This window comes from Amblyraja radiata, chromosome 23 (assembly GCF_010909765.2).
Source record: "Amblyraja radiata isolate CabotCenter1 chromosome 23, sAmbRad1.1.pri, whole genome shotgun sequence".
In the NCBI taxonomy this organism is placed as follows: Eukaryota; Metazoa; Chordata; class Chondrichthyes; order Rajiformes; family Rajidae; genus Amblyraja; species Amblyraja radiata.
The window spans coordinates 20536139-20824496 of NC_045978.1; the positions used below are offsets into that span (position 1 = coordinate 20536139).

At 43.4% G+C, this 288358-nt stretch overlaps 7 protein-coding genes and 1 long non-coding RNA gene across 22 annotated transcripts; 2 read left to right on the forward strand and 6 right to left on the reverse strand.

Annotated features, from left to right (window-relative positions):
• Positions 1-4141: 4141 nt before the first annotated feature.
• tcfl5 (transcription factor like 5) lies at positions 4142-22838 on the reverse strand. Its single transcript, XM_033041693.1, has 6 exons — positions 21485-22838; positions 20202-20382; positions 17701-17869; positions 9679-9925; positions 7216-7357; positions 4142-5791 (listed from the first exon to the last, which is right to left on the reverse strand). Exons 1-6 carry the CDS (start codon positions 22228-22230, stop codon positions 5669-5671), a joined length of 1608 nt encoding a protein of 535 aa, XP_032897584.1. The 5' UTR covers positions 22231-22838; the 3' UTR covers positions 4142-5668.
• A 262-nt stretch (positions 22839-23100) lies between these two features.
• dido1 (death inducer-obliterator 1) lies at positions 23101-135278 on the forward strand. 8 transcript variants are annotated; one of them, XM_033041695.1, is made up of 20 exons: positions 23101-23222; positions 25435-25576; positions 28057-28177; positions 59657-59903; positions 63941-64087; positions 65344-66121; positions 69623-69941; positions 72828-73040; positions 77125-77347; positions 94616-95075; positions 96124-96283; positions 96423-96539; positions 100001-100102; positions 111763-111892; positions 113182-113692; positions 117510-117663; positions 118816-118905; positions 120858-121053; positions 131476-133190; positions 133383-135278. In XM_033041695.1, the coding sequence occupies exons 3-20, from the start codon at positions 28163-28165 to the stop codon at positions 133938-133940; spliced, it is 6135 nt and encodes a 2044-aa protein (XP_032897586.1). In that variant the 5' UTR covers positions 23101-23222; positions 25435-25576; positions 28057-28162; the 3' UTR covers positions 133941-135278. The 8 variants fall into 8 exon arrangements, with proteins under 8 accessions (XP_032897586.1, XP_032897587.1, XP_032897593.1 ...); XM_033041698.1 differs by having other exon boundaries at positions 23124-23243; positions 65347-66121; XM_033041694.1 differs by having other exon boundaries at positions 23125-23243.
• Positions 135279-150496: 15218 nt separating this feature from the next.
• On the reverse strand, positions 150497-169187 carry poglut1 (protein O-glucosyltransferase 1). 2 transcript variants are annotated; one of them, XM_033041703.1, is made up of 11 exons: positions 169074-169187; positions 165596-165680; positions 163853-163996; positions 162651-162786; positions 160685-160806; positions 159898-159957; positions 158351-158450; positions 157618-157676; positions 154726-154893; positions 154189-154245; positions 150497-151731 (listed from the first exon to the last, which is right to left on the reverse strand). In XM_033041703.1, the coding sequence occupies exons 1-11, from the start codon at positions 169150-169152 to the stop codon at positions 151575-151577; spliced, it is 1167 nt and encodes a 388-aa protein (XP_032897594.1). In that variant the 5' UTR covers positions 169153-169187; the 3' UTR covers positions 150497-151574. The 2 variants fall into 2 exon arrangements, with proteins under 2 accessions (XP_032897594.1, XP_032897595.1); XM_033041704.1 differs by lacking the exon at positions 154189-154245 and having other exon boundaries at positions 169074-169175.
• LOC116986305 lies at positions 157672-166396 on the forward strand. Its single transcript, XR_004415451.1, has 3 exons — positions 157672-158140; positions 161273-161274; positions 166385-166396. It is a non-coding gene; the product is annotated as an uncharacterized LOC116986305 (long non-coding RNA).
• A 444-nt stretch (positions 169188-169631) lies between the features above and the next one.
• timmdc1 (translocase of inner mitochondrial membrane domain containing 1) lies at positions 169632-182385 on the reverse strand. Of its 5 annotated transcripts, none has more exons than XM_033041709.1 (8): positions 182306-182366; positions 181242-181503; positions 179881-180046; positions 178331-178419; positions 176255-176322; positions 175428-175506; positions 174598-174708; positions 169632-171820 (listed from the first exon to the last, which is right to left on the reverse strand). In XM_033041709.1, the coding sequence occupies exons 2-8, from the start codon at positions 181370-181372 to the stop codon at positions 171682-171684; spliced, it is 783 nt and encodes a 260-aa protein (XP_032897600.1). In that variant the 5' UTR covers positions 181373-181503; positions 182306-182366; the 3' UTR covers positions 169632-171681. The 5 variants fall into 5 exon arrangements, with proteins under 5 accessions (XP_032897600.1, XP_032897596.1, XP_032897598.1 ...); XM_033041705.1 differs by having other exon boundaries at positions 171293-171820; positions 181242-181484; positions 182281-182385; XM_033041707.1 differs by having other exon boundaries at positions 171293-171820; positions 181242-181484; positions 182306-182374.
• Positions 182386-190605: 8220 nt separating this feature from the next.
• On the reverse strand, positions 190606-192025 carry abra (actin binding Rho activating protein). Its single transcript, XM_033041711.1, has one exon. It carries the CDS (start codon positions 191935-191937, stop codon positions 190861-190863), a length of 1077 nt encoding a protein of 358 aa, XP_032897602.1. The 5' UTR covers positions 191938-192025; the 3' UTR covers positions 190606-190860.
• A 14148-nt stretch (positions 192026-206173) lies between these two features.
• Positions 206174-240057, reverse strand: LOC116986307 (angiopoietin-1-like). Of its 3 annotated transcripts, none has more exons than XM_033041713.1 (9): positions 239770-240057; positions 228779-228934; positions 226148-226269; positions 219348-219580; positions 216528-216643; positions 216323-216424; positions 212023-212189; positions 208161-208291; positions 206174-207329 (listed from the first exon to the last, which is right to left on the reverse strand). In XM_033041713.1, the coding sequence occupies exons 1-9, from the start codon at positions 240040-240042 to the stop codon at positions 207169-207171; spliced, it is 1461 nt and encodes a 486-aa protein (XP_032897604.1). In that variant the 5' UTR covers positions 240043-240057; the 3' UTR covers positions 206174-207168. The 3 variants fall into 3 exon arrangements, with proteins under 3 accessions (XP_032897604.1, XP_032897603.1, XP_032897605.1); XM_033041712.1 differs by having other exon boundaries at positions 216528-216646; XM_033041714.1 differs by lacking the exon at positions 212023-212189 and having other exon boundaries at positions 216528-216646.
• A 7123-nt stretch (positions 240058-247180) lies between these two features.
• LOC116986308 (R-spondin-2-like) lies at positions 247181-268642 on the reverse strand. The gene is made up of 5 exons (XM_033041715.1): positions 268398-268642; positions 252602-252781; positions 251121-251264; positions 249405-249593; positions 247181-247279 (listed from the first exon to the last, which is right to left on the reverse strand). The coding sequence occupies exons 1-5, from the start codon at positions 268468-268470 to the stop codon at positions 247188-247190; spliced, it is 678 nt and encodes a 225-aa protein (XP_032897606.1). The 5' UTR covers positions 268471-268642; the 3' UTR covers positions 247181-247187.
• Between the last annotated feature and the right edge of the window lie 19716 nt (positions 268643-288358).

Sequence of the window (288358 nt, forward strand, 5' to 3'; positions counted from 1 at the left end):
CGATGGAGGAGGTAAAGCGACATGTGTTGAATCTTCTGCAGTTGCAGGGGAAGGTACCTGGGGAGGGGGTGGTTTGGGTGGGAAGGGATGAATTAACCAGAGAGTTGTGGACGGAATGGTCTCTGTGTAAGACGGAAAGGGGTGGAGATGGAAAAATGTGACTAGTGGTGGGATCCCGTTGGAGGTGGTGGAAATTTCGGAGGATTATGTGTTGTATGCGATGGCTGATGGGGTGGAAGGTAAGGACTAGGGGGGGGGACTCTGTCTCTGTTGCGACTAGGGGGAGGGGGAGCAAGGGCAGAGCTGCGGGGTACTGAGGAGACACGAGTGGGGGCCTTATCTATGATGAGAGAGGGTAACCCCCGTTCCCTAAAGAATGAGGACATCTCGGATGTTATAGTATACAACACCTCATCTTGGGCGCAGATGCAGCGTTGACGGAGGAATTGGGAGTAGAGGATAGTCTTTGCAGGAAGCAGGGTGGGATGAAGTGCAGTCGAGATAGTTGTGGTAGCCAGTGGGTTTGTAATAGACATCAGTCAATAGTCAATTTCTTGTGATGGAGACTGTGAGGTCAAGAAAGGGGTGGTAGGTTTCTGAGATGGTCCAAGTAAATTGGTGGTGAAGTGGATGAAGTCCATGAGTTCTGCATGGGTGCAGGAGGTAGCATCAATGTAGTCATCAATGTAACGGAGATAGAGTTTGGGGATAGGGCCAGTGTGCGCCTGGAACAGGGATTGTTCATCGTACCCTACAAAGAGGCAGGCATAGCTGGGGCCCATGCAGGTGCACATAGCTACACCTTGGATTTGGAGGAAGTGGGATGAGTCAAAGGAGATGTTGTTGAGGGTGAAGACCAGCTCCGCTAGGCGGAGTAGAGTGTTAATCAAGGGAAATGGGATGGTTCTGCGGTCGAGGAAGAAACGGAGGGCTTTAAGGCCTTCCTGGGGAGGGTTGGAGGTGTCGTGTATGACGTCCATAATAAAGATGAAGGAGTGGGGGCTTGGAAAGCGGAAGTCATTTGAGACGAAGGGCATGTGAGGCATCTTGGACATAGGTCGGGAGAGATTGGACCGGGGGGGGGGGATAGGATAGGGGTGGAAGATTGCAACCTTCATGTGGTCCGCCCTGTTTCGACGAATGCAATCAACCTGGCGTGCGCAATCAAATAGAACAAGTTGCCCTACAACTTTAGGCTGTGCACGCCATACGCAAGAAGAAGGGGGATAGGATGGAGTCGAGGTATGTGTAAATCATTTCTGTGGGACAGGAGCAGGTCTGCCAAGGCTGTTGCGTTTGTGGATTTTGGAGAGAAGGTAAACGTAAAAGCTGGGCTGGGAAACAAAAAGGTTGGAGGCTGTGGGAGGCAGACAGCCAGAAGTGATGAAATCAGTAATGGTGTTTGAGATTAAGGCTTGGTGCTCATCTGTGGGATCATGGTCCAAGGATAAGTAGGAGGTGTCTGAGAGTTGTAGCCTGGTAAAGGTCAACGCGCCAGACTACCACACACCTCCCTTGCCGGTGGGTTTGATTATAATGTCAGGGTTGCTGCAGAGTGGAGGGCTGTACGTTCAAAGAGGGCGAGGTTGTAGTAGGTAAGGAGAGTGGAAAAGTTGGAACGGTTGATGTCACGGCGGCAGTTAGAAATAAAGAGATCTAGAGAGGGTAGAAGGCCGTTCTGGGGAGTCCAAGAGGAGGGGGACCGGGGGAGAACGGGTCATCACCCATGAGGTGTTCTATACTAGAACATCCGAGATGTCCTCATTCTTTAGGGAACGGGGGTTCCCCTCTCCCATCATAGATGAGGCCCTCACTCGTGTCGCCTCGGTATCCCGTAGCTCTGCCCTTGCTCCCCCTCCCCCTAGTCGCAACAGAGACAGAGTCCCCCTAGTCCTTATCTTCCACCCCATCAACCGTCGCATACAACACATAATCTTCCAACATTTCCACCACCTCCAACGGGATCCCACCACTAGCCACATTTTCCCATCTCCACCCCTTTCCGCCTTCCGCAGAGACCGTCCCCTCCGCAACTCCCTGGTTAACTCATCCCTTCCCACCCAAACCACCCCCTCCCCAGGTACCTTCCCCTGCAATCGCAGAAGACGCAACACCTGTCGCTATACCTCCTCCCTCGATTTTGTCCAGGGACCCCGACAGAGGTTCACTTGCACCACCTCCAACCTCACCTACTGTATCCGTTGTTCAAGATGTGGACTCTTATGCATCGGCGAGATCAAACGCAGACTGGGCGATCGTTTCGAGGAACACCTTAGCTCAGTCCACGCGAACCAACCCGATCTCCCGGTTGCTGGACACTTTAATTCTCCTTCCCATTCCTACAGACAATTCTGTCCTCGATCTCCTCCATTTTCAGAGTGAGGCTAAACGCAAATTGGAGGAGCAGCATCTCATATTTCGCCTGGGCAGCTTTAAGCCCAAGGTATGAATATTGATTTCTCTCACTTCAGGTAGCCCCAGCATTCCCTCCTTCGCTATCCCTCCCCCACCTAAGTCACACTAGCTTCTCATTTTCACCCTACAGAGCTTACAATGGCCCATATATCATCGTTACTTTTTTGCATATCTTTCATTCATTGTTCTCTATATCTCCACATCACCATCTATATATCTCGTTTCCCTTATACCTAACCAGTCTGAAGAAGGGTCACGACCCGAAACGTCACCCATTCCTCTCCAGAGATGCTACTTGTCCCGCTCAGTTACTCCAGCTTTTTGTGTCTATCTTTGGATTAAACCAGCAACTGCAGTTCCTTCTTACACACTAGTTTCTCTAATGTTGCTTTTACTCCAGTACCAGAATAGCTCAAGGCAATGAGCAGCATCCTTTAATACCTTTAATAACAGTCAATCTGCTGGGGAAACTCAGTGGGTTGAGCAGCATTTGTGGGGGGAGATGGACACGCAACACATCCTGTTGGGACACTTCCTCTGGACTGAGAGTAGAATAGAGATCGCCAGTATAAAAGGATGAGGGGGCAGGAGTGGGGTAAGAGCAGGCAGGCAGTCCCCCAATCCCTCTCTTTACATTGACTATCTCTCCTCTACTCTTTCAATCCAGATGGAGGGTCCCCGCCCAAAATCTCAACTGTCCATTTCCCTCCAAATATATTGCTTGATCCACTGAGTTCCATGGATTGTTTGACCCATAGATTGTGTGTTACTCCAGATTACAGCAATTTCAGTCTCTTGTGTCTCCAATTTAGCAACTGTGACTTTATTACATTATCCTTTCTTGACATCTCTGTAACCACTGGGACAATCCACCAATCACATCACATCTTTGAACTTACACCTTTATGTTCTTGTTCAGTAGAACAAACCCATTTCCTTTCCATGCATATCTATTTCGATTTTGTCCAAAAACCTCTAGAAATGGTTTCTCTTCCAATATCTGCAGTATTACCACCAGAGATCTCTCGCTAATCCATTCCGTGCCCAATTTTCTCACCTAATATTATCTCTGATAACATGCTGTTTGGAAATAGTAACTCATTTAATAATGAACTGCTGGCAAACCTTCCAGTATTTCAGAAATGTTCTTTCTCAGAAGATTCAAGAGGGTAATTTTGTTATATTTAAAGGCGGTAAAATCTGGTAATTATAGTGTGCTGTAATTGGACTCCATTTATTCATAGTAAAACCAGTCTAGCAGATTTACCTAACTGCTGGATATTTTTCATTGTTTTTTCTAGTTATAATATAAAATAATAATCTATCCGGTGTACCTACTAAGTTTAAAGAGAATGCTTTATGAGGTCTGATACATAAATGGGTGTACAAGAACCAGGTTCTGTGTTGGGACTGGGCATGTGTGAAATGGAGCATGGGAACCGAGTGGACAGCATGTGAATCTGAATGAGTGGACTGGGTACAGGTGTGTAAAAGGCAGTGCAGGAACAAGGGCACGAGTGATTGAAAGCATGGGTATCAGCACCCAGTATGTGAAAGAGAACAATGATATCAACACTCAGTAAGCCAGATGCCAAATCATCGGGGTTTTCAATTGTCGAACAGAAGAAGATTATCAAAGTTTTACTGTATTACAATAATTGGTATAAATCTTTTGACACAGATTTTTTTTACATTTTACAATCTAAAGAAATTCAACAAATACAAATTGGATGAATACCTTTATTAGCTCAAAGATAAATACAAATTTGTTTTTAAATTTAATGATAGTGATAGATCTTTTTTTAAATCAGAAATCTTTAATATACTGTGAAACATCTTTCATTAATATACTTGCTTTGTTATTTACACACTGCTAAGTTGACAGAAAACCCTTCAAGGATTACTGTTTATATTTATTTTGAACATATTAACTAAAAACTATCCAGTTTAACTAATATATGAAATATACTTAAATCATATAGTTAAATGTAAGGTTTATTAATTTATGCAACAAATTTATTTTAAAGTATTTGGTCATCCTTTATTTTAAATATTAATAGCACTATCAACAATTAACAGGTCATTGAAATAAAACCAAACAGATCCATTTAATGAATAAAACCTCTTTATAGAGTAAGAAATCATTTTGTATTGCTAAAGATTATAAATATCTTGTACCTTAAATATATTGCAAAATGTTAAAGCTTATATAGTAGTTAACTATCAGTTTCCAGTAAAGGGACAGCATCCTCTTTTTGCCACACACTGGATGGCATATAAAACATAACAACCCTATTAGCATGCTTTATTAAAGTGCTTCAGTCTTGTGAAAATAAGTTTTTCTTTTCCTAAACTGTTCATACTGTGATAAAAACACTTCAGTATGATAAAACATACACATTTATGCACTCTTACTCTGAGCTTTCACCAAGTACCTTTGTAGTTGTGGATGTTTCATCATTTATAATTAAATGGATACTGTCTCTTTAACTGCATTTTCATTTTATTAGCAGCATTTGGGTGTAGAGTTGTTCAGTGTGTTAATGTTGCTGTTGTCAACATTTTCCAGCTAACAAAAATTAATTTATACAATGTTCAGGCATCATACCAATGCTGTGATTGGTCAACACCACTGCTCCAACTGCATTCAATTTAAATATCAAAGACAGGTAGGGAAAATATGAATCAACCGTGATTTTTAAATATGTGTATTAAAACATTTATATAATTTATAGCGCATATTAAAATATTTTGAAAGGTTTACATGGGTGGCCTGATAGCCATGATAATATTCTTGAGCTTTAACTCAGCCAAATGTAAACATCATTGATGACTGATTATTCATCATATATCTGGACATAAAGATCAAAGAACAGCATTCGTCTATATGCCTGTTCATATTTTGAAATGTTCCCTCAGGAAAAATAATGAGAAATAAAAGTACAAATAAAAATGATGGACAGCTAAGTAAAATACCTGGACCTCTAGGGATTACGGAAATAGAGTTATATGGCACAAATCATGGTGGACTCAAATTTTCTGCCACCATCTTTGATTTCACAGTGCAAGTTTAGAGTTCTGAACATTGCCAGTGATAATACCACCTAACCACTATGCTGGAATGACAAGTAGTTTATTGCTCTGTTTCGCTACCCTTTTCCATTTCCTGATTCTGACTTTCGATATAGTCAATCAGGGAGATACATTTAACTTTGTACCTCTCTTGGAACTGTAACTTCACTCATTCTGGAGTTCATTTACTTTCCATCACACCATGATTGTGTACACTCGTAGTTACAGTGTGATCTACTGGTGCTTCTATTCTTGGTTGTTTCAATCTTCTGCCAGTTTTCCCACAGAAAACACTCTCAAATTCCTTGAAGATAAAGAATATTTACCACTTACTCCAGAAATAACTATTATGCATATGTTAAATTGCAAAAAATAATAACTGTTAATCTTTAATATACGTTGCATTTAGTCAACATTTAGTCTGAGATTGTACCAATTTTGTCATTTTGCACCAATTCTGCCTCAGCTTGAACATGGAAGAGTACCACACAGGAAGAAATCCTTCAGCCCACAACATCTGTGCTGACCATAATGTTGATTTAAACTGCACATCTGCCTGCACGTGGCCTACATCCCTCAATTCCCTGCCTGTTCATATGTCTGTCTAAATGCCTCTTAAATATTGCCATTACATCTGCTTTATCACCTGCTTTGGCAGCACTTTCCAACCCTATCACTCTGCGAAAAATGTACTTGCCTCGTTAACTTTGCTCCTCTCACCTTAATGCTGTGCTTTCAAGTATTTGACGTTCGCCCTGGGGAAAAGACTCCAACACTCCGGAAAAAAATAATCCAAGTTGTCCAACCTCTTCTTATAGCTAATACACCCCAATCTGGCTCGAAGGACGGAATTGGCCTACTCCTGCACCTATTGTTTATTGTTTAATCCAGGCCACCTTCCGATAAACAACTTCTGCACCCACTGCACAGCCTCACTGACCTTCCCGTAATGGGACGGCCAGAACTGCACACAATACTCCAAATGTGCCCTAACCAAATGTTTATAAAACTGCAACATAGCTTCTCTTATACTCAATTCCCGCTTCTGATTAAGGCAAGCGTGGCATATGCACACTTTACCACATTATCTGCGTGTGTTACCACTTTCAGGGAACTATGGACTTGCACCCAAAAATCCCCAAGGAGAGAATGCAAGGGGAAAATTACTGAAAAATAAAACTAAAGTTATGACCACATGGCTGCTTCATTGTGGAATCATTGATGATCTGTTTCAATAAACACATATCATTCAGTTGCTTAGCTGAGTAAAGAAAATGTCATTTTCATTCCTTATATTTAATGCTACTGACTAGTTTTGATTATACAAATTGATTGGAATATTTGAATAGTAAAAACATTAATTACAATCATGTAATTAATTTGTTCATGACGCACTAGGAAAAAGGTTTAAGAAGCATCTCAATGAACAACAATGCATGTGGTTTAATAAGGAATCTATTACTAATATTATGTTATAGCCATCTTTTTCTTATTAATAAAACATAACCAGGTTAATATCCTTGGTGGTCCTGTAGATAAAGTTACCCAGTGATGAGCCAAATCAGATTTCTTCAATGGCCTCAGTGCTTATGCTTATCGCTAAGGCTCAAGTATGATTAAGGATACTATGGTGTAGTAGTTTTGCAGTGCCCATGTAATTATATTCTACTGCCAATCAGACTTCAAGAAACCAATAAAGGATATTTAGGGGAAAAAGGCAGACCCTACCTTTTTTAGTGTATCACCATGTTTTTCCTGAATATACTTGAGAAAAGCAGTAGTCCATTGTAACGTTGTAGCCTTATCAGTCTCAGAATTGCAGAATGGAACAAGATAATTCAACTCGTCACAACATATACGGATCCTGCGCCTGCAAATAAATGCAAGTTTCAGTGAATCCCAACCATACATTTTTTTTTAAATGCCTATTCATCAGAACTTATTTGATGCACTTTAAGAGAATACTTCATCCCTCCTTTACTTACATTTAGATATAGTGGTTCAGACTGCAATTATTGAATGTGATAATCATACAACAGCCAATTTAAAAAAATAGGCAATTCCAATCAACAATCATTTATTTAGGAATGCAATTATAATGCATTCAACCTGTTCTCTTCATCAACAGAATCAATTATTTTCATTGTAATTCATTGCAGTTGCTAGTAAATTAAATAGCTCATCTTCTTCCGTTACGGCCTGTGAATAGAGGGCTTGTTGCCTGGAATAAGTTCAGTGTGACTAAGTTATATTTATCCAATTAAAATTATTTTGGCTTTTATTTTCTCAAACCTTTGATTAAAATAAATATGAGAGTAATATGGAGAAGAAATAGCTGAAGGGTTGAAAGAGTTAAATGGATTGGGCAATTGAGGTAACAAATTGCAAATTAATTTAAATACTGAGAAGTGCAAAGTACGACTAAAAAATGAAAGAAACTAAATTAGAACTAAAAAAAATTAAGAGCCAGTAATAGCAGACATGATTTTCAAATACAAAAACAGTGCTGCAGGCACATTGGGCACTCAAGATGTGTTCCTGTGTATGTCTACTAATTGAATCATCTCTAAAAGTGTTCATTATATGTATGGAGATGTCTTACTGATAATGCTACTTTTCTCAAGAGCAATAAATGAAGGCTTCACCGAGGATAAATATAACATTTATTTATTTACATACATACAATGAGACATAATACAATGACAAAAATGACCTCACAGACATATTAGAATCACAGAATGGAAAAAGTGGAAGAGGGTACCACTGGGCAGGTGGTGGGGATGAGATCTGCTGGGAGGAATGATCAGATTGTGACTCTCTTAGAGATCCAGCATTCACTGTTTTGTTTGCCCTTCTTAAAGTATTTCCTCTGTAGTAGGATATGCTTTCAACACATAATTTTCAATACAGAGGGGTTGTGCTCTTGGTCTGGCTCATTCTTAGAACTAATTGCTGATTAGAAATAGGAAAAGGTGGCAACTGTTATTCAAGCTCTCGTTTGCTTCCAGATTACAGGGAGATGCATTTCACAAAACCTCTTCAGTATTTTTAGATATTCTGTGTGGTCGGTATGGGGTTTCAGCACAAGATCTTCCCAAGCATTGCACCCTGCAGGGGTGTCTGATATTTTTGGTATTGGCATATTATATGCCGATAATGAAAACCTTTATTTTCCATGTTATCCAGGCAAATCATGCCACATGAGTACATCACGTAGAGTAAAGGTAAAATAAATAGTGTGTGGAATTATAGTGCTACAGCTACAGAGAAAGTACAGAAAACTGCATGGTAACGAGGTAGATTGGAACATTGGGAAATTCATTCCAAGCATATGAGGTCAGTTCAAGAGTGGATGCCAAGAAATAATTCCTCCCGATAAAATGCTTTCTGGAGTGCTTCTGTTGAAATTCGCTAGTTATGGGAAACATGTCAAATTTCCTTAGTCTTCTGAGGAAGCGGAGGTGTTGGTGTGCTTTCTCGGCCATAGCGTCAACGTAGTTTGACCAAAACAAACTCTTAATAATACTAGAAACTTTACACTCCTGATCATCTCAAGTTCAGCACCACTGATGATGACAGGGGCATGAGCTCCACCCCATTTCCTGAAGTCGGCGCCCAAGATCAAGATGGCTGCGCTCATTAAAATGGCTGAATCCACTTGGCCAACTAGTAAACATTTCATCTGATGAAGTGTAACATTTTCTTTGGGTATATTTGCTTTGCTTTTCCAGTAGTTTTCCCCTTAGCCAAGAGTGTTATATCAAATCAACAATGCTATGTGGGTGGAATTAAGTGAGGTTCTGGTTGAGAAACAAAATCTCCAGTTTCTGTATGAGATAATCCTTTCTTTAGATAAAGGTATATGTCTTCCTATGGTAGACACAAAATGCTGGATTAACTCAGTTGGACAGGCAGGATCTTTGGAGAGAAGGAATGGGTGATGTTTCGGGTCGAGACACTTCTTCACTGATCAACATATTTCTTCCTATGTTGTGAAGTAAAACATGTGTGCTAGTGACAACATACTTGTATCCCTTTATATTTTTTCCAAAGATTGGAGACTAAATATGAACCAAAGACCAAATAGATATTATTTAGGAAGACAAAATATGTAATGTCAAATACTTTATTCCCTGAATTAAAAAACACATTTACAAAACAGCTATCTGCCCTACCCCATTGAGGTTTCACCTGCGATCTCTCTCCATTCGGTTGTGTCTCTCTCTACGCTGGCAATTCAGTTCTTGTTGGTTCCCATGCGTGGGGCCAGGGGTGGTGGGATGTGTCGTTTGCCACTGCCCACCTTGGGCAATATTTGCATTTTGATTCTCTGTCATGTTAGTAAGGTCACTAAGAACTTTGTGTTCTGTTTCTACATTGGCTTGCCGTGTGCGACTACGACATCGTTTGTTCACTACTTGTTTACGTAGAGTTTCATCTGTGCAGAGAAACAATTATGAAACATTCTGTATCTTTCATTTATACGGTTTCTGCATACTACTCAGCAGTAAATTGCTAATGGTTTTAATCATAATTGAAAATACACGTTTGGATACTCAAATCTTTTCAATTGAAATAAAATTGCCCTGTTCCAATATTTTAAAAAATGTTACCAAATACTGGTGAAATTATACAACTTAGAACAGTACAGCACAGGATCAGGATCTCCGTCCACAACAACCATGATGCCAATCGAACTAATTTCACCTGCCTGCTCATGGTCGGTATTCCTCTATTCATTGCCTATTCAAGTATCTGTATAAATGGCTCTTAAATGTTACTACCATATCTGCTCTCACCACCTCCTATGCAATGCATTCCAACTCCGGTGTAATCTAAAGTCTTTGCATGTAAACTTTGAATTTTTCCCCTCTCACTGTAAACCTTTGCACTCTAGTATTTAACATTTCCACTCTGGAGAAAAGAGTGACCCTGTGTCCTATCTATGCCACTCAAGTTACCCATCAGCCTTTGATGCTTCAGAGAAATGTTTAGTTTACAGATATAGCATTAAAACAGCCGCTTCGCCCCACCAAGTTTATGCCATTTGCTGTATACTTTGCTTTTGCATTTGACTTCCCCAAATGCATTGCTACACATGTTTAGATTGAACTCATACTGCCATTTCTTCCCCCAACTTTCCATCTGATCTTAGTTTAGTTTAGAGATACAGCATGGGAAGAACGTACAAACTCTGTACACCCAGCGCCCGTAGTCGTGATCAAACTCAGGTCTCAGGTAGACAAGGTCTCCGGCCTGTAAGGCAGCAACTCTACCGCTGCGCCACCGTGCTGCCCACAAAACTATATCCTCTTGTATCCGTTAACAACCTTCCTCACAACCCCATTAATTTTTGTGTTGCCTGCAAACTTATAATTATGTTTATATATATTACAGTCCTAGCACTGACCGTTGCAGAACACCACCAGTCACGTATCTCTAACCTGAATAACAATCCTACTTGTCTAGGTCATTGCTTTTTTAGCCCTCCTTGTTTAAATTATTTCCTAATCTCTTTATATTCCCCAAGGCTCATGTCTGATTTAAGCTTTCCAAACCTTATATGTGCTTCCTTTTCCTTTTGATTAAATTTACAATATCTTCATCTTTCATCTTCAAAGAAACATGCTAGTCCTGAACTTTAACCAGCTTTAATACTCCCACATGTTAGATGGGCAATTACCCCGAACAACCACTCCCAATCTACTTTCACCAGTTCCTATCTAATATTGTTGCTATTAGTCCTGCCAATTTCGCACTTTCACCACAAGTCTTATTCTTTTGGTAACTAGCTTAAAAGTTATATAATTATGATTACAATTCCCAAAATTCTTCCCCACTGAAACACCGATCATCAATCCAGTCTCATTCAAGGTCCTTCTCTGGTTAGACTATCCACATATTGTTTCAGGAAAACAAGATTCAGATTTCCCCATTTTACCAAGTTTACAGAATAACTGAAATTAAAGGTTAAGTCTGACTGTATGATTGCCACTTGTTCATTTTAACGATGAAAAAACATTTATAAATTATTCTTAGGATTGCCAGATTTGTGAGTATAGATCCATTGTAAAAGTGGACGAATTTCTAAGTTTCCTGCACAACACGAGTGTAAAGTATTTTTGAGGTATTAACTATTTCTGCTGCAGTTGCAATATTAGAAGAAATAACCAGTTTCACACGAACAGTCAAATGTTATCAATTAAAGCCCACATGCTAGGATATAAGCTGAGCACCACATTAAAATAATTTCAGATCACTGCAAAACCTCCAAACTTAGCAGTTTGCTTTCCCGATAAAATTGCAAAATACAGATTGTGGAAACGTAAAGTCGAAAGCTACACATTTCTTTCCTATGAAGTGAAAAGCAAGATATCACTATTTAAAATATCATAAAAATTACAATACAGAAATTGCTCACTAAGCATGATCAGTTTCTATCGCTATATTAGCACTCATGGGAGCACTTAATTAGGCCAATCATTGATATTTAACCGTAGAATTAATGCCAAAACTATAATCCCATCTCCATAATGTTTACGAATTATTTCTTGAAGATTATAATTCCCCACCAGTGCACACAATCCCCCAGATTGACCCACACGTATCCATCTTCTTGTATGATACCAGAGAATGACAGTCATCATTTAATTTTGGATTCAATCAAAGCCATGACATTTCAAAAATAAATAAAAACAGAACTTGCTCAAAATACTCAGCAGCTCAGACAAAAACAGAACTTGCTCAAAATACTCAGCAGCTCAGACAGAATCTGCGAAAAGAGAAGCAGAATTGTAATGTATTCGTACATATTCATGTATATGTTAATGACTTGGTGCTCAACATAAGCAGGGAATGTTGGGTAATAAATCGCTCTCTCTCACGTGATCCAGACAACCGGCGTGTAAGTTCTTATTCATTCTGCCGTCCAGAATATAACAAAATTGGCCACGAGGATGGGATAGTTTGTAAACTCATCCTTTAAATACATGCAGTATTGTTTAACATTTGAAACAGTAAATACGGAGTTGTGTCGCAGTTGTTTGCGAGCTGGACACGATAGGCCGCAGATCCTTCTATGCAGGGGACTGTAGTTTAAAACAGCAGCTGTACAAATCGGCAAGAGTTTGTCAGGCTATCTCTATGTTGTGTCTACGTGGCAAGATGTCGTCCTTGGGATTGTATAACATTTTAGACCGCGTTTTTTTTGTCAAGTTCCTTAAGCTGAATAGCCTTTGTACAGCCAAGTTTTAGGTGAATTGTTACACCAGAACAGGCAGGAATTCGGGGTTTGTGAACAGACTTAAAAAAAAGAGAGAACGACACGATGGCAGCTTCCCTGGCTACATCGGAAACCTTGGCACTTTGGACAAGAGTAGAGAGCCGTTCAGCTCCTATATGGAGCGAGCAAATATGTTTTTCACGGCAAACAACATAGTGGAGATTAGTCGTGAAGGAGAGATAGTGACTGAAACAAATAAGGCCGTTTGCGAACGCATGAACGCGATTCTGCTCACAGAGATCGGTCCTGATGTGTACGGCACACTCGTGAACCTCCTTGCGCCCACAAAGGCAAAAGAAGTGCCATTCAATTACATTATGAAGAAGCTGGAGGAGCACTTCAACCCAAAGCCTCTGGAAATTGCAGATAGCTATAAATTCGGCACTGGAAACCAGAAGCAGAATAAGACAATCAATGAGTACATTGTTACCGTGAAAAAATTAACTTTGCACTGTAACTTTGGAACCTTTCTCGGACGTGGACAACATGACAGATTTGTTTGTGGTCTAGTGGATGAACGAATTTGGTCCAAACACATGAACACTCCAGATCTTACATTCGAGAAAGCATGCAAGATTGCTACCACAATGGAGATGGCATCAAAGAATGCTCGCGAGTTTCGTCCACCACAGACTGCAGTGGCCGTTTAGTCACAAGACAGTGCCTATGGCCAAACCAAGAGGCGCTAAACCAAAACCAAAGTGTGGTGGGGGGCCGAGTTCAGCCAGTTGTTATCGTTGCAACGGTAATCACTCATCCCAATTGTGTGAGTTAAAAATGGCCAAGTGCTATAACTGCCAGAGGAAAGGCCATATTGCCTCAGCATGTCGGGCCAAGCTTAAAACAGGAAACCAATAATCCGCGGGAATCAAGCGACAACACCAGAGAGGAGTTCACAACTTGGATGTTGGGTTGTACACCATTTATGCAACCAACACCGATAAATCTACAACCAACTAAGGCAAGGACTTTCGAACTAAACTATTGATAAATGAACAGTTAATCGATATGACCAGCTACAGAAGTAAACCAACCCTCCTTGGAAAGGATTGGCTGAGTAGAATAGAGTTGGACTGGAAGAACATTTTCAGCGTCAATTTGTCCAAATCACGTCTTGAAAACGTTATAAGCAAACATGCAACCATTTTTGCTGACAGTTACACGGGAATAACAGGGTACTCTGCACACATTCGACTTAAGCAAGATTTGAAACCTGTGTATTGTCGACCAAGACCTGTACCATATGCACTAAAGCAACAAGTGGGAGAAGAACTAGACTAGTTAGAGCGGTATGGAGTACTCGTAAAGACAGACCAGAGTAACTGGGCAACGCCAATTGGGGCTGTACCCAAGGCTGACAAAACTGTTCAACTATGTGATGACTACAAAGTCACAATCAACCAAGCCGTTGATGACTAACAATATCTGTTACCAACCTCGCAAGATCTGTACCCAGAACTTAGCAGAGCAAGAGTCTTCACTAAACTGGATTTTCTCACGCTTACGTCCAACTCAATGTCGACAAGGAAAGTCAGCAGTACTTGACTATCAACAAATAAAAGGGCTTGTATTCATATACAAAGCTGCCCTATGGTGTGAAATCCTCCACAAAAATTTTCCAGTCTGTCATGGACAAAATGTTACAAGGCATTCCGCACTGTGTGCAACCAGGATGACCTACTGATATTCACAGAGGGCATGGTAGAACATCTGGAAATCCTTGAGCAAGTTCTCACACGACTGAACTGCCACAATGTCAAGCTGCGATAAAGTAAATGTGCATTTGCGCAGTCAGAGGTGGTCTCCTTTGGACTCAAAGTAGATGCCAACGGACTTCACCATGTGAAGGCGAAAGTGGAAGCAATAGTGAATGCTCCAAAACCCAACAATGTGTCAGAGGTACGATCATTCGACTTAAGCAAGATGTGAAACCTGTGTATTGTCGACCAAGACCTGCAGGGCCGGCCTTAAGCCGATTGGACCGATTGCTTCCAATTGTGCCCCGCGCCTAAGGGGGCCCCACGCTAATTTTTCGTATTTCGTACAGAATTTGTGTTATTAAATACAGATTTTTTTTTTTTTAAACATTCGTCTTGTTATTTAAAACGAACATGGATAAAAACCACTGCACCGGCCATCAGACAAAAACGATTTGTTAACTACTACTGTTAGCACTTGTTAACAGCCAGTAGTTAACAAATAGTAATACAATGTGTCATCAATGCATCGATCCACATTCCTCAGTAAATGTAATTTGACATAACTGGCATAAAATATTAAGATGGGCGACTAAAAGCTGAGTCAAAGAGGTTTCAATGAGTTCTAAAGGAAGGGAGAGAGAATGGGTTCAGAAAGAATTCAAGATGTTTTGGCAATGAATTCACAGCCTCCAACAGTGGAGTATGAACATCAAGCATGTGCAAGATACCAGATTTGGAAGTGTACAGAGAATACACAGCATTGAGAAAGTTATAGACAGCTTGGTCTCTTGTTAACCCTGCATTACTATAGCTTAGACATTGAGTAAAATAGCTGATGAACCTTGCATGCCTGACAAGCCAGTCAAAGCGAAGGATTTACTACGGTGGTCGGTATAATGGCACCAACTATTGAAGCACCAGAGACTTGCTGCACAGAGCAACAGTCCACACTCACAACCATGACCTTTGGTAGCTTTGATTAGTGATCATTGTCTGTGTAAAAGCAGATGGCAGAGAGCATATTGTGCTAACATAGAGGGATGTTAAAGAGGAACAAGTCACAGTTGGGAAAAGGAAAAATAATTTGGAAAATGACTGTATTACACAAGTCAATGGAATTTATGGTACGTGTTATATTCCGGACGGCTGAATGAATAACAACTTACACGCAGGTTGCCTGGATCACAAGAGAGAGATTTATTACCCAACATTCCCTGCTTATATACAACACCAATGCATTAACATATACATGAATATGCATGAATATATTATACTGCTCTCCTTTTTTAAAGTATTAAATCTAAGTACTCAGTTACAATTTTGTTGTTGTGATACTTGATTTAAACCAGTATTTATGAAATTCTAAATGATAACATAATATATTTATTTTACATATTTACACATTTTCATTTTACTTATACAATGAGTTACTTAACTTACAAATCTAATCTGACTACTGGTTTATGGATCCTGCCTGATCGTCTAACAGTAACAGGTTTAGGTGTTGACTCAACTGTAGGCTTGTTTGGCTCTGTTTTAGTACCCTGACTGACCAGAGAAATCTGTTTTTTTGTCTCTACTAACTGAACTGTGTTTCAATCACAGAGGTCTCTTCCAACTCACTTTCAGATACAAACTCATAGATTAGGACTTCATGCTCAGTTTTTAGTTCATCTTTGGCTGGAATCATTTGATCAACATGCACACCTTTGATCCTATCTCCAACTTCCTGGCATAGTAAGCATGGTCAATTGCCAGAAGTTTTGTGTACTGGCCTGGTATTGCCAGTGACATTGAGTCACTGGTGAGCAAATGTAGCGTCAGCCAAAATTGCAGGAGTAAACCACCAAAAACACCACTGCAACCCTGGTCATGTCCAAGTAGACCTTTTCAGAGAGTTCATGTAGATTTTTGTGAAAAGGGTAATGATTACTTTCTGGTACTAGTAGATAGTCATTCCAAATGGATTGAGGTTAAGCCTATCGGGTCAAGTACTATGGTACGCTCAGTAGTAGATGAGTTGAGATTCATTTTTGCATGCCATGGTTTACCGGAAGAACTTGTTTCTGATAACGGGCCTCACTTTCGTTCAGAACAGTTCAAAGAGTTTATGCAGCGGAAAATAGTGGAAGCGTGTGGAACAAGAAGATACTTCGTAGAAGTTGGAGATAGGATCAAAAATGTTCATGTTGATCAAATGATTCCAGCCAAAGATGAGCCAAAAACTGAGCATGAAGTCCTAATCCCCGAGTTCATCTGAAAGTGAGTTGGAAGCGACCACTGTGATTGAAACACAAAGTTCAGTTAGTACAGACAAAGAAACTGATTCCTCTGGTCAAAGTCAGTGTACTAAAGCAGAGCCAAATAGCCTACAGTTGAGTCAACACCTAAACCTGTTACACCTGTTACTGTTAGACGATCAGGCAGGGTCCGTAAACCAGTAGTTAGATTAGGTTTGTAAGTTAAGTAACTCACTGTATAAGTAAAACAAAAATATGTAGATGTAAAATAATATATTATGTTTATCATTTAAGATTGCATAAATACTGGTTTAAATCAAGTATCACAACAACAAAATTGTAACTGAGTACTTAGATGTAATACTTTAAAAAAGGAGAGCAGTGTAATGTATTCATACATATTCATGTATATGTTAATGAGTTGGTGCTCAATATAAGCAGGGAATGTTGGGTAATAAATTGCTCTCTCTCGTGATCCAGGCAACCTGAGTGTAAGTTGTTATTCATTCTGCCGTCCGGAATATAACAAGAATGTATATCTCGTTGAAGACAATTCAGAAGTCATTTTCCATTTCTGATGAAGTCAGAAGATCTTTTCCATTTCTCTCCACAAATGTTGCATTTCTCCAGCATTTCTGTTTTCATTTCAGATTTCCAGCTTCCAGTTTTTTTATTTTCACATGTCAACAAGAATTGGTTCTTAATTGTTATTGCTCTGGAACCAAAGTGGTGTTTCCCCATCAAACATTGTATGACTTTGGCAATGTGTTTGGCAATCCATGTGTTTGACCTTCATAACTCCTGCATTTATCAGCAGAGCATTTTACAGAAAACTTCTGTTTTTGTGTTATATATTTACCATCAGTGCAATAAAAACATTGATAGACAAATCATATTCCCTTTCTTATCCTTGCCTTTTGGCTGAAGATTAGCATGGTTAGCTCTATTTAGTATACAATTACCTTCTTAAATTACTAAATTATATTCTTACCTTCTACCTTAATCCAGACTTGCTCAGGTAAAGATTTGTTTCTGTTGCAGTTACTCAATGCCTGCCTTGCTGATTGGAGTTCCTGCTGGAAACATAAAGAGAATGCTCTGGGCAGGGTAAGCTCCTGTGCGCTGGCAGATTCTAGCACATTTGCTTGGCTTCCTGTGCCCTATTAAACCAATTAAAGCGACCAGGTAAGTAACTCCAGGTTTAACCAAAACTCAGAAACGTATCACAACTAGATCTTATTCTGATCATAATACATGGGAGAAAAATTTCCCAAAATTTTAACACATTAATGGATTCCAAATGCATTAGACACGTGATTTACAAAGGGTGAATTCTTCAAGTGAGAATTTGGCAACACACAATACATTTAGAAAGGAATGTGGAGGAGAAAAATAGCAGAGAGAATCTGAAGACAGAATGGCAGTTAATTTAAAAGGGACTCAAAAATTACATTTGAAGAGGTTGGGAAGTTGGTTAACAGAAGGCAACGATGAAACTAAGAATGAGCAGTTTCAGCAATAGATATGCCAAGATAGAGGTAGAAGTTCGTAATACTATAGAAATAGGAGGCAATCTTTGTGACAGGAATGATAGGCCACACTACAGCCACAATCGTTCCGATATCATTATAGGAACTCCATGGGTCTGTATGTATTATTATAGTTCTGAATCTTCTCTATTTCTTACTTGGTTTAATGTTACTGTTTCTTTCTACCTCTACTTTTCTAATTTTTATACTTTATCTCCTTTTTCATTCTCAATCACCCTCTTCCTTTCAGTAGTAAATGTTGTGGATGTTAAGGAAGCAATTGCCAAAGATTGCAACAATATGTGTCTGGCAGTTCCCATCTTTTCACTTGTGGTGTCCCATCCTAAATGCATATTTTACCCATCCCTCAATCTGCCTCACATCTGAAGAGATCACATTTGAAATATTGTGTATAGTCTGGTCTACCGAAGGAAGAATATACTTGTGAAAGATGGAATGCATTAACAATTGATTGCTGTATCAGAATGTTTCTTACATGAGAAAAAATTTAGAAGACAGGTCCTAACTTTCCAGTTTTGAAGAATGAGATAATATCATTCAAGAGCACAATTTTTTTACTCGGCTTGGCAGGGTAGGAGCTGAGTTGATATTTCCTCGGCTGGGATGTCTAGAACTAGAGATCACAGTCTTAAAATAAAAGATTGGGTATTCAGGGCCAAATATTTGCAATTCTCCACCCAATAGAGGTTCTGACATGGAGTATATGCAAGACAAAGGCTGAAATAATTATATTGAGGAATTAAGAGATACATTGGTTATTGAAGGAAAGTAGCACTGAGGAAACACAAAAGTCAAGGATTTAGAGAGGGTTTAGAGCAGGAATAAAGGCATAATGGCCTCGCCTTTTTTGATTTCTTATGTACGTTGTGGCAGTGATTCCTATTTACTTTGCTTGTAATCACTTACCTGCTCGTTGGGGAAAAAAATATATTGTTCCTTACCTCCTCAGTTTACTTTTAGCTTTCAATTTGTTCGGAATCTAAAGAATTCTTAGGATGAGGCTTTTACCTTGCCAAATAGGTACAATTTTTGATATTTTAGCACGTCAAATAATTACAAACCTTCAATTTTCATTGAGATTCTAAATATGTATTAAATCAAAATGGATAAAGCATTGCTTTTAGTTCCTCAATCTCAAACTGCTCTCCGGTTTACAGAACATAGTTTGAAAGCTATAATAATTATATGAATAGCCTATCAATTATCATTCTTGCACATTGGATCCTCCTCTTTCTCTCTCCTATATTAAAAATTAACCAAATAGATCCCAAATATGCACATTTATTTCTCCAATTAATTGAGAAAATAGGAGCTCCAAGAAGCTTCATAAAAATGTTTCAGCAGTTTAACATTAAAAGGTACTGACACATCTTGGGAAACTGTGAGCGGGAGAACTGTGTGCACTCAGCCAGTAGAATCGCAGTTCAGGCAACATGTTAACAAGATATTTGGGGGGAAAAACTGAAGTGTTCAGGCAAAAACTTTAATAATGCACAACATAATAGATGAAAGTAATTGTGAAATATCAAATCTTATTTTATTTCCTCCTTTATTTTATGCATTGGAAATTAATTACCAATAAAATTGTTACCAATAAAAGATATTGATGATATTTATAAAAATGATACAATAAAACACCTTATGGTGGTGCGCCTGGCAAACAATATTTAGAGTAGGCAAATTAGTTGAATATTTGACATTTGCGCCACAGCTAAGAGATTAGAGCCCATTCTGGCTCAACTTAATTTGTTCATAACAAACATTATTATAAATAAGCAGGAAATTCTAGTGTTTAAAGCAGATTCCATTAAAATAATTATTGTTTTACATAGCTCCAAAATCCAGCATAGCAATGCACAATTTTAAATCTAATAAATTGTTAAATTGAGCCTACCTCTAATGAGAATTTTATCTCACCAATATAATTCAGCAATTTTTTTACCTGAGTTTGACCAGAGGTAGTACTGCCAGTTGGTGTACAAGTGTTTGGTGTGTATAAAGGGTAAGCAAATTGCAGAGCAGAAGTCCCAGTCTTGCTTTTGACTAAAGTAGTACATTTGTTTTGCTGTGGATGGAGAGGTATCCCCATCAACTCTGAAGGATGCCGGATCAAAGCAACCAAACTAGAGAAAATGAAGCGAAAATAGATAAATATATATATATATAAAGTACTGGGCTGCTTTACATTTTCCAAAATTCCGATCTCTAACTTCTTAACACGTCTCAAACCATTTTTTTTTTCCAGAACAATCCAAAAATGTGCTAATGTGAATATGAAGGTTATACAATGTATACAATATATTCGTGGAATATATTTTGTGACATTCAGCATTTGGTCAACAATTAAAACTGTGGATTAAATGTAAATATTTGCAGATTTTCAGGTACATAGATATTATGAAATTTCAAAGTATATATTCTTCTTCTGAGATAATTTATATTAGAACACATGGAGATAGAAACATTTTGTCCATGCCAACCAACAAGTATGCATGCTAATCTTATATTCTGGCTCCCTGTAGCATTTTATGCTACTGCATTTCAAGTATTATCTAAATAAATTTTGCAAGAATAGAGCAACCACCATCTTCTCCGGGAATGCATTCCAGATTTCAAAAATGGTCAGCTAAAAAAATTCATATCTTGTACATAGCATAAACCTATGCCATCCGGCTATAGATTCCTCTGCCAAGGAGAAAGATTTTCACCATCTATCAAAGTTGTGCAGCCCCTATGTTTGTATACTTATATCACATCACCTTTTAGTTTTCTCTACTCCAATAAAAAGATCCATTCTTGCTTCATAGTCTATCAAGTCCACAAATTGTACAAATACATTACATTCTGATAAGTGCATGCCTTAGCCAATAAAATGCTGCAAAGACTAAACATTAGTCGTGAGGACATGTTTTAAAATGTGAAAATTTATTATGGTTTCTCAAATGGAAGAAAATTATTAACGAAATTATTTATATGATTTATTGGTACAGAATGGCTTAATTTACCATGGTCCTACTTGCCAGTATTAGTACTAGGCCAATCAGGTGGTGTTGAAATTAATCTAATTTATGGTGGTTACTTGTCTGGAGTAAATGTTAAAATTAAATGCTACCCAATCAGATATGCATCCCAGTAAGAGAGTATTTGTTGTGGGTGTGTTTCATTGTATAATTCTTTACAGTTCTCTATTCAGTACATTGTATGTTGACGTTAAAAAAAACACACTTGTTAAAAGTAACTCCTGAATCCTGCAACTCCTGTCGTTCCTGGTTTTCATTTTGGACTGCATTAAATCTGTCTTCAAGACGTACTCTGGGTCCAGTTTTACATCTTGATTCTTGTCCCGCCATTGAGCTGTCCCCTGAAATCTTCTCCTTATCGGAAGTACCCACTGTCTCTCTATTTTTCAGCGTTAGTCCATTAGGTCGGGTGGTTTCTGCAGAAGAATTTTGGGAGAATTTCTCCAAATTTTGCAAATTATTAGTGCTGTTAATAGGTAGTGGAGGGTCATTCAAAAGCATCATTTTTAACTCTTGGAAATCAATGTGCCCTAAACACTGGTTGTTACCCACATAGTGAGATTCTGAAGTGGGGTTCGTAGTACTGGTAACAGGGTACAGATTCTGATTGGCAGAGTTGGCTGTTGAGTAGGGAACCTGGTTAGATGAGTTGGCTGTTGAAAATGCAGCCTGGTTGGTAGGATTGGCAGACTGGTACAATGTAGAATTCAGACGAGTCTCCAATTCACCTTCCCCCGACTGGGACTCCATATGCGAATATAGAATGTGCTGCAGCTGGGTGTATTCAACCTCGCTCATGTCCACGAGGCCAAGATCGGAGTTGGTGAAGTTCAATCCCGGCTCTGTGAAGGGGCACTCGGAGGTACAAGTGGTTGGGGTTGGCTCCGAGGACCTGGATTCATGAGATGGGGAACGGAGCGACTCTGGTGTGGCCTCAGAAGAAAGCATCATCCAGAAGAAGTAAATATAAAAGAACACCTTCCTCGCTTCTCCGACTTAAGATGGCAAAAAACGAGAGGCAGGGTGCAATTGGACAGCACCACCTTCACCCATCGATGCCCTCAAAAACTAACCAGACGCAGTGGAACAAAAACGCCTCAAAACTCACGTTATCCACTTCCCTTGTCTTTTAAACTTATGTAGAGAAACTAAATCTTTGCTATAATTAAAAAAGGATAGGTTTCCCTCTCCAAAAGCTCTGGTGAAGTCTCACACACAATCGCCGTGCAGCACGACCTGCAATTCACTGCACCCTTTGCTCAACCTTTTCAGGCACTTGGGATTCGTTTTTTAAAATTAATAAAACAAAATAAAACCGAATTCTTCAGAGAGTGGAGGGGGAGAGAGTGGTGAACACACGGAACAAAGACGGCGGGCGGGTAAACCCTCCCCTCCTGCCCAGGCCACAAGTTTTACGCCCAGAGCACCGCGAGCTGCCACAAACCCATGTACAGGCGCCCACCCTCTGGTCGCCACAACCGCGGGGATAGGGCGTGGAGAGGAAAATGCCTCCTTTTTATTGCCCCACCCACGCGCTACACACGGCCGCCGCCGCTCGGCCCGTCCGTCCGCCCGCCCGCTTGCTAGCTTGCCCACCCGCCCACAAGCCCCCAAGTCGCGAGCTGCCGATCAGCAGCGGCGCCGCCCTCCCAGCGCGTGCTCCGCCCCCTCCCCCTCCTTTCCTCCTCAGGCCGTTTGAAAAGGCGCCCAAGCAACCGTCAGCTGGCCCGCCTCACGCGCCGATCGGGCGTCACCGCCCATCCAATCAAACCCCGCCGATCACTGCGCACGCCCCCGGCCGTGGACGCGTCACGTGGTTCTGCCGTGCCCCCTCTTCACTCCTGTGCGCAAGCGCCTGTCGGGGCTGTTGTCCGCCTGAGGCGGTTTGTTCCGCTCAGCTGTCGTTTAAATGGGTTTCGTGTTAATACGCACTTATTTTTGAGGTAAACATAATCGTATATCGGGTGAGCAGTTAGAAAATTTGTGTTCGGTTTATTAATGTGCCAAGATGAACAAGGTTGCGATTGTACGCGGCGTCGCGCCCGATTTGCCTGGAATTTTTCGCGGCCCCCTTTAAAATCTGTGCCTATAGCCTCAAGTCGGTTTATTTGCGGCTGTGGCACAAGCTGTGAACTCAATGTGGCTTAAACAAGCAGGTTCTGAAGAAGGGTCTCGACCCGAAACGTCACCCATTCCTTCTCGCCAGAGATGCCGCCCGTCCCGCTGTTACTCCAGCATTTTGTGTCTAAGTAGGTTTTCTTGTCTTATTAGCGACAGCTTGCCTGTGACAATGAGGCGCTGACAGCGCCCCTTGACAACCCGCCTGTTATTGACAACAATTAGTCTGAGGAAGAATCCCGGCCCGAAACAACGTCTATCCATGTTCTTGTCGCTGAGTTACTCGAGCACTGTGTGTGTGTATGTGTGTTCCATGCCTCCCCATTATTGACAACCTGTTACCCTCAACCTCCTACGTTCCAGAGAAAACAATCGACATTTGACTATCTCCTTATAGCTAATGACCACTAATTCCAGACAGCACTCTGGTAAGTCTTTTCTGCACCCTCTCCGAAGCCCCCACATCCTTCTTATAATAATAATAAATTTTATTTGTGGGCGCCTTTCAAAAGTCTCAAGGACACCTTACAGAAATTAACAAGAGTAATAAAACATATAATCAGAATAAAATAAATAATAAAGACATCACCAATACACAAATTAAAGACAGAATTCGATCCAAAGACAAAAAATCAAAAACACAACGTGAAGAGAGAGCAGCGGCAGCTAAACCGCGCCAGCGTACACTCTCCCTTCCGACAGCCATCTTGGACACAAACTAAAATATTCACTCACACACAAAAATCATCCCCCCACAATGGTTACCACTGTGGGGGAAGGCGCAATGTCCAGTCCCCATCCCCAGTTCTCCCAAAGTCAGGCCTATTGAGGCCTCCGCTATTGCCTCTACGGAGGCCCGATGTTCCTGGCCGTTCTGGCCGGGTGCTATTGCCACGGCATCGGGAGAGTCCTCACCAGCGGCTGGGCCACCTGGAACAAAGCAACCAGAACTGCACACAAAACTCCAAATGCAGCCTAACTAAAGGTTTATAAAGTTGCAACGTGATTTCCTGACTCTTGTACTCAATGCCCTGACTAATGGAACTCACTGCCTGGAGACACAATGAACTCCAGATGCAGTTTAACTAAAAAAAAACACAAAATGCTGAAGTAATTCAAAAGGTCAGGTCATAGTATCCCTGGAGGACATGGATAGGTGATGTTTCGGGTTGAGAACCTTAGAGTCTGAAGGAGGATCTGAGTTATTTCGAAGCTTTTCATTTTTTTCACTGCCTGGAATCAACTCCACACCATCTTTTCAATGCATCTCTTGTGATGGGTGGTAACTGTGATCCCTAATCAGGCATTAGGGAAATTAGTTTGGAAAAGTAGCACAGCAGTAAAACATCAGTTAAGATCATACTGAATGGTACAGCAGGCATGAGATACCAAATGGTCTACTTTTGCTTTAGTTTTTTCATGTTTTACCAGTTATGTTGTTACAGGCAAGATGTCGTTGCAGACAGTTAACCTGCTTTCCTGCAAATATTTTCCATTGACCATGTATCCAATTCCCTTCTGAAAGCTTCAATTGATTTTGTTTCTACTGCATTTAGAGAATGTGACTTCAAGATCACTGTTTGTTTTGAGAATAAACCTTTGAGAATAACCACAAATAACTACATCTTTCCCAGATTATGACAGGATTCTGTTCATGAGAACTGTTGTAACCCAAACTATTTTGAAGTTGGAAATGCGGCTGCCCAGCAATATATTTAAATAAAAACATAGGCTAACCAAGGGAGATATGTAGTTAATGCAGGGCAACTTACTCAACCAAAGATATATAAAAAATGCTGACCAAAGATAGACAAAGAAAGTACCCCAGTGAGTCAGGCAACATCTCTGGAGAAAATGGATAGGTGGCATTTCATATTGGGACCCTTCTTCAGACTGAAGGCTCCTGACCTAAAATGTCACCTATCCATTTTAATTGTGCTACAATTACTCCAGCATTTGTGTCTATCTTTGATATAAACTTGCATTTGCAGTTCCTTTTTATTACAATTTACTAAACCATTCATATTTCCCTGCAAGGTTTAATATAAATGCTGCAAACTGAATTCAGACAAAGCCAAAGATGCCCGTGCCCTCACAGCAGTAGGCTAATCCAACCCCACTGGTATCCCAAGTTCTCATTCATATATAAAGGCTATCCACGTCAACCATTCGTAACTTGGTAAGCATCTCCATTTGTCAATCCAATTCAAGGGCAAGCTAAATAAGGCACTTCAATATGATAAATGATTACAGAAAATCCTGCAAGAATTTATCATTAATGCGACATTAAACAAATGGCACACCTACTCTCAGTTGAATGTAAAGCATGAAATATCTCCATAGCATTTTAAAGGGGGGGGGAAAAGTGCCAGAGAGGATTATATCTGTAGGTTAAGATGCCATTTATAACATGATGGTTTCTTTCCTCCATAAGTTATTAATGATCGTCATATTCTCTTACAACATAAAAGTAGACCATTCAGTCTATCTCTATTCACTAATTTTGTTGGAACATGGACTCTCATGTGTGTGTCAAATTCCTCCTGACTCTCCTACCACTCGGAGACCATTTCAGCTCTATGGCAGGAAGGCACAAACCACAGAAGCACTCAGGTCATTAAAGTTTGCAATTCATCATTACCTCATTGGGAAATGTGAGCAAACTGGAGCACCCATGAGGTCAGAGAAAAATTGCAAACTTCACATGTGTGGTGCTGGAGGTCACAACCAGAGTCACTGGAGGTGTGAATTAGTGGCACACCCTATTGCGCCACAATGATTTTAGGTCTGTTTTATTTACATATTTTCACCATTCCACCGAAACGAATCTCAATCATGTTACCATCTACAGTGCATTCAGAAAGTATTCAGACCCCTTCACTTTTTCCACATTTTGTTACGTTACAGCCTTATTCTAAAATGGATTATTTTTTCTTATCATCAATCTACACACAATACCCCATAATAAAAAATGCCAAAACAGGTGTTTAGAAATTTTTGCAAAGTAATTAAAAAGAAATAACTGATATATCACATTTACATAAGTATTCAGACCCTTTACTCAGTACTGTGTTGAGGCACCTTTGACAGCGATTACAGCCTCAAGTCTTCTTGGGTATGATACTACAAGCTTGGCACACCTGTATTTGGGTAATTTCTCCCATTCTTCTCTGCAGATCCTCTCAAGCTCTGCCAGGTTGGATGGGGAGTGTTGATGCACAGCTATTTTCAGGTCCCTCCAGAGATGTTCGATCGGGTTCAAGTCTGGGCACTGGCTGGGCCACTCAAGGACATTCACAGACTTGTCACGAAGCCACTCCTGCGTTGTCTTGGCTGTGTGCTTAGGGTCGTTGTCCTGTTGGAAGATGAAACTCCACCCCAGTCTGAGGTCCAGAACGCTCTGGAGCAAGTTTTCATAAAGGAACTCTGCACTTTGCTCCATTCATCTTAGGTATGGTATTGGCCAGGTGATGAGCGCTCCCTGGTTTCCTCCAGACGTTCAGGCCAAAGATTTCAATTTTAGTTTCATCAGAATCTTGTTTCTCATGCCTTTTGGCAAACTCCAAGCGGGCTGTCATGTGCCTTTTACTGAGGAGTGGCTTCCGTCTGGCCACTGTACCATAAAGGCCTGATTGGTGGAGTGCTGCAGATATAGTTGTCCTTCTGGAAGGTTCTCCCATCTCCACAGAGGAACTCTGGAGCTCTGACAGAGTGACCATCGGGTTCTTGGTCACCTCCCTGACCAAGGCCCTTCTCCCCCGATTGCTCAGTTTGGCCGAGCGGCCAGCTCTATGAAGAGTCCTGGTGGTTCCAAAGTTCTTCCATTTAAGAATGACAGAGGCCACTGTGCTCTTCGGGACCTGCAATGCTGCAGAAATTGTTTTATACCCTTCCCAGATATGTGTCTCGACACAGTCCTGTCTCGGAGATCTACTGACAATTCCTTTGTCTTCATGGATTGGTTTTTGCTCAGACATGCACTGTCAACTGTGGGACCGTATATAGACAGGTGTGTGCCTTTCCAAATCATGTACAATCAATTAAATTTACCATTGGTGGACTCCAATCAAGTTGTAGAAACATCTCAAGGAAAATCAATGGAAACTGGTTTTTGCTCAGACATGCACTGTCAACTGTGGGACCGTATATAGACAGGTGTGTGCCTTTCCAAATCATGTACAATCAATTAAATTTACCATTGGTGGACACCAATCAAGTTGTAGAAACATCTCAAGGAAAATCAATGGAAACAGGATGAACCCAAGCTCAATTTAAAGTGTCATAGCAAAGGGTTTGAATACTTATGTAAATGTGATATTACAGTTATTTCTTTTTAATTACTTTGCAAAAATTTCTAAACACCTGTTTTCACTTCTTCATTCTGGGGTATTGTGTGTAGATTAATGATATAAAAAAAAAAGAATTTAATCCATTTTAAAATAAGGCTGTAACGTAACAAAATGTGGAAAAAGTGAAGAGGTCTGAATACTGTAAATTAGAATCAAATTGTAAGCCTATCTCATTAACCCGTCTTTCTTTTTTCTATAGATGTGGGTTGATCTGGTGTGTATTTCCAACACTTTCTTATTGTATCAGATTTGTAATTTTATTTTGTTTTTTATTTCCATATGTGTTAAATGGATCTTTCACTTTTCTTAGAAAAAGTTTCAGATGTTTTCCAACCAGGAGCTAAAAGAAGTTCAACAAGCTGTAAGATTGGGAAGTGACTAGAAGCAAAAGCAAAGTCCTTCAATTCTTGCTGCAGATGATTTTTAAAGAGGTAAATGTTCAGATGTGAAAGGCATTCAAGAATGCAATAAATTCCTAAGTACAAAATTTTAAAAAACAAAATCATAACACATATCAGAAAAATTGAATTTGTAGCATTAATATGACTGTGAACCCATTCTGCAAATATCACTATCGCATGAACTCATCTCTTTTAGTAAGTACTAGACTAAATGGATTCTAGGGCTGGCGGCTCAGTCACTCAAGCCTGTTGTGCTGGCAGCTCACTCACTCACGGCTGGTGGGCTGGCAGTTGACTCACGGCTATTCCTTGAAATTCCATTTCAAGCAGGGTGCAAGGCCACCAAATTCAAGTGCAGTTTCTTACCACTTCAAGCAGGGTGCAAGGCCACCAAATTCAAGTGCAGTTTCATACCATTTCAAGCAGGGTGCAAGGCCACTAAAGACAGCGAGTCATGACTCCTCGGCATCTGATGAGCGAAGGGGGACTCTGAGTTAGATGGCCAAAAATCACAGCCGTATGTGGTAGCGTTTTTTTCTAAAATCAATATAAAGTGCAAACAGGAAGTGGTCAAGATTAGACTTTTAATTAGATAGAAGGCAAGACAAAATTAATTGGCAAGGCAACTTTAATTAGGCAACACAGCTTTAGCATTTCCAAACCAAAGGCAACACAGCTTTAGCATTTCCAAACCAAAGGCAACACAGCTTTAGCATTTCCAAACCAAAGGCACACAGCTTTAGCATTTCCAATCCAAAGGCAACACATCTTTAGCATTTCCAAACTATATTTTCAAACCGCATTAAGGGCACTGACAGGTCAGTAAAACCACTCACAGTTTAGTAGACACGTGTTCAGTGTTATTCACAGCTCAGACCGCGAGACATGACCCTATCGCTCACCCATCTTGCAGAGACTGACTGAGGCACTCAACACTTCCGGGTTTTATAGTCCCTCCGGAAGGGGCGTGGCCTTCAGGAGAGAGAATCTCAACATTTTTAAAACACTAATAAATCTTTTATTTTTCATCGATGCGAAAAATCCTCTTGTCCTGCACAGCGGAGGGGGACTGTGTGAGTAAGATGGCCAAAAATCACAGCCGTAAGTGGCAGCGTTTATTCTAAAATCAATATACAGAACAACAGGAAGTGGTCAAGATCAGACTTTTATATATATAATATATATATATAGATTGTCTGAAAATTTTGTTCTGGGAGAAATTCAGTAACATCAATAAAGTAAAATTACTTTATTGATTTTTCTGAATTTCTCCTACAACATTGAATCTGCTGTGCTGTTGCTCATACAAAACTGGTCGGTATTTTGTCGTGCAGCAAAGGTATACCAGACTGTGATTATTGGTGATGGGGTCAATTAACTTACTTTATTGTATTACGTTCTGAGATTTTTTCTATTATTTTGGGATTTAAATTTCATTTCTTTCCTGTGAAAAAAAAATACAATAGTGGCTTTAATTTTTATATATTCTTGTTCATGTGTGCATAAATTTTACCTGTCATTTTTGTCGTGTCACCGATTTAATAGATTCTTTAGTTTTACTATTGAATTTCTAGCTAGTTGAAAAATTCAAGCTGGTAACAACAACACAAAAGAAAATTAGAAGCAAATAGGGTTGATTGGTTGTATTTTCTTTAATTTGATAGTGTTTCCTCACTTTTTGTTGGTAAGACTGATTCATCGTGGCTAAAAGGACACTGATAGCTCATGTAGCCAATAAGGCTGGTTACATTTCTGTTAATTTATTTGTAAATTTCCTTCTTTGACCTTTTAGTTTTGAATGCGGAATTAACCTAATCACAAGAATGAATTTGACTTCACAGAATAACACCTGTCTTGGCTGACAGCAAGTTCCTACATTTATATTATGTAACTGTATACGGCCTTGTCCTTGATATTTTGCAATGATTTGAAGGAGATTAGAGTATGGGATAATGAAAGCCCCTTTAATCATGTTGACTAATTTACAATGTTTAAATAAGATCTTTCTCTTTTTACCGTAGCAGTGTAATGTTAAAATTTTCTTAAAAATATATGAAGTGTCTCAGATGTCCCAAAAGTTATCAACTAATGAGGCATCACCCAATGGTGTCATTAAATTGTTGTTTCCGGGTTGTATTTTTTTTAAGGCAAATGTTGATTTGATCCAAGTTTTGAAAACTTACAACTTTCCACATTTACAGAACAAATATTCTGTAGGCAACTTCATCCATCATTGAAAGGCAAGTTCGTCCAGTCATCAACACTTTCTAATTTTCAGTGAGCTATTGAAAATGCATTATAGAGCATCAGTAATAATAACATCTGGGATTCAATTTCTGGGATAAGTTAAAACTAGAATGCTTTCTGTCTTTTGCTCCGTTGACTGCATGAATTTTATATCTAAAGTAAAGCCTTTTAAGATTTATTAAATGCCAGGTGTACAAAGTAAAATGCCCTTAGTATTTCTTGAACTTTCCTGCCATACTTTTGATTTTTTTATTTCAATTTTGCTTGTAACCCTCCAAAGATAGTTTTTGTTGGATAACTGACTTATTGCTGTCATAAACAAGTTTATCTTGTCGGATTAATTTGGGTTGCCAAATACTTTTGCTAGCCTGTGCTGCTTTTTAAACTTTACAAAGTGTTATGTGCCATCATTATAAAGATATCTGACAAATTATCTTAGAGTCTTAGTAAAATCAGTATCATTTGTTGTTCAAAGTGAAAATCTTCCAGTGATTAGTCACATGTGAAAAAGCCATACTTGGCATTGCCTCTTAATAGGACATTAAGGCATGCGTATAAAAGTAGGTATAATTAAAGAGGAAAGGTAGCAATGCCTATAGTTTTAGGGACATGTAATTAAAGGAAGTAAATAAAAACGTTAATTGAAAGGTTCAGCAGGTTAGGTAGAAACTGTGGAGAGAGAAGCAGCATTAATGTTTCATAATGTAATGAAGAAGACCCTGCATAGAAAAGTAACAATATTGAAGTACAGCGTTTGTACCTTTGAGGTTCACATCTGAAATGTGATGCAGCATTCCTCTATAATGTGGATTGATGTACACAAGAATATCAACACTCGAGGCCAATGATTAATTGATTTGATTGAACATTGATACTCTGAACATTGATTTGAAATATTCGCTTTGTTTCTTGCTCCACAAATTCTGCCTGAGTATTTGAAGCATTTTTTGGTTTTAATTTAACTTTGGAGGAATGTAGAGATTTAGAAGGATTGAAAGGCAGGAAGGGTGTTACTGAGCCATAGATAAATGTTGGAATTATTAGGTTGTGGTGTAACATTATTAAATGAATACTAATGAAAATGTTCTGACTAGTTTCCCTCATGCCAAATGATGTTTCTAGACTGACATAAAGAATACAAATCAGTTGATTTATCAGTGAACTGTCCTTTATATGTAACATTGGTTGTTTCCAGACTATTCCACAGTGCTTAGCCTGTTCTTCTGATATTGAAGAAGTCCCCACATTGAATGGGAGCATATTGAATGAAGTTCATCTGGATCTTCGGCATGCAGACACAAAGTTCGTCAAAACCGCGATGGAGTATTCCTCCATGATCAGGATGGATATATATGCAAAAACATAAGAACCTGAACATACACTGGGAGTAACTCATCAATTTGATTGATCATTGCTATTGCTCCGGTGACTTAGTAATCATCATTTTTGCCTCTGGGTGCTATGTCCATATATGTAGCCTGCTCATTTAGGTTACACATCTATCTTGTTCCACGAAGGACTAACAACATTGTAGGAACACTTTAAATTCAAGATGTTTATTCTCCCCTTTTAATTTCTATTTCATTTCATTCCCGATAGGAATCTCTTCATTCAATTGAGCTTTAATAAAATATATATGAATATAATATTCTTCATGGCGAATCTTCACTGTGCTCCCTCTGTAGCGAATATATCCTTTTCTAGTTGAGGAGATCAAAAATATAGTAAGAAATCATCACTCTCAAACTCTTGCCTTCCTAATTACCCGATGCACATGCTTGCTTGCCTTCAGTAACTTATTTCCTATGACATAAAGGAAACCACTCAGGTCATGGAGTCTTAACTCTCAAAGCTATCCCATTCAACCCATTCCATCATTAATTTCTCTATAACCTATTCTCTCACATGCTTTTCAGTTCCATCCTGATTCTCCTACCAAGCACGCACATTAGCCAATTAAGCTTCCAATCAGCACTTTGGGATATGGTAAGAAACTGGAATATCCGGCGGAAACCCATGCAGTTACAGGGAGAATGCGGCAACTCCACACAACACGAGATCAAAATTGAATTTGGGTCACTAGTGCAGCGAGGCAGCTACAATACTTGCAGCAGCACTGTATGATTGTACAAGGGTTGTCAGATTCTTTCAAACATGAACATATCTCAAACTCTCAACATTAAAAAAAACTACGTCTAATCTTTATACTGAAGTGAATAATCTCATTTTACCTCAGCATGTTGAAAATCTGAAATAAAATACTAGGACTGGAGCACTCAGCAGGCCCGACAGCATCTGGAGGTGTATGTATTATGTGCAGGCATTTACGAGTTGGTCTTGGCATCATGTTCGGCACAGACATTGTGGGCCAAAAGGCCTGCTTTTGTGCTGTACTGTTCTATATGTTAACAGAAAAGTCCAGAAGGTCCCACATTCAAATAGCATAGATGTTGCCTCATCTGCTGAATACAACATTTTTCGTATTTTTAAAATTCTGGATTTATTACATTTTTGGTGCTATTAGTGTTTATTTCTGCCTATTGAGTTGCAGGGTCAAGAATCTTGGTGTGTTTGTGGAGAAGTTTTGCCCTTGACCAAATTACTGACATATAGAAAATCTAGTAAAAACAAAATGTTGGAAATACACAGCAGGTCTTAAACCTAAAATATTATTATTGTTTTTCTCTCCACATACTTTGTCTGCACTGCTAAATATTTCTATATTTAAAAAAAATATTTTGTTGTACTGCAATCAAGTCTCTGACATTGTTTTGAGTGGCATTGTTAGTTGTTCTCCACGATCCTTACCCCCTCCCAACAAAAAAAAACTTCCGGCGATTACGTGCGGCGCTTACGGGTCACGTGTGCTGCGTATAATGGCGCTGGTCCTCTGGTCGTGCTTGGTGCTGGTCGCGGCCTCGTGTCGAAGGTGACCGCGGATCAGACCAGAGCCGTGCCTATCCCGGAGCAGAAGTCGGAGGGCGAGGGACAGTGGCGAAATCAACACCAGGAGCAGTTGGAGATATAGTGAGTAGCTCGGAGCCGCGGAACAGGGCGTTGGGCGCTTGGGCGCGGTGTAGGCCGCGCGCAGGCCCGGCTACAACCCAGTGCTGGTACGGCCCGAGTACCTCGGTGCTTGCACTTGTGATGTGTGTGGATTCCCCAAGAGATCGTAACCCATTTAACTGATTGTTTTTGGCATAAAAAGGCGCCGTATGCCCAGGGCAGTGTCCTACGAGAATCCATCCGCCTCAATGATCACCGTTTCATGGCCCTTGTATTTTATTTCGGATTAATCTGTATCATTTAATACCGATTGGATTGAATGAATTGGATTAAATATGGTCTCTTTGCACATGTGAAGGTGATTCAGATTGTAGTATGGACTTCTTTTATGAGTGTAATATTAATTATTCGGTTTATTGAGCTCCATTGACAATCTGGGAGAGTACATTCTTCCCAGGGTTTAGCTTTTTAAAGTCATTTTTAGTTGTACTTAAATGATTGCAAAGGTTGCCGCATGTGCCGGCTGGATGGTTCACATACGAAGGATAGGTTAAACGTTTGGAATTAAAATAAAAAAGAGGTTAGCCAGCAACTACAAAGAGAATGGAACGGAACGAGTTAAAAACAACCTTTTTATGTCAATGACCTTTAGTTATTTAAATTAAAAACTTCTCTGCTGTGCCACAATTAATGCTCGCATCCTTTAAAAGAAAGCGTGTTCACCTGTAATAACTTAATTGGTAAAGGAAGCATGAATCTTTTCTGGAACAAATAGGCTTATGAAATATATTAATTTAGTCCATTAGTTTATTTACTTTGCCTAGTCCCCTGATGTGTTTGACAGTCTATCATGTATGTTGAAACGATACTGATTTGGAAAATATTAGAGAGGATTGTGGTAATATAGTGATTGTATTTCTGAACTGATAATCAAGAAGTCACATTCAAATCTTAGCAGAACAGGCTTTTATGCTTAGTTAATTAAATACATTCGAGTTAAAAGACTGGTGTCAGTAATGTTAACTGGTGACTAGATTGTTGTTTAAAAGTTCTTCTGGTTCTTCTGGTTCAGTCTTTTTAGTGAAAGCTCCCTTTTCTACATAGCAACTTGATCAGTAAAATAACTTGTCAGTTGGTCAAAGGCAATTCATCTTGTTAATGATGACCATTGAATGGTGAATTTAAGAACTATTAAAATGTAAATTTAGCATAGTTTTAATCTCATTTGGACCCAATGACATAATGGGAAAATAAAAATACAGATTTTACTGATGTTTCTGCCTATAGAGCGATTGCACGGTAGGTCAAAGGGTTAAAGTGTGTGACCCACGGAGTCTCAAGTGTACTGGAGGACAAGCAAGCCTCCGGCATACACTTGACATACACACAACATGTACGTTCTTACCTGGAAAATACCGTCAAAATTGTCAGTTTTTGTGCTGTTAAAAACATCATGCCCTTGCAATTTCGACAGACATTTGGAAAGCATATGGCCGTGATTATAGATTGCTTCGAAGTATTTTGTAATAGACCTACGTTTAAAGGCGCACACCCAGACTTGGTTGAACTATAAACACCATAACGCCATCAAATGTTTGATAGGTGTAACACCATATGGAGTTATTTCATTTTTATTTGTTGCATGGGGGGGGCAGTGGCACAGATAAAACAATCACACTTTCATCTAATTTTTTGACCAACTGCTCCCTGGAGATGTCATTTTAGCTGATCGCGGTTTTGACATAAAAGATGATGCCGGATTTTATGGTTGTGAAGCAGAAATTCCTGCATTTACAAGAGGGTAAGCACAACTATCTGCGCTGGATGTGGAAAAAACTCGTGAAATTGCACATTTAAGCATTCATGTAGAGCGTGTGATTGGTGCTGTCATGCTGAAATACCTAATTCTAATTCATACTGTACCACTGGAGTACATGATAAACAGCTCTGAAATTCAAGTACCCTAAATAGATAAAATTGCAAGGATCTGTTGTGCACTTTTCAACTTAAATGAATCCATAGTCTCACAGTAGGTGCAGATATTTGGGCTTTCGTATGGGGCATATACGAACAATCAACTCTTACAAAAAAGTAACTTGGCTCATCAGGATTTACTATGAATGAAATTGTAAGAAATTGCCAAATCATTGAATCATAAACACAGAAGTAAAAGCACACTTTGTAATTTTAAGATGATAGCCAACTCAAATTCCATTCATCCTCACCTAAAATGTTTCATCATGCAATTTTGTCTTGTTTCCTTTGACTCTTTTATGAGTTCACTGAAAGGCCTGAAAAAAAACCCTCAATTCGCCACGGCAATGTTGAAATCAACAATCACACTTGATATATAGCATTTTTTCTCCCATTTTTCTTAGAAAGCACATTTTTATATCAATTGACAGTTTGTGTTTTTGTCACACACACTTGAAAGAAAGTACAGTTTACCTCAACAGCACACACTTGGTGTACCATTGGCATATAGTTTATACCTCAAAGAAAGCACCATCAATCTAACAATTCAATAAAAGCACACATACATGTGTGATTTACTTAGGCATACTTCAAAGAAAACACCTTTATGCCTTAAAGCAAAATCAAAGAAAGCACCTTTTTTTAAATTAAAGAGAGCACACCCAAATTACTTTGGTATCTTTTTTTTTAATGCTGTTGTTGTTACCTTTTAAAATTAAAACATAACAGACCCTCTGCCAAAAGGGAGCATACTCATGCTTGACTCTGCACAGATCAACATTTTTAATATTAAACTTAAATATTAGTTTGAAAAAGAAACTGGTGTGTGAAAATGACCACAAAATATTCTATGATGTAGTTTTATACAGTGCAAGGCTAACTTGGTATACAAATGCTAGATTTAGTATTTGTGAGAAACCTGTTCAGCACAACACTTGCAGTTCATTTTGGGAACTTTTCTTTGTGATTTTGTGAGGAGCTTTCAATCTCATTATTTTCTGGCAATTTCAGGCATTCAAAATGAAACCACGAAATAGGACATTTTGTGTTGTCACATATGATCATTTTCCCTCTGTCCACCTCCTGACAGTAGCACAATTTTTGTTCATCCTGGGCATCGGTCTCCATGACATACTTTTGGGAGGACTGGCAAAATGCTTACCAACAAGCTCCGGCAGCAATTCAACGGCTGCTGAGACCAGGACACTGCTTGTCCTCTAGAAGGCATTGCGTGGCAATAGTACGGGTCAAGTGTCAACCGTGCAATCGCCCTATTACCAACTATTACTAATGTAATACAAACTGAATACTGTTTAAGGAAGTATATATTTAGATGTGGTCAATATATTCATTTATTATGTCCCAGAGTGGTGAAATATTAAGACTTCTGACAGTCAAATTCTCAATGCCCCTTGTACATGAAAAGTTACACTGGTGTGCTGTATTCAGTTTTTGTGAGAACAGCAAGGACTGTGGTGATAATTTGTAATGATATTCCATATTGGTTTTTCATAGGATTAGGTAGAAAAATGTATTTAAATGAAATTACATATATACCATAAGTGTAAGCACACGTTAGACAGATGGTATACAATTTGGTTTTGGGGACTTTTTAGGATTCTCTATTTTATTCTTCACCTTGTGATATGTTTCTGATTGTTGGTTGTCCAACACTTCATTCTTGAGTAGATTTCTGGTTCCTGATACAGAAAGGTTTACAAAAAGTAGTAAACACTGCCCAGTCCATCATCAGCTCTGACCTTCTTTCCATCGAGGGGATTTATCGCAGTCGCTGCCTCAAAAAGGCTGGCAGTATCATCAAAGACCCACACCATCCTGGCCACACACTCATCTCCCTGCTACCTTCAGGTAGAAGATACAGGAGCCTGAAGACTGCAACAACCAGGTTCAGGAATAGCTACTTCCCCACAGCCATCAGGCTATTAAACCTGGCTCGGACAAAACTGATTATTAATAACCACTTTCTGCTATTTGCACTTTATCAGTTTATTTATTCATGTGTGTATATATTTATATCATGGTATATGGACACATTTATCTGTTTTGTAGTAAATGCCTACTATTTTCTGTGTGCTTAAGCAAAGCAAGAATTTCATTGTCCTATACAGGGACACATGACAATAAACTCACTTGACTTGATAGAAAGTTGGGAATCTTGGATACCAGGTGTTATTGCATTTAAATGAAAGTTCAGATTGAAAATGCAGAAGGGGAAATCATGCATTGCTAACAGCCAGAGGTTTTAATGGATTAAAGCAAAATAATTGAAATACTCAATAGATTGGGAAGTATTCTGTGGAGAAAGAAAGTATAAACTTTTCAGGTATCGGAAAGAACTGCAGATGTTGTTTTAAATCGCAGGTAGACACAAAATGCTGGAGTAACTCAGCAGGGCAGGCAGCATCTCTGGAGAGAAGGAATGATTCGGGTCGAGACCCTTCTTCAGACTTTTATAAACTTTTCAGGTTATTGACACTTTGTCAGAAGTGAAGGTGGAACTGGAATGTACATTGAACAGTGATTGATCTGAAATGTTTGAAGGTAGACAAAAATGCTGGAGAAACTCAGCAGGTGAGGCAGCATCTATGGAACGAAAGAATAGGTGATGTTTCGGGTCAAGACTCTTCAGACTGATGTGGGGATTGGGGGGGCGGGAAGAAGAAAGGAAGAGGCTGTGGGAGAGCTGGGGAGGGGAAGGAGGGGGAAAGTAAGGACTACCTGAAATTGGAGAAGTCAATGTTCATACCGCTGGGGTGTAAACTGCCCAAGCGAAATATGAGGTGCTGCTCCCCCAATTTGTGGTGGAACTCACTCTGGCCATGGAGAAGGCCTAGGACAGAAAGGTCGGATTCGGAATGGGAGGGGGATTCGGAGTGCTGAGCCACCGGGAGATCAGGTTGGTTAATGCGAACTGTGCGGTTTGCGATCTGAAATGTTTACTGTCCCTCTTCACAGAACGCTACCTAATCAGAGTATTTTCAGCATTTTCTATTTTAGAGTTCTAGCATCTGCAGTTTTTTTAACATTCAACTACACAATGGATGAATTATTAAAATTTTAAATTCTCATATTCATGAATCTGATTTTTCGTTCTTAATGCATTTTGTTTAGGGTAGCTTGAGCTTTAAACGTGTAATTTCATTATTCAAGCTGTGCTGTGATTTTGCCCTACTAGTTTTGTCGGCCATTGCTTTGGAATTGCGCAAGGCGGAATTTGCTCATATGTTACTGCCTTCACTTGAAAAGCAATCCGTTGAAAGCCAAAGAATACTATTATTACGTGGCTTTTCGTATTTATTTATGTTTCATGGCCAGGTCATCGCTGGTAAGACCGATTTACTATCCATCACGAATCTCCCTTGAGATAGTTGTTGTGAATCATTACCATCCTTATGATGAAAGAACTACTTCTATTCAGTTGGGAGTTCCATAATATAAATTCGGTGATTATGAAATGTAGGCAATTTATTTCCAAGGTAGGATGGTATGTGACTTGGAGGGAGACCTGCTGATAGTGGTATTCTCCTGCACCTCAATCACTTGTCCTCAGTGATAAAGGTTGTGGGTTTGAATGGGGCAGCTGAGGCAGATACTTCAGTGCATTCTGTTGATATCATGAACATCATCCACAGTGTGCTGGTGGTGGAAGGGATCCCAATCAAATAGACTGGATTGTAGAACTACCTGAATGCAACGGGAGCTGTAGTCAACCAGTTAAATAGAGTATTCCAGATATTAAACATTCCTGAATGTTCCTGGTTGCTGTGTAGATGGTGAAGGGTTTGTGGAATCGAGAGGATGATCATTTGTCACAATACACCCAGCCTGTGGTGAATGGCACAAACCAAAAGGAACTAATGTGGTTGGTTCATTTGGGCTTCTGGTCAACAATGGCCCCTAGAATGTTAATGGTGGTGGGGGGATCTTGGTGATGGTGATGCCACTGAATATCATGATTGGGTGTTTTGGATGATACTTTACCTAGCACAAATATCACTAACTGGTTGTCAGTTTGTACCTGCATGTTGTCTAGGTTTGTTGTCTAGGTTTTATTGCATAGTGTTGGGGGGGTTGTGAATGGAATTGAATATAATGCAATCATTGCCAACATCCCCCTTTTCTAAACTTATGGAGAAAGAAAGGTAATTGAATACAACTGTAAGACATGCCTTGGTGAACTCTTGCTGTATTTCCTGGGGCTGATATAATTGACCTAGAACAACACATTTTTAGTGCGAGGCATGACTCCAGCCACTAAATGCATGCTCCTAAATAACCATTGATTTAAGTTTCACCAGGCTTCCTAATTCCGCACATTGTCAAATGTTTCCTTGATGTTAAAGGCAGTAATTCTCTCTCATCCCTAGAATTCAGCTCCTTGGCCCATGTTTGGACAAAGGCTGTGATGTCTTAAGCCTGGCGAAACCCAAAGTGCATTGGGAGTAAGTGCTGCATGATAGCATTGTCGATGACACCATCCACTATTTTGCTGAGTGAACACAAACTGCTTAACCAGTAATTAGCATGATCGGTTGTCCTCCTTTTTCAGATAAAGAGAACATATTTGGCAGGTTTCCATAACATTGGATAAATATCAGTGTTATATCTATATTTCTCATGGCCTGTTTCCACATTATCTGTAAACTAATCTAATTTCAACAGCTTTTCCTTGCGTGTAGCTAGTTCTGGAAACATTTTCTTCAAGAAGAAAGTTGTGATGGATCATCCAATGGACATTTCTGGCAGAACTTAATTTCAACGTTTCATCCATTCTGTGTTGAAGTTGGAGATGTTTTTAGAGTCACTTAGAAACATAGAAACAGAAAATAGGTGCAGGAGTAGGCCATTCGGCCCTTCGAGCCTGCACCGCCATTCAATATGATCATGGCTGATCATCCAACTCAGTACCCTGTACCTGCCTTCTCTCCATACCCCCTGATCCCTTTAGCCACAAGGGCCACATCTCACTCCCTCTTAAATATAGCCAATGAACTGGCCTCAACTACTTTCTGTGGTAGAGAATTCCAGAGATTCGCCACTCTGTGTGAAAAATGTTTTCCGCATCTCGGTCCTAAAAGATTTCCCCCTTATCCTTAAACTGTGACCCCTTGTTCTGGACTTCCCCAACATCGGGAACAATCTTCCTGCATCTAGCCTGTCCAACCCCTTAAGAATGTTTCAAGTTTCTATAAGATCCCCCCACAATCTTCTAAATTCTAGCGAATACAAGCCAAGTCTATCCAGTCTTTCTTCATATGAAAGTCCTGACATCCCAGGAAGCAGTCTGGTGAACCTTCTCTGTACTCCCTCTATGGCAAGAATGTCTTTCCTAAGATTAGGAGACCAAAACTGTACGCAATACTCCAGGTGTGGTCTCACCAAGACCCTGTGCAACTGCAGTAGAACCTCCCTGCTCCTACACTCAAACCCTTTATATGTTTAATTGTTCGCCATTCAGGAGTAGCTGCGGCAAGACTTTGATCTGATTGTTGGTTATGAGGCATTTAGATCAGTTCATTGCGTTATGTCTGCTGTTAAGCATGTGTTGCACCTTCTCCAAATTTCCAACCAGATGTTTAGGTATTCTGGTGGTGTCACAGTATGCTTTGATCACACTCCTGATAATCAGCATCACAATAATCATAATCACACTTTATTAGCCCAGTACGTTTTGCAACATATGAGGAATGTCATTTGCCATAGAGTCATACCAATAAAAAACATCAGATCGCACAAAATACATTTTAACATAAACATCCACCACAGTGACTCCTCCACATTCCTCACTGTGATTGAAGGCGAAAAAAAGTTCAATCTCCTCCCTTCTTTGTTCTCCCGCGACTGGGGGCCTTGAATCTTCTGTGACGGGGAGATCTTGGCTCCCGTAGCCGGCTGCCTGACCCTCCTCATCGGGGTGATCAAGCTCCTGCATCGGGGGGAATCTCAGCTTCCCTGCGCCGGGCGATCTGACCCCGGGTTGGGGCTGGTCGAAACCTTCTGCGTCGTTTGGAGCTTCCCGACATCGGTCTCTACCCATACTGCAAGCTATTGGTTAAATCCGCAGGAGTGTCGAGCCCAGGCAAGGGATCGGCTCTGATGGTAAGTCCATGTCCCTGCGGTGGGGCTCAAAGTCAGTCCCGAGCAAGGAGTCAGCTCCATGATGTTAGGCCACAGAGGGGTCAGAGATACGATCCGGAAAACAATCGCATCTCCGGCAAGGTAAGAGACTCAAAAAAAAAGTTTCCCCCTCCACCCTCCACATAAAACAAACCAGAGAACATTGACACATACTTTTAAAACACTAAAAATAACAACAAAACTTTTGGCGAGGCTGCTATCATGCGGTGACCCAAGTGTTTGAACCAAGATTCCCTTGCTTGGGAGTAATGATGGATTGAAGGAAATGTCAAGCCATGAGGTTACAGATGATGCTGATGTATACCCCTACTGCTCTTGCGGCTTCATGACTTCTTATGATGCCATTTTTTAAATGGCAGGATGTTTTAAAATCTGATTGTATTACAATGATTGTAGTACAACACAGGATGAATGATTGTGTGCTGGTTGCTTCTACCAGTGCAGTTCGATACTAGGTTGATGAAGATAGCTTTGCAGTTTTTTCCTTCATGTTGGTTTATTCACAACCTGCCTCGGACTCGTTTGGCAGCTATAGCTTTAGGGACTTGGCCAGTGGCGGTTCTACCAAACCACTCATGGTGATTTCCATTGGTATCCTATCCATAGAACATTGTATAATCTCGATACAGTCAGTACTTTTGCCATTCTTTTTCAATATGAAATGCCAATTCATCATCTGAAGGAGGTGATCAGGAAGAGATATCCATGCCCATGTTTAACAATGCTATTGGACTGAATGGGGTCTGCATTCAATGTTGAAGATTTTTCAGAGTACATCCATTATGCCACTACTATGTGGGGCTGTCTTTAGAAATACAGTGTGGAAACAGGCCCTTTGTCTCGTTTGAAGAAGGGTCTCGACCCGAAACGTCACCCATTCCTTCTCTCCAGAAATGCTGCCTGTCCTGCTGAGTTACTCCAGCATTTTAGACAATAGACAATAGGTGCAGGAGTAGGCCATTCGGCCCTTTGAGTCAGCACAGCTATTCAATGTGATCATGGCTGATCATCCACAATCAGTACCCCGTTCCTGCCTTCTCCCCATATCCCTTGACTACACTATCTTTAAGAGCTCTATCTAACACTCTTGAAAACATCCAGAGAACCAGCCTCCACTGCCCTCAGAGGCAGAGAATTCCACAGACTCGCAACTCTCTGTGTGAAAAAGTATTTCCCCATGTCCGTTCTAAATGGCTTACGCCTTATTCTTAAACTGGCCCCTGGTTCTGGACACTCCCAACATCGGGAGCATGTTTCCTGCCTCTAGTGTGTCCAAACCCTTAATAATCTTTTATGTTTCCACAAGACTTCCTCTCATCCTTCTAAATTCCAGAGGAAACAAGTCCAGCCGCTCCATTCTATCAACATATAACAGTCCCGCCATCCCGGGAATTTTGTGTCTACCTTTGTCTCATCGAGTACGCCGGCCAGCTATCATCTCTTACACTAGCACTATCCCTACACATTAGGGACAATTTACAATTTTACCAATTTTGGAGCCGACAATATTAGAAGCTAGTTAACAATATAGAAGTTCGCTAACATGGATAAAAGAGTGTTCATAAGTTAAACGGAGCAGAATTAGGCCATTCGGCAAATCAAGTCTACTACGTCAATCAATCAAGGCTGGTCTATCTTTCCATCTTAACCCCATTCTCCTGCCTTCTCCCCATAACCCCTGACATCCATACTAATCAATGATCTATCTCTCTACCTTAAAAAATTCCATTGACTTGGCCTCCACAGCCTTCTGTGGTAATGAATTCCACAGATTCACCACATTCTGATTACAGAAATTCCTCTTTATCTCCTTCCTAAAGGAACATCTTTTAATTCTGAGGATATGACCTCTGGTCCTAGACTCTTCCATTAGTGGAAATATCCCCTCAACATCCATTCTATCCTGGCCTTTCATTATTCGGTAAGTTTCAATGAGGTCCCCCCTCACCCTTCTATACTCCAGCGAGTAGAGGTCGAGTGCCATCAAATGTTCATCATATGTTAACCCACTCATTCTGGGGATCATTCTCGTAAACCTCTGGACCCTTTCCAGCACCAGCATGTAATTCCTCACATATGGTGCCCAAAATTGCTCTAAATACTCCAAATGAGGTTATTGTGTAGAAGATAGAGTTGGAATAAATGGGTCTGTTTGAGACTGGAAAATATATTCCTTGGGGATCCCCAAGGATTGGTTTATGTAAGAAAGTGTGAGGTCATGTGTGTTGGTAAGGGAAATTAAACGCAGTCTATTGTTAAAATGAAAATAAATTGTATACGAGTTGTATAGAAAGCTATAGCTTGAATCACAAGAATCTAGCAGGCAGTTGAAGCAAGTGATCAGGAAGACCAAAGGCATTTATTGCAGAAGGGTTGGTGTTTAGAAATTGAAAACTATTATTAGTTTGTTGATGGTGCTGGTGAGGCTGAACCTGGAATGCCATGTGTAATTTATGTCCCTTCATTTCAGGAAGAATTACTAGCAGTGGAGGCAACAGGAAGAGATTCACCAGATGAATGGGATGAGAGGATGGCCCATCATACATGGCTGAAATTGTTCTTTTTTTTTTGCAGTTTGGAACAATGCAGACAATATTATTGAAAAGTAAAATATCCTATAGAGGACATTATAGGATAGATCTTGAGAAAGTCTTGAACAATGGGCAATCATTTATAATTAATGAAGATCCTATGCAAAGTATAACAGAATTGAAGGATGGCATTTGGGTCTTTGAGTCTTTGCTGCCACAGGTTCAAGTCAGAAGTATAATGAAGTTATCTTAATAGGATGTTCATGGGGAAACTGGCCAAGGTCAGCCACATGTAAAATTAACTTAGTTTTTCACTCCTCGTAGATGCTGCTTGATCTGGATATTTCCAATGAGATTCTGCATTTCATGGATTCAATGTGTTTTTTTGTTTTTTCTACTTTTGGTACAGTTAGAAAGAGCAATAAACAAACTGCTGGTGGAACTCAGTGGGCCAGACAGCATCTGTGGAGTAAAATTGTTTTGAGTTTAGAGATGCAGCATGGAAGCAGGCTCTTTGGCCCAATGTCCATGTTGATCATCGATCACCTGTTCACACTAGTTCCAGCTTTGTTCACCTGTTCACACAAGTGACAGCTTTGTAACATGGAATGGATCAGTGTGACGTAGATCCAACTAACAGCCAGCTGTAATACTGTGCAATAGATTTCTCATGAAGGAGTTCTAAAAAGAAAATTGGCATTTGCTTAAGATTTGTGTGTTGAAAAGATTAACATTTCCCTGTAATTAATTCAAAAGTTTTGAAATGCATTACAAAAAAACACCCACAGATTTGATATTCATCTATGGGGGTTTGTATTTTAGAAATCTCCTTCCTTGGATGTTAATTCTATTGTCTTGACCTATTATTGAACAAGAACGTAGCATTAATTTGCACTGAAATTTCCTTCTTCTTTATCTGTTCCATTATAATCTTATCCTCAGGATAAGAGATTAATGGAGCAGTTGAATAGGAAGGATAAGAGAATAATTTACTTTGGAACATTGATTAGTATATCATCCATACAAATTGGTAGCTGGAGTATTCTACTCAACCCTGCAATCTTGCTGTGCCATTGAATGAGATCATGGCAGATCTGATTATGACCTCAACTCTATTCCTGCCTTCCCCATGTAATTTTTCATCCCCTTGTTTATGAAGAGTCTATCTTGTACTGCTTTCGGAGGCAGATATTTAATTACCAGTTGTCAAATCACTTGCATGATGATGTTGGAGAGGACTAAATGTTCATTGTGAAGTTTTCTGAGATTGGAAACTTATTTTTAAGCATAAATAAATCCTCCTAGCTGAAAGTTTCTTTCTTTATCCTTATGCCAGACAATATTGTTTGAAATTTGAATTATCTTAAGTAAGCCACCATCAATCTAACAGGAACATGCATAGCTTGAACACTCACACTTTTAACAGAATCCCATTTTCCAGATGTTCCTTAGCCCACCAACAACCTACTCCCAATCAACGTTCGCAAATTTCTGTCTTGTGTCATCAAAGTCTGCCTTGCCCTCAATTTAGGATGTTATCTTGTGGACCTGCCCTGTCCTTGTCCAGACTTTAAAGCTAACAGAATGCTGGTTGCTGGTCCCAAAGTGATGTCAATTGATGCAAACAGAACATGCCAAAATTAAATTTGGATATTGTATGGAAATGTTGCTAGCTAGACTATTTGCATGGAGCACTATGCAGTTTTTATACCTGGAGTCTACTTTAGGCACACCAAGAAAGCCTGGTTGCAAACTGGTCGGAGTTGAAGGAGGAAGTCATCACATAGCTGAAGCTAAGGACAGACCACTGAGTGCTATTCTACACGGACCAAATGCTCATCAGAAATCAATTGATGGTTGCAATGCTACTGGTACTGGTTGGTCATTTTGATCCTGCGCCTCTGCTTTTGCCAACAAGCTCCAGAATAAGCTCATTGGATTCTACTGGGCAAGAGGAAACACTGGGCCTCTGTTGTGGTCTGAGCCTCCCAATTAAGTAGGGCAACGTGCATAAATATCTAGGTGGCAACTCTGCTTCATACTCTGCAGATATATTAGTTCATAGAGCAGCTTCACTGGTGGCATGTGGTGGCAAGATTTTTCCCCTACTGGGCAGGCTTTACCTTCATGCAGCTTTCAGTGTAGACATGGCCACAATTCTCTGAGAAGGTCCTGATTAAAATAAAATAAAAGTATAGCAAGTTGTTTTAGAATTCAGGACACAGTTTCTCTCTGTCCGAATGATGCCTCCCTGCTCCCTAATTGTTGCAGAGTGGTTTGCGCTGGCTTTTGGGCCAGCTGGGCTTGGACGCAGACCGATGGTGGAGAAATGAGCCACTTGTACCTGAGCGTTATGGTCAGAGTCTTTGACAGTTCTGCCATAGTAAGTATTGAAGGAGTTTGAGAATGGAGCAGTTCTGAGTCAGAAGGTTTTCTGGAATAAGTGAACACATCCTGGCTGAGGAGAATATTGATTTTAATTTAATGTTTTTGATGTTGCAAATACATTTTAAAATTGAGAAAAACATTAGAAACCCATCTGGTTGCACTGATTAAGAGTAGACTGGTAAATAGCCAACCAAAAATAAACTTCTGAAGGAACTCAGCTCGTCAGGCAGCATCTGCAGATGTGCTGAATTCCTTCAGCAATTTGTTTTTTTTTAAATTCCAGATTCCAGCATCTGCAGTATTTTGTGTACCAGATCAGATTCATCCCGCTTTTTACGAACAGGGCTTAACTTGGCAATTTTCCACATTGTTCACTAGATGTTGGAATCTTGCATGTTGCAACAACTTGTCAAGGTGCACATTTCTGGAGTGTAGGTCTTAAATATTACAGTTGGATTGTTGCCTGGTCCCATAATTTTCACTGTGTTGAGTGATCTCAGACATCAGCTGTGTTAGAATTAATAGTACATAAACGGGCCTTTCATGTAAATACTGACCATCAAGTATCTAACTGCACTAATTCCATTTACGAGTTGTCGGTTCTTAACTTTTTTCAAGTGCACCTCCAGATACTTTCTCAACATTGTGAGAGTCTGCCTGTATCTTCTCAGTAAGTATATTCCAGACTGAAAACACCCTCCAGATTAAAAAAAAAAAAAAATCCTCAAATCCCATCTAACCCTCTTGCTCGTCACCTTAAGCTTTTACTGCTGTTTTATGACATCTTAATTGTGGGAAAAGTTTTCTCACCATCCGCCCTATCTCTGACCATCACAATTTTGTATACCTGGGTCATGTCCCACCTCATTCTCCTCCGCACCTAGCAAAATGCTCCCAGTCTTATAACTGAAATGATCCGTTCCTGATAACTGCTGGTAGATCTCTGCACTCAGTCCAGTGCTTTTGCATCTGTGCTATAGTGTGGCAAATAGGACTCATCACAATACTCTGACTGTGGATTTTGTTGAATCAAATTTGTTGGAGTCCTGCTTCTGAGATGATTTCGAAAGGCTGTGCTTGCCTGAGGAGTCAATGGTATGAAGCCCATGGGATTATGACTGAACATTGTCAAGTCAGAATCCCGCCTAAGCATGTGAACTTTAAAAAAAATAATCAGTGTACTAAGGGGGATTGCGGGAATCTGTCCCTGTTAATCCTGTAATACACATTACTTTAAAAATGTCAATTTTGGCAAAGCAAGCTCACTTATGAATTAGCTTTTAGGGTTTGAAATTTTTTATTTGTAATGGTGACAGGGAGAATACTGCTTACTTCAAATTTGCAGATGAGTTTTACCAGACCCAAGAAGACCATACTTCTTGCCCCACACTGCTGCCTTTATTTGTCATTCCATCCTTCATTGCTATTCATTTGGCTCTCAGAGATACTGGAAATCCATGATTAGTTTGATTTGTATATCCAGCCTCTGGTCTTCCCAATTTCCGGTAGCATGTTGGAGATTCTGCCAAGTACAAGATTGCTGAATTGTTGACATGCCAGGTCAAAGGTCACACTATTGCCCTTTGTTGGGCACTGGCAATACTATTGCATAGTTTAGTTTATAGATACAGCGCAGTAACAGGCCCTTTGGCCCACCGAGTCCTCGCTGACCAACACTCCCTGCACACTAACAGTTTCCTAACACACTGGGAACAACTTCCAGTTGTGCAAGCCAATTAACCTACAAACCTGTGCGTCTTTGGAGTGTGGGAGGAAATCCACTCGGGTCACGGGGAGAATGTACGAACTCCGTACATACAACATCCGTAGTCAGATTCAAACCCGGGTATCTGGCTCTGTAAGGCAGCAACTCTACCACTGCGCCACCATGTTACCCAGATTCTCTGCTCTCCAGAACAATTTCCTAGTCTAAAGTTTATAACAATCACAATTTTTTTAAACTAATTGCAGTTTTTGATCACTTTTGAAAGGCAGGACTTGTTTTCTTGTGTTTTTTTATGAACAACAAGGCATCCCATATATGTAAATGCCCTTTTCCCCCTTAAATCTCTTGAATTTGAAAATGATGTTGATTTGGTATATTTAATGTCAACTGGGAGATTAGGTGCCTGACATTGCCTGATACAGTTCAAAGTGCTGCACAGGTTATACTACTCAAAAACCAAACTGAACAAAATTTTCTCCAGTGTTTCTCCTCTGCGACAAGTGTCAGTTCCAAGAATCCACTTTGTACAAAACTAGAAAGTTTTTGGACTGAAGTATTCAGCGTCCTCTCCAATATACTGAAAATCCCATTGGAGCCAGACTCAAAACTGATAATACTGGGAATATCAGAGGCATGTAGTAAATTGACTGTTTTTCAGCAACGCTTTGTCGCCTATGGACTAATATCAGCAAAAAAACATACTTAAATTCTGGAAAAATGCTGGTCCCTCCAGTGAAGATGTGGATTACAGAAATAACGGACACATTACATCTAGAGAGAATTGGGTTTATCTTGAATGATAAACTGAAGCAATTTTTACAAATATGGTCAACTTTTATTGATTTTCTTGAACAACACAATATTTGAACACAAATTCAAAATTACTCATAGTGCTGGGTGAGCGGGCGTACAGGTGGGTCGACGGATATATCTCCCCTCTTTTTTATTTTTTCTCTCCTTTCTCTCTTTAATTTAATGTCCTTTTTGGAAAGCTTAAAATTGAAGCTGTTCACTGAGCTGTAAAATTGTCAAGTTTTTTGCACAAATGCTTCCAATAAAAACATTGAAACCAAACTAGGAGATGAGGATCAGGGCAATGGTGAAATTGTGGAAGTCTGGAAAACTGCAATCTGCATAATTGAAATATGAAGTGGCATTAATCATGTTGCACTGAAGTTAATTGGAAAAGAAGAAAAGGTGGCAGAGGATTAAAAATGATAAATGGAAATCTGGCGTCAGAGTGGGACTGAATGGAGGTGATCACAAAGCAACTTCCAGTATATAGTCTGCATTTGTCTTTCCATGAAAGGAGACCATGCTTAAATTAATTAATTGATCAAGGTGTTGTAGAGACACTGATGCATTTTAAAAGTATGAGAACTTTGTTCATGGGGGGAATATGAATTGAATGTGTAGTATCCTGCAATTCAGATATGATTTTTAAATCTAGTATGAGGCACTATGTAGATTATGGTAGTATGTCATTTGGTTTCCAGTGAACCTATTCATGTTGTGATAACATGCGAGTTCAAGTTAGTTTCATGTTGGTTTTTAAAACAATAATCCCTGGTTTTTGTTTGATTTCCAGAAATAACCCAGCTGATGCTTTGACATGTTTGTCTTCGAAATTCATTGTACACCAGTGAAACAAAGTGTCAACTCAGCGACTGTTTTGCCAAACACTTGCGCTCGGTCTGTCAATGGCTACTGGATCTCCTGATGATAAATCATTTTAACTCCCCTTTCCATTGCCACACTGACCTTTTTGTCTGTCTACATCTAGAGTGAGGCCACATGCAAACTGGAGGAACAACTCTCATATTCCACCTTCTGTCTTTTCACCTCTGGCTTTTGTCCAACGATTTACCTATCAAAACCCCCACTCACCTGTATCCCACCTATCACATGCTAGGGTTTGTCCTGCCACTCCTCTCTTCCTACTTTCAACCCCTGTTTCTCTCTCCCGGCCCCCCCCCCCCCCCCCCCCCACATCAGCCTGTTAAAGGGTCTCGGTCAGAATCATCACGTATCCACGTTCATCGCAGTTGTTGGCTGACCCACTGAGTTACACCAGCACCATGTCTTTTTTTGTAAAACAGCATCTGCAGTTCCTTGAGTCTACATTGTACTGTTGCTCCCTACTTGCCCCTAAACTGAAGAGGCACTTTAGATGTATCACCACGGTTGATTCTTAAGTGAGTGTTCAATTACTTTTGTCGGTCGTGCCAGAATCCATAGAATTGGATGGGAAACATGTCATCCTTGATTCTAAGGGATTGGTTAAGGAGGACTAATCTTTAGGACCTCTAATAATTATGTGTGTGTGTGTGTGTTGTCTGTGGCTAACCATGCAATGTGTCTTTCTGGAGAATGTAGTAGAAATGGTGGACCAGCTGGAGAAATAGTAGCATGGTTCATTTAATCAATGTATATCTTGTAATCTCTTGGCCATATTTTAAAAGTTGTTGGTAAATGTTGTATAGTGGCAATGCACTGGGATAGGAAACAAAGAAGTAATGTTGGGAAGAGGAGAAGCAACGTTCTGGATTTTAATACATCAAACAAAAGACTTGAATACTATGCTAAATGCTGCAAACATAGAAATGTTTAATGCACTCCACAACTGTCTTAAATCAATTGAATTTTTCACACCAGTTGCAAAAGAAATTCATTACATTACCAGAAAAGTGTTCCATAGATGTTAGTGGTGGAAATTCAATGCAAGTGCACTCTTGCAATAAATGAGACACATTGCCATTATGCCAAAGATTAATGTTATGCTAATTGAATGGCCAACATCTTACGAGCTATGTTGTACTTATTTCAGCCAAGTTGCCTGGTGTATGTTTAGCTTGAGTCCTAAGTTACCAAACACTTCAGTGAACTTAGCAAGTGGACAAAAACAACATCTTCAGCAGTGTCTGGAAGTGAACTACTGTGAATGCTGTGATTTCATTGTGATTTTACTGTACTTGACGAATAGATTGCCTCCAGTTTTCCACCATAAATAAGCTTTGAAAGAGATGTAAAAAGGAAAAAAAAATAAAGGAGGGCAAATTGTGGGCACATTTATAATGGGTAACAAGGACATCAGAGGGAATTGAACAACTATTTATGTTTTTCTTCATGAAAAAAGAGTGATGATAGAAAACTCGATGGGGATAAAGTAGGGAACTTTAAGCACCCACAGACAAGCTCTGATTGGACAAGTTTATGCCAGATATAATAAAGAAGAAAAACTTTGGTTTAAAAACAGAGTATATTTTTTCAAACCGTGAGAGACTACAGTTAATGGTGATGTTCAAAGGGATCCAGGTGTCCTTGTACACAAGTCACCAAAAACCAAGATGCAGGCATGTTAAGACAAAACATTTGATCTTTATTATGAGATAATTTGAGTACATGAGGTCAAGATGTCTTACTGAAATTAGGTCTGGGTGGATTGCACGTAGAGTTGTGACTTGTTCCAGGGATAGCAGATCTGCCGTACAGCAAAGAGTCGGCAAAGCCCAAATTTTCTCAAGTTTAGAAAAACGTGAAGAGGTCTCCCAGAAACATATTGGGAAAAAAACAGTGCTGGAGTAACTCAGCAGGTCAGGCAATGCAATTCCCTCCATACATTTTGTCTGACCCACTTCGAAGGTAGACAAAAATGCTGGAGAAACTCAGCGGGTGAGGCAGCATCTATGGAGCGAAGGAAATTAATTGAAATGTAATCATTACCAGTGCTCTCACTTAATTTTTTCCCCTGTTGCCAGCCTGGCAACGTAGGCAGCTTTTTAGGTTGCCAAATGACAGTTTAGGTGGTCAATTTAAGACAGCTTGCTTGACGTGTGCAGTAATGTGCTCGAACGAAGTGCGTAGTTACCAGTCGTAATTATGCTCAATGAAGCATTCACGTATTATTTCTGCTTCAAATAATGACACAAACTAAACATATTCACCAATCAAGACATGATATATACCACAATGACATGCAGCAAAGTTACAATACAGTATCTCAACTCTTTTTACACATTGCAATGAATGCATTTTCTATTATTTTTTCCATTTCCCAACAAAAATGTGGTTGGATTATTCAGCGTATGACCAGCCTGTGTCAATAAACCCTGGACCATGCTAACATGTATGCTTAACCATGCACACTATAGATTGATGCAAGCATGTTTTCTGTGAAGGACCGAAAATTATCATGACATGGCCATAGCATGGGTCGTTATTGCTATTGGTACAGAAACACTTTCGCTTCCCACGTAATTTATCCACAACAAAATATACAGGTTGCAAGGAAATTTCTAAAGGCGTTTTATGATAATAGCTGTTAAAACCGACTATACCCATCTGACAGGTTAAACATTGCACTAACTGACAAGAGATGGCCAAAGGCCAACTGCAGCAAATGTTGGTAATATGTTTAACGGTGTCAAAATGCCACATTACCAGACATTCAGATTAAATGTATGTGTTGTGAACAGCAATGAAGATACCCAGTTTGTATGCACCAGATTTAAAAAAAATTATTGACAAATGCTGTTTCCATCATTCCCACTTCAGAATTAACGTTAAAATTTCAACCGAAATATATCCTGACCAAATTTATGATGTATATGACCGACTGTAGAAGTAATAAGTGGATAAATTGGGACGACAGATGGCGCAATTGGCTAAGTGTTCGGCTGGCAACCGGAAGGTAGCCGGTTCGAATCCCGCTTGGAGTGCATACTGTCGTTGTGTCCTTGGGCAAGACACTTCACCCACCTTTGCCTGTGTGTGAATGTGTGTGAGTGATTGGTGGTGGTCGGAGGGGCCGTAGGCGCAGATTGGCAGCCACGCTTCCGTCAGTCTGCCCCAGGGCAGCTGTGGCTACAGAAGTAGCTTACCACCACCGAGTGTGACTGAGGAGTGAATGAATAATGCGATGTAAAGCGCCTTGAGTATTAGAAAGGCGCTATATAAATCCCATCCATTATTATTATTATTATTATAAATCCAACGTATAGTTGTGAATGTTGCTCATTAAATAACAGTACTGATACTCCATATTAAGAGCATTGATTTGCCGTTAAAATGAATTCTGTAATAACGTGTCAACGGTTGCAGTGACAATCGAACACTGCGGTTTTAATGTTTAATGCATCTTTATGGATTAAAACAAATAATAACATTGGGATTTAAAACACATTTGATTGCATTCCGTTATCAAACATAGTAAATTTTCGTTCTGAAAATCAGTACAAGATGAATGAGGGGATCAGTACAGGATGAATGAGGGGATCACTACAGAATGAATGGGAGGAGGCAGTTCAGGATGGATGGGAAAGGGGGTGAGTACAGGATGAATTAGGGGACCAGTGTCGGATGGATGGGGGGGGGGAGGAGAATCAATGCGAGGTGGATAGGGAGATCAGTGCAGGATGAATAGATGGGGAGGGGAGCACAGGGGATGTCAGTGAGGACTGAATAGAGGTGGGAATGGGGATCAGTGGAGAGGAGGGGTCCCAGGATAAGGGGGGCGTACAAGAGACGGAGAGAGAGTGGGGGTGGGGGGGGGGTGGGGAGGAAGGAAGGTCAGCGCTCATCGGACAGGCACGGTATCATCGCCCCGCTGCCTTGGCTGTCCCTGTCCACTGCCAAGTGCCGCCGCCAAAGGGGGAGGCAGTGGCGAGGAGATCCCAACCTCCTTCAGCCAACAGGAGGTGCGGGGCAGAGCGGTTCTGCTGCTTCAGACGGCGGAAGGGGGCACCCCTCCCTCCCATCTCCCGGCCTCGGCGTCTGGGAGGGTTTGTTTTGAAAGCGGTATCGCTGTCAGCGCATTGGGAAGCAGCGGCCGCTATCCAGGCGGGGTGCTGGAGGAGGAGGAGCCACTGTCGCTGCAAAGATCCTATAGGATCTTTGGCTGCTGCTGTGCGGGGCCCGTCATTCGCTCCGACCTTTCGTCACCCCACACCCCGTATCTGCTCCGCATTACGTCGTCGCCGCTGACACGAAAAGCCAAGTTCCTTTTCTCCAGAGATGCTGCCTGACCAACTGAGTTACTCCAGTTTTTCGTGTCCAGCTTCGGTATAAACCAGTATCTGCAGTGCCAAGCCGGGCAAAGTGACTCGGCATTTAGGTTGCCCAGCGGCACTTTGGGTGGTCATTGGCACCCGCTAACCGCTAATTTCGAGCCCTGATTACAGTTATATAATTTTATTTCTCTTGCTCCTGCTGTCACTGATTTAGCTGTAGTAGTTTTAAAGTATTGTTCAATAAGCACATGCTTCAGGAAAATTAATCTCTACCAAATTCTTTGCATGCCATTTTATATTGCATCCATCTTCCCTCGGAATATAAACAAGACCTACAGTGCCCTCCATAATGTTTGGGACAAAGACCCATCATTTATTTATTTGCCTCTACTCCACAATTTGAGATTTGTAATAGAAAAAATCACATGTGGTTAAAGTGCACATTGTCAGATTTTATTAAAGACTTTTTGTACATTTTGGTTTCATCATGTAGAAATTACAGTACATAGTCCCGCCACAAAGAAAGATGAAAGACTGTTGGCGGGGCTGCCAATCGTGTGGCGCCTCTGGTGGTCATTCCTAAAGAGATTTTTTCTGTTTTCTGGGTTTTTTTGTTTGTTGTTAAGTACTAGTTTTTAAACTTCTATTTTTGGCTCTGTCTGAATTACAAAACAGTAACCTTTCCACCACTATTATAGATGATAGATTAAAGAGAAGCGTATGTGAAATTTTTTTATCATGTTTTTTATGATGCTGGAAGAGCCCATTTGTTCCTTGTCTATTCCTGATAAGAAATAACTGCTCAAATGAATCCTTTCCAGCTTTTGTTATAATCGTCTTGACCACACCATATTAAATGTGACAAGCTTTTCCCTCTAGAAAGGAAAGTATTGTATGGAGCCTCAGTTTGAACATTTGGACACATCTTTCCAATTTGTGTAAATGACCAAAATAATAGAAGCTATTTTTTATATCAGAAAGAGAATTCTAATTTTTAAAATATTATTTAGGTTATTTACACAATTTGTAAATGTGTCTAAATCTTATCAAAATTAACCGGGTTCAGATCTTTCTTCCAAGTATTTGAGAATTTTGAGTATGACACCTGAAACATTAACATTTTGAGATTCTGAAGAAAATACCAAATTAGATTTGCATTATTTTTTCTTTGATGTTACATTTAATATTTATTATCAGTATATCATTAGTGGAATCATGTAAATTAAAATTAATTAATTTTGCTACATAGCTAATTTTCTCTAAGTAACACCAAACTTAATTTTCTTTAAGTATAGCTTTAACATTTTGAAATTTGGCAAAGATTCAAAGGAAATTAAAAGTGGATATCTATTTTAGCAGAAGGTACACACAAAATGCTGGAGTAACTAGGCAGCATCTCTGGAGGGAAGGAAAAGGTGACGTTTCGGGTCGAGACCCTTTTTCAAACTAGCAGATATGGGAGACGGGCAGCACTGAGATTTTTATGTCCAATATTTTGAAGAGTACGCTTAAGGTTTATTGCTGAGAATGCTGATCTCACCAATCTTGTGCTCTTGGTCCTGGAGGGTGGGATTCCTTAGTAACATATGGAGTGTGGGAATCGCTATCAAGGAAAGGATATATTCTCCACCCCAAATTCTTTGAACTGCATGACTTGCCAAGCCATTTCGTTAAGTCATTATTTTAATATCCGTGAGAGAATTATTTTATAATTACAAACATACGGATAAATTGTAATTATAAACACAGTGGTGTGGATCATAGACGAGATAAAGCTGAGGATATGCGTGCCATTAATAAAAAGATGGGTTTATGGCTAGGAAGGTTTTTATTCCAGATTTAGTTAATTAAATTTAAATTGTGTGATGAAATTTGATCTTGTGCATTTATTTCATTAGATTTTGTATTGTTAATCCAATAATGTAACCATTGTTATCTGGCTCTGGAACATGACTTATTCCCTGTCTGCCAACCAGCCTACATTTGGCGCTGCACGTCTTTTGCCATGCTTGTTAGTGGTTCTGCTTTCTTGTCCCAAGATGGAGTGATTATGGTTGAGTCGACAATTTGGCAGTTCTTCTTTTCATCCAATTTTGCAGGTCTTTTCCTTTCACTGTGCAACTGTTTCCATGTTACACACCATTTTAGCAGATGAACGTTTAGCAATAACCACATTCTCAATGATTCTTTCTGCTTTTCATTTTAAGAGTAGAACTGAGTTTAACGTGAATGATTTAACCTCAGGTGTGAATTTGGGAATGGTGATTGCATGTAATTTATTTACTGCATTAATTGCAACTGTAGTTAGCAACATCTTGGTATTGTCCCGGCTTTTAAAAGTGCCATAAAATAATCTGTAGTGAATAAATGGACTGAATTACTGACAGCATCCTGGCACTGGTTTACTGAAATTTGTCAGCATTTCCACGAATTAATTTGTAAAATGTATGCTTTAAATGGCTCTTTTATATCAGAGCTACATTAGAATTATAATTTACATTAGAATCTATTGTTCCACAATGCACACGATGCACAATGAGTTACATTTGGCTCTTTGGGCTAAAGGAATCAAGGGATATGGGGGAAAAGCAGGAACGGGGTACCGATTTTAGCTGATCAGCCATAATCATATTGAATGGCGGTGCTGGCTTGGCGCCGAATGGCACCTATTTTTCTATGTTCTATGTTTCTAAGCAGAATGACTATGCCTGTGATTAGATTATCTAATGGAATGTGGATATAAATTGCTTGTCGATATTACTGTCCCTCAACTTGATAGAAACATAGAAACATAGAAATTAGGTGCAGGAGTAGGCCATTCGGCCCTTCGAGCCTGCACCGCCATTCAATATGATCATGGCTGATCATCCAACTCGGTATCCCGTACCTGCCTTCTCTCCATACCCTCTGATCCCCTTAGCCACAAGGGCCACATCTAACTCCCTCTTAAATATAGCCAATGAACTGGCCTCGACTACCCTCTGTGGCAGAGAGTTCCAGAGATTCACCACTCTCTGTGTGAAAAAAGTTCTTCTCATCTCGGTTTTAAAGGATTTCCCCCTTATCCTTAAGCTGTGACCCCTTGTCCTGGACTTCCCCAACATCGGGAGCAATCTTCCTGCATCTAGCCTGTCCAACCCCTTAAGAATTTTATAAGTTTCTATAAGATCCCCTCTCAATCTCCTAAATTCTAGCGAGTATAAACCAAGTCTATCCAGTCTTTCTTCATAAGACAGTCCTGACACCCCAGGAATCAGTCTGGTGAACCTTCTCTGCACTCCCTTTATGGCAATAATGTCCTTCCTCAGATTTGGAGACCAAAACTGTACGCAATACTCCAGGTGTGGTCTCACCAAGACCCTGTACAACTGCAGTAGAACCTCCCTGCTCCTATACTCAAATCCTTTTGCTATGAAAGCTAACATACCATTCGCTTTCTTCACTGCCTGCTGCACCTGCATGCCTACTTTCAATGACTGGTGTACCATGACACCCAGGTCTCGCTGCATCTCCCCTTTTCCTAGTCGGCCACCGTGGACTGCAATCCATGTGATGAAGTGGTTGAAAGGAAATTATCTGCACGAGGATGCAGTTCCAAAAAAAATAAAGGAAGAGTTAGTCATTTTGTGCTAAGTTTGCAAAGCGATCCAATTTTTTTGCTGTAACCCATATCCTGATTCTCTTGATGTAAAAAAAAATCAAATTTTCTGTTTTGAATATATCAACAATCATGCCTCAACTTCACCTTGGCTAAAGAATTCCAAAGATTTGCTGTCTCTCTGGCTTCAGGGAGTTTTTCTCATTTTTATCTTGTTTGGAAGACCTTGTATTTTGAGACCATAACCCCCTAGATCTGGATGTACTGATCAGGGGAACTTCATCTCCTCATCTAGGCCTTGTCAAGCCCTTTGAAGAAGATCTCGATGAGGGTGCCACAATGTTGCAGCAGGTGTCGCTGTTTCCTCCCAACTCCAGCCACTTGGGTTCAAGCCTGACCACCTGTATTGAGCGCAGAGCTTGCAAATTCTTAATGTGTAGGAAAGAACTGCAGATGCTGGTTAAAATTGAAGGTAGACACAAAATGTTGGAGTAACTCAACAGGTCAGGCAGCATCTCTGGAGAGAAGGAATGGGTGAAGTTTCGGGTCGAGACCCTTCTTCAGACTCTTCTTGTCACCAAGTGAATTCCCTTCATGTGTGACAATTGCCTCCCACATCCCAAAGACATGCTGGTTGGTTGGTTTACTGGCTACTGTAAATTATCACTGATATAATTGGTTATTAGGAGAATTGGAATGGACTTGATGGATGGGAGAGTATGTGAAGTTACAAGCAAATGGGTCTGATTGATGGAATTGCTCTTAGAGCTAAACTGAGGGCTGAATAGCTGTCTCCTATGTTTTATGAGAATGAGATTGCTGGCTGGTTTCAGAATATATGGCCAAACTCTGATAATCTGGCATGTTCCAGATTATTGGATATTTCCCCTATTAGTATCACAGCACATTTTGTAACTCAATAAATTGCCTAATGAACCTATTAAGTTTAATGGGAAATGGGGGAACATGTGGCAAAAGGAAGCATGGTCGACACTACCTGAGAACCCAGATGCAGAACTATAAGGATATAGGAATAATCTAACATATTTTATTTATATGTCCCATCTGCTCATTCTCCCTCTTAAAATAAATCCTGCAATCCCAGGAAGATTTGCTGGCCCATTCCACATTGTGGAGCTGTGGAAATTAGGTGGTGATAAGAATAAGGGGTAGGCCATTTAGGACTGAGATAGGGAAAATCTTTTTCACTCAGAGTTGTGAATCTGCAATTCTCTGCCACAGAAGGCAGTGGAGGCCAATTCACTGGATGTTTTCAAGAGGGAGTTAGATTTAGCTCTTAGAGCTAAAGGAATCGAGGGATGTGGGGGAAAGCAGGAACGGGGTATTGATTTTAGATGATTAGCCATGATCATATTGAATGGCAGTGCTGGCTCAAAGGGCCAAATGGCCTCCTCCTGCATCTGTTTTTCTAAGTTCTATGTTTCTAAGCAGAATGACTGACTATGATTAGATTATGTTTCTATGATACTGTTTGACTACATGTGCAAATGCTTTATCATTTAAATGGTTTTGGGATCTTAGTATATGAAAGGTGCAATGTAAATCTCCATTTTTATTTTAAATTATTTATTTATAATCATTTAATGATTAAGTAACTTAATTCTTGTTATAGTTGGCAGTTGGTATAATTAGATTTGTATTATTCTTGCATTGCATTGAAATGTAATGTAACACCATAATGTAAGTTTCAAGCAAGTTGTGAAACTTTTAAGGAAAAATAAAGAAAAACTAATGGTGAAATTGGACCAAAACCTGCAACAAGGTTTACAACCGCGTTGCTTTAGCCAGGTGCTTTATTCTATTCTATTCGGTAAGCCTATTGTATGTTACAGTCCCTATTCTTCATTGCAGCAGCCAGGACACCATGTTGATCCATTTATGGACAACCAAGAATTTGTAGGTCCACCCCTATCAAAGGATAGCCTAAACCTTTCTGGGGAAAGCTGTTTTGCCAACAAGGCGGATTCGTATCAAACTGCTGACGCTGCAACAAACATGTTAAGTGATAAAGATCCTCTGCTGCCATCATCCAGTACGCCGTTCAGATTGGAGCTGCAGGCAGATGGTACTGAGCAGTGCGAGATAAGCACAACTGAAGGTACTCCATCCTTCCATTGTATCTTGAGGAATGTATTCAATGACTCTACCTATCCATTTAAAAAAGTTACCAATCTGACTGTTAACTAATACTTTGTGGAATTGCGTATGTCTGTTGCTTAGGCACTGTAAAGGTATTTTTAATTGAGCATGTGCTAACTTTCATTTGAATCAAATGCCCCTTGTTCTGGATCTGTAGCATGTTAAATTTATCAGGATGTTTTCTACCTGTGCAGATCCTTTGAAAGCATGGTCATGCTTAGTTCCAAACTCACTTTCCATCCATTACTTTTAACTCTCATTGTAAATCATCCATCTTACAGCATTTTAGAATTACTTATGGGAATTACTTAGGAGATCCTGTCTGCTCTAATTACCCACAGAAATGTTCAGCATTTGGCAGCCTCTGCTCTCTGATATGGGGCATCTCTGGATTTCCTCCTCCGCTTGTTTGTCCTTTAGGTTTTCTCTATTTTCAGTCAAAAAAATAATTGCAGATGTAACCTGGGCCATGAGGAGCACTCTGTTGCAGGAATATAAAATGGCTGGAAGTGCTTAAATCTTGTGTTGAAATGTAAAGTACTAAATAGTAGCACAAAGGATCTCGGAAGATGTTTGTAGGTCATAAGGCCCTTTTGAATCTGATCTTCCATTTATCTATCATTGCTGGAACTGCCTTGTCCACTTTCTCGTTTTATCTCAGCATCCTCTGATATCCTTAGAATATTAAGTTAACAATTAGAAACGTAGAAAATAGATTGCAGGAGTAGGCCATTCGGCCCTTCGAGCCAGCACCGCCATTCAATATGATCATGGCTGATCATCCAGAATCAGTACCCTATTCCTGCTTTCTCCCCATATCCCTTGATTCTGTTAGCCCTAAGAGCTATATCTAACTCTCTTGAATACATCCAGTGAATTGGCCTCCACTGATTCCACGGATTCACAAATTCTGACTGAAAAAGTTTTTCGTCATATCAGTCCTAAATGACCTACCCATTATTCTTACATTTTTCCTGCATCTAGCCTGTCCAATCCCGTAAGAATTTTATATGTTTCGAGAAGATCCCCTCTCATCCGTCTAAATTCCAGTGAATATAAGCACAGTCGATCCATTCTTTCATCATATGTCAGTCTCGCCATCCCAAGAATTAACCTGGTGAACTCCCTCAATAGCAAGAATGTCCTCAAATTTGGAGACCAAAACTGCACACAATACTCCAGGTGCGGACTCACCAGGGCCTTGTACACCTCAGTAGGATCTACTTGCTGTTACAATCAAATCCTCTCGCTATTGGCTTTCTTCACTGCCATCTGTACATGCATGCTTACTTTCAGTGACTGATGTACATGGACACCTAGGTCTTGTTGCACTGCCCCTTTTCCTAATCTGACACCATTCAGATAATCTAATTTCTTGTTCTTGTCACCAAAGTGGATAACCTCACATTTATCCACATTATACTGCATCTGCCCACCCGCCCGCCTGCAGCCTCATAGCATTCTCCTCGCAGCTCCCACTGCCACCCAGCTTTGTGTCATCGCAAACTTATAGATGTTACATTTAATTCCTTTGTCTAAATTTTCAGTTTGTTGGATACTGTATCATACAACATGTAAACAGGCTCCTCAGTTCAACCCGTCCATGCAACCAAGATGGCCCATATCCCTCTAAATTAGTGCACATGATATTGGGGGAAAGGTATTGACTGGTTGGCAGACAGAGGAAGCAAAGAGTAGGAACTAACGGGTCCTTTTCATAATGGCAGGCAGTGACTAGTGGGGTGCCGCAAGGCTTGGTGCTGGGACCCCAGTTATTTACAGTATATATTAATGATTTACGCGAGGGAATTAAATGTAACGTCTCAAAGTTTGTGGATGACACAAAGCTGGGTGGCAGGGTGACTTGGATAGGTTGGGTGAGTGGGCAGAAGCATGGTAGATGGACTATGATGTGGAGAAATGTGAGGTTATCCACTTTGGTGGCAAGAACAGGATGGCAGATTATTGTCTGAACAGTGTCATAAGGGGAGGTGCAATGAGACCTGGGTGTGCTTGTACATCAGTCACTGAAAGTAGGCATGCAGGTACAGTAGGCAGTGATGAAAGCTAATGGCATGTTGGCCTTCATTGCGAGAGGATTTGAGCTTAGGAGCAAGGAGGTCCTACTGCAGCTGTACAGGGCCCTGCTGAGACCGCACCTAGAGTATTGTGTGCAATTTTGGTCTAACTTGAGGAAGGACATAATTGCTGTTGAGGGAGCGCAGCGTAGGTTCACCAGGTTAATTCCGGGGATGGCGGGACTGATATACGATGAAGGAATGGGTCGACTGGGTTTGTATTTGCTGGAATTTAGAAGGATGAGTGGGTATCTTATCGAAACATGTAAAATTCTAAGAGGATTGGACAGGGTAGATGCAGGAAAAATGTTCCCGATGTTGGCGGAGTCCAGAACCAGGGGTCACAGTTTAAGAATAAGGGGTAGGCCATTTAGGACTGAGATGAGGAAAATAAATTTCACCCAGCTTGTTGTGAATCTGGAATTCTCTGCCACATAAGGCAGTGGAGGCCAATTCACTGGATGTTTTCAAGAGAGAGTGAGATTTCGCTCGTTGGGCTAAGGGAATCAAAGGAAATGGGGGGAAAATCTGAACGGGGTACTGATTTTGGATGATCAGCCGTGATCATATTGAATGGCTGGCACGAAGGGCCGAATGGCCTACTCCTGCACCTATTTTCTATGTTTCTTTGTAAACCTTTTCAATCCATGTATCTGTCCAAATCTCTCTTAAATGTTGTTATTGTTCCTGCCTCAACTATTTCATCTGACATATCGTCCATATACCCACCACCCTCAAAGTGGAAAATTGCCCATCTATTGTTCCTATTAAATCTTTCCCCTCTTGCCATAAGCCTGTGGCCTCTAGTTCTTGGTTTTCACCCAGGAAAGGAGTGTGTCTTCATCCTATCTATTCCCCTCATGATTGTATACATCACTACCTTAAGATCACCCCTCAGCCTTCTTTGCTCCAAGAAATCGGATACTAACCTGTCAAATTCTCCCTTTAGCTCAGGCTTGGAAACATTCATAAATCTTCTCTGCTCTCTCCAGCCTTATGTCATCTTTCCTAAAGCAGGATGACCAGAACTGAACACAGTACTCCAAGTGTAGTCCTGCTAACATATTGGACAATTTGTATAATGATGCTCTATTAAATTATGTAACATAGAGCCTTTGAGTTTATATTTGTTACTGCAAACTAAAAATATCAAACTACCTGAACTTAATTTAATGCTAAAAACGATAGGAAGACAAGCATTACCCATCCCTTACAACATGAGCAGATGAAGAAGATAAATATTTGTAAAACAAAAGTTTTGTTTGAAAATGTGTTAATGTAACATGATATATATGGTAAAGTTAGTTGGATGATTGTTAATTGGATTGAATACATTTTAGATGAGCTTTGCATAATTTCTGAGTTTTAATTTTAGGCTGCAGTCCAATATATGCAAATTTTAACATTTACTCTGGGTGTTGACTTTTAAGGTTTTTTTTAACATGATAGTTTGCTGAACATAATTTACTTTCACACAGATCTGGAAATACACTCTTCTTAGATCTAGCCTTCCTAGTAAGATATATTCATTGTTTATCAAATAGATTTTTTAGAAAGCAACTGTTGAAATGAGAGAATTGGGGTTAGATATGTTTGAAATATACAGCAAGACTCTAGAGTAATTATTTATTGGATTAGTTTAAACAAATTCTATACTTGTACAGTCCTTAAGATATAGCAAAAACACTTGTGAATAGTTACGTGTAAAAATAAACTAGGCTAGCAGCAAAATGAGAAGATTAGTTGCAACAGTTAATAGCTGGATCCTGATGTCTTCCCTAACATCTATATTTTGTATACACAATCATACTCAATTATTTCTAGGTAGTTAGATTAAGGTATAAATTAAAGTTCTTTATGATAAAATTAATTTTTGTTGATTTAAAAGAACTAATTTCTTACGCATTATAAATTGCAGTCTTGAATTTGGATGCTGTGGGAGATGTCATCACCTCAGTTGATGAACACAGAGTGTCTGATCTTCAAGAGTCTTCACAGAACAGCAGCAACTCTGAGCCCCTTCCAACTCAAACAAACAGGAAATCCCCCCGTCTCCACACACCAGGTTCGTGATTGCAGAAAGATTGTAAGGATTGAATGAAAGACTACTTCTGGGTTTGAATTTTGTTGGAAATATATTTTGAAAGTGTGGATCTAAAAACCTGTTCCTCTGACAGTTTAGATTAGCTTTAATATTGTCACTGTTCTGATATCAGACGGATTTAGACAATGTAAGAAATAACAAGAAGCCGTTTATTGGATCAATTTAAGCTTGCTCTACCTTTCGATAAATAATTGATCTCAACTTTATCCAATGGCAGATCCTTCTTCCTTGATTCCCTTTGCTTTTGCTAATCCAATTATCTTGAATATACGTGAATGTTAGATTGTGAAGAATCAGTTTCAATGAAAACATTTCTCATGATGTCTGACTTTTTCTGAAATTGACGCACCATCACAATCCAAGTGAAAGCATCCAGTTTGTCAAGTCTCCTAATGATTTTCTTCCTATGAGATCACATCACCTTTCCCAAATTCTTGAGGGTAAAGGTCTCACCTACTCTGTTTCCCCTTTCACTGCGATCCTCTCTGAGAAGTTTTCCAATGAAAATGTAGCTGCTGTTTAGAGCATCTGTTTAAAAATGTGAAAACTAGATATAATACACCAACTTCAGTTTCATCGAGCCACCATATAATTGGAGTAAGACTTGTTTTATTCCATTCACCAAAAGGGCTACCTTCCCATTTGTTTTCCTAATTGCTTGTTGTGTCTGAATGTTAGCTTTCAGTGATTTTTTTTCCTCCTCCTGTGCAGTAACATCTGAGTCCCTCCAAATAGCAATATCTTCATGTCTCTTGAGAAATTAGGCGATTCTGGTAGTCAGATTTTCTTTGCAAGTTGCACATTTTTTAATGCCCCCATAATATATGTATGGTATGATATAGGTATGTGAGAGGTTTGAGTAATATCTTCCTTGCCATTTAATCTTAGAGTCCAAGTATTATCCTGTCATACCTTTGCTGAACTATTCAAGGCAATGTATATACTTTCCAAGCTGTGATATCCAGAAGACATCATAAGACCAAGGAAATTAATTTATTGAGACAACATTCTGCTAAGCACTTACTCATTCTCAAGGGCAGTTGATCATAAATTCTCATGTATGCATTTTCAATGCCTGGGCTTCTGCATTCTTGAATGCCATATAACCTGCCCTAGTTGAAGCACTAGATCTATTTTCATTTTGATTTTTGCATGCAACTTTGGATAGCAAAGCCGATGTTCTATGATTTTCCCTACATTTTGTGTATTTTTTACAGTAGCCATAGAGGAGACAAAAGAGGATGAAAACAAAGATCAGTCTCCAAAAATTATCCACCCAACCAGTAAAGAATTTAAAAAGACATGGGGATTCCGACAAACAACTATTGCAAAGCGTGACAACGCTGTAGATGCGGAGAACTCTGACACTGCTCTAAGTGAGAGTTCAGACCAATTATCTTCACTTAGAAGGAGTAGACGACAGACTCAGCGATCTGCACGGGTTCAAGAATTTATTTCGGCAGCTCAAAAACGTTATCGCCGAATGACGGACTTTGAAGGCGGTGAATTTGGCTCCATTGCAGCTTGTGAGGCAGGAACAGGTTCTGATGGTAGCGCAGAAATTGACGAAAAGCCTATTGGATTGCTGAACCTGGGTTCTGGTAATACTGAAGCAATGAATGAAGTGGCCAACTCTGATGAGGACAACAGCACCAATAGTGACAGTGATGAACTTACTTTAAAGGAGCTCCAGAATCAGTTGAGAAAGCGACGTGATCAGGAACAGTCTGGTTCACCACAGAGTAAACAGAAAGTACAGGAAAAGAGTACAGAAGAAAATAAAGTCAAAAATGAATCAAAGTCACTTGGCACTACCAAAACTAAAAAGCAAATAATTATCCCTACAAAAAAAGGTGCTAAAAGTGAAAAAGAATCCACATCACAATCTGGGGCTCCTTCAGAGAGTGAAGATGAAGGCTCAGTTGCCCAATCAGATAATGGCTACAATGACCCTGATAAACTGTATTGTATATGTCGACAACCACACAGCAACAGGTATGTGGACTGGGAAGTCCCATTTATGTATTTGCGCAAAACAGCCAGGTTTATTATTAATTAATGCTTGCATTCATGACAGGATGACAGATAATGCTTCCAGTAGTTATTAATAATTTCAAAATTGAAACCTTGCTATGATTCCAAATATTTGAAGCTGTCAAAATGCACAATTATATTGCAATTTATAAACTAATCGAAAGCTTTTTTAGTATTACTTTGAAAATACTCTGAAGTACTTTCAGTATTCTGAAGTATTGTCTTCTCAAAGCCTACAATATCCAAGGTAATCAGGTAGATCCTAATTGCAGACGGGAAAGGCAGGCAGTAATGGGGTAAAGGGGCTGCATAGTCGACACGAGGTCCTAGGAGGTTGTTGTAACTCTCCTTCATGTTTGAGATTAGTCCCCGCATACTCGAGGCCTCAGCTAGGTCGCGGCGTATTTTTCAACATACTGAAAAATGCCCGGCACCACCCTTGTCGGCGGGTTTGATAACCCAGTCTGGGTTGTTGCTGAGTGAGTGGATGGCTGTATGTTCAAGGTGGGACAGGGGAGTGGAGAAGTTGAGGCGGTTGATGTCCCGCTGGCAGTTTAAAATAAAATGGTCTAAGGCCGGAAGATGGCCATGAGGGGGGGGTCCATTGGAGACGGGAAAAGGGATCAACAATGGGGGGCAAGGACTCCTTCCCATGGAAAGACGCTGTGAGGCGGAGGCGACGGAAGAAGAGCTCGGCGGGCGCGGAACTCATTGAGGTGGGGGCGGAGGGGGACAAAGGTGAGGCCTCTGCTGAGGACAGACCGTTAATTATCTGAGAGGGGGAGGTCAGGGGTGATGGTGAACACACGGCAAGGATGGGGGTTGGGGCCGGAGGAAGGCAGGTGAGTGGACTGAGGCCGAGGCGATGTCTGGTGGTGGGGGGTGGTGGGTGGTCAGGGAGGAGGGGGGTATGAGGACTGTAGTTGGGTGGGGAAGAGCTGGGGTCACATGGTTTGAGGGGGATGGGGAAGACCCAGTGGAACAGCCACTGATCTTACCAGGGTTGGGGGGGGGGGGGACTAGCACTAGGACCCTGCGCAGTCAACCCCAGGGGAGTGGGAGTCTGCAGCGTGGAAGCTTCAGGCCAGGTGCTTGAGTCCAGGCTGCAGGTAAGGCGACGGCTGCTGACTGCTGGGAGGGCGGTGGAGTGGCGAGGGTCGATGGAATCGATGGTGGAAGTCCGCAGGTAGCGGAGTCCGTGTCAGCGGGCGAAACGTGGGAGGTCCCGGTGTGCGGATGGTCAGTGTGGCGGCGAGGTTCGGCGGACCCGGTGATGCGGCGAGGTTCGGTGGGTCCGGTGCAGCGGCGATGTACAATCTTATTTTTATTGTCTGGTTTCTTAAAAGTGTCTACCCCCCCCCCCCTCCTTCTCCTCCCCTTCTCTCTCCCCTCTCCCCTCCGCGCTCTCTAAAGGACTTACCGTACTGTGCCAGTCGTCTTTTACCTTCCTGTTCATCGCGAGTGAATTTCAGACAGCGCTCCCCCCGCTTTCCCTGGCCCTCGCCTTTGCAGTGGGTGTGTGTGTGTGTGTGTGTGTGTGTGTAGGTGCAGACGGTCGATCCAGCTCGCGGTTTCATCGCTGACGGACGATCCAGCTCGAGGTTTTTCAGGCGAGTGCCCTCGAGCTTGAAGGTTGAAGACAGTCGCTGAAAGGTCGCATCAGTGGGACAGGCCTTTTAGTGGTGGTCGTGCAGCTACATTGTAACAGTGATGGTGGCGTACAAAATTGTGGAGTGCTCCTCAGATTGGGGAACATTTTGTAAGAAACCCTTGGATCAAGGCACAGAGGTGCCTACTTAAAGCTTAAATATTTATATAGCGACTTGCCCATCCTCTGGAATGCCTCACAGGAAGGTACATGGCATATGCGATTGTTGTTATGTAGGTAAACTAAATATATCAGCACAGGCCATTTGTACTGTGCAGTATTTTGGAAAGAGCAAATTGTTCAATGTATATTTGCTGACAGTTTGAAAATAACCTGAGTAGCAGGATACAAAGTGTATGGGTAATGTTTCCTGATTACCATAATGTGATGTGGAAGAACATGTCAAATATGAATAGGCCACCTGGCCCTTGAAGCCTGCTGTGCCATTTTCTTTAATTGATTTTTACTATGAGTGAGCTTTATTACTGAGTGCTCTGGGGCAATTACTTGGGTTTACTGCCCTCTTTGCAGTACTAAATAGCTTGCCTTTTTTCTGACTGGTTCTAGATTCTTTAGCAAGGGGATACATCAACCCTGTCAAGCTTCTTGAGATAACCACTCATTCTTCTAAGATCTGAAGAATACAAACCTAATCTATTCAATCTCTCCTCATAAAATAATCAATTGGCAAATATGTACACTTTTAAGAAAGTATCTTTTGTTGAATCCGTAACTACATTTTTCACTGTTGACTTAGATGATAGAAATGCTGACATGTTTGCTGTTACACAATGCAATATTGTAAGCAGTGGAAAAATAAAATTGGAGAACTTAAAATTGAAATAGGCCAAAGTTGTACCAGATAGTTTTCAGTGTAGGCAAATGTGATTTTTATGTGATTCGCTTTTGATGAATTCCGTCAAAGGATGATAGGAAGTAATGTGTGCACAGTGATGAAGAGTGCTATTTAATGTGTGTAGTTCAGGTTGCCTAGCTGTTAGAAAATATGTTATGAAACTGGAAAGCTTGCACAAAAGATTCACAATTCTGTTACAGGAGTGGACTGTTTGAGTTAAAAGGAGACGCTTGATAGGGCTGGACATTCCCTGAGGGTAGGAAGCTGATGGATGACTTTATAGAGGTATACAGGGTATCAAAGAAGCCAGGGTGTTAACTGTGTACTGAAAAAATAGGACATATCCGATGACCTAGAGTGGAAAGCTTCCTCTTGGGAACAGATGCAGTTGAGGCGGAGAAATTGAGAGTAGGGGATGGCATCCTTGCGCGATACAGGGTTCGAGCAAATGTAGTCAAGGTAATCGTGGGAGTCGGTGTGTTTGCAGTAGATGTCTGTCAATAATTTGTCCTCTGTGATGGACCTTTAAACAGTAATTATTTCCACTGCCAGTGAACTGCAACCACAGTTTACAAAACTGCTTTGCAATTACTTGTCTCGGATGCTCCCAACAGAACCTCCCAAATTCATGACCTCTGCTGCCACGGGTAGCATGCCCATAGGAAGCTACCATCCCCTCTAAACCCACTTCATCATGGCTTGGAAATATCAATGTTCCTTCATGTTCCTTCATGGTCAGTGGGTCCAAATTGTTGAAATCCATATTTGCACACAGTGATCAAAAATGTAGTTTTAGCACCACTTCGAGAGCATTTATGGATGGGAAGCATTTACTGGCTTTGCTATGATGGTCATATTGCAAAAAAAAAAAGAATAAAACAAATGATCGTGATTAGGTGTTTTCTAAACTTTAAAATATTGTGCATGCTTAGTGTGCTAATTCAGGTATTTTTGGCAGGTTTATGATTTGCTGTGATCGTTGTGAAGAATGGTTCCATGGTGACTGCGTGGGAATTACAATGGCCAGAGGACGCTTATTGGAACGCAACGGAGAGGACTATATCTGTCCTGATTGTAGTCCTTCTCCAAAAGATTCAGATACCACAGAAATGAAGCCTGGCCAACAGGAAAGTAAACCAGTCCGTGTAGGCACTGATGAGCAAAACGCTGCAGCTGGAAAACGAGATGGAAGCACCACCGCTGACCAGGGAATAAAGGGCAGGATTGAGAAAGCAGCTAATCCAAGTGGCAAGAAGAAAATCAAAATATTTAAACTGGTACGCTGTTTAGATGCATTTACACATATTTAGATATACTACAAATAACTTGGGCATTTTCTTTTAGTTTTTTCCCCAGTGTTTCTTCTTCAATGAGCACTATTAAGGGAAGTATTTTCAGTAAAGTATGAAAGCCTTTGGCGATTGAGAATTATGTTAACCGAAAGAGACTCAAAGTAACCTCCACAGATATGCAATGTGAATCTTTACAGTAAATTAATCTATTCCTGCATTTAATATTTAATGTAGATTAATAAATTATGTCAAACCAATTTGTTCCCATCTGCACTTATCCTTGCACTCTAGCATTTTCAGGTTTTGAAATCAACAGATTATTCTTACTATTACATTTTTGTTCCTTGTTTGCACTTGTGCTCATTGATTTGATTGAAACTGGTGTGCAATTTCAGGGAAGCTCATTACACATCACAACTGTTACAAATATTTTATTTTCTTCCAATTTAGTTACTTTCTACAAACACATTCTTTATAATTTCCCTCCCCTTGTTGTTTCCCTATTGTAATAAACCAATCGTTGTCCATAGATTTTTTTCCATTTTTGTGATCAAATTAATGGGTGATAATAATATTGTCCAGATTTGCAATCATTTGAATGTTAATTATCCTTGGCGTCTTCACTTCTCTATTTCTTGTGTCTTGGTTAGATAATTGGAATTATTGAATATCCTAATGCCAATTAAGGATATCAAGAGAGTTTCATAAATATAGTTAGGAAAGATATTGTCAAGCTTGAAAGAGTTCAGAGAACATTTACGAGGATGTTGTCAGGACTAGAGGGTCTGAGCGAGGGTTGAGTCGGCTGGGTCTCTATTCCTAGGAGGATGAGGGGTGATCTTATAGAGCTGTATAAAATCATGAGAGGAAGATGCACAGAATCTCTTGCCCAGAGTAGGGGAATCGAGGACCAGAGGACATAGGTTCAAGGTGAAGGGGAAAAGATTTAATAGGAATCTGAGGGTTAACTTTTTCACACAAAGGGTGGCGGGTGTATGGAACAAGCTACCAGAAGAGATAGTTGAGGCTGGGATTGTCCCAACATTTAAGAAACAGTTAGACAGGTACATGGATAGGACAAGTTTGGAGGGATATGGACTAAGCTCAGGCAGGTGGAACTAGTGTAGCTGGGACATGTTGGCTGTTGTGGGCAAGTTGGGCCGAAGGGCCTGTTTCCACACTATATTACTCTATGACTCTATATTCCGTCATTGTGAGGTTTGGTATACAGTGCCCTCCATAATGTTTGGGACAAAGCCCATCATTTATTTATTTGCCTTTGCACTCCACAATTGGAGGTTTGTAATAGAAAAAATCACATGTGGTTAAAGTGCACATTGTCAGATTTTAATAAAGGCCATTTTTATACATTTTGGTTTCACCATGTAGAAATTAAAGCAGTGTTTATACATAGCCCCCCCATTTCATGGCACCATAATGTTTGGGACACAACAACGTCATGTAAATGAAAGTAGTCATGTGTAGTATTTTGTTGTATATCCTTTGCATGCAATGACTGCTTGCATTCTGCGATTCATGGACATCACCAGTTGCTGGGTGTCTTCTCTGTTGATGCTCTGCCAGGCCGGTATTGCAGCCATCTTTAGCTTATGCTTGTTTTGGGGGCTAGCCCCCTTCAGTTTTCTCTTCAGCATATAAAAGGCATAGTCAATTGGGTTCAGATCGGGTGATTGACTTGGCCACTCAAGAATTGGCCATTTTTTAAGCTTTGGAAAAACTCCTTTGTTGCTTTAGCAGTATGTTTGGGATCATTGTCTTGCTGTAGATTGTAGAATGAACTACCGGCCTGATGAGTTTTGAGGCATTTGTTTAAACTTGAGCAGATAGGATATGTCCCTACACTTCAGAATTCATTATGCTACTACCATCAGCAGTTGTATCATCAAGGAAGATAAGTGAGCCAGTATCTTCAGCAGCCATACATGCCTAGGCCATAACACCCCACCACTATGTTTCACAGATGAGGTGGTATGCTTTGGATCTTGGGCAGTTCCTTCTCTCTTTCATACTTTGATCTTGCCATCACTCTGATATAAGTTAATATTTGTCTCATCTGTCTACAAGACCTTTTTTCCAGAACTGTGGTTGCTCTTTTAAGTACTTCTTGGCAAACTGTAACCTGGCCATACTATTTTTGCGGCTAACCAGTGGGTTTGCATCTTGCAGTGTAGTCTCTGTATTTCTGGTCATGAAGTCTTCTGCAGACAGTGGTCATTGACAAATCCACACCCGACTCCTGAAGAGTGTTTCTGATATGTCGGACAGGTGTTTGGGGATTTTTCTTTATTATAGAGAGAATCCTTCTGTCGTCAGCTGTGGCGGTCTTCGTTGGCTTGCCAGTCCCTTTCCGATTAGTAAGCTGACCAATGCTCTCTTTCTTCTTAATGATATTCCAAACAGTTGATTTTGGTAAGCCTAAGGTTTGGCTAATGTCTCTTAACAGTTTTATTCTTGTTTCTCGGTCTCACAATGGCTTCTTTGACTTTCATTGGCACACTTTGGTCCTCATGTTGATAAACAGCAATAAAAGTTTCCAAAGGTGATGGAAAGACTGGAGGACAGACTGGTGCTGAGAGCTCTCTTATACCTGCATTAAGGAGGCATTTGAACACACCTGAACAATTACAAACACCTATGAAGCCATGTGTCCCAAACAGGTGCCCTGAAATGGGGAGGGGGACTATGTATAAACACTGCTGTAATTTCTACATGGTGAAACCAAAATGTATCTATCTGATCAGTTTGGATAACATGCAAAACAAAGGTTTTCATTATACTTTGGTGAACGTAACAAAAATAAACCCAAACTTAAAATACAACTCGTAACTATTGTTTGCTTGTTTTTATTAGGCAGTTAATGTTGCAGCAGTACCAAAATGTATTGGGCCGGGGTGTGGCAACCTCGCCTCTACTGACTCAGTGTACTGTAGCAATAATTGTATCCTCAAACATGCCGCAGCCACTATGAAATCACTCAGCCAAGCCAAGGACCAGAAACAAAAACCAAAAGAGAAAGGAAAATCAAAGCCTGAAAAGCTGACTTCATCCAAGTCCTCGGCAGAGGTAAAGAGAAATAAATCAATTTAATGTCCAACTTAGAATATAAAGCACAGAATGAAAGCTCTATTGGACTTTTGATGAAATTGTGTAAATTGTGATAAAATACAATGCAGTGTATTCTTTGAGACACTGAGTGCAGTGGGGTTGACTCTCACTTGGGTGCAAGTGGATTTTGCAGATACATGCTAACTAATTGTTTCCTCCTTTGTGTCTCTTGCAATTTTCTGCACTTCACCTCCCTTTTTGGTCAAGGTGATCAACCCTAATGCAGCAGCCACTTCCTAATAGATGCACTACATTATTACTACCAAAATTGGGTTGCCAATGGCAGTACATTTAAATTAAATGCTTCTGCATGCCTCTTGAATGTCCATTTATTGAGACTATTGTGTTGTCTAAATTGCTATTTTTCCTTCTTCTGTGGTTTTGATTACATGCCATTAAACACAGGTTTTCATTTGTAAAGCAGGTAACAGGTGGTGTAATTTTTAATCCTGGGAGTGATAGCTTGCTCCAGTAATGTCGATACATGTACATTTCGGAGAACCACCTCTTAATTGGAACGTTATGATGATCCCCCATACTCTAATTTGGTATTCAGAGGACTAAAGCGTTACTACCCTGGTTGAGGAATTGCAGTATGAGCACAGTTTTAAAAGCTATAAAATAGTAGCGTTACAGTGTCGACATGTTAATTTTATGTGACCTGTCTAATTTTTCTTTCCAGGCATTTTGAACAATGTGCAAAAATACTTACGGCTTGGGCATTACAGATTATAACCATATGCGTGAATTCACAATTACGTTTATGGGATTTTGCTAATATAGGTTTCTCTCTGCCCATGAGCATCTAAGTTGAAAGCAATTTCAGTCTGAAGAGCATTTGCATATGAACGTAAAATACTACAGCATGACCAATCTATTCAGCCTAATAAATCTGCATGCACTCCTCCGTGAAATAATCCGGGTCATCCCACTCCCTCTTCTCACCGTGTGTCTTTTCATTTCTTCCCATTTTAGTTTTTTTCACATTCACTTTTTAAATACCATTGAATTAGTCCTCACCACTACATTAGGAAACAAAATCTTAGCTATTTTTTGCTAAATACTTTGAATCAGTGCCTTCTGAAACTCCTGCATTTGCAGCTCACTATGGCCTGAATATTAATGGTCAGTCTCAGTCATTCATCTTTGTACCATGATGCATTTAGAAATAAAACCTGTTTTGAAAAGTTTTTGTAATTAGCTAATTGTCAAAGGTGACATTTTCTGCTATTCCTATTTCTATCAGAGCCGTTCGTAAAGCTGCATTCTTTAATAGCTATATATGCACAAATTAAAGAGCACCGTCTGTATGTTCATCTTCCATTTACCCTCTTATATGGTAAAAACCCAAGCCCAACACTCCTGCCACTTAAAAGGACAAAAATTGCACTTGAAATGTAGTTTACGCACCATCACTCCTAGAATTCCTTACATCGCCATTGTTATACATTGATTCCAAAGATTGTGGCCATTCAAGAAGGTGATTCGTCACCAATTTCTCACGGGCATGCAGAGATGCTGGTTTGTCTGATATGCAGGGATGCTTGTCTTACCTGTTAGATCCATGTCCTCTTTTTTTAAAAAGGGCTTCTGTAATAAAACAAAAAGGAACTGCAGATGCTGGTTTATACCAAAAATGTAGTCTGAAGATAATAATAATAATAAATACTTTATTGATGCCCTCAGGGAAATTCAGATGTCCAGAAGCCCCCAACCAACAAACCCACAGATTCAAAACGAACGCAGACAGAAAATACATAGAATACAATGTGGACACTACCTGAGAGCAATAAATACTTAAAAAGACCAATAATTAACAATTAAAAATTAAAAATTGCAAAATGCATCCCCCTACAGCCTAGCGGTCCGAATTATAAAATCTAATGGCTGCAGGGGTGAAGGATCTCCTGAACCGCTCCGTTCTACAGGGCAGGGAGAGGAGCCGGTTGTTGTTCCGAGTGCTCTTTTGACTCTCCAGAATTACATGGAGGGGATGCCCGGGGTTTTTCAGGATGACCTGCACCTTGTGCCTCATACGCCTCTCAAGCACATCCATCCCAGAGTCTACTCTCCCCTCCAGCACTGAGCTAGCTCGTTTAACCAGTTTGACCAGCTTCTTGTTGTTTTTTGCACTAATGCTGTTGCCCCAGCAGACAACAGCGTAGAAAATAACACTTGCAACCACAGTGTTGTAAAACATGTGCAGCATATCATTACACACATTGAAGGATTTGAGCCTTCTGAGGAAAAAGAGTCTGCTCTGGCCTTTTTTGTAGAGGAAGATGATGATGATGATACTTTATTGTCACTTGTACCGATCAAGGTGCAGTGAAATACAGAGTACACAAATGAGTCGCCACAAAGGTACCGACAAAGTTACAAAAAGTACTCATTCCCTTCTTCGTCCCCCACGGCATTTCAAACTAATGTCTAGTGGCCGACTGTAAACTAGAAGCTGTAATGTTACTGTGTAAAATTGGGGTTAGGGGTTAATAGTAATGAAATTGTACCTGTTTAGGATAACGGGAAATGTGTTCAATATCTTCAATTTCCCTGGCTTGTTTATCTAATAAAGTAGGTGATATTGTAGACTGTGAAGAAGGTTAACAAAAATTACAGTAGGATCTTAATCAGCAGTAGGGGGCTGTAGAATGGCTAAGGAGTTCAATGCAGATAAGTGTGAGGTGTTGCATTTTTGGAAATCAAATTAGGGCAGGACCATCACAGTGAATGGTAGGGCATCGGGTAGTGTAGAGCAGTGGGATCTAGGAGTACAGTTACATAGTTCCCTGAAAATGGCATCAGATGTAGATATACGGTGGTGCAGAGTGCTTTGGTACACTATCCTTCATTGACAGGATATTTAAAATAGAAGTTGGGTTATTATGTTAAGAGTTGTACAACACGTTGATGAGACCACACCTGGAGTACTGTGTTTAGTTTTGGTCACGCTACTATCGAAAGGATGTCATTAAATTGGAAAGCGTGCAGAGAAGATTTCCAAGTCGTGTCCATAAGTCATAGGAGTGGAATTAAGCAGTTCAGCCCATCGAGTTTATTCTACCATTCAATTATGGCTGATCTATCTTTCCCTCTCAACCCCATTCTACCGTCTTCTGCCCACAACCGTTGACTCCCGTACTAATCAAAAACATACCAATCTCCACTTTAAAAATACCCAGACTTATTCTCCGCAGCCATCTGTGGCAATGAGTTCCACAGATTCACCACACTCCGACTAAAGAAATTGCTCTATCTCCTTTCCAAAGGTAAGTCCTTTTTTTCTGAGGTTGTGCACTCTGGTCCTAGATTCTCCCACTAGTGGGAACATCCTCTCCACATCCACCCTATCCAGGCGTTTTATTATTCGGTAAGTTTCAATGGGATTCCCCCTTCATTCTTAAATTCCAGTGAGTACAGACCCAGAACCATCAAATGCTCATACAATAACCTAACCATTCCCGGGATCATTCTCATGAACCTCTTCTGGACTGTCTCCAACACCAGCACATCCCTAGTCAGATATGGTGCTCACAGTCTGGCCAGAGCCCTTTAAAGCCTTCACATTACATCCCTGCTTTTATATTCTATTTCTCAGGAAATGAATGCTAGCATTGCATTTGCCTTCCTTAATACTGATTCAACCTGCACATAACCTGCATCAGCACACCTATGTCCATTTGTACCTTTGATTTCTGAGGGGGTGATCTTTTCGAGGTGTATATGGAATGAGCTGCCAGAGAAGTTAGTCGAGGTAGGTACAATAAAAAACATTTAGAAGACACCTGAGTATGTATATTGATAGGAAAGGTTTAGAGGTATACAGACCAAGTGTAGTCAAAGAGCTTAGATGGGGCATCTTGGTTGCCTTGGACAAGTTGGGCCAAAGAGCCTGTTTCCATGCTGTATAACTCAACTTTTTGCAAAATGAAAAATGTTTACTTTAAATTAACATTTAGAAGCCAGTTTAAATGAATAACTGATTTGAAGAAGGTATGCAGGAAGGTTATTACATTGTAACGTTAAACTATTGTTGTTGCAGGCGAGTTTGAAACCACTTACAGCTGGTCCACACAAATCCGAAGAACTAAATACAATGGAAATGCCGACCAAGAAATCGGTAGTATTAGTCCATAAGAACCCCATGCCATCACTAAAGGAAACTGTATCGAGCACTGGTGCAGGGACATGGACGATTGATCATAATTACAACGCTGCTAAACCAGAAAAGAATGTGATATCAACTTCCGTTTTTTACGAATCGTGTATGTATCATACCGTAATTTTCAACATTTATTTACTTTATTTCCCCCCCCCCTTGCAAAAAGAAAATTCCTTCTAGCCAGTAATTGAAACCTGCATTAGTGAAAGGCTAAACATTTTTGAATGTCTCATATGAACTCAGTCTTTGAGTTCATCTTTTCATTTTATATTAAATTGCCCCATTTCTACAATACAATACAATACAATTTATTGTCATTTGAGCCCCAGTGAGACTCAAACGAAATTTTGTTTCCACAGCCATACAAACAAAGACAATGTCCTACAGACATACACACAATTAAGTTCACACAAACATCCATCACAGTGAACCCACTGTGATGGAGGCAAAGTCTTTTCTCTCCCCTGCTCTCCATGTCTCTCCCGATGTCCAAGCCCCAGGCGGGTGATGATAAGTCCCACGGCCATTTTAGGCCGCGCGGGGCGATTTACGGCCCCGCTCCCGGTCTGAAAGTACAAGGTCGGAGCCCCAGCGTGCGATGGTGAGTCCCACGGCCATGAAGCCGTGCCGGGTGATGTATGACCCCGCTCCAGGTCGTTCCAACCCCGCGACACGGGCTGGAGAAGTCGCGTTAATTTCTACTCCCTGACCAAATATTTTTCTTCCAAGAATATCTGTGCTATATCATTTTCTTGTTCTTGCAGACCCAGCACAGAACCTACTTAAAGATCTTTGTCATGTCCCTATCCATTAGCATACGGCAGGAGTTGTATGAAAATGTGGTATTTAAATTATACTTTAATTTACTCTTCTGTGAGGAAACAACACACCTATGATTAGTTTTCACTAAATTTTGTCCCAGTGTGTGCTGTTTCGTGGTATTTAGTGCAGTAGCACATTGAAGCATTTTGTGTTTATCCACTGAAGTTTCAGCACATTAACTAAGAGCCTTTGAGGGTGGACCTGCCAGATTTTTAATGAGATTAAAAATATACCAAGTCACTTGCTCAGTTAATATCTTGAATCTTTCGTTAACCTTTCATAGTAATTGAATTTAATTGCACTAGTAATTGCTGAATACCGTGAACTTCTCATGACCACAGCATGTATACGTATTTCTACGGAATACCTGGTGGAAACAATTAGTGACATAGCAAGATAATTGCTGATCAACAGGTTGGTATGAAACAACTCTTATACATTGGGGACAATTGTATCTGTCTGCTGTGGAGCATCCCAGATGACCAAGACCGATTCTTCATGAGCCTTTGATATGGAATGACCTGGCCTTTGCAGCACAGGTGGAAAATTGCGATGTTGTGTCATTACATAGCACCATGACAAAGGTGCAAGGGGTCTTCCTCTGCCCCTCATTTGGTAGTTGAAGCAATATTATATTCTGTTTCAAATTCCCATTTCAAAGGTCATATTCATCAGTACTTCTATTTAGTATGTCCAATTAAATTCATTTTTGAGAAGCCAGGTCACACAAGTAATTAAAAAAAAAAAAAGATTGCTTTCATGGAGTAGGGGTGACTGTATTGCATTATGTGGGCAAGAACAAGTTAGATTATGCAGGACGAAGTCAGAATATATTTGCTCCAAAATATGAACAGGTGCTCTTCATTCGCAGAGATGGGCAGCATTTCATCAGAGGTAATGTAGTTCCAAGTTTAAATTGTAAGTGTTGTCGTCTTGAATTTTGCTTTATGTTACCTGACTTGCCAGTGGTGCTGATACAAAGTAGCTAAAGGGCTTGTGGGGGGGGAAATCGGTATAATGAGATTAGAATGACAGTTCCAATTATAAGTGAACATAAATCTTCACAAACCTGCTGGAGATTTGGCAAGTATTATTCAGAGTTTAATTGGGAACAATGGGTCGATGTACATTATAACTTTTATTTCTGTACTTCAACTGTCAGCTGCAGGTGAGGTGGTGGTGGTTCAGTTAGACTGGTTAAGAGGATTCATAATAGTTAAAAATATTGTGTTTCACATCTAATGTCTTAAATTTTAGATTTTAAATGAATCAAGCAAATATCGGTCACGATGGTCATTAGGTGCACAAATAGCTCCTAAGTGCCATTTATCATCTCATTCATTACTTGCACACTCTAAATACTTAGAAGCAGTTCTCATAAGTAACGTACAATTGGATGTTATTTTACATCTTCCTTAAACTCACCTGATGAAGCAAAAACATTGGAATTTCAAGGCCTATTATTTCACTACTTGACACGCAATGTTATTACTGTGCTATAATTTGCCTGACCCATGTCAATATATTGAAGACTAGACCAAGTGCAGACCCGTTGGGTCTGCTCCCCCACCGCAGCCGTCCCCTACCTGTAGCCCCCTCGGGAGACGTGGTCCTCCAACTGAAGATTCGAGCACTCAGCAGTGCGGCTGTTTTTAAATGGCGTCTTTGAGGAGAGAGGCGGGCGCCAGCAGCCGTTATGGTCGCTGGCCAGCAGGAGGCGACAAAATGAGTGAGTGGTGGGGGGGAGAAGGATTTTATTAAAAATGTGTACATAAACACGACAAAATTTAATGAGGAGTGGATACTTGGAATGAAAAGTGAAATCTACCGAAATGGAAAAAATCTGGGCGTTTGTGGGTCTGGTGTTGGCGTAGCAACGAATCAAAGGCTGGCACCCACAAGTCAGGCAGAAACACAGCCAGCCAGCAGCCACAGAGTTTTAATATTATATAGATGTCTTCATGTACCACATAGGCAGTTCTTCTCGTCTCAGGTGTATTTCCAACTCTGATCTGTCTGATTGGTCCATACTTCCCAAATATATTTCTTCAGCTGTTATTTTGTATGGCAAATTTCTTATGTATTTCTTTAATAACAAGCAATGTGAAGTCACATCCATGTTAAGGACCATACCTTATCTGTCACTAAGAGGAAACTAACATGAGAATTTTGTCCAAACACTTGATTTCTGACAAAAAGTTTAAAACAAGTTTGCTTTTCACTTATGTATCACACCATGCAGTAGAAAAAGGTTCAGTCTTTGGGAGGCTGGCATTAACGTGGAAGTATCCAGTGAAATCTTCACTTTTTAGTCAGTTGGAAATCAACATTCGTATCTTTAAATGCTGGATGGTGTGGTCCTTTGAGATGACAACAGGAACATGCTTTAAACAGTGCTTAAAAAATAAGGATGGAACTGAAATATTTTCATGTTTTTAATTCTGCTCAGTAAAATTTAATAGTGTCATAGTCATAGAGCGATACAGTGTGGAAACAGGCCCTTTGGTCCAACTCGCCCACACAGCCAACAATGTCCCAGCTACACTAGTCCCTGAGCTTGGTCTATTATCCCTACAAACCTGTCTTATCCATGTACCTGTCTAGCTGTTTCTTAAACGATGGGATAGCCCCAGCCTCAACTACCTCCTCTGGCAGCTTTTTCCATACACCCACCACCCTTTGTGTGAAAAAGTTACTCCTTGAATTCCTATTAGAGTGGGGTCGCACATTTACTTTAAATACGGTAATGGAATGGTTAACTTTCGGATATTGGGATATAATAGTCCAAGTCCCAACGCGGTGAGAGGGGGGGTGAGGGGGTGCGGTGTCAGCGCTCACCCGTGAGACAGGCGCCCCCGCCAATCACCCCCCACAAGGAAAATTATGGAATTTATGGAGGCAATCAATCGCCCCCACGTTCGGTGAGGCGGGGAAGGGGTGAGGGGATGGGGGCAGCGTGGACTCGACGTGTGGAGCGGGCGGGGGGGGGGGGGGGGGGTGGGTTGCAGGCAGCGTCGGAGGAAAGTTCTAGAGTTTTTTTGTAAAAACGCCAATCAATCTATGAGTCAATAAATAGACTTGACTTTTGACTCGAGCCCCCCCCTTTCAAACTGCCGCTGCCATTAACCGTTGGCAACCCCCAACGCAATATTCCATCACTCACCAATTCCCTGCAACGTAACCCGTTTCCACCAACCACCAGTTCCCCCAAAGCCTCTTTCCCCTCCCTCTCTCCCTGTTGCTGCCGCTACCGTTGGCAAAGTCCCAATGTGATGTCATTGTCGCACTCGGCAGCTTGTGTAAATGAGAGCCCATTGTTATTAGTGGACTTTGAGATGGCATTGTGACATCACTGGAAGCTGCTGGAAGACTCTCAGAAGCTGTTTTTGGCTTTAAAAAAAAAAACTTTAATCATCAATAATTTGCGAAACATAGCATGAAATCTGAAGGAGCCTGATTTTCGAGACGACCGGAAAAATGTAAGATTCGGTAAAAATTTCAGCGATTTTGCTAAAAAGGCACACACGCGCGCACACACACACACACACTTTTATAAGTATATAGATTCAGAAAAGTCACCTTTGTGGAGACTTTTTTTGTAGGGAAGTGAGGAGAATTTGCTACATTTCTACAGCAACCTGTCCTAACAGTACTGTATAATATACAGTATAAGAACTACAGTAGAATCTGTTGTGTCTCAAGAATAACTGAATAATGTTTTGCTTTTGAGAGTATCTGTAAGCTTGTGAGAACAAACTGGGCAAAGTTCTGTTATTTTACAAATGTACAGCTGGAAGACGACATAGTTGCACTCCAAGAAGAAGAAGAAAAAGGATTTCTCAACTCTTGCTTCTTACTCCAGATATGTGACTAATACGTGCTTCAAATGATGGTGATTTTTTTTCCATTCATGCAGTCAGTAAGATCATTGACAATTTTAAATATGCTTATGCTAGAGTAGACAGAACGATTAATTATATAAATTGCAATTACTCTCTTTTCGTTACTTTTGAAACCTTTTTTCTACCTAATATGGAATTGAATAGCATTTTATGGACCAAGATATCCAAAATATTGTAGGCTTTTTATGTCTGAAGGTTGATACAGTGACGCAGCAGTACTGCTGCTGTTTCTCAGTTCCAGGCACCTGGTGCAATCCTGCTCATGCGCTGTCTCTGTTTAGTTTGCACATTTTCCCTGTGGCGCCGTGTGGGTTAACTTCCACATTCCAAAGATGTGTGGGAAGGTTAATCAATTCCAATAAATCATCCTGTGATATAGGTAAATGTAAAATAAATCAAAAGTAGGACTGATATTTGTGTGACAGAATAGTTAGAGGAGAGCCTGGAAATAAGGAGAGGTGAATTGACGAGATTGCTGGGAGTTAGCATGACCAATTGGACCACATGGCCATCTCCTCTGTCATAACAAGTAAGTGCGCTTATTCTAAGAACTTGGTTCACATAAATTGGAATAGTTGCATTTTAAATGCTGTTTTTATAAAGTTAAACATGTAAAAGTTTTTGTCTTAAGCTTTTTCTACTCTTAACTTTACTCATTGTGGTCACACTCTACTGTGGTCAACAACTGCGGATGATGCTGAATGGAGGATGCTTTCTCACGCCTTAGCTAGACTGCCTGTAGCATCGGTGATATGTCTATTGCTCACAAGGTCAATTCCCTTACCATGCTTTAGAAAAATCATGCTAAGTTTAATCACTGTTCGACTAGGTTCTTAATCCTCATTTTAATTATTACACCACTTTTGAAAATGCAACAGTACTTGCTACCTTCGGCAATTACACCTTGTTGCAGTATTTCTTGACTCTTGATGACCTCCGAACTTCTAATCAGAATTAAATTAAAATCTACCCATTAAGAAAACTAGGTGAAGCCTTGCTTCTAGCCATAATTGTTAGGGTGGGCATAATTCCTAAAAATTGATCAATGTAGAAAATGTCCAATTCCTTTAAGATCCATAGCAGAATAGCAATAAATAAAGTGAGTTCAATAAAAGTTACTTGGGTTATTGGATTGCCATAATATCACATAACCTGTGTTAAACCTGTGGACTTTACTTTGCCTTGCACATTTGCTTTTAACTGCTCTTTAAAGTGGGAAGATTAACCTGTGAGTGCAAATGCTTTCCTGGCAACCAGACGCCACTTCCTCACCATGATTTTAAAAACGCTGTTCTACAGATGGTATGGAACAATACTTTATTTCTGCCCATTCTCCCAGATTCTTTGTCGTCTTGAAGTATTGTAGTGTTTTCCATTTGCAAACCCTCTTGCTTGTTTACAAACAGTTATGAATAAATTTGGAATAATTGTGGTAGAAATCAAAATTTAAATATTTGGAGAACTTGTTTGTGGCAAATACACAAGCTGCCAGAGGAGGTTGTTGAGGCATATGGTTCGAGCTGCCAGAGGAGGTTGTTGAGGCAGGTACAATAACGATATTTAAGACATTTGGTTATGTTGATCGGAAAGGTTTAGAGGGATTTGGGCTACCCTGGGGCAGGTGAAACTGGTGTAGATGTGGCATCTTGGTCAGCATGAGCAAGTTGGACTGAAGGACTATTTTCAGGTGGTATGGCTCTGTCTAAGTAGTTTGCACCTGACCCTAATTTACATTCATATTTAGAGGAACAATTATCTGTGAAATCTATACCATTTCAGAAGTGCCGTAACTGAACAGTCAAGTGCTTAACCCATTCCTTCCTACCATTTTGAGTTACAAAACACAAAAAAAAGGACTAGGAGTTCATGAAAGGAATTAAAAAGACCATAAATATTAATTCAAAGCATAATAGAAACATGCCACGCTTGTTCAAGTGTGAGCAAGTCAGTTGTTCCCATTGTTACAAAGAATGTTCTTCATACATGCACCTTGGACAACCCAAATGACACTGCAATTCAATCGTTCTGGGACTGTGGCATCAAAACACAGCCCGTAACTCCCGACAAGCATGCTTGATGCTAACATGTTGTACAGTTAGGCAATGTAAAACTGAATTAGTAATTCTTTACAGAACATTACCTCATCTTTAGAACAAGTCTTGCAGCATCCATCTGTGTGTTTTTATAGGGAACATCCTTGGGTGTGAGAAATGTGAAATGAATTGCATTCAAATTTTTGGAATTGATTTCATTCCTGCTTATATTGTTAAATAATAAGTGTTTTCATCAATAGAAGGATTTCATCTTTTTTCGCTCTAAAACATTCCCCTGCATCTACATAAAGCTTAAATCAACATATTTTGACTGAACAACACTGCAGTTGGTGGAGTTCAGAAATAAAAGCAGAAAGTATTGAAAGCGCTCAGGAGGTGTCAGGCAGCATCTGTGAAAAGAAACAATTAATGTTTCTGGCCAGAGACCTGGTAAATTTCAGATTAAGGATCCTGGACATGAAATGTTATATTTTTCTCTTCATATGTTGCTTGACTCACTTGCCCTTCCTGCATTTTATGTTTTTATTTCACCTTGTGCAATAGCCTGTTTTGAATTGCAATTAAATCTGGTTTAATGAATTACTTCTTAAGGTTAGGATTATCTTTTTGGAGTTGACTGCTCTGTAATGTTGGATGTATTTACTATTTTAATAACTCCAATAGCTTCAAAATCACTAGGTTGGGACAACATCAGTTTCACGTTGAGTAGCATTTTAGAAAGAAAAACAGAATTTTTCAGAATTATGACCTTCCATCAGAATTAACAGGACCTCTAGCTCTTCATAGCTACATTGGAAGTACTTCAGATTTCATAAGCAACTTCCTTGCAATGTTCTGTGGCATCCCTGAAGAAATGAGCAGGTGAGAAGGATCTTCTCTGGATATGTGCTTCACCAAGTCAGCTGGAGGGTCTTTGTTGAGAAGGAAGTACAGTGTCTTAAATATATAGAATATTCTTCAATAAGAGAGGCAAAGGTTCTGTTTTTAATGTGGTGCTATCTGTGACCATTGTATGGAAATGGGCATAACCTGCTCTCTGAATGGGGTACCACTACTGGACATTATTTTTATATCTGCCTAAAGTTAATGATTATGATAATAATCAGTTTGAGTCAAATTCAGCACTTAAAGGAGTTGATGAAATTGGCCATTTTAACTTCTATAAATATGTATTGTTGGTCAGTGGTTTAAAAAAAACTATATTCATTATCGATAAGGTTCTTGAAAGGCTCTTGCTAAAATAGATTGAGATTTCCATTTTAGATTTTAATTTGGACAGTAAAAGTCACCCTAACATATTTTAGTTTCATCAATCATTCAATCAATTAGACCTGAATTCAAACCCATGTCCTAGAATGGAATGGTAGACACAATGTCCATGAATGGAATACTCTACCAACTCTTAGAATACCATGTCCTAGAATGGAATAGTCTACCAACTCTGCTCTGTGACAGAACTTAAGCAATATTACTGCGGTATGTGCAATGGCTCCCTATTATTGAGAAATTCTGAGTGAATGCAAATTGTCTAATAAATTATATTCTGCCCAGGGCTTGCTGAGTGATTGTAAAACTGTGATACTTCTCTACTTAGCAAAAAGTTAAAATATCAGATAAATTAAATGATAATTGAGACTGATTCAGTCTTGTTTAGTAATTAATGAAGATTCAGATTAACCACTCCATTGATGTAAATTTGCTTTGCAGCTGGTATCTTCTGTATTGTACTTTTGTTCTTGAGTTCAAATCTGAGGTGTGCATGTATTCCAGAGGTGCCTTCTTCCAAATCGGTTGTTAAATTGAGCTAATTTGTCCATAATGTGGATTGGCTCAGAGGAAAAAAAGGAATGCATCCAAATTGCTGGGCAATGTTTATCCTTCAATATCCTGAAATTTAAAAAAAAATTATTTTACCTTTATTGGACTGCAAATTGTTGCTGTTTTTTGCTGTACAGCAGTGATCGTATTTAAATCAACAAATGCAAAATTCAAGGAAACAGGAGTAGGTCACCAGCTCCCTAAACCTACATCGCCATTCAATAAAATCATGGGTCATTTGCCCCAGGTCTCAACTTCTCCACTGCGCCTGTTCCTCACAGCCCTTCACCAGTCTTTCAAAAATGTATCCACCTACCTTTTAAATATGGTATGGTATGGCACTTTATTTGTCACATATACTGAGGTACAGTGAGATTCATTTTTGTATACAGATCAGTACGTATCATAATACATAGGCACTTAAATACATATTAGATAAGCATATCGGATACTGTTCAAATGTTTAGCAGTAGTACACTAATACAGTATACAATGTCACGAGTTTGGCACCATTTTCAAGTCCCAGTTGTAATACGTCCAGTGTTCTCGCCTCTCAACCCTCCAGGAGGCAAAATTCACCACCCTCTGCAAGAAGAAATATCTACACGCTTCAGATTTAAATGGCCACCCTTGTATCTATATCCTTGGTCAAGATTACCCCATTTATGGAAACTTCTCTACCATGTAATGTCACTTTAGGCTCCAGTCCGTTTTAATAAGGTCATTAATTCTTTCAAACTTGAAAGAATTTAGATTCAACTTTTAGCCATTAGTGAAAGCATGCCCAGTCCTCTCATCCCAAGAATTAGCCTAGTCAATTTTTCTGGACTGTCTCCAATACTCATATTCTTTTCAGGATCCAGAACTGTGCACAGTCTTGTACTGTACACACAAGTACTTTGTTGACTGAAATACTTTGAGACATCCAGTAATGATAAATGGCAGATGATGAAATTTTCGACCAATTCCCTTCCATGCCATTGGAAAATACATTTCTAAACAGCTGTATAAAATATATTAAAGATCTTGGCAATTGATAATCTGAAGAAGGGTCTCGACCCGAAACGTCACCCATTCCTTCCCTCCAGAGATGCTGCCTGTCCCGCTGAGTTACTCCAGCATTTTGTGTCTGGACCTTGGCAATTGATAAATTGTGTTGAAATTCAGACAATGTTATGATTAGTTGCTACACAACTAGCAGCTGTTTTGTCATGATAATGAAAGGTTTATTACCTCTGGCATTTTGAAAACAAGTTACATTAAATATCTATTGACATTTAAATGTAGTATTAGTCTCAGTCTTACACATCCAGTAACTAACCTTTGCTACAATTAGATAGATATTCTGCGACAACAATATCCAGAGATAGGAATAGGTTCAATCATTAGCAAAATCTGATTTTGTTTTATTTATAATGGGTGAAGAGTGAATGTCGGCCAAATCACTGAGAGCTCTGCACTGCCTGAAATCTGAAAGGTTTGTTGTGCATAACTACTGTACACAAGATTTTTCCCCTCCATTCTAGCTGGAACTTGCCACATACTGCCGGAGTTTTAGTGCAATGCTTTGATTTAAAATATTAGCACAAAGCAGTTCTTCCCAGATGGTCGTCATCGACAAAAATCTGGACATTTTACAATGATTAAATATTTCTGACTGATAATGTGACTCTTGAGTCTGATGCTCAATTATTAGGGGCAAGAATTTTATATATTTTAAACTTTTTAATCAAAAATTAGTGATCCTACTGGATAATCTTGCTGTTGCCCATCGATTAAATAATTCTGAAAGACACTTCTGTGCATTTATCGACAACTGTAGGTGGTCAGCTTGAACTCTTTATAATGAATAGATGGGAAAGGAGCTGAAGAACCCATGGTTATACCACACAAAGTCATTAAAACTGAGGATGTGTGTGTTTGGTTTGTCAATAAATAGTGCAGAGTAAATTGGTGAATTATTATTATTTTTTTTTAAAGGTCGGTTGACTGAAGTAGAAATTAGACTACAAAACTTTATTACAATTTGGTAACAACACAATTATATGTTTTATTTGAATTGGAAATAAAGCTAAATTCCCATAATATGAATTATTGTTCCCACTATCTGAAAGCATCTGATTAATTCCTAAAAGTATCATGCTTGTTTGATCATAATTCAGTACTTGTGTATTTTTTTTAATTTAAATGTGTTGGTGTAACTCAGTGGGTCAGGCAGCATCTCTGGAGAATATGGATAGGTGGCGTTTTGGGTCAGGGCCCTTCTTTGGATGGATCAGATTTGTTTTGCCAATCTCTTGTCTGGAAGGTGCTCCCTTCCACAAAATAGTATTTATGTAATTAGAATATGTGATTCTCTTACAATTGATATCATAATCCATATTCTGGAAGTTTTTATAATGTTCCCGATTAACCAGACAAATCTCCATACATAGTGCATTCAGAAAGTATTCAAACCCCTTCACTTTTTCCACATTTTGTTGTGTTACAGCCTTATTTTAAACGGATTATTATTATTTTTTTATCATCAATCTACACACAATACCCCAGAATGAAGAAGCAAAAACAGGTGTTTTGGAATTTTTTGCAAAGTAATTAAAAATAAATAACTGAAATATATTTACATAAGTATTCAGACCCTTTACTCAGAACTTTGTTGAGGCACCTTTGGCAGCGATTACAGCCTCAAGTTTTCTTGGGTATGATGCTACAAGCTTGGCACACCTGTATTTGGGTAATTTCTCCCATTCTTCTCTACAGATCCTCTCAAGCTCTGTAGGTTGGATGGGGAGCATCGATACATAGCTATTTTCAGGTCCCTCCAGAGATGTTCGATCGGGTTCAAGTCCGGGTTCTGGCTGGGCCACTCAAGGACATTCACAGACTTGTCACAAAACCACTCCAACGTTGTCTTGGCTGTGTGCTTGGGGTTGTTGTCCTGTTGGGAAGTGGACCTATGGCGCACTCAGGTCCAGAATGTTCTGGATGAGGTTTTCATCAAGGATCTCTGTACTTCGATCCGTTCATCTTTCCCTTCGATCTTGACTAGTCTCCCAGTTCCTACCGCTGAAAAACATCCGCACAGCATGATGGTATGGTATTGGCCAGGTGATGAGCTTTGCCTGGTTTCCTCCAGACGTGATGCTTGGCATTCAGGCCAAAGAGTTCAATCTTGGTTTCATCAGACCAGAGAATCTTGTTTCTCATGCCTTTTGGCAAACTCCAAGCTGGCTGTCATGTGCCTTTTACTGGGGAGTGGCTTCTGTCTGGCCACTCTACCATAAAGGCCTGATTGGTGGAATTCTGCAGATATAGTTGTCCTTCTGGAAAGTTCTCCCATCTCCACAGAGGAACTCTGGAGCTCTGTCAGAGTGAACATCGGGCTCTTGGTCACCTCCCTGACCAAGGCCCTTCTCCCACAACTGCTCAGTTTGGTCGAACGGCCAGCTCTATGAAGAGTCCTGGTGGCTTCAAAGTTCTTCCATTTAAGAATGACGTGGCCATTGTGCTCTTCGGGATCTGCAATGGTGCAGAAATTGTTTTATATCCTTCCCCAGATCTGTGTCTCGACACAATCCTGTCTCGAAGGTCTATGGACAATTCCTTCGTCTTCATGGCTTGGTTTTTGCTCTGACATGCACTGTTAACTGTGGGACCCTATATAGACAGGTGTGTGCCTTTCCAAATCATGTCTAATCAATTTAATTTACCACTAGTGGATTCCAATCAAGTAGAAACACCTCAAGGATAATCAATGGAAAAAGGATGAACCTAAGTTCAATTTTGAGTGTCATAGCAAATGTAATTTTACCCACCTCTATGGCTTCCTTTAGCAGCTTGCTCCTTATACCCATATTCTGTGGAAAAACATGCCCTTCACATCCTCTCACCTTAAATCCATTACCTCTAATATTAGACTCCCATACCCTGGAAAAAAAGATAGTAGCTCCTCATAATTAAAAAAACATAAAAGTTGATAGCAAAAATAGATTATTGCAAAATTAGATATTATTGTGATGCTGCACTGATGCAGAATAATTTTTAATGCTTTTTCAGGTAGAAACATGAAATGCTGTAATTAGCTGTTGCTTACAGTAGATTGGTACATCTTCTACTTACATCAAAGGTTTGGGACAAGCTGCATTGCTCGAGTAACCTGGTTTAAATTAGTATGGAGAATGGTCCAGACCAGAATCATCATCTGCTGGTTTTAATTATTTTTCAGTGACCATTTTTTTTTAACAGCACATTAATTTAAAAAAAATATGCAACTTGAATGAAACATCGAATGTGAAGAAACAAGAAGAATGAGCATTGATATCCCACTTTTCATGTCTAGTTTGTTCTGGAGTGCTTTACAGCTTTGACGTCAGAGCAATATATGAAAATTATAGTTGGAGTAGTCCACTCAGCATCTCGAGCCTCTTACACCACTTCGTAAGATAACGGCTCACTTCAACTTGTGTCTATCATGGTAACCTTTCACCACTACTACTCCCTTCCTCCCGCTCCCAATGGTATTGGTTTCCTATTGTCAGAAGTACTGATATACAGTGGAAAAACTTTAGGACATTAGTGTATAGCAGGTAATATAAAAGTGAAAATAAACTGGTAACAGCGACCGAGAAAGTGCAAGGGCCACAGCGAGGTAGATTGGGAGATCAGGAATATATCCTTGGCATACGACTAATCTGATAACAGCAGGGAAGAACTTTTCTTGAATCATGTACGTGCTTTCCAGATTTTGTATTTTCTGCCCGAGGGGAGGGGAGAATTACCAAGGTGGGTGGACCTTGATTATGTTGGCTGCTTTCCCGATGCAGCGTGAAGTACAAGTGGAGTCAATGGGGTCAGTCTAGTTTGTGTGATGGACTGGGCTGTGCCCACAACTCTCAACTCGCAGCAGTCTTCATCTGAAGAGGTATTGGTGTACTTTCTTGGTCATAATGTCAATGTCGTCGGACCAGGACAGATTGTTGGTGATGGTTATACCTAGGAACATGAAGCTCTCGACCATCTCCACTTGAGCTATTTGATGCAGGCTGGAGTGTTTATGTAATCCATTGATATTGCAGTCAAGAATGACTTTCACTGCAGTTTTGTGCATTCTAATATGATTACCAAGTTCTTCAGTGTCTGCAGATTAACGTGCAAGTTGAGCTTGGCCATATGGATGGGTATTGTGAATCGTGCTGTTTGTGTTTGGCTTCTGCGTGCACTTGCCAGTCGCCTGGCCTTGCCCATTTAAATGGTCAAGGATTCCCATGAATTTATGAGAATTCCCCACAGCTAGGTAAATAACTGGTTAATCACTGCTCTCATTCTATTTCAAATAGCACCTTGGAATCTTTTATCAAGTAGGGTAAAGGCAAAGCACCTGAAAGGCAATAGGCCTGACAATGCTGCCGTTCCATGTATTCAACTGAGATTGTGCATTGAGGTCACCTGCAATGATACTTGACACTTGATGGATGAGAATGTAATGTCAATCTGAGGAAGGTAGGTATCAAAACATTGCACTACAACAAATAGTCATGCCAATAGTGAAGAAGTTCAGTTTAGTTTATTGTCAGGTGTATCGAGGTACAGTAATGATGCGAAGCATCCAGGATCTGAACTTAATACTGATTTATCAGTTCAATACACTTGTATTGAACTTCAGGGTGGTTGGGGTCAGCTTGGGGAGAGTATCATGAAATGCACTCAATCTTGGCCTTGTTTCTTATTTTGACACCAGATAAAGTGAAGCTGTTTCTTTTTACATTTTCCCAGGGACATGTTAGTTTGTGTTCATAGTAATCCAGATGCATTGTTCTGTTAAACATATGCCAGATTTGTTATTAAAAGTTCCTGTTGTCTTAATTACATGCATTTTCTGTGCAATAACTTGCATTCTGCATTACACTTTGAGGTTGATGTGCAACTGATCAGTTACAAGCTTAACTGAAGCAATGCTTGTAAGAATAATGCCAACAGCAATTCGCATTGTTTTTACAAGCATTGTTCCAAAGAGTCTGTCCCACTTTCACAACCTAATTTACGACCTTAAACGACCTAAAAAAAAAATCAAGGTCGAGGTAACCTACGACCTACGGCCTTCCACGACTGTCTACGACCTCCTACGACTATGTCTACGACCTACCACGACTATGTTGAAGACCTCCTTCGACTATGTTGAAGACTGGCTTCGACCTTGTACGTTTTACTGCTGTTTGCAGTAGTCCTTTTGCTTCAGCAGCTTTTTAAGAAAGGCAGAAGGGGAATAGCAAGGGTGAAGAGGAAGCACTAGAAGAGGTCTCAATGGGTGAAGAGATGATGTGATGGACTGTCCCAGTACACCAGATGACTGGAAGAGAGTGGTGCTGGGCTTTGACAAAAGATGGAACTTTAAGCACACATGTGAGGCAGTGGATGGCAAGCATGCCATTCTTGTCCCTGTACCCCTCATTTTCCTGTTCGTACAGGATGGCATTCTGCTGGAACCATTCTTTAAGGTCCCCCTCCTGCTGCCTGATGAAGGTGTAGGGTATAACCTTCCTCCAGCCCTCCCTCACCACCAATGGGGCATCTGCCTCTGATGCTGTGTCAGACACAGGAGAAAGGGTTGCTTTGCTGCCTTCAAATGAGGCAGTGAAGGATGGGGTGGTGGTGGAGACATATATTACCACCCTGGTCTCCTCCATGGGTCTCATACAGGGCTACCTCCTCCTGCACTATCACCTGCCACTCCTCTTGAGTGGGCAACACCTGCATGGCCGTTTTTTTTTTTAGGTTTGTACCCTCTCCCTGCGCTGCTTTTTGGTGCCATCTCTAAAACACAAGTCTCCTCTCCAAAAAACTCTTCAGCTATGAATGAACATGCCTTGGAATGACAGATGTAACGTTCTGCTGCTTAAATAACCTTTTTTTTTCTCTACTGACCTTTTTTCACCCCGGAGCTATTACTTTTGACTGCCTCCGACCACCTACGACTAGCATCACGACCTATCTACGAGTAAAAAGTATCGATTTTTTCCATGCCAACCTTTTTTTAAACTCGTGGACATTTTTTATCAGGCTAGAAAAAACACCGCGACCTACTTGATGCCACGAGTATGTGGAGACCACTCACGAACATGAGGAAGACCTACTACCTCTGGGCGACCATGCTGCGAGTACGAGTCAAGGGCAAACTTGGCAGAGGTCGCGAATTAGGTCGTGAAAGTGGGACAGGGGCTTTAGTTTTGGTCAACCGTTATTATTATTAATTTTGCAATGCTTTTCCAAAAAATTCCATTACATTGAGAAGAATGAATTTAGTGATAATTAAGTGGTTAACAGAAATTTAAAACAAATATTACATTCCAAAAACAAAGATAATGAATCCCAAGTAACTGGAACTAAACCTGTTCATATGCTGGATTTGTTCTGTGGGACTGCACAAAGCTGAAAAACACACATTTCAGTTATTTCAATTTAGTATCTTGGTGGACTTCAATGTTTTCAATCCCCAATGAACATAAACTCACTAATATGATGCAACATACATAATCTGCTGGAAAAATATACAATCCATGTTATTCACCAAGGGAAATGAAAAATAATGGCGACTTCAAAAGTTAACCAGCAGTTGTTTTTCATGCAGTTTAGAACAAGTTCATTATAATTGGTTACTTTTGTAGGATGGGTCTATGAGACATTTTGAGTTTCCTACCAAGAATTGTAATAGATAGCATGGAAGCAATTGCGAGACATTGTTCCTCTCAGGTCAGAAGAGAATTTATACCATTAAGCTTTCGCACATTCTAATATAAATGGAAAGAGATTTCCATAAATGCTCAGTAGAACACAAGGCTCTTGTGGAGAAGGCCGCAAAGTGAACAATTTTAGATACCAACATAGATTTTCCAATTTTTAAATTTTTATTTTTTATTTTAAACATTTAAATTTTTTTTTATATTTGCAACTTTTGTAAAACTAGTAATTGAGTACACACTAGTAATTGAGATGAATTCTGGTTAAGAATTCACTTTTCAACAGCTTACAAGAATCCAAATTTCTACATACAGCTGTAATAACTTGTAAATTATTAGCTGTGCTGTATTTTGCTATTTAGTTCAGAGTTTGAACTCTGTATTTTAAGTCTGTCTTACAGTTGTTAATTTGAAGCCAAACTGGAATTCATTAGCAGTTTATGGGATTGATTTTTTTATACCTGTTTGAGAACATGCGTTATTTCAGTGTGTACTCAATAAAAAAATATCCTGATCAACTACTGGCTAGAAAATATATAGTAATTACAGTTAACTAATTTTTTTGTTTTGCTTTTTGTCATGTTAGTTTACCCCACTGTATGCTTCTGGCTCCTTTAGACAATTCCAGGATGCAAATGTATTTGTAGAACTGTAGAAGACCATGTTGAGAGATCAACCTTTTATTAGTGCTAACTGGTTGTGTGCAGGGTTAACTAATTGTAAGGTTAAATACTAAAGACCTGAAATAGTTTTTAATCTCAATGAGCTGAATTAGCTGAATATAACTTGCTGGTAGATGAAGCAAGTCGACTTTGTGAATGATGCAAGGCCAAATGAATAAAGCCACATCATTGATGCTTCCAGACTGAATTGCCGAAACTATAGTTTTTGTTTCCCATATTTTATTCAGCTCAAATGCATATCTGCGAGTTTTTTGCTTGTTAAATTGAAATGCATTTTGATGAAGATGTATTAGTTTTGTATCAAGAAAATTGAACATCACAAGACTTTTCACTTTGGAAAAATATATTTTCTTTAATAGTTCAACAAGAGGGCTCAGCTGACAAGAGAACCAATTCTGCTTCAGTGGATGAACAACCCAATGCAAGTGTGCAAGCTACGTCCTCTAAACCATCAATTACAACAGTGAAACAGTCAGTCAATACAGTGGAGCATCGTGCTGTAACTAAACGACCTATTTCTGCAACTCAACAACTTGCTGTTTCTAAACATAAGGCTTTGTCCAAACAGACAATTTTATCTAAGTTGCAAGTTTCATCGAAGTATCCAATTTTGTCTAAGCAGCAGTCTTCATACCGAATACCAATGAAGCATTCTGCTCCCACAGCAAAACAGTCAGTGCATCTAAGTGAACAGTCTCTGGCAAAAAGATCAGGGGATAAGCAACAGTCAAACCCTGTTGTGAAAAACACCAATCAGTTATCCAACTCTCAGATCCGCCAAAACATCCGACGCTCGTTAAAGGAGATCCTTTGTAAAAGGTGAGAAATTTAAGACGGGATTGTTTATGATATATGGAATTGTTAATAGGGATGAACCAGGCTTGCCAGTGTACTTGTATTAGTGTGCCATCTTTAAATAGGTTGTGATTTACTAATTTCCAACCTCAATTTGGAGTGAGTTTCAGTTTGAGATTTACTGTCCGTGCTTGGGGTTCAGTTTTAAAATTTTCCCTTCAACCTTCAGCATATATGAGCAGCAAATTTAAATGACTGATTTCTGCCTAAGTATGATAGTCTGGCAATTAGCATACTACTGTTTCTCCTGCTTATTAATATAAGCTTTAGTCAAATTATGTTTGTCAAACGTTTGTTTTCTCTATTCTCCATGTGAATGAAGTCCCTCGCCCCGATGCCTTTTCTTGTACATTTTCTGTCCATCTTAAATATTTTAACTTCAATCCTAAAGTAAATTGAGTACAGTGATTTTAACTGAAGTTTAGCCAGTGATGTGAGAGTAGGGGAATTCCCACATCTGTCTTGCGTCTCCATTTCCAGAGCTGAAGACTCTAGGTGGATTTTAGCAGTTAATTTGTCCTGCCATCTTCTCAACATTTTTGTCTCCCATTTCTTTGCCTGTACCCTTGTTAAAATATTATTCTTCCTACCAAAGTAAATCACTTCATAGGCAATTACTTAATTTTAATCTGCGATGCATAGTTCCTTCATAGGCATTATAAATAATGCAAACTTTTAAATCCAATTTAAATTTAGCAAAGACAGTTTTTTTTTAAACTCCTGTATCCAAATCCCTAATTTATAGCTCTGGGTTACAGGGTAAACAATATAACAGTAATATTTGTACCTGTGACCAACAAACAATCAGGGAATTGATAAAATATTTTAGTTGCTGTCCATGGGTTACTGGTGTCTCAGTTGAAGCTTGTGCATCTTTAGATTGTGCCCAATGGATCAGTCTTATTCACTATTAAACTCTGTATGTGCCAAGCATGGTCTTTTCTCTTGATGTGTACTCTTTTGTCCAGGTTACCACGGTAATGACCACATTTATTTATGCTTGTACAACTAGGGTGAATGATTGTGACGATCTTCGTGTAACTGAAGACACAATAGGAAAGATAGCAGTGAATGTTGAAAAAGAGCTTTTCACCCTGTTCCAAGACACTCACAGCAAGTACAAGAGCAGATACCGGAGTATTATGTTCAATTTGAAGAACCCCAGGAACCAGGTATTTTTTGCGCTTCTGCGGTGAAATTGACGCTTGTTTTATGCATTTGATGCAAGACCACCTGCATTGCGTGTGTATATTTGTACATTACCTAATTATCAGCTCCATTCATTGTTTTTTCTTTCACTTTTTTTTGTAGGGACTCTTTCGGCGTGTTGTACGAGAAGAGATTGTTCCTTTCCATTTGGTACGTATGAGTCCTGAAGAAATAGAATCAAAGGAACTGGCAGTTTGGGGAGAACAGGAGAGCAGAACTGTGAGTATCTGAGCTCATAATCCTGGTCTGGGGTCCATTTTAGTTTTATACATGTTGGTGCAGTTAATCTGCTTTGGTAAGTATGTGGTGTATCAGTATTATTGGTGAATTGTTTGCTTTGGGTATAATTTTATTTCACATTCAAGTATGATCTCGTTTCTCATTGGAGCTATCGAGCTATAATGATTTCTACTGCGCATGCAGATATATAAACAATGTGGGAAACAGCCATTGGAACTACACCTTAATAAGTACTTCAGTGTTTAAAGACTACTCTGTAAACACATGAATGACAAAATTCTGGAGTAACTCAGTAGGCAGCATCTCTGATCAAACACGGGTCTGCGGCACTGCAAACGCTGTAAGGCAGCAACTCTACCGCTGTGCCGCCCACAACGGCATTATCAGATGGCAATGGAATGGAGGTACAAAGCAGTTATGATCTGATTGAAAAGTTGGATTGAAAATCAAGGTACCAAAAAAGATGACTCCTGTTTATTTATTCAAAATATTATAATGCCTTTATATATTTGGTGGTTATTGTGGAATATTAAATATTGAGAAAAATCTGGCGTCATTCTTGTATTCCATGTATTATTGGTATAAATATCTTTGCATATACTGCAAACCAAAAAAGAGATCTGATTCTTGTTAAGTTTCAAATCTTTCTATATGCAAATTATGCCCAAGGGCTGCCCATGTAACAATTCTATAGATGTATAATAGTCTCAGTCTCTTTTTACTAATGAGCAGATATTTAGAAATGGTAATAATTCAAGATCAAAGAACGGAAGATTAAGAGATGCATGGGATAATCAGCAGTAATTAAACAAAGCTATGGGTCAAATCTAGTTTAAATTTTGATACAGTAGCTGTTGTGTACAGACATAATTAAATTTAAAGGTGGCTGATGAGGCATCCCACAAGAAGCTTAGTACAAAAATACAATGTGTGCGTTATTGTAGAATCCCTAGTGACGAGAGAGAAAGTTACTCGATCTGTTTTAGAACACATGTTTTAAGAATATTACTGTGACAGGAATTCTACTGATCAAATACTGACTAACCAATGTGGCACAATAGCGCAGCAGTAGAATTGCTGCCTTACAACGTCAGAGACCCTGTTCGGTCCTGACTGGGTGCTGTCTGTGGAGTTTGCACGTTCTCTCTGTGACTGCATGGGTTTTCTCCAGATGCTCTGGTTTCCTCCCACATTCCAAACACGTGCAGGCTTCTGTAAATTGCAGGCATTGGCTTCTGTAAATTGTCCCTAGTGTGTAGGATTGAACTAAAGTATGGGTGATCATTGGTCAGCGCGGGCGCGGTGGCCAAAGGACCTGTTTCCACGCAGCATCTCTGAAACTAAATGGTGTTAGTTCTTATCCCTAAAAATCGCCTCCACCAACTTTCCTTCGGACATCAACCGGCCTATAGTTCCCTGGTTTGTCCTTGCAACTCTTCTTAAATAATGGCACAGCAATAGCCACCCGTCTTCTGGAACTTTATCCGTGTCTGAAGATGATGCAAAATCTCTCCAAGGGCCATCAGTTTCCTCCCTAGCTTCCCACAAGGTCTGAGGATGCACTTGATCAGTGCCATGGAGATGTATCTGCCTTAATGTGCTTTTGAACTGTTAATATCTTCCCTGCTAATTCGTATCCAATCTTAAGATATCACAACTTCTATGCCTCAATTCCTTAAGGGGCTGTCCCACTGCGGCGACCTAATCTGCGAGTTTAGAAGAGTTTTCCCTCAACTCAAACTCGCAGCATGGTCGACACGTGGTCCTAGGAGGTCCTATGAGGTCACTGGAACTCTCCTTCATGCTCGAGGGAAGTTCCCGCAGTTAGGTCGCGGAAATCTTTTCACCATGTTGAAAAATTTTCTGCGAGTAAAAATGGCTGGCATGGTTCTTTTTAACTTGTAGTGGAGTGGGGTCGCTATTTAGTTACAGGCAGTCGAGGGCAGCCGTAGGCAATCTCCTTCACTGACCCGGCATTTTAATTGACTCATTGGAGTTTTCAGGACCAAGGAAAACCGACCGGTAATGTAAAATGCCCGCCAAACGTTATTAAACGTTGTCTGACTTCTTAAAAGTGTCTCCACTTCTTCCTCTTGCCTTTCGTCTCCTTATCTGCAAATAGTCTCTCCCCCATCAACTCTTGCAATTCCTGCCTAATGCCTCCGAAATCGGCCGTACCATATTTTAGGACCTTGTGAGCCAAGTCCTATCCTTCTCCATAACTATGGAAATGGTAACTTGTGGCTGCAGTGATTGATGATTCTATAACTAAATAATGTGATTTAGAAGCTGTGTTTCTTCAAGTTTTGGAAGCATAAATGGAAAATGCTGGAAATACTCAGCCAGTCAAGCAGCATCTGTGGATAGAGAAGCATACTTGTCAATTTGAATATATTTTGCCTGAACTGAAAAAGAGTTTCTATCAAGCTATAGGGAAATTGGAGGAGGGATGGATAGAAGAAAGGGAATAACTCCAATGGAGAGATTATTTTTCTGTTTGGAACATAGTGAAAATAGACACAAAGCTGTACAGATTTGAATTGAAATTGACTCGGGAATTATTGGAAAATCTGAAACAAAAACGTTTCAAAATTACATTGTCTAAAATGGAAATTAAGTATTCCAAATAAAATACATGTGTAATTTTATTTAATCATTCACACAATGTAAATGTCACTGAGTAGGCGAACATTTATTGCCTAGTCCTAATTACCACTGAAGTGAGTGATTTTTTAAATGTTTCAGTAAATGTTGATTCTTTTGAGGGCCACATGGGTTTGAAGTCTTGCAAAGACTAGACTGGGTAAGGAGATTAGTGGGTGACGTTTCATAGTCGGCATTATTGATTTTATTTCTGGATTAATTAATGACTTATTTTCCACAAGAATTGTGCTGGGAGAGGATCAGTAGCCCAAATCTTGGGATATTCCTCAAAACAAAAATAGATTAAAAGGGATGAAGTAGGAAGTAGGTGAAGCTGGAATTTCACAGTGTTAATTGTACCCCTGCATGATGTATATCACTTTGATATAAGAATTGGTGAACAAGTTAATATGGACTGCAGTGGAGTGGCAACTTTGGAATAAGAGTGTTATTTACCAGAGTTAGGATAAGCAGTATTTCTCATTCAGTCTGAATTAACCAAATTCATTGAAAATAAAAAAAATGTTCAGTGCTGAGTAGTATGGAAGGAAACTCCTGAAGTTCAGATCAGTGATTTATCATTAGTTCCAATGCCACACATGCATTCTGACTAGCTGAGTATTGTCACCCATTTCTGTTTTCAGATGTGCAGCATCCGCCTTATTCTGAGTTTTCACAAAACTGAACACATTAGGCTTGATAAATATCAAACCTACGTTTATGGTTAATCCTGCCGTTGATCCAATAGTGCTTTCAGTGTGATGAGAGTATTGATATATTTTGATGTTGTTTCACAGGCACAGGAAAGATTGCAGCGTGAAACCAAAGGAACAGCCTCCCGGGCAGCGAACACACATGAAGTTGATATGGAGGAGGCACCACCCATGTCAGATGCTGATGTACGTATAAAGTTTGAAATGAACTCTAAAAAGTTGTCAATACAGGAAAGCAAGCAGCTATCATTTGCACAATACTTTTCCTACTCATTTATCCCTAGTTACTGACATGGCGTACAAGGTGAAGCAGCTTCTCTGGTAATAACACTCTTGGCAGCTTTCTTGCAAAGCAATGTATTGCTGTAACTGTCGCTCACTTTCAACCAATTACACAATCTCAGCAAGTCCTTGCGTTTCTATACCCATGTTTGCAAGCGCCAATGTGCCAATATTTATTTGTCAGTGATGCAATCATCAGTTATTCACTATTCCCCAATTGAGGAATGTTCTTGCCTTGGATGAAAACTCTTCTTAATCTTATCCTTGTATCAAAGCAGCAGTAAAGGTTCTTTTTTTTACTATTGTATCATTACCTGTTCTGTGATCTTTCAACTTCCAGCAGTATTCTGATGCCCAAGCTTTGGGATATTCCTCAAAACAAAAATAGATTAAAAGGGATGAATTTTTTTAATTAAAAGCAGTGTCCAGACCAGTATCATCGACATTTGGGACGGTCTCAATTCATAATCCAGTGCTTTCTCAAATGCTGTTGTCTGCTGGTTCAGATCCAGCAACACTAAGGTGATATCAACATGTTTAGAAAGTACATCAAAATTGAATTCAGGAGCTTTGAATTGCAGCAACAATGGAGCTTTCAAATGTATTCCAGCTACAAGTAATGAAAGGAAAGAATCAATGAACAAAGCGATTCCATGTGAAATCAAAATCTCACAGAAGAAGGGAGTGACTGGGCCTCAGTAACATGTGTCAGGATTTCGGGCCTATCGCCTTCCCTGGTAGAGGTGATAACTTGAAATTACAGGCTGGCACAGAGCCAAGATCTGGGCGAAACATCGCCAATACCCCTGCTAGGCATCATGGGGACCAAAAACATGGATGATCATGATGATAAGGCTGTTATGATCTTTCTAATTAAGTAACCTGTAAGTAAGTGAAGTCTTTATTATCATATACACAAGTGTGGTGAGATACAGATACAGTTCAAGACCTTGCAGCAGCACAGGTGCATACTTGGACAGCACACAACCTAAATTCTACATAAATTATCCAAGATGGCGAAATGATACAGACTATGTAACAAAGTGTTTATGCAAAAACGCAATTAGAAAACAAGTCCCTGGTAGTACAAGAATTGATCTGTAGTGTTCTATTGCTGAATGAGGATTAGGGTTGTGTGGGTCACATCAAGAACTGATGTTTGTAGGAAAGCACCTGCACCAAACCTGGTGGTGTGGGACTTCGGGCTTCTGTACCTCCTGCCCGGCAGTAGCAACGAGAAGAGGGCATGGCCCTGATGGTGGGCATCTTTGATAATAGATGCTGCCTTCTTGAGGCAACACCTCATGTCGATGCTCTTGATGATGGGATGGGCAGTGCCTGTGATGGGCTGGGCCGAGTTCACCACTGTCTGCAGCCTCTTGTGTTCCTGTGTCGGAATTTCCATACCAGGCCATGATGCAACCAGTCAGGATTCTTTCTACAATGCATCTGTAGAAATGTATTGGAGTATTCGATGGCATGGTAAATCTCTTTAAACCTCACAAAAGTAGTGATGGTGGTGTGTCATCTTCATGATTACAGCTATGTGCTGGATGGACAGGTCATCTGAGGTGTTAATGCCCATGAATTAAAGGTAAAACCCTTGATGTATGATCATGGAAAAACATGAGACTAACAACTAGGGTGTATGACTGTACTTAATCTTGTTTGTCAGCAGATTTCTAACTAAATTGAGGTTCCATGTAATAGTGATAATTTCAATGTAAGCATTGTCATTATCACTTATTTGAAGGAACAAATTTTTTCTCATCGGCCCATATTTGCCATTTGAGGTTTGTTAAAAGTACTGAATAGAAAGATAATTAGTCTGATATTAACCCAAATTCAAGGCTGAAAACATGGGTGATCAGTTTGTCAGAAGAGTGGGTTTAAACAACATCTGAAAAGAAGAGAATAAGAAGGAGTGATTTCAAGAGAGAATGAGAGTTTTGAGATCTCATTTATTAGTATTCCATTCATATGCTCTTGACCTACAGCATGAAGCGTAATATTGAACATGTTCCTTTAACTTGTTATTTATCATTTTTTCTGTTCTGCGCTCTTCCATGCAGCTCTCTCTATCTACCCTTCCCACCTTTCTCCCCTCTTTCCATCTTCTATCTCCCTTTCTTGCCTTTCTCCTTCCCGCTTTCTCCCCCCCCCCCCCCCCCCCACCTTTCTCCTCCCTCCTTCCTGCCATATATATTTTACATGTTGCAGTGGTAACAAATTGGAATCAATAACTAATCTTTTTGCATAAAATATATAATTGGTTCAATAGGCAGAATCATCAATTTAAAAAATAATGTATTCCTGCAGATTTCTTAGTGGGATTCATAATAGCAATAATATTCCAGCATGTTCCCATTTAAGTATTTAAATAAGAGCATTTGCCATGATTTACTCGCATTAGCATCTGCATCAAATTTCAATTGATGTCTTTTGTGAGAAGTTAAAATTTTGATGTTTGGTACGAAATAATTCAATTGAAATTCTTCACTACAATCTCCTGAAATTGTCAGCATTCTGCCTTATTCATAAATGCCATTTATAGTGGAACTATCGCTGGTGTTGTGGTAAAGGAAAGGGCATGTGAAGAGAAGACCGTTGTTTTAGGTAGAATTAATAGATTGTTCAGAATTAAATAATTATTTAGGATAATCTGATTAATTCTTGTCCCACCCCCAATCTCAACAAAAACCCTGAAACTGTAGGTGAGCTGAGCAAAATGTCTAATAAGGGGCAAATAGTTAGAATTATCTGCTTATCAGGAATTTAAAAATTATAATATCTCCACCAATTAAACAAGAAATGCATTTCTAGAATTAGGTTGTGCAGGGAGGAACTGCAGATGCTGATTTACATTGAAGATAGACACAAATACTAGAATAACTCAGCGGGTCAGGCTGAAACTGGAGAAAATCCTGAGATGCTGCCTGACCGGCTGAGTTACTCCAGCATTTGTGTCTGTTTAAGAATTAGGTTGACTGTTTCATGACTGACATAAATTAAAGCAGTTACAAAAGCTGGAAACAGAATCACCAAATTTTAAAACCAATGTGCTAAATCTTGAGGAAATTCTGAGCCAATTCAGAGCATCAGTGCATTTGTTACAAAGCAAAGGTATTAAGATTAAAAGCACACTTGACTCCTAAACGATTGGTGTGGAAAATATTTAAGTTCATGATGGAAAATGGCAATGAATGAGACTGAATCAGTACCTACTAGCTTTGGATTGGCATAATCAAATTAGAATTTAATGTGACAGGTTTTTTTTTACAGATTTATTTTAGAGATGAAGAAAAATGGAGTATGACCCCTAAATTTGGATCAGGCATGATGCATGCTGCACAGGCTGCAGAGATGCTAAATGGATTTTTGCCTTGATTTTACTAAGCAAGTCAGGGTATTTTACAGGAGAAGAAACCCAGAGGCTGTTCTAGAGATTTGTGGTTATTCATGTCATCAAGGTTGCCTTTGAATTTGTTGGGTAAACTGTTTCTTGATTTTAAAACGGATGTGTTCAATTAACCTGAAGGCCCAACAAATCATCCAAAAAGAGGAAGATGATGCTCCTATCTTTTCTAAAAGAAAAAAAAAAGAACATCCAGGAAACTACAGACCAATGTTTCAACATCCATTCTGGTTAAACTATTGAAATCCTTATAGATAAGATCATTCAGCATTGGGATAAAGGTAAAATTCTGGCTAGCCAGTTTCAAGTTCCTGAAAAATCAAGCTTTCTATGGTGTGACGACACAACTCGATTAGTAGTACGGTGGTGGGTGTAGAATACTTGAATTTCAGTAAGGCATTTGAAAGTATTCCCATGGAATGACTGATATCAAAAATAATATTTTATGGATGGACAGTGGGTTAGATAAATCACAGTAGGTGTAGGGATTTTTCTCTAGCATAGGCGAGGACCTTATGGATTTAGTACTGGTTGCTTACAAACGTAAGACACTGACTCATAGTCGAGTGAAGACGGTACCTACCTTCTCCAGGAGGAAAGAGAGTAAGTATAGGATTTTACCGTGGGGGGGTGAGGAAGAGACGGTGGGAAATGAACAAGGTAACGTTTTGTTGAAGGGATGAAATAAATGTAACATTACAAAGTTATTCTGGAACCAGGAACTGCAGATGCTGATATACAAAAAAACACAAAGTGCTGGAGACACTCAAGTGAGTCAGGCAGCATCTTTAAAGGATAGGGATAAGTGATGTTTTGGATTGGGGCCCTTTAGACTGATTGTAGTAAGGGGGAAAAACCTGGAAAAGAGGTGGGTCGTGGGAGCAAAGTAATGCTTGTGATTTCAGTAACACCATCCTTGGTGCAATCTCATTTTGACAAAATGAAGATGTTAACTCCATTAATAAAAGCTCATTTTAAAATAATCACCATTGCCTTGGAAGTGGAAGAACATGGGATCTGTGGGGAGAATTAAAGTCTCCTTGAATCAACTGGGTTCTAGGTGAACCATATCTTGCCTCCATTGTCCTGACGGCTGTATGGGGGCAATACTTCAAATTTCTCCTGCCTTCTTTGTAACAAGCCACTTCCAAAGATCAACTTGAATATTCTAATTTTAAGGCTGGGCCCCACTTAATTTGGTTCTCCTACCAGAGGAAATGTGCAAAAGCTTCTGTTTTCTATTCTTTTTTTGGCTTTCTACAAAACATTCATCATCTGTTGAGGAAGATCTCAGCAATTTGACCTGGGTTTTGAATTTCCTTTTCCCATGTCTAACCCTACTTCCGTGAATGGTGTACATTGTCCACATCACAGACACTCTCCCTACATACTGTTATCTCACCAGAAAAAGGAACTGCCAAGAAGAAACAATCATCCTCTCTTTCTCTCACAGGTAGGAAAATGTCACACTTCACTGCCTCATATTGTACTAAGGTTTGAAATGATCAAACACAAAATTTAAAGGGAGTATATTTTCAAGTGATTAAAAGTACTGCAACTGCTTTGATATCCTGTGATTCTCTCTGGTGGCCCTGGAATCCTATCTTCTGCACTGATTTGGAATACAGCTATCTAAATGAGCTGATGATATCCGCAGCAACGTTACACACTCAAGTCCTAATTTTGTGATGATCTTGAGTTTCGTGGATGGATGCAAGTTTGAACCCAACAGCTGTGCGACTTCTTGTGGGCAAAATGTATTAAGTAAATTGATGATATAGTCATGAAAAACACTGATGTAATCCATACATTTTAGAGCATAATATCTTACTGGGGTCAGCATGCAATTTATTGTTTAAACACCTGTATATATTGTCTAGCACTAGTGACTGAATTGACTCCTGCAATTCATACAATTAATGATTTCTCCACAATAATAGGAGAAAGGTGAAGGTTGAAAGTGATTATATTCCCAACCGCCTACTGCCCCTTTAAACTGAAGGTCCAGGTTTAGGGAGATGTAGTTGAAGAAGCCTTAGTGGGTTGCTGTAGTTGGTGCATTCAATGGCCATAATCATCTGATGCACCGCTGTTCACTTTCTGTTGGCAATTAAGTTAAAGGGTTGTTCTAGAAAATTACTAGTTTTTCTGGTGGGTTGGGTGGGGGGGATTGTGCTAATTATAGGGGAGTTCATTTTGAAGCAGTCTCATTAATCTTTGCAGATGAGTTACAACTTTGGGGTAAACAAAGAACCCAGAGCACCATTCATGTTCTGAAATGCGCATAATACACGGAAAACTATAACTGAGAACTGAAAAATAGTGCTGTCAGATCTTGTATTGCACTATACAAGACCCCTTTCTGTCCCTGCAGCAGTTCAAAGCAAAAGCAGCAATACATAGATTTAAAATAGGGCTTGCACTGTAATTAAAGCAAAAGATTGAGCAATGCACCTCAGACACTGCCTCAGAATCATTTGATCATTAATGACAGAAGATTTCATTTCATTAAATGTTTATCCAAAAGTTGAGTGACGCCCTTCCTGAAGAAAACATGTATCAGGAGGAATACAACCGACTTTTTGTGTAACACAGCACATTATCGTGGGAAATGTCCCCTCTGAGTAACATAATTTTAAGTGTTCAAGTTCTTTTTTGCACACACCATCTTCAATGCACGCAAGGATCATCAAGGATCTGCAAACAAGGTGTCTCATCAATCTGAAGAAGCGTCTCGACCCGAAACGTCACCCATTCCTCCTCTCCAGAGATGCTGCCTATCCCGCTGAGTTACTCCAGCATTTTGTGTCTACTGTCCCATCTGACCAATCACGTGAAGTCTACAACTGGATGGATGTTCTATTGTCCATTGTTTCTTTAGAATACATGGGCGCATAGTCAATTGACAGAAAACAAAAGTATTGTAGTCTCTGCCTGGAAAATGGCTACTGAACTGAAAATTATGTAAGGAAGTATAATAATCTCATAGTAATGCACGCCCAAACTCGATCATCCTCCAAAAATCCACTGCATAATCATGCGCTATTATTGAGTGGAAACTAAGACATGGTCTGCTGACATATCCTCGGCCCCAAAAATACATTTTAAAGCCTTTATGTCTGCTTGAAACGTGGCTTTGGCTGTTTTTTTCTGCCCCACTCCCCTCCTGTGTCACATACCATTTCATATAATTTAGTAGAAAGCCAATTGAGGTTTGGCTAGAATCACTGCACGTAATTAGAATCATGCAAACTGCAAGTAAATTTTATTTTTAAGAATTTTTATGCATTTTACTTTTTAGGCATCCCTAGTTTAAAGTCTCCTGAAAGTGTCAAGTTTTGTGGCATCCCTTGCAAACTCTTTTCCCACCTTTTCCTCTTACGAAAAGGGCCACTGCAAAGGTTCAGGCCAAACAGGTTTTTGCCTAACCACTTGACCATTGTCTACTGGCTCATTTGTAGACATTTTGCCATGATTACCATGAGAATCCACAAAGCCATTCTCCATCACAAATCAAATTAAGATGCATGGTGACTACCAAATTGTAGGTGCTATTCGCACATTTGCCAATGGGCATTACTCATCTATTGGGGTAATATTTACTTTAGCTATCGCCCTAATTGAAGATCCTTTTTATTTTTTAAACCTTTGCAAAACATATCTTTTGCTCTGCTTCTTTCATAGCTATCCCATCGATTATATCATTAATGAATTTGTAACAATCATCTTAAAGTTGAATACGAATTCTCTTTTTCTGTGGTATTCAGAACACTGCTTCTCAAGATCCCACGTGATATCTAATAACCCTGCTTGCTTATATATACCTTTAAGTCCAATTCATTTTAATGTTTTTGGTAACGTTGATGAGCTAAATAATTCCAAACTACTTCCTTCCTCTGCCTGTTGGTTCATTTCTGTTCATTCCAAAAGGTTCTCATTCATATTGTATGTTTTTGTTTTTGTCCTGAGTGTCCTTACCCACAGAAATATTTTCTCTTAATACATTGCCCCTTTGGAGTTAATTGAAGAAGTGCCATCAGCAGGATGCAGCCAATTTTTCTGAGCTATCAGCTGTTAAATACCCTTGAGTTTTCTGGTGCTTCAATTTGTCTCTTACTAGAAAATACCCAAACAGGACACTATTAACAATGGGTAGCTCGCCATAAACATTCAATCAAGATCTTGTGGGTTATGTGGATTTGGTTACTAACCGTTGCATTAACGTGTTGATATATCAGTTCATCAACATTCCCCCACCCCTGCGTTGAGGCCATGATATAATAAGAGCTCTGTGCTACATGCACTTTCTCTACTTAATGCAACATTACCATTCAGTTTGGTTTCTATGTTTTCTCTAGCAGATGTCTCCATTCTACAGAGTAAGCAATGAAATTGCCTCATGTAGATGTGGCTGCTGTTATTTACCACAAATTATCATTGCTGATCACTGCTGCTTGTATAGTGATCTTGGGTACCTTCTGCCACGATGTGAAAGTGAATGAAAGCTACAATGAGCACTACTTCATCCAGTTGTATACACATCATTAGACAGTGGGCCACACAATTTGCCTTTTGAACGACAAGCTATAAAAACACTATTTGTGGTGCCAAATATTCCCCCTACATGTACATGTTCCTCTTGCACTTCAAAAAATTATTCAATGTTTCTAAATTCCTTTTTAAAGAAAGGTAAAGATGAGTATTTCAGTGTCAACGTCGGAGTGAAATCAAAACAATCCATCAAGAGACCAGTATTCAATGCAATTGCATTCTGTCCAAGAAAATCATTTTTAATGAGGAAAATGCAGGAGGAAAACAAGCAACATAACAGACTATAGATACCCAAATTGTAAGGCAATAAGTGTTCAAAAGGGAACTGCAGATGCTGAAATATCGAAGGTACACAAAATTGCTGGAGGAACTCTGAAGAAGGGTTTCGGCCCGAAACGTCGCCTATTTCCTTCGCTCCATAGATGCTGCTGCACCCGCTGAGTTCCTCCAGCAATTTTGTGTACCTTGTAAGGCAATAATTTGGGTTACAGGTAGGGTTTCACCCATATTAGAAAAATTAGCCAAGATTGTTTGGATTTTGAAGTGTAGAGGACTGGGGAGGACTTGTATCACAAGAATGAGTCACATTGCCAATCTGCCTTGCAAAAATCCAGCAAATGATCTACATAGAAAATAGGTGCAGGAGTAGGCCATTTGGCCCTTCAAGCCAGCACCGCCATTCAATATGATCATGGCTGATCATCCAGAATCAGTACCCTGTTCCTGCTTTCTCCCCATATCCCTTGATTCCGCTAGCCTTAAGAGCTATATCTAACTCTTGAATACACCCAGTGAATTAGCCTCCACTGCCTTCTGCGGCAGAGAATTCCACAGATTCACAACTGTCTGGGTGAAAAAGTTTTTCCGCATCTCATCTTAAATGACCTACCCCTTATTCTTAAACTGTGACCCCCTGGTTCTGGAATCCCCCAACATGGGGACCATTTTTCCTGCATCTAGCCTGTCCAATCCCAAGAATTTTATATGTTTCTATACGATTGTTCTCTTCCAAACAACTTGACCTTGAATAGTTTAAAAAGGCCATAAACTTGCAAAATCAGCACGTGGCTGGCATACTGGATGTATTATGACTGCAATATCTCACAGAGCTTTAAAAAATTGTCTTGAAAGTGATTAAAGATCAGCAAAGAAATTTGAGGGGCAAAAAGCTTTCTGTATTAGGTGCCTGGAGCATGCTGCCAGAAGTGGTGGAAGTAGATAGGATAGTGGTGTTTAAAAAGTTTTTATATAGGCACATGAACATGGAGGAAGATGCATCATGTGCAGGCAGAAGGAATTAATTTAATTTGGTACATACATCATAGACCATAGGACCTGTTCCTCTGCAGTACTGTTCGATTTTAAAAGTTTAATGATTTTTCAACATTTATGGGTTAAAGATTGTGAAAGTTCCTGTGTAGTATTCACTTTTATTTATGCCGCAAGGGAATTTTTGATAAATAGGGACAAGCTACTGATCTACTGTGGTCTAAAAGGACACCAATTATACACCCAGAGGGTTTATCTGCAAAATGCTTTTTTAACAAATTTAATTTTAGCAAATCTTTAAAACAAATAACAACATGGTGAATTATCTTTGAATTCTGACATTCTGTATCGACCTTAGGTGAGGAGAACCTGCCCCTTTGACCTGCTCATAACACCACATTATTGACTCACTTGTGCGCTCTAAAGTGGTTCGTCAAACCACTTGGTAGTGTGTACTTCTGCTCAAGGAAAGCACGGAAGCATCTTGAGATAGTGAATAAACATAGATATTTTGTTGAGTTTTCTGATGATGTTGGAAGCTGTCAAAACCTCTAAAATTCCATCCCAGATTTAGTTACAATAAAATGGAAAAGACAGGAAGTTAAGAGCAGTATAAATAGGACAGGCATGACATTTGAATTGGAGTAGAGGGTTGGTACTGAAATACAAGGCTTTTATATTTTTTTCCTTATCTGTTCTATGGATTTGAAAAATTTTGCAAAGATCTAATTGGTGGTACTTATTCAGTGCCTTCGGAGGTTGTCTATTGTAGGTTGTTCCATTTCTCAAATCATGTTGGAAACCGGGAACACTCTTATTCAGTACACCTTGAGCTTAGTGCCTGGTTTCTGTTGATCTTCGAGCACTCTTTTCCACTGTCAACCAAAGGTCGTGCTGAAGGCAGTGGTAAATTTGATCATCCGTATCTACCGTTGCTTGGCAATGTGGAAAGTGATCCCTTTTTCTTGCTTTGGTGAGAATCAATATTTGTCAGCTCGGGGTTGAAGAAGTTTTATTCCTGGAGTTGAATCATTGTTTGGGGTAGGGTGATCAGCTTTATGTAGCAGTTGGTGGAGGGCAATTATTTTCCTGGTACACATTGTAATGCCCATGCTTTTGCCCACTATAGTGAACGAATCCAAATGAATAAGGTTGAAATGCATTTGGTTAGTTCTGTCTATGCCAGTGGGAAGTTTATCTGAGGCGGGGTACAGTTTTGAAGGAAGAATGAGACAGAAGACACAGAAGTAAAAATAAGGTGCTAAAGTGACATTCCTGTGAAAGCCTGGGGTCATCCTTGCATATGGAATGGAAGTGTTCTTCAAAGCATCACCCAATCTGCGTTTGGTTTCTCGGTGTAGAAGAGACCACTTTGGGGAAGAGAGACAGCGATGAGAGATTGAAACGTAAGCATGTAGCCTTACTTTATTCAAATTAGCTTTGGAAACAAGGTAGAAATCAATCTTTGTTTCAGAAAATGTTCATTAAGTAGCTTGATAGACAAAATCAATCAATCAAGTTTTATTCGTCACTTGCACATAAGTGCAAGTTCAAGTGATGGTGAGGCAGCATTCCCGGAGAAAAAGGATGGGTGGAGATGCTGTCTGACCTACTGAGTTACTCCAGCATTTTGAGTCTATCTTTGGTATAAACCAGCATCTGCAGTTCTTTGTTTCTCCACTTAGCTTGGTTCTGTAATAGTACTGAATTAAATTTATGGTTCATAGTTGCTCATTGAAGCTGACACTATTTTAGCCATCCTCGGGTCTGTACGTGAGAGCAGTTTTATTGGCACTAGTGAAACGAATCACGGGTAAATTAGGTAACATCGTGCAATCTGCTTCTCATAGATGAGGGCAAGATTAATGCCATGCAAAAGTATTCTGCCAACAGGAATAGAAAAACGAATTAACTGACACATAGAGAATAAAAGCATGAAAACTGGATTAGGAAAAAAATGAAATTGAGGAAATAAAAGATCACATCCCATTTTGTGATATCTATCCAATTTTTATTTAGTGAGTGCAACAACAACAAAAAAAGCATTTCATTGCTCTGTTATGATTGTAGGTTTACGTGATGGGATCAAATTATTCTTTATTTCTCCTGATTTTGTTTTCCTTTATGTATTTTTCAAATTTTCTTTAGAAAATTACTATAGGACCTGAATCCAGTGCATTTTAAATTGCATCCTGAGTACAAAATGTGTAGATTACTGTTTCGGTTAACTGTTGTGCTAGACTGCAATTTGTACATCAGATAATGGTGATTGTGATTTTTGTCATATTCATCAGCTTTTCAAATGACAAAAAAAATTTCTGTCCTTCAGGAGCAAGAAGATGCACACCCTACTCAGAAGACCAATCTCCCGCTACCTGACATCTTCAACAGCATGCTTAAAGACACGACAAATGAACATCGAGCCCACCTGTTTGATCTGAACTGCAGAATCTGTACAGGTAAGCAACACGGACATTTTGGGATATATCATGACCACTACTCAGTGCAACTGGTTTGTGAGAATAAAACATGCACCTCAATTATCGTCATGCTATGAGGCAAAGTAGAAAATTGGCTGTAATACTGCACAAATAATCCAGAGACTACTAACCAACAAATGGCGTTCTAGCCCCACTATGACAGCTGGGTCATTTAAATTTGGTTAAATAAATGAATTTGGAATAAAGAGCACGTGTCAGTAAAGATAACTGAAACTACAGGGTTCAAGATAAGAACACATCTAGTTTATTAGATGTTGGAGAATCTCATTAATTCCTTTTGGCCTATATATAACTCCAGACTTAAAACATTGTAATTATCTCTTAACTCCCCTCTGAAATGGTCTAGAAAGCCATTCATTTTTGGTAAAAACTACTGTACATAATTTAAGTAATGTTCAAGAAACTGGCCATCACCTCAGTCAAACTAGATAGAGAATAAATGTCCCTCATTTATAGTATGACATTTACGTATTCAACAGGTATAAACAATGCTTTTCAATCGATCACATCTGATTATTCTTTAAAAGGGCCTTTGAATTAATCCCTCTCACACAGAGTGTGTAGGGTTTCTCTTTTGAGGTATTTATCTGATTTAAGATTTCAATCACCATCCCAAGCAATGTAGTTACAGCATCACAACAAGCTAATTTTTTTATTTTTTTTTAAGTGTCATTCAAGGACCAATACAACCCTGTGTGGTGCATAAAGTACTTTTTCTTGGTGTATATACAACATTATTTTGTCGGGTGGTAAATCTGTTTCAAGCTTATACAAAGTACAAGGTGCTGGATTAACTGAGCAGGTTGGGCGACATCTGTGGAGGAAATGGATTGTTTTCTTTAGCCTGATTGCAGTATGGGGTGAGAAAGTTGGAAACGAGGTCAGGGTGGGCACAACCTGGCACGTGATAGGTGGATACAGATGGAGGGTGGGGGTTGGTTAGGAGATCAGACTGAATAATAGTTATATAGTCTGATCAGTGATACAAATATTAATTAAAAAGCCGTAATGAAAAACATCAGCTGGAATGTCAGTGATTACATTTGAAAGTTACTGTTTGAATGTAATCAGGTATATACTTGAATATGGAAACCTTGCAAAGAAAAGTGGGGCTACTTTGCTTGGACCAAATTAATTCTGTTGGGAGTGACATATTCCAGGGATAATGCATAAATTGTAGTAAAATCGACCATGTATTTAAAGACCAAGGGTTAAGTTATCTCATTTCTTGATTTGCCCACTTTTAGGTAAAGTTCAAGTCTCGGACGATGAACCAGTGCCTAAAAAGCCAAAAGTGATAGCCAGAAAACCAGAACCAAAAGCAAAACCAAGAGCCAACGTGAGGCAGCAGCAAGAACAGGACCAACGAACATTGACTGCTTCACCACCGAGTGAGCAGCCTGCTACAACCCAAGAAATGACTCCTCTTTCCAAAGCATCAGAAGGCCTGCCAACTACCAATGTGGTTACTACACAGCTCGCTTCAAAACCTGTCCGCAGTTCCTTCATGTCACCAGTCAATAATCCAACCTGGGCTGCTGTGGCCAACCCACCATCCACCATTGTAGTTTCCAGTCTTAGTGTCCCAAAGACTATATTTTCATCTTCAACGCCAACTGCAGTTTCTGGGACAGTGAGAACTGTTAAAAAAGGGGAAGAGGATTTACCAAAATCCATCCTGACATCTGCAGTTCCAAAATCTATACTGTCAAAACCATCAGGGACACCTGAGCAAAAGTACAGAGTATCAACAGCAAGGTGTGTAAGGAGACAACAGGTCTTTTATCCCAAATATAGCTGTCAAAATAATGCAGCAAATTTGCATACAAAATGATTCCAAATAGGTTTGAGAATAAATTTCTATTCAGAAGCTGGGTGGCAAATGGTGCAACCATTCATCTGCAACTTAACATCACTATTTGGATCCCATTAGTACATTTGGATAATGTGCTTTTTTTTTAATGGGGTTGTCTGCCAGTACACAAAAGCCAGCTGGATGTAGCTACTGGAATTTAAAATAAATTCTAAAGTACTGGTTGAAGTTGGGACAGAAATTCCAATTAGCTTTACACTTCTCTCAGCTAATTCGCTGTTTTATTCGTATCACAAACAAAATCCCATTGCTTCTCTTTCTCCCTTACCTTAAATTCTTCCAGTTTTAGTGGAAAACCTATAAATTCAGCAATTAAGCTTTAGATTTGGCAGATGCAAAGTGATGCATTTGGAAAGTCAAATTGGGATTGAACATACACAGTAAATGCTGACAAACAGAAGGATCTTAGCGTTCAAGTCCATAGTTTCTTGAAAATTGCAACATGGTTGATGAATATAGCACGCTATCTTCATGGATCAGAGCTAGGATATAACAGTTTGAATATTATGTTGGAACTTTATAAATCATTGGTTAGACTGCATTTGAAAACTATAATACACAGGAGCAGAATTTGGCCTATTGAGTCCACTCTGCCATTCGATCATGGCTGATATATTTTTCCTCTAAACTCTTATTTTCCTGCCTTCTCCTGTAACCTATGATCCCCTTACTAATCAAGAACTTTACCAATCTCTACTTTAAAGATGGCCAATGTCTTGACCTCTGCACCATTCTGTGGCAATAAATTCCCCAGATTCATCACCCTCTGGCTAAATAAATTCCACCATCTGCATTCTAAAGGTACTTCCTTTTATTCTAAGAGTGTGCCCTCTGGTTCTCGCCTCCCATGACCGGAATCATCCTTTCCAAGTCCACTCTATCTAGGCCTTTCATTATCAGGTAGGTTTCAATAAGATCCCCTTCTCATCCTTCAAATCTCCAGTGACTACAGGCTTAAACGCTTCCCATACATTAACCCAATTGTCCCTGGGATCATTTATAAATCTTATCTGGACCCTCTCCAACACCAGCACATCCTTTCTCACTAAACTGCTCATGATATTCCAAACGTTGCCTCGCCATAGAAAGGATGTGATTGCACACTTTCAGATGAATTTCACCTCCCAAATGAAGTAGTGGATACGAAGCCAAAGGTAATAACCTGGAAATCAGAACCAAAACCGAGGTATTGTGAGATACCAGCAAAAACGAGACAAAGGAATAGTGACCATAAAAGTATCCTGCTTCAACCCAAGAAGTGACTTGACCCCCTAATGCATCAGTGAAATAAGAGGCTTAAATAGGGTAGATTAAGGGAGATTTGAAGAATGTTTTTCTACACAGTGCTTAATGCCTGGAACTCTGCTATACCAGATACACTACGTTTAATCGTTATGCTCATGAAACATTTAGATAAGACACTTAAAGTAAAGCATAGAAGAGCATGGACCTGACATGGACAGATGAGTTAGTGTAGCTGGGCAAAGAGGTCAGGATGGACAGGCCAAAAGGCCCATTTCTGTGCTGTATGATTCTTTGACTTGATTTTGTTAATTAATCTGTCCTGACTAGTTGTAAAAACACTTCAAACTGCCATATGTTTCTTCATCTCAGGGATAATGTTGATATTGTTGAGGCAGAAGTAGATTAAATATTGTTTAGGATAGACATGGCAAAAGAGGCAGTATTAAGCGGTGTGTAGCTTACTTTCCACTAGGCCTGGAGGAAGTATGTTTCAGTCTATTACAAGAAGCAAGGAAGGAAATTGTGGCAGCCCTAACTACAATATTTAAATCCTTCCTGGTCACGCAAGTAGTGTCAGAGGATGGCAGGATTGCAATTGTTGCACTGTTTAAAAGGGAATAAACCAAGTAATTTCAGGTTAGTTGGTGGTGATCAAATTCTATGGAACAGTACAAATCACCATCTGGAAAGGCGAGGATTAAAACATTTTCACGCAGTGGATGGCAGTGTTTGGGCACTGGATGGGAGAGGCAGATTTAAACTCGCCTTCCTGCAGAGGGACGGCGTGATTGATAGCAGTGCAGAAGTTGTAACATCATTGTCACGTGTAACTAGTTGCAGTTAAATGTTTTGTTTTACATACAATCCAGTAAAATCACATTGTAGAAAAGTACAATCATACACGAGTAAAATAGTGCAACGATTATGCCAAAGTACAATGCATTGAATGACCCTGGGGCGAATGGAATTTTTATAGGAGGGTTCCATCTTTAATCGCTTCTGTAAACAATTCATTCTGCAGTGAAACAAATATTTTCGGCTGAGTGACTGCAAACTTAAGCCTGAGCACAGTTTGGCACAAGTTCACTTTGCTCACTAAATGTACTTGAACTTAAGGTTTTTATTTTGGTCAAGCATTTTTTCAACAACAATTATGCTTAAGATGTGAAGTAAACAAACATTGAGGCAAAAAGAAGGAGATTGAGAGATATAAGCAAAAGGTAAAGGCACTTAAAAATAGAAACGTATGTGAGGATGCAGAGGATTTATGGAAAGGCCGATCACAACAGTGAAGGAATGAATACGTTTATTGGCCAAGTATGTACACATACAAGGATTTTGTCTTGGTGCTCCGCTCGCAAGTAACAACACGACATACAGTACAATTAAGAATAAAACATAGTTTAAACATGTGAATGAAATAAAATACCAGAGCAAAAGTAGGCTACAGACTTTTGGTTGTTGAGTAGAGCTACTTCTCATGGGGGGGAAAAAAGCTGTTTTTATGTCTGGCTGTGGTGGCTTTGACAGTCCGGAGTCACCTTCCAGAGGGAAGTGAACATTGTAGATAAAGTTACATTTAACCTGGAGCATCTGGGTAGAGGTAAATATGGAAACTAGCATAGATTCATGCAGGATAAGTCTGAGGTGGTTGGGAGTTTTTCTGGACATGCTGGTACAGAAAATGTGGGAATTAGAGATTATTGTACAAACCATAAGTAACTGATCAATAGAACACAGAATGGTGTTAGAGAGAATCTGGTGAGAAAATATAAAGTCACTAAAATGAGGAACTTTCCATTTTTAAGATGTTAGCAAATATTTTTCTATCAGGATCTATTCCTTGAAGGGTGGAGGAAGCAGAGACTTTTGGATATTTTTAGCAGAGATAGAAAGATTCTTGATAAGAAAAAGGATTAAAAGTTAGACACAAAAAGCTGGAGTAACTCCGCGGGACGCAGCATCTCTGGAGAGAAAGGATGGGTGATGTTTCGATCGAGAACCTTCTTCAGACAAAAGTTACCTGGGGTAGGTAGGACACAGTCATGGTTGCCATCACTGAATGGTAGCAAAGGCGCACGGATAAAGTATTTAAAAAAGGTTTTGAGCCAAAATAGTGGGCAAATCTGCTGCTTTATTAATAGATGGTGCATTCACATATAGAATTTGTTAAACAATTACGGTCTTAACAACACAAGAATGGCAGTGATATCAGGTAGTGTGCATAATGATAAAATAGCCAGAACGATTGAGGATCATTAATGGATTGTCAGGAGTAGGTTGGACATGTCATTATTAGGAAACAAAAGATGAGAAGTGATAAAACTGCTGTTTTTGCGGTTTCAAATGATCAGTAAACAAGCTATTTCATCCACTACCGTTGATTACAAATGTGTAAAATATGAGGTGGGACCACTGCTGACAAAAGATTTTCTGACTGATTTTTTTTGTCTATAGAGTTTCGGAATCAAAAACTCAAGTGGAATTGGATACTTCATTATTTCTTTCTCACCTGGATGCAATTTGGAAAGGATTCATTAACATGCATGGTGTTGCAAAATTTGTTACTAAAGCTTTTCCAGTCTCTGGATCTATTGACTATCTTGTAGAGGTAAGGAAGTCTTTGCCCCATCAGCTCTTTTTGTCTGTATGCATGTAACAGTTAAGGTGACGTCAGTCTTTGAACATTTCTATTGTTAGGGTTGGGTACATTTGTAATCGTTCTTAAGCATAAGAACGATTGGGAGCTGGGAGGGGGAATTCAAATAGTTGAATGTTGATTTTGTTTTTGATCTGTTAAGAAACAGCTTTTTTAATACCAATTATTAAAAATTACCAACCTGATAATTAAGTGAGCTGTCAAGCCATGGGAAAATTGGAAGTGGGTTTCTGATATTCACATAAGAGCAGTCTTGAATTTGGTATTTGAAACCTGAATTTCACCCAACACATTAGCGGGTCAATGTTTAAAGCATCTCGATTGATGTTTGGGATACCAAACAATGCAAGGTGTATTAGGTGAAGAGGATGATAATACAATTGCTGCACTAAATTATTTAAGTTATTCCTCATGTTTGCTGTAATACTGTCACAGTGAACTCTTAATTTTATATACATTGATAATTTCAAGTACTTAGCTGTGTAGTAGTACCAGAATTTTTATTTAATTTTCAGTCAGTTGGCATGGTTAAGCTTGTTTACATCTTCATTTTCAAAGCATCCTGGCAGGTCTTTTGGAACTAAATCCTATGTGACTCAAGTTGGAATGAAAAAAGAGACATGGTTATTGAAATTATCTTTTTTTTTAAAAGTAACTGAAAACAGTTATTGCAAACTGTAGAGATGAGGAACTGCAGACACTGATTTACCAGAAATGTCACAAAGTGCTGGAGTAATTCAGAGTATCTGGCAGCATCTCTGGAGCAAGGACCCAACCCAAAACCTCACCTATCCGTGTTCTCTGCCTCACTCGCTGTTACTCCAGCACTTTGTGTCTTTTTTGGTAAAACAAGCATCAAAATGGTTTACCTGTGTGAACAGATAATGATCACCAAAAGGATTTCTCAACCTCTAATGGCTGAGGCCAATTTATCAATAACTGCTACGAGCAATTAGATGCTTCTCTTCGTGATGAAATTCAGCATTTTTTTAGCAAATCTAATTTTGTTTTTATCATTGTTATCAATGATAATGGGGGTTGGTGATGCAGGGGGTAATTTACTTGTAAAGTTTTCATTTTTTAATTATCTTTCTGTTTTGGTAGGACTTGCCAGACACAATTCATATTGGTGGCAGAATTTCACCCCATACAGTATGGGATTATGTAGGAAAACTGAAGTCATCTCTCTCCAAGGTATTGCACTTTTAATCTGCGTAATAACTAGGATCTGTAGACTACCAAAACAATTTGTTCTCCTAAATTTATATACATAATTTTTGCTTCATTTATGCAGAGATTTTCTTGTTGCACAGAATAATTCACCATAAAATAAAATCATTTCACTTTCCAGCGGTTATTCGGATTTTTCAGTTCTTGCAAAAAAACATCCATTCAGCAATGTGTAGACTACTCCCTTCTGGCAGACATGAGGAGCCAGAAGCACACTGAACATGATCTCTTTCATCATGCTGGCTGTAGAACAATGGTGAATTGATGTCTGATTGTGGGGGCACTGGTGTTGTAGGTGACAGGCTTGGGAGGATAGACAACAATTGGAAGGGGACAAGATGCGATTTGTACTCGCTAGAATTTAGAAAATTGAGGGGGGATCTTATAGAAACTTACAAAATTCTTAAGGGGTTGGACAGGCTAGATGCAGGAAGATTGTTCCCGATGTTGGGGAAGTCCAAAACAAGGGGTCACAGTTTAAGGATAAGGGGGAAATCTTTTAGGACCGAGATGAGGAAAACATTTTTCACACAGAGAGTGGTGAATCTCTGGAATTCTCTGCCACAGAAGGTAGTTGAGGCCAGTTCATTGGCTATATTTAAGAGGGAGTTAGATGTGGCTAAAGGGATCAGGGGTATGGAGAGAAGGCAGGTACAGGATACTGAGTTGGATGATCAGCCATGATCATATTGAATGGCGGTGCAGGCTCGAATGGCCGACTCCTGCACCGATTTTCTATGTTTCTATGATGCTGGTGCTGGTAGCATGGAAGGATTAATTATTCTTCCTGTGGCAATAAATTTGTTAATTAAACTATTTATGGTGATTGGACAACTGCACTTTCCTGACAGATAGCTGCATAAGTAATCGGTCAGATCTTCCCTGCTCGGCAGCTGAAACGGTTTATCTCCAAGTGATGAGTCTGAAGAAGGGTCTCGACCCGAAACGTCACCTATTCCTTCTCTCCATAGATGCAGCCTCATCCGCTGAGTTTCTCCAGCATTTTGTACCTCCCTTAGCTTTTTAATGAGTTTTAAATAAGGGATTTAAGGAAGGAATACGAAAACTTGGGCCTAGTTGGTGGTTAAAATTGGGGATGATCAAGAAGTTGTTATTGGTGAGAGATTTGAGAGATGTGGGCAAAGAGGAGATTACTGAGGAGAAAAATGAATTTATGCAAGGATTTGGAAATGATGCCATTTTTAAGAGGCTTTGCTCAATTGTGAACCAGTATACTATGGATGCAGGAAGAAGATCAGCAGGACTGGTGCGGGTTAGGATAGAGGTTGCAGATTATTGTCCTACGTCTGTAGGTTACCGCCTGTGTGGAATTTGCATGTTCTCCCTGTAACTGTGGGTTCCCTCTGGGTGCTCTGGTTTCCTGCCACATCCCAAAGATATGTGGGTTTGTAGGCACATTGATTCTCTGTAAATTGTCCCGAGTGTGGGTAGCGGATGCAAAAATGGGATAAAACTAGTGTGAACGGGTGATTGACAGCCAGTTTGGACGATGGGCTGAAAAGTCTGTTTCCATGCTGTATCTTTCGATCAATTTAAAATACGATAGCAAAGTGGTCAAGCCTTAACTGCTCTCTATACAAAGCAAAGTAGCCAGGAAGTCGCACAATTCAAGGGGATTTTTGGGGGATGGGCAATTAATACTGACTCCAGCAGCGCAATGCTATCCAGAGCAATGTTTGGTGAGGAATATTTTGGCAAGGAATAACTCAGGTTCATATCAGCCATGAAATAATTAAGTCGAGGGAGTGGTGGGTCTGAAGACATTGGCAACATGCTGTATATACATTGAGGTACATTTTGTAATGGTCAGGGTCATTATAGAACTATAGCTACTGGTTGCAGTCTGGCTTGTGTTGAGTGATTTCTGCTTTGTTTTCTTTCCATGACAAATGCAGGAAGTCTGTCTCATTCGTTTTCACCCAGCCACGGAGGAAGAGGAGGTCACCTACATCTCGCTGTACTCCTACTTCAACAGTCGCGGGCGTTTTGGCGTAGTGGCAAATAACGCCAGACACATCAAGGACCTCTATCTAATTCCGCTTGCTGCTAATGACCCGATTCCTTCCAAATTATTACCTTTTGAGGGCCCAGGTAAGAGCAGATTATTTAGAAACATGATTAGCAAAACGCCAGGTGAACAGCAACTTGCTAATAACCTGCTGGCTCACATTATCACTTTAAGGGCTCATAACCTGGTGTATACATGTAGCCAAACAATTACACCTCTTTTTGAGACTTCACTCTCCTGTTTCCCCTGTTGTTAAGATTTTAGTTTTGCATTATTTGAGTGAGTTCACTCTGCTTGCATTCCCTGTCCTTCCACAATCTGAGCGCACATAATACTTGCAACATTTCTTTTTCCACCATATGTGGGAACCCAGGCTGACTGGAAGAATGTATTATAGACCTGGGATGGTGGGAGTGACTTGTCCACGATTTACATCTCCCGCGATTCTACACCCGTTTCCCACAACATTGCAGGGTGTTGTGGACATGAATGTTTCTCCAAGGTTTGTGGCATTTTGCCAAAGACTTGGCACAGTGGCGCAGCGGTAGAGCGCCGGAGACCCGGGTTCGATCCTGACTATGGGTGCCGTCTGTACGGAGTTTGTACGTTCCCCACGTGACCGCGTGGGTTTTCGCCGAGATTTTTGGTTTCCTCCCACACTCCAAAAACGTACAGGTGTGTAGGTTAATTGGCTTGGTGTATATGTAAATTGTCCCTGGTGTGTAGGACAGTGTTAGTGTGCGGGGATCACTGGTCGGTGCGGACACAGTGGGCTGAAGGGCCTGTTTCCGCGCTGTATCTAAACTAAAACTAAATTAAATATGTAAATTAAATCTACCCAGTCAACACACAGTAATGAGTGAAATCTGTAAATAGTGTACTTGGATAATTCTGGAGTTGCAATTGACAGTGCAATGTAATCACTACTTGGTATCATGTGACTTTCTAGCAGTTAAAATCCGTTCCAAAACAGATGTTAATGTAGTTTTATCAGGTTGAGAGTCAATTTTGGACAATGCTTGCAAAATCTAATGCAATGGATTTGTTGAGTGTTTGCCATTGTCAGTCCCGTGTTACATAAGCATGCTCACTTCAGACATTTGAGGAGAAACAAGTCGCGCTTAATAGTTTGAGCAGTCTTAACTTCGTGGATTTTTTTGATTGTACCAAAGCTATTGGAGCAACTTCAAGATTAAAAAAAAGGTAAGTCCAAAAAGTATGAAATGACTATCACTTGCGTGGCATACAATATTCTTGGTGGAGGCAAAGGTATATTTTAGTACAAATTTACTTTCTCTTTGAGGTTATCCTATGAATTAATATACCAAAAAACAAGCTTTTTCTGGCATTCCATCATATTACAGCTTTTTACTTCCTTCTCATTATAGGGTTTTGCAGTGAATTATGCCTTTGATTTTCTTTTAAAGCCATGATTCTTTTATTGGACTTTAATGTGCATGTTAAATTGCCTGAACAATGCAATGCAGCAAACAAGGAACTAGAGCCATATACAATAACAGCAGTCTACTGAGGCAATAGAGTTTGGGGGTGGGAATTTTTAATAGTACCTCATCAGTGTATATCAGCTACTAAAATTCTTAACTACAGATGTGTCCTTCATATTTTTTTTAAACTACATTTCTAAATATCTGTGAAGATTATCACGATGCGTATTACTTTAGCAATGCTACAGAACGAAAGAAACTGAGGCCATTTTGGAGATGTAGAGTTCTCAGCAATCTTGTATTTCATCATTATATATTTATGGAGCAAACTGCACATTTAGGATTTGACTTTTAGTTTCTTTTCTGGAACACTTTTTAAATTGGGTGGTTTCTAATATCTTCACACCTGTGTATTTTGTGTAGAAAATGTTTTTTTTTAATCGTGTAACTTTGTTTTTTACATAACTATTATTAATAAAGTTATTTCCAGAACATTGCATTTGGGATTTGTTTGAATTTGAAATGTCTGGCAGTGGATGAGATCAGCGGCTGGTACCGTGATGCCAATCGTGGAGATGTAACTCCGGATCTCTTAATATTTAAAGTTCAGAGCCTTGTAAGGGATTGGGCATCTGGTATTGTAGGGTTTGATGTGGTCAGCAGCACCATGTTTCTTCAGCATTCAAGTCTGGGGAAACACCTTTATTTTTTTTCAGTGTTGATGGGAAAGGAAGTCCCTGCTTACTATGCATTGGCCTCAGTGGGTTCAATGGCTGCCATTTGTATTTATCACCAGACCTATTTGCTCCATGAAAATAAATATTAGAAAGTTCAATCGGTTCACACTTCTGTTTATAAACTGCAAAAAAATGATACACCAGCAATGTATCATTTTTGTTTAAAACCATAGCACGTTCCATCATGTTCTAATTCTAACGTGGTTTTCTCTGCAGCTATGTAACTGTTGATCTGTTGTCAACAGAATGCTGCCAGTTTTACCTTTTTGCTTTTCCAATATATTGCACTCTCTACATGTAGAGTTACTGATCTGTCCAATTCAAGAGTGTCAACACCTGTTCTTATGAGACATTTAATCAAGTTGACTTTGCAGTCATGACTCCAACAAAGATAATGGACACACTGCTGCCATTTACATTGCTATGTAGTCTGTGTGACTGACTAAAATTTGACCAATCCTGAAGACTTCATTGATAGCTGGGATTAGTTTTATTCTTGGGAAATTAAAGCATAAATATATTCAGGAAAAATAAATCTAGATCATTAAACCCCATTCCTTTTTTTTGCTAACTATTGATCTTTCTACCTTTTCATGTTAGCGTTTAATGTGTCCTGGAGTACATTTATTTCTCCTGGACAATAGTAATTCCTAACAATTTACTGAGGTTTATAATATTACCTTTATAAATGGGCTTTGGTTTGTTCTGTCCCAAAAGTGTATATTTTTTAGCTCTGGTTTATGTGGGGAAATTTGCATGAAATTGGCTACCATGAAGGTACAAAAAGAGAGCAGTGTAGAGTGAGTAGAGGTACATTTGTCAAGCCCCTTTCAATCCTTTTACAATTTACAACTGCTTTTATTACCACTTGATAGAGTGCCAGTTAAATTCAGCTTCACCGTTTGTAATGATGGGTTTGAACTTCGCAGCTCAAATGCCAAAGCTTACTAGTTGGGAATTTGGTCCTTCATAAAGTTATTATTTTTGATAATCTTCTCCTTCACAGTACCAATGAATCAGAAAGAATTCCAGAAGCATCATGCACCTGATGTGAGAATTAGCAGTAAATTGCAGAATTTAATCCCCCAAATTAGTCTAATGTAAAGATCTTGAATGCTGCTTTAATTGATATGATACGCTAAATTGAAATATGTCCCACAACAAAATTTGGAACGTGAGACTTTAGTCTTGATTTGATCTTTGCCTTTCTTTCTTTGCTTATCCTATCCTTTATTGACCAGTAACTCAGCAATTCCTGAAATGAAATTCCTGTTGTGTGTCTGCACCTGAGAGAGATACAAAAGGTTGCCAACATGTTGGCAAGAGAGCATCTGCAGTGATTTGATCTCCATGACATACCGAGATGATGGTGAGCACTTGGAATCCTGTAAATGTCTGACTGCATCTCCTATTGTGAAAACACAGATTTTAATTGTAGTTGGGAAATTTTCCTTTCAGTTGCACCATCACTTCCCATCATTAGTACCTTCCCAGGTTTAACATTCAGTAATTGTCTTGCATCAGCAATGTAATTTGGTTGTGAATGCGCTAGTGTCAAGAGTGTTTCATTGTCATATATACCAGGATTAGAACAATGAAATTCTTGTTCGGGCCCATTAACACAATAACATACAGAAATACAAATAATCAGTCATCTCACTAGGTTAGAGCTGTAAATAGGACAATAACTTATGCTAACAATAATCAGGAACTCATGTTAAGATTAGCATTTCTAGTAGAAACACTGCAATAATTATATAAACTTCTATGAATAACATGAGTCATACAACACATAAGCAGGCTCTTTGGCCCACTGTCTTTATGCTGACTATCAAGCAAATGCTTTTTGTTTACTCCCCACCTTTCCATCAACTCTCCCCAATTTCCACCACTCACCTAAATGCTACAAGCAATTTACAATGGTCAATTAACTTACCAATTTGTGGTGGGGTGGTGGTGCTCTCTTTCCACCAGAGAGCATCTGGTGAAAACCCTTTCTGTCACGAGTAGGTACAAAGTGCTGCGGTAACTCAGTGGGTTGAGACATTCAATGTATAGCCAATTCCTGACTTCATTGGTAAGATATTTTGTGAGTACTTGGGAGATTGGGTCAATAGAGGATTACAATGAATCAAACTAAACCTCACCTGAGTAATGTTAGTGTGAAGAAAAGTCTCGACCTGAATTGTCACCTATTCCTTTTCTCCAGATATGCTGTCTGACCCACTGAGTCACTCTAGCTTTTTGTGTCTGTCTTCAGTTGATCAAATGGATCTCCTGTTAATAAATTCATCGTCTGCACTCTGACAGTTGTTAATCAGAACAAGAGGAAAACTTCCAGCGGCTGTAATGAGTGGGCATCCAGGTTGTCTGACATAAATGTTTATCAACAGGGGCAGGAACTTACATAGTGCATCAACCCTGTAAATCCCGCACATCCGTCATGAATATTAGGTGCTGGAGGGCAGCCAGCCTAAAAAGCATAGTTTTGCCTCTATTGGCACAGTGCACTGGTCAACTCTTGAAATCCTGGGATTTGAAAGGATCCAAACTCACGTTGGTAGATCTTCTGCTGAAAGCTAGGGTACATTGAGTACATTTTGTGGGATAAAGTTTGATTCATGGTACTAGTGCCTTAAATCATGAAAATAGGCTGTTCCTCGGATTAAAATAGAAGCTGCAATTCACAAGTTCAAGTTCAATCGTATTCTGTAATGAAATCACCGAAGACTACAAGCAAAACAGCAAAGCTAAAGAAGATTGCTCTCAAAGAATAACATTTATAGAGTTTCACACAACAAAGGTTTGGATAATTGGATGAAATAAGTCGATACGCCCATCCCAATCCCTCTACGTTCTCTGTCGGATCTCAGCCATAAAAAGTAAAGCCCCTGAGTTCATTGTATTATATTGAATCCTAGGCAGACATTTGAGATGCTACAATTGCCTGGAAACTGTTGCTAATCACTATCCAGTCATGCCTTCAATTACTACCAAACTGAGTATTCTGCTGCTCACTCAGAGAGTGGCTTTTGCCTATAGCATCATAGAGTTTTCAGGGTTGATGGAACCAGTAAATTAGTAGCATCTCTATCACTTTTTGTAATCAAGAAAACACAGTTAGATGTTAAAATGAAGCATTTTTAAATCAAGAAACTACATGATGGCCCTCAATTGTAGAATAGTACGCAAAAAAAGTTATATTAGGAGACAGTCCCTAGTCAGATTTGATTTGTACCTAATTTAATATCTTTGTCATTATCACCACAGATTAGTAAAAGGTTATGCTCAAAAATGTATTTCAAAAGAAGAAAGAAATAGCCAGTATGGTAGCACTTCCTCACAACCTCAGACTGTCCCAGAAAAAAATCATTAACCCAGATTCATTACTTTAGAGAGGTCATTAGAAAATAAAGACTGTACTTGTGTGCAGCAACACCAAGACAACATTGAGACATGGGCTGTGAAGTGGCAAGGAATATTTATACCCAAGTGCTGGGCAGTGATTATCTCCACAAAGAACGAGTTCAACGCCAACCTTTAACATTAGGTGGCATTACCAACATCAAGGTTCTCACCATGAACACCCATTGACCAGAAGCTCAACTGGACCGGCTGCATAAAGATTCTGGCTACAAGAGCAGGTCAGAGGCTGAGTATTCTGAAGAAGCGACTCACTGCCTTTTCACACGACAAGGCCCAAGTCAGAAATATGATGGGATTCTCTACTTGCCTGGTTGAATGCAGTGTCAATACCAGCATTCAAGCCAAAACCACCGCTTGATTGGCAAAGGAAGACACAAAGTGCTGAAATAACTCATCGGTCCAGGCAGCATCTCAGGAGAACATTGAGTGGTGACGTTTTGGGTTGTGGCCCTTTTTCAGACTCTTGATTGGCACCCTGTCCACCACATTCATTCCCTCCTCCACTGGCACACACACCATGACTGCACTGTACCAGCTACACAATTTACTGGGTTACTGGCCCATGCTACTCTGACAGCACCTCTCAAACCTGCAGCCTCTACCAACAACGATGCGAGCAACAGGTGGTTTAGAACACCATCATCTTCAAATCTGCTACTCAGTCTCACCACCCTGACCTGGAAATATATCACCATGCTTCATTGCTGCTGTGTCTAAATCTAGAAACTTCTTGATAACAGCACTGTGGGAGTACCTTTACACGAAGAACAGCATCGGTTCAAGATGGCTTACTACCGCACCACTGCACAAATTAGAGATGGCTCTAAAGCTCTGGCCTTGCCTCTGACATCCAGGTTGCCCAAATAAATTTGAAATCGTATATATATAAATTGTGGCAATTTTACCATCATTGACAAGTCCTACCAAAATAATTACTCTTTAATCTATCGTTTAGGAAGGAAATTGATTGAAAGACAAGGCAAACATTTTGTTTTGCTTTGAATAACTGTATTTGATCACATCCGCACAACTGCTGGAATAACCAAATGCAGAAAAGAAAATTCTGATTTTCCTCTGCTGCACACCAAGATTCGCCAGGACTGGCTGCTGAGCTCCTGCATTAGATTCAAATGTACAAACTTCATAGGGGCATGGTTTGCTGACTAACCATAGCATTTAAATAGAATTACATCTGTAATTTTTCAATAATAGCATCAAAAACTGATGATTGACAGTTTCTGGGGTTTTTTCAAATTCTTTCTCCCAAACCAAGAATTTACCTTCACCTAATAATATGCAACGTCCATATACATTGTGGCTTTCAGTTCAATTATTTTTGCATTTTGTGTTCCAAATACATGCTTTAATTTTTTTTCCAACTTTAACTGATTCACAATGAGTCAATGCAGCAGGACGAGGTAGGTTCCAACCTCCTGTTAAGTAAAAAGAAAATTTCAGAAGATTTAATTTCAACTGAATCCCTGGTTGAGGCAGATGTTAGCACATCAAAAAACTGACGCCTGTGTTTTTTTAGTTCTTAATAGCCACACTTTATGGTGAGTTTGCAACTAAGACGATTTCATTCCCCAGGGTATTTAAGACAGTTTCTGATAGAGGGGAAGATTGTTTTTTTTTTTAAATGACAAGTCCAAAATGTGTGTTGAGTGAAGGGTGAACAGTTGTGAATGTGGTTTACTATTTTGGCGAAGGAGGTGGGTCACTATTGTTCTGCCTTGGCGGACCTCTGGTTTTACACATTAATATTAAAATGGCAGTTATCAGTTTAAACAAAGGCTTGGCAAGAAAGCATCCAGGTAGATCCAGTGTGCATCGCAGCGCCCTCCGCCCGTACGTTGTGGAATTCACATGGGAATCCCATCCGCAGCCTCTTATTCAACTGCCCCCACCCCAAACCTCAAAACAAGTATCAATCAATCTTTTTTTTTCAATGTCCATTCCCAACATTATCCAGTTTTGTTTTTATCTCCCATGATTTGTTCCTCAATGTAAAGCATTGAGACATTTCACTCCATCTAAGTGCTAAAACCACCAAGAGGTTTTTAATTGAAAGGCAGCAGAAGTAGATTTAATGACAATTGCTTAAATACGTGAACCAGACTCGTGGACCAGGATCGACGAGAGCAGGATAATTGGCTCGTTCACACCTTCCCTGCCCTGTCTGATTCTGAAGTCGCTTCACCTGGCGTCACGGGGTCTTTTGGTCAAGACTGAAAAGTGAGGTTGATTCAGCACCGAGGGGGAACATTTCGGCGTTGTGGAGGCTTCCGTGCGTCACCGGATAATACTAACATCTGTCCTCTTCAAGTATCTGTAATACCTCCACCTGGAATATACAGATAGGGACTGTTGGCGGCCTGGAGGTCACCTGCTTCTAAAATATTGGCTTTTAGTGAGGGGGAAGTCTTCAAGAGTCCCAATGTTCAGTGCGTTTTCCTGCCGCTGGAGTTAGCCGCACCACTTGAAATCGACCTCGGCGTTTCCATCTTTTACCAAGGCGGTTCTCATGGTGAGTCCCAGAGCACTGATATTGTCCCCCGCTCCAGGAGACTTGCTGAACTTAGTTGCGTTGCAATAGTTCTGGTTGAGATCATTCCTTTTTATCCCCCTGGATAAGTTGTTAGTTGCGGAACATTTCCTGAAGCTGTGCGCCTTCCTCGCGAATCTTTGTATTCAAGTGTACGCGTTGGACTCTGGAAGGATGAGGGGAGATCTCATTGAATTGTACCGAATAGTGAAAGGCCTGGATAGAGTGGATGTGGAAATGATGTTTCCAGTAGTGGGATGGGACCAGAAGGCATAGCCTAGGGAAAAAAAGGATCCATTTAGAAATGAGAAGAGGATGAATTTCTTCAAAGATAGACGCAAAATGCTGGAGTAACTCAACGGGACATAGTGAGACAGCACAGAAACAGGCCCTTCAGCCTACAGTGTAAATGCTGACTATTGAGATCTAGTCCCATGTACCAGTACTTGGTCCATAGGCTTGTCCTTTGCAGCCCAACCTCTGGTCTCGATACTGTTGGGAGAGGAAGCGGTCAACATCAGCGCACTGCGGTGTGCCTCTGCCCATCTGTCTAGAAATGGGAGCGCGAGTGTTGTGTTGGACGAGTCGTGGTGAAAATTCAGAGCCCATTAGAATAGAATTGGCAATACGCTGTGGTGTGTTAGTTTGTACCATGCCATGCAAAGCAGTTGTAGCTGGAGGGTGTGGATGGGCGAATGGTCCAGCAATGAATCTGGAGAGTTCTCTTCCATGCTCCCATTCTGCATCGAGTGTGCTGGCGCAACCGAATACAGAGAATGATATAGACTAGGGTTCAAATGATGACCGAGAATGGCGCTGAACCATTCGCACAATGTTTGTATGAAGTTGTGCGCTTTAGTGTTCAAGCTTGCTGAATCTTGAATCATGAATGTAAACTAGTTTCCCTCTCTGTGGACTAGAAGTCTCAGTCTGATATTTAGTAGTAACTGGAATTCATTGCCACCGATGGCTGCGGAGGCCAAGTCAATTGATATTTTTAAGGCGGGGATTGACATATTCTTGATTAGTATGAGTGTCAGGGATTATGGGGAGAAGGCAGGAGAATGGGGTTAAGAGGGAAGGATAGATCAGCCATGGTTGAATGGCGGAATAGACTTGATGGGCCGACTGGCTTAATTATTTCCTATAATTTATGAACTTAGTAAGCGAACTTTACCGCAAACATTGAAATCGCCTCGGTTGCTGTGGTTGGAGTTTTAGGTGATGACTCCAGTCCAGAGTTTCCCTGTAAATTGGACATTTGGCCTTCTGTGCACTCTCTCCATTCCCTCCCCGAAGTCTCCATCATCCCAGCTGCTTCCTCCATCCTTTTCTCCTTTCGCTGCCTACTCCTATCTTCCCTCCGAGTTTAGACTGTCAATACCTGCCAGATTTCGCCAATCCCCATCCCGCACTCCGCGTGGCTTTAATAGTTTTAACAAAATGAGGTGCAGAATGTTCGCGGAGATGGGATGGGCGATGGATACTGATGTGTACTTAAATATTGTATGCGGATAGAATGTATGTGTAAATTAAGTCGTGCTGAATAATATCCATATTGACCAAGCTTTAATCTCCCAGTGCTGGAGGAAATCGGCATCTGTGGCGGGAAATGGACAGACGACGTTTCGAGTCATATCTTCTTTCAGACTGATTGGAGTAGAAGGAGAGAGAAACCTACAGCGATCAATCTGAAGGGTCCAGATCCGAAACGTCACCTGTCCATTCCCTCCACAGATGCTGCCTGGCCCGCTGAGTTCCTCCAGCACTTTGTGTTTTGCTCAGGATTCCAGCATTTGAAGTTCCTTGCGCTTCCATTTAATCCTCGTTTTCTCTGTATCAATGGCCAAGTTCTGAAGATGGGAACATTGTACTTGATTGGAGGGATTGGTCCAACTCGGAGACAGTCCGTGTTTAGGAAGGAACTGCAGATGCTGGGTTACACCAAGGTCAAACCCAAAATTCTGGAGTACCTCAGCGGGTCAGGCAGTTCTTGAGAAAATGAATAGGTGGCGTTTCGGGTCGGTACCCTTCTTCAGACAGTTCTTGTTCTTCCGTAAGCCTGAATCGCCTGATGCAAACTTCTCTTAACTCTGATTGAGGGAGTTCTGGGTTGACAGAACGTCGGCGGGACATTTAGTAAAATCCAGTCTCTTCCGCAACGCGTTGCGCCCGTTTTTGTTTCTTAGTCACTGATTAACAGAGATCAAATTAGATGAGTTCGGATACATTCAAATGTTTTTCTAAATGTGAGACCAGTGGGAGGCGGGATGTCCTCAGTGGTTAAGTTGATGTGGAGTGCGCTGGAGATCACCTGACTATTGACCACATTATTTATCTTGTCCGCTGCAGGTTTGGAAAAGAGTCGACCCAATCTCATCCTGGGGCTGGTCATCCGGCAGAAGGCCAAGAGGCGGCAGCAAGACCTCGAGCCCGCCAGCCTCCCCGAGTCCGAGAAGCCTGAAGCCACCAGCTCGGAGGAGAAAAGGAGTCGGCTCTCTGTGGCTGAGGAGATGGAGGTGCAACGTTACACCGCGTCCATGGTCAGAGAGAGCAAGCTCGCCAAACCCCACGCGTTGCCCGGAGAGCCGGACGCCTCAACCCCTCCTCAGGTCTCCCCACCCGCCGAGCTCCGCGGGGAATCGGTCCCACCACTGGCCAAGGTCCACAACGCGAGCACCGCCGCCCCGACTCAACCACCGGCCGGCGCCAACTCGACGGCCGCGCCCGGCGGCTCCGCGTCCAAAGTGGCCAACCCCCTCCAACACATCCTCCAGACTCTCTTCGGTGGCAAGAAAACCTTCGACAAAGCCAAGGACTCTCCCGACTCTGCGGGCTCCACCCCGGAGCCAGAAGCGGGCGCCTCCTCCACCCCACTGATAGACCCCATCGTCCAACAGTTTGGGCAACTGAAAGAAGACAAGGCGGAGCCCGAGGTGGAGGACGATGACAACCGGCCCTATGACCCAGAGGAAGAGTACAAGCCCGAGGCCGAGAAGGTCTACGACCTCGAGGATGCATACGACCCGGCCGACGAGACCATCCTGGAGGAAGCCATGGTGACTGTGGTCGGGGGCGCGGTTCCAACCATGGACTCCAAGAACAACGGCGCGGCCCCCGATCTCTACCTCCCACCGCTCTCCGTCTCCTCGTCCATCCAGGAACAGCAGAAAATGCTGGATACCTTGAACAAGCAGATCGAGGAGCAAACGCGCCAGCTGGAAGAGCAGGAAGAGGCGCTGAGGCAGCAGCGGGCGGCCGTCGGGGTCTCCATGGCTTGTTTCTCAGTTTCGGACGCTTTGATGTCTCCGCCGCCCAAATCTTCCCACAAATCCGACCCGTTCGACATGTCGGAGGCGGCCAAAGGACAGCTTCCTGGCCCCGAATCCACCCCCTCCTCCTCCGCGGGACCATCTCAAGTGATTGACCAGCGCCGGGACCCCCGGCAAGCCGCCGTTAGGAGAGCGATCCCCAACCAGCTCCCGGGCGCCCGGAAGGAGGTGCTCGGGGAAAGCGCACCCGCTCCGGCTGACCAGCTACTCGCTCCTACTTACAGCAGCCCCAGTATCCAAGTCGCGGCGCCCACCGTCGGGGCTAGACTTCTCCAGGAGCCCGCGGCGCCCGCCCCCCAGACGGGCGGGGATGTCCCGGCCCCTGGTGGGATCTCGGTGCAGCCGCCGGTCTCTCTGGAAACGATGCCGGCGCCGGTGTGCGCGCCCCAAACGCTGGCTTTGGTGGACCAGGTGCAAGTCGTCCAACCTCCGACCAAAGGTCTCCTTCCCACCCCAATTCTCCCACCCCTCCTGGGACCCACGTTCGCCAACGCCGGCTGCTTCCCCTCGCCTGTCCGTGGACCCCAGAGCTTCGGGAACAAGCAGGACAACTTCCACTCTTCCGCCATGCAGCAAGCGATGGGACCTTACCCAAACTTCCAGCATCCTAACAACCAGCCCGACTTCAACCGGGAGACGCGACCTCCGTTCCAGCAGCAGAAGCCACCGTCGCATTTCACAAGAGGAGCTCCGGGCCCCCGGTACCGCTTCCAAGGGCAGCAGCACCTTGGCTACGGCAACCAACCTCCCCACCCCGTGGGCAACCAACCTCCCCACCCCGTGGGCAACCAACCTCCCCACCCCGTGGGCAACCAACCTCCCCACCCCGTGGGCAACCAACCTCCCCGCCCCGTGGGCAACCAACCTCCCCGCCCCGTGGGCAACCAACCTCCCCGCCCCGTGGGCAACCAACCTCCCCACCCCGTGGGCAACCAACCTCCCCACCCCGTGGGCAACCATTCCCCGTCTCCCCATGAACCGCCCCCGGTTCAACCTGGTTCGGCACAGCTCCCGGAGACCGAGGGACAGCGCCCAGGGGCGGCACAATCTCGGCAGACCACGGCCCGGGATCGTGAGCGACCCAGGGGTCACCGAGAGAGATCCCGGGACAGACAGGAATGTCCCCCGTCCGAGTCTCGCTACGGGCCGGAGCGAGGAGACGCTCGCCACCCGGCCGAGCGGTTCCGCAGGGGAGCAGATGACAGACGGAGAGACAGGGAGCGAGATTATGGGCGACCGTGGGAGCGGGACAGAGACCGGGAGTGGGACAGGAGCAAAGAGCGCGATCGAAGCAGGAACCGGGAGCGGGAACACGAGCGGGACCGGGAGCGTTACAGGAGGAGGGATCGGGAGAGGGAGCGCAGCAGAGACCGGGAGCGAGGCAGAGAGCGGGAGACCGACAGGGGCAAAGAGAGCAAGGGCGATGAGTGCAAGAAAGCGGCGAGCGAACCCTCTGCTCCCAACAACATCAAGCCCGAGTCGTGAGGCGTCCAGGGCGAGATTGAGTGACTGATGCCGGGTCTGTTCACCCGCGCCGGTGGGGATATGGACCAGAGTCCGAGCGGGCGACGACCCGACACGCTGGACAACTCAGGACTCCGGGGACCGGTTATCAACTTTGCTCCCGGCCCAACCAGCCTTTCGCACTTTTCCCCCCCTACATTTTATCAGACCACGGTTCTAGATTTTAAGCGGTCCCGAGCCGATACAATCCTTTTTTTGTTTGTTTTGATAACTGTTCTGATATCACGTGGCCGTACGCCGCGTTTCCCGGGTACAGATACACCTAAGCTCAAGACTTGTCGGCGAGATGCTTTATCCTGGACCCGCCACCACCTTCCCCTCATGGAGGCGAGACCAGCGTTGACGGGGCACCACTGGATTTCAGGACGTTTGCCCGGCCATGTCTCCCCGAATGGTGACCCCAGGGACGGATGTGTTACCCAAACCAGAGTGGCCGCGGTAGAAGGGACAGTGTGGGCTCCAAGGGGAAATTCCATCTCCATTCTCTGTACCTCTTCAGTAATCTCTGTTCCCAGAGCTAGAGTTAAATATATTTTTAAACGGTGGTGGTGGGGGGCGAGAGAGAACAAACTGCGGCGCCGAATATGAATGAAATATTTTCGTCGTTTGATATTGGTGTTCATTGTGGTTTGCTGGTGATTCCGGCTGGTGTCCGTGTAGTTGGCATGAAGGGTTTTTTCACTGCACCTGTCCTCGCGGCCACCTGTTGGAGATGTCCTGTCTGATCATTAAATCTTCAGGAATCCTCCTTTTGTATATATATGTGTGTGTGTGTGTATATATATATCCACTAAGAAACACGCCTGCGCCTGAAGCTCGGGTAACGACAAGAAAGAAGTAATTGAAATCTTCAGTCAAACACCGGTGGCGGGGTGGCGTTTGAGAATGGGTTTGTAAAACGTTTCTGAAAAGCTCATTTCGAACGTCTGAGCCCGTGGATTCGAGACTCTCCATCCTGTGTGTGTGTGGGGGGGGGGGGGTTCTAAAGAAAAAACCCTCTGAAATTTAAAATTCCCATCATTTCAAAATGACAACTTATTGTCGATATGCAGTGTGGTTTTGTTTTTTTCCCCCTCGCCACCTTTCACTACTCGCAGATACTTTCTGTCAGCGTCGTGTTGCCCCAATTCTGAGTATGTTCGGGTCCTAACCTAAGATCACACTAACTTCATTTTTTAACGTGTTAGTGAAGCCTACAAACGTTATCACTGGATGTACAGATGGAAATAACCGGCTTTGATTTGCTTACAGTGTTTCAAAAGTGAAATGTACAGTATAATTAAAAAATTACAATTTAAAGATGTGTATAAGATTGTTTTTACCCTTGTGGAATTGAGGTAGTTTGCTTAAATTTGTCACGTCGAATTTAGTGTCTCATGCACGTATCATGTGGTACAGGTACAATAAAAAAATCTTCCTTGCAGCAGCATCACTGGCCCATAGACTCAGACAATACACAGAATCATCAATTATACATAAATTGCAACTTCTACAGGGAAAAATGTAATGCTTGCAAAAACATTAGTGCAAGCACAATTAGAAAACCAGTCCAAGGGGTGGTCTGTTGTGTTTCATCAGGGATAGGCTTGTGTGGGTTGGTTCAAGAACCTGATGGTTGTAGGAAAGTAACTGTTCCTGAACCTGGTGGTGTGGGACTTCAGGATTCTGTACCTCCTGCCTGATGGTAGCAGCGAGATGAGGGCACAGTCGGATGGTGGGTATCCTTGGTGGTAGATGCTGTCTTTTTGAGGCAATGCCTGGTGTCAATGCTTCCGATGGTTGGGATGACTCTGCCTGTGATGAACCAGGCTGAGTCCACACTCTGCAATCTATTGTGTTCATGCGTTTTGGAATTGCCATACCAGGCCGTGTTGCAACCAGTCAGGTTACGTTCTACAGTACAGCTGTAGAAGTTTATCAGAGTATTCAGTAACCTGTTGAATTTCATTAAACTAGGGAAGTCGAGGCGCTGCTGTGCTGCCTTCATGATTACAGTATAGCATGTGCAGTACCCAGGACAGGTCATCACAGATGGTACCTTTACTAACTCCATCGCCGACCCTCCAATGAAAGCTGGCAGATTATCTCCCCACTTCCCCTTTCTGAAGTGACTTTCCACAGCAGGAGGCTTGTTCCTTTGTGAATGACGATTCGCTCAGTCCATGTTCTCCGATAAAGGAGATTGCATAGTGCCTTCAGAATCAATCTCCCTGATGTACGAGTGGCCAGAGGATCAGGGGCGAGGGAGGAACTGAAGGAAATCCACATTAGGCAGGAAATGGTGTTGGGTAGACTGATGGGACTGAAGGCTGATAAATCCCCAGGGCCTCATGGTCTGCATCGTGGACACATTGGTGATCATTTTCCAATGTTCTATAGATTCAGGATCAGTTCCTGTAGATTGAAGGGTAGCTAATGTTATCCCACTTTTTAAGAAAGGCAGGAGAGAGAAAACGGGGACTAATAGGCCAGTTAGCCAGACATCGGTGGTTGGGAAGATGCTGGAGTCAATCATAAAAGATGAAATAGCGGCACATTTGGATAGCAGTAGCAGGATCGGTTCAAGTCAGCATGGTTTTACAAAGGGGAAATCATGCTTGACTAATCTTTTGGATTTTTTTGAAAATGTGACTAGGAAAATGGACAAGGGAGAGCCAGTGAATGTAGTGTACCTGGACTTTCAGAAAGCATTTGATAATGTCCCACATAGGAGATTAGTGGGAAAAATTAGGGCACATGGTATTGGGGGTAGAATGCTGACATGGATAGAAAATTGATTGGCAGACAGGAAACGGAGTAGGGATTAACGGGTCCCTTTCAGAATGGCAGGCGGTTACTAATGGGGTACCGCAAGGCTCAGTGCTGGGACCGCAGCAATTTACAATATACTTCAATGATTTAGGTGAAGGGAATCAAAGTAACATTAGCAAATTTGCAGATGACACAAAGCTGGGTGGCAGTGTGAACTGTGATGAGGATGCTATGAGAATGCAAGGTGACTTGGACAGGTTGGGTGAGTGGGCAGATGCAGTTTAAAGTGGATAAATGTGAGGTTATCCACTTTGGTAGCAAAAACAGGAAGACAGATTATTATCTAAATGGTGTCAAGTTGGGAAAAGGGGAAGTACAACGGGATCTGGGGGTTCTTGTTCATCAGTCAAAGAAAGTAAGCATGCAGGTACAGCAGGCAGTGAAGAAAGTGAATGGCATGTTGGCCTTCATAACAAGAGTTGAGTTGAGCAAAGAGGTCCTTCTGCAGTTGTACAGGGCCCTAGTGAGACCATACCTGGAGTATTGTGTGCAGTTTTGGTCCCCTAATTTGAGGAAGGACATTCTTGCTATTGAGGGAGTGCAACGTAGGTTTACAAGGTTAATTCCCGGGATGGCAGGACTGTCATATGCTGAGAGAATGGAGCGGCTGGGCTTGTATACTTGTATACTCTGGAATTTAGGATGAGAGGGGGGGGGGAGGGTGTGAGAGGGGAGTGCACCCCTCCCATTGGTAAAGATCTTTTGCATTTTTCAGCTTAAAATTGTGCAATCTGGTGCATACTGTAGCGAGTCTTTTAACTTACTTTTGAATGCAATATTTATGCTTTAAATTGGATTAGCTATGAATAAGGTTAGGCTAAATTACAGTCCTAATTACATTCCACAGTAGAGCCAGGCTCTGATTAACAGGTGCAGCACATGAATGATCTTAGTGTATTCATGTATGGAAATCAGATCTGCTTACCTGCTTAAGCTCACAGTGCTGAACACCCTTTGTCCCAGCTTTGACTGCACACCCAGTACTATTCCAGACCTTGACTCTGGATGCAAACTTGGCCTTGCTCCTAGCCCCTCTGCACTGACAATCTATCTGGCCCACGCATAAAGCCCCATATCTGACCCCCTGGATTTAACCTATTACGTTCAAGTCCACATGTGCTTATCTAAAGCGGTAACCTTTTATGTGTAACAAAATTTGCTACATCCATTGGCTTCCTTGTTACCCAACATGCTAGTTATTTTGTCAAGGAAGTCATCAATTGGTTGAACACAATTTCTCATCCATAAAATTATACTCACTCAGCTGTATGTATTCTGTTACCATTTCCTTCATTTTCTTAACAAACTGTCCTGAAGTCATTTTCACCCCCAATATTTTAAGTATTTTGCTGTCTTCCTCTCAGCTGGGACTTTTCCGAAAATGCAAAGTCCAATAACAATATATATTTAAACAATAATATTGTATTTAATGTGATCTTGAGAGTACATAATATTTTTTTTGGCATTCATAATACAACAATGATAAAAATATCTTTGTTTTGATTGTACCTACCAACATGCATACATTATTATATTACAGTTAATATGTATCGAGGGCAAATTTTTGTTCCAATGCTCCCCATTCCCAATTACTTTTACAGCGGATCAGGTAGCATCTCTGGAAAAAATTAGTATCTCAGACCCGTTCAGTTACTCTAGCATTTTGTGTCTATCTTTTGTGTAAACCAGCATCTGCAATTCCTTTCTAAATTTTAGACTGTCCTGATCCTGGATTTGTCCAGCCAGCAAAAAGAGTTACGTAATCAATTTCCTTTTAAAATATCATTAAGCAACCCAATGTTTGAATTCCTAAGAAATACAACTCTCGTTTTAGAATAATTCCCTATAACATAATCCTTGGAATCTGAGCATGATTAATGGGCCTGTCCCACTTACGCGATTTTTTCGGCGACGCCAGAACCCGTCATAGTCGCAGCAGATCTCCGAAAATTTTGAACATGTTGAAAATCCAGCGGCGACCAGAACAAGGTACGACTCTTTGGGGCGACTACTCACGACCATACAGGCTTCACCCTGCAACATGTCGCCGAGGTGTCGCCTGTATGGTCGTGAGTAGTCTCCTCTGTCGCCCATAGAGTCGTAGCGTCTTTCTGAATTTTCAACATGTTAAACATTTTCGCCAACCTTTGGCAGCCGCCAAAAAAGTCGCGTAAATGGGACAGGCCCATTACTTATTAATTACAGGAAAGGAGACCATTCTTACTGGAGTAGCCATACACATAATGTGGCATACGTGACAGAGCAGCCTGCCTGGTGCTATTCACTCATTCCATCACCGCTGCACAGTAGCAGCAGTTTGTACCATCGACAGGATACTGTACAGCAACTCATCAAGGCACCTTGGACAAACCCACCACCTCAACAAGCTAGAAGAACAAGGGCAGCAGAAGCAAGGGGAACATCACCATCGCCAAGTTGCCCCTCACAGCTACAAACTTGGAAATATATCACTGTTCCTTCATCATTGCAGTGTACACTACATATATGTAGACTACATTCCCTCCAAAGTTTGAAAGATACAACATGGAAACAAGCCCTTTGGCCCCCGGAGTCCATGCCATCCACCGATCACCCGTTCACACTAGTGTTGTTATCCCACTTTCACATGCACTCCCCACACACTGGAGGCAATTTACAAACCCCCATGTCAGGGCAGAGAAAACCATAATTAAGTTGGCAGTAATTGTAAATGCTCCCCGGACTAGAAGGTATTAGCTACAAGGAGAAGTTGAAGGGAAACTTGATATAACTATATAAAATTATGAGAGGCATAGGTAGGATAGACAGTCTGAACCTTTTTCCCAGGGTGGAAAGGGCATAGATTTAAGGTGAAAAGGGCAAAGCAAAAAGAGATGTGCAGGGCAAGTATTTTTACACAGAGTGTGGGTGCCTGGAATGTGCTGGATGGTGGTGGAGGCACTTATGATAGTGGCATTTCAGAAACTTCTAGATTGGCATATGGATATGCAGGAATATGGATTACGTGCAGGCAGAGAGTTTAACTTGGCATCATGATCAGCACGGACATTATAGGCTGAAGTGCCTGTACCTGTGCTATATGATCTCTGTAACTGACTCTGCTGGTCCAGCAGTGAATGTGAATAAGGTTCTGGTAGCGTAAGTTGAAAATAATTCGCCAGATCACCATCCACTGAGTGTCAATGGTTGACCAATAATAGCCTTATGTAAGCATGTTAACAGTCAAGCAAAGGAAGGCAAATCTATGCCTCAAAGAGTGTTTACAGTTATAATGCTGAGCTTTGAACCTATGGTTAATATTACGGGTCAGTAATAAGTACACAAGCTGGGACCACACATTGGAATTCACATCCTGGCCATTAGTTCAAATGTTTGAAAGGATCATCTCTAACCCTCGGAGATGTTTCTGTATGGAAGTTCTAATGTACAATTGTAAGCACCTGGCCTGTTAAGAAAGTGAGATTCTGAGTACAGTTCACTCTGTTGGTCTTTAATGCCTCATTCTCCATTCCAGGCTTCAAAAGACATTTGGACAGATATATGGATAGGAAGGGCTTAGATGGATATGAGCCAAATGCAGACCAAACTCAGTCGGCATGGCCAATGTGGGTCAAAAGGCTTGTTTTTGTGCTTTATGACTTTGCTAGGAATGTGGTGACTTGGATTTGAATTAGGCAGCAGAGTGGATGGTCATTTTTAACTATCATACAGCATGAAAACAGGCCTTTCAGTCCAACTGGCCAACACTGACCAATGTGTCCCATCTACACTAGTCTCACCTGCCTGCCCCTTGCCCATATTCCTCTAATACTATCTTATCAATGTATCTGTTTAAATGTTTCTTAAACATTGCAATCATACATGCCTCAAGTACCTCCTCCAGTTTATTCCATACACCCACCACCCTTGGAGTAATAAAGTTACCCTCAGGTTCCTATTAAATCTTTCCCCCTTCACCTTAAACCTAGAACATAGTAAGTATTTTTTTATTGATATAGTACTATTAAATCAAATCACGTTGAAGCCAGTAGGGTTTCTGAAGAAGGGTTTCGACCTGAAACGTTGCCTATTTCCTTCGCTCCATAGATGCTGCCTCACCCGCTGAGTTTCTCCAGCATTTTTGTCTACCTTCGATTTTCCAGCATCTGCAGTTTCTTCTTAAATATAATAAACCAAACTGTTTAGTAAGTCTGAAGAAAGATTCCGAGCCGAAACGTCACCTACTCCTGTTCTTCAGAGATGCTGCCTGACCCGCTGAGTTACTCCAGTGGGTCCATCTTTGGTGTAAACCAGTATCTGCAGTTTCTCCCTACACTAAATTAAACGATTATCAGGCTTCTGAACGGTCCTTCCATAAACGAGGGTATTGTGCAATTGACATTTCCTCCACTGTAGACATTGGACTTTGTCTCTGGAAGTGATGCCATACAATGCTGAGAATTATATTCTGCACTCTGTACCTTCCCCTTTGCTCTACTTATTGTACATGATTTTTAATAGATTAGATTGATGGATTGTATTATCTGATCTGTTTGGAGAGCATGGCAAAACAAAGCTTTTTACTGTACCCTGATACACGTGGAAATAACCTAAACCTACACAACGTTTGAAGCTGAGATGGTTTTTTTCTTGAACTCCTTGGAGGAACAGAGTCAGGGGTCAAAGCCAGAGAGGTGGGAGTCAGAGAAGAACAGAGAATTCAAGTGACGGCAGGCAGAATGGTGGTCATGAATCAAATACACAGGACAAGATGTTAAGAAGTCCCTTGTGCCAATAGGTGGGGAGCATTTCACGACATTCGTTGATTGTTGAGTGGCAGACGCTCAACATCGGTGGGGGGCGGGGGGGGGGGATACGTATATCTTGGCCTGGGTAACCTTCAGGACAGTTGGGCACAGGACACATCATCAGTAGTGTACCCTTGCATCACTGGGTGTTTCGGCCTTTTAACACTATACACCCTCCACAAGGGCGGCCCGCTGCAGGATGATCAGCCCTCAGCGCGTGTCCCGTGTCAAACAGTCCCAAAGATTCACCCTGAAGTACTTGGGGCCCAGCATGGGTCTTTCCGCTTGAGCCAAATCCACCGGCTGCTTCTTTCAGCCGCCTCTGAGAGTGATCTTATGGTCTTCCGCAGAGCCTGACCGTGGATTCCAAGCTCCTTCAGCAGTCTGATGGTAGATGACGCAACAAATCCTCTGCATCCCACTTCAACTGGATAGACTTTGGTGTTCCAGCCACGCTGCGTTGCCTCTGCTGCAAGCTCTGCGTAGCGCAGCTTCTTACGCTCATAGGCCTCCTCAACAGAGTTCTCCCATGGAACTGTGAGCTCTATGATGTAAGCAGTCTTCTGTGAAGGGGACCAGAACACCAAGTCTGGCCTGAGGTTGGTGGAAGCAATTTCAGGTGGAAAAATTAGTTGTCGGTCGATGTCCGCCAGCATCCTCCAGTCGCGGGCCCTGCATAGGTTTCCTTCTTCTGATCTGGTGGAAGGATGTTTAGATGTTTTCTGTCCTTCTCGGACAAAGGTTGTTGCCCTTAAGGGGGGGGTTGCTTGCTCTCGGAGGCAAGGAGTTGGTCGCACACCGCCTGTTCTCAAGGGCTGATGCCAGGCCTTTTAGTACCTGATTATGCCGCCACCTGTATCTCCCTTGCGTGAGGCTGGTCTTGCAGCCTACCATGATGTGTTTGAGGGTCGCTGGAGTTGGGCAGAGGCCACAGGTTGGATCCTCGCCGTACCACTGATGGAGGTTCTTTGGTGATGGAAGCACGTCATAAGTCGCTCTGATGATGAAGCTGATCTTGCTTGCTTCCATTTCCCATAGTTCTTTCCAGCTGATCTTCCTCCGCTCCACACCTTCCCACTGCATCCATTGCCCCTGTTTGGCAAGAGAGACCGCCTTTGCACTTCTTGCGGCCTCCTCCTGTCGCCGCACCTCCTCGACCACCAATGTCCTCCGCTCTGATGTTGTGGCCTTTCGCCAAGTTGGTTTACTTGTCGTAAGGCCAAAGCCTCCTCTTCCCTGCTGGACTTGCCCCACGATGTCTTTGTGTCTCAGGGCTGATGAAGCTTGCTGTACTGCATCAGATGGTGTCCACTTCCGGCCAGTTACTAGGGGCGGCGCAACAGCACTGATGGTCTTGTCTCTAGAGTCCCTCAGTGTCATCTGGAGTCTTACTTTAGAACACTTGTATTCCTCTGTTAGACTAGTGAGAGGTAGTTCCAGGACCCCTTTGCCATATAGGCCGATGTTAGTTAGACATCGTGGGACCCCGAGCCATTTCTTCGCGTATGAAGTTATGGTTCGCTCCATCTTCTCCACAGTTGTTATTGGGGCTTCATAAACGGTCAGTGGCCACATTGTCCGAGGAAGGAGTCCAAACTGTAGGCACAAGAGCTTCAGTTTCCCAGGCAGTAGGGTCTGATTGATGTTCTCCAGGCCGTTGACAATTTCTTGCCTTAGTTGTTGCACCTGCTCTTTGTCCTTGAGACTTGCGTTGTACCATCTGCCCAGGCTTTTAACTGGCTGTTCAGACACTGTTGGTATTGGGTCGTCACCGATACAGAACCTTGTGTCTCTAAGCACCCCCTTGACTATGGAGATGCTTCGAGATTTACTTGGTTTGATTTTCATTCGGGCCCACTTGATGTTCTCCTGCAGCTTTCCAAGTAGCCGCTTGGTGCATGCTGCAGTAGTGGTTAGTGTTGTCATGTCGTCCATGTATGCCCTGATGGGTGGCAGACGGAGCCCAGCCCTGGTTCGTTCACCGCCCACCACCCATTTTGAGGCCCTGATGATGGCTTCCATGGCCATTGTAAAGGCCAAGGGTGAGACTGTGCAGCCTGCCATGATGCCTACTTCCAAGCGCTGCCATGTTGTACTGAAGTCAGCTGTTGTGAAGCACAGCTGCAGGTCTTGGAAATAGCTCTTGACCAGTGTGGTGATGAGCTCTGGTACATGGAAAAAGGCAAAAGATTCCCAAAGGAGTTCATGGGGAACTGAACCAAATGCATTGGCCAGATCGAGGAAGATCACATGTAGGTCTCTCTTCTCCTTCTTAGATGCTCCAAGCAGCCCGAAAATCCTGGAATTCCTGCTTTCTGTACAGATGTATCAATGTACTTGTTTGTTACCAGATAGGTGGACAGCCTTTGTGATACAATGCTGAAAAAGATTTTTCCCTCGACGTTGAGGAGACATATTGGCCGGAATTGGCTGATGTCTGACGTATCCTTTTCTTTAGGTATTAGCACGCCGCCGGCCCTTCGCCACGCCTTAGGTATTGTTTGCTTCTTCCACACCACCCTCATGAGCTTCCATAGAAAGCGTAACACATCCGGTGCATTCTTGTAGAGCTTGTATGGTACTCCGTTTGGCCCCGGAGCTGATGCTGCTCTTGCTCGCCGGACAGTGTTCTCTACCTCTTTCCGTCTTGGAGGGCTGGTGTCCAAGTTGAATTCAGGTGGTTGAATAGGCGGGATGTCATGTGGGATGACTAACTGCTCATGCCTTTTCGTGTCTTGGTGGGCCTTTTCCAGGTGTTCCTCCAATTCCCGTTTTGATGTTTTCAAAGTTCCACTTTTTTCCTTTGCGAAGAGGTCTTTGATAAACTTGAAAGGGTCTTTGTGGAACCGTGTTCTTGTGTGTTCTTCCTTCTTGCGAAGTTTCCTCAAGTTCTCTGCTTTTCGCAAGGTTGCCAATCGGCTCTTGATGTCCTCTTGGAGTAGCATGAGACCTCTCTGCGTCAGTTGCTTTTTTCCATTGCTTTTTCAACTGTCTTCTCTCTCTGATTAGCCTCTCGATCTCCTGCTGCCTCCTGGACTTGATTGGTGTTGGTAATTTCTTTCCACCTCTCCCTTTACTCACCCCAAACCGTTCTTCTCCGTAGCTGTAGATTGTGTTGCCCATCCTTTCAAGCTTTTCCACTGCTGTGCCCGCTTGTTGCTCCAAGATATGTATAAGGTCACTGTTGACCGTCTCCCACTCTTTCTTTTCAACAGTTTTGGGCCATTTCACCAGGTTTGTGCCCTTTGATCTTTCCCTCCAATGGAGGCCTTTGTAGTTGTTGCGTGGGCTCCTCCACCGGCATTTCTGTGCTTGTATCACCCTCTTCAGTGACATGGGTGCTGATGCTCTGCGAACTTTGGTTTGAGTCCTGTCGCTGTGCTTCACTCGACTGATTTGACTGGTTGCTTCGTAAGAAGTACTGGTCAATGCGAGGCCCATGTCTCTGCTCTCTCAAGCACTTTTTCTTCCCTTGGTGGATCTTCAAGCCCTTCACTGATGTAATTTTCTCCCAACCACAAATGCACACCTGAAGTTTGTGTCCCGCACTGTTGTGGATGTCTCATGTGCCATGCTCTCCTTGTCCGTAGTCGTTTCCGTTCCTGGGTCTGTAACCGTGTTATCAATCGGTGAGCCATCTTCCGCCCCCGCTCTCGCAGGCTCTAGGGGTATTCTCTTTAATTTACTTTTAGTGGCATTTAGCGGGTGTCTCCAACTAACTGAAACAGCGTTGGGGACTGCTATCATGGGTAGCTAGCCCATGACGGCCCCAGCGGGGTCTGTTCCCTCCTGTCAGCTGTCTCTCCAAGCTGTCACGTGGACTTTCCCATGTTGTCAGCTGTCCTTTCACAGCAATCACTGGACGAGTCCAGATTATCAGAATCAAATACACAGGACAAGATGTTAAGAAGTCCCTTGTGCCAATAGGTGGGGAGCATTTCACGACATTCGTTGATTGTTGAGTGGCAGACGCTCAACATCGGTGGGGGGCGGGGGGGGGGGGATACGTATATCTTGGCCTGGGTAACCTTCAGGACAGTTGGGCACAGGACACATCATCAGTAGTGTACCCTTGCATCACTGGGTGTTTCGGCCTTTTAACACTATACACCCTCCACAAGGGCGGCCCGCTGCAGGATGATCAGCCCTCAGCGCGTGTCCCGTGTCAAACCGTCCCAAAGATTCACCCTGAAGTACTTGGGGCCCAGCATGGGTCTTTCCGCTTGAGCCAAATCCACCGGCTGCTTCTTTCAGCCGCCTCTGAGAGTGATCTTATGGTCTTCCGCAGAGCCTGACCGTGGATTCCAAGCTCCTTCAGCAGTCTGATGGTAGATGACGCAACAAATCCTCTGCATCCCACTTCAACTGGATAGACTTTGGTGTTCCAGCCACGCTGCGTTGCCTCTGCTGCAAGCTCTGCGTAGCGCAGCTTCTTACGCTCATAGGCCTCCTCAACAGAGTTCTCCCATGGACTGTGAGCTCTATGATGTAAGCAGTCTTCTGTGAAGGGGACCAGAACACCAAGTCTGGCCTGAGGTTGGTGGAAGCAATTTCAGGTGGAAAAATTAGTTGTCGACTGATGTCCGCCAGCATCCTCCAGTCGCGGGCCCTGCATAGGTTTCCTTCTTCTGATCTGGTGGAAGGATGTTTAGATGTTTTCTGTCCTTCTCGGACAAAGGTTGTTGCCCTTGGGGGGGGGGGGGGTGGTTGCTTGCTCTCGGAGGCAAGGAGTTGGTCGCACACCGCCTGTTCTCAAGGGCTGATGCCAGGCTTTTTAGTACCTGATTATGCCGCCACGTGTATCTCCCTTGCGTGAGGCTGGTCTTGCAGCCTACCATGATGTGTTTGAGGGTCGCTGGAGTTGGGCAGAGGCCACAGGTTGGATCCTCGCCGTACCACTGATGGAGGTTCTTTGGTGATGGAAGCACGTCATGTCGCTCTGATGATGAAGCTGATCTGCTTGCTTCCATTTCCCATAGTTCTTTCCAGCTGATCTTCCTCCGCTCCACACCTTCCCACTGCATCCATTGCCCCTGTTTGGCAAGAGAGACCGCCTTTGCACTTCTTGCGGCCTCCTCCTGTCGCCGCACCTCCTCGACCACCAATGTCCTCCGCTCTGATGTTGTGGCCTTTCGCCAAGTTGGTTTACTTGTCGTAAGGCCAAAGCCTCCTCTTCCCTGCTGGACTTGCCCCACGATGTCTTTGTGTCTCAGGGCTGATGAAGCTTGCTGTATTGCATCAGATGGTGTCCACTTCCGGTCACTTACTAGGGGCGGCGCAACAGCACTGATGGTCTTGTCTCTAGAGTCCCTCAGTGTCATCTGGAGTCTTACTTTAGAACACTTGTATTCCTCTGTTAGACTAGTGAGAGGTAGTTCCAGGACCCCTTTGCCATATAGGCCGATGTTAGTTAGACATCGTGGGACCCCGAGCCATTTCTTCGCGTATGAAGTTATGGTTCGCTCCATCTTCTCCACAGTTGTTATTGGGGCTTCATAAACGGTCAGTGGCCACATTGTCCGAGGAAGGAGTCTAAACTGTAGGCACCAGAGCTTCAGTTTCCCAGGCAGTAGGGTCTGATTGAAGTCTGATTGAAGTGGCGGCGCTGGGAACGGCTGCAGCTCGCCTGCAGTCCGTTTGTCTTTACTTTTTTGTGTTGTTTTTTTTTCGTTTTGTGTAGTTACGTTTTTGGTTTTTAAGCTGTGTTTATGTGGGGGGGGGGGGGGGGGGGGGGGTTTTAAAGGGGCTTGCTGTCTCTCCCTTCGGGGGAATACGACTTTTTGTCGTATCCCCCTTCTCTGCCTCCGTCTGCGCTGTGGCCTAATGGCGGAGCTGGCGACCTCGAGACTCCGGAGGCAGAGCCAGTCAGGACTCACCCTGGGCTCGCTCCCGTGAGGGCGGCCTGACGAGGGGCTGAGACTCTCTCGTGAGGGGCTGTGACGCTCCCGTCGGAGTGGCCCAGCCCGAGGTGGAACGGCACTCCCGTCGGAGTGGCCCAGCCCGAGGTGGAACGGCACTCCCGTCGGAGTGGCCCAGCCCGAGGTGGAATGGCACTCCCGTCGGAGTGGCCCAGCCCGAGGTGGAACGGCACTCCCGTCGGAGTGGCCCAGCCCGAGGTGGAACGGCACTCCCGTCGGAGTGGCCCAGCTCAAGGGAGGAGCGGCACTCACGTGAGGGCGGGGCTGGAACGGTGCTCCGGTGGCTGGGACGGCGTTCTGGCGGCGGTGACCTGAGTCCGGGGTTCGGCCGCGGGCCAGCGGCTGCGTACGCTGGACTGGAGGGCGGCAGCTTCGACCACCCCGGGCCGCGGTGTTTGAACCGGCCCGTTTGCGGGGTTCGGTGAGCCGCGGGACTGTTTGTGCCATCGCCCGGTGGGGAATCGCCTCAGCGCAGAGGGAGAAGAGGAGGGAAGAGACAGTAACCCTAAGATTTTTGTCTCCACCACAGTGAGGAGGTGCTTGGAGGATACATTGTGGTGGATGTTAATTTGTGTTTATTGTTGTTTTTTATTGTATGATTGTATGTATGACTGCAGGCACGAAAATTTCGTTCAGACCGTAAGGTCTGAATGACAATAAAGGTATTCAATTCAATTCAATTCAATTGATGTTCTCCAGGCCGTTGACAATTTCTTGCCTTAGTTGTTGCACCTGCTCTTTGTCCTTGAGACTTGCGTTGTACCATCTGCCCAGGCTTTTAACTGGCTGTTCAGACACTGTTGGTATTGGGTCGTCACCGATACAGAATCTTGTGTCTCTAAGCACCCCCTTGACTATGGAGATGCTTCGAGATTTACTTGGTTTGATTTTCATTCGGGCCCACTTGATGTTCTCCTGCAGCTTTCCAAGTAGCCGCTTGGTGCATGCTGCAGTAGTGGTTAGTGTTGTCATGTCGCCCATGTATGCCCTGATGGGTGGCAGACGGAGCCCAGCCCAGACGGGATGTTTTTTTTCTTGAACTCCTTGGAGGAACAGAGTCAGGGGTCAAAGCCAGAGAGGTGGGAGTCAGAGAAGAACAGAGAATTCAAGTGACGGCAGGCAGAATGGTGGTCATGTACAAAGTGGTCACTCAACCTGCATCTGGTTCTTCCATTGTAGAAGAGGTCACATTGTGAACACTGAATGCACTAGGTTTCGATTTATTGCATGGAAACAGACGCTTTGGCCCACATAGTTCACGCTAGCCATTATTCACTTTCACACTAGTTATGTTATTCTATGCATTTCCCTCAAAATCTACCGCTCACCTACGTGCTATATACACTAGTCCTGTTATCCCACTTTCTCAGCCAGGGGCAATCTACATAGGGCCAATTAGCCTACAAACCCGCACATTTTTGAGATGTGGAAGGAAACTGGAGCACGTGGTGGAAACCCAATCGGACGGGCACAGGGAGAATGTGCAAACTCCACACAGACAGCACCCAAGGTGAGGTTTGAACCTAGGTCTCTGATGCTGAGGTGGCGGCTCTACCCGCTGCACCACTGTTGGAGGAAGTACAGATGAATCGCTGCCTTACCTGGTGGGTATGTGTGGGTCATACAGCGTGGAAACAGGCCTAGCAGCCCAACTTGCCAATGCTGACCAACATGCCCCAAGTCCCAGTAGTCCCACCTGCCTACGTTTGCCCATAAGGGGTTGGACAGGCTAGATGCAAGAAGATTGTTCCCAATGTTGGGGAAGTCCAGAACAAGGGGTCACAGTTTAAGGATAAGGGGGAAGTCTTTTAGGACCGAGATGAGAAAAAAAAATCCACACAGAGTGGTGAATCTGTGGAATTCTCTGCCACAGAAAGTAGTTGAGGCCAGTTCATTGGCTTAAGCGTTGTGATAGTAACTGCCTCAACTAACTCCTCCGGCAGCTCATTCCACACAACCATCCTTTGTGTAACAAAGTTACCCCTCAGATTTCTATTAAATCTTTCTCCCCCCTAACCTTAAACCCATGGCCTCTGGCACTTGATTTACCTACTCTGGGCAAGAGATGCTGTGCTTTTATCCAAACTATTCCTCTCTTGACTTTGGGTACTCCAAGATCACCCCTCATCCTCCTGTGCTCCAAAGAATAGTCCTAGCCTGCTCAACTTCTCCCTATACCTCAGGCCCCCCCCCCCCCCCCCCCACCGAGTCCTGGCAATGTCCTCGTAAATGTTCTCTGCACCTTTTTAAGCTTGACAACATCCCTGTATGTTGGGAAGGGAAGAGGGAAGCTGTTGCTTATTCTGCAGAGGTTTGGGAAGGGTCTGCAAGGAGAGGGAGAGCATTGATGGCACTGGTAGGGTAGGTCAGGCAATCCTGGAGGGAACGCTCCTTGCGGGATGTTGAAATGGGAGGGAAGATCTGGTGGTTTCAGCTTCCTTTGCTCCAGGGAAAGCGAGCCCAGCCTATCCAATCTGTCCCAAAACTAATGTCCTTTATACCAGGAGCCATCCCAGTGAATCTCCGCTGCACTTTCTCCAGCACAATGCCATTCCCCCTACAGCACAAGGACCATTGCTGAACCAATACTCCAAGTGCTTTGTAATGTTGCACCATAACGTTTTCCACTTCAATCTGCCCTAACCCTCCTGATCGCCACAGAAATTCAGGTAAGAGTTTAGACTTTAGAGATGCAGTGCGGAAACAGCCCCTTCGGCCCACCATGTCCATGCTGACCAGCGATCACCACGTACACCAGCACTATCCTACACACTAGGGACAATTTACAATTATAACAAATCCAATTAACCTACAAACCTGTACGGTTTTGGAGTGGGAGGAAACCGGAGCACGGGAGAACGACAAACTCCGTACAGACAGCACCCGTAGTCAGGATCGAACCCGGGTCTCTGGTGCTGTGAGGCAGTAACTCTAGCACTGTGCCGCCGCATGTTAATTTTTCAACAGACCGAAGAGAAAAATTAAAGCTACTTCCACACAATCTAGAAAAAAACATTTATTAGACTAGTGAACCTCATCATTTTGTCTTTCTCTCGTGGCCATGGTGTTTGGTGGATGAAGGCTGCATCACAAATGTTTCAGTTTCACAATTGAAAATTATTTTTAACATCGTGCTTGCCACTGGCCCTTAGGGAGGTGGGGATACCTGTGACGGGGTTGGCAAAGTCCAACTGGCTTGGTACATGTGGCTGGAGGAACAAGCAAAACGATCGAGGGGAATCCAAGGGAAGAATCATCCAGGCACCTGGTCAGGAATAGGACAAAGGTCAGGGATGCAGGTTCGGAGAGGCGTCTATTCGCTATCGAGAGCAACACCTTGGTACCAGCAGGGAAATTCACTCTAAAAACCAGAGCAAAGAACAATAATGCACAGAAGACCTTGATTGGTGAATCTGTGGAATTCTCTGCCACAGAAAGTAGTTATGGCCAGTTCATTGGTTATATTTAAGAGGGAGTTAGATGTGGCCCTTGTGGCTAAAGGGATCAGGGGGTATGGAGAGAAGGCTAGTACAGGATACTGAGTTGGATGATCAGTCATGATCATATTGAATGGCGGTGCAGGTTCGAAGGGCCGAATGGCCTACTCCTGCACCTATTTTCTATGTTTCTATATTAGTTGCCTCTGGTTTTATACGAGTGTTTCTGCCAATCATTCTACCAGGAGAATAATGGCTGTGGTGAAGCATTTCAGTCGGCAGGAAACACGTTTCGTCAGAGCTGGTAATCAATCTCACAGCGACAGGATTTCCCTTGAAACTACGTCAGATGAAGGGACAATCAAACTGAGGAGCTGGGCTCTGCATGGCTGCGAGATTCAACATCACTGTGAATGTTATACGCACCAGTCAAACCATGGCATCACACAGCACGAAAACAGGCCCTTCGGCCCAACTTGCCTGTGTCAAGGAAGATGATCCATCTTAGGTAGTCCTATTGGGCCATATTCTAAAAAAATTAAAACCTATATCCTTTTGGAAAACCTAGAAGAGCGCTACTGAGCTCAGGCAGCAGCTGGGAATGTGTGACATGTCATTGAGAGCGAGCCAGAGTTTGCATGGCTACAGCTCATTGTGCCTGTTATTGCTGAGGATCTGGGTGTAGCCCTTGTGTCTCCTTGGTTTGTACTGTAGCAGTTTGGAATATTCCAGTAGGAGGCGCTTCCAGTAGCAGGAAACATCAACCATCCGCAAGTGATCCTGGATGAATCTGTGGCCCCTGGTGAGGACAAACAAGGGAGTTACTGGAGAGACAATCTTTATAAGGAGATACAAGACACTGCAGAAGCTGGAATCCTGTGCCAAATATAAAGTGGAGCAACTCAGTGAGTCAGACAGCATCTGTGGAGGGAATGGATAGGTAACGTCTGGGTTGGGGCTCTTCTTCAGACTCTTAGTCTGGAACTGTGCTTGAAGTCGGCTCGAAACATTGTCTGTCCATTCCCTCCCCAGATGCTGCCTGACCCGCTGAGTTCCTCCAGTACTTTGTTTATTTAGTTTAATTTACAGGTACGGCATAGAAAGGCCCTTTGGCCCACTGAGGTCATGGCAACCATCGATTATCCATTCATACCACTTCTCGATTATCTTACTTTCTCACCCACTCCCTACACACTGGGGGTAATTTGCAGAAGCCAATTAAACTACAAACTCACATGTGTTTGGGACGTGGAAGGAAACCGGAGCGCCCGGACGAAATCCATGCAGTCACAGGGAGAATGTGCAAACTCCACACACAGCATCGAGATCAGGATCAAACCTAGGTTTCTGGCGCTGCGAGGCTGCAGCTCCTCCAGCTCTGCAACGGTGCCGCTCCTTGTATTGTAGTTTGTACTTTACTTAATCTTTACAGGGGATGGGACGTGTGACTGGGCCTAATAATCAACCTTGACAACAGGGAAAATATTGGAAATTACCTGCAGATATGGCTTCTACTGCACTCCCCGGCCTCCCAGTGAGCTACACGCGGCAGTAGAAGCTCCCAGCCAGTCGTGGCCATACCTCAACAGCAAGCCTGGCTTGCCTGCTGCAGAAACCAGGGACCCTCCTGGAGTTGTCTGAGGCTCGGCTCCTGCTCAACCCCGAAGACCGGGAACCGATGAGGAGGACTGTGATGGCGACGGACAAAGGGCCTTTTCAAGATGGTGGCGGATGGAGGAGAGGATCTGTGCCGCGAGGCCAACCGGCCTTTAAGGTTGGCCTTAAGGAATAAGACTATACTGTTAAGAACTTTGTGGGAGCCAGAAACACGGCGACTCGTTGTGTACTGCCTCTGTAAAGTCTACTATTACACCACAATCATTGTACGTTTGTACTTATCTATGATTGTGCTTTTCTATAGTATGATTTTATTTGATTGTATGCAAAACAAACATTTTCACTGTGCCTTGGTACATAGACAATAAATACTGCCATGTGACAAAAAGTATCATCATTGTCATCTTCACTTGCTCCTGCCAGCAGGTTGTTGGTTCAGTTCCCACACAAGGGACAGGAAAAGGGGCTGATGCTCCATACAACATGGAAGAAACTCTCCGCTATCGGGGGAGCCTCATTGGACACAGTACGGCGCCGAGGCACAAGGAACTGCAGTGCTGAGATGCATAGAAGCTGTTCTCACCTTGCCAAGACTTGGCGGCATATTGCCGCAGTAGTAATGCAAGTAGTTAACAGACTGTGGTAGATCCTGACATTATGTTCAGCACAAGTATTGTGTGGCGAAGGGCCTGTCCCTGTGCTGCACTAATGGCGGGGCAGACTCGAGGGGTTAAGTTGCCTGCTAGTGTCCTTTTGAAATAATATCCATACTGGGCAAGAAGTACTTGAGGATATTGCCAACAGGAATGCAGTCTTTACGTTCAGCACCTGAAATCCAGTGCACTAGTCTCGACGGGACAAAGAGAAACACGCACTGGACTTAAAGAAGAGCCATGACCCAAAACTACGTTCTACGCAAGATCATGGCATCTGCAGTTCCTTGTGTTTAGAGCTTGAAGTTCACTGTTCTGGGGACAGTGATATTTAGTTTGAGAGTAAACGTCCAGTGGTGGAAGCAGAGGAAACGTCTGGCATTATGTTCTGCTCATGTTTGGCCACGCTGAGCACAGCACTGACGCACATTGCATGAAATGGGAAAGGCTCCAATCCCTTGCAATTAACTTCAGAGAACAAAACTAAAATGATGTTATGCGGCACAGTGTTGAGTTGCTGCCTTACAGCACCAGAAAAATGGGTTCAGTCCTGATTACGGGTGCTGTCTGTATGGAGTATGTACCATCTCCCTCGTGGGTTTTCTCCGGGTGCTCCAGTTACCTCCCACACTCCACAGGTTTGTAGGTTAATTGGCTTGGGTAAAAATTGTAAATTGTCCTTAGTGTGTAGGAAAGTGCTAGTGATCGCTGGTCGGCGTGGACTAGGTGTAGCTGAATGTCCTGTTTCTGCGCTCTATCCCCAAACTAAACAAAAACTATGGACATGATTAATTGTCGGTAACCCACTGCCTGATGCAGGGCTGATACAGGGTCCCGACCCGAATCATCGACGTACCCTCTACCTCCACAGATGCTGCCTGACTCGCTGAGTTACTCCAGCAGCAATTTGCTCCAAATACCCGGGTCTGCAGTCTCTTGTGTCTACATTTAAGTTGAAAACTGACAATTTAGGGATTTATACTCACCTCTCTGCAATCTCTCGAGCAAACTGGTCATTTTCCTTAACGAACTGCAACAAGTTCCTAAAAGACAGTCAAACAAATAAACACGTTGTCCTCTTATACACAGATACAGACTGGAAGCCATCCCTTCAACCCACCGAGTCCACGTGGCCATCGATCACCCGTTCACACTAGTTCTATATAATCCCACTTTCTCACCATTCCCTAGACACTAGGGGCAATTTACAGAAACCAATTCACCTACACGTATTTGGGATGTGGGACGTAACCGGAGCACCCAGAGAAAAACAATGCGTTCACAGGGAGAACTTACAACTCCACACAGACAGCACCCGTAGTCAGGGTCTCTGGCGCTGTGAGGCAGCAACACTACCGTTGCGCCACTGTGCTGTCCCACTGTTCCTCCAGCATTTTGTGTTTTGCTCAGGATTCCAGCATCTGCAGTTCCTTGTGACCCTAGAGGAATGTGAAGTCAAACTCTGGCTCAGTGAGACACAGGAGCCCTAGCCTGCGTAGCTGGTGCCCATGCCACAGGCTTACCGTACGTCAGAGAGGTCCCGGTTGACAGGAATGTAATGCATCCATGGCTTCAACTGTGGGTAAAAGAACTCCAGCCATTCATTCCCAACGTGGAAAACCAGGGATCCGCACAGAAACAGGTGCTTGAATCGGAAACTGGCTGCAACTCCTCGGAAGTTAAACAGATATCTGAGTAACAAAAAAATATAGGCATCCATTTCAGTGCATTGTTTCACTATCATATAAAATTATAAAAGGACTGGACAAGCGCGATGCAGGAAAAATGTTCCCAATGTTGGGATAGTCCAGAACCAGGGGCCCCAGTCTTACAATAAAGGGGAAGCCATTTAAGACTGAGGTGAGAAAAAACTTTTTCACCCAGAGAGTTGTGAATTTGTGGAATTCCCTTCCACAGAGGGCAGTGGAGGCCAAGTCACTGGATGGATTTAAGAGAGAGATAGATAGAGCTCTAGGGGTTAGTGGAATCAAGGGATATGAGGAGACGGCAGGCACGGGTTATTGATTGGGGACGATCAGCCATGATCACAATGAATGGCGGTGCTGACTCGAAGGACCGAATGGCCTCCTCCTGCACCTATTTTCTATGTTTCACTTTACAGCTTCCACGAACACTCCAACACCTTACAATGGATCAACCAACCTACAATTTCACAGTTTACCGCTCTTGTCCTTTCTAAGGAATGGATGACACCACCTTCCCTTGGTCATCGGTGCCGGCTGATTTGGTCTGTACCTTTTCATACCTCTAGTTTCCTTCCCCGGCTCAGTTTGAAGAAGGGTATCAACCCAAAACATCACTTATTCATTTTCTCCAGAGATGCTGCCTGACCCGCAGAGTTACTCCAGCATTTTGTGTCTATCATCTTTGTTAAAGACAAGTTATGTCTAATTAATTTGAGAAGAGTATTTTCTGATGAAGCAACAGAGAGATGATGAAAGAAATTGGTGAGATAATCAATAATCATTCGGTAAAGTACCTTATAGGCTTGTCCACAGGATTGAAGTCCATGGAATGATAGACTTGATTTAAAATTATGAAAGGTATAGTTAGGACAGGCAGAACCTTGTTTCCAGGGTGGAAATGCCAAGGACAAGAGGGCATAGCTTTAAGGTGAGAGGGACAAAGTTTAAAGAAGATGTGGGGAGGTTTTTTTTTTACACAGAAGATGGTAGAAGCCTGAAATGCGCTAATAAGAGTGGTGGTGGAGGCAGATACGATAGTGGTGTTTATGAGGGTTTTAGATAGGCATGTGGATATGCAGGGAATAGTCGATCATATAGATACAAGATCAAGAAAGGTGCAGATAGAGTGCAGCAAAAAAGTCCGTGATGGAGAAGCACTGAACTAGGAGACAAAGAAAGATGATCGAAAAATGAACTAAAAATGCCGTGAGGACAGAGCGGCTCAGTGGCAGAGTTGCTGTTTTACAGCGCCAGAGTCCCAGGTTTGATCTTGACGATGGGTTCTGTCTGTATGGAGATTGTACGTTCTCCCTGTGACCCCGTGGGTTTCCTCTGGGTACTCCGGTTTTGTCCCACACTCCAAAGACATATGGGTTTGTAGGCTATTTGGCTGTGGTAAAAATGGTAAATTGTCACTAGTGTGCAGGATAGTGCTAGTGTACGGGGTGATCACTGGCCGCGCGGATTTGGTGGACCGATGGGCCTGTTTCCGTGCTGCGTCTCTACAGTCTAAAGTAAAGTCCCAGACTGAGTCATCAGGGCCTGGAATTCCGTTTAGTGTAGAAATACGAGCAGATCCAATTGTAGCAATCAAACGGGGAGTGTGCAGAGGTATCTAAAAGGAAAACAATCGCAGGTCTACGGGGAGAGTTGGTGAAACAGGACCGGCTGGATTACTGTTAGATGGAGACAGTATGAACTCGATCTGCCAAATGGCTGTCTTCTGTGCTGTTGCCATTCTGCAACTCTATGAATCGACCCTTCCTTTTCTGGTGCTGGGATAATAAGTTATCATGCAAGCGATGGGGAAGGATAATTCTTCACAGGATGCACAGAGCAAACCACAATGAGGACATATGCATCACTAGCAATGTTGGCTTTATTGACTTTTCCTTTAGGAAGGATGTCATTAAGCTGGAAAGAGTGCAGAGATTTACGAGGATGTTACCAAGACTTGAAGACCAGCGCTATAGGGAGAGGTTGAAGCATAGGAGGCTGAGTGGTGATCTTATAGAGGTGCATAAAATCATGAGGGGAATAAATTGGATGAATGCACTGAGGCGTCTACCCAGAGTAGTGGAATCAAAAACCAGAGGACATAGATTTAAGGACTGATAGAAAGGTTTAATGGGAACCTGAGGGGCGACTTTTTCAGAAGGTGGTAGGTATATGGAACGAGTTGCCAAAGGAGGTAGTGGAAGCAGGTACTATAACAGCATTTAAAAGACATGTACATGGACAGGAAAGGTTTTGAGGGATACGGGCGAAACGCAGATATGTGGGACTAGAGTAAGTGGGACATATTGGTCAGCATGGGGTAGTTGGACCAAAAGGCATATTTCCATCCTGTATGACTCTGTAACTGTGTCTGAGAAGATAGTGTTGAGCTCCCTACTTGAACCTCTAAGTCTGCTCTTGTTCTGGTTTGATATGACTGAATGGTCATTTCAGAGGGCAGTCAAGAGTCACACAAAGCCAAATCAGCTAAGAAAAAATCTTCTCCTATCGAGATTAATGATGCGTAGTTTTGTGGTCACCCTTACTGAGATCAGTTTTTATATTTTTGAATCCAGGGTATCAAGTTAATTGAATGTTTAATTCCACAGCTACCATGGTGGGATTTGAAGTGAAATGACTGGATTATTAGTCCTGGCCCCTGGATCGCTAGTTCAGCAATTTAGCCACTGCACCATCATTCCTGTGACATACTTGTATTTGCAATGCTCCACCAATGGAATTTCTTTAGCAGGGGGGTTTCCCAATGTGTCCTGTAAACAGATCAAATTAATAGATCAACAATTTACATTTATACGGAGCCTTTGATGTATAGAAAAGCCACATGGAGCAATATCAAGAAACAATGTTAATCAAGAAGGCGTTATGGCAAGTAACGAGAAGCTTGGTCAGATAGGAAGATTTTAAGTAAGAACCTAATCAAGGAAACGTTGAGAGCTGAAGAACTATAGGGATGGAAATTCCCAGATCAGGGTTAGCTCAGCTGTCTGTGGTGGAAACAATGACATTCAGAGAGTCCCAGAGGAGATCAGACCTGGAGAGACATAGTGATCTCAGGTTTGTAGCACAAAGGACCTTTCAGAAGGAGAAGCCAGTCTGTGGAGTAATAACAACAAAGACAAGGATTATAAAACCAGTGTTGCTAGCTTAGGAACTGAACAGACACAGGGCAGGTGGGTGTGGGTTTTGCCAGGATGAGATCAATTAATTGAACTGAGTTCAATTCTGCCTTCACCGATGTTGGTTTCCATTTCCAAAGGCAGGGTGAATATAGTTGTCGTGTACCAGGATTCACTTCAGTCAAGATTTCTCATGCAGTGGAACTTTGTGCCAACAGAGAGGGTTTGCACACAGTAAACTAATTGAGCTTCAGGTAGAAGAGAGTTTACAGATGACTTCAATTCAGCATCCAACTCCTACATTTTACCTTCTCAGACTTCCAGGCTTGGTTTTTAGTGTATTCTGCATCGACAAGCAATGGATCCTCCCGAGAGAGCAGAATAAGAGGATCTCGTTCTGAACTTGTCCTGAAATGGAAACAAACCACTTTATTTCAACCTGTCCAACCTGATATCTGATGCAGACTGTGCAATCGTTTCACTGCACACCTTCGCTCAGTCTGCTTTAGCCTACGCGATCTCCCAGTTGCCAAATGCTTTAACTCCCCTTCCCATTCCTATACTGACCTTTCGGTCCTAGGCCTCCTCCCCTGTCAGAATGAGGCCAAATGCAAATTGGAGGAACAGGACCTCATATTTCGCTTAGACAGCTTACAATCCAGTGGTATTAACATTGATTTCTCTAACTTCATGTAACCCTTGCATTCCCTCTCTCTCCGTCCCTCCAACATCCTAGTCGTTCTACTGGTTTGACTGTCGTCATGCTTAGTTTTACTGCTTCACTCGTTAGTTTCACTTGTTATCACCTTCTCCATAGCCAACAATGAATCATTGTGGGCTCCACCTTTCCTTAATTATTTTTGCTGGTTTTGATTTGTCCTTCATATCTCTTTCCCTTTCCCATAACTCTTGTTTAAGAAGGATCTCGACCCGAAACGTCACCTACTTGTTTTCTCCAGAGATGCAGCCTGACCTGCTGAGTTACTCCAGCATTTTGGGTCTATCTTCTGATATCTGCACGTCGGATGTCAGGGAATAGACAGACTTAGACAGATGGAGCGGCACAGTGGCGCAGCGGTAGAGTTGCTGCCTTCCAGCGCCAGAGACCCAGGTTCAATCCTGTTTACGGGTGCTGTCTGTACGGTGTTTGTACGTTCTCCCTGTGACTGCGTGAGTTATCACTGGGTGCTCCGGTTTCCTCCCACACGTCAAACACGTACAGGTTTATAGGTTAATTGGCTTTGGTAAGTTGTAAGTGGTAAAATTGTCCCTAGTGTGTAGTGTTAGTGTCCGGGGTGATCGCTGGTCGGCGCTGACTCGGTGGGCTGAAGGGCTGTTTCCACGCTGTACCTCTAAAGTCTAGTCTAGAAGATACACAGATAGGAATCTTGTGTAAGAATGTGCATGTGATAATAGGGTGCTATCGGTGTGATAGTTTTACAGAGCTGCCACTGTAAGTGTGTGCCAATGAACATAATAAATCTGTCATGCACGTACATCACGTAAACCAGGGCAGACTGCAAGACAGTAAAATGGGAACTGGATTCTGTCAATGGACCAATCCAATAATTGCACAACCTTCAACTGTGATTCATCTAAATACAATTTACTCCTGTTCCCTGAGATTAATACCCCAGGATATCAACAGGACTGCATCTCTCAATAATGTGCTCTTCCACAGTTAAAAATCCTCTTATTTTTAGTAGCAAGACAGTTTATTCCTTTAATTCCTTTACTACACTTTTAAGCAAAGGTAAACTTTGGAATTAGCCCTCATGCTGGGAGGCAGAAGCAGCGAGTGTCAGGTTCAGAGACTATTCAAAATCGCGTGGAACACCCTTTTTAATTGAATTACCTTGATCCTCTAAAGAAACCTTTTGAGACTTTCTTCTCCCATGGCCATTCTTCAGCTGATCTAATAGGGGAAAGAGTGATATGTTGTGATAGGTGCTGCCGCCTGGAAACACACACCGCTTTCATGTACCAAGCACAGTTTTATCTTTCCTACCAAATAGTTTGTTCTCTTTGCTGCTTAAAATTCAAAAAGTCTATTTAAATTTCTATTAGAGATATTCCCTTTGTTCTTCCTCAAACCCTTCCAAAATTCCTACCTCTTATCTTAAATATTTGTCCTCTAGTCTCATACATCGCAGTCAGAACATAGAACAGTACAGCACAGGTACAGGTCCTTCGGCCCACAATGTCTGTGCCAACTATGACGCCAGGTTAAACTAATCTCCTGTCTGCACGTGATCCATATCCTTCCATTCCCTGCACATCCATGCTCCTATCTAAAAGCCTCTTAAATGCCATATTGTACCTGCCTCTACCACCACCCTCAAGCAACACATTCCAGGCACCCACCTCCCTCTATGTAAAAAAAAACTTGCCCCGTACATTTACTCTCCCCCTCTCACCTTAAACTTATGCCCTCTGTTCTTTGACATTTCCACCCTGGTAAAAGGTTCTGATTGTCTACACTGTTTGTGCCTCTCTATGACGCTAATACTAATCACCATCAGAGCCAGACTGGAACACAGAATACACGGGACTTGGAGGCAACCAGCACTCCCACTACGTGCATGGGCAAACTGTATGAGGCGGTCCCTTCAGCACCAACTCCACCTGCAGATCCAACTCACGTTTTCATATCCTTCGTCATCAAGTCCCAGCGTCCAAGCCCAGTGGGGTAAATTGGCCAAACTGCGGGGCCTCCCTCCCAGAAGGTCCATGCAGGGTACATGATGTCATTGTACTCTGATGTCTGTGAGAGAGAGAGAGAGAGAGAGAGTGAGAGAGAGAGAGAGAGAGAGAGAGAGAGAGAGAGAGAGAGAGATAGAGAGAGAGAGAGAGAGAGAGAGAGAGAGAGAGAGAGAGAGATAGAGAGAGCGAGAGAGATAGAGAGAGATAGAGAGAGAGAGAGAGATAGAGAGAGAGATAGCTATCTCATCCTCTCTCCTCGTGGCTAGAGAGCGCTCTCTTTCGTCATCGCCCCGTCTCCTCTCATAACCTCTCCTCGCGCCATCTCTTATATCCTTCTCTATTCTTTTCTCGCTCTCTCTCTCTCTCTCTCTTCTCTCTACTTCCCCATTGTTCGCTCTCACTCTTTTTCCGCTCTCTCGCCGCGTTCTCGCGATCGCTCGCCCTCTCGCGCGCTCTGCGCTCTCTCGAGGTCTCTCGTTTCCCTCCCTCGCGGCGAGAAATATATTTAAATACCCTGGCAAGGCCAGGAGTCTATCTCGTTCGGATTATTGTTTATTCTTTCCAGTCCCAACCCCAGGTCGCCTGGAGAGCAGGAGGTTGACGAAGGTGCTACATATTTCCCCTTTGCTCCACCTCTTGCACTTGTGGATTGTCTTTATATATAGTATTATCTGATGTGATTGGATAGCATGCAAAACAAAGCATTTTTCTGTACCTCGGTACACGTGACAATATTGAACATAAATGTAAGGTTAAATTCCCTCCAGATATGCTGCCTGACTGAATTCCTCCAGCACTATGTGTTTTGCTAAGGATTCCAGCATCTGCAGTTCCTTGTGCCATTGTGTAAAATTCACATTTCCTTCCACAAGTTCTCTATGAGCATAAATTCTTACATTGCCTCTTGGGCAAAGACAAACTAAACAGTTTGCTGGCTGAATGCTCTGTTGCTCTCTACCACCCCCTACTGCCAGTACTGAACCAACACAGACATTGGACTGCCTTGGTTGCTCCAAATACTCTGTTTTTTGGACTATCATGATCTAGTTTATAGAGTAAATGATAGTTTATTGTATTCAGTTTGGGTTGCATCTAATGTACCTGCAAAGCTGCAGCAAGTAAGAATTTCATCATTCCGGCTCATATCCGATACATATAACAAGTAAACACTCTGGACTCTTGAAATGTCGTTCATTACCCGTAGCATCTTGGAATCAAAGAGTGAGAAGCTAGGCATCGGCACACATAACAATGAAACACTCATAACACTTGTGGTTTAAGGTGAGAAGGTAAGGATTTAAAGGAGACCAGTCTTAATTTTTTCACACATACCAGAACTGTGATCTTATTTGACAATCATAGAACATAGAATGTCACAGCACAGGAATGGGCCCTTCGGCCCACAATATTTGTGTCGAACATGATGCCAAGTTATAGATACTGTAGACGCTGGTTAACAGACAAAAGGACACAAGGTGCTAGAGTAACTCAGCGGGTCAGGAAGCATCTCTGGAGAACATGGATAGGTGAGATTTCGAGTCACCTATCCATGTTCTCCAGAGATACTGCCTGACCTGCTATGATGCCAAGTTAAACTGATCTCATCTGCCTGTTCATGATTCATATCCCTATATTCCCTACACTTCCATGTGCCTATCTAAAAGTGTCTTGAATACCACGGTAGTATCTGCCTCCACCATCACCCCTGGTAATGCATTCCTGCCCCCCACTATTCTCTATGTAAAAAAACTTAATCTTCATTAAAAGACAGCAAATTTTCATTACATTTTCCCCCTCACCTTATAGCTATGCCCTCTAGTGTTGGACATTTCCACCCTGGAAAAAGGTTCTGACTGTCTACCCTATCTATGCCTCTAATAACCTTATATACAATGGTACTCTTACCTTGCTGAAAGATAAAACAGGCCTGACGGGTTTCATCCATTTAGGAGCCTGTGGGTAATCTCGGACATTGAGGACAAATTCCATGTCAGGGAGATCACTGATTATTTCCAGTATAAAATGCTCTACCCCACTGCACCTAAACACAAAGGAGAAAGGGCTGAGATTCCTCTGTTGATCAGGAGTTTGAGCTACAAATCTTTGATGGTTCAGTTGAGAGGATTTTTGGCACAGTTGGAAGATTGTCGGTTCAATTTCCACTACAAGTTTTGAACCCAAAAACCTTTATTCACATTCTGAGTTAGATTGTGGCAAGAGCAGAGATTCCCTCTTTCAGAATAGAGATAGTGGGAGACTTTTGCAACGGCAGAGATGCTACAGTGATATTTCATCTGCTCCCTTATCTGCTTTATTTGGAAGAGGAGGGACTCTATACACGCTGAACCATTGTGCCGCGCTAAATGATGAAGTCAAGTTTTCATTGTTAACAGTTATGGGAACACAGTGGCACAGCTGGTAGAGCTGCTGTCTCTCAGCACCAGAGACCCGGGTTAAATCCTAATCTCAGGCGGTCTGTCTGGAATTTGCGCGTTCTCCTTGTGACCGCGTGGATTTCCTACCATATCACAACTACTTGCAGGTTTGTAGCTTAATTGACCTCAGGTAATTTGCCTCTAGTGTGTAGGGAATGGATGAGAAAGTGGAATAACATTAAACTAATGACAACGGGTGATCGATTGGTGTGAAAGTGCCTGCTTCCATGTTGTATCTCAAACACTAAAACAGATGATAAAGAATTTCAGTCAAACATATTTCAAGAGAAAAACTCATGCTTATAGTCATTTCAATGCAAGAATTTTAGGCAGCCCAGTGGCGCAAAGGAAATTGTCGCCTTACAATGCCACAGACCGGGGTTCGATCCTGACTACGGATGATATTCTGTACGGAGTTCGTGCGTTTTCTCTGTGACTATGTGGGTTTTCTCCAGGTGCTCTGGTTTCCCTCCACATTCCAAAGACGTACAGGTTTGTAGGTTAATTGGCTTCAGTAAGTTGTAAAATTGGCTCTCGTTTGTGTAGGTCAGTGTGCGGGGTGATTGCTAGTCGACGCGGACTCGGTGGGGCAAAGGGCCTGTTTCCACGCTATATCTCTAAATTCTAAAGAATAAATGCATCAAATAGCAACAGGCTAGACTGCACTCCCACCTGGCAGGAAACATGCAGCTGTCTTGACGATAGAGTTGGCCCTTAATTATCTGGTAATGCGTCCCCACTTCTTGCCCAAGGATCTCTGCCATCATGTCTTCAGAGATTCCTTGTCGGAAGGGTAAAAGATCTTCCTCAAGCACACTGCATGAAGTATAAAATATGTTCATCAGTCAGTTAAGCGGTTCCAACATTTGTTAGTGGTTCTACAGCAAATATTGATAGTCTATTGCATATGTTAGAAATTGGAAATAAAAATGGATAATCCTGGAACATAGTGGGTCAGTTAGTGCAGTCAGTTTAGTTTATTACATCTACCAAGGTACAGTGAACAGCTTTATCGTTGTGTGCTATCCAGTCAGTGAAAAGACTATACATGATTGCAATCAAGGCATCCATGGTGTACAGATACTGGATAAAGAGTATAACATTTAGTGCAAGATAAAGTAAAGTATGAATAAAGTTCATTTGAAGGTCTCCTGATAACAGCTAGAAAGAAACTGTTACTGAATCTAGAGATATGCGTTTTCAAACTTCTGTATCACTTGCCTAATGGGAGAGGGGAGAAGAGGGAGTGACCGGGGTGACACTGGTCCTTGATTATGCTGGTGCCTTGCCAAGCAGCGTAAAATATAGATGGAGTCAATGGAAGAGAGGTCAGTGAAGAGAGAAAGAGCGTAAATGTTTTGGATCAACCTAAGATGTTACAAACCAAGGAAATATACAATAGATGGAGGATAAGGAGAGTGTGAGGAAACAAACAAATCCTGGGCTATAATTGAAATAATTGGTTCTAAAGCCAAATGAGCCCAGGTACAGAATATGAGGAGGGAGGTTACTGTACAAATGTTTTAGCACACCCTATCAAGATTCTGAAGTCTCTTGACAGAATGGATGCATATTAGATACTTCCTCTCAAGGGAATAATTAAAATTAGGGAAGAATAAGTGGTTCTCCATTTTAAAAATATGGAATTATATAGCACTGAAACAGGCCCTTCATCCCAACTTGTTCATGCTGGCCAACATGCCCCATCTAAGCTAGTCACATTTGCCAGCATTTGGCCCTTTAAAACTTTCCTATCAGGAACCTTTTAGTACATTTACCAATCCAAGTACATATTAAATGTTAAAACATCTGCCTCAACTACTACTGGCAGCTCATTTCATATAGCACTCACTGAGTCATGAGTCTTTAGAACTCTTTACTGGAGGGTGGTGGAATATTTAAATATATTTTTAAAGCGAAGAGAGATGAATATTTAGTGAGCAGATGGGTGAATGAATACCACAGGTAGACTGGAAATATAGTTCTGTTTCTTCATGGTCACTGAATCTCCTAGCTTTTAAGGGTAATTAGTGAGAGGCAATAAACACCTGCTTTGCCAACATTGCCCACATAATGTAAATGGGTAGGTGAGAAATGAGATGATCTAGCTTGCCTGGTGTAGCTACTGGGAAAGTTGAACATTGAGAGATACATTATCGTAACTTTGTGCCTTTGGCTACTCAAGATTCCAAACCCTGGATGTGTAGCTGCAGCTAATATTTACCCCCCGACATTTCATGAACAAGCGATGGGATCAGGTTGAAACCAATCCAATCTTTAAATGGAGGGGGGGGGGGGGGGGGGGGAGGGTGATGGAGCCAAATGCACTGGAGCTTACAGCTGTGGGAAATGATTAAATCCAAACATAATTCAAAAAGCAAAATAGGCCAACAAAATAGAAAAGTGAGCTCATACCGTTGGTGACAGCTGCAGTTATGTGTGCTACAGGGCTGGTACGATTCCAACGCAGCCGCTATCTTGTCCTTGAATTTTTGCCAATCTTCATTTGGAAAATGATGACAACAATGTTAGAAATGGAGTTGTAATCAATAGATGCTCAGTAAATGATAGCTCAATTCTGACTAATGCCAATAATTCCATTTCATTCCACTCCTTCACTGCTCTGCTACAGCAGGCTGCACAATTATTAAATCTAATATCAAAATCGCTAACCACAGGAATAAACATTTATATTAAATACGTGTTTTTTTTAAGTTTAAAAAAAATCTATTTTCCAAGACCAGAGAATGAAGTTCAAACTGACAATATTGGTATCACCAGTTAATTTGAGATGATCATAATCTTGGAATTAAATCATAGATATTCAACAGCATAATCAGGAACCAAATACCACATGAATGGAGTTAGAAACCAGGAACAATCTTTTTCCAAAAGGCATTGAACCCCAAGGGCAATTGAAGCATTCAAAACCGAGGAAGATCTTTACTTGTGAATACTGTTGATCAGAATAATGATGACAGATCATCGACTGAACACCAGAGGGATGAGCAGCCTAATTCTCCCTATGATTTAAGTTTATTATTGTCGCGTGGAACAAGGTACAGTGTGTATGTATTGTTGTGCATGCTATACACCAAGTCAGATAAAACGGGGCAGCATTGTGGCACAGCAGTGGAGTTGCTGCCTTACAGCCCCAGAGACCCAAGTTTGATCCTGACTATGGGTGGTGCTGCCTGTACTGAGTTTGTACGTCCTTTTTGTGACCGCATGGATTTTCTCTGGGTGCTCCGGTTTCCTCCCACATTGCAAAGATGTACAGGTTTATAGGTTAATTGATTTCTGTACATTGTCTCTAGTGTGTAGAATGGAACGTGTACAGGTGATTGATGGTCGGCGTGCACTTGGTGGGCCGAAGGGCCTGTTTCCACGCTGTATCTCAAAATTAAACCATACATAAATACAATCTCAAGTACGATAGAGCAAATGAGAAGGTAGAGAGTGCAGACTATAGTTCTCAGCATTAAAGCGCATCAGTTACAGAAACTAAATTCAATGTTCGCAAAGGGGTATTGGACAGTACCCCAGTTAATGGAAGAACTGTTCTGAAGCCTGATAACAGTGGGAAAGATGTTCCTGAAATGGAAAGGACAGTAGCATGGACTAAATGGAGTGAATGATTCATTTCTTTGTGCTCAGATTTCTAATTCTTTCTGCTTGCTGTCAACTGCAGCTTACTTTGTCACTGAGCAGCACATCACTAGGTTGCTTACAGGGTTTTGTGAGTAGATGGGTAATCCAAAGAGCCAGCACAGCCAAAGACTCCTTCACTGCATTATCAATGTACAATATCTATTCTTTACATAGATGCTTATTTAACTATATATTTTACTGTATTTTCTAGAAAAATAACAATTATACTAACAGTTCCTATTTAAGATTATCATTTAATTGAAACTTTCCAAGATGAGAGAATGTAGTAACCTGCAAGAATCCTCAAAAATAAACTAGATTTCTGAAATCTTAGACTAAAAAAAAAGTAAATATTCAACAGGTCAGATAGCATTTACAGAAAGAAAATGTTAACATTTCAAGTTTAAGGCGTTTCATCAGATCGCATTTTGTCATTTCCGGAAACATTTACTCTTGTTTCTTTCCCAATGATTCTGTCTGGGTTTTCTCCAATACTAGTTCCACAATCTTTTTTGATTAAGCAAGAATTTTGGCTTTTGCCTCAAGTAATATTGGCTGTTAAGAACAGGAAAAGCGGGAGCAATTTCCCCTTCGTGCCAGCTCCATCAGGCAATCAGCAAAATGAAGGAGGTAGTCACAGGCTTCAGGAAATGGTGTGTGTTGCATTTACAAGCCTGTCATCTGCTGCAAGTAAGAATTTATTCATGTGTGTATATATTTATATTATGGTATATGGACACACTGATCTGTTGTGTAGTAAATGCCTACTATGTTCTGTGTGCTGAAGCAAAGCAAGAATTTCATTGTCCTATCAGGGACACATGACAATAAACTCATTTGAACTTCATTATTCTGTTGCAGTAGATATGATAACTAAACACTTTTGACAAAAAGCTGTCAGATAAGAAGAGAAAACGAAAGCCAGAGGGAGGGATATGGGTGGGATGCGTGGAGTTGCTTAGTTTAGTTTAGTTTATTATTTTTGTCACGCGTGCCGAGGTATAGTGAAACATTTTTTGTTGTGTGCTATCCAGTCAGTGAAATTATTATACATGATTCCAATCAGGCCGTCCACTGTGTACAGATACAGAATAAAGGGAACAACGCTTAGTGCAAGATAAAGTTCAGTAAGTCCGATTAAAGATGGCCCAAAGCTCAAGACCGCTTTCTAGTTGTTGATAGGATGGTTCAGTTGCCTGAGAACAGCTGGGAAGAAATTGTCCTTGAATCTGGAGGTGTGTATTTTCACACCTGTACTTCTTGCCTGACGGGAGAGGGGAGAAGAGGGAGTGATCGTTGTGAGACTCGTCATCGATTATGCTGGTGGCCTTGCCGAGGCGAAGTGTGGATGGAGTCAATGGAAGGGAGACAGACACAAAATGCTGGAGTAACTCAACGGGACAGGCAGCATCTTTGGAAAGAAGGAACGAGTATGTTTTGGGTCAAGAGCATTCTTCAGATGTGCAATGGTCTGGGCTACGTCCACAATTCTCTGCAATATCTTGTGGTCTTGGATGGAGCTATTCCCAAACCAGACTGATGCATCCCGATAAATGGCTTTCTACGGCTCATATGTAAAGGAGTTATAGTAGAATTAGGCCATTCGGCCCATTGAATCTAATCCGCCATTCAATCATGGCTGATCTCTGCCTCCTAATCCCATTTTCCTGCCTTTTCCCCCCATAACCCTTGACACCCGTTCTAATCAAGAATTGGTCTCTGCTCTCTGCCTTAAAAATATCCACTGACTTAGCCTCCACAGCCCTCTGTGGCAATGAGTTTCACAGATTAAAGAAGGTCCTCCTCACCTCCTTTCTAAAAGAACGCCCTTTAATTCTGAGGCTATGACCTCTGATCCTAAACTCTCCCGCCAGTGGAAATATCCTTTTCACATCCACTTTGTCTTTCGTTATTCTGTAAGTTTCAATGCGTTGTTGGGGACATGCTGAACTTCCTAAGACTTCTAAGGAGATAGAGATGTAGGTGTGCTTTCTTGGTATTTAATTTGCTTCGATATGTGTGGTCCAGGGCCGGTGACTGACGTTTAGTGCAAGATAAAGTCCAGTAAAGTCCGATTAAAGATTTCCTCTGATGTTTTGTCTTGCCCTCCCCACATGGTAGTCCTGGTCTACCCTTCCTCCCCAGCCCACTCCTCTCCACAGGCTGTAGCCCGGCTCATCGTCCTATCTGAGGGGTTATTTGACCGAGCTCCAGAAGCCGAGCCGGGCCGGCGCCGCGTTACCTGCACCGCTGCCGTCTGCAGCCGCCCACAGACCCCGGCACCAGACAAGCGCCGCCAGCAGCCGCCATCTCACCGCCATCGCGCACCGCGCCTGCGCACAGCCACCGCTCCGGGGGGGGGGGATGGAGCGGGCTTTCGTTACCACGGCAACCAGGGCAAAGTATGAACAACTAACTTCCTCAGACTGGGAATACATTCATCCTTCATTTTGCACAGAAGCAACTGCAATCTTTCAGGATTAAAAAAGGTTTTGGGACTTTGGTTCCTGCTTTAGAGAAGTTATCACTGTGCACTCATTCATTGGACGGAACGTCAATCATGACAGTCCGCCTATCACGCTCCCCATTGGTACCCCGACTAATGTCCCGCCTACTAGGGCACATTGGATGTTCAGCATTGTCCTTCCCTGTTTATGAATTTTTAACATTTCAGAACAATTAATTAAAATATAAAAACATACTCCTGATAATTTTTCATCAGTGTGGTACATTCACAGGTGTGGTGTTCCAGGCAATTTAATACTGTCTTTTTTGCAAAAACTGATTAAAGGAGCAAAGCTATTAAAAGAACATTCTTTATTGAAGGCATTAAATTATCAACTACTGGCACAATATATCAAAATTCATACAGTTTTCACTCATTAATACTATTCTGGAGATCTAACTTAGAGAGCTAGCAATCGTGGCCCACTCCAGAAAATGGAGAATAAAAATGTAGTCCTGCATTCCAATATCACATAGATACAAGGAACTGTAGATGCCAGTTTACAAAAAAAGGACACAAAGTGCTGAAGTAACTTAGCAGGAAAGGCGATGTTGCAGGTCAGGACCTTTGTTCAGACTAAAATCTAATTGAGTGTTGCATTGATTGTAAATATTCACCCTGCTGAGCAGAAGACTCATTCCCTAAAACATGGGGCTAATATCAAATTATTGAACAAATTATCTGGTCATTTTCATGGCGCTGTTTATACCTTGATGAATGTATATTGGCTGCTTCTTGTAAATAATCAAATCCCCCCAAAATTACATCACTCAATACAATAACATGATTGCAGTAGATATTCCAAATTCCAAAAATAAAAGTGATTCACTATCTCAAAAGCATTCCCTGATCTGATGCTATCCCTTTGCTGTAATATGGTACCTACAGAACTTTAGTCTGATCACAAATCACATTGATGAATTTAGCTTTCACTGACCAGGTTTGAAGAAAACACAAAAGATAGGACACAAAATGCTGGAGTAAGTTATAAAAACAAAGAACTGCAGATGCTGGTTAACACACAAAATGCCACAAAGTGCTGGAGTAACTCAGCAGTTCAGGCAGCATCTCTGGAGAACATAGGTAGATGATGTTTCAGGTCGAAACGTCGTCCATCCATGTTCTCCAGGAATCCTACCTGACCTACTGAGTTACTTCAGCATTTTGTGTCTATCATTGGTATACACCAGCATCTGTAGTTCCTTGTTATCATATTTTGAAGAAAACACATTTCAATTTAGACATTCTTTCCACTGGTGACATTTTATGCTAAGATCAAAATGTGGTACAACATAGGTTTTAAAAAGACAGGATCCCACAAGACAGGATCTCATACAAATTTCTACAATATTCTATTTAAGCACACTACTTTAATCTGGGCACACAAGGAACTGCAGATGTTGGTTTACAAAAAAAAAAGGTGCTGGGTTAACTCAGTGGGTCAAGCAGCATCTCTGGAGAATGTGAATAGGCAACATTTCGAGTCCTTACCATTCTTCAGACTGATTGTATCAGGGGGGAGAAACCTGGAAGAGCGTTGGGGGCAGGACAAAACCTGGCAAGTGATACGTGGATATAGTAGATGGGGCAGATGAATAGGGAAAAAAATCAGCCATGCAGATTCCTGTCTAACTGGTGAGGTGGTATTCAGGAGTGACAGTGCACTGATCCATCTTGGTTATACCTTTGAGGGAAATGATTGAGACATGGTCACTGGTTTCTCATGAAAGGCAAGTGACAGGTACCATTACATACTCTTTGATGAGTACTAAACCAGTATTTCCTATCAACCGTTAAGCTGCAAGGTACAGAGCCACAAAGTAGTGCAGCTGGTAGGGCCTAAACCAGCGCCAGAGCCCTGGGTTTGATCCAGACCTTGGGTGTTGCCTGTTTGCACGTTCCCCTAGTGACCATGTGGGTTTCCTCTGGGTGCTTTGGTTTCCTCCCACAGCCCAAAGACGTGCCGGTTTGTAGGTGTAGGAAGTGGATGAGAAAGTGGGATAACATAGAACTAGTGTAAACGGGTGATCAATGGTTAACGTGGTTTTGGTAGGGTGAAGGGTCTGTTTCCATGTTGCATCTCTAAACTATACACAGCAGAGAGTACTGTAGATCTTCACAGTATACCCATAATCCATAGTCCAGTACATCCATAATCATGGGTGATAAATCTGAGTTATCTGTCGGTTTAAGTCCAGTGTGGAGACTTACTTCACATTCACTGTCCTAGATCAAGTCAAAAATGTCTCAAGTGTAGTGCCTTGAATACATTCAATAGCTTTCTGAAAAGCCTTTTGAATTTGGTATGATCCATTCAAACTCTCCTCTTAATTCTTCAATAGAGTCAACTTTCCTCTTGAACAGATGAACTGGGATTTCTGGGCCGCTTCAATAACTCTTCTAATTTTTCCAAATCATTTTCCATTGATTCGCTGTCGGCAATTTCATAAACTAAACTGTCTGTCACATCAAGCCTGGCTCTCCTGGGGAGAAAATTTAATTAATTTAAGACAAGTCGCAATAACATCTCCACAGCAATGAAACTAATGACAAAAAATTCACAAGCAAGCACCTTGGGAGTTTTTAGTGAGAAAATAATTATTTTACAGGGCAGCACACAAGTACAAATTGTACTTAGAGCTACAGAGCTACTGCCTCACAGCTCCAGCACGCCAGGTTCGATCCTGAGCTCAGGTACTGTGAGTGTGGACTGAATTAATTGATTGAATGAAAGTAATAGGTAGAAGCATGAAGGGCACGTTTCATGTTAGCTCGTTGTAACAACGTAGCTTGTAATGAAGAATAAAACAAAACCATTCTTTGAGCCTTGTGCTTAGTGTGAATGAATTCTGGTGCTGAACAGAGTTCCATTTAGTTTACAGATGCAGCATGGAAACATGCCCTACAGCCCATGCTGACCATCGATCACCCGTTCAACTGAGTTCTATGTTATCCCATTTTTTTCAACCACTGTCTACACACCTCTCTATAATCTCTACACAGGAAATTAAGAAATGGCAGAGGAATTGAATAACCTTTCTGCATGTCTTCACAGTGGAAGACACCAGAAGTGTGCCTGCAATCCTAGAGAGTCAGGGGGTGGAAGTTAGTGTAGTGGCGATTATTAAGGAGAAGGTGCTAGGAAAGCTGAAGGGTCTGAGCGTCAATAAGCCACCTGGACTGCACCCCAAGGTTCTGAAGGAGGTGGCCACAGAGATTGTGGAGGCATTAGTTGTGGTATTTCAAGAATCACTAGTTAGGAATGGTTCCTGAAGATTGGAAAATTGCAAATATCACCCCGCCGTACAGGAAGGGAGCAAAGCAAAGGAACGAATGGGTTAGCATATGATGAGCGTTTGACAGCACTGGGCCTCTACCCGCTGGAGTTTAGGTTGAGGGGGACCTCATTGAAACATAATAATGAAAGGCATAGATAGAGTAGATGTGGAAAGGATGTTTCCACTGGTGCCAGAGTCTAGGACCAGAGGTCATAGCCTCAGAAGTAAAGGACGCTCTTTTAGAAAGGAGGCGAGGAGAAACTTCTTTAGTCAGAGGATAGTTAATCTGTGAAACTCATCTGTGGAGGTGGTCAGTGGATATTTTTAAGGCAGAAACAGACAAATTCTTGATTAGAATGGGTGTCAAAGGTTATGGGGAGAAGGCAGGAAAATGGGATTAGGAAGCAGAGGTCAGCCATGATTGAATGGCGGAGTGGACTTGATGGGCCGAATGGCCTAATTCTACTCCTATAACTTGTGAACTTATGAACACAAGTCCCAATTTACAAATGAACCTGCAAACCTGCACATTTTGGGATGCAAGAAGAAACCCATGCGCTCACAGGGAGAATGTGCAAACTCCACACAGACAGCACCAGGGTCTAGAATTGAACCCGGGTCACCGGCACTGCGAGGCAGCAACTCTACCAGCTGAATTTGCAGTGTGGACTTAGTTGTCCCTCTAACCATCTGAATGCTCTAGTTTTCTCCACTATCCTAAAAATGTGGGTTAGTAGATTTAATGGCCCTGCAGATTTACCCTAACGTGTAGGTAAGTTGGTAAATGAAAGTGTATGTAGAATAAAAAGTTGGCCCGACATTAGTGTCGAAGTGGGCATATGATGGTTGATTTGACTCTATGGACCTGTTTCGGTGCTCATTCTCTATCTCTCTATAAATCTTCATGAATCTATGAGGTGGCAATTTAAAAAATGACAATATTACAAAATGTTCTAGTTTCCAATCCATTGCTTTTTCGCGGAGGCCCTAGTAGCCAGGCGAGCGAGCAGTGGAAGGAGCCAAAAGCATCGTGCTAGGACGGGCCGACTCCTACTTCATCAATCCAGTGCCACGAGGACACCGGGCCTTAGGGTGAGAAACATCTGAATTTCATAATTCTTAGGGCTAACGAAATCAAGGCATATGGGGAAAAAGCAGGAACGGGGTACTGATGTTGGATGATCAGCCATGATCATATTGAATGGTGGTGCTGGCTCGAAGGAGCGAATGGCCTACTCCTGCACCTATTTTCTATGTTTCTATGTTTCTATGTTTCATAAGTTTGAGGAGGGACCTCGTTGAAAATTACCGAATAGAAAGGAGATGAGAAGGAATTTCTTTAGTCTGAGGGTGGTGAATCTGTGGAATTCATTGCTACAGATGGCTGTGGAGGCTGTTATTGGGTATTTTTAAGGAAGAGATTAACAAATTATTGATTAGTCAGGGTGTCAAAGGTTATGGGAAGAAGGCAGGATAAAGGGATTGAGAAAGATAGATCAGCCATGATTGAATGGCAGAGTAGACTTGATCGGCCAAATGGCCAAATTCTGCTTCTAGAACATATGAAGGTGAGGATGGAAAGATTTAAAGTAATCCGAGGGGCAAACCTTTCACGTAGAGGGTGGTGGGTACATAGAACGAGCTGCCAGAGGAGGTAAGTTGAGGTAGGTACTATCACAACATTTATCTTGCACTAAATGTTCTTTCTTTTATTCTGTATCTGTACACTGTGGGTGGCTTGATTTTTGTTGTACCTGTGTACATGTGACAATAATAAACTAAACATTTAAAAGACATTTGGACAGGTACATGGAAAGGAAAGGTTTAGAGCGTTATGGGCCAAATGCAAGCAGGTGGGACTAGTGTGGATGGGGTATCATGGCCGGCATGGGCAAGTTGGGCCAAAGAGCCTGTTGCCAAGCTGTATGAATCTATGTCTATGTTATTCTAATATCGGAGATCACAAGGCTATAATTTCTTACCATTCTTCCAACTTAAGTTCGTAGGTTTCTTGGCGCTCCCTACGCTTCTTCTCCCGCAGTGTCTCCCCGTTAGCTTTCTGTGCTGCCACAATCAGAGCCCCAGCTGGAACCCTGGAAGATGAGTAACATGGATGGACAATACACAATCAACATCAAAAATCTCATGCAGCTAGACTAGTGACCTTGCTGATTTTTCGCTAGTTTTGGGTGCCTCAATCTTTAAGCTCTTTTACAAAACAACAAATTGCAAATCAGGTAAAAATATAATCAGAATTCATCACTTTGAAACTTATCTCTAAGATATGCCGGTTTGTAGGTTAATTGGCCCTTTGTAAATTGTCCTCAATGTGCAGGGCGTGGATAAGAAGGTGGGATAACACAGAACGAGTGTGAATATGCATTCATTGGGCAGCGTGGACTCTTTATACTTTAGAGATGCAGCGTGGAAACAGGTCGCTTGGCCCATTGAGTCCACGCCGACCGGCGATCACCCCGTACACTAACACTATCCTACACATTGGGGACAATTTACAGAAGCCAATTAACCTATAAACCTGTCGCCTTAGAATGTAAGAGGAAACCAGAGCACCCGGAGAAACCCCATGCGGTTACAGGGAGAATGTACGAACTCTGTACAAACAGCACCCGTAGGATCAAACCAGGGTCTCTGGCGCTGTAAGGCAGCAACTCTACCGCTGTGCTACTATGCCACGTGAGGTAGTTACGAAGGGCTGAATTCCTCCCCTGTTCTTAATCTCCAAGAGTTTTTGAGGGAGTTATAAATTACAGAACTTTACAATTCATCTTCATTGAAGCATTTGTTGACTCACCCCATTATTGCTCCAATGACTGTTCCTGCCACAAATCCACCCAGTCCAAGAGACATCCGGAATACTCCTCCTGTGATCGCTAAACATGAAGGATGCGTTTTACATTATCTTATTGTAACAATGTAGCTTGCAAATGATAAATAAAACAAAACTTCATTCTTTGACATGTGCTCAGCGTGAATGGATTCTGGTTCTGAACAGAGTTTTGTTCATATGGAGAAACCGCATGGAAACAGGGCCTTTGGCCCACCGAGTCCATGCCGACCATCGATCACCTGTTCACACTAGTTCAATGTATTGCCAGTTTCTCATCCATTTCTTACACACCAGGGGAGATTTATAGAGAGCCGATTAACCTACAAACCCGCATGTCTTTGGGGTGTGCAAGGAAACCGAAGCACCCGGAGGAAACCGAAAGGCAAACACAGGGAGAACATCCAAACTACACAAACGCAGCACCTGAGGTCAGGTTTGAACCCGGGTCTCTGGTGCTGTGAGGCAGCAGCTCTGATGGCTGTGCCACTTGTACTTGAGTTTGGCTTGATTCTATTTGATTATTATCTGATTTGATTGGATAGCACATAAAGCAAAGCATTTTGCTGTACCTTGGTACACTTGACAATAATAAACTTAAACCAAATGACAAAATACAACAGGAAAATCCCATAAGGAATTCACAAGAAATGTATTTACTCAAATCGGTTGCAATGCGTAACTCATTAAAAATCACTGCACTTAAAAATAATATAAAACATTAATTACAATAATGAAGAAAAAAAAAGTGGGGTCCCGTGGTTTAAATAATGGAACTGTAAGCAGACTCTCACCTCCAGCTACAGAATAGTATCTCAGGAGATTTTGATCACGATACACAGATAGACCAGTGCTAATTGTACTGTTTGGGGAAAAAAAGCAAATTAAGAATGAACAAAAAGAAATCATCAAAGTACCCTGGAAACAAAAGTACAATCGTACACATGATTACGCAAGACCTGCAGCAGCCTGGGGCTTGCCTAGAATAGTCAACCTTCAACCAACTAGAGCACGGACTGAACTTTGAAAATGGCGCCAAAACATGGCGCCTGTTACATGCGGGCTCAGTGAACTATTTCTATCAATTTTGCTAACCAGGGATTTGCTTGGGTATGGCAATACTCTGCTGGACTGTACGTAAGGAAATCATTTTACTGTGCGTCTGCATTCGTACCAATGACAATAAAAGCACCATTGTACTTTTCAACTGAATCACTGATAGCATCTCCCAAGAGTACTGCTGGTATATGAATCACATCTCTTGCCCTCACTTTAAATATTATTTTCCGTTTGCACCATTTTTACAACATCTTTTGCTTCTATTACATTATTTATCTAATGTCTAATCAACTTTTTATCTCATGCCCCCAATGAATTGTACTTTGAGCTGTGCCCACGATCTTTGAAGTATGTTCCTAAATGTCTGAAAAAGGTATCCAAAAACGAACTCTTTGGGTAAAAAGTCTTACAATTAAGATAACGGGTAGAATTAAAGAGACAATATCTTCATGATATAATGTCACCAATGGTCCCAGAGGAGAAATCTCGTCAAAAACTAAATGTCATTCAATTCATAATTTCTCTGCTACATAATTTTTATGTAATTACCTCCTTATGATGCTGGTTTACCCCAAAGATAAGACACAGAATGCTGGAGCAACTCAGCGGATCAGGCAGCATCTCTGGGGAAAAGAATAGGTGATGTTTCGGGTCAAGACCCTTCATGAGGTCCGATGGTCTCGACCCGAAACATCACCTATTCCTTTACTCCAGAGATGCTGCCTGACCCGCTGAGTTACTCCAGTATTTTGTGACTATCTTCACGGATTATATTAATGCATTTGTCTTAGTATCTAATTTTATCTGTCTGGAAGCAAAAACAAATTTGCTCAATCTACCCTTGGTCTATCTTTAATTATTCCCTATATCCTGTATCTGTACACTATAGGTAGCTCGATTCTAATTATGTATAGTCCTTCCGCAGACTGGATAGCAGGCAACAAAAAGCTTTTCACTGTACCTCCGTACCCGTGGCAATAAACTAAACTATACTATTTTCCATTTTCAGTATTTGTACTACAACCTTTTAGCTTGCCATTAGAACTACTAATTTTAAAACAAAATACTTAGCAAAGAAATAGCCACTTATCAAGAATTTCAGCATGTATTATGGAAAAACTGTTCAAAAAATGGGCTGTCAAGAAACAGTTATGAGTGCATTTAATCTGTTTGAGATTGTTAATTTATCAATTTATGCTCTTGAGAACAGAAATATTCATATTCTCAAATTTAAGATATCTTGAAAAATACTTAATCACCTTCGAGATGAAAGACTGCACATGCTGACATTTTGAGGAAAAAAATGAACTGCCGGAGAAACTCCAATTTTAGGTGGCATAGTGGCGTAGCTGGTAGAGCCGCTGCCTCACAGTTGCAGAGACCCCGATTCAATCCTGACCTCAGGTGCTGTCCGTGTGAAATTTGCACTTTCTGCCTATGAATGCGTGGGTTTCCTCTGGGTGCTCCGTTTTCCTCCACATGCCAGACGTGTGGGTGTGTAGATTAATTGGCCCTCTGTAAATTACCCCGAGTGAGTAAAGAATGGATGCGAAAGTGGGAATGGATGATTGATGGTTGGCTTAGAGTCGGTGGGCTAAAGGCCCTCTTTCCACGCTGTATCGCTAAACTAAATTAAACTCGCTGAGTTCCTCCAACAATCTGTTCTTCTATCACTTTCCAAGAGGTGTTTGTTGACTTCCCAGTTTAATGATAACTAAATTCTCAGATTTCCTCCAGATATATGACAATGGTTCCAAGAGCTATAAACCTTTAGCTTATGTGTTATAATACCGACTAAACATTTCACTTACTTGAAAATGGTGACAAAGGCAGCCACACGCCAGCTCCATCGCCATCCATAACGGACAAAGCCTCTGATGGCAGCGTCCTGCGCCGACCTCTGATGGATGAGAGAATAAGCAGCATTGACGCAGGCAAATAGTTGCTCATTCACACAAGCTACACAGTTGGTCGCTACTCGCATCAGTTATTATTGTCACGTTTAGTTTAGTTTAGCGATGCAGCACGGAAACAGTTTATTTGGCCCACCGAGCCCACACCAACTAACAATCATCCCGTACACTAGTTCTTTTCTACACCCTAAGGACAATTAACAGAAGCCAATTAACCTACAAACCTGTAAGTCTTTAGAATGTGGGAGGAAACCGAGGCACGCAGAGAAATCCCATGCGATCACAGGGAGAACGTAAAAGCTCTGTCCAGACAGCACTCGGTCAGGATCGAACTCAGGTCTCTGGTGCTGCGAGGCCGCTCTACCACTGTGCCACTATGCCGCTCACTATGTGCAATAACATAGTGAAAAACTTTGTTTTGTGTTCTATCAAGGCAAATTATTACCATTTTACAATCAACCTATACACAAGTACAACCAGTAAAAAGAGAAAGAAAACAGAGAGTGAAGAACTTAATGTTACAGCTACTGAAAAAGTGCAGAAAAAGGGCAAGGGATGCAAAGAGGTAGACTGGGAGATCAGAAATACATCCTTCGCTTTAGTTTAATTCAGATTATTGTGACCTGTGCCGAGACACAGTGAAAAGCCTTTTGTTGCTATCGAGTCAGCAAAAAGACTATACATGATTACAATTGAACTGCCCACAGTGTACAGTTACAGGATAAGGGAATAATGTTTAGTCCAAGAAAAAGTCCAGAAAAGACCGATTAAAGATAGTCCAAGGTTCTCCAATGAGGTAGATGGTAGGTCAGGTCCGCTCTCAGTTGCCTAACAGCTGGGAAGAAACTGTCTCTGAATCTGGAGGTATGCGTTTTCACAATTCTGTACCCCTTGCCTGTTGGAAAAGGGAGAAGAGGGAGTGACTGTGGTTAGACTGGTCCTTGATTATGTTGCTGGCCTTGCCAAGGCAGCGTGAAATGTAAACTGAGTCAATGGAAGGGAAGTTGGTTTGTGTGATGGTCTGGGCTGCCTTGCAATGAAAAGGTCCATTCACGTATCCATAGCAGGGAAGAAGCTGTTCTTGAGGTTGGTGATACGTGCTTTCAACTTTGTGTACCTTCTCCTTCACAGGAGTGGGGATAAGAGGAAATCATGTTTTGTTGGCTGCTCTCCTAAGGCAGTGTGAAGTGTAGATGGAGTTGGAGAGGGAGGGGGGGGGGGGGGAGGTGGGAGAGGTTGGTTTGTGTGATGGACTGCGCTACGTTCACAGCTCTCTACAATTTATCGCAGACTTGGGCAGGACAATTGGCAAACTAAGATGTGATGCATTCCACTAGGATACTTGGTGAGAACATGGGGAGAAAGACAATGGGAGCAGGGTAGTTTTAATGCGTGGATGCTCAGTGGGCCGAAGGGCTTGCTTTCGCACCGTGTAATCTAATACTCACCACGGCTTCCAAGCGATTCCTGTAGACCTCAGCCTGACTCTGCTCGATGTAACGGGTTCTAGCATGCCGGGCAGCGGGAATTCCACCATACATCATCCCAACTATTCCTGCCACAAGGGTGCTCTTCCAAATATCGATTAGTTCCTCAGGATAATTCTTCATCTCGCTGCAGGCGCAATATTCATATTCAGTTATGTACCATCGTTGCCCAGCGCTACTCAGCCCACATGCCCATTCTACAAAGAAACTCTCGCAAACTGTAGAATGCAAGTTACGATATTGTTAAGGAATAAAATACTTCCTACTTTTAAGTCCAAAGCTGATAGATTTTACTAGCCAAATATATTTAGGGATACGGGATAAAGACAGATATATGAATTTAGATCTGGACACAGATCCTTCAATTTGTTAACATTTCTTTTCCACAGATACTGCCTGACATGCCAAGTCTTCTCAACAGCTTCTGCAAAATATATTATAAAATCGTACATCAACCATCATTTAATTTAATTAAATGGACTGACAGATTTGTGGAACAAAGGTTTTTAGTTTAGATACAGCACAGAGGCATGCCCTTCAGCCCACACCGACCGTCAATCACACCCGTTCTATGTTATCCCACTTTTTCATCCACTCCCTACACACTAGGGACAATTTACAGAGGGCCAATTAACCTACAAATCCACATGACTGGGATGTGGGAGGAAACTGGTGGACCTGAAGGAAAACCCACACGATCACAAGGAGAACATGCAAACTCCAAAATAGGTAGCACCCGAGGTCAGGATTGAATCTAGGTCTCCTGTGGTGTGAGAGCAACTCCACCTGCTGCGCCACTGCTCCATCCGTTGCATCCACTTTTTTCAATATTTTGATAGTTCAAACGATTGAGGCAGTCCAGGTGATCGTAAAGGATCATTATTCCATCTCTCAGTTACCTTTTGCTCAATTATTACATTCACATCATGCTTCTGTCGATGTAGACACTAGGAATTACAGCTGCTGGTTTACAAAAAAAAGACACAGTGTTGGAGTAACAGCAGATCAGACAGCATCTCTGGAGTGTCTGAAGAAGGGTCTCAACCCAAAACGTCACCCATTCCTTCTCTCCAGAGATGTTGCCTGTCCAGCTGAGTTACTCCAGCATTTTGTGTCTTTCTTCGGTGCAACCAGCATCTGCAGTTCCTTCCTACATACCTCTGGAAAATATGGATAAGAACCCTTCTTCAGTCTGTTCTCCAGAGATGTTGACCGATGCACACTCCAGCGCTTTGTGCTCTTTATCTGCTATGATTATTTGTCAAAAAGACTACATTTTGCAAGGCTTACTCCAGACAAAAATTGATTGGATTCATACTTACTCTCGATCAAACAGCTCCCGCAGTCTGTTCCACCCTGTCTCAGGGACCTGGGGACTACCAATAAATTTAGGAAGTTTCTCAGCTTGGCTTCCCATGTCGTCTGCAGCATAGAGCCGAGGAAAGCGAAACATTTTGCAGAAGCAGAAGTTGTGTATAAATGCCTGTCACCTGGCAATTCTGCAGCACAGAGGCAGGTTGGAGGTCTGATGGTTTCTTGGTCTGCCACAATTGCTCTGCATTCAACTGTAGATGCAAGAGCTCACTGTAAATCAACAATACAAACCAAACTCCATCATTTGTTTCAACAACCAGGTTCTCGTAGCAATACCAATTGCTCAATGCCCTGACTATTGGAATATTATAACTAATACTCACTTATAATTTCCAAACGCCCACACCGTTGTCCCTGCACCCTCTCCTCCCCACACTTTTACCCATAAACCAAAGATTATAATCTTTAATCTTTGCCATAAACCATTCCTTCACCAACCTCTTACCCCACCGGCTCTTTCCCTGCCCTTGCCCTCGTGATTCCTCGACTGACCCCTGCCCCTTGCCTTCCTCCATCGTTGACCATGCTCCCCTGACCACCTTGCCCCCCCTCCTTCGGGACCTTTCTCTCTCATTTCCTTTCACTCCTTATCTCCTCATTACCCATCCCATCCCCCCCCCCCCCCCCCGTGCTCCTCCTACCTCCACCTCTCCCTGCCCCCTCTCTCCTCACCCCATTCCCTCCCCATCACCCTCCCTCCCTCCCCCTCCTCACTATTTTCCACCCTCTTCATACCTCCTCCTCCCTCTATCACCCTCCCTCACTTCTCCTCCCACCTCTCTCCATCACCCTCATCCTCCCTTCATCATCCTCGCTCCCTCACGCCCCCTCCCCCGGTGACATTGGCGGCTCCGGGCCGGTCCTGCTTTCGTTCCCGGGCATCAATGACAGCACAGACGGCCAACAGATTATGAACACATTCCCCCTTCCCCAGCCAGGAGACGCGCCCCGGAGACCGGTGTTCAGGAAGCCAGGAGCAGCCTTTACCAAAGATTATATATTTGGCCTTTACCGAGGTCGGGCGCCCTTGAATTCTCGACCAGGCCTCAACTCGCCGCTGAGCAGACTCGGGGAACGTGGCATCATGGGAATTGTAGTCCATTTCATAAAGCGCGCATGCGTCCTCTTACCGCTGAAAATGTATTGGGAAGGTCATAAAGTGCTGGAGTAACTCAGCGGGGCGGGCAGCATCTCTGGAGAACCCATCCACTTTCTCCAAAGATGCAAACACCTATGCATGTTCTTCAGAGATAGCTGCACCATCCGCTGAGTTACTCTAGCATTTTGTGGCTATATCTACGTTTGTCTCACAGCTGGGCTGCATGCAATACCCTCCACACCTGAAACCTAATGCAAAAGATGATGAGCCTTCCACTGGGAATTACCTCCCACAGCGCCCCCGCTTCCTCTCTCCCGCTACCTTCATCCTTCCCCACTAACCCTGTTCCATGGTAGCTTCTGAGCACTTTAAGACCATAGGTTCATAAGACATAGGTGCAGAATTATACAGGCCATCGAGTCTACTCTGCCATTCAATCATGGCTGATCTATCTTTCCCTTTCAACCCCATTCTCCTGCCTTATCCCCATAACCTTTGATCATGGGCTTTAGGCTCCTGTACCTTCTTCCCAATGGCAGTGAAATTGGAGCATGCCCAGTGTGTTGTGAGTCTTTGATGATGATGCTGGCTGCTTTTTTGAGGCAGCACCTCCTACAGATCCCTTTGATGGTGGGGAGGTCAGTGCCTGATGGGCCGGACAGTGTCTGATACATTTTGTGAAATGATAGCATGGCCACGGTGGTGGTGAATCATTGTATGTGGAGTGTGGGGCTGAGGGATCAGGAGTAGTGGGATGTGTTGAGACAGTGATGGTACGAGTCAAGAGTGTTTTATTGTCATATGTCCCAAAACAGAATAATGAAATTTTTACTTGCAGCAACACAACAGATACATAAACATAGTAATCTGTAAAACCAATAATTTACAACAACAAAAAAGTTCAGTACAGTATATTTATATATCAAACAAACAAGCAAACAAACAATAATAGTGCAAAGTAAAAAATAATCGCTCCAAGTCTATGTAGTTCAGAGCCTATTTGGAGGTTGTAGTGTTTATAGCCTGATAGTTGTAGGGAAGAAGCTGCTCCTGAACCTGGGCGTTACAGTTTTCAGGCTCCTCCCGGTGGCTGGAGTTAAATGAATGTATGGCGAGGGTGGTGTGGGTCGCTGATGTTTGGTCTGATCGTACTTATGTAGGGTATTACCTGATATGGACTGGACAGCATGCAAAACAAAGTTTCCACTGTACCTTGGTACATGTGATGATAATAAACCTAAATATAAACAAAAGAGAGAGAGAGAGAGCACGCGAGCAAGAGAGTTAAGGAGGAAAAGTACCAGCTACATAGTTAGGCCCGTCTGAAATGGATATGTTTTGTTCTATCTGTACGTACGCATGTGTCTGACTAAAAATAGATATCAATATTATGTGAAGCAGGTGCTGATCAGAAATAAAAAGAAGCAGGGGGGAGGATGTGGTTAAGGAGTTAGCAGAGGAATGAATAAAGGGAGAGAGAATCTGGACAGAAATGTGGAGCAACAGGTTAGAGCGGGGGAGGGGGGGGGGGTTAGGAGGGGAGGGAGAGAGAGCAGGGGGATTAGGATGGGGACGGGGAGAGGGCAGGCGTGGAGTGAGGTGTTCCTGCACAATTTAAATGCACCGGATACAGCCTGGGCTTATAATGTTTTCTGTATTATGTTATACCTTAACCAAAGTGCAGAATATAGCGTTATAGCTACAGAGAAAGTGCAGATTGCAAAAAGTGCTAGGGTTGTTGTGAGGTTAGTTAGGAGATCAGATTGCTCCTTAATTCATGATAGGACTGTTCAGTAGTCTGATAACAGCGGGGAAGTAGCAGTTCCTGAATCTCATGTTACTTACTGTTAACCCTTTGTATCTTGTGCCATCTGACATTATATTTTGTTTAGTTCCAGGCACCTCACTTGCAACAGAGATGAAGGTATTGAAGAGGATGTAGAGAAGATTTAGCAGATGGTACCAGCAATATGGGCTTTGGAAATGTGTAGAATCTGGGCTAGTTCTTCTTAAAGCCGTGAAAGAGAGATGAAATAAATAACTAGAAACAAAATCTAAGGGTTTGGTAGAAAATGTTACAGGGAGCCCAATTATATTGGTAAGAGGTGTTGGTAAGGTGAAGAGAAAGCAGAGAAGATATGTAACAAAATGCATTCTGTAGTGAGTTGTGCTCTGGATTGCATTACCTGAAAGGAAATGGAAGCAGATTGAACATCAGGTTTCAACAAGGAATTAAAATTAAGGGCGGTGCGATAGTGCAGCACTAGAGTTGCTGCCTTACAGCACCAGAGACCCAGGTTTGATCCTGACCTTGAGTGCAGTCTATATGCAGTTTGTACGTTCTCCCTGTTTCCTCCAGGTGCTCCATTTTCCTCCCACGTCTCAAAGACATGTGGGTTTGTAGGTTAATTGGCTTATATAAATCGTCCCGAGTGTGTAAGATAGAGCTAGTGTACGGGTGATTGCTGGTCGGCGCAGTTTCAGTGGGCAAAAAGGCCTGTTTCCATGCTGTATATCCAAACTAAACTAAACTAAAATAGGAAGAATATAAAGAGATGTAGATAGAGGCAAGGTGAGTGTGACAAATTGTATAAGACTCCATCAGTCTGAAGAAGGGTCCCAACCCGGAACATCGCCTGTCCATTCCCTCCAGTGATGCAGCCTGACTTGCTGAGTGACTCCCGCACTTTGTATTTTCGGGTGCATGTGCAACGACATTGGTGGCTGACTTTAACTAGGAAGGCACACAAGTGAAGAGTGCTCAAAAGGACACAAAGTGCTGCAGTAACTCAGTGGGACGGGCAGCATCTCTGGAGAAGACTGGTGCAACTCCAGAACCAACAATATCATGAGAGACCCCTTCCACCCCTGCAACAGACTGTTCCAGCTGCTACGGTCAGTCAAACGCCTCCGTTGCCATGCGGTGAGAACAGAGAGGTTGAGAAGGAGTTTCTTCCCAGAGGCCATTCGGACTGTAAACACCTATCTCACCAGGGACTAACTCTACTGAACGTTTTTCCTTCCATTATTTATTATGTAAAGGTATATGTGTGTTATGATTGTGTTTATAGTTTGTTTGGTTGTTTGTCTTTTTGCACAAATGTCCGCGAACATTGCCACTTTCATTTCACTGCACATCTCGTATGTGCATGTGACAAATAAACATGACTTGACTTGACTTGAGGTGACGTTTTGGGTCAAGACCCTTGTTCAGGTCTCTATGAATCCTGTTTTCTCTGTGAATCTTCGACCAGGTTCTGAACAGGATTATTTGGGCATCGACCTGAAACATTTCCTCTTGAGATGCTGCCTGACCCACTGAGTTACTCCAGCACTTTGTGTCTTTTTCTGGAAACAAGCATCTGCAGTGTTTTTTGTTTCTACTTCTTATTAATAGATCCAGGTTTACTTAATTTGTTATAGAAACATAGACATAGAAACATAGAAATTAGGTGCAGGAGTAGGCCATTCGGCCCTTCGAGCCTGCACCGCCATTCAATATGATCATGGCTGATCATCCAACTCAGTATCCCGTACCTGCCTTCTCTCCATACCCTCTGATCCCCTTAGCCACAAGGGCCACATCTAACTCCCTCTTAAATATAGCCAATGAACTGGCCTCGACTACCCTCTGTGGCAGAGAGTTCCAGAGATTCACCACTCTCTGTGTGAAAAAAGTTCTTCTCATCTCGGTTTTAAAGGATTTCCCCCTTATCCTTAAGCTCTGACCCCTTGTCCTGGACTTCCCCAACATTGGGAGAAATCTTCCTGCATCTAGCCTGTCCAACCCCTTAAGGATTTTATAAGTTTCTATAAGATCCCCTCTCAATCTCCTAAATTCTAGAGAGTATAAACCAAGTCTATCCAGTCTTTCTTCATAAGACAGTCCTGACATCCCAGGAATCAGTCTGGTGAACCTTCTCTGCACTCCCTCTATGGCAATAATGTCCTTCCTCAGATTTGGAGACCAAAACTGTACGCAATACTCCAGGTGTGGTCTCACCAAGACCCTGTACAACTGCAGTAGAACCTCCCTGCTCCTATACTCAAATCCTTTTGCTATGAAAGCTAACATACCATTCGCTTTCTTCACTGCCTGCTGCACCTGCATGCCTACTTTCAATGACTGGTGTACCATGACACCCAGGTCTCGCTGCATCTCCCCTTTTCCTAGTCGGCCACCATTTAGATAATAGTCTACTTTCCTGTTTTTGCCACCAAAATGGATATCCTCACATTTATCCACATTATACTGCATCTGCCAAACATTTGCCCACTCACCCAGCCCATCCAAGTCACCTTGCAGTCTCCTAGCATCCTCCTCACAGCTAACTGCCCCCCAGCTTAGTGTCATCCGCAAACTTGGAGATATTGCCTTCAATTCCCTCATCCAGATCATTAATATATATTGTAAATAGCTGGGGTCCCAGCACTGAGCCTTGCGGTACCCCACTAGTCACTGCCTGCCATTGTGAAAAGGACCCGTTTACTCCTACTCTTTGCTTCCTGTTTGCCAGCCAGTTCTCTATCTACATCAATACTGAACCCCCAATGCCGTGTGCTTTAAGTTTGTATACTAATCTCTTATGTGGGACCTTGTCGAAAGCCTTCTGGAAGTCCAGATACACCACATCCACTGGTTCACCCCTATCCACGCTACTAGTTACATCCTCGAAAAATTCTATAAGATTCGTCAGGCATGATTTACCTTTCGTAAATCCATGCTGACTTTGTCCAATGATTTCACCACTTTCCAAATGTGCTGCTATCCCATCTTTAATAACTGACTCTAGCAGTTTCCCCACTACCGATGTTAGACTAACTGGTCTGTAATTCCCCGTTTTCTCTCTCCCTCCCTTCTTAAAAAGTGGGGTTACGTTTGCTACCCGCCAATCCTCAGGAACTACTCCAGAATCTAAAGAGTTTTGAAAGATTATTACTAATGCATCCACTATTTCTGGAGCTACTTCCTTAAGTACTCTGGGATGCAGCCTATCTGGCCCTGGGGATTTATCGGCCTTTAATCCATTCAATTTACCCAACACCACTTCCCGGCTAACCTGGATTTCACTGAATTCCTCCAACTCCTTTGACCCGCGGTCCCCTGCTATTTCCGGCAGATTATTTATGTCTTCCTTAGTGAAGACGGAACCAAAGTAGTTATTCAATTGGTCCGCCATATCCTTCTTCCCCATGATCAACTCACCTGTTTCTGACTGCAAGGGACCTACATTTGTTTTAACTAATCTCTTTCTTTTCACATATCTATAAAAACATTTGCAGTCAGTTTTTATGTTCCCTGCCAGTTTTCTTTCATAATCTATTTTTCCTTTCCTAATTAAGCCCTTTGTCCTCCTCTGCTGGTCTCTGAATTTCTCCCAGTCCTCCGGTATGCTGCTTTTTCTGGCTAATTTGTACGCATCATCCTTCGCTTTGATACTATCCCTGATTTCCCTTGTTATCCACGGATGCACTACCTTCCCTGATTTATTCTTTTGCCAAACTGGGATGAACAATTTTTGTAGTTCATCCATGCAGTCTTTAAATGTCTTCCATTGCATATCCACCGTCAACCCTTTTAGAATTAATTGCCAGTCAATCTTGGCCAATTCACGTCTCATACCCTCAAAGTTACCTTTCTTTAAGTTCAGAACCATTGTTTCTGAATTAACAATGTCACTCTCCATCCTAATGAAGAACTCAACCATATTATGGTCACTCTTGCCCAAGGGGGCACATACAACAAGACTGCTAACTAACCCTTCCTCGTTACTCAATACCCAGTCTAAAATAGCCTGCTCTCTCGTTGGTTCCTCTACATGTTGATTTAGATAACTATCCCGCATACATTCCAAGAAATCCTCTTCCTCAGCACCCCTGCCAATTTGATTCACCCAATCTATATGTAGATTGAAGTCACCCATTATAACGGTTTTGCCTTTGTTGCATGCATTTCTAATTTCCTGTTTGATACCATCTCCAACTTCACTACTACTGTTAGGTGGCCTGCACACAACACCCACCAGCGTTTTCTGCCCCTTAGTGTTTCGCAGCTCTACCCATACCGATTCCACATCCTCCAAAGTAATGTCCTTCCTTTCCATTGCGTTAATCTCCTCTCTAACCAGCAACGCTACCCCACCTCCTTTTCCTTTCTCTCTATCCCTCCTGAATATTGAATATCCCTGGATGTTCAGCTCCCAGCCTTGGTCACCCTGGAGCCATGTCTCCGTGATCCCAACTATATCATAGTCATTAATAGCTATCTGCACATTCAACTCATCCACCTTATTACGAATGCTCCTTGCATTGAGACACAAAGCCTTCAGGCTTGTTTTTACAACACTCTTACCCCTTATACAATTATGTTGAAAAGTGGCCCTTTTTGATTTTTGCCCTGGTTTTGTCTGCCTGCCACTTTTACTTTTCACCTTGCTACCTATTGCTTCTACCCTCATTTTACACCCCTCTGTCTCTACGCTCACACATTTAAGAAACCCTTTCCCTTTAACTCCATCCTCCACTATCCCATTCGACACCCCACCCCCCTTATTCAGTTTAAAACCACCCGTGTAGCAGTGGCAAACCTGCCTGCCAGAATGCTGGTCCCACACCTGTTAAGATGCAATCCGTCCCTTTTGTACAGTTCCCCCTTACCCCAAAACAGATCCCAGTGATCTAAGAATCTAAATCCCTGCCCCGTGCACCAGTTCCTCAGCCACACGTTCAGGTCCCGTATCTCCCTGTTCCTGCTCTCGCCAGCACGAGGAACTGGAAGCAAACCGGAGATAACAACCCTTGAGGTCCTGCTTTTCAGCATTTTTCCGAGCTCTCCAAAGTCACGCTGCAGGATATTCATCCCCTTCTTTCCGACATCGTTTGTGCCGACATGCACTATCACTTCCGGATGTTCACCTTCGCCCTTGAGGATTTTCTGTACTCTGTCCGTGACATCCTGGATCCTGGCACCAGGAAGGCAGCACACCATCCTCGCATCCCGTCTGTTGCCGCAGAAACCCCTGTCCGTACCTCTCACAATGGAGACTCCCACTACAATGACGTTGCTGCCTTAGGCCTTTTTGGTTTTGGCTCAACAGCCCTATTCGCATCACAAGCCAGTCCGCGCCCAGTGTAAACACCTCTTCTGTCCCGACAGCTTCTAAGTGGGTTATCGCTGACCAATGAGGAGTTTGTCTCTAATAGAACACACAAAGTGCTGGAGTAACTCAGCGGGTCAGGCAATATCTCTGGAGGACACGGATAGGTGACGTTGGGTCGGGATCCTTCTTCAGAGTGCTCATTCCTCGTGAATGATTAAAATATAATATTTCCAGACAATGTGACATAACAATCCAACAGTCAGTTCAAACAGCAAACGGAGATTAAACTGGTGAATTCATCTGCGCACTGAGGTGGATGCTCAAGATTCCACAACCTTTATTTTGAAGAGCTTTCCGATCTTTCGTTTTATTAGCTACATGCATCGCAGCTTGGTTTGGGAACAGCCCTGTCCAAGCCGCAATATATTGCAGAGAGTGGTGGATGTATCCATGCTCTCCAGAGATGTTACCTGACCCGCTGAGAGTATTTATGTCCCTGTCCCACTTAGGAAACCTGAACGGAAACCTCTGGAGACTTTGCGCCCCACCCAATGTTTCCGTGCGGTTCCCGGAGGTTTTTGTCAGTCTCCCTACCTGCTTCCACTACCTGCAACCTCCGGCAACCACCTGCAACCTCCTGGAACCGCACGGAAACCTTGGGTGGGGCGCAAAGTCTCCAGAGGTTTCCATTCAGGTTTCCTAAGTGGGATAGGGGCATAATTACTCCAGTACTTTGCGCCTTCCTACACGATCAAGCACCTTTTTCTTCCCAATCATTCTCTTTGCACTGAAAATAGACACAACATTTCGAAGTCACTCAGCGAGTCAGGCAGCATCTCCGGAGAAAGGGAATTGGTGCCTTTTTGGGTCGAGACCAGTCTTCAGTCTTCAGCTTTTACTCCAACGATGCTGCCTGACCCGCTGAGTTACCCCAGCATTTTATGTCATGTTCGGGTGTAAATCAGCAACTGTAAGTTCATTCCTACACATTCTCTTTGCGCTACCTGTTGTACTTGCTTATGAATTGACTGTACCCATGTACGGTATTACTTGACTGGATAGCTCGCAAATAAAAGCTTTTCACTGGACCTCGGTACACGTGACAGTAATAAGCCGATACCAATATCAAATCTTTATTAAAACCATGCGCACGATACATATTTATTTCAATCACATCGCCAACATCGAAATCCTGAAATGCTAACTTTGGTCGAAAAATATGTACAAAATATACTGCAACAGTCTCTGCTCTGAGGAGATGCTGTACATACACTTTCACTTTGAAAAAAGTAGAATAAGAATGAAAATCTCTGCCGCGCTCCATTAAGAGTCATTCTTGATCTGATTCTAGCTATGTGGATTCAGCTGTTAATCCAGGAGGGTGATGAGGACATGGTCATCTTGGCCCTGCCATAACATTTCTCCCGGGAAGTCCACCAACCCATGTTTCCGCGCCCTCATCAAAATGCCAACCACTTTATCCGAGATAGTGACATATCTGTCGAAGAGCCGGCCGAAGGTGACTATGGTCTTCCCGTCCTTGCCTTGAGCGCCCAGGTCACTAATGATGTAGCACAGTTCGTCAATTTCCCTGCGGACGTGTCTCTGGGCTCTCTCGCCCCTCTCCGCCGACTTGCTCCCCTCCTTGGGCCGCCCATAGCCCCGGTCTCCTTTCTTCAGGCGGAAGGTCATGGCGTAATCAGAATCAAAGTCCTCACTGAAGGGGTTGAGTTTTTGCTTCTCGATGTGATCCTCAGCCCACCTTAGCCAAGTGCTCCTCAGATCTCCCATCGTGCCCACATGGACCTTTTGGACCAACCTTTTCCTCTTCACCCTGTCATCTCCTCCATCCTTACCCTCGCACTCTTCTTCATCATCCCCCTCTTTCCTCTTCTCTCTTCCGTTGGCCATCGGCTCCTTGCCTTCCCTCTCTGCTGTCGCCCAACTCTCGTCACTCTCTGACGCCTTGCTGAGGCGAAGACGCCTTCGGGTTGGGGACCTGTCGCCCAGAAAAGGCTTCGGTGCCTCCTCCAACGCCGGCTGGTTGAAGCGCCCGGTCATCATAGTCACCAGCTCGTTGCTTTTCACGGTCTTCCTGCCGCCGCCCACGGTTTTAACAACGGGGATAGTCCTGATGGACGGTCCAATCTCCTGAGATGCCATGGGTTCTTTAACAGACACCACACCTTCCCCGTTGGAGCTGCTTTTTGGTTTGAGCTGCGGCTGTCCCGCTGTCTGCATCTCGGTCACACACGGGCAGCACTTGACATTATCTTCCTCGGCGGAGCTGCTGGGCTGCCAGCCGACCGGTTGTGTTTGCTGCCTGTCCGTGTGTTCATTTGCCCACTTCTGCCAGTTTCTAGCCAGGCTGTTCACCATAGAGACGCACCGAAACCTCCTGGCAGCTTTACTGACGGCTCTGGGAAACTTGGCCTCAGCGTTCATTCTTTAAGTGTTCACCCGTACACTGACAGCGAGGGAAAGGGGAAAGTAAGCCTCGACTCTTTGCTCCCCGGGGCCGCTCTCAGGCGCTTTATATAGCGCCCTGTCTAGGAGGTATTTTGAAATGTATGTGGCATTCCAGCTTCAGGACAAGTGCTTGGTTCAGACTGGCGCCCGCACATGTCCACTCCCTCATTCCTAGATCGGTCTCCACTCTCCCTCTCTCCCCCCCACCCAATCTCCCTCTCTCTCTCTCTCTATCCTATAACTATCTCTGGTACACAAAATTGCTGGGGAAACTCAGCGGGTGCAGCAGCATCTATGGAGCGAAGGAAATAGGCGACGTTTCGGGCCGAAACCCTTCTTTGCCTGTCGCGTTTTCTATCTCTATGTCTTCCTCTCTCTCCACTCTCTATCTCACTCTCTCCTCGTCTCTCCTTCTGTCTTCCTCCCTCTGTCTGTCTGTCTCTTTATGTCTGTCTGGCTTTCTCGACTATATATTTCTCTCTATTTATTTTATTTTTCCCTCTCACTTGCTCCCATCCTCCTCTCTCACTCTATCTCTCTCCAAACCCTCTCTCTCTCTCTCCCTCCCTCTCTCCCTCTCTCTCTCTCTCTCCTCCCTCTCTCTCTGTCACCCTGCTGCAGACTCTGCATCAATATACCCAGCCAATGCATTCTGCAATAAAGTGACAGGCCGACAGATAATGCCAACTCTCGAATCTAATAACAAAAAAAAGACACAAAGTGCTGGAGTAACTCAGCAGAATAGGTGACGTTTCGGGTCAAGATCCACACACGGGCACACGGATAACACACATACTCCACACAGACAGCACCCATAGTCAGGATTGAACCTGGGCCTCTGGCGCTGCAAGGCAGCAACTCTACCGCTGTGCCACTGTGCTGCCCCTTGCAATTGAAATGTATGCAAAAAAAGACTTTCACTGTACTGAGCCCAGCCTGTGAATGCGGAGCAGAACAACAGACAGCCAACCATGTCATCTCTGAGTGCCCGCTCTACCACCCACCAAATGGAGCTCAGGGCCTGGCAGACATTGACGCAGAGACAACAACCTGGCTGCTCAACACCCGGCTTGAGATCTAACTATTCCTTTAGTTTATTTCTGTTAGAAGAAGAAGAAGAAGAAGAAGAAGAAGAAGAAGAAGAAGAAGAAGAAGAAGAAGAAGAAGAAGAAGAAGAAGAAGAAGAAGAAGAAGAAGAAGAAGAAGAAGAAGAAGAAGATACATGTGACAATAAAGTACCATCGAACCATTTGTTTCTCATTAACAAGGTGCTTATTTTCAATTTATCACAGTTACACGGTATTGGAAAGATCGAAACTGCCCGGCAATTTGCAAACACCAATCAAACAGACATCACATTACAACATTGTCATCCTTTTTCACAATGCATGCAACTCCCTGTGACGACCAGTGTCCACTGAAGGTCTCCATTGTCCCTGTGGACAATGTGTGCACCCTCTCCAGGGACATACGGACACAAGTCTGGAAAAGGGGCAGGCAGTCGACTCGGGCAGCTCCGGCGACTGCCCGTTGCCTGATGTGTGAATTGCCATCTTGTCCAGGTCCAGCAGCAAACCTACAAGGAAATCCCCTCCCCCCCCCCCCCCCCCCTCCCATAATCGCACCGACAGACCTTCCCCCTCCATGTTGGGTGACCAAAGATCAGGAGCTTGTGGCTGCAATGCAGCCAAAACTTGAGCAGCCCCTTCAGATACTATCTTAGAACCGTTGTGTTTCTTGGTCATACATAGCAATGGGAGTGATCAGCGCGGCCAGTGTAAGTCGCGGGGACTGCGGTGACCTCAGTGTGGCACAGAAAGCTTAATGGGAATGATTCAGTGATGAGGCAACAGGAGATAATAGCGTAAAATGACTTTGGAATGACCAGTGTGTTATTTCGGTGTGGATGTACTCTGCGTGCAGTCTCCTGTGTTCTGCTGCACTAATCCACAACAGTAGATTACACACTCTGCTGTCCTCTGTGAGTCACATGTTCCATTCAACTTCTTCCATGTAAACAGACCCATAACTTCTGACATCATGTCCACAAATGTCAAGCCTTAAAGGGGCAGTGCCTTCAGTAGATGTTGGTGCCTGGTGAAGTTATAATGAAGCTCTTTGCCAGTAGTGATTGATTTGCCACTGCTGAGACATAGTACGTGTATCGAAACAAGGAACTGCAGGTGCTGGCTTACATAGAATGACACAAAGTGCTGGAGTTACTCAGCACCTGAAGAAGGGTCCGGACCTATCCCCGTTCTTCAGAGATGCTGCCTGACCTGCTGTTACTCCAGAACTTTGTGCCCTATGGGATGTTAGAACCTATCCATACTGTCCGACTTTACCAAATTGAATTAGACGTTATTGAAATTCAGTTTATTTGCAGTAATATTGGCAGTAATATTCAAGATTCAAGAGAGTTTATTGCCATGTGTCCCAGATAGGACAATTAAATTCTTGCTTTGCTTCAGCACAACAGAATATAGAAGGCATGAATACAGAACAGATCAGTGTGTCCATATACCATTGTATAAATATATACACACATGAATAAATAAAACAGATGAAGTGCAAATAAACAGATAATGGGCTATTAATGTTCAGAGTTTTGTTTGAGTTGAGTTCAATAGCCTGATGGCTGTGGGGAAGAAGCTGTTTCTGAACCTGGACGTTGCCATCTTCAGGCTCCTGTACCTTCTACCTGAAGGTAGCGGGGAGATGAGTGTGTGGCCAGGATGGTGTGGGTCCTTGATGATGCTGCCAGCCTTTTTGAGGCAGCGACTGCGATAGATCCCCTCGATGGTAGGGAGGTCAGAATCAATGATGGACTGGGCAGTGTTTACTACTTTTTGTAGTCTTTTTCGCTCTGGGCACTCAAGTTGCCGAACCAAGCCCTTGGTCTCAGCAGTGGCAAATCAATCACTAATGGCAAAATATCAGACAAGATATGGAAATTTGAAATCACGCACCAGCAGATTGCGGAACAGTTTCTTCTGTGCTGTTATCAGACTTAAACAGACCTCTCCTGAGCTAAGGATGAATACATGATCTTCCAATCCACCTCATTGTACCTTTGCACTTTAAAAAAAAATCTGCACTTTCTTTGTAACTGCAAACTATATTCTGCATTCCATTTATTTTCAACGTTTTACTACTTGATCTACTAATGTATGGTATGGTTTGCCTGGATAAAATGCAAAACAACGTTTTTCACTGTATCTTGACAGACATGAAATAGTAAACCAACCACACTGATACCTCCTAAGCTCTCGTAACTCTTCAATCAGTCAATCTCATGCCATCTGCTTTAATGTCTGGCCTTTGTTCCAACTACCATCTGCCTATCAAACCGCCCTTGTCCACCTATTACCTGCCACACTTTGTCCTACCTCTCCTCTTTCCCAGCCTTCATCCCCCCCCCCCCCCTTACAACACCTGAAGATGCATCGCATCCCGAAACGTCACCTATCCATGATCTCCAGAGATTTTGCCTGACCCACTGAGTTACACCAGCACTTTGTGTCTTTTGTATAGACCAGTATCTGCAGTTTCTAGTTTCTCACAAGAGTCTGTATATCTATCTGTAAACAGAAAGCTGTAAAATGTGTAATAAATTATGACAATGGAGAATGTATAATTGGTAGATAATCTAGTAGTTTTGATTTCACTCCTAGTGTGATTTTAGTGTAAATATAGATTGCCTTTCCTTTTAAATTGTGCCAGGGGAACTAATACAGTTAATTCTCCTTGTCCATCTGTCATCAGTAATTTGTAAATGGCAGCATTTGAGAATAGCGTGCTATTTCTCTGCGGTAATGTTAGGGTCTCAGGGCTGTGTTGGACTCTGTAATTCAGAATTTCTTGCAACCACCCGGCAGAAACCCGATGGCAGAGTAGGGAAGATTACAGATGCAAAGGGAGGCATTTCCAGTCTCCTTCAAACTCAGCACATCCCCCAACACTGTAAGGCCAATGCACTGCAGTCACCATTGCCTTATCCGAAACAAGCCAGATAATATAAGGCTGAGAGAAGACCTGATAGAAGTGTATTAAATTATGAGAGGCATAGATAGGGTAGATAGTCAGAACCTTTTTCCCCATGGTGGAAGTCAAAGACTGGAGGCCATAGCTGGAGGCGATCTTATAGAGGCGCACAAAATCTTGAGGAGAATAGATAAGGTGAATGCACAGAATCTTTTACCCAAAGTAGGGGAATCGAGAACCGAAGGACATAGGTTTAAGGTGAGAGGGGAAAGATTTAACAGGAACCTGAGGGGCAATGATTTGACACAGAGGGCGGTGGGTATATGGAACAAGCTGCCGGAGGAAGTAGTTGAGGCATTTAAAAGACATTTGGACAGGTTCATGGATAGGTTTAGAGTGAAGATAGGCACAAACTGGTGGAGTAACTCAGCGGGTCAGGCAGCATCTCTGGAGAAAAGAAATAGGTGACGCATCAGGTCAAGAGCCTTCTTACACAAGGTTTATAAGGATATGGGCTAACGCGGGCAAGTTGGACTAACGTAGATGGGGCATCTTGGTCGGCATGGACAAGCTGAACTGGAGGGCCTGTTTCCATGCTGTATGATTTTATGACTCTATGATTATCCAAATAAGGCAAGTTTTTGCTAACACTAAAAAGTGCACTGGTGACTGATTTCCGTGAACAGGTGGGCATTTTAGTGAGGCTGATCCAAGTATTTGAGTCAATGTCCCGGGGAGGTGACTGGGCACTGACCTCTCTCTAGAGTTACATAGAATGCATGTTGTTAATTTATGAGACCAACGTTCTGCCAGAGAGCTCTGCTCTCAAAATAAAAACAAGATTTGGACTCTGATTGATATCCGAAACGAAAGGATGGGAGTCAGTGTTGACTATCAATAGAGCTTGCAGTTTAAGATGCAGTCCACCCTAGTTGTTTTACCAGTTGGCCACTGTTCGCATCCATATATCGTTATCATCTCTTTCACAGCCAACAATGGACCATTGTGGGCTCCACCTTTCCTCGGACATCGGTGTCGGGTCTAATTTGTTCTGAACCTTTTCATACTTCTAGTTTCCCTCTCACCTGACTCTCAGTCTGAAGAAGGTTTTCAACCCAAAACCACCTCCAGAGATGCTGCCTGGCTTGCTGAGTTACTCCCCCACCCCCTTCCCTTACTTTCAGTCTAAAGAGAGGTCCTGATCCGAAACACTGCCCATCCTTTTTCTTCAGAAATGCTGCATGACCCACGAAGTTACTCCAGCACTTTGTGCCTATCTATGCAGTTTACCTGGAAATTTCCAGGATGTTTGCCTGGAAATGTAATTGCATAGGTTGTTTTTTTTTTCACTTTATGCTATTGAAAATTGATTTATGGTGTAAAAACAAGGAACTGCAGATGCTGGTTTACACAAAAGAACACAAAGCGCTGGAATAACTCAGCAGGCGTGGTAGCAACTCTGGAGAACATGGATGGGCGCATGTGTTTGGTGAAACGGTTGTCGAGTCTATGCTTAATTTCGCCTCTCCTTATACCGAATATTCTCTAATCCAGGCAGCATTCCAGTAAACATCCTTTGCAATCCGTCCAATGCCTCAACATCCTTCCTGTAATGGGGCAACCAGAACTGCACACAATACTCCAAATGTGGTCTAACCAAAGTCCTATAAAGCTGCAACATGTCATCCTGACTCTTACACTTTGGGATATTTTACTTTGTGAAGGGCACTGTACAAATGCAAGTTATTGTTGTTGTATTCGCTGAACCTGGCCTGTTGTTAGATAATCGTTTCCAGTGGATAGCACATTCCTGAACCTTGGGACCAATCAAATAGGCCACAAAGATCTCTTCATTCTAATAGCTCACTCTACAGTCTGGAAACATGTATAAGGGTTGAGAAACACACAAAGCGCTGGAATAACTCAGCGGGTCAGGCAGCATCTCTGCAGAACATGGTAAGCCATGTTTCAGGTCGGGTCCCTTCAGTCCAAAGATGGGTCCCATAGGGACATGTCCTGATACATCACCTATCCGTGATCTCCAGAGATCACTCCAGCACTTTGTGTCTTCCCTTGGTAAACCAGCACCTGCAGTTTCTTTAAAATAAAAAGGAACTGCAGATGCTGGTTTATACCAAAGATAGACACAAAATGCTGTAGTAGCTCAACTGGTCAGGCAGCATCTATGTAGAACATGGATAGGGTCTGAAGAAGGGACCCGACCCAATACGTCACCTATCCATTTCCTCCAGAAATGCGGCCTAACCCACTTAGTTACTCCCAGCACTTTGTGTCTTTCCTTGTTGAACCAGCATCTGCGATTCCTTGTTTCTACAAAGGCTGAGATTTTCTATTGAGCTGATCCCACTTTTTTTCACAGCGGGAAGAGTTTCCGGAGAGTGAGGAATCTTTGGGCGGATATTCACCTTCGATGTGACTTCCTCAGTATTTCTCCCCGTGTACTCCTGAAATCCTTCTCCTCTTTGACCGACTCAAGTCAGTCTTAAAAATGCAAACCTGTTTATTTATGTCCCGCAGAGCTGGCGGGTGATGGAAAGTCTTTAGCACGGGACTGCTGAATAATTTGACAGGTGTTGGGAGGCATAAAATTATGGTTTCTGGTGTCAGGCAGACCACATTGATTCACGGATAATGTTATATGATTCACAAGCTCCTCATACGCAATAAAGCATCTGGATAAATATTCAGCTGACTCACGATTTAACATGTTTGAAAACAAATTGCTGGAGGGACTTGCTGGGGCAGGCAGCACCTGTGGACGGATATGGACAGGCGATGTCTTGGGTCGGGACCCTTCTCCAGACTTATTCGAATGGGGGAGGTGGGGGGATGCTTGAAAAGAGAGGTGCGGGCGGTGGGACAAAGCCTGGCCTGCGATAGGTGGAAAAAAAGGAACTGCAGATGCTGGTTTACGAAAAAAAGGCACATGAGTGCTGGAGTAATTTAGCGGGTCAGGGTAGCATCTGTGGAGGAAATGGAGAGATGACGCTTAGGGTCTTCAGATTTATGCACTATAACAACATTTAAAATACATTTGGACACACAATGTATTTTGGATAGGAAGGGTTTAGAAGGATATGGACCAAACACGGGCAGGTGGGACTAGTGTCGATGGGGCATCTTGGTTGGCATGGGAAGTTGGGCAGGAGAGTCTGTTTCATTCTGTATGACTCTACGATTCATTGGTGTGGGGAGGGGGGGGGGGGGGGTGAAGGAGAAAGCTGTGTTACCCCAGCACTTTGTGTCTTCTTTTGTAATCCAACATCTACAGTTGCTAGTTTCTCCACTGATCACTTGGCCAGGTTTTGTCTTGCTCACACTTCTCTTTTACAGCTTATTTCAATTAGTTTGAAAAAGGGTTCTTTTCACCTTTGTCCATTCAACTGCCAGTCAAAAAAAAACTCTCACCTGTATCCAACTATCACCTGCCAGGCTTTGTCCCGCCCCCCACCATTGCAATCAGTCTGAAGAAGGGTCCCGACCCAAAATGTCACCTTTCCATGTCCTCCAGAGATGTTGCCTGACCTGCTGAGTGATTTAAGCACTTTCTGATCAGTTGTTCACCAGCTTATGGTGTATCTTGTGTACTGCCTCAATGTAATCTATCTGCCATACCTACATTCTTGTACTTAGGTATGATTCTGCTGATGTATAGTAAGGTTTGTGCTGAACTGTTAGGAAAAAAAAGGAATTTCTCTGTGCTGATGTTCATGTGACAATAAAGAACCATCGATCCATTGAGACAACTGACAGGATTAGGTTCTCAACAAGTTGACCAGCAGATGGTGACAGAGTCACAGCAACAAGCTTTTCATAAAGTTACAGTCACATAGCACAGAAACAGGCCCTTCAGCCCAACCTGTGTATGCTGACAAGATGCTCCATCTAAGCTAGTCCCATTTTCCTGCATTTCTTGCATATCCCTCTAAGCTTTCCTGGATTTTGGATGTCCTAGAGTGGATATATTGAAGAAAGATCAGTTTGAAGAAGGGTCCTGAGCTGAAATATCATCTGTCCAGTCCCCCCACACATGCTGCTGACCCGCTGACGTCCTCCAACACTTTTGTGTTTGGTTGCAGGAAATGTTTGGACCAAGTGGCGCAGCGGTAGAGCTTGCTGCCTCACAGCGCCAAAGACCTAGGTTTGGTCATGACTACGGGTGCTGTCTGTGCGGAGTTTGTACGTTCTCCCTGTGACAGCGTGAGTTTTCTATGGTTGCCCCAGATCCGACACAATCAATGGTTCTTCACACGTTATCCCAGTGCAAACAAATGACTCTCCACATGTAATACTACAACAATCAAATGGTTCTTCACTCTATTCTATGCAATCAAATAATCCTTCACACGTTATGCAATTGGATCATTCTTCACTCATTATGAAAAGGCCTTTATTTCTTACATGACAGCACGCAACAAAAGGTTTCCACTGTAACACAATACACGTGACAATAAACTAAACTAAACATTTCTGCTATTTTTAAACCAATATCGTCAAAAGTATTCAAAAAAACAACAACCCAATGTTTCAGACATTGCTGTATTTTTTCTCTTGGGTTTGACTTGGAGCTCCGTGCAAATTAATGTTTGACTTCAGGAGGTTCCAGGTCTGTTCTGGAGAATTGGCTATGAGATGTGGCATGTTTATTGGTGAGTGGATTAAATTCTTTAATTGTTTCCTCATTCTTGAGAGAGAAAAAAAGGCGGCCATGAATCTAGCAGTGAAAGGGCCATAAAATGTGTGGGGCTGGTGTATGGACCACAGTACAAGAACCACATCTGTGTTTCACAAAAGCCAGATGTGGAGCGCACTGTCGCAGTGTGAACCCAAGGTTGCTTGTCCATCTTCCAAGGCTTTGACAGGTTAAATTTACTGTCTAGTCTCAGAGGACGTTGCTGCAATTATTCTGATTTAATTTCCTTCAGTTATGAAAATGATACAATCTCAATGGGACAAGGAATATATGCGAGGTGGAGAAATGTAAAAATCTATCTTTCAGGCATAAAAATATCGGGCTGCACAAAGGCACGCGGTAGAGCCGCTGCCACACAGCGCCAGAGGCCTGGCTTTGATCCTGACCTTGGCTGCTATCTGTACGGAGTTTGCACGTTCTCCCTGTCACCACGTGGGTTTCCACCGGGTGTTGCAGTTTCCGCCCACATCCCAAAGTGCGGATTTGCACGTTAATTGGCCACTGTAAATCGTCCCAAGTAGCCACTGGATGAGAAAGTGGGATTACATAGAACTAGTGTGAATGGGTGATCAACGGTTGAAGGGGACTCAGTAGGCCAAAGGGCCTGTTTCCATGCTGTATCTCTACAATAAATTAAATGGCTGTGCTGAACATGATACCGAGCTGGCCTTAGGAGGTGCGGGGCACAATTGGGAACAATCTTGGTGAGCCCCAGGTTCCCAGCCGAGGGATGTAGAATCATAGAAATATAAATAAATTCTATTATAGACTTTATACCTATAGTAGAATGGAAAGTAATCAAAATGTGTGCTTAAAAAGTGTCTGCGAGTTAATGGACCAAACAGATCTAAGCTACATTTTAATATAAAATTGCACACATGTAAGCCTACAAGTAACAAACAAAATGTGTAGATCACCTCTGAATAGTACATTGTTACAATACATTGTTTAAGTGACTGTGAAATGAAAAAAAGTGATTTAATTAACTAGATCCTGGAAAACCAATAACTTAGTTGTGTGTGTGTGTGTGTGTGTGTGTGTGTGTGTGTGTGTGTGTGTGTGTGTGTGTGTGTGTGTGTGTGTGTGTGTGTGTGTGTGTGTGTGTGTGAGGGAAGGAGAGAAGGGAGTGAGGGAAGTAGAGAAATAAGGGAGGGAGGGAAGGAGAGAAAAAAGGGAGGGAGGGAAGAAGAAGGGAAAAGAGAGAGAGGAAGGAGGGAGGGAAGGAGAGAAGGGAGGGAGGGAAAGGAAGGCGAGAAGGGAGGGAGAGGGCCGGCGGCAGGAGCGGATGCTGGGGTCCGGGCGTGAGCTGAGGCCGAGGCTTGTAAACGTTGCTCCAACCCCCGGCCCGGCCCTCCCTGTATTGTACAGTGCATCTCCCCGGGGAGAGAGGGGTGGAGCCGGGGCTGTGTGCGTGAAGCACGGCGACTGGAGGGGTGGGAGCTCTGCCTCGGGACCGTGAGGGAACAACCCACCTCCCCGTCTCCCCCTTCTCCATTCCCCCTCACACCCCTTCCCCATCTATCCCTTTCTTCCCCCTCAATCCCTCTACTCTCTGTCCACCCCTCTCTCCCCCCTCCACCCGGGGTAGATCTACCCGAGCCGAGAGTAGATTACTCTGGTGCGGGGCCCAATTGGGAGCAATTGGTCCAATTGGCTTAAGGCCGGCCCTGATACCAAGATAAACTAGACACCTCTGCACATGTTCCATATCCCTCCTTTCCCTGCATTTCCATGTTCCTATTCAAATGCCCTTTAAACACCACTGTCTATTCTGTTTCCACCACCACCCCTGGCAGTGTGTTCTAGGTACCCACCACCCTCTGTGTAAAGAACTTGTTCTACACATCGCCTCTCAGCTTTGCCTCTTTTACCTTAACGCTATGCCCTCTAGTCTTTGATATTTTCTTCCAGGGACAAATCTTCTGACTGACTACCCTGTCGACATATTGGAGGTGAAAAATCTATCTTTTATGTAGCAAAATAATTAAAATCAAATGTGTAAGAAGGAACTGCAGATGCTGGTATAAACCAAAGATAGACACAAAAAGCTGTAGTAACTCAGCGGGACAGGCAGCATCTCTGGAGAGAACAAATGGGTGATGTTTCGGGTCGAGACCCTTCTCCAGACCTTGACGTATAAATTAAAAAGCAGAATATAATACAATCAGAAGTGTTTTATTTAATAGAAGTATATTTTAATGGATTTTCCGTTCAAAATATCCACCGGGTGGCTCCAGCAATGGCTGCCTCGCCAACTGTGTGTCTACCCTTTCCTTCTTTGTGTTCTCTAGAAATCGTGGACGTATTGGTGATCATTTTCCAATGTTCTATAGATTCAGGATCAGTTCCTGTGGATTGGAGGGTAGCTAATGTTATAAGAAAGACGGGAGAGAGAAAACAGGGAATCATGGGCAGGTTAGCCTGCCATCGGTGGTGGGGAAGATGCTGTGTCAATTATAAACGATGAAATAGCGGCACATTTGGACGCAATAACAGGATCGGTGCGAGTCAGCATGGATTTACGAAGGGGAAATCATGCATGACTATTCTTCTGGAATTTTTTGAGAATGTAACAAGGAAAATGGACAGGTGGATGTAGTGTACCTGGGCTTTCAGAAAGCATTTGATAAGGTCCCACATAGGAGATTAGTGGGCAAAATTAGAGCACATGGTATTGGGGGTAAGGTATTGACATGGATAGAAAATTGGTTGGCAGACAGGAAACAAAGAGTAGGGATTAACGGGTCCCTTTCAGAATGGCAGGCAATTACTAGTGGGGTACCGCAAAGCTCGGTACCTGGACCACAGCTATTTACAATATACATTAATGACTTAGATGAAAGCTAATGGCATGTTGGCCTTCATAACAAGAGGGGTTGAGTATAGGAGCAAATTTGAAGAAGGACAATCTTGCTATTGAGGGAATGCAGCGTAGGTTCACGAGGTTAATTCCCGGGATGGCGGGACTGCCATATGTTGATAGAATGGGCGGCTTGGCTTGTATACTCTGAAATTTAGGATGAGAGGGGATCTTATTGGAACATATTAAGATTATTAAGGGTTTGGACACGCTAGAGGTAGGAAACATGTTCCCGATGTTGGAGGAGTCCAGAACCAGGGGCCACAGTTTAAGAATAAGGGGCAAGCCATTTTCTAACCACATTAAGCGCACTTAAGAATAAGGGGTAAGCCATTTAGAACGGAGATGAGGAAACATTTTTCACACAGAGGGTTGTGAATCTGTGGAATTCTCTGCCTCAGAAGGCAGTGGAGGCCCATTCTCTGGATGCTTTCAGGAGAGAGATAGAAAGAGCTCTTAAAGATAGCGTAGTCACGGAGCCCGCGATCTCTGGTCAGAGATTGACATCGGGAACTCCAAGCCGTGGGAGCTTCGACCACCCCCACGCGGGAGTTTAGTTTGCCCCGACACAGGGGCTTCAACTACCGGCTGCGGGAGCTTTGATCGCCCCAACGGATGGTTTGACTGCCCCGACCGTGGGAGAAATAAAGAGGATGCAGATTGGACATTTGTGCCTTCCATCACAGAGGAATGTGGGGAATCTGCTGTGGTGGATGTTTATGTTAACTTTTATGTGTTTGTATGTCTTATTGCTTTTTTTCCGAATGGCTGTATGGTAATTTGCATATCACTGTACCTAAATTGGTACATGTGACAATAAAACAGTTTTGAAACCTTTGAAGTTCCTTATACACCTACAATTTTCTAATTTGTACTGAAAGAGAAAATTAAGATGAATTAATTTGTTCTGCCTGAATTTCAACAGGTGGTGCAAAACCAAATGAATTTGGAGTATATTTTTTAAAATCTAATAGATGATTGCATACCTGCCAATAAATTTATAATCAAAGACTTGTCCCACCCAGTCATTCCGATTTCTCCTTCTACCCATCCGGCAGTAGATACAGAAGCTTGAAAGAGCGTACCACCAGACACAGGAACAACTTCTTCCCTTCTGTTTTCAGGCTTCTGAACGGTCCTTCCATAACATAGGGAACTGACCGATTCACCTCTACCCCATTGCGAACATTGGACTTTATATCTGGAACTGGTGTGCTACAATGCTGAGAACTATATTCTGCATTCTGTATCTTTGTCTTTACTCTATTGTACTTGAGTTTGGCTTGGTTATATTTATGTATGCTATTATCCGATCTGATTGGATAGCATGCAAAACAAAGCTTTTCACTGTATTTCAGTACACTCGAGAATACTAAATTTAAACATAAACAGCACATTATTCCTGTAGAACACAGAGTACTGGAGACACTTGGACAGGTACATGGATTGGAAAGGTTTAGAGGGAGATGGGCCAAACGTGAGCTAATGGGATTAATGTAGATGGGTGGTGAATCTGTGGAATTCATTGCCACAGACGGCTGTGAATGCCAAGTCATTGGGTATTTTTAAGGCGGAGATTGTCAGATTCTTGATTCATAAGGATGTCAAAGGTTACAGGGAGAAGACAGGAGAATGGGGTTGAGAGGGAAAGATAGATCAGCCAAGATTGAATTGTGGAGTTGACTCAATGGGGCGAGTGGCCTACTTCTGTTCCTATATAAACAATTGAATTTATCTATATCAGTCTGAAGAAGGGACCTGACCCAAAACATTGCCTGTCCATGTCCTCCAGAGTTGCTGCCTGACTCCAGCACTTTGTGTTCTGCACAAGAGTCCAGCGAGAATGAGGAGGGCCGCCACGAGCAAATGCCGAGAGCGTAGGGGGACCCGCGCTGCCGGGTGCGAGGAGGGCCACTGAGAATGAAGGGTGGCCCAGCCCTGGTTCACCACTGCCAGCAGGAGATAAGACTGTTCAATGGCCTTTTTGTAACTTTGTCGGCACCAGATGCTTGGCAAGTCATTGTGTGCTTCCTAGGTGAGGCCTGCTGTATGATTTTACCGGGTTTTATGTGAAACTAAACATTTCACTGTACCTAGGTACATGTGACAATAAAGTATCATTGAATCATTGCTTCTGCCTTTGTTTGCGTCTCTCATCTTATGCCAACTCAGTGAGGAGAGCAACAGATACAGCCTCTTCATGGAATGTGTGCCGGCAGCTGAAAATGTATGATTCTGCACAGACAGCTTTGTCATCATCTCCTCTCTGCACTCACCAATGCTATTTTTACAGAAGGAATCCCAAAAGCACTCAGGCTGACAGATGGTGAGAGGCTTGGGAGATAAGATTCTGCCAGAACGTGCGAGCTGATTTACCCCAGACCCACAAACTCTCCTCTTTGTTCGATATTTTCCCATTATTATTCACTCTCCGGCTCCATGAGCAACTGGGGAAGTCACCATTTACTGCCTACCTTTAGTTACCCTTGAGAAGCTACTGGCGAACCACCTCTGAAACCAACTTCTGGTTCTTCTGTAGAAACTGGTTGCTGGTTTATACCAAAGATGGACATAAAGTGCTGGAGTAATTCAGCGGGTCGGGCACCATCTCTGGAGGAAAAGGATAGGTTATGTTTCGGGTCAGGAACCCAATCTTCAGACTGTCTGAAATATACCATCAGTAAAGTCTGCAGAAAGGTCTCGACCCAAATCGTCACCTATTCTTTTCCTCCGGAGATGCTGCCGGATACGTTGAGTTACTCCAGCACTTTGTCCATTTCTGTTTCTTCTGGTTGAATTGCTGTTTGGGTGGGAGTTCCAGGTTTTAGACCCAGCGACAATTAAGAAACGATGGTTAAAAAAAATGCAAAACGCTAGAGTAATTCAACTGGTCAGGCAGCAGCATCTCTGGAGAACATGTATAGCTGATGTTTCGGGTCAGGATCATTCTTCAGACTCTACCAATGGTATATTTCCAAGTCAGAATGTTGTGTGGTTTGGAGGCTCATCCTGGTGCTCCCACTGCCCTTGTCCTTCATGGTGGCAAAAGTCATGGGTTTGAGAGGTACAGTAAACCCTCGTTATAATGGTCCATGGGGGTGGTGTCCATTATTGCCGACTGTCTGCAATAACCGAGTAAGGGATTATCATTGTATAAGTAGCAGAAATTTACATGTGTATGGGTGATCGAAGGAGGGCGTGGATTCGGTGATCCGAAGAATCTGTTCACACGCTGTGTCTCTAAATTAAACAATAGTAAACTGAGGCAGCTGGAGGTCTTTTGCCACACGCAGAATGCCAGATTAATGGTGGTCGGAGGCATTGGGTTTAACTGGTTAGCAACTTTGGGCTTAATTGCTTGGAAGTCACTGGTTTAACTGATTGAGAGTGTTTAGTTTAGCGGAATTGGGTTTTAACCAGTTCGAGGCATTGAGTGCAACAAGGTAGTTGGTTTAAGGTTTTACGGGTTGGAGGCATTGGGTTAGTAGCATTGAGTATACCTGGGTGGAGCTCTTGGGAGGTATTTGGTTTAACCAGTTGATAGCATTAGGTTTAATTGGTTTGAGGCAATGGGTTTAACCAGTTGGGTTCATTGATTTTAACGGGTTGGTAAGGTTTGGTTAGATCTGTGCAAGCCTCACGCACTGCATCAGAAGTCCAAGGGCCTAATCATCATGGTGGTGGCCTGCAGGGAGTAACTGGGGTTCCTGAAGTAGTGCCACTTGATGCCGTTGAGCTTTCGCAGATGGTTGCCAGCGGCGTAGTACATCCCATTGAGGTTGGACAGGCCACAGGCATCGAACCACCAGCCTGAGGGGAGAGAGAGGCAGATTCAAGGTCAGTCGTGATCCCAGCTACGAGATGCCCCAATCCATTAAGCCCAATGCCGTCAACTAGTTTAACCCAATGCTACCAAGTAGTTAAACCTAATGTCTCCAAATAATTAAACCCAATGTCTCCAACTAGTTAATCCTAATGCCTTAAACAGATTAAACTTAAAGCTACCAACTGGTTAAACCAGATTCCTTTAACTGTCTGAAGAAGTTACCTCTAACTGTCTAAAGTCTGAATAAGGGTCCCAACCAAAAACGTCACCCTTCCCTTTCCCCCCAGAGATGCTGCCTGACCCGCTGAGTTACTCCTTACACTTGGTGTCTATCTTTGGTAAAACAAAGATGTGTAGTTCTTTGTTTCTACAGAGGTAGAAACTGGTTAAATTAATGCCCTAAATCAGTTCCACCACGTTAAACCAATATCTCCAACCACACCACTCCCTCCACCGACCCGCCCACCCGCCCGCCCGCCCAAGGTGGGAGGTCAGGAGGTCAGGACATTAAACACTCTTGACCTCTGGCTGTCTTGGCGGTTCTCTGAAGATGCTGCCTGACCTGCTTAGTTACCCCAGCACTGTGCATATTCTCTTTATAGGTAATACCCTCTACTTCTGCACCCCCTCCAAAAACCTGAGGAACATTGACTCTGTTTCTCTCATCGTGGACACTGACTGACCCATGGTGTGTTGGCTGCAATTTCTTTTGACTTTCTAAGATCTCTCAGATCGAAGGTGTATGGTCACACTGAGCAGGGATGTGGGTGGGTGGGTGGGGGGAGGGTGGAGTGGGGAAGGGGGCTCCCTTGTACCTCCTGTTAACAGCAGGGCACACTTGCAGTAGCAGTTGTCGTTGTCCGCGTCCTTGGTGCTGAAACTGGCCCTGTGAGCTGCCAGGCTGCTCTGGAGTCCTGCTGTGCCCCTGTACCCCCTCACGAAGAGCCTGCGGGAAGGAAAGATGGTTGGCAAATTTGCAGACGACACTAAGATTGCTGGGGTGGCAGAACCCAGGAAGGCCCAGCCATATCAAAGCAATGGCCAAGAAACCACTGCAACACGCTACAGCACGCAAAACAGGCCCTTCGGCCCACTGAGTCCGCGCTGACCAAAGATCCCCATCCACCAGCACTATCCAACACATTAGGGACAATTTACATTTTTTACCGAAGCCAATTAACCTACAAACCTGTACATCTTTGGAGTGCGGGAGGAAACCGGAGAAAACCCATGCGGTCATGGGCAGAACGTACAAACTCTGCACAGACAGCACCCGTAGTTAGAATTGAACCAGCGTCCCTGGCACTGTGAGGCTGTGAGGCAGCAACTCTATCACTGTACCACCCTGCCGCACGTACTACCAGGTAAATGAACCAATCTATCACCAACTAGAGCGGTCCTGTCCTACCATCTACCCCATTGGAGATTTTCGGACTATCTTTAATCAGATGTGAGTTGCTGGGGGGAGCCCTGATGCGATGGGAGGGGTGGTGTGATCAGCGAACCGATACAAAGCTTGTTGTTAAGAGAATCCTGGTGAACAGTGTTATAGGACGGCATGGTGTTGCAGTGGTAGGGCTGCTGCCTTACAGCGCCAGAGACCTGGGTTCGATTCTGACTCCGGTATCCTCCATATTCGAAAGATGTGCGGATTTGTAGTTCAATTGGCTTAGGTAAGAATTGTACATTTTTCCTAGTATGTAGAATAATGTTAGCACACAGGGATCGCTGGTCAACTTCGACTCAGTGGGCTGAAGAGTCTGTTGCCGTGGTGTATGTCTAAACTAAACTAAAGTGTTGGATAAACAGTCCATCTAATCAGCCATCGATCCAATGACATTCCTTTCGGTTGCCATACTGACTGCACTACAGACTTCAACGGTAACTAGTCGAGGCCGCCCTAGGAAAACACTCCGCTGTTTGCTTTGGCCACAGCATCGAAGATTTGTTCTCTTCTGGACAAAAATAAGTCTCGTATTTACTTATCCTCAGCTGGCCCATCTGGCCACATAGATAGGACAGGCGGTCAGAACCTTTTCCCCCCAGGGTGGTAATGTCAAAGACTAGAGGGCACTGCTTTAAAGTGCGAGGGGCTAAGTTTAAAGGAGTTATGTGCGATATGTTTTTTTAATGTAGAGTGCAGGGGAAGGTACAGAGTGCAGAATATAATTCTCAGCATTGTAGTGCACCACTTCCAGAGACAGTCTGATGTCCTCAATGGGGTAGAGGTGAATCGGGCAGTACCCTGACTTATGGAAGGACCGTTCACAAGCCTGATAATGGAGGGAAAGAAGCTGTTCCCGAGTCAGCTGGTGCACGCCTTCAAGCTTCTGTACCTTCTGCCAGACGGAAGCCGGGAGAAGGAGGAATGACCAGGGTGGGAAAGGTCTTTAATTATGTTTCCTCTTAGTCAGAGAATTTAGACTCAGGGGTCACTATTTAAACATACAGGTTTATCTCTTAACGAGATAAGAATATATTTTTCCTCTCGCAGGCAGGTGAATTTCTTTGTTTTGCGTGCTACCCAGTCAAATTGTACCATGCACAGGTACAGCAGATATTGCAAATAAGAAAATAAACAGAATGCCGAATGAAGTGTTACAGCAACAAAGAAAATGCAGATTAAAAAAAAGTGTAAAGGCTGCAGTGAGGCAGATTGGAAGATCAGAATTTATTCTTAGTTTATGAGAGGATCGTTCAGTAGTCTGATAACAGCGGGGAAGAAGATGTTCTGGCGGCACGTGCTCTTCTGCCCGACGGGAGAGGGGAGAAGAGGGAGTGATCAGGGAATGAAGATTTCTTGACAATGCTGACCCGTTTCTTCAAAGGATGGAGGAGGCTCTTTAAAGTCGAGGTGCTCTCATGAAAAAAGGGAGAACGTACAAACTCCGTATAGACAGCACCCACCGTCAGATAGAACTCGGGTCTCTGTCGCTGTAAGGCCGCAGCGCCACCCTTAGTAAGGGTGTCAAACGTCACAGGGGGAAGGCAGGAGAATGGGGTTGAGAGGGAAACATAGATCAGCCATGATTAAATGGCAGAGCAGACTCAGTGGGTCGAATGACCTAATGGACGCAACAAAAGCTTTTCACTGTACCTCGGTACATGTGACAATAACTAAACTGAACTTCAGGATTATTCTGTGGATACTTGTTCTGCCTATTTACTAGCTTTCCATTTCTACAGGGCTTCCTTAATAATTGCAATGGAGACAATAAATCCAGCCCTGCAATTATTTTCTGTTCCTGCGTTACATTGACCACACTCGAAAAATGTCTGGCAAAGACATGGTAAACAGTGGGACTGTTTAGAACAGCAAGACGATGTGGAATGTGATAACCAGAGCCAGGATATTTAGGCACTAAAAAACACTGAAATAGGCAGGCAAAAAGGCATAATAAAATTACAAAAAAGCCACGAAAAAGACATTTATTGACAAAAAAAAAGGCATAAAAGGCATTTATTTCCACCACCAAAATATGGTTAAAAATGCTACTATAAAGGTATACTAGATTAAATGACCAAAGTTGCCGGGCTGCACATAATTACTAGCATTTTTTCCCAAATTATCTGGTGTTAAACTATGCCGTCTGTCAGACAGATTATGCTACAGTTGTGAAAAACTTCTTTCTACCCCAGCTGAGGTCACTGGTGCATACCCAAAACGAGCTACCGACTCTATATTCATGTCGATATCTTGTGCATTACAACTACCTTTGAGAACTTTAGCTATGTTTTGTATTTCTTTAAGATCTTTGTTACCTAAAATCACTCTTTCACATTTTCCTTGTATGTCTTTACCTACATCGCCAGGAATTTTACGAATATCGTCAGTTACTTTGTTGAAAACCTGCAAGTTATTCACTAATGTTCGCCATGTTTCGCAAGGGAAGTGATAGCGTGGGAAGTTTGCAAAATTGGAAGCAATAAACACAAGATCGCGGTGGAGGGACTTTTTCTGCATGATTTCACTGACGATCCTGACTGCAGCAGATTCTTTTTCTTCAAAACAGTTGACGATTTATTTTATCTTTTCAAAATTTGCAGCATTGTAGAGTACAGCAGAGAGCTATGTACCCCCACCTAGTCAAAACGGGCTGAGGAGGTAGCGGAATCTCAGGTGCTATTTCCTTGAACTGCACACATGATGGCAAATCATCAAAAAAGGCATGAAAAGGCACATGGAAAAATCCTGGCTCTAGTGATAACTTAGCTGGGGAGCCGATGGTTTTACTGTGGGTGATATTCAGTTTAATTTTAGTTTAGTTTATTGTCACGTGTCCCAAGATAGAGTGAAAAGTTTTTGTTGCGTGCTAACCAGTCAGCGGAAAGACAATACATGATTACAATCGGGCCATTCACAGTGTACAGATTAATGATAAGGGAATTATGTTTAGTGCAAGATAAAGCTAGTAAAATCCAATCAAAGATGGTCCAAGGGTCACCAATGAGGTAGATAGTAGGACTGCACTCTAGTTGTGGTAGGATAGTTCGGTTGCCTGATAACAGCTGGAGAGAAACAGTTCCTGAATCTGGAGGTGTGCATTTTCACACTTCTGTATCTTATTCCTACCAGAGCCAACAAACAGCGCCTGTAATAAATCCAGCAAGGTTGGAACGACCCATGGGTCAGGCAGCACCTGTGGGGAGAGAGAGACAGGGTGAAATCTACACTACCTGTATTTCTTTCGCTCGCCGCTCAAGCGGAACCTCTCGTAAAAGCCGTAGACGTGATTTGCGTCCCAGTCCCTCAGCTCAATCCGTAGGGAGTAAGCTCGTTGACTGGTCAGCCGGTGAATGGCTTCGTTTCCCAGCCAGTGCTCAGCTGGGCTCTCCCCGAAACCCTAGGCCAGAAACAGGAGAGTTGAGGCTGTGTGTTGACAGGGCATCTATCCACTGAAACAATGGCAGACCATCTCCGTCCTGACTCGTATACTACCCTGACCTATGAAAGCAAGTATACCGTATGCCTTCTTCACCATTCTCATAATTTTATATACTTCTATCAGGTCTTCCCACATCTTCCCGCGTTCCAGAGAAAACAATCCAAGGCTGTCCAACCTCTCCCTGGAGCTAATACATCCTAATCCAGGCATCATTCTAGTAAACCTCATCTGCAACCTTAACAATGCTTCCACATCCTTCTTGTAATGGGGGCGACCAAAACACCACACAATACTCCAAATGCAGCCTAACCAACGTCGTATAAAGCTGCATCATAACTTCCTGACTCTTATACTCACTTGACCTATGAAAGCAAACATACCTTATGCCTTCTTTACCACTCTATCTACTTGTGTTGCCACTTTCAGGGAGTTATGGACTTAGACTACAAGATCCCTCTATACATTAATGCTGTTAAGGGTGCTGCCATCAATTGTATGTTTTCCCTTACATTTGACCTACCAAAGTGCAACACCTCTCACTTGCCCAGACTAAACTCCATCTACAATTTCTCTGCCCATTTCTATAGCTGGACTATATGTTCATAAGTTAATAGTTTATAAGATCAGAATTAGGCCATTCAGCCCATCGCGTCTACTCCACCATTCAATCATGGCTAAACTATCTTTCCCTCTCAACCCCATTCTCCTGCATTCTCCCTGTAATCTTTGACACCTAACCTAACCAATTACTGTGTAGGAAGGAACTGCAGATGCTGGTTTAAACCGAAGATAGACATAAAAAGCTGGAGTAACTCAGCAGGGCGGGCAGCATCTCTGGAGAGAAGGAATGGGTGATGTTTCGGGCCTAGACCCTTCTTCAGACTGGAGAAGGAGGGTTTTGACCCGAAACGTCACCCATTCCTTCTCTCCAGAGATGCTGCCTGTCCAACTGAGTTACTCCAGCTTTTTGTGTCTAATCAATTACCTATCAATCTCCGCTCTAAAACTACCCGATGTCTTGCCCTCCGAGGCCATTTGTGGCAATGAATTCCACAGATTCACCATCCTCTGGGTAAAGAAATTCCTCATCTCCATTTTATTCTGAGGCCATGCCCTTTGGTCATAGACTCTCACATTACTGTAAACATCCTCACCACATCCACACTATCCAGGCCTTCCATTATCCGGTAGGTTTCAATGAGATCTCACCTCATCCTTCTAACCTCCAGCGAGTACAGGCCCAAAGCTGTCAAACGCTCCTTAAACGTTAACCCAATTGTCCTGAGTTCGATCAAACCTCTCCCTCACAACACAAACATCTCCCACTTTCTCCCCCACTGACCCAAAACATCTTCGCCCGTCTCTCCCCACCGACCCAAAACATCTCCTCAGTCATAATACAACCTTTTCATTCACCACCCTGGCCAGAACAACTTTCCCCCTCCACCTCAACCCAAAACCTCCTCTGGTCTCACCGACCCTTGTAAATCATCTCCACATTTCCCCTTCCCAATGGTTTATGTTTAGGTTTATTATTGTCACATGTATGAAGGTACAATGAAAAGATTTGTTTTGCCTGCTATCCAAACAGAGCAGATAATGCTATACATACATATAATCAGTTCAAACTCAAATACAATAGGTAGAGCAAAGGGGCGGATACAGAGTGCAGAATATAGTTCTCAGCATTGTAGCGCATCAGTTTCGGAGACAAAGTCCAGTGTCCGCAGTGGGGTAGAGGTGAATCGGACTGTACCCTAGCTTATGGAAGGACCGTTCAGAAGTCCGATAAGAGAAGGGAAGAAGCTTTTCCTGAGTCTGGTGGTGTGCGCTTTCAAGCTTCTCTATCTTCTGCCGGACGGGGGCAGGGAGAAGAAGGAATTAGCGGGAGTGGGGCAAGTCTTTATGTTGGCTGCTTTTCCGAGGCAGAGTGAAGTGCAGATGGAGTCAATGGTGAGGAGTCTGGTCTGTGTGATGGACTGGGCTACATCACCAATTTCTTGCAGTATTGGACGGAGCTGGGGTGCAACTCAATAGGATGCCTTCCATGGTGTCTCTGTAGATATATATAACATCTACAACATTTTGCAATTTCTTGCAAATTCTAAGCTTCTTCGCAGTACATTCAAAATCTCCCACCTCACACACATCCAACGTAGCTCCCTCTCCCTTTCCCCTACCCTCCTCCTGCAGAGATGGACATTATTACCAGGACTTTCTGCCTCTCTGTTGTTCAGCTGTTTCAATCTGCTCCCCTCCCCGCAAAGAGTTACATTCCTGACAGCCCACACTACATTCAACAATACCCAAAGCTCTCTGTTATTTTTAAACTTGCTCCGATTCTCCGAGCTCAAGTCTTTCAGTGTAATCGGAGATCATTCCCACATCATTGGCATTCAGTCACACAGTGAAGACCCCAGAACAGGGGCAGTGACCTGGTCCACAAATGGAGATCTGCAGTTTCAAGTCACACTCTGTGAAGCCTCTACACCGTGCTGGCTTCTGGCATCAGCCCCGGTTTCGTGAATGGCTTGAAGCCAAAGCGGTCAAAGGCTTCAAACTCTGGGAAACGCCGGAACAAACCCTTATCTTGATCACGATCACTCTCCCCCAGAAAGAAAGGCCTTCCCTGAAGCGAGTGTGCCGAGGGAAATGGCCAACGTTGCCTCAGGTCAAGTTGAGATTATTGTCATAAGTGGATACGAGGAACTGCAGATGCTGCTTTACAAAAAGAAACTGGAAATTTGATTGCTAAATCGTGTTTTTTTTCTCACTTTATGCAACTGAAAATCAAAACTGAGTTTCGATGGAGAAACAAGGAACTGCAGATGCTGGTTTACATAAAATAGCACAAAGTGCTCGAGAAACTCAACTGTTTCAGGCAGCGTTTGTGGAGAACATGGATGGGTGATGTTTGGCTTGGGACCCTTCTTCAGATTGATTATGGGGGTGAGGGAAGAAAACTGGAAAAGTGGTGGGGGAGAGATACCTGTCAGCTTTGTCCTACCCTTCCTCTCATCCAGCTTTCCTACCCCCAATAATGTCTGAAGAAGGGTCCCGACCCGAAACATCACCTACCCATGTTCTCCAGAGATGCGGTCTGACCCGCTGAGTTACTCCAACACTTTATGTCTTTTATTGAGATTACTGTCATCTTCATGTGTATGGTGAGGTAAAGCGACAATACAAAATCTGCTTGCAACAGCATGACATTTTAGATTTAGGTGTTTAGAGTCATGTGTACCGAGGTGCAGTGAAAAGCTTTGTTTTGCATGCTTCAAGCAGTTCAGATCATACAATACATTAATACAATCAAGTCAAACACAAGTACAATAGGCAGAGCAAAAGGGAAGATAAAGAATGCCAGAATATTTTGCTCAGCATTGTAGTGCACCAGTTCCATAGACAAGTCCAATGTTGACTATGGGGTCGAGGTGAATCGGACAGTACCTGAGATTATGGAAGGACCGTTCAGAAGCCTGATAAGAGAGGGGAAGATGCTGTTCCCGAGTCTGGTGGTGCACACTTTCAAGCTTCTGGTACCCAGGCACATACTCAGACAACATACGACAACATATATTGTACATAAACTACACGTACATTCTGTAAGATGAGGAAAATATAAAGATGGAGCGAAGAAAACAAGGTAGCATCATGAAGAGAAGGAATTGGTGATGTTTCAGGTCGAGGCCCTTTTCAAGTGAGGATCATTGATGGGTTGGCACTGGAGGTGGGCAGTTGTTGCTATGGGAATGCGGCACTGTTGCAGGTGCCCTCCTGTGTGTGAAGTGTGAAACTAAGGCCACCCCTGTCAATGCCTTCTGGCACTGTAATGCATCAACTCTACTGCTGAACCACCGTGCCGGCCTTGATTTCCGGATATTTATCGTCTGGACATTTATCTCACTCTAGTCTATGGGAGCTTACTATGCACGGACTGGCTGCCATATCCCTTACATTGTGACTACATCAAGAGACGACGTTAGCTGGCAAGTGGTTTAGAATTTGTAGGAAGGAACTGCAGATGCTGGAAAGTGTCTGAAGCTGCGGAAGGTGTTGTAGAAATCGAAGAATTTTTTTTTTTCACTTACCAGTTTATACTCAGTCCAATTTCTCTGGAAGTCCAGGCTGCCATTAAACCTCCTCTGTATCACTGTCCAACCCCCGCCACCAGTCTCCATGTCACAATAAACCTGCAGAGGAGGACAGAGAGAGGCTAGTCCCTGTTGGAATCTAATATTGATTTCCTGGTTAGTACAAGTGCAGGGAGCAAGGCAGAGAGAATGGTCTGATTACCTGCCGGGGGTCGGTGACGTTCCTGATACGGATGGTGTAGACACCACTCACAGTAGCACCGGATGCGAAGGCCTCCGAACAATCTGCGTAGATCTTCTCCTCTTTCTTGGTCTCTGCTGCTTGAGAAGAGGGAGGAGGGGGAGGAGGGGGAGGAAGACAGAACCGAGGGAGAGGAATGACGAAAAGACCCAAGAATGAAGGAAAGGTAGTAAAAATGGAGGGAAGGAATGGTGGGAGAAAGGAAAGAGAGAAAGAAGTCAACAATGAGTAGGCAAAATAACAGGAGAGAAGAAATATTACTTGCTGGAGTCAGACAGAAGGTCAGTGAAGAGAAGGCGGTCATTGTCTGATCCAGGTGTGTGAATCTCCAAGAACAATCCCCAGGCCTGCTCTTGTGCTGTAGTGTTCTACATTCTGTGATGCTCTCAGAGCTCATCAATCAATGGATGAACGAGGGGAGACAGGGAACATAAAAGGACATATTGCAACCGTGAGAAATAAAATGCAACAGTTGCTGGAAACCTGCAACAAAAGAGAATGCTGGAAATACCCAACAGAACTGGCAGCATCTGCGGAGAGGGGAAAACAGAGTTTAGTTTAGTTTAAAGGTACAGAGCGGAAACAGGCCCTTCAGCCCAATGAGTCCATAGTGACCCACTCTATCCTACACACTAGGGACAATTTAAAGAGGGCAATTAAGCTACAAACCTGCATGCCTTTGGTATGTGGGAGGAAACTGCAGTAACTGGAGGAAACCCATGTTGTCACAGGAAGAACATGCAAACCGTTCAGGCAGGACCCATAGTCAGGATCAAACTCAGGTCTCTGGTGCTGCAAGGCAGCAACTCTACCGCTGCGCCACTGTGCCGCTCTTATTTTTTATTTATGAGAAACGGGACAAAAGGCAAGTTAACGTAACATTACAAAAGTCTGAGAAGTTTCGAAGCAAACAGAAAAGGCTGGATATCTGATATACAGTATTGCGTGTAACATGCTGATTAGCACCTCACATTTCGCGTGGGCAGCGTACAACCCAGCGGTAGGAATGATGAATTCTCTAATTTCAAGTAACTCCTGCATTTCTGCTCCTCCCCTCTCTCCCCCACCCTGGTCACCCTCCCAGTTCCAATGTTCACATCCTTGTATCCCTTTTGTTATCTCCCCTTCCCCAGTCAACGATGGGCCATTATGTGCTCCTCTGCTTTAAGTCTGAAGAAGGGGGTTCCTAACCAAAACGACACCTGTTCATGGGCTCCAGAAATGCTGCCCGACCCGCTGAGTTACTCCAGCATTTTGTTTCTTTTCAAAGACAAGTGCTGTTCCTCAAGCTTGCAATGGACATGGGTTAGACCAAAGTGGCTCTTCAGAGTGGGAGTGTGATGGAGAATTAACATGATAGAAGCCACATTTGCATTGACCAGCACAAAGAACCGATACCTCAGCAGTGGAAGAGTGAAGTTAGCTAACGCGACATCTTGGATGAGATGATTCCTTTGCCACCATTTGAGCAAACTGGGACGAAGTGTCACCAATGTCATCTCAGTAGCAGATATGTTGTTGATGTTGTACATTCTGTTTATCCGAAACAAACCATTTATCTTGCAATCGCTGTGAAGAATTTCCTTCTAATGACATTTCTTTCTTGAGCCAAACCCTAAGATATTTGCTGACTGTGTTTCTGGGCTTGACCCCTGAGAAGATTAAACATTCCTGCTCAAGTTACGGCTAAACTTTCAATTCCATTTGTGGTAGAAAGCTACGATTAAACGTTTCAGCACGTATGCACAGTCGGCATTCTTTACACAGTTTAGCTCGGGATGTCTCAGCTGGTGTGTGGTAAATCACATCGCAGCCTGTGATGGAAGTGGAGAATGCATTTTCATAGAAAACTGGGAAAATAAGAGTGCGTACTTTATGAATTTTTTGCTTTAGTTTTAAGTTGTCGAGATGTGGCGAGGAATCAGGCCCTTCAGCCCACGGAGTCGGTACCGACCAGCAATCCTGCATGCACTGGGGACAATTTACAATTTTACCAAGCCAATTAACCTACAAACCTGTACGTCTTTGGAGTGTGGAAGGAAATCAGAGATCCTGGAAAAAAAAACCCGTGCAGGTCACGGGGAGAATGCACAAACTCCATACAGACAAGCTCCAGCAGTCAGGATCTAATCCGGGACTCTGATGCTGTAAGACAGCAACTCTGTTGCTGTGCCAATTGTGTACTTATTATTGGCACGGAGGAAGAATTGATTAATTAACAGAAACTAAAACTGGGTTAAATGGGTCATTATTGGATTGGAAATTGGTAATTTGGAGTGTGCCTCAGCTATTAATGCTGATATTAATATGTCCGTTCCTCAAGTTTAAAGGAGATGTGTGGGGAAACTTTTTTTTTTACACTAAGGGTGGTGAGGGTCTGGAATGCACTATCGGGAGTAGAGAATAAAGCAGATATGACCTGGATGAAAAAGGATGGGTGACATTTCGGGACAAGTCCCTTCTTCAGACTGACGTGGGGGGTGAAGAGCTGGAGGCGAGAAATGACCTAATGTGGGGTGTGTCCAGTAGGTCCATTGTTGGCTAGGGAAGGCGTGATCTCAAGAGAAACAATGTGGAGAACTGTGCAATGGGTAAAACGACGAGCGCGGAGGAAATGGTCAATGAGGGAGGGGGAAGGGAGGATGAGGGGAGTGTAAGATGAAATTACTGCAAATTAGAGAAATCAATTGAACAGTTGTATGTTCCTGTGTTGAACCATTGTATGTTCCTGTGTTGCATGTACAATGTACATTCTGTACATGGTATGCTCCGTGTTCCTACCTCTGCCCTGAGAGACCAGGGTGATGAGGCGTTGCACAGTGCCCATGATCCGTAGTTGTTGACGCTGCAGATCGGTGCTGTCGTTGCCGGCTGTGTTCAGACGTCTCTCTAGCTTCCCGACCGTGCCAACCTGCCGGGTCAGAAGCTGCTGAAGACGCTCCCGCTCCCTCTTCAGGGAGTCCACCTCACTCCGATGCCTGGCCTCCATGTCGAACACCTTCCTCTCTAAAAGGCTGAAGCAGGCGTTGCAGTTAACATCAGAGAGCGTGAGGTTCATCAATAAAGCTCTTCACTGTACCTTGGTGCACTAAAGAAACTAAGCGAGCGATTCATTACAACATTCATCACAATAGTCCACACAGACAGCACCTGTGGTCTAGATCGAGCCCGGGTCTCTGGCGCTGTGAGCCACTCTGCCGCCCTCCTTCTGTCTGGTGCGTCGATCTCTACAAAGCTGAGGCCACGCGCCAACTCTCGGACACCTCCTCCTACTTACCCCTGGACCATGACCCCACTGACGTGCACCAGGCCACCATCTCTAGCACCATCACCGACTTCATGAACTCCCATGCCCTCCCCGACCGAGCCTCCAACCTCATCGGTCCCCATTCCCGCACGGCCCGATTTTACCTTCTCCCCAAAATCCACAAACCTGACTGTCCCAGTAGGCCCATTGTCTCTGCCTGTTCGTGCCCCACCGAACTCCTCTCCACATACCTTGACTCCATCCTATCCCCCTTGGTTAAATCCCTTCCTACCTATGTTTAAGACACCTCAGACACTCTCCGCCGCCTCCGCGCATTCCATTCTCTAGGCCCTCAACCCCTCATCTTCACCATGGACGTCCAGTCACTCTACACCTCCATCCCCCACCAGGATGGTCTCAAAGCCCTCCGGTTCTTCCTCGACCAGAGAAGCAACCTATACCCGGCCACTGACACACTCCTCCGCCTAGCGGAGCTGGTCCTTACCCTCAATAACTTCACGGTTGACTCCTCCCATTTCCTCCAAATACAAGTCGTAGCTATGGGCACACGCATGGGCCCCAGCTACGCATGGCTCTTTGTCGGGTAAGCCGAATAATCCTTGTTCAATACGTACCAGGGCCCCATCCCTGACCTCTACCTCCGCTACATCGACGACTGCTTTGGTGCTACCTCCTGCACCCACACACAACTGACTGACTTCATCCACTTCACCACCAACTTCCATCTGGCACTCAAATAGACCTGGACTATTCCGATACTTCCCTACCATTCCTTGACCTCACTATCTCCATCGCAGGTGATAGACTTCTGACCGACATCCACCATAAACCCACTGACTCCCATGGCTATCTGGACTACACTTCTTCCCACCCTGCCTCCTGTAAGGACTTCATCCCCTACTCCCAATTCCTCCGTCTACGCCGCATCTGCTCCCAGGATGAGGTGTTCCACACCAGGGCATCTGAAATGTCCTCATTCTTCAGGGAACGGGGGTTCCCCCCCTTCACCATAGATGAGGTACGCACCAGGGTCTCTTACATACCTCGCAACACTGCTCTCTCTCCCCATCCCCGCACTCGCAACAAGGGCAGAGTCCCCCTAGTCCTCACCTTTCACCCCACCAGCCGTCACGTACAACAAGTAATCCTCCGTCAGTTTCGCCACCTCCAACGTGACCCCACCACTCGCCACATCTTCCCATCTCCCCCCATGTCTGCCTTCCGCAAAGACCGCTCCCTCCGTAACTCGTTTGTCAATTCTTCCCTTCCCTCCCGTACCACCCCCTCCCCGGGCATTTTCCGTTGCAACCGCAAGAGATGCAACACCTGTCCCTTTACCTCCCCCCTCAACTACATTCAAGGACCCAAGCAGTCGTTCCAGGTGCGACAGAGGTTCACCTGTATCTCCTCCAACCTCATCTATTGCATCCGCTGCTCTAGATGTCAGCTGATCTACATCGGTGAGACTAAACGGAGGCTGGGCGATCGTTTCGCCGAACACCTCCGCTCGGTCCGCAAGAACCTACCTGACCTCCCTGTGGCTCAGCATTTCAACTCCCCCTCCCATTCCCCGTCCGACCTCTCTGTCCTGGGTCTCCTCCATGGCCAGAGTGAGCAACACCGGAAATTGGAGGAACAGCACCTCATATCACGTGACCGTGTGGATTTCCTACGGGTGCTCCGGTTTCCTTCCTTGGGCAGTCTGCATCCTGCGGGCATGATCATTGAATACTCCCAATTTTGTTAGCCCTTGCTGTCTCCTCCCCTTCCTCAGCCCTAGGGCTGTCTCCTCCTCCTTTTTCCTTCCTTCTCCCCGCCACCCCCCATCAGTCTGAAGAAGGGTTTTGGCCCGAAACGTTGCCTATTTCCTTCGCTCCATAGATGCTGCTGCACCCGCTGAGTTTCTCCAACATTTTTGTGTACCTTCGATTTTCCAGCATCTGCAGTTCCTTCTTAAACTCCTTCTGTGATATGGTCAGCTTGCTGTTGCCTGTTTCACTGCATGAGTGGCTGAAATTCTAAACATGCAAGGACGGCGCAGTGGGACAGCGCTAGAGTTGCTGCCTTACAGTGACAGAGACCCAGATTTGATCCTGACCTCAGGTTCTGTCTGTACGGAGTTTGCACGTTCTCCCCGTGACCGTGTGGATTTCCTACGGGTGCTCCGGTTTCCTTCCATACTCCAAAGACATGCAGATTTGCAGGTTAATTGCCTTCTATAAATTGTCCCTAGTGTATAGGATAGAACTAGTGTACAGGGTGATCGTTTGCCAGCATGGACTCGGTGGGCTGAAGAGCCTGTTTCCACGCTGTATCTCTAAACTAAACTACGCAAGAGAACGGAGGGTTCGGGAAGTTGATGGACTCATTATGTTTCGACCTCAGGCCATGGTTCATCGAGACATGTCATGATCCAGAGCCCTCTGTGAAGACGCTGCCCCACAGTGTTGGCTTGGATTCCGACCCCTCGACTCAGCTAGGTCCCTCACACAGCTCCCCATTAATCAAAAACCCATTCCTTTCCCTCAGCTCAATCGCCACAGCCTACGGACCAAAATACTCGGGAAGTTTGTGTGAGTCAAGTTGATGGATGGATTTTCACCTTTGCTCCACCGACCCTTGTACACAAAGCTGTTGAATGAAATCTGGAGTTTTCTTAAGATCTTATCAGATGCAGAACAAATTGAACTACTTGGATCGCTGGTTAGAACATAGATCATAGAATGTAGAAGAGTGCAGCAGAATAACAGCCCCTTCCGTCCACAATGCCCGTTGCTGAACATGAGGACAAGACCAATTCGTACCAACCTCTCCTTGAGCCTATCCAGAAGTCTCTTAAACGGCACTATCGTATCTGCCTACACCACCGTCCTTGGCAGGGCAAACCAGATGGTCACTACCCTCGACACTAAACGTTATACCCTTTATCCTGTAACTGTACACTGCGGATGACTTGATAGGGATGTATAGTCTTTCCGCTAATCTGATAGCAAGAAACAAAGAAGCTTTTTGTTGTACCTAACAAACGGTGTAAAAAAACTTGTTTAAGAAGGAACTGCAGATGCTGGAAAATCGAAGGTACACAAAAATGCTGGAGAAACTCAGCGGGTGCAGCAGCATCTATGGAGCGAAGGAAATAGGCAACGTTTCGGGACGAAACGTTGCCTATTTCCTTCGCTCCATAGATGCTGCTGCACCCGCTGAGTTTCTCCAGCATTTTTGTGTAAAAGAAACTTGCCCCGCACATCTGCTTTAACCTTTGCCCCTCTCACCTTAAAGCTCTGCCCTCTATTATTTAATATTTACATCCTTGGGGAAAAACAAGCTCTGGATGCCTACCCTAAATCTGCCTCTCATTATTTTATACACTTCTATCAGGACACCCCACTACCTCCAGCTTTCTAGAGAAAACAATCTAAGCCTGTCTAACCACTCCCTGTGGCTAATACCCCCTAATTCAGACATCGATTTGGTAAATCGTATCTTCATTGTGCTCAGAGCCAAATAAGGTAGAAATGGTTCTGGCAGCATGTACAAGAGAGAATCAGACTTCACTAGGTCAAGTTCAGGCCAAGAAAAGCAAACAAGCAAGCTGTTCTAAATAAAACAGATTGCACACAAAACGTTTGAGGCACAGTGCTGCAATCTACCCGCACTCATGCTCACATACAAACTAACTAAATGCACAGTCTTTTAAAAGCCCTGTCCCACTGTACGAGTACATTCAAGAGATCTCCCGAGTTTCCAATGATTCGAACTCGGAGATTTACGGTAAAGGCCGCTCGTAGGTACTCGGGGCTCTCGTGGTTATTTTTCAACATGTTGAAAAATCTTCACGAGTCTTCCCGAGCTTACCGCGTTTCCCGAGTACCTGCCCTTAGCGTTACGAGTCACTAAGAGACGTCCCCGAGCTCCAACGTACCCGCTACGTTCATTCTACGTGTTTACCATGAGTTTGATTTTTTTTTAAACTCGGGAGAACTCTAGAATGAACTCGTACAGTGGGACAGGGCTTTAACCAGAGTAGGGAAATCGAAAGGTCATAGGTTTAAGGTGAACGATGCTTCCATAAGCTAGGGTACTGTCCGATTCACCTCCACCCCATTGGACTTTGTCTCTGGAACTGGTGCACCACAATGTTGAGAACTATATTTTGCAAGCTGTATCTTTCCCTTTGCTCTAACTATTGTACTTAAGTTTGACTTGCTTGTATTGATGTAAGGTATTGTTTGATCTGTTTAGATAGCCTGCAAAACAAAGCTTTTCACTGTATATCTTTATACGTGACAATAATAAACTAAACCTAGTTGAGGTGTTTGGAGTTATAGGAAAAGAGGGAGAGGCCAGAGAAATGTATTAAATGAAGTACAACTAGAATGAATCAAGATAAACTTGATACATTTATAGTGTACAGAGGCCCTGGCGAATCATATCATTGATCACACAGTTGCCTTTATTACCTCAATAAATGGGAGATGTTAGTGGCTTGGCATGGATAGAGTAGACCGTCAGAAACTATTACCCAAGATCAAAATATCAAATACCAAAGGGAATAGCTTTTAAGGTGAGAGGGTGGTGGGTGCCTGGAACGCGCTGTCGGGTTGGTAGTGGAGGCAGATACGAAAGATGCATTTGAGACAGTTTTGGATAGGCACATGGATATGCAGGGAATGGAGGGATATGGATTAATAGGGTGGTGAATCTGTGGAATTCAATGACTAGGCATTGGGTATTTTTAAGGCAGAGATTGACAGATACTTGATTGGTAAGTGTCAAGGGTTATGGGGAGAAGGCTGGAGAATGGGGTTGAGAGGGAAAGATAGATCAGACATGATTGAATGGCAGAGTAGTCTTGATGTACCGAATGGCCTAATTCTGGTCTTATGACTTATGTTCTTGTATGTTCAGGCAGACAGGGGTTGGTCTTGACATCATGTTCGGCTCGGACATTGTGGGCCGAAGGGCCTGTTCCTGTGCTTTACTGTTCTATGTTCTATGTTCTATTCAGTGTGTATTATGGCCATTGTAGAAGATATTTCAGCTGGCGTTTCCTTGTTTAACTAATGGCTATTTTTATTCCCTGAGCCCCAAATGATACTTTCACTGCCAATTGAGTAATGATTTATTGTTGGAATCAACAGCATAGACAGCAACTCTTACTGAATTCCTGGGAGGGTGACTGCCAGGGAGAAGCTGAGTTTAATGCTGATAGTTTAGAAGTTTATTTTTGTGTGTGGTTGTCACAACAGCAGCCTGACCAGTGACAGACAGGGCCCCAATTTATGGCCCTGTCCCACGGTACGAGTTCATTCCAAGATCTCTCCCGAGTTTGCCCTGATTCGAACTCGGTGATTTACGGTAATGGCCGCTCGTCGGTACTCGGGGCTCTCGTGGCCATTTTTCAACATGTTGAAAAATCTTCACGAGTCTTCCCGAGCTTACCTGCCGTTAGCGAGTCGACTGACGATCTCCCTGTGACCGTGTGAGTTTCACCCAGGTGCTCCAGTTCCCTGCCGTGCAGGTTTATAGGTTAACTGGACTCTGCAAATTGCCACAAGTATGTAGGGAGTGGATGAGAAAGTGGGATAACATAGAACTAGTGTGAATGGGTGATCGATGGTCAGCGAGGACTCGGTGGGCCGAACGACCTGTTCCCATGCTGTATCTCTAAACTAAACTAAACTAAATTAATAACGCTAATACTGGTGCAAAAAAAAACCCCCATAAGGAGATTAGGGCAACCAAAGACAGAGCGGCCAAACGTGAGCCTGAAGAAGGGTCCCGACCCAAAACATCACCTATCCATTTCCTCCAGAGATGCTGCCTGATCCGCTGAGTTACTCCAGCACTTTGTGACTTTATTGGGGTTGGGACCCATCTCAGACTGAAACCTTCCATTCTGTGCAGCAACCCGCTCTGACCTCAAGCATCACAACTCTGAACATCGACACTCTTTCACACAACTCTCCTCTCTGGAACATATCCCAACACAGATCACTAGCTAGACACAAAATGCTGGAGTAATTTGGCATCTGTGGACAGAAGGAATGGGTGGCATTTCACGTCGAGACCCTTATTCAGACAAAGGAGGATCTGTCTGAAGAAGGGTCTCAACCCAAAATATCACCCTGTCCTTCCATCCAGAGATGCTGCCTGTCCTGCTGAGTTACTCCACCACTTTACGTCTAGCATCTGCAGTTCGTTTCTACACAAATCACTAACTCTCTTGGCAAAACGCCTGATAATCCCTGATATTGTAGGTTACGTGGAGACTGCGGGATTCTGCACTCTGATTAACTATTTCGAGACTTACCGACTACGGTCATGTATTCTGCTGATATCGTAGGTTTGCAGCAGGAGCTGTTTCTCCAGCTTGTTCGTGCAAAGGGAGTTCTCCAAGAGTTGGATTTCAATCCTCAATGTCTGGTTTAAAAGCTGTTGAACAAGGGACACAGAGTCAAGAGATGGGAGACACACTGGGCTGGGGCTGCAGAGGGGTCTAAAGTGGTGTCGAGCTGGTGCGGGGGGAGTACTGAGTGAGGAGGGTGGCGGAGTTTACTTTAGCTTAGTTTATTGTCATGTGTGCCAAGGTACAGTAAAAAGCTTATTTGTTGCGTGCTATCCAGTCAGTGGAAAGGCTATACATGATTGTAATCGAGCCGCCCGCTGTGCACAGACACAGGATAAAGGGAATAATGTTTAGTGCAAGATAAAGTCCAGTAGTCCCATTAAAGATAGCTCAAAGGTCTCCAATTAGCTAGATGGGAGGTCAAGACTGCTCTCAAGTTGGTGAGAGGATGGTTCAGTTGCCTGATAAAAGCTGGGAAGAAAACAGGAGATGCGCGTTTTCACATTTCTGTACCCCTTGCCTGATGGGAGTGCGGAGAAGAGGGAGTGACCAGGGTGAGACTAGTCCATGATTATGCTGGTGGCCTTGCCAGACCTGCCAGATGTTGAGCCCAACGTTGGGGTTATGAACACACCACGTCACGTCTCCACAATCTGGCTCCCTGTTTGGGCATTTACTCGCTTGTAGAGAACTCTCTCCTTCTCCGTCTCCCTCCTCCTCCTCCTCCTCCACCGCCATCCCTCCTTCCTACTTCACCTCCCTCCTCCTCCTCCATCTCCCCTCCATCCCACCACCATGCCTTCCTCTATCTCCACCTCCCCATCTCCTGCACTTCCTTCTACTCCCTACCCTCCAGCCCGCTCCTCCTCACCTCCCTCCACCTCATCACCACCTCCCCTCCCTTCTTCTCCATTTCTCCTCCCTCCAACTCACCACCATCCCTTCCGCCACCTTCACCTCCCTTTCTCCTCCACCGCCCCTCCCTCCACCTCACCTCCCTTCTCTTGCCCTTACTCCAGCTCCCCCCTCCTTCCGCTTCTCACCTCCTTCCCTCCAATGTCCTCAGCACAGGACCAGGCGATCACCCATACACTAGCACTATCCTATACACTAGGGACAGTTTCCAATTTTACTGAAGCCAATTAACCTACAAACTTGCAAGTTTTTCAATGTGGGAGGAAACCCGCAGAAAACCCACGCGGACACAGGGAGAACATACAATCTCCATACAGACAGCGCCCGTAGTCAGGATCGATCCCGTGTCTCTGGCGCTGTAAAGCAACTCTACCGCTGCACCACTAAATCATCCATTTAATTTCCAGATTTATATATTCACTTTCTTGCTTTTTTAAATCCACGGTGGGCCTTTAAAAGAGGCTTGAGTCCTGTAATAAATAGTTTATTTTTTATTTATTTAAAAGGGTGGCGTGGTGGAGCAGTGGTAGAGTTGCTGCCTTACAGCACCAGGGACCCGGGTTCGAACCTGACTACGGGTGCTGTCCACACGGAGTTTGTTCCTTCTCCGCGTGGGTTTTCTCCGGGTGCTCCGGTTTCCTCCCATAGACCTACTGGTTTGTAGGTTAATGGGCTACGGTAAAATTATAAATTGTCCCTAGTGTGTAGGATGGTGCTGGTGATTGCTGGTCAGCGTGGACTCGTTGGCCAAAGGACCTGTTTCCGCACTGTATCTCTAATCTAAACTAAACTTGAATTCAAACACCCCGGGCGCTGCGGTGAGAATCGCTCTCACATCCTTTGATCAATGGTACAAATCTCCAGATGCTGGTCCACAATGTCACTGTATGCCTGATATTCAAATCCTGGCAAAGGGCTGGAGTTTAAAAAGAAGTCTTGGGAGTACTGCTGTTATATGACATATAACATTTCAGACACTAAAAGCTTGAGGGAGAGATGTAAGTGGAACAAAGAATGAAGTAATAAATTGGGGAAAAGTTGATGTTCAGCAGATTCTGTTTTTTCTCTGGAACACTAGAGGCCAAAGGGAGGCCTGATCGAAGTACATATGATTATGAGAGGCATTGATGAGGTAGACATGCAGAATGTTTCCCAGGGATGAAATATCAAAGATATCTAGAGGGCATAGCTTTAAGGTGAGAGGGCAAAGTTTAAAGGAGGTGTGCGGGGCAAGTTTTTTTTTTACACAGAGGGTGGTGAGTGCCTGGAACGCGCTGCCAGGGGCAATGGTGAAAGCAGATACAATATTGGTATCTATATTACCAATATTGGTGTACAATATTTAAGAGACTTTTGGATTGCAAATGAATATGCAGGGAATGGAGGGATATGGATCACGTGCAGGCAGAGGAGATTAGTTGAACATTGCATATTGGTCGGAACAGGCACTTCAGCCCGTAATGTTCTCTCTGTGACCGCGTGGGTTTCTTCCAGGAGCTCCGGTTTCCAAAGGCATGCGGGTTTGTAGGTTAATTGGCCCTCTGCAAATTTTCCCTAGTCTGTGGAGTGCGATAACATAGAACAAGTGTGAACGGGTGATTGATGGTCGGCATGTATCAGTGGGCTGAGGGCCAGTTCCCACGCTGTATCTCTAAACCCAACTATACCTGCGCTCCTCACCTGAGCTTCAATGTCAGTCAGCCTGCGTGACCTCTCCACCGTCTGACTCAGCAGGTTGGTCCCTATCTGCAGCATGGTCACCGTGTGGTTCTGTACAGCGCTCTGCTGCAGATGAACCATCTCTGATCTGCTGTTGTCCACAATGTAACTTTCAAGCTGCAAGGTGATTACAACAATGATTATTGGAACGGAGACACAAGGAACTGCAGACGTTGCAATCATGAACAAAGAAACAGACTGGGCATGCTAGGACTTTATCCCTTGGAGTGCAGGAGGATGAGGGTGATCTTATGGAAGTGTATAAAATCATGAAGCGAATAGTTAGGGTGAATGTCTTAAACGGGGACGACAGATGGCACAATGGGCTAAGTGTTCGGCTGGCAACCGGAAGGTAGCCGGTTCGAATCCCGCTTGGAGTGCATACTGTCGTTGTGTCCTTGGGCAAGACACTTCACCCACCTTTGCCTGTGTGTGAATGTGCGTGAGTGATTGGTGGTGGTCGGAGGGGCCGTAGGCGCAGAATGGCAGCCACGCTTCCGTCAGTCTGCCCCAGGGCAGCTGTGGCTACAGAAGTAGCTTACCACCACCGAGTGTGACTGAGGAGTGAATGAATAATGCGATGTAAAGCGCCTTGAGTATTAGAAAGGCGCTATATAAATCCCATGCATTATTATTATTATTACCCCGAGTAAAGGAATCAAGAACCACCATCGTAGTTTTAAGGTGAAAGGGGAAAGATTGAATAGGAACCAGACAACATTTTTGCGCAGAGGGTGTTGGGTGTATGCAACAAGCCAGAGAAGTTAGCTGAGGCAGATACTACAGCAAAATTAAAAATAAATTTGGACAGGTTCATGGATAGGAAAGGTTTTGAGGGATATGGGCTAAATGCGAGCAGGTGGGAGTGGCGTAGATGGGGCATCTTGGTTGGAATGGACAAGTTGGGCCGAAGGGCTAGTATCTGTGCTGTATGACACTAATTCAATGTTCCTGGAATATAAAGTGCTGCAGTGTCACCTTACTGTGATAATGAGTTTATTTACTTCACATCACAATCTCCACAATGAAGCGATACTGGGAACTGGATAAACTCCATCTAACATTTTGATAACCTTGAGTTAACAGCGTGACATTCAAAGAGAAACTTGCAGGTTTGTACTGCGGATCAGTATCAGACCCTAACTATAGCCAGATGGCGCGTTTCTAGTCAAATCTGCCACCAGTGGTCCTCCCAAGATAATTCTAAAAATCTACTAAAATCAGGATTTGTGCGATAACAGAGAAGGGCAATCAGGGAATGATTCAGAGAGCAATTAGCTCCGAATGTTGGCAAGATGCAGCCAAACTGATCGACTTTGGATTTCCTTGTAAAGTCCAGGAGTCAAGTCAGCTTGAGTTCATTATCATCTGCACACGTGCGGTGAGGTCGTTGTTGTCGTGGCTATCCCCCGAGGTCGAGGATGATGCTCTATGTTCTGGTGTTTTTATGGACTCTCAGGTGGCTTATGAGTCCAATCCTGGCTTTGCAGCACACAGAACGAAGACGCCTGTGCGTGTGTTTGTTTAACGTGTACTTGATGTTGCACTCCAAGAAGCATACGGTCCTTCACAAATCAATCAACTCATTCCAATGGCAAGGGAACCAAGACGATAGGAGCTGATAGGTCTGTTGCAGCCTTCATCCGCCTTCACAACCGTTGAGTTCAAGATAACTTTGTCCGCCATGGGTGGCCCTACCAGAAGCTGGTACTTCCGATAGCATCGCTCTCTGTGTCATGGGGGCACGCCAGCCTCTTCACCACGACAAGGTCAACGATCCGAAGAGGTACGGTGAGGTACAGGAACAATGAAAATCATCACAGACACATAGGCAACACACAGAAACATACATTACTTGTAAAATTACAGATTCAATTCTGCGATACTGCAAAAAGAAAGAAGACTGTGTAAACTAAACAAGACATTAGCGCAAAACTAATCGGATCGGCGGAACTTGCCCAAAGGCTCATTGGACCGCTCTACTGGGAGGGAGCTGCTGGAGATGATGGACATGAGGAGCAAGGGCAGGTCGGCTGCAGGAGGCACCTCCGGGACACAAAGATGGCCGGGCGAGGAGAGGGACTTTGGTTCACAGGCCGGGCCTGTTGAGGGAGGCCCTGCAGGAGCCTGGGACTTACTGGGATTGGGAACTGCTCCAGTGGACAGAACACACGGGATGGACCCGACTTTAGACATGGCGGCAAAACATGGCGGCTACCGCATGCGTAAATATGCAAAAGGTATTTCACTGTTGAGTTGCAGATGTGATCAATAAAGCACCATTGAACCATTGAAAACCAATGAGAAAAAACATCCATGGTAAAAAATGTTTGTTGAGGTAGGATGAGGATTGTGCAGAAGGACACAAAGTGCTGGAGTCACTCTGTGGCTTCCAGAACATCATGAGGGGTAATCTTAGAGAGGTGTATAAATTCATTAGGGTAATAGACAGGGCAAATGCACAGAGTCTTTTACTCAGAGTAGGGGAACCAGAGGACATGGGTTTACGGTGAGGGGGAAAAGATTTAACAGGAACCTGAGGGGCAACATTTTTTTACACAGAGGTGTGTGAGTAAATGGAACAAACTGCCGGAGGAGATAGTTGAGGCAGGTATTACCACAATGTTTAAAATACATTTGGACAGGTACATCGATAGGATGTACCTGTCCAAAAAAGATATGGGCCAAATGCAGGCAGGCGGGACTAGTGTAGATGGGGCACGCTGGTCGGTGTGGGCAGGTTATGCTGAAGGGCCTGTTTCCGTGCTGTACGAATCTATGACGGGGAAAAAAATGAGGGTTACTTGTAACATTCAGTAAGGAATGGACTGCTGTGAGTTCTCCCAGCTGTAGAGTCACTTCTACGCCACAGAGGCCTCCAAGCTGTATCTGAAAATTGACGTTTTATGCATTGAGGATCAGTGTGGAACAAATGATTCCCGTTGAACAGACAGTACAATTGAAACTGAGATGAATGTTGACAGCTCCCCGTGTATGCATTCCTTGCGCCTCCCATCATTCCGTGTCCCACAGATCCGCTGCTTCAATCTGCCGGCCATGTGGCCGAAAGAAGATGGAGCATAGAACAGTAGAGCCCACAATGTCCGTGCTGACCATGACACCAAGTTAAACTAATCTCATCTGCCTGCATGTGATTCATATCCCTCCATACCCTGCATATCCACGTTCCCATCTAAAAGCCTCTTAAACACTACTGTCATATCTGCCTCCACCACCACCTGCAGCAGTGTATTACAGGCACTCACCACACTCTGTTTTAAAAAACTTGTCCCACACATTTCCTTTAAATTTTGTCCCCTCTCGCCATAAAGATATGTTATCGATAAGCAGAAGGGAATTCAGCCAAAAACTAATGATCCAACAAACCCATTCTAAAGATGGGTTACAAAACCCCTAGATTTACAATCACAACACTCTGGTGTATTATACTGCCTGCAATGTGAGATTCCTTCAATTACCGGGGAATCAAACATAATACAGGGTCGGCACAGTGACACAGCTGATAGAGCCACTGCCTCATGGTGCCAGAGTCCCGGGTTCGATCCTGACCTCGGTGCTATCTCTGCGGAGCTTATACGTTCTCCCTGTGAGTGTGACCCATGGGTATCATTCGGGTGCTCCAGTTTCCTCCCACACTCCAAAGACGTGCATGTTTGAGGGATAATCGGCCCTTGTAAATTGCCCCTATGTAGGGTGTGGATTAGAAAGTGAGATAACATAGTAGTGAGAACGGGTGAACGTTGGTTGGCACGGACTTGATGAGCAAAGGGCCTGTTTCCATGTTTCCATGCTGTATCATTTATAAAATATCAAATCATTGCCATTATTGGCTCAGATGCTTGTTTGTTTGATTGATTGAAAGATACAGCATGGAAACAGATCCTTCAGCCCGCCGAGTCCACGACAACATAGAAACATAGAAACATAGCTGCAGGAGTAGACCAATTGGCCCTTCAAGTCAGCACCGCCATTCAATATGATCATGGCAAATCATCTAAAGTCAGTACCCCGTTCCTGCTTGTTCCCCATATCCCTAAATCCCTAGAGCCCTAAGAGCTAAATCTAACTTTCTCTTTAAAACATCCAGTGAATTGGCCTCCACAGCCTTCTGTGGCAGAGAATTCCACAGATTCACAGCTCTCTGGGTGAAGAAGTTTTTCCTCATCTCAGTCCTAAAGGGCCTAACCATTATTCTTAAACTGTGACCCCGGTTTTGGACTCCCTCAACATCGGGAACATTTTTCCTGCATCTAGCCTGTCCAATCCCTTAAGAATTTTATATGTTTCTATAAGATCCCTCTATCCTAAATTCCAGTGAATACATGCCAAGTCGACCCATTCTTTCATCATATGTCAATCCTGCCATCCTGGGAATTAACCTGGTGAGCCTACGCTGTACTCCCTCAATAGCAATAATGTCCTTCCGTAAATTAGGAGAAAATAATTGCACACAATACTCCAGGTGCGATCTCACCAGGGCCCTGTACCACTGCAGTAGGACCTCCTTGCTCCTAAACACAAATCCTCTGGCAATGAAGGCCAACATGCCATTAGCTTTCTTCACTGCCTGCTGTACGTGCATGCTTACTTTCAGTGATTGATGTACGAACACACCCAGGTCTCGTTGCACCTCCCCTTTTCCTAATCTGACACCATTCAGATAATAATCTGCCTTCTTGATAACCTCACTTTTATCCACATTACACTGCATCTGCCATGCATCTGCCCACTCACCCAACCTATCCAAGTCACCCTGCAGCCGCATAGCATCCTCATCGCAGCTCACACTGCCACCCAGCTTTGTGTCAACTGCAAACTTGGAGATTTCACATTTAATTCCCTCGTCCAAATCTTTAATATAGATTGTAAATAACTGGGGTCCCAGCACCGAGCCATGTGGCACCCCATTAGTCATTGCCTGCCATTCAGGAAAGGACCCATTAATTCCTACTCTTTGTTCCTGTCTGCCAACCAGTTCTCCATCCATGTCAATACCCTACCCCCAATACCATGTGCTCTAATTTTGCACACTAATCTCTTGTGTGGGACCTTGTCAAAGGCTTTTTGAAAGTCAAGATACACCACATCCACTGGCTCCATTCTACTTGTTACATCCTCAAAAAATTCCAGAAGTTTAGTCAAACATGATTTCCCTTTCATAAATCCATGTTGACTTTGACCAATCCTGTCACTGCTTTCCAAATGCGCTGCTATAACATCTTTAACAATCGACTCAAGCATCTTCCCCACTACCAATGTAAGGCTAACTGGTCTATAATTCCCCGTTTTCTCTCTCCCTCATTTCTTAAAAAGTGTCTACCCTCAAGTCCACAGGAACTGATCCAGAGTCGAGAGAACATTGGAAAATGATCACCAATGCATCCACGATTTCTAGGGCCATCTCCTTGATTACTCTGGGATGCAGATCATCAGGCCCTGGGGATTTATCTGCCTTCAGTCCCAACGGTTTACCCAACACAATTTCCTGACTAATGTGGTTTCCCTTCAGTTCCTCCTTCCCACCAGATCCCAGGTCTCCTAGCATTTCTGGGAGATTGTTTGTGTCTTCCTTAGTGAAGACAGAACCAAAATGCTAATTTAACCGTTCTGCCATTTCCTTGTTTCCCATTATAAGTTCACCTGTCTCTGATTGTAAGGGACCTACATTTCCCTTCACTAATCTTTTCCTTTTTACCTATCTAAAGGAGCTTTAAAAGTCAGTTTTTATATTCCCCGCAAGCTTTCTTTCATGCTCTTTTTTACGCCCTCTTAGTTAACACCTTTGTCCTCCTATGTTGAGTTCTAAATTTCTCCCAGTTCTCCAGTTTGCTGCTTCTCTGGCCAATTTATATGCCTCTTCCTTGGATTTAACACTATCCTTGATTTCCCTCGTTAGCCACAGTTGAGCCGCCTTCCCCGTTTTATTTTTTCGCCAGACAGGGTTGAACAATTCAGCCATGCGGTCTTTAAATCTTTGCCATTGCATCTCCACCCACCACTCTTTAAGTATAATTTGCCAGTCTATCCCTGCCAATTTCCATCTCATACTGTACCTTCAAAGTCTCCTTTCAGACCTTAGTCTCTGAATTAACCGTGTCACTTTCCATCCATTGACCATTGATCACCTGCTCACACTAGTTCTATGTTATCCCATTTTCTCCTCTACTCCCTACACACTATGGGGCAATTTACAGAGGGCCGATCAACCTACAAACCTGCACATCTTTGGGATGTGGAAGGAAACCGGAGCACCCGGAGGAAACCCACACGGTCACAGGGAGCAGCCGAGGTCAGGATTGCTCCCAGGTCTCTGGCACTGTGAGGCAGCAGCTCCACCTGCTGCATTACATGATCTAATGCCCCTGTCCCACTTAGGAAACCTGAACGGAAACCTCTGGAGACTTTGCGCCTCACCCAAGGTTTCCGTGCGGTTCCCGGAGGTTGCAGGTGGATGCCGGAGGTTGCAGGTAGTGGAAGCAGGTAGGAAGACTGACAAAAACCTCCGGGAACCGCACGGAAACCTTGGGTGGGGCACAAAGTCTCCAGAGGTTTCCGTTCAGGTTTCCTAAGTGGGACAGGGGCATTACAGAAACACCTGTCCATGGGGCAGAATGCAGCTGAATTTTCTCCTCAGTTAATGTTGTACATAATCAAGTAATGTTGCAGTGATTGCTAAACTAAACTAAAAAGCAGAAACGGGCCAAAATTAATTGAACATAGATTGCCAGCAGGCTGACATGCTTGGGGCCTTTGTGACCATATTAATTTACTAAACGGCTAGCAATCAGCTAACGTTATTGAAACATGTAAAGATTTGTTTTAACAATTGATTTTAAAGCATATGTTTACAATTAGTACTAATGACAGCATCTATGTTTTTCTCTGTTGCACTTATAAACACAGCAAGTTATCCCAAAGGCCCTCCCAAGAACAATTATCACAGAAAAGAATTTGAGGAGAGGGCATGATTTCAGTGTTTTGATAGTGTGCTCTCGAAGTGGACTCTGATGCTGATGGAAACAAGCCAGGGAGCAAATTATGGAGTGAGTGAGAGGGCTAGTCTAAATGAGCAGACTCGATGGGCCAAATGGTCTTCTCTGCTACTACTTTCAATGTTTCATTCAGCCTACGTTGGACGTTTGGTATAGATAGGGTGAACAGTCAGACCCTTTTTCCTAGGCTGGAAATGTCAAATAATTGAGGGCACAGCTTTAAGGTGAGAGGGGCAAAAATTTAAGAGGATGTGCGGGGCACGTTTTTTTACACATGTGTTGTTTAAGATGCTTTTAGATACATGGATAAGCCTCACACAAGTTTATTCCCAGCTGTTATCAGGCAACCGAACCATCTTTTCACCAACTAGAGAGCGGTTCTGACTTTCAATCCACCTCACTGGGAACCTTCCAACTATCTTTAATCAGATTTTACAGGGTTTTATCTTGCACTAAACATTATTCCCTTTACCCTGTATCTATACAGTGTGGGCAGTTTGATTGTAATCAGATGGTCATTTTGCTGACTGGATAGCATGCAACAAAAAAGCTTTACACTGTACCTGGGTACATGTGACAATAATACATTAAACTGAGCTTAAGTACAACAGGTAGTACAGAGAAGAAAATACCAGTGTAGGTTAAGGAACAGTTACTTTCCCACAACCATCAGGTTCTTGAACCAACCCACACAACTCTAATCCTAACATAGACACAAAATGCTGGAGTAACTCAGTGGGACAGGCAGCATCTCTGGAGAGAAGGAATGGATGATGTTTCAGGTTGAGACCCTTCTTTAGACACGTCACCCATTCCTTCTGTCCAGAGATGCTGCCTGTCCCGCTGAGTTATACCATCATTTTGTGTCTATCTTCGGTTTAAACCAGCATCTGCAGTTCCTTCCTACACAACTCTAATCCTATCTTGGCAATGGAACACTATTGGCCACCTCTTGCACTTCCATGGACTTTTTTCTACGTGTCTTGCTTGAATGTCTTGGGTTGGGTTTTTTTTGCACAGCCTCCTTCCTTTGGGAAAGTTTATGTTTTTGTGTGTTGTCTGATTCAATGTGCTTGTGATGCTGTAAGGTTTCCATTGTACCTGTGTCTCACCATGCTTATAAACAGGTCTTGATTATCCTTGTGTGTTTTTAATGCTACCTCTCAATGTGTTTCACCACTAACTACACCCCTTTGCTGTTCCTGCCCACATTTTGAACCACTTGTACCTCGGCACATTTAACAGAGGCTATGGAGGCGTTTGATTTGATGGGCTGTAGGTTATAGTCATACTGCACTGAAACTGTTCCTTCATCCCAATTCATCCATGCAAACAAAAATGCTCCGTTTAAGTTAGTCTCACCAGCATGCATTTGGCCCATATCCCTCCAAACCTTTGCTTTCCATGTGCTACTGTCTTTTAAATGTTGTTATAGTTCCTGCCTCAACTACCTCCTCTAGCAGCTCATTCATATACCCATCACTCTCTGTGTGAAAAAGTTGCCACTCAGGTTCCTATTAAATCTTTCCCCTCTCATCTTAAACATATGTCCTCCAGTTTTGGATTAGTAAGGGTGCCAAAGCTTACGGGGAGGTCAGGAAAATGAGGTCTCGACCCAAAACGTCACCCATTCCTACACTCCAGAGATGCCGCCTGTCCCACTCAGTTATACCAGCATTTTGTGTATATCTTTGGTTTAAACCAGCATCTGCAGTTTATTTCTACACAATTCTAATCCTACCTTGGCAACAGAACACTATGGACCTAAAACGTCACCTTTCCATATTCTCCTGAAATGTTGCCTGACCTGCTGAGTTACTCCAGCACGTTGTCCCTCTGTAAGTTAGCAGGTTCAATGCTTTGCCTAGACTTAGCATCATGTAGGTATGTTACAAAACTTACCTTCAGCGGCGCTACAGTTGTGTCACTGGCCGTGTGCGCGACTTTGGCGCCTTTGAGGGGGGGGGGTCGGGGTTAAAATGCGTTTTTTCTCCTGCCTGCCGGAGTTTTATTTTCTCGGGGTGTGAGCTTATGCTGAAGATTTGTTCCGACTGCCGGTCTGTGAATTATTTTTTTTTAATCGCGGGACAAGTTCAGCGCTGGAGTAAAATTAAAATTAGCTTCTAATGCCGTGAACGGCGACAATGGGGATGGATTCCAGGTATGGGACAGCGAAAGGAAAGCCGTTTATTTTACATATAAACGTGCTTCTTAGGATTACCTTAATCCAAATTTTACATTGCGAAAAGGTGACTTAGGCCCCATACGAACCGGCAGTATTTTTCCTGCCTATATGGGGTTTAAATTCACCGCAACCACAACGTTCCAATCGATCGCGTTCCACAAAAACCCACTCGCAACATGATTAAAATGGCCATTAATTTACGGGAATTAAACACTAAATTCCTTCCATTTGGCCTATAAATTCATGACAATGAGATTTAAAAATCATGTTATATTGTGAATTCTTGTGTGAATGTTATTTGGACCCTTAGGCTATTTAAAAATGTTAATCTTTTCTTAAGAAATGGATAGATGTTTAGATCTAGTAATTGAATTTTGTAATTAGCTACAATTGGGTAACTAACTAATTATATGCTTTCAGGTCATCCAAGTAAGATTGTTTCATATTTGTTTCAGAATGCTTCAATCTATAATAACTGAAAATTTCTTTCAGTTCTCTTAATTTTTAAGAAGGTTATGGGCGTTAGACTGTCCTCGATCACAGCTTTTGTGTTAAGTCAATGGAAAAGCAATAGGGAACAAGATGCTAATTTCCGAGTATGAAAATGGCCATAACTTTTTTAATACTGAAGATATGAAAGTGAATTAGGTGTCAAATTAAACTTATTTTTATGCTTTATCTGATGGGATAAATTGCAGGCTTGATTTTTAAAATCTCAAAATTTTGTAGCATTGCTACATCACGCAACGCAGAACAGGACCTTTGGCCCAACTCGTCCATACCGTCCAAGTTGCCCCATCTAAACTAATCCCATATATCCGTGCTAGACCTATCCCGCTCCAAACCTTTCCTATCAAGTGGGTAGACAAAAGTGCTGGAGAAACTCAGCGGGTGCAGCAGCATCGGGCCGAAACGTTTCCTATTTCCTTCGCTCCATAGATGCTGCTGCACCCGCTGAGTTTCTCCAGCACTTTTGTGTACCTTTCCTATCAAGTACTTGTTATTGTGTACAGAATACAGAGAAGGTTCACCAGACTGATTCCTGGGATGGCAGGACTTTCATATGAAGAAAGACTGGATAGACTCGGCTTGTACTCGCTAGAATTTAGAAGATTGAGGGGGGATCTTATAGAAACTTACAAAATTCTTAAGGGGTTGGACAGGCTAGATGCAATAAGATTGTTCCCGATGTTGGGGAAGTCCAGAACAAGGGGTCACAGTTTAAGGATAAGGGGGAAATCTTTTAGGACCGAGATGAGAAAAAAAAATTTCACACAGAGAGTGGTGAATCTCTGGAATTCTCTGCCACAGAAGGTAGTTGAGGCCAGTTCATTGGCTATATATAAGAGGGAGTTAGATGTGGCCCTTGTGGCTAAAGGTATCAGGGGGTATGGAGAGGAGGCAGGTACAGGATACTGAGTTGGACGATCAGCCATGATCATATTGAATGGCGGTGCAGGTTCGAAGGGCCGAATGGCCTACTCCTGCACCGATTTTCTATGTTTCTATGTGCCTTTTAACTAATGGGACATTAACTAATAACCAAATGTAAGATGACCGAGTTCTACATTCACAGATTGCTGGAGCTTCACAGCAAGGAAGCAGCCCCTTCCATGCCCACAAAGTTATCCCATCTACACTGGTCCTACTTGCTGGCGTTTGGCCCATATCGCTGCAAACCTTTCCTATCCATCCATGTAGCTGTCCAAGTAACCCGGGCGTACGAGGGAAGACCCGTGTGGGCTCGGTCTCACCTTATGCAGCCACTGGCTATTGTTGCGGGTGGACGTCTCCAGTTGGCGAAATTTCTGATCCGTGGCGCCGGCCTGGCTCGGCGGCCAGTCCCGCTGCAGGATCTTGATGTCCCGCCGGCCGGCCGCTCGGCCCGTCTCCAGGGCGGGTAGCAGGAAGGTGAAGCTGCAGGGAGCCCCCTGGCCTCCCCTCGCCAGCCCCTCGGCCCCTCGTAGCTCCCACCCCAAACTCAACCAGGCGCCCAGCACTGACAGAGCGACGGCGTGGACCCACATCCCGCAGACCCGGGTAAAAAAATCACCCCCCACCCGCTCAACCTGCCCTCCTTCCCCGGGCAACCTGTCCCCTCCGGACACCGGCTCTACCTCTCAGCTGATGCCCGCTCCTCTCATCCTCTGCCCCTCTCCGTCTCTCACTCCGTTATATCTTTCCTCTGGTGCAGCTGTCACCTATTTGTCTCTCTCGGTCTTCCTCTTTTCCTTCTTCTTCTTCTTCTTTCCCCTTTGACTTTATTTATATCTCCCTCTCTCCCGCTCTCTGTCTCTCTCCCTCTTTCTCCCGTCTCTCCCTTTTCGCTCTGTTTGTCTCCCTCTGTCTTTAACTCTCTGTATCGAGGTGTCTCGCTCGCTCTTTATCTCTGCGTTTCTCTCTTTCCCTCTAACTTTCTCCCTCTGTCTTTCTCTCTTTTCCTCAGTCGCTCTCTGTCTTTCTATCTCTCTCTGCTGTTGGTCTCTCGCTGTTGGTCACTTTCCGCCGGCCTCACACTCTCTCTTTTGTATATCCCTCTCCCCCTCCATCCACTCCCCCTCTCCCACCTCTGTCCCTCCCTCCCTCCCTCCCTCCTCTCCTCAACGCTCACAGAGGCGGGATGGAAGAACAGCCAAAACGCGATGTATCGTCTCCTCCCCCCCCCCCCCCCCCCCACCGTGTCCCGTTCCAGCGGGGGACGAGCTGCGAGAAGTACTGGGTGGAGAGGAGGCGATCGGTGCTCCGGGGCGTGGGGAGGGTATGGGAGTGGGGGGGGGGGGGGATGGGATGATGGGTGGGTGTGGGAACGGCAGGCATGGAGGGTGGGGTGGTGGGATTTGGGTTGGGGGGAGAGGAGGGGATAGTGGGTGGGTCTGTGAGAGCAGTGATGGGGAGCAGAGAGGCGCTGCCTGACCCGCTGAGTTACTCCAGCACTTTGTGTCTATCCGTGGCGTTAGATGTGGATGGGGTGAGTGTGCAGCCTCCGAAGTGTCTGTCCCTCCTGTTGTCACCGCTCACCCGCCCCGGTTCCCCGAGCTTCAGAACACAGGGGGAGGGGGGGGGGGGGGGGGGGGGGGGGGGGGGGAAGAGGGACAGCGGACCCTTGCTGACAAATGTGGATGGGACAGAGTCCGGGCTGCAGACGGACCTGCACCGCCACTCAGTGGACATGCTGAAGAGGTACAAACAAAGTGGAACATAAAACACTGCACTCAAATAAAACACTCAAACTCAAATCCAGAATGTGATTGAGAGGGAAAATTGCTGGGGAAATTGAAAGTAAGCATGCAGGTACAGCAGGCTGTGAAAAAAGCGAATGGCATGTTGGCCTTCATAATAAGAGGAGTTGAGTATAGGAGCAAAGAGGTCCTTCTGCAGTTGTACAGGGCCCTAGTGGGAGCACACCTGGAGTATTATGTGCAGTTTTGGTCTCCAAATTTGAGGGAAAACATTCTAGCTATTGAGGGAGTGCAGCGTAGGTTCATAAGGTTAATTCCTGGGATGGCGGTTGATAGAATGGAGCAGCTGAGCTTGTATACTCTGGAATTTAGAAGGATGAGAGGATATCTTATTGAAACATAAGATTATTAAGGGTTTGGACACGCAAGAGGCAGGAAGCATGTTCCCGATGTTGGGGGAGTCCAGAACCATGGGCCACAGTTTAAGAATAAGGGTAAACCATTTGGAACGGAGATGAGGAAATACCTTTTCACACAGAGAGCTGTGAGTCTGTGGAATTCTCTGCCTCAGAGGGCGGTGGAGGCCAGTTCTCTGGATGCTTTCAAGAAAGAGTTATATAGAGCTCTTAAAGATAGCGTAATCAATGGATATGGGGAGAAGGCAGAAACTGGTACTGATTATGGATGATCAGGCATGATCACATTGAATGAAGGCACAAAGGGGCCAAATGGCCTACTCCTGCACCTATTGTCTATCGTCTATTGCCTATTGCTATGATTGAATGATAGAGCAGCCACGATTGAATCGCAAAGCAGACTTGAAGGGCTAAATGGCCTAATCCTGCTCCTACGTCATATGGTCTAATGGACCTGATCCGAAATTTCACCTATCCATGTTTTCCAGAGATGCTGCCTGTCCCGCTGAGTTACTCCAGCACTTTGCATCTATTTTTGTAATCCGGCATCTGCAGGCCCTTGTTTCTAAACCTAAACCTTATTGAATCGTGGGGGTTACGCAGCGGTAGAGTTGCTGCCTTACAGCGAATGCAGCGTCGGAGACCCGGGTTCGATCCCGACCACGGGCGCTGGCCGTGCAGAATTTGTACATTCTCCCCGTGACCTGCATGGGTTTTCTCCAAGATCTTCGGTTTTCTCCCACACTCCAAAGACGTACAGGTATATAGGTTGATTGGCTTGGTAAATGTAAAAATTGTCCTTAGTGGGTGTCAATGTGCGGGGATCGCTGGTTGGCGCGGACCCGGTGGGCCGAAGGGCCTGTTTCTGCACTGTATCTCTGAACTAAATCTAAGCTGAATGGTCTATCCTTGCTCCTGATTTGTATGTTCATGTTTATAGATGTCCGTATGTTTCTCTAGCCTTGCTACCAACAGTTCATCACCTTATCTGTCATAACTCCATTGATCCAACTTGCTTGGCTTTTCCTAACAATTCCCCATTGAAAGGGCGATACAGTGACACAGTGGTCAGTTGCAGCCAGAGCGCCAGGTTCGATCCTGACTATGGGTGCTGCCTGTACAGAGTTTGTACGTTGTCCCTGTGACCGCGTGGGTTTTCTCCGAGTGCTCGGTTTCCTCCCCCAAAAACGTACAGGTTTGGAGGGCAATTGGCTTTGGTAAATTGTAAATTGTGCCTAGTGTGTAGGATAGTGTTAGTACGGAGTGATCGCTGAGCGGCGTGGACTCGATGGCCAGAGCATGTTTCCACGCTGTATCTCTCAGGTCTAAAGAGAAGCTCTCATTCTCAGAGTTCTCACTTGGGTCCAGTACACAATGTGGTCTGTGGAACGCCTGCCCTCTGTTGGACATGTTCTAAATTACAGTTTCAAACTCTCCACAGGGACCTTGCAAACGTGGAGACACACGGAACTGCAGATGCTGGAATCCTGAGCAAAACACAAAGCACTGGGTGAACTCAGCGGGCAGGCAGCATCTGTGGAAAAAATGGACAAACGTCGGTTCGGGTCGGGACCATTCTTCAGACTGAAGTTGTAATAGGTGGGAGAAAACTGGAAAAGCGAGGTGCAGGCGGGACAAAGCCTGCCAAGTGATAGGTGGACACAGGTGGGAGTGGGGTGGGGGGGGGGGGGGAGGGTGATTGGCAGGTGGATGGAGTAAGTAATAGAGGGTAGAGATGAAAAGGAGACAAACGGGTATCAGGTAAGGAGAGCAGAGGAGGGGTGAAGTGAAAGCCAGAAGCAGGGATATAGGTGAGAGGGAACAGGGGGAAAGGGAAAGCGGGGGAGATAGTTTAAGAGATTAGTATACAAACTTAAAGCACACGGTATTGGGGGTTCAGTATTGATGTGGATAGAGAACTGGCTGGCAGACAGGAAGCAAAGAGTAGGAGTAAACGGGTCCTTTTCACAATGGCAGGCAGTGACTAGTGGGGTACCGCAAGGCTCAGTGCTGGGTCCCCAGCCATTTACAATATATATTAATGATTTGGACGAGGGAATTGAATACAACATCTCCAAGTTTGCGGATGACACGAAGCTGGGGGGCAGTGTTAGTTGTGAGGAGGATGCTAGGAGGCTGCAAGGTGACTTGGATAGGCTGGGTGAGTGGGCAAATGCATGGCAGATGCAGTATAATGTGGATAAATGTGAGGTTATCCACTTTGGTGGCAAAAACAGGAAAGTAGACTATTATCTGAATGGTGGCCGATTAGGAAAAGGGGAGATGCAACGAGACCTGGGTGTCATGGTACACCAGTCTTTAAAAGTAGGCATGCAGGTGCAGCAGGCAGTGAAGAAAGCGAATGGTATGTTAGCATTCATAGCAAAAGGATTTGAGTATAGGAGCAGGGAGGTTCTACTGCAGTTGTACAGGGTCTTGGTGAGACCACACCTGGAGTATTGCGTACAGATTTGGTCTCCTAATCTGAGGAAAGACATTCTTGCCATAGAGGGAGTACAGAGAAGGTTCACCAGACTGATTCCTGGGATGTCAGGACTTTCATATGAAGAAAGACTGGATAGACTCGGCTTGTACTCGCTAGAATTTAGAAGATTGAGGGGGGGGATCTTATAGAAACTTACAAAATTCTTAAGGGGTTGGACAGGCTAGATGCAGGAAGATTGTTCCCGATGTAGGGGAAGTCCAGAACAAGGGGTCACAGTTTAAGGATAAGGGGGAAATCTTTTAGGACCGAGATGAGGAAAACATTTTTCACACAGAGAGTGGTGAATCTCCGGAATTCTCTGCCACAGAAGGTAGTTGAGGCCAGCTCATTGGCTATATTTAAGAGGGAGTTAGATGTGGCCCTTGTGGCTAAAGGGATCAGGGGGTATGGAGAGAAGGCAGGAACAGGATACTGAGTTGGATGATCAGTCATGATCATATTGGATGGCGGTGCAGGCTCGAAGGGCCGAATGGCCTACTGCACCTATTTTCTATGTTTCTATGTTTCTATAAGAGGGAAATGCGGGACTCGTGGAAGGGAGATGAATGTATGAAGGAGGGGAATGGAGCAGGGAGACTAGGGAGGGTGGTGGATGACAAACATATTGCATGCATTATGCATTCGCTCCGTGACCCTGACCCCCACTCCAACCTCTCTCACACAGCACAGTCACATCTGTAGCTCTAGGGCAACACAGTGGAGCAGCATTGGAGTTGCTGCCTTACTGCGCCAGAGATCCGGGTTCAATCCAGACTATGGGTGCTGTCTGTGCGGAGTTTGTACATTCTCCCTGTGACCATGTGGGTTTTCTCTGGGTGCTCTGGTTTCCTCCCACACTCCAAAGACGTGCGGGTTTGTAAGTTAATTGGCTTCTGTAAATTGTAAATTGACCCTGGTGTGTAGAACAGTGAGAGTGTACGGGATGATCGTTGGTCGGCATGATGAGCTGAAGGACCTGTTTCTGCACAGTATCTCTGTATTTCTAAAGGACTACCACTGGAGCACATCACTGGCCCCTGAACATTACAGTAACCCAGACGCAGGTAAAGGAGAATCCGTCCTAACTGTAAAATAAATATAATGGTTTAACAAGTTTTTTACTTTATCAGATCATGTCAAACACAAATAAGAACAAATGGATGTTAATACAAAAACACAACAATAATAGTTTATCCACAACACAACCTTTCACTGAGAATATTTGAATATGTATATATATTTATAAAGCAAAGAGATACATTAATTGCACCAGGAAAATCAAATTGTATGTTATCTTAACAGTTGAATAATTCAATGTTATACTGTAATTTTATGTGACATTCTGGATGTACTGAGTAAACAAGTTTGATTTTCAAAATTTACATGGATACGTTGGTTAAACAGCAAAACTGTGTGAAATAGGGTGGCACAGCTGGCAGAGGTGCTGCCTGAAAACGGCAGAGACCCGGGTTCGATCCTGACCTCGGGTGCTGTCTGTGTGGAATTTGCACGTTCCCCCTGTGACCACGTGGGTGTAGATTTCCTCCGGGTACTCCGGTTCCCTCCCACATTCTAAAGACATACGAGTTTGTAGGTAGATTGGCCCTCTGTAAAATTGCCCCTAGTGTTTAGGGAGTGGATGAGAATGTGGGATAACATAGAACTGGTATGAGCGGGTGATCGATGGTTGGTGTGAACTCTGTCGGCCGAACGGCCTATATCCATGCTGCATCTTCCAATCAATCAATTCACATTGAGGCCAATGCTTGTATCTGCTTTAAACATTGAACCTCTTTTGTATACAAGAACGATGGCCAGGGTGGTTGATCCAAATACTGTCCTGTCCATCTTCTCGCACGCACCCTCGACAGCAATATACACACACGGATGTCGTATCAACTAGCTGGCCAAGAGGGAGCAACGTCTGTTCCCTTGGTCATCATGTTCATCAAGTTCACCTGTAATTGGGTCTTGACTAAGTCTCCTGCTAAAGATTAACCAACACAGTGGTTTGGGATTACTGGTGGAGCCTTGGGAGCGATATGGTGGGTTGTCCAGGTAGGAGATGTAGCTCAGGTAACACGTGCAAAGATGGGAGCACAGTGGGAATGTTAGAGTCAACATGGATGCTTTATTCACCCAGAGACACAGCACAGGGTGGAGCAGCAGGAAGAGGCCATTCGGCCCTGCAGCTCGTTCTAACGGATCACGGCTGATATCTGGCCTCTTCCCAGACACAACACCTTCCACCTAATAGACCATCCCAGGACGTTTCACTGAGGTGGAGCAAACAAGGTCTGATACCAAGTCTCACAAGGATGCATGAAGGGTGTCCAATGATTTGATCAGAGGTAGGGTTTGAGGAGTGGTTTAAAGAACAGAGATGACGATGGGTTGGGGTGGGGAGAGAATGGAAAAAAAAACAGAAGAGAAGGGGCGATAAGGAAAGACAGGGAAAGTGGGATAGAAAAGGGGAATGAAAGTGGCAAGAGGCAGAGAGGGGCATCAGCGTGTGGGGAGGTGGATGCAGGAAAGCAGTTGATTGGGGATATGGTAAAGGGCAAGTGGGTGAAGAGAGGGAGGGGAGTTGTGGGGAACAGAGGTAGGTTAGGTGGTGGAGGAGAGGCAGGGAGAGGAAAGGGGGGGGTGCGGTAATGGTAGTTGGTGTGGGAGAGGGGTGGGGTGAGGAGGGAGAGGGGGAGGAGAGGAGGAAAGGGGTGGAGGGTGAGAGAGGAGGGGAGGGAAGAAAGGGGTGGAGGATGTGAGGAGGGGTGGAGGAGGCATAGGGTTAGGAGTGGGAGGGGGGGCTGTGTGGAGTGGGATGGACAAGGGTAGCAGGTTAGGGAGGAAATGAAAGGCCGACTGCCTCTGACCGTGTGTGCAATTGCTCCCCCTCAGTGTGGATAATTCCATCTGACCTGGCATCCACAACCTTTTGGGAGATGAAGGAGGTTCCAAGTTTGGCAAAGTCTACACAAAGTCCATCATCCATCTCCGAACATATTCCTCCTGTTGGTCTGCCGTGTGCCTCTGCCTCCCACCTTGTCAGGACCCCCCTCCCCCCCCGCCTCTTCACCAGCGAGCCCCCTCCGTTACGACGAGACGTCACCCTCCTCTGACCTCCATCCACTGGCCTGTTGCCTCTTCCTCCATTTGTTTCCTCTGTGTCTACGCGTTTTTTTACCTGTAGGGCAAGAAGTAAAAGATAAATAAGCTTGTGTTTTATTTTGGGATCACCTAGAATCAGACGTTTACCAAAACCTCAGTTGTCTCCGAGACTTGTGCCAAACTACTCGAGTTCCCCAACCCGTGAAAGCAAGAAGTGGACACAAAGAGGAGTAAGGGGAGAGAGAGGCGGTAGAGGAGGAGAAGGGTAGAGGAGGGAAAGACAGAAGTTTAGTGCCAGAGATCCGGGTTCAATCCTGACTACGGGTAAGTACGTAAGTAAGTACATTTTATTTATATAGCACGTTTAAATCAACTCGCGTTGAAACCAAAGTGCTTTACATAAAAGAAATAATTAAGTTTCCGTACATCCATAGAAAAATTTAAAAATAAGAAAAAATGACACAACACATTATAGAATTCAACATGAACGTCCCCCCACAACAGATTCAAAATTTCCACTGTGGGGAAAGGCATCAAAAAGTTAAGTCCTCTTCCTCTGTGAATCACCCAAGGTAGGGGCCTATTTGTGGCCTCCGCAGCCAGTCTGATGTTTTCAGGCCTTCTTTCCAGAAAGCCGGAACTCCGGCGTCGGGTGAACACTCCTCGGCGGCTTGGAAATGTCCGGATGCTGCCTGTATGGAGTTTGTATGTTCTCCCTGTGACTGCGTGGGTTTTCCCCAGGTGCTCCGGTTTCCAAAGATGTACAGATTTGTAGGTTAATTGGCTTCGTTAAAGTTAGTGGATTGTCCCTCGTGTGTAGTACAGTACTAGTGTACGGGATGATCACTGGTCAGCACGGACTTGGTGGGCTGAAGGGTCTGTTTCCACTCAGTATTTCAAAGCTAAATAAACGAAATTTGAACTATCATGAAATTGAGGGTTGTGGGGAGAGATTGAGGGGTGTGGGGGGGAGATTGAGGGGTGTGGAGAGAGAGTGGGCAAGTAGTGTTGAGGTCAAACGACCCAGCCGTTAACTTATTGAACGGAGGGTGAGGTTTGAGTGAGCGAGAGTCTTATGCCTGCTCTGGTTTCATCGTTGGTGCAGAATTCAGAGTTCTGGTGATAACAGGAATTATGAAATTAGTTTGCTGGCCCCATTTAGTGCATCCACTGAATTAATTTCCAGGCATTCTTAATTTTGGAGCAAGGTCATCTGTATCTACTCCCCATGAAAGGTCCTCTACTGAATCGGGTAAACAAGTAAATAAGTGCTTCTAAAAATGATTCTGTCTGACCGCAGTCCTGGACTAACCTGTAATAATTCCAAATTGGCAGTGTAAAACACTGAGTTTTTCACAATTAGAACATTCTGGAAAATTCTCCCTAAAGAACCACTTGCATAAACTGGCCATTAAAAGTAGCCAAGGATCTCCTGCCAATGACTAAATTATATACTAAAATCAGAGTATTAAATTGAGCTGGTTTTGTCATTATGTTGGAAAGAGTGCGGTGCAGCCTGGATGTGCATTCTCAAAGTGCTGGAGGAACTCAACAGGTCAGGCTACATCTGTACAGAGAATGGATAGGCAACATTTTTAGGTCTAGACTCTTCTTCAGATTGAATTAGTGTTGGTGAGGAAGCTGGAAAAGAGGAGGGGGTGGCACAAAGCTAGGCAGGTGATAGGTGGATAGAAGTGAGAGGGTTTGATTGGCGCATGGGTGGAGTAAGTGGAAAGGCTTAAAAGTTAAACGGAGCCAAAATGTGTCAAATGAGAAGAGAAGAACCTGAAACGTCACCTATCCATATTCTCTCGCGATGCTACCTGACCTGCTGAGTTACTCCAGCTTTGTGTCTTTTTTTTACCAATCGCAATGGGCTGAACTCCCCATAAGAGACTCATAACCCCTGAACAGCTCACCGACTAGAGAGCTGTTCTGACCTACCATCTACTTCATTGGAGACCCTCGGACTGTCCTTTTTCAGACTATACTGGATTTTATCTTGCACTAAACGTTATTCCATTTATCCTGTATCTGTACATTGTGGGCGGCTCGATTGTAATCATGTATAGTTTTTCCGCCGACTGGATAGCATGCGACAAAAACCTTTCACTGTACCTCAGTACACGTGACAATAACAAATTAAACTACACTAAATGTAAACTGACACTAGATGGGAAAACTAAAACTAAGCACATTACCCCCGGGGCAGTGTCTTCTCTTTATTCTGCACCTCCTCGACATCGTCAGGGCAACACAGGGCTCCGAACGATTAATTGAAGCCGAGAGCTCTTGTCGTGTCCTGGTCTCAGTCCCCCACTTGTAGCCACAAGTCTGCTGGTTCCTTACGCATGGACCCCACTCGCTCCACGGCCCCACCTCGCAACCATCTGAGGAAAGTCAGAATGGCAACAAAACAGTCACCAGAGGGTTATTCATGGCTTAATTATGTCGTTAGGCTGCAAATAGTGCAGAGATGACTTACGAGTCTGTTACCGGGACTCGAGGGCCTGAGCTATAGGGAGAGGTTGAGCAGGCTAGGACTTTATTCTTTGGGGCGCAGGAGGCTGAGGGGTGATCTTATAAAGGTGTACAAGATCAAGAGGAGAATAGATAAGGTGAATGCACAATCTTTTACCCAGAATAGGGAAATCAAGGACCAGAGGACATAGGATAAAGGTGAGAGGGACAAGATTTAATAAGAACATGAGGACAACATTTTAGTTTATTGAACATTATTTTCTTTATTCTGTTATCTATAAGGATTGTGTTCACAGGCCTCTAATGCTGCTGCAAGTAAGAAATTCATTGTTCTGTTTTGGTGCATATGACTATAAACCACTCTTGACTGCTGCAATCATTCTGCAGAAGGGTACTGACCCAAAAAGGTGTTGTCCATTCCCTCAGAGATGCTGCCTGACCTGCTAAGGTACTCTAGCATCTGTGTTTTGCTTGTGTCTTTGTGTGTTGTCTGTCTCTATGTGCCTGTGATGTTGCTGCAGACTCATTGTGCCTGTACCTCACTGTACTTGGGTGGCACAGTGGCGGAGCGGTAGAGATGCTGCCTCACAGCACCAGAGACGTGGGTTCAATCGTGACTATGGTACTGTCAGTGTGGAGTTTGTACGTTCTACCTGTGATCGCGTGGGTTTTCTCCGGATGCACCGATTTCCTCCCATATTCCAAAGATGTGCAGGTTTGTAGGTTAATTGGCCTGTGTAAACTGCCCCAAGTGTGTAGGATAGAACTAGTGTACAGGTGATCGATGGTCTGTGGACGTTATGGACCCAAAGGGCCTGATTCCACGCTGTATCTTTAAACTAAACTGAGCTGTATCTCTAAACTAAATGTTTAAAAAGCATTTAGACAAGTACTTGGATAGGATACGTTTAGAAGGATATGGTCCAAATGCACACACTTCGGACTAGTGTAGATGGACTAGTGTAGATGGATTAGTGTAGATGGACTAGTATATGTCAGTTGGTGTGGGGAAGTAGGGCCGTAGGGCCTGTTTTCATGCTGTGTGACAGAGGGCTGTACGACACGCAGGGCAACACAGTGGCGCAGCGGTAGAGTTGCTGCCTTACAGCACCAGAGAGTTGGCTTCAGTCCTGACTAGGGGTGCTGTCTGTACGGAGTTTGTAAGTTCTTCCTTTGACCGCGTGATTTTTCCCCGGGTGCTCCAGTTTCCTCCCACACACCAAAGCCAAACAAGTTTGTAGGTTAATTGGCTTTGGTAAAAAATGTTGTATATTTTCCCTAGTGTGCAGGATAGTGTTCGTGTATTGGTGATCGCTGGTCGGCAGGGACTCGGTGAGCCGAAGGGCCTGTTTCCGTGCTGTATCTCTAAAGTCTAAAGACTCCATGAATCTATAAGAGGACACTAAACTCGACTCGGCGAGAGGTGAACAACGTACCCACACATTCCATCAGCCGGGCCTCTGGAGCGGACCCTTTAGGACAGGCTGTGTAGCACTTCCCCTTCAGTAGGTAGTGGCCGGGTCTACACCTGATGCAGAACTCTCGGCTGAAGCAGTCTTCACAACTGGCGGCCTTGCACCCTGGTGGAATGAAAGGAGGCAGAATTATCCCTTCACTTCAGCCCTCTGCTCTGCTCTGTGGGAAGTATAGAGGAAAGATCCGCGCAGGCCTGGAAAGAATATGCAAGATGTGATTGATATTGGTTTTCACTCCTGACACTACGTTCATTGTCTCAGACAGCTGTGGAGGCCAAGGCAATGATGGCGGAGGTTGAGAGATCCTTGATTAGTATGGGTAACAGGGCTTATGGCGAGAAGGCAGAAGAATGGGGTTGAGAAGGAAAGATAGATTGGCCATGATTGAATGGCGAAATAAACTTGAACCTATGAACCAAGAACTGATGAGCTGAAGTTGGGTTCAATATGTCACAAGCTGTTCAACTGATGGGACATCTCATCAACAGTTGGTGATGCCACATGTAGAGTATTAAGTTTGGTTTTGGTCACCCTGTTGTTGGGAGGATGTCATTAAGCTGGCAAGAGTGCAGAGAAGATTTACAAGGATGTTGCCCAGACTCGAGGGCCTGAGCTATAGAGAGAGGTTCGCAGGCTAGAACTTTATTCCTTGGAGCGCAGGAGACTGAGAAATGATCTTATAGACGTGTATGAGATCATGAGGGGAATAGATAGGGTGAATGCACAGTCTTTTACACAGGGCAGGGGAATGGAGAACCAGAGGATATACTGGTAGGTTTAAGGTAGGAGGGGAAAGATTTAATGGGAACCTGAGGGGCAATTCATTTTCAATCAGAGGACAGTGGGTGTATGAAGAGTTGCCAGAGGAATTACCTGAGGCACACACTTCGGACTAGTGTAGATGGACTAGTGTAGATGGATTAGTGTAGATGGACTAGTATATGTCAGTTGGTGTGGGGAAGTAGGGCCGTGTCTGTAATAGCAACATTTAAAAGACACTTGGAAAGGTACATGGATAGGATATGTTTAGAGGGATATGGGGCGAACACAGGCAGGTGGGGCGAGTCTAGATGGAACAATTTGGTCGGTGTGGGCAAGTTGGGCCGCAGGCCCTGTATCCATGCAGTATAACTCAATGACACTGGAGTAATTTGGCAGTCCTGAGCCAAAATGTCACTGTTCTCCAGGCAGCATCTCTAGCAGACATGGATAGGTGATATTTGGAGTCTGAAGAACGGTCCCGACTCTGAAGATAGACACAACTCTAGAGAAAATGAAGAGGTGACATTTCGGCTTGAGACCCTTCTTCGGACTGAGAGGACCCCAAATGTTGCCAACCGTGTTCCCCAGAGATGCTGCCTGACCCGCTGAGTTACTCCAGCACTGTAATCCAGGTTCGCTTCAGGTTGCTAGCACAGAGGATGGAAGGAGCAGCCACTTACTGAGACAGCGGTTGGCATCTTTGCCGCGCACACTGTAATGGCCCACAGGACAAACGTGCATACACTCCCCGTGTTGTCGGATGCCCTCCCTCCTGATCAGCAGAAAGAGGCGGTGCTGGCAGCTCAGGCAGCCATTGTCCGCTGAGCAGTCCTGGCAACTCCTGCACTTCGGCAGCGAACCTGCGGAGAGAGGGGACAGAAGAAGGTGTCGGGGCATGCGGGACTGTGCACGGCTGGGCGGAGGCTGCAGTTCTCGAGGCTTCTCTGGTCAAAACCAAACCCACCTGTTCCATGGACGGGTGTACAGTAGGCATTCTACACATGCACCTTGTGCACAACTGCACTGCAAACAGGAGCAATGTGCACAGGTTTATAATGTAATATAATATATAATTAATATAATATACGGATATTTTATATAATATACTATAACATAATCTGATATTATTAATATAATGTAAACTATTCTACAGATATGCAGGTTTGTAGGTTAATTGGCTTCTGCAAATTGTGCCTAGAATATAGGATAGAACTAGTATGCAGGTGATCGTTAGTTAGCATGTGCTCAGTGGGCCGAAGGGCCTGTTTCCACGCTTTATTTCTAAACTAAGCAAACTAAAAGTAAGCCACAAAATGCTGGAGTAACTCTGTGGGCCAGGCAGTATCTCTGGAGAACATGGATAGATGATGCTTCAGGTCGGGACCCTTGTTCAGACTGATTGTTGTGGGTGGGAGAAAGCTGGAAGAGAGGAGGGGCAGGACAATGCCTGGCAAGTGATGGGTGGATACTGATGGGGGGGGGGGGTGGGGGGGTTACTGGCAGGTGATTATTTCCCCTGTTTTCTAGCCTGAAATGTAATCTATCCATGTCTCCAGAGATGCTGCCTAAGCAGTTGAGTTACTCCAGCACTTTGTGCCTTTTTGGGGAAACCAGCATCTGCATTTCCCTGTTGCTATAGAGCAGTGATTCCCAAACTTTTGATACCCTTGTACCCCTTCGTAAATTTCCATAAGCATCTTGTACCCCTCCTTAAAAACAATCGTATTGCATTGTAAAAGTCGATAAAAATTGCATACATTTTATTTTGGATTAAGCTACGCATGTAAACAAATGTTTTCTATAATATAATGTATAATTACTAGAATAAAATGAATAAATTATCCATTAAATCCATTAAACTTTAGGGCTTATCTGACAATAAGCGCATTCAGTATTCCCACTGCTTAACAGCCCTGGAAAGCAGTTGAGCAGTGAAGCAGTGGACCTTCATTTCTTCTGTTTTTTCCAGCCTTGATTCTTCTAAGAAATTTTTGCTTTCAAACTATGAAATAGTTGTATTTATTGTTCCTTTGTCAAAAGCTAAGATTATTTTGTCGTTTTTATTGCTTTATTATGCTTTGGTGAGGGGGAAGATCATGCTCGTCTGTGGTCGGTGTTGAGCCCGGGTCTGTTGAGTTGCTGCTGGGCCATCCCCGTCCCCATCCCCATCCCCGTCCCCTCCCGGGTGTCTCGACCCTGTCTGGGGGCGGCCGGAGGTGTCGGGCTGGGCTTGCCGCAGACGCGGGGAAGAGGCTATGTTGCTGCAACGCTTTGTGTGTATGGCTGGTGCTCGGCTTTCGCCAGCGCGGGGGGTGGGTGTGGGGGGGTTGGCTACATTTTAAACCCGTGCTAATTTTAGCATTTCCAAACCAAAGGCAACACTGCTTTAGCATTTCCAAACCAAAGGCAACACAGCTTTAGCATTTCCAAACTATATTTTCAAACCACATTGAGGGCACTGACAGGTCAGTAAAACCACTCACAGTTTAGTAGACATGTGTTCAGTGTTATTCACAGCTCAGACTGAGAGACGTGACCCTATCGCTCCCCCATCTTGCAGAGACTGACTGAAGCACTCAACCCTTCCGGGTTTTATAGTTCCTCCGGAAGGGGCGTGGCCTTCAGGAGAGGGAATCTCACCATTTTTTAAACACTAATAACTCTTTTATTTTTAATTGATGGGAAAAATCCTCTTGTCCTGCGCAGCGGAGGGGGACTCTGACTAAGATGGCCAAAAATCACTGCCGTAAGTGGCAGCGCTTTTTCCAAAATCAATGTACAGAACAACAGGAAGTGGTCAAGATCAGACTTTTAGTAATATAGATAGATTTGGAAATATGTATGTATAAAATAATTTGTAACCACAGTATTTTTTTCAAATAATGAATCTATGTTTCAGTAGTACATCGCTGAAAATCGCTGTGTACTCCCTGAAGACCTTTCGCGTACCCCACTTTGGGAAACTTGTGGAGAGCAAAGAGGTTTGCTGCAAGCAGATGTGCAATAAATAACTACACCATAAACAGTGACGGTAGATAAAAATGCTGGAGAAACGAGCGGGTGAGGCAGCATCTATGGAGCGAAGGAATAGGTGACGTTTCGGGTCGAGATCCTTCTTCAGACTGATGTGAGGGTGGTGGGGGCGGGAAGAAGAAAGGAAGAGGCGGAGGCTGTGAGAGAGCTGGGAAGGGGAGGGGAAAGGGAGAAAGCAAGGACTACCTGAAATTGGAGGTCAATGTTCATACTGCTGGGGTGTAAACTACCCAAGCGACATACCGCCACCAGCCCCACATCAGTCTGAAGAAGGGTCTCGACCCAAAACGTCACCTATTCCTTCGCTCCCTAGAATGCTGCCTCACCCGCTGAGTTTCTCCAGAATTTTAACCTATCTACGATTTTTCCAGCATCTGCAATTCCTTCTTAAACACCGTAAACAGCGGTAGTGCAAACTGGTGAAGTACGAACAAGTGTAACAGGAATAGAGTAAATGGGTATATAGTTAATAGGTGTAAGTAAATGGCCAGTAAATAGGTCCCATTTGAATCGGATAACCGTGAACAAATGTCACAGGTGCATTATAAGCAGCTGCACATTTAGCAATTTACACGAAACAGGCAGGTTTTAACTACCTGTATAGAAACCAGGTGCATCAGTAGAAGTTGCGTGGTGTATAGTTTCCGAAAATAGGAACACTGTAAACTCTGAAGAAGGGTAACAACCTGAAACGTCACCTGTTGATGTTCTCCAGAGATGCAACCTGACTCGCTGAGTTACTTCAGAACTTTATTTTGTAAACCAGCACCTGCAGTTCCATGTTTCTCCACCACTTGCCATGCTTTATCCTGCCTCCACCTCTCTTTTCCAGCTTTCTCCCGACCCCCCGCCCACTAGAATCAGTCTGAAGAAAGTCCTGACCCCAAACATTCTCCAGAGATGCTGCCTGACGCGTTGAGTTATTACAGAACTTTGTAGGTTTTTTTGTAAACCAACATCTGCAGTTCCTTGTATTCACATCACTGTGAACAGTGTAAACGGGTACATAATGGCCACTGGAAATAGTTGTATTATACAGGTGCACCAGAAACACATTGCAGATAGTAATGCTGGCCACAGTGCCACCCTCTAGTTTAATGGTTACATCAGAGTGAGAGTATTTATCCTGCAAATTCATCCCAGATGAAGCTGTGTGTGTGTTGCAAACCTCTTTCCTGGAATGGAACTGGTTTACACACATTGATTATTTACTATAAATAACTGTTCTCCATCCACAACGTGATAATTTATTTGTCCTTTCATGAGAAGCGCAGAGCCAAGTAATCTGCCGGGAATCTGCTCAAGGTTAGAGTCTGGGGACACAAGGAACTGCAGATGCTGGAATCGACGAAAACAAAGTGCTGGAGGAATTCAGCGAGTCAGGCAACATCTGTGGAGGGAATGGACAGGTAACTTATCGGGTCAAGACCTATTGAGGGAATTTCAGGACAGACTGGACAAAACCTTGTCTATTCATTCCCTTCCTGCATGCTGCCTGGAGTTCACAGAGTCCATAAGATAATAAGACGTAGGAGCAGAATTAGGCCAATCATTCATGGCTGATCTATTCTTCCTCTAACTAAAACAGTCAGTTAAAAGTGCTGGAGAAATACAAGTCACTCCACTCTGCTCAAGCCACCTTATTCCTGCACCGTACCCATTATGTTGGCTCACAGCTCAAGAACGTTGCGTACTCAATAAACATTTACTACTACTCTGTGGCTAATCTAAACATTTACTGTTATTCCGTGGATATCTTAAAGAGCAGTTATGTCTGCCTATTCCTTATTTAATGACAGGAACCTTATTTAATTGGCAGGAACAGGTAATTCAGCCACACCAGAATGGAGTGTTGGCCTAAATCAGGCTCATTTGTGTCATTGAGTCGCTGACATAATTTGGGCTCCTAAACTGGTTCAATGAAGCAAAATGTTGTACCGGCTGCAACATCTGGATAAGCACAATAACCCATTCTGCTATTAAGACTTAAGATAATAATGTAACACATAAGTCACACAGAGGCGCAATGGTGGAGTTGTTGCCTTACAGTGTCAGAGACGCGGGTTTGATCCTGTCTATGGGTGCTGTCTGTACGGGGTTCGTACGTTCTCCCTGTGACTGTGAGTTTCCTCCATGTGCTCCGATTTCCTCCCACATTCCAAAGACGTGCAGGTTTGTAAGTTAATTAGCTTCTGTAAATTGTCCCTCGTGTGTGCCGGATAAAACTATTGTACGGGTGATCGCTGGTTGACTCGATGAGCTGAAGGGCTTGTATCAACCCTGTATCTTGACCCTAAACAAAACTAAAAGCCACAGGAGATAGACACTAAAAGCTGAAGTAACTCAGCGGGACAGGCAGCATCCCTGGTGAGCAGGAATGGGTGACGTTTCCCATTCCTTCTCTCCAGAGATGCTGCCTGTCCCGCTGAGTTACTCCAGCTTTTTGTGTCTATCTTTGGTTTAAACCGGCATCTGCAGTTCCTTTCTGCGCTAAAGGTTACTGGAGCAGAATCAGGCCATTCTGCCCAATGAGTCTGCTCTGCCATTCGTTCATATCTTATCTATTTTTTCCCTTTCAACCCTATTCTCCTGCCTTCTCCCTGTATCCTGTTGTGCCCTTATTAATAACGAGGCTATCAATCCCCGCGTTAAAAATACCCAATGTCATGGCCTCCATCACCGTCTGTGGCAATGAATTCTGCAGATTCACCACCCTCCAGCTAAAGACATTCCTCCTCATCTCCATTGCTAATTAAAAGATTATTGGTGGTGTTATTTGATTGCTTTCTACCAGAGTTTACAGATTGCTACATACAGCTCATAACCTACAGCCACCATTTTTCTTGCATATGCAGCGTCTTGTATCATTTATGTTTCTCTGTGTTGTCTGAGTCTATGTGCCTTTGATGCTGCTGGAAGCAAGATTTTCATTGACCCTGTAACTCCACATACTTGTGCCTTTGTCAATAAACTCGACTTGACTTTGCACAATAGTTACGCGGAAGCATAATTGCTACTTGTAACATGAATAGCTATGGATGGTCAAACTGTTCTCCATTTAACGCTAAAAAATACACAACGTGCTGGAGTAACTCAGAGGGTCAGGCAGCATCTCTGGTGAATATGGATAAGTGGCGTTTTGGGTCGGGACCCTTCTTCAGACCGATTGTAATGGGTGTGGAGGGAGAAAGCTGGACCAGAGGCATGGGCATCTGAAGAAAAGTCCACATCTGAAACATTACCTAGCCATGTTCTCCAGAGATGCTGCCTGACCCGCTGAGTAATGCCAGCACTGTAGACCTTATGTCTACAGGTCTCTGTTCAACACTGCTCGGTTGAAATACAAGAGTTGGTTCCCAGAGAGAGGCACTAAATCGCAGAACCCTTGGCTTGTACCTTACTGCTCACTGCTCTGTCAGCTGTAAGCTCACGCATCCCCTCTGAGATACAATGCCCAAAACTGAATTTTTAGTTTAGATTAGAGGTACAGCGTGGCACAGGCACTTGGACCCAAGAGACCAGTAATCACCGTGAACATTAGTTCTATCCTACACACTAGGGACAATTTACAGAAGCCAATTAACCTACAAACCTGCACGTGCTTGGAATGTGGGAGGAAACCGGAGCACCCAGAGAAAACCCATGTGAACACAAGGAGAACATACAAACTCTGCACAGACCGCACCCATAGTCAGGATTGAAGGCAGTAGTAAAGCAGCAACTCTACCGCTGCGCCACTGTGAAGGTACAGGAGCCTGAAAACTGTAACGTCCAGGTTCAGGAACAGCTTATTCCCTACAACTATCAGGCTATAAACACTACAACCTCCAAATAGGCTCTGAACTACATAGACTTGGAGCGATTATTTTTTACTTTGCACTATTATTGTTTGTTTGCTTGTTTGTTTGATATATAAATATACTGTACTGAACTTTTTTGTTGTTGTAAATTATTGGTTTTACAGATTACGATGTTTATGTATCTGTTGTGTTGCTGCAATTAAAAATTTCATTATTCTGTTTTGGGACATATGACAATAAAACACTTTTGACTCGTACCATCACTGTCTCAACACATCCCACTACTCCTGATCCCTCAGCCCCACACTCCACATACAATGATTCACTTACTGAACTCCACCCAAACTCCAAACTACATACTGCTTTGACTGCACCCGGAACTTTGGGTTTTTGTTTTGCTTTTTACACAAATTGGGTTTTTCTTTATTTATTGAACTTTTATATTGTTGTTTATTATATTATCTATTGAGTACTGTGTTTACAAACCTGTTGCGCCCAGCAAGTAAGAATTTCTTACAAGTAAAAATAGGTCGGCACGGTGGCGCATTGGGTAGAGTTGCTGCCTTACAGCGACCTGGGTTTGATCCTGACAATGGGTGCTGTCTGTATGGAATTTATACGTTCTCCCCATGACCACGTGGGTTTTCTCCGGGTGCTCCGGTTTCGTTCCACACCAAAGACATACAGGTTTGTAGGTTAAATGGCTTCGGTAAAATTGTAAAAAATTGTCCCTAGTGTATCGGATAGTGCTGGTATACGTTGAACCCAGTGGGCCAAAGGGCCTGTTTCCGTCATGTATCTCTAAAGCCTAAAGACTAAAGTCTAAAGTCTAGATACACATAATAGGAGTCTCCTGTGAGAATATGCATGTGATTATAGGTAGTTGCAATTACAGTGTGATAGTTTTACCGACCTGCCGCTGTAAATGTGTGCCAATTAACTTGGAATAGAAATACGGGGATCTCTGGTCGATGCGTACTGGGTAGGCCAAAGTGCCTGTTTCCGCGCTCTATCTCAAAAAAATGTAATTTCATTGTTCCGTTTTGGTACATATGACAATTAAACACTCTTGACTGAACTAACAACAGCTTGGCAACCTGTATACAATCAGCACCACCTCTCTGCTTTGTATTCTGTGCATGAGGTGCCTTCATTCCTAAAGTCCAGATCACTTACTGAGATGGTAAATAAAACCAGACCGGCTGGACCATCTCACCGCATCACTTCTGTCTGAGAAGATTCCTTTTATCCAGCTCAGCACCCGACCTTACAATCTCCATGATGCAGACCCCAACTCAACGTGGCCTGGCTCTGCTAGATCCTACTGCTCCCCCCCTCCTACAGGGAACCTCAGTAGTGATGAGTCTTCCCCTTCCCCCTCTTTTCGCCAGGTTACCCCCACCACACCCCACCCATACAATAGTCCTCACGCCCCCCCTCCTCTCTGAACACCCACTATCCCCCCACCAGATCTTGCCTCGCATTTGTCCACTCCCCGACCCTCCTCTGACCCCAACCCTCACCCGTGTCGTGTCTTCATCATCTCCCCTGACCTCCCACTTTCTGATACGGAATGGTCTGCCTCAACAGAGGCCTCACCTTCGTTCCCCACCGCCCCCACCTCAATGAGTTCCAGATCTGCCACGGCGTGGAGCTTTTCTTCCACCACCGCTCCGTGCCTTTTTCTATGAGACGGAGTCCTCACCACCCAGTGATGACCCCCTTCTCCCATCTCCACTGGTCCCCCTCCTCTTGGACTCCCCAGAATGGCTTCTACCCTCGCTAGACCTCTTTATTTCTAACTGCCAGCGTGACATCAACTTTTCCACTCCCCTTACCTACTCCAACCTCACCCCCTCTGAATGTACAGCCCTCCGCTCACTCTGCAGCAACCCTGACATTGTAGTCAAACCTGCCATGGTAGTCTGGCGCATTGACCTCTACCAGGATGAGGCCAGGCAGGCTACAACTCTCAGACACCTCCTACTTATCCTTGGACCATGATCCCACAGATGAGTACCAGGCCTTAATCCCAAACACCATTGCTGATCTCATCACTTCTGGCTGTCTGCCTTCCACAGCCTCCAACCTTATAGTTTCCCAGCCCCGCACAGCCCGGTTTTACCTTCTCCCCAAAATCCACAAACACAACTGCCCTGGCAGACCCATTGCTTCTGCATGCTCCTGTCCCACGGAAATTAATTCCACATACCTCGACTCCATATTATCCCCCCTGGTCCAATCGCTCCCGACCAATGTCTAAGATAGCTCACATGCTTTTCGTCTCTTTAATGACTTCCGCTTTTCAAGCCCCCACTCCCTCATCTTTATTATGGACGTCAGTCACTCTACACCTCCACCCCCCACCAGGAAGACCTTAAAACCCTCCGTCTCTCCCTCGACCGCAGAACCATCCAATTTCCCTCGACTAACACTCTACTCCGCCTGGCAGAGCTAGTCCTCATCCTCAACAACTTGTCCTTTGACTTGTGCCACTTCCTTTAAGTCCAAGGCGTAACGATGGGCACCTGCATGGGCCCTACCTATGCCTGCCTCTTTGTAGGATAGGTTGAGCAATCCCTGTTCCAGCCATACACACTGGCCCTATCCCCGAACTCTATCTCCGTTACATTGATGACTACATCGGTGCTACCTCCTGCACCCATGCAGAACTCATGGACTTCATCCACTTCACCACCAATTTTCATCCTGCAATCAAATTAACTTGGACCATCTCCGACACCTCCCTCCCCTTTCTTGATCTCACTGTCACAAGAAATAGACTATTGACTGACATCTATTACAAACTCATTGACTCCCACAACTATCTCAACTACACTTCTTCCCACCTTGCTTCCTGCAAAGACTCTATCCCCTACTCCCAATTGCTCCATCTATGCCGCATCTGCACCCAAGATGAGGTGTTACATACTGGCACATCCGAGATGTCCTCATTCATTAGGGAATGGGGGTTCCCCTCTCCCTTCATAGATGAGGCCCTCACTCATCTCCTCGGTACCCCGCAGCTCTGCCCTTGCTCCCCCTCCCCCTAGTTGCAACAGAGACAGAGTCCCCCTCATCCTCAGCTTCCACCCCATCAGCCGTCGCATACAACACATAATTCTCCAAAATTTCCGCCACCTCCAGCGGGATCCCACCACTAGCCGCATTTTCCCATCTCCACCCCTTTCTGCCTTTCGCAGAGACCGTTCCCTCTGCAACTTCCCTCCAAACCTGTCCTATACATGTACTGGTCTAACTATTTAGTTAACTGTTCCGCCTTCCGCAGAGACCGTTCCCTCCGCAACTCCCTGGTTAACTCATCCCTTTCCACCCAAATCACCCCCTCCCCAGGTACCTTCCCCTGCAACTGCAGAAGATGCAACAACTGTCGCTATACCTCCTCCCTCGACTCTGTCCAGGGACCCCGACAGTCCTATCAGGTTAGGCAGAGGTTCACTTGCACCTCCTCCAACCTCATCTACTGTATCCGTGGTTCAAGATGTGGACTCTTATACATCGGCGAGACCAAACGCAGACTGGGCGATCGTTTCGTGGAATACCTTCGCTTAGCCCGCGTGAACCAACCTGATCTCCCGGTTGCCGGACATTTTAATTCTCCTTCCCATTCTTACACAGACCTTTCTGTCCTCAGTCTCCTCCATTGTCTGAGTGAGGCTAAATGCAAATTGGAGGAACAACAACTCATATTTCGCCTGGGCAGCTTAAAGCCCAGTGGTATGAATATTGATTTCTCTCACTTCCCTCTCTCTCTATCCCTCCGCCACCCAAGTCGCACTAGCTTCTCATTTTCACCCTACAAACAGCTTACAATGGCCTGTTTCCTTTATCATCATTACTTTTTTGCATATCATTCATTCATTGTTCTTTATCTCTCCACAGTCCACATCACTGTCTATATCTCTTGTTTCCCTTATCCCTAACCAGTCTGAAGAAGGGTCTCAACCTGAAACGTCACCCATTCCTTCTCTCCAGGGATGCTGCCTGTCCCGCTGAGTTACTCCAGCTTTTTGTGTCTATCTTCCTTTTATCCTGACTCTGGTTTCTAATCTCCAAGCCATTCTCCACCCACATGGCCTTAATTTCATGGTCAATCAACCTTGTCTTAAGTTTCCATGGAGTATATATTATTGAAGACAGAGATCAATGGATTTTTGGACACCAAGTATGCTGAGGGAAATGGAGATCAGGTGGGAAAGTGGAATTGAAATGGATGATTACCCATGGCTTTCTTGACTGAAACCACAGGTGTCAGGGGCCATGTGCCTGGCACTGCTCATTTACTATGGTCTTGTTACATATTGATGTCTCTGGAGCTGGAGTTAATCCATGACCTTCCAACTCAAAGGCACCCACTGTGCCCTGCTTGAAACTCGACCCATCTCTGGAAATTCAATCAGCTGTTTTCTGATCCAGGAAGTTTCTCTGGGAGGTAGGACACGTTCCCACTCTGCCTTAGTGACAGGGCTGTGAAGGAGAGGGAAGGAGGAATGTGGACGGAGGTTGAGCCACATGGCAGCTGCTCACAGACATGGACACTGAGACGGCAGTGGAATGAAGCCATCACATGTCGGCTGATGCAAGCAGATACACTTATGAGAGGCATAGATAGGAGTAGACAGTCTGAACTTTTTTTCTCAGGGTGCATAGGCTGAAGACTAGAGGCCATAGCTTTAAGGTGAGAGGGGCAAAGTTTAAAGGAGATGTGCAGGTCAAGATTTTTACACAGTGGGTGGTGAGTGCCTGGAACGTGCTGCCAGGGGTGATGGTGGGTACAGATACAGAGAAGTGTTTAGGATTCTTTTCATATGGGCTTAATAAGATGGAATTTAGGAGAAGTGATGGTATGTCACATTGAGAGTAGAACATAGAAGCCCAGAAAGAACAGAGACATAACAATGAATTAGGGAGCATTGGCTACAGGGAGAGATTTTTTTTTCTGGAATGCTGATGGTTCGGGGAGACCTGATAGATGTATATAAAATTATAAGAGACATAGACATGGTGTCAGAACGGAGGGAAAAATCAAATACCAGAGGGAATAGCTTTAAGGTGATAGAGAACATTTAATGGAGATATGTGGGGCATGTTTTTTACACAAAAGGTGGTGAGGGCTTGGAACACGCTTAGGGTAGTGGTTGAAGCAGATCGTTAGCGACATTAAAAGCAACATTTGGATAGGCATATGGATATGCAGGGAATGGAAGGATATGGGTTATATGCAGGCCATAGGGTCTGTTCATGTGCTGTACTGTTCTATGTTCTAACGGAGATATGCAACAAATCAGGTCTGCAAGGAAGTCCATTTTGAAGATAGACACAAAATGCTGGAGCAACTCAGAGGGTCAGGCAACATCTCTGGAAAAAAGGAATAGGTGATGTTTGGGTCAAGACCCTTAAGAAGGGTCTCGACCTGAAACATCACCTATTCCTTTTCTCCAGAGATGTTACCTGCCCCGCTGAGTCTATCCAGTGTAAACCAGCATCTGCAGTTCCTTCCTACACACACGTCAATTTCTGAAGTCCGTTCAGAAGCCTGATAACAGAGGGGTAGAAGCTGTTCCTGAGTCTGGTTATGCACACTTTCAAACTTCTGTACTTTTTGCAAAGAGGTCCATTGAGCCCGTCGTGTATGCTAGCTCTTCTGAGAAAGTGAATGCAGGTCATAACCGGGTGTTGCATGATTTATTTTTTCCTGACCTCTCGCTTTGATTTTCCACCCAATATTTTAAACCTGGGTCCCCTGCTCCTTTAATCATCCATTAGTGATGCAAGATTCCCACTCTTTACCCTGTCCAATCTCATCGTTATCTGGTACCCCCAAGCAAATTGCCTCTCAACCTTCTTTGCTTCAAATAACACAACCCAAAATATTTCTAATCTGTCCTGAGAAATGCAATCATTCAAATTTGTAATAATTTAGGCTGGTGTTTTTGGCATAATCTCTGGGTCTCCCTCATGCTCTCTGAAATGCAGTGGGCAGTGATCGTAATTGGGTGCAGCATTCCTGTTGTTGTCCACTTGTTGTGGTATGCAGGGTCAATACAATCTGCTTGGCTTTCAGCTCTCCTTTAGATTTTTGTTCATTATCGATTATTTTCTCTATTGCCATAAATCAGTGCCTCTTTATTTACTGATCCTCCCATTGTTTCCACTTATTAATTTTACTAAAATCCCTCATCTAAAGGGAAAAGTCCGATGTTTCCAATAAGTGCTTTTGGTTGAGTCTAGTGAAGGGCACATCCTTGAAACGGTGTCGAAAGGAATGGCAGATGCTAGTATATACCGAAGATAGACACACTGTGCTGGAGTAATTCAGTGGGTCAAGCAACATCTCTGGAGAAAAGGTCCGAAGAAGGGTCCCGACCCAAAACGTCACCCACCCTTTTTCTCCAGAGATGCTGCCTGATCTACTGAGTTACTCCAGCACTGTGTGTCTATCCGTGAAATGGTGTTAAACGCAAGGAATTGCAGCTGCTGGGATCTTGCACAAAACACAAGGCGCTGGAGGAACTCAATGGCTCAAAAGAAGGAGACATGTTTGCGGGCAAGGATTAGGAGGCTCTGCAGCCAAGTTCACTGTGGAAATGTGTGAAAGCACATGTGTAAAGACATTGCAATCATTCTGTCACACTGCACTCACAGTAGGGGAGACCCATCCACTGAGCAGTCTGAATGGATATGTTATTGTGTTGTTAGGGGCGGTGGTAATGGCTATTACTCTAGGGGCATTGAAGTGGGTATTAGATAGGTGAGCGGATAAACAGTGAATGGAGGAATGTGGATCATGTGCTGGCTGAGTTTAGTAAATTGGCATCATATTCAGCATGAACATTATGGGCCAAAGGGCTTGTTTCTGCCCTATGTTCTATATTCTAAGGATCCTGAGCCCAAATGTCACCTGTCCAAACCATTATTTTGCCTTGCTGGAGATAAGGTCGATGGTAGGTCAGGGCGGCTCTCTAATTGGTGATAGAATAGTTCCGTTGCCTGATAACAGCTGGGAAGAAACTGTCCCTGAATCTGGAGGTGTGCATTTTCAAACATGTACCTCTTGCCTGATGAAGAGGGGAGAAGAGGAAGTGATTGGGGTGAGATTGGTCCTTGCGTAAGCTGGTGGCCTTGCCAAGGCAGCGTGAAGTGTAGATGGAGTCAATGGAAGGGAGGTTGGTTTGTGTGATGGTCTGGGCTACCACCACGATTCTCTGCAATTCCTTGCGGACTTAAATGGAGCTGTTTCCAGACCATACTGTGTGTATGTATGTATGTATGTGTGTATGTATGTGTGTGTGTATGTATGTGTGTATGTATGTGTGTGTGTGTGTGCGTGTATGTATGTATGTGTGTGTGTGTGTGTGTATGTGTGTGTGTGTGTATATGTGTGTGTGTGTATGTATGTGTGTATGTATGTGTGTGTGTATGTATGTATGTATGTGTGTGTGTGTATATGTGTGTGTGTGTATGTATGTGTGTGTGTGTATGTGTATGTATGTATGTATGTATGTATGTATGTATGTATGTATGTATGTATGTATGTATGTATGTATGTATGAAGAATCAAATGGACAGATTTGGTGGGTCTGGGTGGAGGGGTCTATTTTATGACAGAGTCACAGAGACGGCAGATGCTAATATCTTGTCCAAACATTAAGCCGCTGGAGAAACCAAGCGGGTCGAGTTGCAGAGGGACAGGAACCGTCAACGTCTCGGGTGTCTGGTCTCAGCCCCAAACGCCGACCGACTGTCCATTTCCCTCCACGGATGCGGCCCGGCCCGACCCCCCGAGTTCCTCCAGCGCCCTGCATTGCGCTCCGCGTGGGAAGAAAGATGCACATCACACGCCAGAGCAATGCCACTGCCAAGAACCGGAGGCAGTGGGAGATAGCGGCTGGGAAAGGTGCCGAGAGGGACGAGTCAGTTGGTCAGTTGGTCGGGGCCATGGCAATGGGGAGAACACAAACTTCTCCGGTCGGATAAGACGCCACGAAGCTGAGATTTGAAGGGTCCCTGACCGAACCGTCATCTATCCACGTCCTCCAGACATTCTGTCTGACCCGCCGTTACTCCAGCACTTTGTGTTCTACTTAAACTCCATCTGGCCCTCCGCGTACCTGGCCGTTTCTTTTATTTTTGATTACCTTCTTGGGTGGATATGCCGAGAGAGGCGGGGAGATAGGCGACCAGATACGGCCACGGATGCAGAATGGGAGAGATACCTAGTCAGTGGGCGGTGAGGGGATCTGGGGTGGGGTGGTGAGAAGGGTTTTCACCGTCCGGACGCTGTAGAGGGAATGGCGCGGCGGTAGAGGAGCCCACCTAGCGCCCTAACCTCGATCCTAACCTCGGGTGCTGTCTGTACGGAGTTTGTACGTTCTCCCTGTGACTCGGTTTTCTCCGAATGATCCGGTTTCCTCTCACATCCCAAATGTAGGTTAATTGTAGGTTCACTGGGTTCTGTAAATTCTCCCTAGTGCGTACGATTGAACCGGGGTAATCACTGTCGGCGCGGACTCGGTGGACTGAAGGGCCAGTGTCTCTAAAACTAAACTAAAGAGATGAAACCCACGTTTCTGCCCACAAGATAGACAAAGATACCGCCGACATCCCACCGGGATTGTGTAGATACGGTGAACAACAGCTGCTGTTTATCAATAAAAAATACACAAAGTACTGGAGTAACTCACGGGCCAGACTGCATCCCTCTCCCCGAGGTCTGCCTGCTTTGTCCTCTCTCTGAAGGGAGTTCTGTGAGACACTCTCAGACACTCTCGCTGCTCCACCTTGCCTCAACCCTATCAAAAACAGTCTGAAAAAGTCGCGACCCAAAGCGTTACATATCCATGGCCTCCAGAGATGCTGCCTGACCCACTGAGTTACTCCAGCACTGTGTATATGCAGGTCCCTGCTATTACACATCTCTGGAGAACATGGATAGGCATTGTTTCGGAATTAGCTCAGCTCCCGAGCTGGGGAAATATAATAAAAAATAAATGATATTTTGTTATCACTTGTGGAGCGTCACAGTGAAATGCTGAGTAAAAAATGAAACCGCAGATGCTGGTTTATACCAAAGTTGGACGCAAAGTGCTGGAGTAACTCAGCGGGTCAGACAACATCTCCGGAGAACATGATATAGGTGACGTTTCGGGTCGGGACCCTTCTTCGTGAGTCTGAAGATTCACCTATCCACGTTCTCCAGAGATGCCGCCTGTCCCGCTGAGTTACTCCAGCAGTTTGTGTCACCCTTCGATTTGACCCAGCATCTGCAGTTCTTTCCTACTCGCGTTGTATCCATCTGTCAGAAGCACTCGCTGTAGTGGAGGAGGGACGGAGAACCGGGGAAGGCTCAGCGGGACTGGGGTCCCATGTGAAAAACCGCGGCGCCCTTTCCTCCCTCTTCACTCCCCTCCCTTCCTTCCCCTTCCCACGGCCGCTGTATGCCCCGCTCCCTCGCTCGGAGTCTGTGCTCGGAGTGTGGGACTTCTCCATCCAGCCCAGAGTCAGCGCCGCTCGAACCTCCGGGCGGGCGGGCGGAACCTGCCTCCCTGCGGGGTCCCTGCTCTCCCCCCCCCCCCCCCCCCCCCCCCCCAATACCCTCCTCCTCTCCCCTCCCGACATTTACCTCTCTCCTCTGCGCCCGCTCGCAGCCAGCAGCCCAGGAGGAAAAGTCCCGCTGTCAACGCTCTGGGATACATTGGTGTCGGAGGCTCACTGGCCACGGGCTCCAGCAAGAAGCCGCTGCGCCGCGTGCTGTGGCCGGAGGGACTGTCCCGGGTCAGGAGTCGGTGCCAATACTCCGTGCCAACGCTCGGCTCTCGCCGCCTGCGCCCCGTCCCATCTACAGCGAGGATGCTTCACCCCAAACTCTGCTGCAGACCGCAGTGGGAGCGTCAGAGGGTTGGGTTAACCCATTGGCAGCCGGGGCGACTTGGCCCGTTATCCGCCGCTCCCCATCTCTCTCTCCCACACACACACACACTCCTCCCTCCGCCGCCCGCGGGGACTCACCCTCGACTTTATACGATGTCCCATTTTAATTCCGACAGTTTCGCACATTGTTTCCGGACGCGCTGTGCTGGAAGAGAGAGACCCGGGGTTCACCACAGCATGGCTGGGTTAGGCAGGCTCCGGTGGTGCCGGGTGCTGCCTTCCCTCTGGGCTGCACAGAACGCTCTCCGTGCCGGGATGTGCCCACACACATCAAAGCAGGATACATGGAGCATAGGACAGTACAGCACAAGAGCAGTCTCTTCGGCCCACGCTGTCTGGACCGAACATGATGCCAAGACCAACTCTTATCACAAGAGTCAAGAGTGTTTTATTGTCATCTGTCCCAGACTTGCAGGAAAACAGAATATGTAAACTCCGTAAACAATAAAATTATCGAAAAAAAGGTTCAGTACTTACACACATAAAATACAAATAATAATAGCGCAAAAAGACAAAACCAATGTCCCCTATTCTAGGTAGTTCCGAGTTTATTTAGGGTTGTAGTGCACATAATCCACGTTCCTCCATTCCCTGCCCATCCAAAAGCCTCTTAAATGCCACTATCGTATCTGCCTCCACCACCACCCTTGGTAACGCGTCCCAAACACCTGCCACCCTCTTTGTAAAAAACCTACCCAGAACTTCTTTAAACTTTGCCTCACTCGTCTTAAAACATTGCCTTCTAGTGTTTGATTTTTCCATCCTGGGGAAAGGGTTCGGACTGTCTACCATATCTATGCCTCTCTTAATTGTTTATACTTCTTTCAGGTCTCCCCTCAACTCCCGCATTCCAGAGAAAGTCCATCCAATCTCTTCCTGTAGTTAACACCCCCGAATCCAGGCATCAGGTGCTGTCAACGATGCTGGTGGAGGGGCAGGTGTTGTAGGTCTGAAAAGTAACACAAAAATACTGGGCATATTTGGTCGACTAGACAACCTCCCTGAAGAAATACCTAAAAGCTCAGGTAGCATCCACGGAGAAATACTCAACTTGCCAGGCAGCATCCGTGGAGAAATGCTCAACAGATTGGGTGGCATATTCAGAGAGAGTAAAGGTTCAGTTAATGGTCAGAACATTGAAGGGCCTTGGACCTAAAACAATCTGTCTGTCTCTCCTAGAAGTATATAACATTATGTGTACCATAGATAGGATAGACAGTGAGTCTAGTTTAGTTTAGTTTAGCGATACAGCGCAGAAACAGCCAATTAACCTCTGTACATCTTCCGAGTCATAGAGCATGGAAACAGGCCCGTCGGTCAACTTGCCCACACCGACCAACATGTCCTATCTACCTGCATTTGGCCCATATCCCACCACGTGCCTGTCTAAATGTTTCTTAAACGTTGCGAGTGTCTTTAGAGTATGGGAAGGAAACCTGAGCACGGGATCACGGGGAGAATGTACAAACTCTGTAGTCAGGATCGAACCCGCGTCTCTGGGGCTGTAAAGGCAGCGCCTCTACCTTTGCGCCAACGTGCCGACTCTTTAGTCAGAACCTTTTCCCCAGGATGTTGACTGACCTGCTGGGTGTCCCTGGCCTTTTCTATTTAGGGTCCAGCTCAGAACAACAGAAACGGGAGTGGATCTACCTCGATGCATGGGCCCATGGTTTGGGGGCGGAGATGGAGTGCAGGGTTAGATACAGCAGGGGGCTGACAGATGAATGGGTGCACCGTACATAGGTACAGTAACACGGGGGGACATGAACAGACAAGGCCATTCTGCTCCTCCCTTCAAACTGATCATGTCCAACCTCGCTCCACATAACATTCATGGCCTCTGGGGTTGCAAACGGTAATTTTTGGCAATTAACAAGCATAAACATTCCTAAATGCTTTCACTGCACCAAAGCGCTAATCTGTGTCATTTCAATTCTATGATGTGTGATAAATTGTTTTGTTCGGCTGAAACTGCAATTATAACAAATCAACTTATTTAGTATGTTTAAGAAAGAACTGCAGATGCTGGAAAAAGGGTCCCATCGAGACCCTTCTTACGCGATGTTTCGGGTCGAGAGGGAGTTAGATGTGGCCCTTGTGGCTAAAGGGATCAGGGGGTATGGAGAGAAGGCAGGTACAGGATACTGAGTTGGATGATCAGCCATGATCGTATTGAATGGCGGTGCAGGCTCGAAGGGCCGAATGGCCTACTCCTGAACCTATTTTCTATGTTTCTATGTTTCTTCTGAAATGTCGTCTATTCCTTCTTTCCATAGATGCTGCCTCACCCGCTGAGTTTCTCCAACTTATGTTCCTTTTCATAGATCTGACCACACATCAGCAAATCAAGATGCTCAATTCTTACTCTGTTCACAATTGCCAAACAGGGCTAGTTAGTTGAGCTCATTGTCACGTGTACCGAGATACAGTGAAAAGATTTTTATAAGGTGCTATCCAGTCAGTATACATGATTACATATAATCTAATCAATACTATAGTATAATCAATACCATACATGATTACAGCCAAGCCATTCACAGTGTACAGATACAGGATAAAGGGAATAATGTATAGTGCAAGATAATGTCCAATAAAGTCCAGTAAAGTCCCCCCATCCCCCACCCTCCACCACCACCTTGATCCCAGTCCCCTTTACATTTCACTCTTCCTCTTCTCTCTTTGTCTCACACCCTTTTGTCTCATTTTCTTATCTGGGCTTTGATGTTACAAGTTATTGTGACTTTTAGGCTTACCATGAAATAAATCTCACCCCAGTCATTCCCTCTTCTCCCCTCTCTCATCAGGCTAGAGGTACAGCAGTGTGAAAATGCATACCTCCAGATTCAGGGACAGTTTCTTCCCAGCTAGTAGCAGGCAACTATCACCAACTAGAGAGTGGTCCGACTCCTGAGCCACCATCTACCTCGTTGGATCTTCGGACTATCTTTAATCAGACTATAGTGGACTTTATCTTGCACTAAACGTTATTCCAAGCTTTTGGTTAACTTATTCTTTGGGGCTATCTTTCTGAAATTTCTGGTGCCGTCTTGCATGGAATTCAGGTCATCGATTAAAGATGCCTAATTCCACTGCTAATTTGTTTAAGAAGGAACTGCAGATGCTGGAAAATCGAAGGGACACAAAAATGCTGGAGAAACTCAGCAGGTGCAGCAGCATCAATGCAGCGAAGGAAATAGGCAACGTTTCGGGCCGAAACGTTGCCTATTTCCTTCGCTGCACCCGCTGAGTTTCTCCAGCATTTTTGTGTACCATTGCTAATTTATTGGTCCAAGTCAACATAACTGAGAATTCCATCTAACAACTCTACATTTAACATTGGCCCGTTCTATTTATGATCCCATGTTACTTATCCAGCTGACCAGGAAAATAGATTTTCCCAAATATTCTGTGGTAGAGAATTCCACAGATTCACAACTCTCTGGGTGAAAACACCCCTGTCATTCTCTCTTCTCCCCTCTCCCGTGGGGCAGGAGATGCAGAAGTTTAAAAGCACATACCGCCAGATTCAAGAACAACGTCTTTCCTGCCGTTATCAGACTCTTGAACGGTCTTTTTATTTGCCAAGGAGGAATTCCCGCTCTTCAATCGTTCAATGGTTCTTTATTACCAAGGTGCAGTGAAACTCTTTATTTTTGCATACAGTTCAGTAAATTATAACTATACATAGGCACAATCCCAGGTTGTTTAAAGTGTATAGAAATCTACTTCAGTCTTGAATCAGTCTGAAGAAGTGTCCCGATCCAAAACATCATCTTTCCATTCCCTCCCCAGGTGCTGACTGACCTGCTGAGTTCCATCAGCTCTTTGTGTTTTGCTTCCAATCTACTTTGTTGTGGCCCTTCAAGTTTTCTTCCTCTGCACTTTCTCAGTAGCTACTTTAGTTACTTTAGAGATACAGTGTAGAAACAGGTCCTTCGACTTACCGAGTCTGCTCCGACCAGTGGCATTAACACAATCCTACACACTCGGGACAATTTGCAATTTTATCGAAGCCAATTAACCTACAAACCTGTACGTCTTTGGAGCGTGGGAGGAAACCGGAGCACCCAGAGCAAATCCTCGCGGTCACAGGGAGAACGTACAGTCAGGATCGAACCCAGGTCTCTGGTGCTGTAAGGCAGCAGCTCTACCATTGCATCTCTGTCCCACCGCTTAACCTATTGACTGTAAAAGTGATAAATATTGACAAGGCACCATGGGGCAACTGAACTGCCCTATTTTTCTTTGGAAGTTGTCCTGAGGTATTTTACATTCATTTGAAAGAGCCTGAATGTCTCATCTGAAAGATGGTGTCCCAGTCATGCTGCACTCCCTCACTACTGCTATGATAGGTATGGACTTAGTCATAGTCATACAGCACAGGTGTAGGGCCTTCAGCCCAACACATTCATGCCAACCAATATGCCCCATTTAAGCTACTCCCATTTGCCTGCATTTGGCCCATTTTCCCTCTAAACCTTTCCTGTCCATGTACCTGTGCAAGTGTATATGGATAGGTCTGGACTTCTGATCTCAGGTGTCATGAGAGAAACTTAAACCTGCAGTCGGTGAGAGTGCTGTCAACTGGTCCAAAAGAGACACCAGATGCATCCGAATTTGTTTGTGAGCATGTATGAGTTTTATTGTGCAGTGTCAGTATTAAGAAGTTGCCAGGACTAGAGGCAAGAGTTATAGGGAGAGGTTGGGCAGGCTTGGATATTATTCCTTGGAATGTAGGAGATTGAGGGGTGATCTTGTAGAGATGTATAAAATCATGTGAGGAATAGTGAGGGTAAATGCACAAAGTCTGTTACCCAGGGTAGGGGAATCAAAAACATGAGAGCATAGGTTTAAGATGAGAGGGGCAAGATTTAACAGGATCTCGAGGGGTAGCTGTTTCACCCAGTGGGTGATGGGTGTATGTAACGAGCTGCCAGAGGAAAGGCAGGTATTACTACCGCATTTAAAAGATACTTGGACAGAGACGTGGACAGGAAAGGTTTAGAGGGATATGAATCACATGTGGGCAAATGGAACTAACTTAGATGGGGCATCTTAGTCGGAATGGATGAGTAGGGACGAAGGACTTGTTTCCGTGCTGTATATGCTGTATATGACAATATGCTGTATATGCTTCTATGATTACGAGAGTATTTGTTATTTCTGCTTGGGAGGGACATATTTGGATATCATGGATTTCCCAGCTGCCTATTCCGAAGTGGAATTTTATGGAGGTGTTGCAGTTTTGCTGGAAAGGAATTGATATATTCCTTCAGCTATATTCAGAGGGCACTGTCTGCTCTCACCTGGGACACTTTGTGGGAGGAAACTGAGGGAAAGGAACCCTGCAGGCAGAGTATCTGATGAATATAAATCTCAGCAGTTACAGAAACATCACAGTCGGTGCATTTGTAAGATGTATAATTCCCCCATTGTACTCCACCAACAGCAAAGAACACCACAATCATTTTCAGCTGTTTGAAGGACTGATAGAATCTTTGTTATTACATCTTAAATAAACCAGGACTTTGCTGCACCAATATCGTGACATGGAATATTGGGACGAGCTTAGATTGGGCATTTTTATTTTTTTAATTTATTTTTTTAATTTAACCTTTATTTAACCAGGATAAGTCTCATTGAGATTAAAAATCTCTTTTACAAGAGAGTCCTGGCCAAGACAGGCAGCAGCACAGTTCCACAGTTACAGACAATAATTTTAAAAAAAACAACAGAGAACATATAAATAGAGTCACAGTCAGAACATCATCAAACAAAGCATGTACAGACAGAAGAGCCCGCTTCAACATCATTAAGAAGGGATTTAAATCTGTTTATAGAAACCAGCTCCTTAAGTTTCAGTTCATTCTGCAGCTGGTTCCATGCGAAGGGAGCAGCATAACTAAATGCCCTTTTCCCCAGTTCAGTACGGACTTTAGGTACAGTTAGTAAGAACAAGTCCTCAGAGCGGAGCTGATAAGTTCCTGTGCTTTTTCGAATTACATACTTCTGCAGGTATGAAGGAAGAACACCGAGGATAGTCTTATAAATAAGGATATGCCAATGATGGAGTCTGCGGGTGGACAGGGCAAACCATCCAACTTGAGCATACAAAGTGCAGTGGTGCGTGAGGGTTTTAAAATTAGTAACAAATCTCAGTGCTCCGTGGTAGACCGTGTCCAAAGACTGTAGGCATTTTGAAGATGCATTCATATATAAAACATCACCATAGTCCAACACAGACATAAACGTTGCAACAACAAGTCTTTTTTGACAACAGGTTTTGACAACAGGTTCTTTAGTAACTTGTCAGTTTCTTTGTTGAACTAAATTAAGGCGCATGTTGCAATCAAAAGCGCTTGAACAATTGGTTGGGAAGAAAGCCAAACTGTAAGAAAGGCATCTTAGTTAGCATTGACAAGTTTGCCTCTTTCTGTGCTGTATGACTCTTTGACTCTATTATTATGTACTCCGTCTTCTTGGCATTGAGGTGGAGGCCCACTTTCTTGCACACCGTCTCGACCCTGCTGCGCAGCTCCTGTGCCTCCCCAATCTGGTCTGACAACAGGACGATGTCCTCAGCGAAGTCGAGGTCTGACAAGTTGACTGACCCGATCGTGCACCCTTTCTCTTCATCATTGTCCTTGATTATGCCATGAGGCAGGCACTCAAGGAACATGAAGACCTCGGCTTCACAATCACCCCAAGGTGTTCGAGAAGAATTTGACTAAACTTTCATAATAGTTCATGGTGTTTCCTTTGTCTGCTCTTACTGCTAAATTGACCATTATTGGTAATGGGAGGTAATCAGAAGTTGGTACTCAGGAGGAGTTAATCAGGAGATGATCTCCTGGTAATCAGGAGATGAGGAGGAATTCCTTTAGTCAGAGGGTGGTGAATCTGTGGATATTTTTAAGGTGGCGATTGATACATTCTTGATTAGTATTGATGACAGGAGTTACGGGGAGAAGGCAGGAAAATGGGGTTGAGAAGGAAAGATAGTTCTGACAGGACGATCTTGACTCCCGTAGCCAGCGGCGTTATGCCCCCCCGCATTGGGGCGATCAACTCCTGCATCGGTGGATGTCAGCTCCCCCGCGCTGGATGATCGGACCCTGGGTCAGGGCTGGTCGGGCCTGATTGGGCCTCTGCGCTAGGGATCAGCTCCGATGGAAGTCCACGCCCTGTGGTGGGGGACAAAGCCAGTCAGAGGAGGCCTCCAGCTCCATCGATGGTAGGCCACAGATCAGCCGGAGATGCAATCAGGAAAATAATCGCATCTCCGGCAAGGTTAAAAACTGAAAAAAGTTTCTCCCGACCCACTCCAAGCCGCTGAGAATGTTCTCCCATTCCGACGTCGGAGTTCCATCATCCCGGCGAGAGGGCCTGAGCATCGGGACCCCCATAGCGTTAACAGCGCTGAATACTGAACAACAGAACAACAGAGGAGGATGACTCAACTTTGGTCCCTTCCCTCACAGAGGGAAACTTTGATTCCGCTGTGTGGGGATGTTTGTGTTAAAGACTATCATGTTCTATGTTCTTTTATTCATATGGCTGTATGGTGACTACAAATTTCACTGTACCAATTGGTGCATGTGACAATAAATGTCTCTTGTCTCTTGTAATTATTAATGTGACATTAAGCAGCATAGCATAACATTTTGAGAACTTTGTACAATGTCAATAAATGTTCATGGTTGATCCATGCTACCATATATTGGACTAATTAACAACATGTCTATTTTAAGTACATCAAGATGGCAATGGTTTGTCACTGACTTGTTATTTGCATTGCTCTTCAAAACATTTATTCTTGTATAACCAAACCTATAATCTCCTCTTGGAGGATGGCATGGACCTCTGACAAGTGAATGAAGTCTAATGGGCCTGTCCCACATCGGAGATTTTTTCGGCAACTGCCGGGGACTGTCATAGTCGTAGCAGGTCGACTATTGGACCTCCCCTACGACAATGTCTACAACAATGTCTACAGCAACCTACTACCTAGTCGACGTCAAGCTACCGACAACTGGCGACCCATTAGGACATCCACCTACGACCTATTAGGACCACACCTACGACAACCTACATCCACCCGCGACAAGCTACGACAAGGTAAGACAATTCAGTCGCCGGTTGACGTAAGTTGACGTAGGTAGTCGCCAATAGAATTCACCGAAGTCAGCACCGGTGACAATCTACATCATCCTGACGACAGCACCTACGTCAGGAGTAGTCAAACTGTCGCCGACTGTTGCCGAAAGGTTTTGAACATTTCAAAATCCAGCGGGGACCAGAAAAACGCAGCAATTCTTTGGGCGACTGAGGAGACTACTCACAACCATGCAGGCGACACCCCGGCGACAATGTGGCCAGGGGCGGAAATCCCGGGGGGGTACAGGGGGGACATGCCCCCCCCCCCCCATGCTTTGAGAGGTGGGGGATGATTTCCCCCCCCCCCATGTAGCTGCTTTCTATGGGCTGAATCGAGCAGTTCACGGGGCCTTTCAGCGCCCGGCACGGCTTTAAATCAAGCTGCTGCATCGAGGCGATCGAGGCTCCCGATGTTGAAGCCCCCACCGGCCGATGAAAGACCCCGTGAACGGGTCGATTCAAGCCCACGATTCAGGGCGGACGAAGCTGCTGTTGCTGTTGGCCACGGCTGAAGCCTCGCGTGTGTGCGCATGTGCGTGCGCGGCTGCCAAGAAATTGTATCCCCCACGTGTTTTGACAGCGATTTCCATGCCTGAATGTGGCGACAGCCTAGTCGCCTGGAGTCGTCTAAAAAATCACCTAAGTGGGACAGGGGCATAACTCAACACTGGGAACACCTTCTGCTTCACTAAGTTTGCTCCGATTGACGTTCCATTCTCTTCCAAAAGATCAGCCCCAGCTTACCCTCCCCACTCCCAATGGTGGAAGCACAGCTGTACATTGCTGGTCCAACCTTCATCTAGGTGCATGTTTCTCTGGCCTTCTCCATGTTTCTCAGAACCTTTTCCCCAGGGTGGAAATGTCAAAGTCTAGAGGGCATACCTTTACAATGAATGAAGTAATGTTAAAGGGAGATGTGCAGGGTAAGGTTTTTAAACACAGGGTGGTGGGTGAATAGAATGACCAGCCAGGGGTGGGGTGGAGGCAGATACAATAGCAGTGTATAAGAGGCTTTTGGTTTTACAGAGCACTATGTTTATATATACAGTGGCTTGCAAAAGTTTTCATACCCATTGAACTTTTCCACATTTTGTCACGTTACAACCACAAACGTAAATGTATTTTATTGGGATTTTATGGAAGGAAAATGGTACGTGGTTTTCAAATTTTTTTACAAATAAAAAACTGAAAAGTGTGGCGTGCAAATGTATTCAGACCCCCTGAGTCAATACTTTGTAGAACCACCTTTCGCTGCAATTACAGCTGCAAGTCTTTTGGGGTATGTCTCTACCAGCTTTGCACATCTAGAGACTGAAATTTTTGCCCATTCTTCTTTGCAAAATAGCTCAAGCTCAGTCAGATTGGATGGAGAGCGTCTGTGAACAGCAATTTTCAAGTCTTGCCAGTGATTCTCAATTGGATTTAGGTCTGGACTTTGACTGGGCCATTCTAACACATGAATATGCTTTGATCTAAACCATCCCATTGTAGCTCTGGCTGTATGTTTAGGGTCGTTGTCCTGCTGGAAGGTGAACCTCCGCCCCAGTCTCAAGTCTTTTGCAGATTCTAACAGGTTTTCTTGCAAGATTGCCCGGTATTTGGCTCCATCCATTTTCCCATCAACTCTGACCAGCTTCCCTGTCCCTGCTGAAGAAAAGCATCCCCACAGCATGATGCTGCCACCACCATGTTTCACAGTGGGGATGGTGTGTTCAGGGTGATGTGCAGTGTTAGTTTTCCGCCACACATAGCGTTTTGCATTTAGGCCAAAAAGTTCAATTTTGGTCTTATCTGACCAGAGCACCTTCCTCCACATGTTTGCTGTGTCCCCCACATGGCTTGTGGCAAACTGCAAACGGGACTTCTTATGGCTTTTTTTCAACAATGGCTTTCTTCTTGCCACTCTTCCATAAAGGCCCGATTTGTGGAGTGCACGACTAATAGTTGTCCTGTGGACAGATTCTCCCACCTGAGCTGTGGATCTCTGCAGCTCCTCCAGAGTTACCATGGGCCTCTTGGCTGCTTCTCTGATCAATGCTCTCCTTGCCTGGCCTGTCAGTTTAGGTGGACGGCCATGTCTTGGTAGGTTTGCAGTTGTGCCATACTCTTTCCATTTTCGGATGATGGATTGAACAGTGCTCCGTGAGATGTTCAAAGCTTGGGATATTTTTTTATAACCTAACCCTGCTTTAAACTTCTCCACAACTTTATCCCTGACCTGTCTGGTGTGTTCCGGTAGTGCATCCGTGGATAACAAGGGAAATCAGGGATAGTATCAAAGCGAAGGATGATGCGTACAAATTAGCCAGAAAAAGCAGCATACCGGAGGACTGGGAGAAATTCAGAGACCAGCAGAGGAGGACAAAGGGCTTAATTAGGAAAGGAAAAATAGATTATGAAAGAAAACTGGCAGGGAACATAAAAACTGACTGCAAAAGTTTTTATAGATATGTGAAAAGGAAGAGATTAGTTAAAACAAATGTAGGTCCCTTGCAGTCAGAAACGGGTGAGTTGATCATGGGGAACAAGGATATGGCGGACCAATTGAATAACTACTTTGGTTCCGTCTTCACTAAGGAAGACATAAATAATCTGCCGGAAATAGCAGGGGATTGCGGGTCAAAGGAGTTGGAGGAATTGAGTGAAATCCAGGTTAGCCGGGAAGTGGTGTTGGGTAAATTAAATGGATTAAAGGCCGATAAATCCCCAGGGCCAGATAGGCTGCATCCCAGAGTACTTAAGGAAGTAGCTCCAGAAATAGTGGATGCATTAGTAATAATCTTTCAAAACTCTTTAGATTCTGGAGTAGTTCCTGAGGATTGGCGGGTAGCAAACGTAACCCCACTTTTTAAGAAGGGAGGGAGAGAGAAAACGGGGAATTACAGACCAGTTAGTCTAACATCGGTAGTGGGGAAACTGCTAGAGTCAGTTATTAAAGATGGGATAGCAGCACATTTGGAAAGTGGTGAAATCATTGGACAAAGTCAGCATGGATTTACAAAAGGTAAATCATGTCTGACGAATCTTATAGAATTTTTCGAGGATGTAACTAGTAGCGTGGATAGGGGAGAACCAGTGGATGTGGTGTATCTGGACTTCCAGAAGGCTTTCGACAAGGTCCCACATAAGAGATTAGTTTACAAACTTAAAGCACACGGCATTGGGGGTTCAGTATTGATGTGGATAGAGAACTGGCTGGCAAACAGGAAGCAAAGAGTAGGAGTAAACGGGTCCTTTTCACAATGGCAGGCAGTGACTAGTGGGGTACCGCAAGGCTCAGTGCTGGGACCCCAGCTATTTACAATATATATTTCACACAGAGAGTGGTGAATCTCTGGAACTCCCTGCCACAGAGGGTAGTCGAGGCCAGTTCATTGGCTATATTTAAGAGGGAGTTAGATGTGGCCCTTGTGGCTAAGGGGATCAGAGGGTATGGAGAGAAGGCAGGTACGGGATACTGAGTTGGATGATCAGCCATGATCATATTGAATGGCGGTGCAGGCTCGAAGGGCCGAATGGCCTACTCCTGCACCTAATTTCTATGTTTCTATGTTTCTATGTTTCCTTGGGCTTCATGATGCTGTTTGTTCACTAATGTTCTCTAACAAACCTCTGAGGCCTTCACAGAACAGCTGTATTTATACTGAGATTAGATTACACACAAGTGGACTCTATTTACTAATTAGGTGACTTCTGAAGGAAATTGGTTGCACTGGATTTTATTTAGGGGTATCAGAGTAAAGGGGGCTGAATACTTTTGCACACCACACTTTTCAGTTTTTTATTTGTAAAAAAATTTGAAAACCATGTATCATTTTCCTTCCACTTCACAATTATGCGCCACTTTGTGTTGGTCTATCACATAAAATCCCAATAAAATACATTTACGTTTGTGGTTGTAACGTGACAAAATGTGGAAAAGTTCAAGGGGTATCAAAACTTTTGCACGCCACTGTATGTTGTACTGCTGCAAGTAATTTCATTGTTCCGTCTTGGGCTATATGACAATAAAACACTCTTGATTCCTGAAAGGGGCTGTTCCTGTGCACCACCGTTCAATGTCCTAGGTCTTTTCCCACAGTTTAAGGACCCACCCTTCTCCCATCTCTGTGTTGGAGCTGCAGATGCCGGTTTAGGCAAAAGGACACAAAGTGCTAGAGTAACTAAGCAGGTCAGGCAGCATCTCTGGAGAACATGGAAAGGAACATTTTGGATTTGGGATCCTTCTTCAGACCCAACACTTTGTGTCTTCTCTCGTCTCCTCTTCATTAGTCTGAAATACCAAGACCCTCAACTTCGACATGTGGCTGTGATTCATTGGGTTGCAATCAATTACCTCCTGACTTCAAAGGTTGTAGATCAAAATTGTAAGATTCAAATCCCTCTGGAGACTTAAGTGTAAAAATAAAATTACAGTGCAACACTGAGAAAGTGCTGTACATCAAAGTTGCCTCCACATCATTAATTATGCAGTGTATTTTCATGGATAAGGCTTAGAATTAGTCTTATTGATGAGATGATGGTGTAGAATTAGAATATAGTTAAGGCTGTAAGATAGAGTTAAGTTTACATCTAAGGTTACAGCAGTATGTTCAGTATCATGAATCCGGAAACATAATTTGGAATTTCTCCGTTACTTGCCTCTTGAATGCGATGTTTAGTTTGCACACAGTCTTTTATCCAGTTGACAAAATATTAACATCTTACACCTTCATAGTTTGTCAAAAATACCACAATGTTCTTCTGTGAATTGATCTGCAGGGAGGTTAGACATGTGTGAGTCTGTTTGTGGTAGGCGCGTTAGAGTATTTAGCAGGGAATTGGCAACATGATAAACAATATTACTTCCAGCTGGAGTGCCTTAGTCGTATAGTAATTGTATAAATATGAAATGAAGGAACTAAATGCCTTGTATTGTAAACATAGTCGCAATGCCAGGGAGAGCTTGCTTTTATATCAGCACATTTAACCCCAGGACATGCCAAAGCACCTTGAAGGTAATTAACTGCTTTGAAGCGAAGTCACAGTTGGTTTGTTGGCCATTTGTGCACGGCAAAGTTGCACAGACAGCGGGAAGTGATTAACTTTGTGTGGCACAGTGGCGGAGCGGTGGACCTGCTGCTTTACAGTGCCTGTGACCGGCTACCATCCTGACTACTCGTGCTGTCTGTATGGAGTTTGTACGTTCCCCTGTGACCGCATAGGCTTTCGTCAGTTGTTCAGGTTTCCTCCCACACTCCAAAGACGTGCAGGTTTGTAGGTTAATTGGATTCAGTAAATATTATAAATTGTCCCTCGTGTGGTAGGATAGTTCTGGTGTATGGGGATTGCTGGACGGCACGGACGTGGTGGGCTGAAGGGCCTGTTTCCGCACCTTATGTCTAAACTAAATTAAACTAGACTTGCCCTGGTCATGTCAGTTAAAGGATCTATCCGGAATAAATAGCATGACTGCACAGAGTCTTTTACCCAGAGTAGGGAAATGAAGAAGATTCTATAATTAAACCATAGCATGCAAGCAAAAAGCTTTTCACTGCATCTCAGTACCTGTAACAATAAACCAATACTAATACCAAGGTGCAGTATTTGTCTAAAGATGGGTCCCAACCCGTAACGTCACCTATCCATGTTCTCCAAAGACACTGCCTGACCTGCTGAAGTACTCCAGCACTTTGTGTCATCTTTGGTATATATTGACTCGGCAGTCCATCTGCTCCCTTTTCCCTTTCTGGTCCCAACCCACTGGAGGTTTGTTTCCTTTCCTGTGCTTTATATCCATTTCCTTTATGATCTCATTGCTGAATTTGTTCCATGGTCCTTTCTGATGTCATATTTCAGGATACTAGCTTTTTGAAGTTAAAAAAAGCATGCCTGCAGCCAATTGTTCTGAGTTTGGAAAATATTAACTAAAGTCATCGGGTCATACAGTCATATCGCACAGAAACAGGCCCTTCGGCCCAACTAATCATAGCTGATCAAGATGCCTCATCTAAGCTAACCCTATTTGCCTGTGTTTGATGCAGACTCCTCTAAACTTTACCTGTCGATGTACCCGTCCAAATGTATTTTAACTACTTAATCGGGTTGCTGTGTCTTCTGGTTCTTGGTTCCCCTGTCTTGGGTACAAAACTCTGTGCATTCGCCTTATCTATTCATCTCATAATTTTATACACTTCTTTAAGATCACTCCTAAGCTTACTGCGCTCCAAGGAATAAGGTCCTAGCCTGCCCAACCTCTGCCAATAGCTCAGGCCATCAAGTCCTGGCAACATCCTCGTAAATCTTCACTGCACTCTTTCCAGTTTAAGGTTATCCTCCCTATGGCAGGCTGACCAAAACTGAACACTATACCCCAAATGTTTAAGAAGGAACTGCAGATGCTGGAAAATCGAAGGTAGACAAAAATGCTGGAGAAACTCAGCGGGTGAGGCAGCATCTATGGAGCGAAGGAAATAGGCATCGTTTCGGGTCTGAAGAAGGGTTTCGACTCGAAACATTGCCTATTTCCTTTGCTGCCTCACCCGCTGCGCCGTAATCCATCCCGGGAGCCGGTCCCACACAATTTGAGCCGCCTTTCCACGACACCCTTCGTCTCCCTCCGAGACGCAGGGAGGCGTGTCCTGTACAGGCTCCTCCTCCACACCCTGCACTTCCTCGCCCTGGTCCACCGTCCGGACACCAAGTGGTGGTCGGTGTTGCCTTCCGGTCGCGAGGGGGGCCCCCGGTGGGGGTCCCTATACGCAGGGATTCTCCCCCTCTACATTGGGGACCTGGGGTGGAGGGTACTGCATCGAGGTGTACCTTGCAACCTGTTTCTCTCGCGGTTCACAGACTCGCCAGCCGCCTGCCACTTTTGCGGGCTGGAAGAGTCTGTGTACCACGTGTACATGGAGTGCGTGAGGCTGCAGCCACTGTTTCAATACCTAAAGGGGCTGCTCCTTGCCTTCTGGCTGCATTTCTCACCCACCATCCTCATCTTTGGACACCCTGTGCGTAGGGGAGAGGGTAGGGCTGAAGATGTCCTGGTTGGGTTGCTCCTGGGCCTGGCCAAGATGGCCATCCGCGAGTCACGGCGCCAGACGGTGGAGGGCTCTACCCGAGCCAGCTGCCTGCCCCTTTTCCGGGGATACGTCCGTGCCCGGGTGCGGATGGAAAGGGAATACGCCCTGTCTACGGGCACCCTGAGGGAGTTCCGGGACCGCTGGGCACCGAGGGGGGTTGAATGTATCCTTGACAAGGATTGCAATATAATTGTTTAGCTCGTCTTGTATTATGGTGGTGTTTTGTTTTATTGTATTGTCAATACTATTTTAATATGTGAATAAATATTTTTGATTTAAAAAAAAAAAAAAAAAAAAAAAAAAAAAAAAAAAAAAAAAAGCTCACGGAACTGAGCCCGGACTTGAGAGCAGCCGGTCCCTGTCCCGCCCCATCGGGTGACCGGGGGGCTCAAACGTGTGGAGTACTGGTGGTTGAGCAGGACCCCGCTCAGCCGGAAGTACTCATCGGACCAAGGCGCCGTAATCCATCCCGGGAGCCGGTCCCACACAATTTGAGCCGCCTTTCCACGACACCCTTCGTCTCCCTCCGAGACGCAGGGAGGCGTGTCCTGTACAGGCTCCTCCTCCACACCCTGCACTTCCTCGCCCTGGTCCACCGTCCGGACACCAAGTGGTGGTCGGTGTTGCCTTCCGGTCGCGAGGGGGGCCCCCGGTGGGGGTCCCTATACGCAGGGATTCTCCCCCTCTACATTGGGGACCTGGGGTGGAGGGTACTGCATCGAGGTGTACCTTGCAACCTGTTTCTCTCGCGGTTCACAGACTCGCCAGCCGCCTGCCAATTTTGCGGGCTGGAAGAGTCTGTGTACCACGTGTACATGGAGTGCGTGAGGCTGCAGCCACTGTTTCAATACTTAAAGGGGCTGCTCCTTGCCTTCTGGCTGCATTTCTCACCCACCATCCTCATCTTTGGACACCCTGTGCGTAGGGGAGAGGGTAGGGCTGAAGATGTCCTGGTCGGGTTGCTCCTGGGCCTGGCCAAGCTGGCCATCCGCGAGTCACGGCGCCAGATGGCGGAGGGCTCTACCCGAGCCAGCTGCCTGCCCCTTTTCCGGGGATACGTCCGTGCCCGGGTGCGGATGGAAAGGGAATACGCCCTGTCTACGGGCACCCTGAGGGAGTTCCGGGACCGCTGGGCACCGAGGGGGGTTGAATGTATCCTTGACAAGGATTGCAATATAATTGTTTAGCTCGTCTTGTATTATGATGGTGTTTTGTTTTATTGTATTGTCAATACTATTTTAATATGTGAATAAATATTTTTGATTTAAAAAAAAAAAAAAAAAAAAAAAAAGCTCACGGAACTGGGCCTCTGCGCATCCCTCTACAATTAGACCCTTGACTTCCTCATCCACAGACCACAGTCTGTTTGAATTGGAGGAACCACCATCCTCAGTAACAATTAGTACGGGAGCACCTCAAGGCTGCGTGCTCAGCCCCATTCTTTACTCACTCTATACCCATGACTGCGTAGCTGGTCATAGTGCAAACTCCATCATCAAGTTCGCCGACGACACCACTGTGGTTGGATGAATCACAGATGAGGATGAGTCAGAGTATAGAAGTGAGATCGACCAACTGATCAAATGGTGCCAACACAACAACCTGGCTCTCAACATCAGTAAGACCAAGGAACTGATTGTGGACTTTGATAGGGGAAGGATGAGGACCCACAATCCTGTTTATATCAATGGGACGATGGTGGAGAGGGTCAATAACTTCAAATTCCTGGGCGTGCATATATCAGAAGACCTTTCCTGGACCCAGCACACCGATGCAATTGTAAAGAAGGCACACCAGCGACTCTACTTCCTGAGAAGATTACGGAGATTCAGCATGTCGAAGAGGATTCTCCTTCTCCATTTATAGATTATTTGAAGGGGTAGACTGGACTGGCGCGGAAGCCTGACTGAAACCTGAATCCAGGACTAGACGAATAGTTATGTTCTCTGACCTACGGACCTTTCTCCTAAGTTGTATTATTGTTTATCCTACTTTTCTAATTTCTTTCTTTATTTATTTTTCCTATCTATTAATATAAATAAATAATTAGAGGCAATGTTAATATGTAACCGATAAAGGAGGATCCCAGCTACTTTGGTAACTGGGTCCCTGAAATCCTGGATATTCAATATGTAACCGTTGAACAAAGTTTGTATTGGTTTGGACTATGATATGCAGATGCCTCTAATAAAACATTTATTAGAAAAAAAGAAAAAAAACGAAGAGGATTCTCCTAAACTTCGACAGGTGCATGGTAGAGAGCATTCTGACTGGTTGCATCGTGGCCTGGTTCGGCAACTTGAACGTCCAGAAGCGAAAAAGACTACAACATGTTGTGACCACTGCCCAGCCCTATAAAATCTATAAAATTCCATCCAGAATGTCACTCAATAAACAATTGTTCCAACTGGACTTTCCCATCTGGATCCCGTATCTGCCAAGCTCTCTGGCCATGACTGGGCTCTAAATGGCCTTTAGGTATGGAGCATTGTGAATATATCCCTGATTCAGTGCTATTCCTAGCTGTTAAATTGCAAATGTGAAATTTGGAAAAAAGGAATGGGTATTCTTTCCTAAAAGTTCAGAAAGACTTTTAACACCCTCTACTTGAGTGGGGGAATGATATTTCTAACCTCTCGGTGTTGGTGTTGGCTTATTATTGTCACATGCACAGACATACAGTGAAAACTTTGTTTTTGAGTGCTATCCAGACAAGTCATACCAGACATGAGCACAATCAAATCACACACAAATACAGCCACAAAGTCCTGGTTACACAGGAAGCCGGGCAGCATCTCTGGAGAACATGGATAGATGATGTTATGAGTCCATCATCTGCCTTTCAAAACCCTCCCTCACCTATATCAACCTATTACTTGCCAGGCTTTATCCTGTCCCTCCTCTCTTCCAGGCACTCCCCCCCCCCCCCCCCCCACCCCCACAATCAGTCTGAAGATGGATCCCAACCCGAAAAGTCACCTATCCATGTTCCCCAGAGATGCTGCCTGACCCGCTGTTACTCCAGCACTTTGTGTCATTTTTTGTAAATGTATGCAGTTTTATGCAGTTACTTATATCCACATATACAAATAGAACGGGTGTTGTCAATTGAGAAAGGATGCAGAGGGCAAAACACAGTGTTACAGCTGCAGAGAAAGTGCAGATGAAAAAAGTGCAAGGGCTGCAACGAGGTAGATTGGGAGATCAAGAACATTTAGTTTCATTTAGTTTTGTTTATTGTCATGTGTACCGAGCTTTTGTTGTGTGCTAACCAGTTAGCAGAAAGACTATACATGATTACAATCGAACCATCCACGATACACGATAAAGGGAATATCACAGATACATGGTAAAGGGAATATCATTTAGTGCAAGATAAAGTCCAGTAAAGTCTGATCAAAGATAGCCCGAGGGTCTCCAGAAAGGTACAGTAGATAATAGCTCAGAACCCTAATACATCCTAAGCTTATGAGAGGTTTTTTTTGATTTGATTTGATTCAATTTATTGTCATTGCACTTTTCAGTGCAACGAAATGGTTTAGCCTGCAGTCATAACATAGAATAAATAACAAACACTCAACACAGTTTAAGTCCCAAAGTCATTGTCTCTTCCCTCCTTGCTCTCCCTCTGCGCTGAGGCAATCCAAGCCTCCGATGTAGCGACCCCGCCGGGTGATGGTAGGTAAGTCCCGCGGCTGAATCCGTGCTCCGCAAACGGGCCGGTTCAAACTCTGCAGCCCGGGGCGGTCGAAGCTGCTGAAGCTGCCGTCCTCCAGTCCAGCGGACGCAGATGTCGTTGCGGGAGCTCCGGAAAACAGAACTCGAGCTCCCGATTATGTCGTCCGAGAGTCTGATAACAGCAGGGAAGAAACCATTCCTATATCTGATGGTACATGCTTTCAACCTTTCATGTGCTTTAACCTTTCTTTGCCCTGGTCTTTCAAAAACAAAATCTTATGCACTGGATTCATATTACTTTACATGCAAAGGGACAGCTCCTCAGACATGTCATTTAACTGGATCATGGTTAATTATATAGGCAACATTTTCCATGCTCTTTTACCCTACAATTGAAATTGCCTTCCCCACTAAAACCTGATCAATCTCAGTCCTGACATTTTAACTCCACCACAGACATTACTTAACTTCCGCCACTCTTTGGGTAAATAAATCTTTCTGGCAGAACCCCTGAATGACCTAGGCAAATACAAAGACATGTTCATGAATAGGAAAGGTTGAAGGATATGGGCCAAACGCGGGCGGGTGGGACTAATGTAGATGGGGCATCTTGTTCGGCATGGACAAGTCACTTTGACTCTATGACTCTAATCGTGAAGCCAGAGAAGCTTGAAGGATCTAGTTTTAGTTTGTAGATTAGTGGCCTTTACTTGTATATGCCAACCAGAGGGAATGTTTTAATCCTTCTCTCCTGATC

Bases quoted from the DNA above. Each gene is read 5' to 3' on its own strand.
- tcfl5 (XM_033041693.1), bottom strand. From the start codon at position 22,230: ATGATGCTTTCTTCTGAGGCCACACCAGAGTCGCTCCGTTCCCCATCT. The intron at 7,358-9,678 runs GTGAAACCTCAA...ATTTATTTGCAG, and splicing joins CGAATGGAGAGAGATCGCAG to GCGCAGGATCCGTATATGTT. The intron at 5,792-7,215 runs GTAGGGTCTGCC...TTTATCTTCAAG, and splicing joins ATGGTGATACACTAAAAAAG to GAATTTGAGAGTGTTTTCTG.
- dido1 (XM_033041695.1), top strand. The intron at 95,076-96,123 runs GTGAGAAATTTA...TTGTACAACTAG, and splicing joins AAGGAGATCCTTTGTAAAAG to GGTGAATGATTGTGACGATC. The intron at 96,284-96,422 runs GTATTTTTTGCG...TTTTTTTTGTAG, and splicing joins TGAAGAACCCCAGGAACCAG to GGACTCTTTCGGCGTGTTGT.
- poglut1 (XM_033041703.1), bottom strand. From the start codon at position 169,152: ATGGCGGTGAGATGGCGGCTGCTGGCGGCGCTTGTCTGGTGCCGGGGT. The intron at 160,807-162,650 runs GTAAGAGTACCA...TCTCTCTCACAG, and splicing joins CTGTTTTATCTTTCAGCAAG to ACATCAGAGTACAATGACAT. The intron at 151,732-154,188 runs GTGAGTATAAAT...TGTCCTCACCAG, and splicing joins GCTCGAGAGATTGCAGAGAG to GGGCCACAGATTCATCCAGG.
- timmdc1 (XM_033041709.1), bottom strand. From the start codon at position 181,372: ATGTTTCGCTTTCCTCGGCTCTATGCTGCAGACGACATGGGAAGCCAA. The intron at 174,709-175,427 runs GTGAGTCAACAA...CTCATCTTCCAG, and splicing joins GTCATTGGAGCAATAATGGG to GGTTCCAGCTGGGGCTCTGA. The intron at 171,821-174,597 runs GTAAGAAATTAT...TTTTCTCCCCAG, and splicing joins GAACTTAAGTTGGAAGAATG to GAGAGCCAGGCTTGATGTGA.
- abra (XM_033041711.1), bottom strand. From the start codon at position 191,937: ATGAACGCTGAGGCCAAGTTTCCCAGAGCCGTCAGTAAAGCTGCCAGG.
- LOC116986307 (XM_033041712.1), bottom strand. From the start codon at position 240,042: ATGTGGGTCCACGCCGTCGCTCTGTCAGTGCTGGGCGCCTGGTTGAGT. The intron at 216,425-216,527 runs GTAATCAGACCA...CCTCCTCTGCAG, and splicing joins ACGTCACCGACCCCCGGCAG to GTTTATTGTGACATGGAGAC. The intron at 207,330-208,160 runs GTACAAGGGAGC...CTCTCCCCTCAG, and splicing joins TGCCCTGCTGTTAACAGGAG to GCTGGTGGTTCGATGCCTGT.
- LOC116986308 (XM_033041715.1), bottom strand. From the start codon at position 268,470: ATGTATCCCAGAGCGTTGACAGCGGGACTTTTCCTCCTGGGCTGCTGG. The intron at 249,594-251,120 runs GTACGTTGTTCA...GACTTTCCTCAG, and splicing joins CCGGCTGATGGAATGTGTGG to ATGGTTGCGAGGTGGGGCCG. The intron at 247,280-249,404 runs GTAATGTGCTTA...CTTGCCCTACAG, and splicing joins GAGAAGACACTGCCCCGGGG to GTAAAAAAACGCGTAGACAC.